General features: G+C 44.0%; 2 protein-coding genes, 1 long non-coding RNA gene and 1 other non-coding gene across 7 annotated transcripts; 3 read left to right on the plus strand and 1 right to left on the minus strand.

Moving 5' to 3' along the window:
• Positions 1-23665: 23665 nt before the first annotated feature.
• DGKG (diacylglycerol kinase gamma) lies at positions 23666-196421 on the plus strand. 3 transcript variants are annotated; one of them, XR_005530140.1, is made up of 26 exons: positions 23666-23732; positions 35924-36000; positions 43533-43695; positions 44274-44336; positions 53212-53382; positions 58344-58393; positions 62323-62397; positions 63076-63198; positions 67622-67739; positions 69296-69384; positions 72352-72468; positions 73440-73532; positions 75282-75341; positions 77972-78051; positions 79200-79274; positions 82098-82183; positions 86505-86594; positions 88827-88987; positions 98391-98455; positions 127579-127669; positions 147776-147953; positions 170377-170497; positions 173005-173065; positions 183287-184123; positions 195671-195806; positions 195909-196421. XR_005530140.1 is itself a non-coding variant. In XM_039241717.1 (24 exons), the coding sequence occupies exons 1-24, from the start codon at positions 23666-23668 to the stop codon at positions 183383-183385; spliced, it is 2373 nt and encodes a 790-aa protein (XP_039097648.1). In that variant the 3' UTR covers positions 183386-184444. The 3 variants fall into 3 exon arrangements, 1 of the variants encoding a protein (XP_039097648.1); XR_005530141.1 differs by lacking the exon at positions 72352-72468; XM_039241717.1 differs by lacking the exons at positions 195671-195806; positions 195909-196421 and having other exon boundaries at positions 183287-184444.
• On the minus strand, positions 137316-159245 carry LOC120238122. 2 transcript variants are annotated; one of them, XR_005530142.1, is made up of 7 exons: positions 159003-159245; positions 157130-157219; positions 152385-152441; positions 149280-149356; positions 147797-147864; positions 146249-146400; positions 137316-137517 (listed from the first exon to the last, which is right to left on the minus strand). It is a non-coding gene; the product is annotated as an uncharacterized LOC120238122 (long non-coding RNA). The 2 variants fall into 2 exon arrangements; XR_005530143.1 differs by lacking the exon at positions 147797-147864.
• A 22232-nt stretch (positions 196422-218653) lies between the features above and the next one.
• On the plus strand, positions 218654-279050 carry ETV5 (ETS variant transcription factor 5). Its single transcript, XM_039241722.1, has 13 exons — positions 218654-218782; positions 222096-222214; positions 222355-222442; positions 222582-222629; positions 222725-222775; positions 247404-247533; positions 248467-248754; positions 260756-261015; positions 263117-263176; positions 268531-268599; positions 268763-268932; positions 273286-273387; positions 278032-279050. Exons 2-13 carry the CDS (start codon positions 222170-222172, stop codon positions 278251-278253), a joined length of 1533 nt encoding a protein of 510 aa, XP_039097653.1. The 5' UTR covers positions 218654-218782; positions 222096-222169; the 3' UTR covers positions 278254-279050.
• LOC120238133 lies at positions 240840-240944 on the plus strand. The gene has a single exon (XR_005530146.1). It is a non-coding gene; the product is annotated as a U6 spliceosomal RNA (small nuclear RNA).
• Positions 279051-288358: the final 9308 nt, after the last annotated feature.

Here is a 288358-nt window from a genome sequence, read left to right on the forward strand (position 1 = left end):
ATTCAGTTTCTTCACTAGTTATGGGTCTGTTCAGATTTTCTATCTCTTCCCACTTGAATCTTGGTAATGTATGGATGTCTAGGAATTTGTCCATTTCTTCCAGGTTGTCCAGTTTGTTGGCATATAATTTTTCATAGCATTCTCTGATAATTGTATTTCTGAGGGATTGGTTGTGATAAGTCCATTTTTGTGATTTTTAAAAAAAATCTATTTGGGTCCTCTCTTCTTTTTGAGAAGTCTGGCTAGGGGTTCATCAATTTTGTTTTATTTTTTTCAAAAACCCACTCTTAGTTTCATTGATCTGTTCTACTGGTTTGGGTTTTTTTTTTTTTTTTTTAATTTTATGTTGTTTATTTTTGCTCTGATCTTTATTATTTCTCTTCTACTGGCCTTGGGATTTCTTTGCTGTTCTGTTTCTAATTCCTTTAGGTGTGCTATTAGATTTTGTATTTGGGATATTTCTTGTTTCTTGAAGTAGGTCTGGAATGCAAGATATTTTCCTCTTAGGACTGCCTTTGCTGCATCCCAAAGGGTTTGGACTGTCATGTTTTCATTTTCATTTTCTTCCACTTATTTATTAATTTCTTCTTTAATTTCCTAGTTGGCCCATTTATTCTTTAGCAGGATGTTCTTTAACCTCCATGCATTTGGAGACTTTCTAAACTTTTCTTGTGGTTGATTTCAAATTTCATAGAATTGTGATCTGAAAATATGCATGGTATGATCTCAACTCATTTATAATTTTTGAGGGCTGTTTTGTGACCCAGAATGTGATCTGTGTTGGAGAATGTGCCATGTTACTCGAGAAGAATGTATATTATGCTGCTTTTGGACGAAAAGTTCTGAATATATCTGTCAAATCCATCTGATCCAGTGTATCATTCAAGGTCATTGTTTCTTTATTGATTTACTGCCTAGATGATCTGTCCTTCGCTGTAAATGGAGTATCAAAGTCCCCTGCAATTACCATATTCTTATTAATAAGATTCCTTGCTTGTGATTAATTGATTTATACATTTAGGTTCTTTCATGTTGGGGACATAAACATTTATAATTGTTAACTCTTCTTGGTGGATAGGCCCCTTAATTATGATATAATGTCCTTCTTAATCTATTATAGTCTTTATTTTAAAATCTAGTTGTCTGATCTAAGTATGGCTACTCCAGCTTTCTTTTGACTTCCAGTAGCATGATAAATGGTTCTCCATCCCCTTGCTTTCAATCTAAAGTTGTCCCCAGGTCTAAAATGAGTCTCTTGTAGACAGCATAGATGGATCTTGTTTTTTAATCCTTTCTAGTACCCTATGTCTTTTGATTGGAACATTTGGTTCATTTGCATTCAGTGTTATTATTGAAAGATACAGACTTAGTGTCATTGTGTTATCTGTAGGTTTTATGCTTGTGGTGATGTCTCTGGTCCCTTGTAGTCTTTGCAGCATTCTACCTACAGAGTCCCCCTTAGAGTCTCTTGCATGGCTGGTTTAATGGTCATGAACTCCATCAGTTTTTTTTTTGTCTGGGAAAGGCTTTATCTCTCCTTCTATTCTGAAGGCCAGCCTTGCTGGATAAAGGATTCTTGGCTGCATATTTTTCCTGTTCAGCATATTGAAGATTTCCTGCCACTCCTTTCTGGCCTGCCAACTTTCAGTGGATAGGTCTGCTACTACCCTAATGTGTCTACCCTTGTAGATTAAGGCCTATTTATCCCTAGCTGCTTTCAAAATTCTCTCCTTGTCTTTGTATTTTGCAAGTTTCACTATGATATGCCATGGAGAAGACCTATTGTTTTTGAATCTGAAGGGAGTTCTCTGTGCCTCCTGGATTTGGATGTCTGCTTCCTTCCCCAGATTAGGGAATTTCTCAGCTATAATTTATTCAAAGAAACTTTCTGCCTCTTTCTCTCTCTCTCTTCTTCTAGAACTCCTATGAAACAGATATTATTACATTTCATTGAATCACTTAGTTCTCCAATTCTCCTCTTGTGGTCTAGTATTTTCTTATCTCTTTTTCTCAGATTTGTCATTTTCCATAACTTTATCTTCTACTTCACTTATTCTCCCCTCTGCTTCTTCAATCTTTGCAGTTACTGCATCTAGTTTATCTTGCATCTGATTTACAGCATTCTTGATTTGTTGTGACTATTTCTTAATTTCTTGATCTCTGCAGCAATAGATTCTCTGCCATCTTCTGTGCTTTTTTCAATCTCAGCTATTACTCTTATGACTATTATTCTAAATTCTTGATCAGGTATATTGTTTATCTATGTTTTGATCAATTCTCTAGCTGTCATTTCTTCCTGGAATTTCTTTTGAAGAGAGCTCTTACCTTTCTTCATTTTGGCTAGTTTTCTGTCCTTTCTGTGTTTTAATAGCATGTTATGTGTCCTGCACCTGTGAGCACTACTATATTAAAAAGGGGTCATACACTATCCAGGGCCTGGCCCTTCAGGAGGTGTTTTGAAGTGTGTTGTGTGCTCTTTGTTGTGACTCTGGTTGCTTTATCTCCCTACTTGTAGTGTGGTTTGGACCTTCCACCAGGTGTGCTTTGATTTGCTCACTGAAGTAACCCTGGAAAAAATTTTAAAAGGAGGGGTGGTGGAAGAAACCTTATCCCATACAAAGAGAGAAATGACAGAAGTGGGAAAAATGAAAAGAAGAAAAAAAATTGACCAGGCAGAGAATCAGAGAAACTATATGGCTTAATCTAGAGAGAGAGAGAGAGAGAGAGAGAGAGAGAAAGAGGAAAATAAAGAAGGAGATACAAAAAATGGCATAAAAAGAATAGATTAAAAATGTCTGCTTAAACAAACTAACAACTAGAATAGAGAAGGGAAGAAATAAGAGGAAGAAAAAATTATATGTGTGTGTGTGTGTGTGGGTGTGTGTATAAAAATTGCCCAAGAATCAAATCAGAAAATGCAAAACCACTGGACTGATACCTGATGATGCCTTGACCCAGTGGCTGCACTGGTCTGGAGGGAGAGCTCTCTGGTTCAGTCAATGTCAATTTCAGTCTGGTAGATCCACAGTTACCAGGCAGGAGGGGCGTGGTTTGGTATATGCAGGTCCTGCCTCCACTGTGGCCCCATGTCCTGTTCCCTGAAGCCCCACTTTGTTGGTGATGGGGAGAAAAATGGCAACATTTTCTCTCTTCCCCGGATCGGGTGTCCCATCCATTGCCTTCAGACCATCATTACAGTGGTGAGTGGGCATGAGTGGGCCAGTTTGTCCCAATCTGCAGTCTCCCGCATCTCCTAGGCGGTTGGCTGGGACTCAATCTTTGATATCTTAAAGGATCCCACTCTGTGTGCCCTGGTTCTGGGGTAGTGTCACTCCACCCAGCCACTGACAAAGTGCTTCTGGCTGGCAGGCACCTGCAGGGTCTTTTGACCTTGGAGCAGCTATATACCTTTTCCCCACAGAACTCAAGGGAGGAGACTGCTCTCTAACTGCGCCTCTGAGTTTGCTACTGAGCTCCCCCCCTCCCCAGGCACACAAACAGGGTGGCTGGCCCCAGTCCGGAGAAAGCTTTGTACACCTAGAATGAGGTAGAAATTGGTTCCTTGTCTGTTTTTTCCATTTTCTGGTCCATGGTTTTTCTCTTGCCCGAATATAATCCTACATTTCCATAGCTGCTCTTTCTCTTCCTTTGGTCTCTTCACAGAAGGAGTTCCCTCCCCTCTGTGCCTAAGCCACCCATTTTATCTCTCCCTGTTCACAATCACACACCTGGCCTGCCAGGTTGTCCCTGTGAACCCCTAGAGATGTTTCTGTCACTTTGTAGCCCGGATTCCTGGAATTCTAAGTCTTTTTGGCCTCAATATTGCTGTGTGTGAGGGAGGAGGGAGCTTTGGGTCCCCCTACTTCTTCACCGTGTTGACCTCCCCCCATACCAAGATTTTATGCCTTTTCTTTATTTCTAAATAGCCTTTTCAGATATGAACCCATGCGTTAGTCTTGAAGGTACTTTATTTATTTATTTATTTATTTATTTATTTATTTATTTAAGAATCATTCCTTTTTTTCTCTTGTGTAAATTTAGAGTTCTTGGCCTTTTTGTTTTTTTTTTACAACCAGGTTTTCCTTTGATAATCATGATGTCTGAGTTGAGAGTACTTCTTTCTCTCAAGATGTCTTTTATGCCTATTATACTTAGCAAGTTCGTTTCTGATTTGGTATTGAAACTTTGGGAGGAGGAAGGAGGTCAAAGGTAAATAATACCAATTATCAAGCCCATTGAATGTGGCAAGTGACATTTCTGTTGAAACTGTGAGGAAAATCTGTTGGTCAGAATGAGGTCCAAAAGACTTTATTCAGCTAAATTTCTTTACTCCATGTCAAAGGGAAATAAAAACACCAGTCCGATTCTCTACTTTTAGCCAAATGAGGCTTTCTGCAGACATTCAGCTAGTACAAGTTCCCTTTCTGTGCTCCAACTTCCCTTGTGCCAGAACAGTGGTGGCGAGGAATACACCCTTCATTTCCTTTTTGTGACCAAGTGGCCTATCAAAATCCTTACAATGATGTAACATATGTTCCTCACCCTTTTCTATTCAGTCATGAGATATTCTAGGTGCTCTGTCTTCTGAGACATGAATCCCCATTATAAACCACTTTTGGACCCAAAGTCATGTGGCCATGTACACATGTCAGTCCATAAATACAGGTTCTAGTATTCTTTGTAACCACCTGTGCTTGTGTTGTATATGTGTATTTGTCACTAAGCATCTCCCCTCTCCTGTTTGTCTTTGTTTTACCGGTAGTTCTACACTTTGGAAATATTCATGGTATTATTCCAGCTCTTTGATCCTCTTCCCTGTCAGCCTTCAGGTAGATAGATGCCCCTTGTGCTGAGGAGGTAGAAGCCTCTCGTTACTAGACAGGAATTCCCCCTTTCAGCATACGGTAAATCATGGCCCAGAAAGTGATAGCCAGTATTGACACTGTTTGCTTCCTTTTTGTCCCAGAATCTCAAGTGTTAGCAGAAAGAGTGGATGACATTACCATCTCTATTCCCGGGTTTTATTTTTATTTATTTATTTTTTAATGTTTTATTTATTTCTAGGAGAGAGAGAGACAGCGTGAGCAGGGGAGGGTCAGAGAGAGAGGGAGTCACAGACTGAAACAGGCTCCAGGCTCTGAGCTGGCAGTCAGCACAGAGCCCGACGCGGGGCTCGAACCCACGAACCGCGAGATCATGACCTAAGCGAAAGTCGGACGCTTAACCGACTAAGCCACCCAGGCACCCCTATTCCCAGGTTTTAACTGTTCTGCCTAAAACTAGTAGGAGATCAGGTCAGACTAGATGATAAAGGACCTTGAATACCTGGAAAAAGGAGTTGAACACAAACTGGTAGTCAGTAAGAGGCAAGTATTGGTTCCTGAGAAAGTAAATAATTGAAACTGGTGGGTTTTGTAAGGTAAAGTACTCATGCGCAGGGAGGGCTGAAATGGAGGGAGGCAATTATAAAGATTAGAGGTAGATGTTGGAGCCAATTAATGCAGAAATTGGGAGTCCCATCACCAGAAAGGAACAGAGCTGAGAAATAATATAAAACAATTGCTAAGTTGGTTTCTGATTTGGTATTGAAATTTGGGGAGGAGGACGGAGGTCAAAGGTCAATAATACCCATTATCGAGCCCACTGAATGTGGAGAATGACATTTCTATTGAAAAAAGTGAAGGAAATCTGTGTTATTTTATTTTGGAGGTGGAGATAGGAGGAAGATAAGTTTGAGAGTAGGTCTATTTATATATTTAAAAGTCACACCTAGGAAATGGTTGGGGGACTGAATAAATGCATGTGATTTCATCGGCAACAGGATGTCTTTCTGACCAAACTAAGCTCAGCATGTTATTTCACGTTCTGTTCAAAACAATGTCAATCAAATCAGAAGATTTTTTTCTTTCTTCTTCTTCTTTAGTGGGGGCTGATTTCTGTCGGGTATTTTTGTCTAGTTGAGTGATTCACCCAGGGAGGCCAGCCTCTCCAATTGGATGATGATTTATTAAATACATTCAGGCAAAGGACTAATTCTGTGCTCTCTTCAAACCCCCCAGAATCCTAATCCAGCTCATGTATCCAGCCACTCCTAATCACTGCAAGCAAAAGTTGCCACAAAATGCCCATGTCATAGTCTTCTGCTTTATTTACTAATTGCTTTTAGGGGTGAAGGTAAAATTTATAATGTTTCATCTTTTATTTTTTTTAAGTTGGTTTATTTGAGAGAGAGAGAGAGAGAGCACGCGAGCAAAAACACACAAGTGGGAGAGAGGCAGAGAGAGAGAGAGAATCCCATGCTAATACTAACTGCACTAGCTGTGCAGAACCTGATATGGGGCTCGAACTCACATACTGTGAGATCATGACCTGAGACGAAATCAAGAGTTAGACACTTAACCAACTGAGTCGCCCAGGTGCCCCATAATGTTTCATCTTTTAAAGCAGCTAGCCCTGAAAGCATCGTCTTTCCCTCCCATCCCTAAATTCATACCTTCTTTCATCTTAAACCCCTTCCTACATTATATGAGGGCACTCATTTAAGATATCAGAGAATGTTCACACAGTTGCCTGCATTTGATAAAAAAGGGAAGGCGGTTGGCATCCATTGAGCATTATGTGCCAGACACTGTGCTAAGGAAATCTGTATTCATGACGTCTAATCCTACTCTGTAAGGTGATACCACTATTTCCATTTTCCAGCTGGGAAAACTTGGGCTCTGGGAGGTTAATTAGGAGAAAATAATGTGCTCAAGACTACAAATCCAGGAAATGTCATGGGTGAGATATGGACTCAGGTTTGTTGGACTCCAGGGTGATAGTCTTTTCTGTTTTCTGACAGATTATATTTCCAGGTGTAGAATACTCTTGGCATGTTGTTTTCCTCATCAGAAACCAGTAATGTGAAGAAACGGGAGGAGAAGCCCTTTACAGTCCCCAGACCGTGCCCCTTGACATCGCACCCACTGCCAACCCATACACACACATGAATGAACAAGACTCATGAGTTTGGAAGATTTGGGGGAAATGAAATGGTACACTCCTAATTAGTTTGAACTAAAGAACCCATTAACTGTAATTTTTACTGAAATTGAAAATACAAGAAATAATCTTGTAGCATGAAGAAACTCTTAAATTAGACCTAGTTTAGGAGTTTTGACATTTTGCGGTGCCTGGGTGGCTCAGTTGGTTAAGCATCTGACTTTAGCTCAGGTCATGATCTTGCGGTTTGTGAATACGAGCCCTGTATCAGCAGTTCAGAGCCTGCTTTGGATCCTCTGTCCCCATCCCTCTCTGCCTCTCTCTCTCAAAAGTAAACAAACATTAAAAAAAAAGGAGTCTTGACATTTTGATTTCAGCCATTTCTAACCCCAATTTAAGCATGACAGGTGCGTTTGGTAAATGAGAGCCTTTTCCTCCATTCATTCTTAGCAGTCATCCACACGAGTATCATTGTGCAGTGAGCTCTTCTGTCTCTGAGCCCCACAGCCCTTAGCTCGCACAGCCTGGTAATTTAGCTTTTATGGCAGCTTTGTGGCACCCCCTTGGATGGTCAGTTTACTGAGGATTGAGATCATTCCTTCTTCATCTCTGAAGCCCCCACATCTCCTAGCAGAGTATTTTACATATACTAAGAGATGGGTGAATATACAAGTGTAATTGCCTTTTGAACATCATTATTTTAACCAAACCTAATAGGAAAGATAAGTAGAAGATAGAATAGGACTTCAAGTTGAAAAACAATCCACTGTGATGTATGGAATAACAGTTCTGGTGTAGGACAATTTTAGGGGTATTTAACTGAGGTATACATTTATGCATAGTTCACAAACACTCATACAATGCACATTGTCCATACTATAAGCCCACACACAATACACATCCATATGTAGTATGAATGGATACCTTTCAAGTACATCTACCTTCAAGTCAATGTTCTTCAATCTCTAACCAATGTAGGTAAACTTCGAGAAGATTGATTTGGGTCGTGCCAGAGAGAAGAGAAAGAAGCAGACCAAAATGGTGGGGAAAAGAGGAATCTCTTTTATATTTAAAAAATTACACAAATAATATATCCCCCTTTTTAAAAGAATTACAACATTACAGATACTGGAAAGTCAGTTTCTTATTTCTATATGTTACTTGCAGGTATAAATTATGATATTTTGTGTGCATCCTTTCATAAGTTTTTTTGAGGTTGCATACATATATTTGACCATTAAAAATGTTGCATATGGTTCTGAGGGTTTTTAAAAAAATTCTATTTACTTCTTTTGTGACTTCTAATAGTCACAATAACTATAAGGGAGATTCCATTATTCTCATTTTACACATGAGGACTCTAGGGCTCAGATGAAGATTAAAAAATTTTTCCAAGGTCACACACATAGAAAGTACCAGATGTAACTTGAACCTTCCTTTCTATGAATAAGATATTTTTCCATTTATTCAGGTTTTCCTTTATGTCCTTCAGTAAATTTTTATAGATTTTTTTCATAAAGGTCTTACACATTTCTTGTTAGACTCATTTCCAGAACATTCTACGTTTCATTAAAATTTTGAAAGAGATCTTTTTCTATTATGCTATATTCCCTAAATGCCTATTGCTGTGTAAAGAAAAACAATTCATTTTTTATTTTTTTATGTGTGGTTTTTTTTTTTTTTTTCCTGAGAGAGAGAGAGACAGTGTGAGCAGGGGAGGGTCAGAGAGAAAGAGAGACACAGAATCTGAAACAGGCTCCAGGCTCTGAGCTGGCTGTCAGCACAGAGCCTGACGCCGGGCTTGAACCCATGAACTGTGAGATCATGACCTGAGCTGAAGCCAGATGCTTAACCAACTGAGCCACCCAGGTGCCCCAGCAATTCATTTTTTAAATATTGACTTTATATACTATCACTTTGTTAAAATTCCTTAATAGTTTGTTTCATTCTCTTAGTTTTTATACTATCATATCATTTAAAAATTATGACAGTTTCATCTTTTCTATTCTAATATGTACACCTCTTCTTATTTAATTGCATTGCCTAGGACCTCTAGTAGTCTGTTGAATAGTAGACATCATAACATGCATCATTATCTTGTCCTTGATTTTAATGGCAGTGCTTCTAATACTTTGCCATTTAAGTATGAAGTTTGCTATGGGGTTTTGGTAGTAGCTATTGTGAAGTAAAGAATGTTCCATTTACCTTCTTGTGCATTTAGAGATGTGTTTGCTTTTCTTTCTTTCTTTCTTTCTTTCTTTCTTTCTTTCTTTCTTTCTTTCTTTCTTTCCTTCTTTCTTTCTTTCTTCCTTTCTTTCTTTCTTTCTTTCTTTCTTTTCTTTTCTTTTCTTTTCTTTTCTTTTCTTTTCTTTCTTTCTTAGAGGCAGGGGCAGAAGGAAGGGTTGACAGAGAGAGAGAGAGAGAGAGAGAGAGAGAGAGAGAGAGAGAATCTCAAGCAGGCTCCATGCCCAGCACAAAGTCAGACACAGGTCTTGGTCTCATGACCCTGAGATCATAACCTGAGCTGAAATTAAGAGTCAGACGCTTAACTGAATGAGCACCCCAGGTGCTTCCTGTGTGTGTGTGTGTGTGTGTGTGTGTGTGTGTGTGTGTGTGTTTGCTTTTCCATCATACTTGGGTATTGAATTTTATCAAAAAATTTTTCTGAATTTATTAAGATGTTCATATGAATTTCTCTTTCATTGTGTTAATATAATGAATTATATAGGTTTCATAATTTTGATCCATCTCCTTGCTTTCCTGAAATAAACTCTATATATTGTCCTTTTAATAGTATACCAAATTTGGGTGGTTTATGGTGGGAGTTGCTTTATTTAGTAATGAGGTTGGTCTATAATTTAGTTTTTATTTGTGCTCTCCTTATTCCATTTTTGTAACTGGGTTATACTGGCCTCATAAAATAAACTGTAACTTAACATCTGGAACAACTTATGTAAGAGAATTAATTATCTGTTCCTGGATGATTCTTAGAACTTGCCTGTAATATTGTCTAGACCAGGAGGGTGGGACAAGTAGACTTTTGAATATTGATTCAGTTTCATCTGTTATTGAACTAGTCAGGATTTTCTACTTCTTGAGTCACTTTTGATAATTTATGTTTTCTCAGAATTTTTTCATTTAGTTTTTCACATGTAATGCTATAAAGTTGCTATCTTATTTTTTCATAATTTAATAAAAGCTCTTTCATTTATAGTTATGCCCCCTTCTACAGTCATAATAGTGCCAGTTTTTCTCCTCCTCCTTCCTCCTCCTTAATCCTTCCCTTCCTCCTCCTCATCCTCTACCTCTCTACCTCTCTCTTTATCTCTCTCTCTCTCCCCCTAAAGAATTGTTTATTTTATTGTTTTTTAAAACAATAAAAGAGCTTTAAATATTTTTTAATGCTTATTTTATTTTTGAGAGAGACTGAGCATGAGCGGGGGAGGGGCAGAGAGAGAGGGAGACACAGAATCCAAAGTAGGTTCCAGGCTCTGAGCTGTCAGCACACGGGGGACTCGAACCCACAAACTGTGAGATCATGACCTGAGTTGAAGTCGGACACTGAATTGAGTTAGCCACCCAGGTGTCCCAAAAGAGTTCTTCATCATCTTTACAAACTGTCTGGTTGTCTTGTTTTGGGTACTAGCTCATTACTTTCAGCTGTTGTCTTTAGTACTTCCCTCCTCAGCTTTCTTTTCTTCCTTTTCTGGCTTCTTGGGTTGAGGTTCCGTTTACCTTTTTTCATCTTTCTTGTTTTCTAGGAAATTCATTTAAGGTCACAACATGTCCTTTAAGCATTGCTATTACCAAATGGCACATTTCCTAAATTGATGGTAATGCTTCTGTGTTTTCATTTTCTTTTTAAGCAAGAAGTTACTTAAGAATATGTGGGCTTTTCCCCCTTAATCTCCATATTGTTGCAGATCCGATTTCCTGGGGGACAGAGTCTGAGATGCAGCTTGCAGTGAAGGAAGGTTATTAGTTCCAAAGGGAATGCTCTTGGGATTATCACTTGAGGAGGGGAAGGGACAGAGCGGGATTTGGCAAAGGAAGAAATTGGACTGCGAAGGCCCTGCTTTGTTTTTTTGTTTTGGCTGAGAAGACTGGGCCTTTATACCCCTCCCCTTTGTATCATTCAGGAATTGGATGTGGGTTATCCAGGGAGGGGGCATGACCTCAGGCAAGGCAATTCTTTCCAGCTAAGGCTATTCCTAAAAACAGTTGGCAGCTAAGAGCTGTCTGCCAGCAGCACTCTCAGGCAGCTGGGGCAAGAAGTCCTTCTTCCAAAAGAAGATCTGGTTGGCAAAGTTCAGCACCTACTACAAATAGTTATAGTTTTAATAGTTTAACTGACTTTTGGCTGTTGATATCTAATCTGTATAAGACATTTCTCCCTGGAGTTTAAAAAAATTTTTTTACTGCATTTCAGTGACTTCAGAGTATTTAATTAGATGCATGTACCAAAATGTATTTAGCAGTCCCATACTGTGAGACATTTAAATTGTTTGGAATTTCTGTTATTATGAACAATTTGGCCACAAATAAAATTACAGGGAAATGTACATTTTGAGGCTATTGATACATAGTGCTATTTTGGCTAATTTGCTTCCATACCAGCACAGTTGGAGAGCTTCCATTTTCTTGCTTTCTCTCCAACAAGAGTATTACCTATTTTTTAATTGTTAACAGTTTGATACTGTGGCAGTAGTTTCTTACTATTGTGTCTATCCAATGAAGTATGATTTAAATCAATATAAAAACAAGTGACATCTCCCAACCTAAAATGATGGCAACCGATGCTATCATGGTGTCTAACATTTCTGGAAGGAAAATGGAGTTACTCTTGGAAAGAACCTTAAGTATTACCACTCCTGTGTGCAATGGCTAGATGAAGAACTTGAGATCTAGAGAGTAGAAGTCAGTTGACTAAAGTCACCTGGCTACTAAGTGTCAGAACCAGCATTCGACCCAAGGGCTCCAGGCCATACCGCTCCACCTTCTCTGATTTGCTTGGAAAACTAATGTGTCTTTCTTGCTAGCTTCCAAAACTCCATCAAACGCTGTGGTATTTCCAAAACTGGAATTCATGAGTCCCCTATGAAATGTTTTTGATTGTGTGCTTTATTCAAATGAGACTATTTATATTTTAAAATATATTTGTTATAGATATATTTGTATTTTCTTACACCAGGTACTGCTGTGTGATTTCAGTGCCCCTGTTATCTTGTGTCATGTGGCAAACTGGTGAAGAACAAACCCCAGCGTCACATTACCTGGATTTGAGTTCTATATCCATCAGTTAATAGCCACATGACCTAGAATGAGCTACATAAATCTCTGTGCTTCAGTTTCCTCATCTTTAAACTAGGCAAGATATTAGTATCTACCCCACAGGGTTGTTATGAATAGTCAACCAGATAATTCACATGAATTCATTGGGACAGTCTGGCATGTTGTACAGGTTAGCTATTATTATTGAGGTGTTTCTTAAACTGGGGCCTAGATACCCCTGTGATGAAGAGGGCCATGCAGGACATGTAGTTTGGAGTCAGAATGAGGTGTAAGCACCTCGGGTGCCGTTGTCCATGGTGCTTAATTATTATTGCATGATTACCCATATGTTTATTGTTATTCTATGAAGTTGGAGGGGGAAGAGGCACCTGACAGCTCAGAGCCTTTCTCTAACAAAATCCTGGACTCCTCAGATGAACCAGAAAATTGATCCTCAGGCAGTGTACAATCTAGAAATGGTGTTCATAATCTTCCTATGTTTGAAAACCAGAAGTATGTGCTTTGCATTCAGGTTGACTTGGGTTTGAATGATGGCTTAGCCGCCTGCAAGGAGTCTGAACCTAGGTATGGTGGCAATACTAATTCTTATTTTGAAAGATTATTTTGACAATTATGTTAATGTAGAACAGGCAGTAGATTCTCAATAAATAGTAGCTGTTGTTTAGCTGTTGTTTCTTGCTTCTTGGGGAGCAAGATGTGGGAGGAAAGAAACAGAAAGGAGAATTAGAGTATAGGAGGTAGAGGCTAATAGAAGAGGGAGGGGAGAATGAAATAGAGGATGCTCATGGGCCAGCTCACCACAAGTTCTTCCTGGTCTGCGGGACCCTTCCAAGCTAAATGTGGTTTCGCACACTGTTCCAAATGCTAATGTTGTCTCTTTGGTGTGGTTTTGTCCATGGTTATTGTTAACATACACACCAGCACAAGCACACAGCATGGCGTGTTTTTACAGGCTGTCTTTCTCTAGACCTGCCAAGCTGCATACTCATGCCTCATGGTGTCCCAACCCTGACAGCTCCATTTCTGACACAGGAATGAACTGCACCGTGAAATAGAGTTGTCATATTCTCTCCCTCTCAGGCTTTTCTGTTTGTTGGGTTTTGCCCTTCACTTTATGGTAGAAAACGCCTGTTATCTGTTCTGTACCCTCCTCCAGATGATACATTTGGCAAAAAATGTCACAGAAGGAATATGAAACATAGATCCAGATTGCAAAGAAGAGAAAATTCTGCAGGGAATATAAGTCATAACATGAGAATTTTAGTAACTAAGGCGGGATAACAGGCATCTGGCAATCATGGGGCTCTGGCTTCTCTATAGTGTTTTCCTGTCTCAGCAAAGTGGAACTGAGAAATCTGGAATCTGTCTGCTTTAGGGCCATCTTAAGGAGAAGGAACAGCTCCTGGTATTCCAAGCTTTTTCTCTTAGTCCTGTTCATTACGTTAAGGTAAAACAGTGGTTACAAAACACTGGCATGCATCGGAATCTCCAGGGACCTGTAAAACATAGATTACAGGGCCACCCGAAATTTCTGTAAGTCTGTGGTATGTGCCAAGAATTTTCTTTTCTTACATGATCCCAGCAATGCCAGTAACTGCTGGTGTGAGGACCATGCTTAAAGAACCACTGTTAGGAAATCTTACTTGCTATGACTCTCATAAACATTATACAAATAATTCTCATACCAACCCCTGTGAAACATGTGTTACTATTATTATTATTTTCTTTTTTAAATGTTTATTTTTGAGAGAGAGAGAGAAGCAGACTGTGAGTCGGGGAGGAGCAGAGAGAGAGGGAGACAAAATCAGGCTCTGAAGCAGGCTCCAGGCTCTAAGCTGTCAGCACAGAGCCCAATGCAGGGCTTGAACTCACAAGCCATGAAATCACGACCTGAGCCGAAGTTGGATACTTAACCGACTGAGCCACCCAGGCGCCACTATTATTTTTATTTAGAAATAAAGAACAACTTGTTTAATGTCACATAGTTGCAAGTGGTAGAGCCAAGATTTAAGTTCTGGTCTAATTTCAATGCCTGACTTCTGTTTGATGCTTTGGGAAGAAGGCCCCCTGACTCTGGATAGGAGTCATTTTCCTGAAGTAGTAATTTCCCCTCATGATCCTTTCCTTGCATCCCCCCAGCATCCCCCACATCCCTCAGCTCTGGAGCTACATCAGGTCTTGGCGTTGCAAGGCCATTTTGTTAGCATTTCCACTGTAGTGCCCCTAGCAGAAAGCCAAGACTACATTTTCCCATGTGGCGAGAACAGAGAGTGCAAGACCCAAGTGCAAGAGCAAGTTTTTTTAAAGTCTCATGTTTTACTTCAGGCTTCCTGCATATTTTACATTCTGTTCTATTCTGTGTTCGTGTTTAATATAATGTAGTTATTTTCTTCAAATACTGTTGGCTTCCCAGGAGCAGGACAAGGTTTTTCCTCTGGCTTCTGGTTTACCTTCCAATTTGAGGAGGGTTTAGGTCCTCCATAGTTGGCTTATTGATGGTATCAGCACCTAACACAGGGCCTGGCACTTATTCATGTTATTGTCCAATAATGAAAGGAAAGACCATGGGCTTTGGGACCAAACAGACTTGGGTACAAATAAGAGTTCTGGCACTTACTGATGGGTGAACTGGGGAGAATCACTCTGGGACTGTTTTTAGGGCTGTAAAATAAGCATAAAAAACCCCTCCCCCACGGGGTTTGGTGACTATTACAGATGAAGCATGCAAAGCACCAGATGTGTGGTAGTCTATAAATGGAGGTTGCTGCTATGGCTTGCTATTGGAATGAAATGTGGAACGAGTGGAAAATTACATGAACGAGTGTCCCCCATGCAAGCTGTGATGCCCCTGAGCTGTAAAGGCCTCCCAGCCTGACACTGCCTGCCTGTGCTAAAGGCAGCCCCCTTGAGTATCAGGTCTCAGCTTTTCGCGGGAGCCTGCACACTGCTCCTGGGTACCAGATCCCCACACCTGGGCAGGTTTGTTCAGCTTGAGATTTTCACACTGCCCCCAGAGCAGAGATTCTTAGGTTTACTCTGAGGGTGCAGATGAGATGCAAAGTCCTTAAATGCAAGTTCTCTCTAAATTGTTATAGGTAGCATGCAATCCCAAGACTTCTATTTTTATGTTTGTATAAGGAATGTACATTGGTGATTTATTAAATGAGTTATTAGTGATTACTCATATTTGCTATTCAGAAACTCAAATGAGCTCATTACTAAGTTCCCCAGGGAGCTCTAATTCAGTTATCTGTGGAGTCCGGCTGCTTCTAAATACTCAGCGACTACAGCCTCCTCACTCAGCTTGACGGTTAGAACCCTGTGACCTACGGGAAAGTCACACTGCTGTCCTGCAGTGTCATACTTGTGTTGAGTTGCTCGTGGTGTTCAGCTACTGCTATTCTTGCCTTTTAATTAGAAATTAGGGTACATTTAACTTCATCATTATCATATTAGCTTGTGGAGGATATTTGGTTAGCCTCACAGCATGTAGTGACATATACTTGCCTCAAAAATATTTTAGGCCTGTAATTTTCCAATTACTAGAGTTTAAGACATGAACAAGTTGCAGTTCAAGCATGAATCATACGCATTCTCTTGCTAAACAGGTACATAGGTACTCTGTGCCCAAAAGTGCTTCTGTAGTTGCTTGGTTATCTGTGACTGCATAGCTAAGTGCCCCCAAATCTAGTGGCTCAACAATAATTTTATTATTCTGAATAATTCTGTGCATCAGGAATTCAGACAGGGCTCAGCAGGGACAGCTTATCTCTGCTCCACGTTATGTCTACTAAGGCACTAAAATCCAAAACAGCTTCTTGTCTTCTGTGTCTGGCACCACAGCAAGGACAGCCTAAGTGACTGCATGCTGGCTGGAATGGCTTCAGTGGGATCGCACACCAGGGGCTTTGGTTTTTACCATCAGCTGGGTGGTTCACTTCTCCTCCAGGTAATGTGAAGCCTCCTGCTGTCCATGTGGTCCCCCTGTGCTCTCCAGCCGGGTGGCTGACTCCTGACATGGCAGTTCAGTGCTCCCAAGCACACAAAAGTGGAAGCTGCGAGGCCCTCTTCAGGCTTGGACCTGACTGTGGCATCGCGTCACTTCTACTGTATTCCTTCAGTTATAGCAAGTCATAGGCCCAGCCCAGACTCAAGGGGAAGGGACTAAAATGGGCATGGGTTTTAGAGGGATCTCCAATGTGATAAACTATACTGTGATAGTGATAATTCATTAATGAATTCAAACAACTTTAAAAACTCCTAACATGGGTGGCCCAGTCGGTTTAGCATCTGACTTCAGCTCAGGTCATGGTCTTGTGGTTTGTGAGTTCGAGCCCCACATTGGGCTCTGTGCTGACAGCTCAGAGCCTGAAGCCTGCTTGGGGTTCCATGTCTCCCTCTCTCTTTACCACTCCCCCACTCATGCTCTGTCTCTCTCAAAAATATAAATAAATTTATATATATTTTTCTCTCAAAAAAAATAAATAAAACATTAAGAAAAAAAAAACCCACCAAAACTCCTAACATACTGTCAGGCTAAGCTGAATAAAATGCCTATTGTAAATTTATAGATTATAGTTACAAGTTTACAGGTCATTATTTTAATATTAAAATGTCTGCATTATTTAATATTAAAATTAGAATTTTAATATTAAAGTTCTTTTCCCAGTGGGAATGCAAACAGGTATGGTAGGATCTTTTGCTCTCTGCAAATGGTCTCAGTCAAAAAAGGTTGAGAACACCTTTTCTACTGGTCAAGAAATGAGCTCCGAGAAATCTTATAGTAGCTAGAGCCACAAAGCTGGTGGTCAGGCAGTGTTTCTGCCCCAATGGAATTCAGAGTCTCACAGGGAAGGGTTGGCAAGCACACTGCAGTGTGACAAGTACCATAATGGAGAAAGCCCAAGGAGCTACTGAAGAACAGAGAAGACATGCCAAGCCCAGGCCAGGCAATTAAAGGGAGCTTCTTAGAGCAGGTGACACTAGAACTGAACTCCAAAGGCATCATAGGAGCCACAGAATTTAAGAAGGATCAGCAGGAGCACAAGCCCAGACATAGGACAGTTATCAAGATATGAATCGTCACAAGTCTGGGAAGAGAGAGGGCTTCTTCTCTTTCTAGCTTTTAGTCATGCTTCCCTTAGAAAAAAGTACACTCGTTATGGTTTTGTTATAAATCATCGGGTACATATAAATACGCTCCCCCAACCTGATGCCATAGTCATGAATTAATGTTTTTATGAGAGCAAGGAGGAGATGAAGAGGTGTTTGTTCTGGGTAATTGGCTCTGGCTGATTCATTCCGATGAATAGAGAGACCTGGGGTGCAAGTCAACACCCATTGAATATGCCGTCTTCCTTCTGACTTGTGATTTCCATGCTGACATCTGTACAGAACAAATAGAGTTTGATCCGGGATATGAAATTGCAGAGCTAGAAAATGTGTTATCCCCACCCCCTCATTTTGCAGGCAAGGTAACTGAGGCCTGGGGAGCTGAAGCAAGTGCTCAGAGTGGCATTGCTGGAGGGACATAAAGCACACTCTAATCCCATCCAAGCCCGACAATACCCAATCTGAGTGTTATTTAGAAAATCCTAGTACATTTTTTTTCTGTCAGGAAAGATATTCAAGGTGGTAATAAGAAGACTGTGCATACTGTAAAGAGCCTCTGAGAGGGGCGTGTTGAGTGGGCTGCTGAAAGGGAAATGCTGAGTGTTGTCAGTTGGAGCAAGCCTCATGTGAGGGAGCTGCCATCTCTGTCAAAGGCAGAAAACCAGAGGGGCCATTGTGTGGGAATGTGGTGGTCGGCAGTGATCAGCTGGAGAGTCAGGCTACGTTTCAGGTCCCTAACTTCTCCTGATGGAGATAAATGGTACAGCTTCTTCCACCATGAGGCCAAGCACTGAGCTACTGTGGAACAACAATGATAATGAGTATTTGCTGAATTATTGCAAAATACACCTCTTTGCCTTGTTCCTCCTCCTCAGCTCCTTCAGGAATCTTTTTCCACCCCCACCTACTGAGCTTGCTACCAGATGGCCCTATGGTTCCCTGTTTGTGTCCATACTACTACCCTTCCCATCCTGTGCATTTCTTGTCTGTTTGAGTGTCTGTCTGCTACACGGGACCGTCAGCCACCACAGTAGACAAGTTAGAGGACCTGTGTGTTCTAAGGGAACACAGTTGGAAGAACAGCTTAGTTTGCTCAAAGAGTTGGAAAAATCAATAGAAGAGAAGTAACCTTTTAATCTTAGAACCAGGTATGAGTAGTGGTTTGTTATGGGAAGGAAGGACTTATGGGCATTCCAGGTAGATTAAAGGTATGGTGGGTTTGTCAGTCCATTAACTAATGTTTATGAGATGCTGCCATGTGCCGGATACTTTCCTAGGTGCTAGGAGGACACAGGATGATTTCACTGGAAGGAACGTGGAGCATGTGAAGCAGGAGATAATTAGAGTGAAGGTGAAGAGGTGAGCTGTACCACATGTAAAGGATTTTCTGGAGCTGGCTGAAAAGCCTACCCAAAAGGGTCCAAGAGAAGCCACCAAAGATTTTCAGGCAAGTGAAGTGTTGAGATCAAATTTGGTTCTAAATGAGGAAAATCTCTATGACCAGATATGGAATGATTCATGGGATATATTGTTAAGTGGGGGAAAAACAAAAACCAATGTGCAAAAGACAATTGTTAATATGCTACCTTTTGTGTAATAAAGAAGGGGCAATAAAAATATCCACATATCTGCTCACTGGTGCAAAAATAAACAAGAAGGATGAATGAGAAACTATAAGGGGTGAGTGGGAATAAGATGGAAAGAAGAGGGATGAGTACAGTAAAAGAAATGGGGGAAGCAAGGCTTCTCTGAAGATACCTTTTATATAATTATGATTTGGAACCATATTAAAGAAAGAATCATTGCGAATGGAGGAAAAAACCCTGGGGTGAAATACAAACAGAAATGAATAGGAGTGTGTAAGAACTAATGTAAGGAACTTTTTAAAATAGCACTTTGAGGACGTGCTTTGTTGGCTGAAGACAAAAGAACTGTCAACAAATCTTGAATTCGGTTTTGTTTTTCACGGCATTGCAGCTAGCAATTCTGAAACTACTTTCTGTGTGTTTTTGGATTGAGCAAATAAATATATTGTAGATCAGGGAAACAAAGTTTGTTGGAAAAGGGAGCTTAAAAATACGGAATTAGAGGGAGTCTACAGTTGATACTGTAAACTTGGACTGTCATTGGAGGTCTGAGTATCAACATGGGGTTTTTAACATGGATGGATGAATGGATGGCCAGCCAGCCAGCCAGCCAGAGATGAGATATGTGTATATACCTGCATATATTTCTTGGCCCTGGCCCTGATAAAGCCTAGAAGCAAAGGCACCCCAGCAGCAATGAGCACACCTAGTGCCTGAAATTTGGCTGCAGATACCATTCTTCACTGAAAGGAATCTGTACTTTGGAGAAATGACTGATTTCAGGACAAGAACTCAGGAAGTACAGGGTGAGACTGAAACCTTTTGTAGTAACAAAATAAATACATGCTCAAAGAATGATGGGAATATACCTAAAGAACAGGGAATCAACTTGAATGAGCATCTACTGGCCAAATCTGGGGCAATTTGAATAAAAACAAATAAAGATAGTAATGGGCTATAACCCTCTGAATAAAATAAGAATCTATTAATATAAATATGTATTATATATAAATATAACATCTATTCCTATGTATTTATATAAATATTTACATATTTATATTATATATTTATATCATTTGTAATATAAATAAATATATATAAATAAACTGATATAAAGAAATAGAGAGAACTCTTCTTTATAGTCAAATCCAAACTAGTAAATATAGAAGGAATGATAGAATTAGAAGTTTTCTATCATAATAATAATTAGTCCAGGCAGAAATCATCAGTAGATGCTAAAACTAGTGAGTAAAAGTTTGAGGACTAATTACAAAATTACAACTTCGAGCAGGAGAAGATCAGAAGCCAAGTTCAGAAATCTATGGCACAACACAAAAACTTCCTACCCAACTACTGCCAGCTGACTGTTTAAATCATATTACTGTTGTATTTGCAACAGGATAATGATAACTATATATTGAGTGTCCACTGTGTGTTAGGCATTGTGATAGGTGAGGTTTTGGGATTTTCTATTTGTTTGGTTTTTGCATATATTAACTCACTTAGTCCTAATGCTAGCTCAGTGAGATTTTTTTTTTTTTAATTTTTTTTATTTATTTCTAGGAGAGAGAGAGAGACAGCATGAGCAGGGGAAGGTCAGAGAGAGAGGGAGACACAGACTCTGAAACAGGCTCCAGGCTCTGAGCTGGCAGTCAGCACAGAGCCCGAAGTGGGGCTCAAACCCACAAACCGCGAGATCATGACCTAAGCGAAAGTCGGACGCTCAACCGACTAAGCCACACAGGCGCCCCAGCTCAGTGAGATTTTTATTAGTACCCCCATTTTTGAGGTGAATGAACCAGGAGTCAAGAAACACAAAATTTGTCTAATGTCAAATAGCTAATAGGAGGCAGAGCAAGATTCAAAGCCCTGCCTTCTGACATGAAGTGCCATGGTGTTCTGTTGGGCAGAGTGTCTCTCAGTCCTCTTAGAGCTAACTCTGTGCTTCTGGAAGTGTGCAGAATGATACGGTCAGAGGGGCAGTCTTTTTTTTTTTTTTTTTTTAATGTTTTTATTCTGAGAGAGAGAGAGATCGACAGCGTGAGCAGGGGAGGGTCAGAGAGAGAGGGAGACACAGAATCTGAAACACGTTCCAGGCTCTGAGCTAGCTGTCAGCACAGAGCCCGACACGGGGCTCGAACCCACGAACTGTGAGATCATGACCTGGGCACCCCCAGAGAGGCGTTCTTAAAACAAAGGCCTTGGGAGTTCTTTCTTGTCCCATTTTTTTCCCCTTGAAAAATAGGGAAGGCAATGCTTAATTTACATTGTTGTTAGGAGGACTAAATCGGCAAATATATGTAAAACATACAGTGTAAAGTGTCCACTAAATGACAGCCACAGCAGTAGTAACACCAGTTGTAACATTGAATTCCCTGGTGTGATGGAAAACATTTCTAAAGGTCACCGCTCCATTTTGGACTGAATTGATAATCAGAGGGCAGATCATAAAAAGCTTTGTGTATCGTCAAAGGAATATTATGTTTTATTCTATAGGCAATAGAAAACCACTGAAGAATTTTATTACTGGGAAAGATGTGATCTGGGTGGCAATTCAAGAGCATACCAAAGGCAGGAGAGTAAAACCCAAAGCAGGGTGTCCATCGGGAGACTGTTGTTAGAGACTTGGTGAGAGTAGACAAGGGTCTGAGTTAATGAAGCTGGCCTGACAGAGGGGAGGGGACACACAATGGACAGTCACGCTTGAGTGCAGCGCCTGGGTTTGGCAGGAATGGATGGGAAAGAAGCTTAGGCTGAGCCTCAGGCTTCTGGCCGGTGTGCTGGCTCCTCTCAGGACATGACTGGAATGTAGAGGAAGGGCAGGCCGGGGGCATGGGAAGGTGCTGATTTGGGGTGGTTTGGGACACACGAGGGAGTCACAGTAGACAGTTGGATATTCAGATCTGGATTGAGGAGCGAGTGCAGGGTGAGAGCAGCATGCCTGTGGTCACTGAAGCCACGGCAGTGGGTTCCCTCACGGAAGAGGTACAGAACAAGGAGAGGGCTAAGGTTGGGACTTTGGAAATGACAGTGTTTAGCAATGGCGAGAGAAGTGGAAAGAGACTGAGGAGGAAGACTCAGAAAGATAAGATTGTTTCCAGGGGTCTGTTTCCTGCTACGGTAAAGGCTGCAAAAAGAAGCAGATGAAGCAAGGAAGGCCTGAAAAATGCCTGCTGTATTTAACAATTGTGTTACTAGGGACCCTAGCAAGAGCAGGTGCCAAGGAGCAGAATCCAGTTGGGCAGTGGATTAAGGAGAGAATTGGACGTTTTAAGGAGGGAAACTAGAACTTGGATGTTCTTGGGGATGCAGGCATCTCCCTTCCTTGCCATGAATACCCACCTGTTGGTGGAGAGCTTGACTAGTGGAAGGTCGTTCTAGAGCCAGAATCTCCTTTCAGCATCTTCCTGAGTTCCTGGCCAGCTCTCCAGGTCTATACCAACCAAGTCCATATACTTCTCCAGAGAGCTGCACAAACTCACCTCACTGGGTCGTCTCATCCAGAACCTCCCCTATCCCTCATATGCTCCAGGCTCCCAGATGTGCCTCAATGACCAACCCTTCACCATGGATCCAGTTTTATTAAAACTGAACTGCTTCTTTGGTGGCATCAGTCTGTATTTCTCCTCCTATTAGGTTGGTGGCTTTCTAACATTTTGTTAAACCTCAACCCAGAATAAGAAATACATTTTACATTCTGATCAATATACGCATATGTATAATGGAAATGAGATACTCCTATTTTCAACTCTATTTCTTGCCATTCCACTCTATCCTATTCTATTTTGTGTTTCTAAATGCTGGCCTTGGCCCACCACATTAATTTTACAACCCACTGAGCTGACTTAGTGGCTGCTGGTATGACTGCCAGAGCCACCGTGCTAGGAGGGGCTCAGAGGAAAAGATGCTAAGTGTCTGAATCCATCCCTTTTCCCTCCCTCAGGCTCCCCTGCACTGAGGCCAGCGGCAGGTCTTCCCTCTAATCGCTTGTGTATGGTTGTGAGAGGAAAGAAAACCACTTCAGTCACTAGGATGTTAACCAGCCATTGGGGTATTTGAATGTCCGCAGTAATGGTGGAGAGATCAGCTTACCTTTCAAATCATGACATATGTACTGTCCCTACTTGCTCATGAGGCATCCGACAGCCTGAGGTGTTTTCATGCCTTGAGGATGTCCTCAGGTGGGCCTACTACCGCCTCCCTTGGGAGACATTTAAAATTTCCTGAGTTGAGGAGTATGGCTACCTATTCAGACAGGCCACCCAACTAGAGTTGTGCTGGTCTGGTCTGTACACCCTCTTGAGACTTCCTGAGGAGACATCCACCACCACCATGGGAACCACTGCCTTCCGCAGGTCTTACCCCAGAGAACAGCTGGGGATTTCTTTTATAAGATAGGATGACTTACGTACTCACTCCCATTCACGATGTCTTTTCTACATCTGCCCAGGAGAAGCAAGGATTTCTGAATGCCTTGACTACGGATAGAAGCATGCTGTTGGAAGAGTAGCACAGGCCTTCTCTCATCTGCTCAAACGTGCCCACTACTGCCGTAGACACGTGGATCTTCTGTGTTTCCTGAAGAACCTGTCCACCGCGTACCTTCAGTGAGCCAGGCCCCGGGCTGGGCCTCAGCTTCACCTTGGTGAACAAAACTCCGTCCCTGGCCTCAAGCACTCATCCCCAGGTTAAAGATGAGTGAAGAACGGTGGGTCTCCCTTACTCCAGAAGAATTTGACCAGCTCCAGAAATACTCAGAATGTGAGTAAATGGATTGACCCACCTGGGGCAGGATTTCCTCTTGGGTTGGGGAGACCATTTCTGGAGAGCAGAGTGGAGTAATCAGTGCAAAGCCTCAGAGAATGAGGGTGGGCTGGACAGATTATATTTCCTTATAAACACAGAATCGGTGTCTTTAAACATAAAAACAATTATCTTTACACTCTATAAATGATACATGCTCACCAGAGAAATTTGGCATATACAGGGGAAAAAATAAAGAGTAGGTTAAAAAACACAACCAAACTCTATGAGCATTTTGGAACACTCCCCTCCTGTGCATATTACTTTACATGGTTGTAAAGTTCCTGAGTGTACAGTACCTTTTTTTTAGCCTGCATTTTCTGCCTAATATAATACTGTATTTTCTCAAGTGATTAAAACCTGTTTATAGTATAATTTTTGAAAGGCTGCAGGCTTTACGGTTACAGTGTTACTCAATCATTGGCTTTAATGTACTCTTGTGTTTGGACCCAAGGCTTTTTTTCAGTAAGATGAAGAATTCTCATGTGTGTCTCTTTCTTGACTTTGTTCTGAATCAGCCTTGCAACTGGGGTTCTAGAGGTTTCCCATTAGTTACACCCAGGAACGATTGCAATGCAGCAAGTTACAGTGATGGTGAGGCTCATACTCAGCAAGGTACAGTGGTGGTGAGGCTCATACTCATGCAAGGTACGGTGGTGATGAGGCTCATACTCACGCAAGGTATGGTGGCGGTGAGGCTCATACTCACATATGGGCTGTGCCCTCCAAAGGCCACTCCTAATCCTGACAGAACAGGCATTTGCTGAGGCTGGAGCACCAACTGACCACTGTGCTCTGTACACACATGGCCACTATGGTGATTATGCAGTGGCACCAGCTTCTTATGGAGCCCTTTGCTTTGCAGAACTCTCAGCTGCGCTCCCTGCCCTGCCCCTTTGTTCTAATCACCTCTCCCTTCACATTAATTAATTGTACTGGGTGCTTTTGTAAGTCACTAGGCCAATGGCAGGTTGGCCTGTCCCACAGAGCTTTCCCAGGTAGCCCTCGAACGCCCTTTTGGCAGCCTGCCCCCCCCTCACAGGGCAAGCAGCCCTTGCCCACAGCACTGGTCTGGGAGCCTAAGTGTGCCAGCTCTGGCTCTTGGTCTCTCTATTGTGACAGCCCTTAACCTCCAAAGCCTGTATGCTCTTCTGAAAAATGAGAGGGTTGGACTAGATGATCTCTCTCTGTTGTTCCTCTGAGGCCTGACACCCATGACTCTGTTCTCCATGGTCAACCGAGGCCCCATGGGACTGCTGGTCAGTCTCCCTCCTGACTCCCTGGAGTTCCTGGCCTCTTGTCTGACCTTGATGGATTTAGAGAAACTCCGTAATGTATTGACAAGGGGCCAGTCATCCCCTTCCAGAGTAAATTCCATTTAATTCAGCATGTTCTGTAGGTCAGCAAAGTATCAGCGCTGTCAGGGATGAAAAAGAAGCGTAAAGAAAAGGCTTGCTTTTGAGGAATCAGAATCTTGTTAGAGAATCAGAACTGTGCTCCTAACACAAACAGAGAGCAGGTTTAGGGCAGCAGGCACATACCTCTGCTGAAGAGCTGGCTGAACTGACTGTATAAATGAGAAGGGAATTTAAAGCTAGGGGAAACTGGTATGGGGGAGTGTATTAGTTTGCTAGGCTGCTGTGACAAAGCACCACAATCTGGGTGGCTTAGGATGACAGAACGTGTCTAATGGCTCCGGAGGCTACAAGTGCTATCCGCAGGGTTGATTCCTCCTGAGGGCTGTGAGGGAAGAATGTGTTCTAGGCTTCTTTCCTTGGCTTGCAGAAGGCTGTCTTCTCGCTGTTTCTCCATGATGTTCTCCCTGTGTATGTGTCTCCATATCCAAATTTCCCTTTTTTATGGGCACAGTCACCTTGGATTAGACCTGCCCCATTCCAGTATGACTTCATCTGAACATCTGTAATGACCCTATTTCCAAATAAGGTCACATTTTGAGCTGCTGGGGGTCAAGACTTCAACATGTGAATTTGCGGGGAGGGGATACAATTTAACTCACAACAGAGGATTTAGCTGGGTGGACTCTGTGGAGGATATAAGTTTTAAAATGTGAGTAGTAGATGGTGGGGGAGGGGGGGTGGAAACAAAGGAAATAGAGCGGGAGAGGCACAAAGAGAGAAGGTGTGTATGGGTGGTAAGGAGAACTTTTGGGCCACATGGAGAGAAGGAGAGGAGGGTGGGGAGGGGGCCATAGGAGGGATGGGGATAGCAGAGGGCCTTGGGTCAGAGTGTGGGTTTTGAACCAAGGTGGCAACATTTATAGCATGAATCTGGCGGCTATGTGAGGGGTGGCCTGAATATAGAATCTTCCAGATCAGGGAGGTAGAGGAGAGTCCTCTGGACGAAATCTCTTCTGAACTGAGGAGTGGGGCTAGGGTGGTGAATGTGACAATGAACAAACGCTGATCCGTAGAAAGCTGTGGTGGAAAGTATCACCAAAATTCACAGAATGGGAAGCTAGCCAAGATACCCCTGAAGACTGTGAATCTGTGGAAAATGCCAGCATTCGCATTCAAGGCTAGTGGGGACAGTTTGGGAGTGTGACTTGGGGATGGTGATGACACATCCACTTTTGCATTCGTACATGCCAGGCTGAACCAGCAGTGGGTGAGACACAATCCTGGCCCTCAAAAAGCTCCCAGGCTAGGAGGGAAAGACAGGTATGCCTGGAACAAGGATGTTCAGTATGGCAGGTGCTGGCTCAGTATGGGCACAGAGGAGGCCACTTAGCCTAGCCTGGTGGGAGGCTTCCTGATGCAGAAGGGAGGAGGGGAGAGCACTGCAGGCAGGGGAAGTGGCTTGGGAAGGCAGGGAGGAGGTAAAGTCATTGTGGGACCTTCAGGGAGCTGTGGGCAGGTTACATACTGGGAACCTAGAGCACACGGTGGTGTTTGTGGTGAGAGGGGATTTGAGACAAGAATTGAAAGGATAAGACCCCATTGTGGAGGGCACTGCTTTCCAAATACAGTGTCCTGTGGGCCTGGGAGGGGAGGTGGTGGGAAGCGAGTGGGAAGGAGGGCTGCGCGACAGCTCTGACTTGGAGTCATTGTGTGGAGGCAGCAAGGAAAGATCAGCAACGGGAGTGAAGGCACTTCAAAGAGCAAGCACATGAGGAGAGAGGTGAGAAGGTGGGAAACAGGGCCATGGGTCTGCCTGTAACCAGGGCTCGGAGGAGGGAAAGGAGTCAGAAGAAGACAGAAGAACTGGAAAGATGACCAGGGGAAAAGAGTAATTGGTGGAGGGAGCTGAGGGACAGAGGGGTCCACATGTGTCAGAGAAGTAGGGGAGGCAGGGGGTAAAAAGAAACCAGAGTGTTTAGTAGGAGGGGGTTCCTTGTGGTTTGGGTTCCCCCCTCCCCCCAACCATCGCTTTGTCCTTCTCTGACCCGTCCTCATTTGGTCTTGTGCCGGGACTGGACAAGGTGCTCGTGCACTGTTCTAACAGGAGAGGGGAAAAAGCCACAGTTCTTGGAAAATGATTAATCCTCAGAGGAAACCCTGAAAAAGGCACTTCTACCAATTTTAGATACATGCCGGTGTTCAGACAGATCACATCGCCATAGCAACTGCTCTTCTATAACTACATAAACAGGAGCTTTGCAGTAGTGGAATATCTGAAGTGCATAGCCTGAGAATTGAGAACTTTCCCCAGTAGGGTTACCAGGTAGGAGAGGCCAAGAATTTCAGGAGAAGAGGCTCTTGGTGTATTCTGTTTATATAACGTAAACCCTGTGCCATCTCTGGTGGCCTTCTTCTGGGGATGAAGCCAGGTTACAACTGCCCTTGGAGATGTACATATTTATTTTACGTGTACACAGGCACACACATACATAGTTGATATATATATGGTAAGATTAATGTGAGTCAATAGTGTAAAGTGCCTGTAAAAAAATAATAATGTGATGTTAAGGATATTTGTGTTGGAAAATAAAAACAAATATAAAAATGAAAAACAGAAGGATGAAATTTAAAGCTACCCATGATTCTGTCTCCCAGTGATAACCACCACTAGTGTGTGTGTGTGTGTGTGTGTGTGTGTGTGTGTGTGTGTGTGTAAAACAGACATGCTAGCCGATTTCATATGCTCTTCTCCTCACCCTAACAATTATCAATCCAATTCAGTTATCTACTGCTACATCAAAACAACTTCAAAATTTGGTGGGTCGAAGCAGCCATTTTGTTTTTGCCCATGATTCTGTGGCTCAGGAATCTGGGCAGGGCACAGCTGGGGTAGCTAGTCCCTGCTCCCTGATGTTTGGGGCTTCAAGGGGGATGCCTCACATGATCCAGCAGGGCTTATTCACTCCCATGCTGTTATCTCAGTGTTCCTCCATGGGATTTCTTTCTCCAAGTGCTTTGTCCTCTCCCAGGGCCTCGCCATGTGGCCTATCTTTCCAGCAGGCTGGCCTGGACTTCTTCCATGTGGCCCAGGACTCTGAGAGCATAAAAGTTGGTCTCCTTATGGGGCGCCTGGGTGGCTTAGTCGGTTAAGCGTTCGACTTTCGCTTAGGTCATGATCTCGCGGTTCGTGGGTACGAGCCCCGCGTCGGGCTCTGTGCTGACAGCCAGCTCGGAGCCTGGAGCCTGCTTCAGATTCTGTGTCTCCCTCTCTCTCTGACCCTCCCCTGCTCATGCTGTCTCTCTCTCTCTCTCTCTCTCTCCTAGAAATAAATAGAACATTAAAAATTTATTTAAAAAAAAAAGTTGGTTTCCTTAACACCTGGACTCCGAGGTCCTAGAACAGAACTATCTCCACATTCCATTGGTCAGAGCAGTCCCAGGCCTGGCCCAGACGCAATGGGACTGGGAATTGGACTGCACGCCTCATGGGAGAGTGGCTCCCACAGGAGCAGGGAGATCGTTAGACACTAGCTAGCACACAGTATGCCATGGGGTGTTCCTGTATTGTTCAGTACTTTCCAGAAACATGGTTTTCAGGGGTTGCAGAGATTTCTTTTGATACATTATTTTATTTAATCAAACCACTGATTGTGAATTTAGGATGTATTAATAGACTCATAGTTTCTAGTAAGGCAAACTGATATCCACATTCTATCCTACCCTGATCAGACCTCTTTGAGAGCTGAATTTAAGCCTGGGCACCACAGTTTACAATGGATACATGGATGAACCGGAACTTGTTTGAGAAGTGGAGCCATCATGGTGAGGGGCCTCCCAGCAGGGTTATGAAGAAATGCCTGAAGGTACTATGCCTATCTGCAGGAGAAGGGAAGAAATAAACAAAAAGTGCTATTGTGGGGAGGAGGTGTTGTGTTAGTTTTGAATGGTTTCCGAAGGTAGCCCTAGGACCAGTGGGAAGAAATGATCAAAGAAAGACTTAAAGCAAAGAATTTATTGATGTCTAATGGTCAAACCTGCCAAGATGAAATAGAATTGACTTAAAAGCAATTGGGTTGCCTTTCCCTGGATGTCCACTTGATTAAATGACCACCATTAGCCCTTCTAATACTTAGTTTCCATGTTGAAACAGTTTTCTTTTCAACCTCAGAGGGCATGAGCACGTGGGAGGCTTCCTACTGACAGTCCCCTAACAACTTCAAATAGAGATAATAAAGGGCTTGTTGTCCTTTTAATCCTGGTATTTGGGGAAAGGCAATTATTTTTCCATGATTTGTCAAGGACAGAAACTATCAGCTTTTTCAGAAAGGGGGAAAAAGGAAAAAAAATGAGACAGCATCCACTTTAACTTTTAATTCTTATAAGAATTAAAAGCATATAAGAAAACATACCAAACATTTTAGTCATCAGCCCATAGTTGCTAGATTTTGTAGACTTTTTATACCTGGGGGAAATTTTAAAATTTGACACACACACACATATATATATATGTATATGTCAAACTATAATAGAGTAAAATTTTACAGTACATTTAAAGGAAAAAAAGACATTTAAAGAGAATGAATCAGTAAATTGTGCTCTTCAGAAATACATTTTATTAGAATCAGATCAATTCAAAGTTTCTGACTTTAAGATGTAGGTAAATTATAGCTCAAAATTCAAACCTGTCAGTGTTAATATGGGAGTCAGAGAAAATGTTTAGGGCTGGTTTATAGAACAATGTAAGGCTCTAAGTAAGCTTCATTGACACCTTACTATTTATATGGGCTACAGAAGTGAGAGTTAATCAAATGTTCATGGAGTCCTGGGCCTATAGAGGGTCATGCCTCACTGCTTCCATCTTGAAAGGAAAACTATAGCTATTTCTCACCCACATCTCTTGCAGCATATCTGGCCTTCTTTTCATCATGATGACTGAAACTCTACCCACAAGCAGTCACAGAATTATGGATAGGGAGAGTCTAATGTGGAACAATGGTTCTCAGATTCGAATATGCACCTGAATCTCCTGGAGATCTTGTTGCAGTGCCAATTCTGACTCCGTAGGTCTACGATAGTTCAGACGTGCTGAGTTTCTGACAAGTTTCCAGGTGATGCTGATGCTGCAGGGACCATACTCTTAGTACCTTTAGTTGAGAAGGTACAGGTTGTCAGATCCATTTCTCCACCTTCATTTGGGCTATGACTGATGAGGCCAAATTACTTGGAGAAAAAGTGGGAAGTTTTGCTAGTGATATCAATTTTACTTATGCATCTGAGCCATACAACCCATTCAGATCACTTATGATGAGTCAGAAAATCTCAGTATCCTAAAGCTGGTTTTCTTATATCAGCCCAAATTCCCTCTGCTTCAATGTGAGGTTTTTTTCTCTTATTCTATACATAGCACTGTAGCAGAGCTGTCAGTCACTTCCACGGGTTCCCCTCAGTAGCTGGCTTGGTGGGCCTCAGGGGTCCTCAGCCTGGAAGATACTTGGGAGACTTTGAACTAGTCCAATGCTCTGCCCACACATACCCCCACCCCAGGATCCAGACATCAGTCGTGTTTAAAGTTCCCCCAGGCGATTCCACCATGCTGCCAAGGCTGACAACAATTGGTCTCGATTTTCTCAATATTCCCCTGGAAATATGGGGTGTATGGGACAAGCACAATAACCCTAATTCCCTTCCTAGTACCCCTTTGTTCCATAAATCTTTACTGAACATTGATTTTCTGCCAGGCAGTGGGCTCTATGCTGGGCAGAAACAGTGCACAGGAAAAGTGTAGCTGGGAGATTATGTCAGTGCTTAGGAAGCTGGGCTTCTTATGTATGCTTCTCACATTCTGCTTTGGGGTCTGATTCCTCTTGGCTGAAAAGGTGAGCCTTTTGATGCAGTTCTCCTGGATATGACATCTCTGTTCTGAAATCATCCTCTGTCTTTCCAGAACCCTTGGGAAACTCCACTCTTGCTTTTGTTCATCTCACTGTGTTCTCGACTCCTTAGAAAATGTATTCATACGTCCCTGCCTTCTCCAAAAGAAGGGAAATCTAGGGTTTTTTTTATCCCCCTTTTCATTTGCCAGCTTTCCCTTTTCCCTTCTCTGTGTCTTTCCTTCCCGGGGTTGACTCATGTTTGGTCTTCTGAATCTATGGAATATATTCCTCTGGGCTCGGCATTATGTTTTTGTCTATGTTGTGACAGGCAAGCCTGACTAGTCAACCACAAATATACAAGAATATTGCTTAAGGCCTGCTCATCAAAAGCGAGGTCCATGCACCTGCATAACTAGTGTCACCTAGGGTATTATTTGAAATGCATAATTTTGGGCCTGACTCAGACCTACTGTATCAGAATCTGCATTTAAAGCTGATCCCCAGGCAGTTCCGATGAATGTTCAGTTTGAGATGCTCTTAAGGAACATTGAGAATGGAAAGTTATTATGCACCTTAGAATTTCACTCTCATCTATGGGTTTTCGGATTCACAGTTGAAAATGTTGATTCATAGTTATCTCAAACTGTAATGGTCTGACTGGTTCTCAAATACTCAGTGTTCCTAAAGAGAGAGAGGGTCCATAAACTTTGGGTCTGGGTCAGGCAGCACAGCTGATGTTCTCCTGTAAACACTGAAGTTCCTAATTTGTCTGCTTATTCAGTTGGAGGGCATCCCTCTCCCACACAAATGTGGCAGTGAAGGTGCCTGTGAGTTGGGCCAAATTTTCTCCTTAAAAAGGCTTCAAATGTGCTCAAACACTAGGAACAAGTGTTTGGTTATCGTCCCAGAATTCCTGGCACATAAAGCATGAAGAGACAATTTTGGATTGAAACTTCTTAGGGTAGTTGTTACTACTAGCGACCTTGATCGCAGAAAAGAGCCTTCTTAACCCCTGATTTGGGGTAAAACATGATGATGATGGGTTAATATAAAATGTATCCCTAGCATGCCACGAAGCTGAAGAAGCTGACCTGTTGGGTAAAGTTCTTTAGTGTTGTCCACTTAAACAATGGAGAAGGTCTGCCAAGCATGGTGATTTCAGACTTAGCAGAGTTATAAACTTTTTTTTCCCTTTTGCAATAGTTATCCAATGAGTTTAGCTGCTTCTTAAGGTAATTGTCATTTCTAACAATAAAATTACATTAATGGAGCAAGTTCTTAACCTTAACTGTACATTTGAACCTGCAGGAAGCTTTAAAATATATTGATTCCTCAGTTTGCAAAGAATGCTGATTTAATTGGTCTGAGCTGAGGCCTGGGTTTCAATGTATATAGGGCTCCTCAGGTGATTCTCACATGTAGCCAGGTTTGCTGGGTGCTGTCATAGAGGGAGGAGGGCCTTATTTTCTGATTTACCAGTGTTCATGTAGCCAGTAAATCTAATAGATGAGTCACATTACCAGATATGCTAAAAATCAGAGTCACCCACTCACTAGCTGTGTGCCCTTGAAAGAGCCATTTAAATTTTTTAAGCCTCAGTTTTTTCTTGTCTAAAATAAGGACCATTACTATGTTAGAGGATAGTTGTGGAGATTTAAATAAAACACATAAGATGACTACAGCAGTGCCTAGCATGCAGTAAGCACTCAACAAAATAGGAGTTCTTGCAAAGAATTGTGGACATGGCCCTTTTATAGACACTTAGGAATAGAACTGGATCTCCTCTGAGTCAGGTGGTAGTGTTACCTACTGTACAGGCTTTGACAGGGAGCTTTTTCCTGAGGTTGTGCATTTGGACCCACAGATGGCACCTACACTAAGATCAAGGAAGGCTCTGAAGAGGTCCCTCATTGTTCTTAGCTGTCTTCAGACGAAACAGAATGGAGCAGTGGCCATTTAGTCCTCAGGCAAATAGAAACTCAGCCCAGAAACCCATGGAGAATAAGACTAATAAAATATCAAAGGACATCCCAGGAGAAAGTAATGGGTCTCAACTTTGAGAATTAGATTGTCTCCCTTTTTAAAAAAGGACAGGTGTTGACACTATGAGCTCATTAAAGCCAGTGAAAAAATTGAAGTAAATGTGTGGTGAATAACACCCCTCATGGAAATCTAGGAACCAGTAATCTCTTGGATTGTTGTTTTCTATTTAATTTTAGGCTATTGGTCAGAGATTTAAAAATAAATGCCTTCTCTATTTTTCTTTTTAAAACCTGTTTATTTGAATGTGAACAATATGATGGAAATACATGTATATATACATGTATGTGTGTGTATAGCACACATTTATACCATTCGTTTAAATATAAATCAGGATTTTGTAAATAGATCCATAGCACTTTAGAACCAAAGGACTTCTGCTAGGATGAACTGTGGAATCTCCAAAATGTGACAATAATAGCAAGAGTAGAAATTCAAGTGACATCATTCCCCTGGTTTTCAATCAAAATACTGGCTCTATACTACTCTTGCAGAAGCCACACCAAAGGTATCCATGCTTCCCAATTTGCACTTTTAAATGCAACCCAGATTTGGCCACTCTAGCTGACCTGAAAATCTCCCATTAAAACAGATTCTAAATTGTAGTCTTTTCTACATAATTGGGCTGCCCATAGGATGATTTGAATATAATTTATGTGTAATGTTAACTCAACTCTGGCTTAATTCTAAGCTCTCTTCCATTCTGTTGCCAGAGTGGCCTTTAGAAAACAAGAGACTTGGTTATGTCACTTCACTATTCAGAAAATCTTCAACAATTTCAAATCAATGTCCTTAGCTTGGCACTCAAAACTCCAACAAATCTTGCCCCAAATTACTCTCTGGTTCTGAGTTTTCCTACGTGTCTTGTGATACCCATCTCTGCATCTTTGTTCACCCTGTCCCTTCTTAAAATACCCTTTTCACTTCATGTCTGCCTTTCAATCTCACTCATTCTTTACACCACACCTCAAATGCTGCCTACTGTATGGGACATCCCTGGTCCCCACCCAAACTTGCTGTTACCCTAATTTTACTTCTTTCCTGCTCATTCTGCTTCTGGGCTTTGTGCTTCCTAGAGCTTCATATTATTGCTACAGCATTAATTACACTTTTCCTTTGTTAACAAGTGTTTGGAAAGTAATAGTAAATAGTGCTTAAGGGCCCGTAATATAGACTTTGAGCCAAACTAGACCTGAACTAAAACCCTCTTAGGCAAGTCACTTAATTTTTCTGAATTTCAGCTTCTTTATGTGTAAACTGAAGAAAATTTAACCAAATGTGCATGCATTGGCAGGGGAGAATATGAGAATGAGAATGTGCAGTAAAGGCTCCAATAAGAGGTAGCTATCATTACCACAATTATTCAGATCATCTTCCCAGCTAGTTCATCAGCAGTACCTTGCAACATCTCACCCTCCATAGCATTTTCTGAATTGAATGGAAGCAGCCCAAATTGATGACATCTGCTGCCTGGATCTCACTGAGCTATTAGTTTTTCAACATCTGTTTTGAATTTCAGGAAGAAATGTCCATTTTTAGGCAACATCAACATTTTCTTGTGGCATTTCAGTATTTCTTGGTCCTGAAATGATTATAACTTGTGCTTGATTGAATCCAAGTCAGCAGAGCCATGGAGAACAGCCCAGACCATGAGCATATCTACTTTATATAGGCCTATGAGAGTGTAGCCCTCTGCACAAAGAAACTGAACACCAAGGAACATTATGTCAGTTTTTAATGACATTGCCCTTTGCTCAGATGATCAAATTGTGGCAGTAATGGAGCTTGGGAAGCTCTTCACTATCCATAATACTGCAAGACAAGGAAAGCACAGAGACTGTAGTTTTCTCTGATGTTCTGAGTTTCTGGTAACTACAAAGGTTACACTCAGGATGTGTTTATAATGACAATTATTGACTATTTTTTCTAGACTATCTATTTCCTAATAAAACCCAAAAGAAGAAACAGCCAACATTTTCTCTGAGAGTTTCCAAATTATTTCCTATGGAAAGTAGAAATTTCTAAATCACCGTGCTTCATGAATCCCGAGTCTCTGTTTCAGCACCAAGGACAGAGCATCACTGGGCTTAATGCCCATTCATCCTCTTTAATCAAGAAAATTTTAAATGTTTTAAAATTTCTGCTCAGATTTTATGCAATAATCTAGTATATTGGTTTTCTGAACGTTAGTTACGTGTCAAACATTGTGTGATGTAGAAAGACTCACTAGCCAAGTACAGCTCTCAAGGTAGAACTGAGACAGGAGATGTGTTAAGAAAGGCAGGTTAATAAATATTAGAACAGTATATGACAAGTACTATTACAGAGTTATGTACAAGTCATGTGGGAGCCTGGAGAGGGAATAATCAACTTTAACTGATAAAAGAAGACTTTACAAAGGAGTTGACATTTAAGCTGGGTACCAAGAATTGAGTGAAGTTTACAGTATAGAGAAAAGACTCCAAGAATGAATGAGTAAATAATAGTGTATTCAGGGATTTCTGGAAATGTGGTTTTATGTATTTGAAAGTGGGATGAGTGGAAGGTAAAAGTAAGAGATAAAGAATAGGCTAAGGCAGGTCACCACATACTTGTATGCCAAGCTAAGGGAGTTAAGCTTTATCCTGGGAAAATTGAGAGTCACTGAAGTGTGTTGAACAAGAACATGATATGATCACATTTGTGTTTTAGAAAGATAGTTCATGCAGCAGGAGAGAGACTATACTGAAAAAAAGAAGAGGGCAGAAATGCAGATAAGGGTGACATTTTTCCATATAGTCTTGGGAATGAGGGATTGCTCCATCATAACCAAGGTTAGACAGAGAGAATTTACTTGGCCCAGATCCCAATATTTCATATGTGGATTATGTCTCTCCAGATTCTTCCAAGAAGATAAAGGATGTCTTGGCTGAGTTTAATGAGGGTGGGAGCCTCAAACAATATGATCCGCATGAGGTAAGAATGTTTGCATTTCAAGCTTTTAGCCCTAGTTTCCAACCCTTCTATAATTTGTTCCCCTCTTAGAAGTTTAGCTCATCTTGAAGGACTTGCTTATCAACATACTTTCTCCTAAATCTCAAGTGAGGTATTGGTGCTCCCTGGAATTATGTTTGCCAAGTTTAGTCACCATCTCACTGACCTAGAAGACTACCTTATACCTTCTTCTCTCTCTTCAAATCTTTCTGCCTTCCTGTCTTCATTCTCAGTTATCAACCATGCTTTCTACTTCACTGAAAAAATAGAAATAATCAGAAGAGATCTTCTATGAGATCCTCACCCACCTGTAACTAGGGATGTTTCTCCTGTTTTCTCCTGTAACTAGGGATGAACTCTCCATGTTCCTAGTTAAGTTCCACCCCTCTATGTATATACTCATTGCTTTCTCTGTTTGTGTATCTCCTTCACATTGGCTTTCCCCTATTTGTTGGGTTTTTCCCATCAACATAAAAACTGACTGTTATTTGTCCAATGTTAAAAATATTCTTCTGACTCCAGTTCTCTCTCCAGTTACCTCATTTCTTTCCTGTCCTTTATAGAAAACTGCTCAAAGATTTTTCTATAGTCACTTACTCCAATTTCTCTTCTTCCCACTTTTTGAAATCCCTTCAATCAGAGCATAACCCCCACTCCTCCACTAAAACCACTACTGAAGATAGTGAAGGATCTCCATGTGGCCAAAACTCAATAGTCATTTTATTCAACAGCATTAGACACAGTTGATCACATCCTCCTCCACTTTCTTCACTTGGATTTTAGGACACTACACTCTTTGTGGTTTTCCTTTTAACCCCTGGACTTAGCATTTCCACTTAACAATCAAAAGAGTATCTCAGACTAAAATGAGCTAAACTGAGCCTGTTGATATTCCCCTGTAAAGCCGATTTTTCCAACAATTTTCCCCATTTCAGTAAATAACCCCATTCTTCAAGCTCTTCAGTTTAAAACTATAGAGTCATCATTGACTTTTCCTCTCAATCCAACATCCAGTTCATCAGCAAACCCTAACTTAGGCCTTCAAAATATATCCAAAATCGAGTCACATCTCACCACTTACCTTTTGCCCAGATTATTATAACAGTCACCTAACTAGGCTCCCTGTTTCTGGTCTGGACCTTTAAAGTCTATTCTTTGCACACATCTTGAGCAGTCTGTTAAAACTTAAGTCAGATCATCTCACTGCTCTGACCCTCATGGTCCCCCCCCCCCCCCCCCCCCCCCCGCCTCGACTCAGAGTTAAAATCAAAGTCATTACCATCTAACCTTATCTCTTGCTACTCTCCTCATTCATTTACAGCCCACATTAGCCTCTTTGATGCTGTCAAATAAGCCAAGGTTGCTCTAACCTCAGTACCTTTGTGTTTGCCTTTTCCTTTTCCTGGAATGTTTCTCCCTCAGTATCCACAGGGTGAAAGGTGAAATAATATTTCACCTTTTGGAGCCTCAGTTTCCTTATCTCTGAACTGAAGATAACAACAACCAAAGACGTTGAAGTTTACAGATGAGTAGATTGAATGGGATACTTTTTGCAAAATGTCTAACACTTTATGGGACACTTAAAAAATGGTACCTACTATTATTTCCTTTCTGGTTCCTTTCCCCAGAATGTTTTAAACTCAACTTCCTTTTCCCTGTTCCTGGGTCCTTCTATGAGGGCTAATTGCTGAAAAATGACTGATGAACAGGAGAAACTTGAGATGATGCTGGTCACTTGTTTATTTGTATTGTCATCCTTTCAACAAATCTTGAGTCAGCCCCTTCTCTGCTGGACACTGGCAGTGAATCAACAAAGTACAAGTCCTCAAGGTACACCTGAGTGGGGGCTTTGGATAAAATGCTCCAATCATTAGGAGAATGAAGCAAGAGGAAGGTTGCCAGTACAGGACCCAGACTGAGAATGAACCCTTTCAAAGAACATTCCTGAGGAGAAGCCATGCAGAGAAGATGGCGGAGCCAGCAAAGAACTTCTTGCCCCTCCCACTACCCCATCCAAAACACCGGAACAAAGAAGGGTGGGGGATGCTAATGAGCCCGTCAGCCTTGAGGCTGAAGAGTGGGAGGGCAACAATGTGGTCAGGGCCACTGAGGGTGTGAAGGCCATGGGGAGCTTTCAGAAGAAGAGAGCAGCTTGGCTGTGAGGAGTCTGCTGCCACCCCCGCCTCCATCATGCTGGCCCCCACTTTTTGAATGCCTGGCACTGTGGTGTCCCAGGGAAGCTCTGCCGCTCTGATTTTATTCTCTCTCACAGTGCAGCTGGCTTCTAGTAGGTGTAATGTCCCGGCACGGGGTTGGGGAAACAAAAAGAATTTAATTTCTCTAGAGCTTGATGGCTTACTGCTGCTAAAATGTCTCAAGGAGGAATGAGTCAGTTGTGGGAAGGGGCAGATGGCTACAGAAGCAAGGCGAGGAATAAAAGCTTGCAGAGTGAGGGGCACCTGGCAGGCTCAGTTGGTTAAGCATCGGACTCTTGATTTCAGCTTGGGTCATGATCTCACAGTTTGTGGGATCGAGCCCCTTTGTCGGCTCAGAGGCTGCTTGGGATTCTCTCTCTCCCTCTTTCTCTGCCCCTCCCCTGCTCTCTCTCTCTCTCTCAAAATAAATAAACATTTTTTTTTAAAGTTTGCAGAGTGGAGCACTGCATCTGGCCATAACAACAATGCCCTTACCCATCAGCCCACCTGGCAGAAGACAGCCAGAAAGTGGACAAGAACACAGTGGAACAGAAGAGGGAAGGTGGCTTTGGTGGCCCTATGATCTTAGACTAAGAGATAAGTAAACATAAAGCCCAGCTCAGTCACTTGCTTTATGACTTTGAGCAAGTTATTTATGTTTTCAGAATCTTTTTCATCCACCAAATGGCAGTAATAGTCCCACCTCACACTGTTGTTGTAAGACTGAAGAACATGTACATAAACTGCCCAATGCACAGTAAGCTGTCCATATAGTTCCCTCCCTTCTTAACCTGTATAAGAATTAGCACTTTAAACAGATTGCAGAAACAGCCATTGTCCAGCTGTTTCCTATGTGGAAGTTGCAGTTTCTGGGGTAAAAAACAGGCCTGTGCCATGGCAGTGGCTAGCATGTTACTCCAGAGCTCAGAGAATTGCTAATATGCCTCATAGTATTTGTTTATCTGGTTTTGCCATAGTAAACTACTTTGTACCTATCACACATTCAGAGCAGCTACTCTGAGCCTGGCTTGTGCTTATAAAGAACTTACTCTGTCACAACCCAGATATAACTTGGAGAGTGGCACACAGTCACATTTCTTTGCCTACTGTACTTGAGGTTCCTGGAGAGAGTGGCAGGGAGCCATATGTTAACCCTGGGACCCAGAACAGATATGGTAAAGAGAGCACTAGACTAGGAGTCATAAGATTGGGCTTCTGGTTTTCCTCTGCTGCTAGGTGGCTGGGGCAAGTCACTGAACTTTCAGAGCATCAGTGACATGAGGAGATCTAGGCTATTCTGATATGAATGACCTTTGTTTCTGGGCTTATTCTGTGCCATCCTGTTGCTCAGAATATGGTCATGAATGGTTGGACATTGTTTTCTAAATTATCATAAGTTTGTCAGTTCTTTTCCTATGGCAGTCACCACTATTGATCCTCTATTGGAATTATTTTAATACCTGAGTCTCTTGAAGGTATAGACCCATGTGTATTTCTTAGATATGTCCCCTAAGGTGTTTCTTGTACCGAGGAGGCTCAGTACATATATACTGACTGAATCAAACCCACAATAATCGATGACAGCCAAGTGTGCCAGTGAAAAACCCAATATGCACTACAATACCTATCAGGAAACACTATTATAGGTGGTGTGGAAGATACTTAGATGAAATAAGATATTTCACTACCTTCCTAGAGCTCTAGATCTAATTGAGGAACTAAGAGTACATATGTCACAAACAACTATATATTAATAGAAAGCAGCAGATAGGAACTGAAGTGGAAAAGTGCATAAATTCAGGTACAGGAAATCTTACTAGGCTTCCCGAAAGAGGCCACATATGGATTGGACCTTAAAGGATAACTAGAATTTTAACAGGTAGAGAAGGAAGCAGTTTATGTGGTATGCATGGAGGCTTGATCAGGAAAGAACATGGAGATCAGCACGGATAGAATGTGGAGGTACACATAGGGAATTATAGGAGAACAGACCAGAATGATCTCAGTACTTGAAGTAGCTACAAATTTAGGTTGGAGTGGGATTATGGGAGGGTTATGAATCCCAGAGGACTCAAGGAGTACACAGGATGATCTATTGGAATGTGGGAACACTACAAATCAGACCTTCTATTTATATAAATTTTTATCGCATCTAACTTCTGTTTTCTAATTTATTCTCTTGTGTATATTTTATAATGTATTAGAGGAACACAATAGCACATGTATATAATTTATAAGTAAAGATAAATGGGAATGCATGCTTAAATGTTATAGAAGGGAACATGATTTTAAAACTGATCTCACCCCTCCTGTGGGCAATTAGAAGCCATGGAAAGTTTTAGAGCAGAGAAGCAATCTGATAAGAATTGTGCTTTAAGAAGATCAGTCTGGCAAGGATGGATGAGAAGAGATGACTGACAAATGGGGTAGAGGCAAGGAAGCCTTTGAGAAGTGCTATAGTGGACCAGGTAGGATGCAAGAAACAGAAGTCTAAAATGAGGAACATTGGGCCTTCAATGGCCTTCTGGTCAGGGTGGTAGCAGATGGACAGTGGACACACAGGAAAGACTGAATGTGACAGACATTACAAAAGAACAAGGAACAGAAGGAAGGGACAAGACCTAATCTCAGATGACTGGAGGTTCAAAGCTGAGCCTAGAATATTGGGAGAATAATGGTGTCATTGACATTAACAGAAACAGCAAGGATAGGAAGAGGAGCTAGTTCAGGGAGGAGGATAATAAAAGTTTAGAAATTGAGACCTTTTAGTTCATTTTCCCCAATTTGCCGTCAAAGAAACTGAGGTTCACAAGCAGAGGAAATGTGGTAGAGCTGAGACCAGTCATGGGGTCTCCTAAATCTCACACTGATCTTGTTTGATGATCTTTCAGCTTTGGTTTTTTAAGAGCATCATGTTAGGCTTTGTTTAGCTAAACTGTCTTTTCCAGACATAGTATAGTATAGTCTTTTTTCCAGAACTATTTTATGCTGATAGTTCTCCGTTTGATGCTAACCAAAAAAGATTAACAGGATACTTTGGAGCTCAAAACTACAGTTGACCCTTGAGTAACATGGGGGTTAGGGTCACTGACCCCCAGCACAGTTGAAAATCCATGTATAACTTTCGACTCCCCGAAAGCTTAACTGCAAATAGCCTCCTGTTGACTGGAAGCCCCACTTTTAACATAAACAGTAGATTAACACACATTTTCTATGTTATTTGTATTATATATACTGTACTGTATTCTACAATAAAGGAAACTAGAGAACACAGAAAGTCATTAAGGAAATCATAAGCAAGAGAAAAGACATTTATAGTATTGTTCTGTATTAATTGAAACAATTCTACATGTAAGTGGCCTTGCACAGTTCAAACCTGTGTTGTTCAAGGGTCAACTGGATGTTGTAAACAGTACTTGTCGATTAAAATCGTGTGACGGTAAAGACAGTGCAAAGAGACCCTTTTAAAATAAGGACAGTAACATCAGCAATTAGTCAAAGTAGAGAATGAAGAGAACCAAAATAGCACAACACCACAGAAAACAGAAGGTTTCAAGAAAAGAGGATGGAATGCTACAGAGAAGCCGAAGACAAGCAAGTCTGAAAAGAGACAACTGAACCTATGACCTTCAGGACAGTGGGCTCAGAGGTGATGGGCCAGAAGCCAGAGCACATGGGACTAAGGAGGTGACAAGGTTGGTGTGGTCTGGCTGGAGGATGCTGAAGGGGAAGGGAAGGACAGGCTAGAAACGCCAGTAACATTTCTTTGGAGCAGCGCCCTTGAACACGCTTGCAGGTAGAGAAACAGATGCTGGGAGATGCCTTCAGATGCAGAGAGGGTGGAATCAAGGGTCAGAGTGGGTGGGTTCCACTTGGAAAGTAGGAGGAAAGGATTATGCCATCAGAGACTGGTGAAAAAGAGGAAGATGTGTGAGGAAGAGACATTCTGAGGTGACGAGGCTGTGGAGATGGAGAAGGACAGAAAAAGTATCAAAGAGAGACACAGAGACTCAGGGGCAGAAAAGACAAGAGAGATAGAGACTGATTGGTGGTTGTCAGAAAAACGTGAGTCCACCATTTGGTTCGAGATCCCATAACCTCCTAAGAGTCTAAGTTATCCTCTCTGTTCAACCAAATCAGGCTTCCTCCACTCTGCAAAAGAGACGTATAGGACAACCCCACCTGGGGCAGGTAGAAAATGCTATGTGAGCACCCTGCCATTGGGACCAGGGCATCGCTTGTTTTTAGGGCCAAAACTTTGTATCCCAAAACTGATTGTAAAAATTCAAACTGGCTTGTGGTTCTGGAAAGGCTCCCAGATTTTCTAGAAGAGACAAGGGGTTAAATGCTATCAACATTTTGGAAGGAGAACAAAATAGGCTCCCAGAAAGGGATTTTATTCTCATGGCTGTTGTTATTTACAAAAGCCTGCACAGCACATCTTCGAGTAGAGCTTCCTCAGTGATTTCCAGGGCATCTGCCGATTCGATGAAGAATCTGATGCCATCAGAGCACGAGCCAGTGATGACTCACTGCAAACTGTCTTTGTTGAGTGTTTGCTGAGTACAGCAGCCCTTTCTGGCATGGCTGCTCCAAGCCTGGGACCATAAGCCAGGCAGTAGTGGGAGAGAGCTTCTAGTTTTTGGCACGTTTCTTGATTCTACCTTCTGTCCTTGGCTTTCTGCTCTTCTCCTAGTGCCTAAAACCTTCACAAGGACATGTTTAGAGAGCAGCTGAGCCAGACACATACCCTCTCCTGTTATCTTGAGGTTCCTCCAGTGAAGGTCAGTTATAAAAGTAATGAAGGATTGAGCCTGTCTTTTCCTATTTTCTGAGACCCAAATACTCAGGAATCCCATCCCTCATAACACAAGCAGAAATGGAGACACTGCAGAAGACCCATCTTTCTACCATGTTTTCAGCTACATCCTTCTTCATCTTAACTAGGATCCAGGGCACTGACCAAGTCCTGCTCATTAGAGAGCAGTCTGGTTGTGGGCAGAACCCTCCATGCCCAGTGCTTGCTGCCCATCACCCCCTTTCTAACTAGTTTTAGACACGCCTTGTTATAGAAGCCTCCTGTGAGTACCAACATGCAACCATCAGTGTTTTCTCTTTCTTGTAGCCAGTTGCCTGCTCCCCGTGCCTGTCATTCTCCGCCACCTCCTGGCCTTTTCATTCCAGCATTCACCCAACACCACACTTCTTTCTGCTCTGCTTTCATTTCTCTCACCTGCCAGCCCCCCAGTTTCTCTTCTCTCCTTTTTCTCTGTCCCTTTGCTTCTCGGCACTGACTTTTCCCTCTTTGTTCTTCCTCAGCCAATTAGCTATGATGTCTTCAAGCTGTTCATGAGGGCATACCTGGAGGTGGACCTTCCTCAGCCACTGAGCACGCACCTCTTCCTGGCCTTCAGCCAGAAGCCCAGACAGGAGACCCCTGACCACCCAACGGAGGGGGCCGGCAATGAGGCCAGTGGCCCAGGTACACAGACCAACATTCCCCAAGATGGAAGGGAGATGTTGCACCTGTAATGCGCTTGCCACAGCCCCAGGCGGCACTCTTGGGGGTCCCCTGTGCAGAGTAACTTCCTTACAGGGTGGAAATGAGAGCTAGGGGACCAGGACTCCTTTCCCCATAGGGAAACCATGTCTGATGGCTCTCAAAGGAATAAAGAGGAGCAGAATTCCTGCACCCAGGCTCAGAAGGAAGGTTGGGCAGGAGGGAAGAGGAGGCATAAAATAATATGTGGCAGGGGGTAGAGAGCCTTCTGCAAAGTCTGCGAGAAGCATTTAGATGGAACACATTCAGCTCAAGTACCCAGGCTGGAAGAGCCCAGGCGTGTCAGAGGCCAGAGGAAGGTAAGTTGTGGTCACTATTTTCTTGGAGTTTGGGCTATAATGAGGGAGACACAGTCAACCCCAGCCAATCACTATGAACCTAGCTGATACTCAGAGACACACAAGTCAAGTGATGCAGGCCCCGTGAGAAGGCTCCCTACCTGCCTCTCTAAGAAGCTGGAGAAAGTAAGCTGGTTCTTAAATCTTCTTTTTACTCCCCAGATGCCAACATACAGACTGTGGATAATGGTGCCAAAGCAGATGAGGCCTGTGCCCCTGATACAGGTAAGTCTCTCTAATATAAGATTTGCGGTGTTGAAGGGGAGTGGGGAATGCCTCATTCTTAGGAGGAGGGGGAAATCTAACGAGCAGTAAGTCTCCATGTCATTGTGTGTCCTTTGAGCAGATCTTTGGGGCCTCCACCACTCAAATGTGCTGGGATTCTGAGGCTTGATGGGGGTCCTTCCTTCACATGCCCTGAAACAGGGCAGCTCATTAGATATTTACTTCTGATGGGTCTTCCTGGCCAGAAATGGGAGCCTTCTCAGGAGAAAGGGTACAATGAGGGTGTGTGTGTGTGTGTGTGTGTGTGTGTGTGTGTGTGTGAGTGACAGAGAGGCAGAGCATATATATAAAGAGGTGGCTGTAGGGCTGAGGTACAGATGACTGTACCAGTGGATGGTGGAAGGTGGGTAAGAACGTGCCCAGAGGTACAAAACTGTATCAAGCTGTACTATAAGAAATGATAAAGAACATCTTTTTAGTAGAATTATTCCATATAGGAACCTGGGTTCACACATGAGAATGAAGAGCACTGAAACTGGTAACCACATGGGTAAATATAAAGAATATTTTTCTTACTAGTTAAATTTCCTTAAAAGATAATTCACTATTGAAGCAAAAACTAAAGTGACATTGTGTTGTGCAGTTTATAATTTAACTTCCAGAGAAAACAAACGTATGACCATAGCACAAAGACCTGGAGGGGAGAATTGGAGGTATTTGTGCGCACCGGTTTAAGTAAGTCAGAAGGAGGAACAAGGGGAAGCCGGCTAAAATTATTTTGATCTATTTCCCAGGGATGTGGTAGGATGAGAGAATTTCAAGCAGATATTAGATGTAGTTCTCATCTTTTTTCCAGTCATGGCAAAAAGGACAACTAGAAGGATTAAGAATTTTTCAGTGTGTAACCGAAGGACTGGTGAGATCAAAAATTTACTCTGGATGAAAAGCAGAACATGGGTTGGGAAAAGAGAGTTGCCGTTGGACCATAAGCTCAGCAAATTCCAGTCTTCTCCTAGAGCTTCACAAAGCCAGGATGACAAGCATCGGTGCCTTCCCGAGGCCTTCAGGGACAGCATCAGGGCAAGACTACCAAGTATGGCTCACCCACCCTCCCTTCCCAGCATCTCACCCAGCCACACTAGGTTCATGGCCCATTCCCAGCATCTCACCTAGCCACGCTAGGTTCATGGCCCCTAAGTAAAATGGATTTAAGTTAGAAATAAGTCTTAAATCTTATGTAGAATAGCAGGGGCATGGTATGATATAGATTATTCTCATGATAGGAAGAGAAGGGTGAAACTGAAAATCTTGGGATTCTAAACTCTGAGCAAGAAAAACAACCATGAAAAGCATTTGGACCCAAATCTTTACCCAGAGGCTTTCTTAGTCCAAGTATCTGAACTTCAAGACGAACCTGAGAGAAATTATACTTCATTTCCTGAGATTCCAAATTGTCAGGACAGGATTTGTTTTAGTGGCTGAGGTTTCTGAGGAACAAAGAAAGGACGTTTTAGAGCTACTGTCATTATATGATATTTGAGAAAAGGTGATGATAATGGAATTTAACTGGCTTATTTGACCACCACCGTGTTTATTTGCAACATTTGTATCATTCAGGGTCTGAGAGCAACTTCCAGAGATTTCCTCCTGGAGAAATGATTTATGATGTACCACTTTCCTTATTTATGGAGACTATCCTGTGGTCAAATAATAAGGGGTAATAATCTGACTACTGGCCCAGGGAGGTATATAGCATTTTTTTATCTTCTTTAGTGACTTGAGATTTAAAATAGAAAATCCGTTTCCTATGGGACTGCTTTCTGTGGATGTCTTAATTAGATGCCCCTGTTCACGAGAAACAGGAATGTAGGGACAGACAGATACCACAGAGAGAAGCTTCTGCCAGTAAGGAAGAGCCAAGTTCTGCTCTCACCTTAGATCAGGCCATCTGTTGAAAATCCCAGCCTTTTCCTTTTGCCGGAGCAGAAGCCAGAGGAAACTAAATTCTCATTTGATATGGCCTATTTAGGCCTATCAGAGCGATATCCAAGCTCGGATCTAGAACAACCCACTTTGAGTTATTCATTTCCAAAGCCAGGTGGATGAATGGTTGGGTCTGTAAACACAGCAGAGAGGGTCTTTTACTGAGTCCAGACATGGGCTCAGAGCCTTAAGCAAACTGTCATTGTCAGGATGTCAGCTGGGAAAGCCTAAATGCACCTTTCCATGAATGGCCAGAACTAAATGGGATCAACAGTGTGAACTTTAGTCTCCTGGTTTTTAGTTCCTCAGGCTCCTGAGATGTTTCAGCAACTTAGAATATTGGACTTCCAAGGAAAGTCCTTCGATTTTTTTTCTTAGTTTTTCCCAATTATAAAAGTAACACATTCACATTATAAAAAAAATTGAAGAGTACAAAAAACAGAAGGAAATAACAAAATCACCCATAATTTACCAGTGCAATTACACACAAGCATGCACACACTTGTATTTTTTTCTATAATTTTTTACAAAATTGGAATCAGACTATAGATAGATAGGCAGATAGATAGACATAGACATAGACATAGTTATAGATATACTTTTGGATCCAGCTTTGTTTTTCACTTACCATTATACTCACAAACTTTTTTTTTTATCATTCAAGACTTTTAGTATATACCAATTTTAATATAAGTCCCTCTTTCAACAGATGCAAATCTGAGGTTGGATGTGGGGAGTAAGCCCACTTGTGCAAGGTCACACACCATTAGCACAAACCCAGAGTGAGAAACCTAGCCCTCTGCCTCTACCTTGGTGTTCTTTCCACTATGCCCAACTGGAAGGCAAAAAGGAATACAGAGATTAAGAGAAAAGGTGGAACAAGTCAAGTCTGCCTAGGAACCTCAAGCAACAGGGATTATGACATGGCACCAAACAGAACCTATGTAATCTGGAAGGGTGTTAGTCTTTTACTACTGATGGTCCCTGAGGGATGTACTTAGATGGCTGTGGGCTAGGGCTATTTCATATAAGGCAGCTCGAGGAGGAAAAACATGAGTAGGATTATGTGCCCCTCAGTCATTTTGCTTCCCAGCATTTCCATGACTGGGAAGAACAGTACACTTCAGTGTAGACTAGAACAATGGTTCAACCAATCACAGTTCTGGCAACCCAAGGATCTTTGTAAAAGGCTGTAGTAATGTTTCAAAACAGCTTTGGTGAGGTATAATTGGCCTAAAATGAACTGCACATGTTTCAAGTGTATAATCAGTAAGCTTTTACATATGTATACACCTATAAAAGCAGTACCACATCAGTATAATGAAGATACTCATCATCCCCAAAAGTTCCCTTTCTCCCACCCTCCCTAGCCACCCACGCCTATATCCATACAATCACTGATATGCTTGCTGTCACTATAGATTAGACTGCATTTTCTATATTTTATATACGTAGAATCATACAGTATGTACACTTTCTGGTGTGGCTTCTTTCACTCAGCATAAAAACTTTAAAATGTATCCAGTTGTTGTGTGTATCAATAATTAACCTATTTTCAATGCTGATTAGTATTCTAGGAAATAGGTAGATATTCCACAATTTATTTATCCATTCACGTATTGTTGGATATTTGGGTTGATTCCGGTTTGAGGCTATTCCATATAAAATATGAATGTTCTTGTACAAATCTTTGTATGGACAGTTTTCATTCCTCTTAGGGAAAGATCTAGGAGTGGAATTTGAAGGATGTTCTCGTGATAATTTGACTTCTGCATTATGAATTGACTCTCTTTATTCCTAATACTCTTTGCTTTAAAATTTACTTTATTAGGTGGCTTAGTCGGTTGGGCGTCCGACTTTCGCCTAGGTCATGATCTCGCAGTTCGTGGGTTCGAGCCCTGCATCGGGCTCTGTGCTGACTGCCAGCTCAGAGCCTGGAGCCTGTTTCAGTCTGTGACTCCCTCTCTTCTGACCCTCTCCTGCTCATGCTGTCTCTCTCTCTCTCTCCTAGAAATAAATAAAACATTAAAAATAAAATAAAATAAAATTTACTTTATTATAATTTGTTATGCCATAATTAATGTAGCAACTCTAGTTGACTAGAGTTACAAGGATATTTTAATGTATTTGTGTCTTTATACTTAAAATTTTCTTAATGTTTATTAATTTTTGAGAGAGACAGAGAGTGAATGGGGGAGAGGCAGAGAGAGAGAGGGAGACAACAGAATCCAAAGCAGGCTCCAGGCTCTGAATTGTCAGCACAGTGCCTGACATTAGGCTTAGACTCACAAGCCATGAGATCATGACCTGAGCCAAAGTCGATGCTTTACCAGCTGAGCCACCCAGGTTCCCCTCTGTTTATATTTAAATTGACTTTTTTATTGGAAGCATGTAGTTGGATCTTGTTGTTGTTGTTTATCTAATCTGACAATCTCTGCCTTTTAGTTAGAGTTTTAGAATGTTTACACTTACTGTGATAATTAATATGGTTAGGTTTAAAGGTACCATCTTGCTATTTCTTTTCTTTCACATCTGTCCTTTCTTCCCCTTTTGTTCTTTTTCTGCCTTCTTTTAATTAATTGAATTATTTATGATTTCATTTTATCTCCTTTTTTATCTTATTAGCTATAATTTTGTTATATTATTTTAGTGACTGTTTTAACTATCACAGTCTACATTCAAGTAATATTATTCCACTTCACATACACTGTAAGAAATTAACTGCGATATAACTCCATTTCTTATCTAGACCTTTGTGCTATTATAGTCATACATTTTACTTCTACATATGTTAAATTAAAAACTACACAACATACTGTTATTATTTTTGTTTTAATAGTGAATTATCTTTTAAGGAGATTTAACTAATAAGAAACATATATTTTTTATATTTACCCATGTGGTTACCAGTTTCAGTGCATAAATCTAAATTTCCATATGGTATAATTCTACAAAAAAGATGTTCTTTACCGCTTCTTGTAGTGCAGCTCTATACAGTTTTGTACATATGAAAAAATCTTTATTTTGCCTTCTTTCTTCTAAAGATATTTCACTGACTAAAGAATTTTAGGCTGACAGATATTTTTTCCTTTAGTATTTTAAAGATGTAGTTCTACTGACTTTCTGCTCACTTTCTTTCCAATGAGAAAATTACTACCATGCTTATCTTTGTTTCTCTCTACATAAGGTGTCTTTTTTCCTCTGGCTTCCTTTATGATTTTTTTTTTTTTATCACTTATCTTAATCCATTTGATTATTAAGGTTTTGGTGTAGCTTTGGGGTTTTTTTTTTTTGTTGTTGTTGTTGTTTTTAAAGTAGGTTTTATGCTCACACAGAGCCCAACAAGGGGCTTGGACTCATGACCATGAGATCAAGACCTAAACTGAGATCAAGAGTTGGACATTTAGCCAACTGGGCCATCCAGGAGCCCAACCTTGATGTAGTTTTATTTTTATTTCTTGTGTTTGGGATTCATTGAAAATCTTGGATTTGAGGTTCTGTTGTTTTTATCAAGCACCAACAAATTTGGAAAAAATTCAGCCATTATTTCTTCAATTTTTTTCTACTTCTTTCTTTCCTCTTTAGGTATTTCAACTACATATTTATTTGACTACTTGAAGTTGTCCCACAGCCCACAGATATGATACTCTTTCTTTTTTTTTTAGTCTTTTTGAATAGTTTCTTTTGCTGTGCTTCAAACTGACTAATCTTTTCTTCTGCAATGTCTAATCCGCTGTAAATCCTATTCAGTGCATGTTTTCAATTCACACATCATATCTAGACACTTGATGTAGGCAGGCATTATTAAATATCTTTTATATCCCTACTTAAAATGTACTATGTTGGGGGCCTGGGTGACTCAGTCGGTTAAGTGTCCGACTTCGGCTCAGGTCATGATCTCATGGTTCGTGGGTTTGAGCCCCACGTCGGGTTCTGTGCTAACAGCTAGCTCAGAGCCTGTAGCCTGTTTCAAATTCTGTATCTTTCTCTCTGACCCTCCCTGCTTATGCTGTCTGTCTGTCTCTCTCAGAAATAAATAAAAGCATTAAAAAAAATTTTTTTTTAAATATACTATCTTTCCTCTAGCCTCTTGGACATGTGATTGTGATAATTATTTTAAAGCTTTTGTCTGTTATATCATCTGTGTCATTTCTCGGTTATTTCAGTTGTTTTTTCTCATTATTATTGTTTATATTTTCTTGCTTCTTTGCATACCTGTAAGTTTTTTATTAAATGCCAGCCATTGAAATTTTACATCATTGGGTATTGGATATTTTCATAGTCCTTTAAAAATTCTTGAGCTTTGTTTTGGGGCACAGTTACTTAGAAATAGTTTGACCTCAGGGCGCCTGGGTGGCTCAGTCAGTTAATCATCCGATTTTGGCTCAGGTCATGATCTCATGGTTTGTGGGTTCGAGCCCCACGTTGGGCTCTGTGCTCCCAGCTAGCTCAGAGCCTGGAACCTGTTTCAGATTCTGTGTCTCCCTTTCTCTCTGACTCTCCCCTGTTCATGCTGTCTCTCTCTCTCTCTGTCTCTCTCTCTCTCAGAAATAAATAAAACATAAAAAAAAAAATTTTTTTAATTAAAAAAGAAAAGAAATAGTTTGACTTTTTTGGGTCAAACTTTTAAAGGTTTGTTAGCCAGGACCAGAAAGGCATGTGCTAGTTTCATCCGACAATCAAAGCAAAACTCATCTGTGTACTCTACCCAATGATTCATGAGTTACAGCGGTTTTCTACCTTGGTTGGTGAGAATAGACACTATTCCTGGCTCTCTGTGCATCGCAGCGACTGTTCCCTCTAATACTGATTCACTCCCCAGCCTCTGGTATTCTCATACATCTGTACTAATTGTTATTCAGCTGAAAAATGGAACAGAACTCTCCACTGAATATTCACAGGAGACCCTTTGTAGATCTGTGGAGTTCTCTCTATGCAGCTTCCTCCTCTGTGAACTCTAGCCACCTTGGGCTCCCCAGGCTCCTGTGGGATCACCATTTGGCGCTACCACATTCAGTGTCCATTGTTTCATATCTTTTGTCTAGTATTTTATTTGTTTCAGTAGAAAGGTAAATCTGGTCTTGTTATCCCAATTTAGTCAGAATAGAAGTCATTATAATAGTGTTTTCATGAATGGATAATCTGAGGATGTAACAGTAACTTGAGGTATAATGGGCTCCCTGGTGCAAAGGATTTCTCACATTTGTCTTATATATTACTATGGTTTTTCATAACTTTTCCTCCAGTGCTGATTTTAATACTTGTGTTGCATATGTAATTTAATTGCAGTTTCCCCCATCTCACTATCCTTATTTTTATCTCATCCTAATGTATTTTTATCCTAACTTGCTCACCCCTGAGGCTTTCTGCTCCTATTTAACATATCTTCTTGCAGCCTCCTGAGGGTCTTGTCGAGTAGGAAATTATTCCCAAAGATCTGGTTTTCCGAGACTTCAGGATGGAGCTTCTTTTCCTTGTTTTACAGCTCTGTTTCATTGGCTCCATCTTGGTCTCTTCACAGGGCCCTTTGTGGCCAGCAGAGTGTGTCAGTGAGACTGGCCTCACTCCCTGTCCATCTGGATGGCATTTAACTCCCTTCTCAGACCCCGACCTAACCCCTAACCCCTGGGACGCTTTCATGCTGTGCAGCTCTACTGTTGGCCTTTGCTTGGCGCTTTGGTTTTCTGAATGAAAAGTGTACTGATAGCATTGCCTTTCAATCCTGGAAGCAGGTATTACTATCACGCTGTCTCTCCTTCTGTCTATACCTTCAGCACTCCATTACTTAGTGGTACAACACCTAAGTGGATTTTTCATTATTGGTCCTCCTTGTTCTTTTCCCTATGTTTTCTGTGGGTCGCACCCTCTTACCGGATATTAAGAGATCATTTCTGATGGGCATGAATCTAGGGAGGCTGGGGGAAGAGCGATATCCCTTAAAGTGCCTCAAGAAATATAATTCACACAGTAAAATATAACTGCCCAGTTTTCTCATTAGCAATAACCTCATATTTCTGAATTAAAAGACAAAGAAGAGAGACGATTTTCCAACCTGAAAGAAGGAAAACTCCAGAGGGAAAACTTACTCTATTCCTGTGGTATGATAAACCACTTTCTGCATTTTCTTAATCCAACTGATTAGGCTTGTAGCTAGTCAGAATTCTTCCCAGTGGCTGGAAATTTGTCTGTCGATTGTCGATCCCAGTTTTCACTTTTGAATATTCACCTTTTTCTTTATATTTAAATATATTTGAGAAGAAAAATTGTTAAAAGGTGTACTGGTAAATGACCAGTTGTCTGGATTTTGGAATCCCAGCCAGAATTAACTCTGCAAATTGAGTGTGTTCCCCCCAAATTAGTCTGAAGGACATTTACTTGTTGGCTATTGATATTACTAAAAATCACTGTCATCTTTTCTGAAAATTCACAGGGTATAGGTGAATTTCTTACAATGAGAGAGATTCTTTTTTTTTTTTTTAAATACTTTTATTAATTTCTAGGAGAGAGAGAGAGAGACAGCGTGAGCAGGGGAGGGTCAGAGAGAGAGGGAGTCACAGACTGAAACAGGCTCCAGGCTCTGAGCTGGCAGTCAGCACAGAGCCCGACGCGGGGCTCGAACCCACGAACCGCGAGATCATGACCTAAGCGAAAGTCGGATGCTTAACTGACTAAGCCACCCAGGCGCCCCTCAATGAGAGAGATTCTTAAAAGGGTCAGAACCGGGTCCATTCAGAGAGTATGAACGCTACAAACTGGATTTCTAGGGCCACTGATTTGATTATATTTAAATAACCAACACTTTCTCTACCAAGAAACTAATGGAGCAACAAAAGAAGCTTAATACTTACTAAACATTAAGTGCCCTTGGATGGTTTCCTTTTGCCTATCACAGAATCAAAAATCACCGAGAAGCAGGTGCCAGCGAAAGGTGAAGTGGCTGCACCCCCCCTGGGAAATCCTGTTGCTCCATCTCCAGGCTCAGAATCCCCCACAGTGTACCTGAAGGATGTCGTGTGTTACCTGTCCCTGCTGGAGACGGGGAGGCCTCAGGACAAGCTGGAATGTAAGTGTCCACCCTGTCAAGGGGCTTCAAGTTTTCCCTAGAGGAAGATCTAGTGCCTTGTCCTGCATTCTAAACATGTCGGAGCTTGATCTGGGATCCTGAGTGTTGGTGATGCCTGCTTGGGGAAGGTGGTTCTGTCCTGTCCCCAGCAGTGATCTGGACATTTCCCGGAACCCACGTTGGGACACAGTACCAGATGTATGGAGAGTGGGAAGTGCATCGGAGACCTTGGTATTGAGAACCAGGATTTGGAAAGGGGAGAGGTCTCTGCAAAGGGTCAAGCCTCCCGTTCTTGCTGGCAGAACTTCCTGAAAGCCTCCAACTGAGAGGCTGCCACCTTCTCTTACTTTTCAAGGGAGGATATTCAACATTTGTCTTCCTTTCCTATTTGGTGCCCAAACAACTCCTTAACTATGAGGAAATCTTTTTGTTTTTCCTTGAGAACTAATCCGCCTCCATCTCGTTAAAGCTTATTTTCATTTCTTCACCCACCCCTACCCCACATTTTTTGGCCTCTAGAGAAAAAGCGCTAGTTAGGTAAGGGAGTTGATCTTGGTTTCACAGTGCTCCTTAAAGTTGGTTTCAAGGAGAGAGTAATAGCTGGTGGCAGGAAGGAAAGCCCACAGCAGCTGAAACAGCCTGCAGGCTCTTAGTAAGACTCACTGCAGGGCGGGGCTCACTGGCCTCCATCCGCCTACAGGCAGACTTTTAAAAACAGGAGACATACGACCTTGTTAAAAAAGATATATTGTTTAGGCTCCTTTTGGGACCTTAGTAGACATTAAAGGGAAAAACATACACATCATAGCAGAAGTCAAAATTCTAGTTAATAATAAGACAAATCAACAAAACTTGAACATTAACAAGGAAGTATCTGGCAAAGGTTAACTCTCGCCCAAACCAAAGCGAAACAGTTCGCTGACCACCCATAGTTTTGAGATGTTAATAACTGCAAGTCTTCAGTGCAAATTTGGTGGCAAATATAGCAGATTTATGTTTCTTTTGACTAATATTTAAAGTGAAATGTCAAATTATTTCCAAGATTCAGCTGGATTTTTGAGTTTTAGGCATTATATTTGTCCATAATGACTAGAGAGGATGTAGAAGATGTTTTCATATTAGTGGCTCTCAGACTGAGCCTTGTAATGGCAATAAAAAGAAACTGCATTTTATTTTTTAATTTTAAAAATATATATATTAATTTTTGAGAGAGAGAGAGAGAATGAGAGAGAGAGAGAGAGAGAACACGCGCGCGCATGCGAGCATGAGCAGGGGAGGGGCAGAGAGAGAGGGAGACACAATTCGAAGCAGGCTCCAGGCTCTGACCTGTTAGCACAGAGCCCAGTGCAGGGCTGGAACTCCGGAACAGCAAGATCATGACATGCGCCGAAGTCAGACGCTTAACGGACTGAGGCACCCAAGTACCCCAAGAAACTGCATTTTAAAAAACTTTCTATTATAGAAAATTTCCAACATGGATAAAAGTATAAAGCACAATGAGCTTCCATGTACCCATCAGTCACCTTCAATAATTACTTACTTATAATAAATCATGTTTTATCTATTCGTCCCACACATTCCCTATGCCCCAGAACACGTCGATGCAAATTTCAGACATCATGTAACTTCACCTATAAATATTTCAGTATATATCTCAAAAATACAGCTTTTTCTTAAATATAACCCCAGCACCATCATCACATTGAAAGACAATGATTCTTTACTGTTGTCTGTTCAGAGAGAAAAGAGGCGGAGCTAGTATAAAAACAAAAGCACTTATTTAGGACCTCAGAATAGCAATTTGGGGAACACGGATTTGGGCACCAAGCCAAATAGTACCCCTCCCAGGGAACAGAAGTTGAGGGCTTTTAAAGACAAAAGGGAATGCTTGTATATATTGTTTACAGAGAATTTTGATTGGTGTTGATGGCAGAAAACTAATCTTGACCCAATATAATTGGTTACTAAGGCTGTCACTAAGTAAAGACCCTTAGCGTAGCAAGTTACAGATGCTAGAATTGAGTCCTTGGAATATTTGCAGTTTAGCCCAGTTCAGAGTTCAGGGCTCCACCCAGTGAGGATGTGCCTAAGGCCTATCTCCTTGATGACCTCCTGACCCCATTTTAAAACCCCTTGACAGAAGTCACTCAATTTCATTTCACCGTTTATATATCAAATACTGTCAGTGTTCACAGTTTCCCAATTATCTTATATAGTTTTAATTGTTTGAATTAAGATCCAGACTTGGTCCATACATTGCCATTGCTCATTGCTTCTTATGTTTCTTCTATTTTAATCTTCTGCATATTTTTTTTTTGTAATTTTTTGTTGCAGAAACTTGGTCATTTGGCTGGTTGAGATTTTAATCTTATTTGTTTTTTTCTTAATGAAACCAAATAAATTCAAATCTTCCCCTGACTTTAATGATTGAAAACAAGCTTTCCTTTTTAATAACCAAGCATGTATCTTTTTGGAAACTATAGCCTGAAATCCTACCTATCATCAATACATTAACAATTATAACTCGTTATTGAATACCATATATCTGCTAATCACTTTATATTTTAAAATTTTTTTCAATATTTATTTTTGAGAAACAGAGAGAGAAAAAGAAAGGGAGCATGAGCCGGAGAGGGTCAGAGAGGGAGACACAGAATCCAAAGAAGGCTCCAGGCTCTGAGCTGTTAGCACAGAGCCTGATGTGGGGCTCGAACCCACGAGTGGTGAGATCATGACCTGAGCCGAAGTCTGACGTTTAGCCAAGTGTGCCACCCAGGCACCCACCCCTCTGCTAACCACTGTAAATTTTTTTTGAATGTTTATTTAATTTTGAAGGGGGGGGAGAGGGAAGGAAGAAGAGAGAGGGGGAAGGGAAGGAGGGGCAGAGAGAGAAGGAGACACAGAATCAGAAGCAGGCTCCAAGCTGTCAGCACAGAGCCCGATGCGGGGATCGAACCCATAAACCACGAGATCATGACCTGGGCTAAAGTCTGACGCTTAACTGACTGGGCTACCCAGGCATCCCTCTGCTAATCACTCTAAATGTATTATCTCATTTTAACCTCATAATAACCCTAGAAGGTCAATGTGATTATTTTCATTTTACATGTCAGAAAGCACAGAAAATGTAAATGACTTGCCCAAGGCCATGCTGCTAAAAAGCTAAGTGCTTACACTTTATAGTTCTACTATCTGTGTCTAGTAGGACCAAGAGAACTCTGTGTTTAGAGTTGTCCAGGGCTAGGGTCTGGGAGCAACAGTCTGGGGAAGGTCTGTCCTTCCTTATGTCGTTCAGCCATCTGTTTGGCGAGTCAGCCTCATATGCTGAGTTTGTCTGACCAGGATGTTCTGAAGATTCATAGAGAATTGGAAGGCCATGATCCTACTTCTAAAGAATCCGTTCCCACCGGATCACACAACTAAAAAAAGACAAGGTGCAGGGATATCAAGACATATAAAAAGATGTGACAACACACAGGCAACTTAGCAGGAGTGTGGTGACCTTTGGGTACATGCTGAGTGGTCCAGAGTGGGGATGTGGGTGAAGGGGCAGTCGGGAGGCTCCACAGAAAGCAGACCTGATGAAGGGTTTCAAGAATTGGAGGAAAATGAACACATGCTCAGCTCTGCTCCCTACTCTGCTTACTTCTGAGATCATGGACAGGATCCTAGATGACCAAAATGCAGGCTCCCAGGTCTCAGAAATGGAAATTTTAGTCCTTTGCCCAAATTTCTCTCCCAGATCTTCCATATCCTGCATCACCTCCCTACAGCTAGAACATGATGGAGGATGTTTCTGAATAACATGTTGACGTTTTAGAAAAATAAATACAGTAGCTTCTGTAATGGTAATTCATGTAATAGTATTAATGAGAATTAAGTGAGTAGTAATGAGAAAGTGCATAGGACAGTACATCATCCTTATTAAATGTCATAATAAATGTTAATTAATGAAAGTAAAAGTAAATAATAGCTGTTGAGTGCTTTCTACATTCCAAGCACTGTGTGACTTAGGAATAGGGCACAGGAATAGAAGTCTGTATTATATAAGCTCAATTGTTCTAAAATCTTTTATGAGGTCAAAAACATTTAGATGTCATAATATCGATTTTTAAGAGTAATCATAGCTGGCCTGAAATCATGAGGCTAATGAAATGATCTTGAACTTCTCTGCTTGCTATGGGCATGTTAAGAGAACATGTCAATTAACCTTCTCTGGATATCTTTTTAAAGAGAACTAGGTTGTCAAAAATCTCCTAAAACCTTTCTAAGTATTGAAAAGGTCAGCAAAAATATTTACAATGTATGTAGTCTTACTTGGCATATTGCTTTCATGAACATTTTAAAGATATTAAGGTATTTACTGTTTTATACACATCGTGTGCACTTTATGTTTATATCTTATATAGAAAAACTAAAAATTGTTATGGAGAAAAAAAATTGGCCTATCATTTACATGTTAATCCTCATTAAAAAAAAAAAACAGTAGAAAGAAACTATTACAGTCTCCATCTTACAGATAAGAAACAAAGTTAAATGACTCGTTTGATGCCCGGGATGGTAGGGTAAGGCCAAGATGTGAGTCTGCCTAAGTCCACACCCTCTCTGTCCCAGTTACAATTCAGGTGCCTCTACTCACCATCAGCTGGGCATTTGCTTTGAGTCATGTTCCAGTGATGCCACGAGACATGCAGGCTCCACCAGGAACATGCCGTGACCTGGATCTCATCAGCCACAGAGTTATTGTTTAGACAGGTCCGGAAGCCACACGGCTTGGTTCTCCTCCCTCTTCCCACCCAGTGTGTAAGAAGTCAGACTGTGTGCCTGGGAGGGTGGGTGAGCTGGCTGCAATGGCCTTCGCCCCAGTGACAGGACTCATCTAAAGACCAGCAACGTCAAAGTCTCTGCTCGTGCCTGGTGCCCAGAGGACACCGCGAGCCTCACCTCTGTGTCTCTTGCAGTTATGTTTCGTCTCTATGATTCAGATGAGAACGGTCTCCTGGACCAGGCGGTAAGTTCTCTCTCTAAATGTCCTTCGTGAAACCAAGAAAACCTCAGGGAGAGGGAAGCAGGGTAGAGGAAGAGTCTAAAAACTTCCAGTTCCATCTTTATAGGAATAGTGATGTATCAATATGAGCTGCAGAAGTCATGGTAGAACTTCCCCCCCCGCCCCCCACACACACTACTACTTCCAATGGAGCCAGCCGAGGGAGGGGGGCAGTGCACTCCACATGGCCTTTTCATTTTGGAAGCCCAGGATCACAAAATCTCCAAATGGGGAGATGTTTTAGTATCTTATCTAGTTTAACTTCCTAGTGTTCCTCTCATACCTAGGGTACTAGCTCCGTGGATCTGGTTCCTCCTGCTCTGAGCAGATGGTCCCATCCCATGGCACCTGGGAAAGCCCGAGACCTGCCCCCACTCTCCCCTGGGAATAGGCAGGGATAGGACAGGATCATGGGTGAAAGGAGGGATCGAGAAGGAAGAAAGCAGGGAGGGAAGAAGGCAAAAAGAATCAGACAGGCCTCACGCTCATGGCCAGCGGTGTCAGAGATGGGACTCCTTAACAGAAAGCTGTGAGGGTGAAGGACATGGGCCTAAGTCAGACCAGTCCCACGGGGAAGGAAGGAAACAAGTCCATTAGACCAACTAAATCATCCTAACATCCTCTAAACCCCTCAATGCCTTTAGGACATTCCTACAGCCACATCGAAATGCTGTGGGTCGTGCCCTGCCGGGGAACAGCCAGAGAATCATAGACTCTCAAACATTGGATCGACACATGTTTATCGAGTGTCTGCCACATGTCAAGCACTACTCCGAGCACTGGGGGTACATCAGTGAGGCCAGTGGACAAAAATCATGCCCTCGTGAAACTTTCATTGTAGTGCAAGCACATGCACTACAAAGCATAGCAAGATACGTGTTAGAGAGAGGTGTGTGCTGGAAGAAAGGTGAAGGAGGGAAAGGAAGTGCTGGGGGCAGGGGTCTGCAGGTTTAGCTTGAGGAGCTAAGGAAGGTCTCCCTCAGGAGACATCTGTTCAGGGAGGTGAGGGAGTAAGCCATGGGGATAGCCAGACGAAGCACCTTACAGGCAGAAGGAACCTCAAGTGCAGGGGTCCTTGGGGAGGCTTGGAATGTGGGTGGATTAATGAGGAGGCCAGAGTGATGGAGCAACAGAGTGAGGAGGTCAAAGTGAGAAAGTAGTAGGAGATGAGGCCAGAGAAGTGATGACCAGGGGTGCTTGTGGGGAGAGCTCGTCAAACGTATCAAGCCATAGAGTTGATTGGGAAAGTTTGTCTTTTACTCTGGAGAAATGGAGACCCACTGGGGATTTTGAGCAGAGGGATGACATGACTTCAGTTTTACCAGATCACTCCAGCCGCTCCATTGAGACTAGATTGTCCGGACTCAAGCAGGGATATCAGGTAGGAGGCTATTGGAATAAACGAGACAGGGAATGATGGTGGCTTGCACCAGGGTAGAAGCGTTGCAGCTGGCAAGAAGTGGTTAAATTCCAGATCTATTTGGAAGGCAGAATAGGTAGATGGAAGTGAGTCCCAATAGAAATATCTGCTTCAGCTTCCCACAGCGGATCCTTGGCAGATGGATGCTCAGTGTGAAAGCTCGTTGGAATGGGGAGTTCACCTTCTCTTTGAGACAGCCATTGCACTGCTGGGGACACTGTTAGAGAGGGCTTCCTTTCTGCACAAAAGACACCTCTAGACTGCCAGAGAAATTTTCAGCACAAAACAGGATTCTTTTCTCCCCCTCCTCTTCCCCCAACCCAGCAGGGAGGTCAAAACACACCAGCCTTATGTGGCTTAGTCGGTTAAGTGTCCGACTTTCGCTTAGGTCATGATCTTGCGGTTCGTGAGTTCGAGCCCCGCGTCGGGCTCTGTGCTGACTGCCAGCTCAGAGCCTGGAGCCTGTTTCAGTCTGTGACTCCCTCTCTCTCTAACCCTCCCCTGCTCACACTGTCTCTCTCTCTCTCTCCTAGAAAAAAAACAAAAACAAAAAACACACCTGCCTTCAGCTCCTTCCCTACAACCCTCTGCTTACTTCTGCCCTGCGTAGCTGACCAGGACAGCTGACCAGTGAAATACCAGTTGTATACAATAGGCCTTTAAGTTTTTGAAGATACTGTCACATGTACCCAAAGATCTTCTTGAAGCTCAAATTCTGCAGTTTCTACACTGTTTCTCAGAAAGCAGGCTTAAATAACCACTCTGACCAACCTCTGGTTTGTCAGTGCCATTCTTTTTTTTTTTTTTTTAATGTTTATTTATCTTTGAAAGAGAGAGAGAGTGAGAGACAGAGCACAAGCAGGGGAGGGTAAAAGAAAAACAAAGAATCCAAAGCAGGCTCCAGGTTCTGAGCTGTTAGCACAGAGCCCAATGTGGGGCTCAAACTCGCAAAGTGCGAGATCATGACCTAAGCTGAAGCTGGATGCCCAACTGACTGAGCCACCCAGGCACCCCTGTCAGTGCCATTCTTAAATATAGCACAGAACTTAACCCACTCCTCCATGACTCTTGAAGTATTCACATGTGGCCTGACCATGGTAGACATCAGGGGAACAAGGTCCTCCTAAAATCTGCCTACTATGCTTCCTGAACATGCCCACCCATTCACACAGGCCAAGACTGAATCTAATTCTCCGTTCCTGAATCACATTGTTTTCATCAGTGTATCTTGGACCCAGCTAGATCCATAAGCTCTTTTTCATTGGAAATTCTGCTGAGCTCTGTCTTCACTGTTCTGCCCACTTCCTTATCCCAATCTACTGCCTCCTCTGTAGTTTTGCAATGGATTTTTAAAAGTTTAAATAAAATATAATTTTTAAAATCCCTGCTGAGTTTTAGCTGGCTTATTTTGATCCAGCATTCTACCTGGTGGAGGTAGCACTTTTTAAATAAAACTTCTAATGTTTATTTATTTTTGAGAGAGAAAGAGACAGAGTATGAGTGGGGGCAGAGAGAGGGGGAGACACAGAATCTGCAGCAGGCTCCAGGCGCTGAGCTGTCAGCACAAAGACTGATGTGGGGCTCAAACTCACAAACTGTGAGATCATGACCTGAACTGAAGTCAGACTCTTAGCCACCTGAACCACCCAGGCACCCCTAAAGGTAACATTTTTGAACTTTGCTTCAGTTCACCAATGTGTCTCTGAAGATCAGTCTTACTTTGAACATCTTCGATGGTGCCCAAGAGATGCACATACCTCCTCAGTCCAGCGTATTTCCATGCAACTCTTGGTGCACTGATTCATTAGCGTACAATTCTGTGAGGTTTTAAATAAAACCTGGTCTTGGTACTAAACAAAAGGCTCACTCACCAAGCAAATGTAGCCCTTACACATTTCTGATTCACAGAGCCCTGGGCTCAGGGCTGGACGTGATGCAAAGGAAACAGAGGAGATGCCCAAAGGAAGGTAAATCATAGTGCCTGAGCTAGAACCAACAAGGTGCCCTACATCCAACTGAAACTGATCCTTGAGGGGTATAGATGGATCTCAAGTTGTTAAAACTGTGGGAATGAGGAGGGATAAAAGAGAGAAGAGAGAACTGCCTTGGCTTGTAAGTATTTAGGGAGCTATAATCACAGAGAAGGGGAAAAGATGGGTAGCTTCTATGCTGGGTCAAAGTGCAGAGTTGGTAAAGAAGGTGAGTCCAGGAGGAGGTCAGTGTTCAGTGAGCTTTCTCCATACCTCTGGCTTATCCATGTTCTGTGCTTCTTGTGAGCATCTACTCTCTATACAGCTTTGTAGTCAAGGCAGAAATAAAGAACAGAAACAGATGGTGAGCTCCTTATGAAATGCCAGTAGGTTACACTGTTGCTTCTTATGCTCTGCCTTGCCCATCTTCCTACAGGGTTGGACTTTGAGTGTTGCTCTTGAAAACACAACTTTAGTGGTTCTCTCCTCTTGATGTTTTTCAGGAGATGGATCGTATTGTCAACCAGATGCTTCACATTGCCCAGTATCTGGAGTGGGATCCCACAGAGCTGAGGCCTGTGAGTTTCCAGAAGCAAGGGGTGATGTCCACGTGAACCTCCAAAATGAGAGCGGGGCTCAGGATGTGGATACAAATATTTACTGTGCATGCTGTCCCAGGCTTAGCTTCTTATAGGCGATTTCTCTAGGGTCCTATAACTTGACCTCCCACTTCTCTGATAGGAAAAATTAAAGACATAATTCAAATAATAATACCTAATAATTTGCCCTAACCTTTCCACCAGAGCTAAATTTTTATAACAGGAGTTCAAGGAATTTAGAGCTAGAAAGAATTTTAAAGATTTTCTCAGTCACTAGATAATATTAAAAATAATAATTACACTGGGGGTCTTCATGTGTCAGATATTAGATTAGACATTTGATATACATTCTCTTACCCTCACTACAGTGCTACAAACATAGCAGTGTTATTTTCATTTTATGGATGAGCAAAGCAAAACCCAGAGAGTAGGAATGGCTTGCCCAAGGCCACACAGTCAGGGCAGGGCAGGGCCAGGTGTGGAACCCTGGCCTCCTTACCCCCATTTGCTCCCTGACTGCTCTGCTAATTGTGAATTAGGGGGCAAAGGGGTAAAACACAAACCAGATAATGCAGAGCAAAAGAGAAAGAAGGAGACAGAGGGAGGCAGGGACGTGCGGGATGAAAGTGGACAATTGTTGCTCTCTGGGTTCTGCAGATACTGAAGGAGATGTTGCAAGGAATGGACTACGACGGGGACGGCTTTGTGTCTCTAGAGGAATGGGTCCATGGAGGGATGACCACCATCCCACTGCTTGTCCTGCTGGGCATGGATGACTCTGTAAGTCAGCAAGCCTGAGCTCAAAGAGCTCTTGCCTTTCAGAAGCATCAGGCTCCATGTGGAAGTTAACATCTCTATATGGTCTTGGTTTCAGCCCCAGACTTCCCAATGGACATACCAGATGCTTAAGGCCAGCCCAAAAGTCCTCTCTTTTTACTGATTAGTGCCTGGCATATAATTCATTCATTTGACAGAGGACATTTGCTAAATGATAACTAAATAAAGATACTGTTCTGAGCACTGGGAGGGAAGACAGATACAGTTTTCATCCACCAGAAGTTTATACTCAACCAGGACGGGGGAAAAATTCAAGGGAGAATTCCATCTTTTCCACAAATTAGGTTAAAACATGCTAAGAGAGTTGAGGAAGGAAGGAAGGGAAGGAAAAATACCAATCTGTTGGAAGGTGGGGGGCATTGTGATGGTATCTTATTCAACCATCAAAACAATCAGATAAGATAGATATTGTCCCCCAATTTATATAGATGGAAAACTGAGATTTGGGGCCTAAAGAGCAAGGGAGGAGCCATAATTTATTTGCACTTGACTCCAAAGATTCCACACTTTCTAAACCTCCCATGCTTAGAAGTGAGAAAGTGGGGAGAAGCCTTAGAGGTTGTTTGCCCTGGCCGGAAGTATGTGTGGGATTCTGGTGTCTCATCCTTGAGTGTAAAGATTAGGTAGAAAGACCTTAGAGGATGTTGGATCTGGTTCTCAAGGATGGATATGATTTTACTGATGGAAGATGATAGAAGAGAGAGTTTGCGGCCGGAGGAAAAGCTTGGTCAAAGACCTAAATGTCAGAAAGTTCAGAGTGTATTAGAGAAACGTCCCAGTTTGATCTGAGTAGGGGATACATGTAGAGGCTTCATGTGAAATCCATTGCAGTATATGCCTGCATCTGACCTAGTCTTCTTTTGCAAGGGAAATAACTTCCATACACAAGGTAGGAAGGATAAGAACCAGAACTACGCATCGTGACATTAAGCATTTACCAGGACCATTGCATCAGTTGTGGACAACACTTTGAGATTATTGAAATGTCTGAGAGAAGAATGGAAAGTTCATCTGAGTTGCCTGTAATGTCTCCATGTGACAGTTCTGCAATACAGGACTGCAGTTCAGGACCCAAGCCTCATTCCCAACACTCAAGAACAAAGAATCCTGCTGTCATCTGGCACGTCCAGGTCTTTTCAGGCCCTAACTAGATATCAAGGACCCGGGAGCTATACAACTGCCTTCTTATTCCTTAGGACCCAAAAAGTCCGTGCTGGAAAAGATCTTGGTGATCTGTGGCCTAGTCCTTCATTTTACAAACTGGGGGCCAGAGAGGTAAAGGGATTTTGCCAGGGACACACACTTGGTTAATACCAGAGGCTAACCTCCATATTTCGGAGGAGCATACCGCTCATTCAGTGACTCTTTACCAAGAACATTCCATGAGCAAGAACCCACATGAGCTAGGACATGAGGTGCTCAGATAAGGAAGACACGCTATCTGCTCTCAATACTTAAATCAAATTGGAAGTTCTGCTTGGGTGTTGTTCCAGCATACCTGTTTTTTTTTTGTTGTTGTTTGTTTGTTTGTTTTCTGAAACGTGGGAATGGAGATGAGACACTTTAATCACAAGGAAGCAATTTCTGTTTTCTATTCTGTCTTAGACTTGCTAAGTCCAGGGCGCCACACAACTCTTTGCATGGAGCCGCTGTCTTATGGCTGGAAGAGGGAGAGACAGACTATTTCTTCACCACTCCCTCCAGAGTCCCCCCCAAATGCCAAACCAGCCACATAGAAGGCCATAATTTACATCAATGAAGTGGCAGACAAAAGCAAATGTGAATATGGTTTCTCTGAATCAAAAGTTTCATGCATTTAATTCTAAATATGCACTAAATTGTAAGTTTTTACATCGAATACTCAGGGTTCTAAAGAAAGCACCCCTCAGCATCTTAATCACACTGCACCTTTGGCTCTTTCCAAGCTCACCTGCGGACAGTGAAAATCTCTGAATGGCACACATTCATATGAGAAAGAGTCTGCGTCCAGGGGAAGTTGCAATGACACTCTAGCACCTGATTCACAACGGGGAGGTGACTCCCACATCCTGCAGAAATGAAAGAGCCACATGATGGTGCTATAACCAAGCAGAAATGTTGCTTTATCCTTCCTCTGCGTGCTTTCGCTTCTAACCCTTTATCTGCGAAAATAGTATCTGAGAAAAGGAAAGTCAGCCGACTTAGTTAATGAAGGTATTTTCAGGTAAAGTGATGATCATTCAGACTCCAGGAAGATGCAGCTGGGTCTGCTGAAGAGTGCTGTAATCTCCCTTCTATCCAGGAAGGAAAACCCTGGATTGTAGACAGGCAGGGGAGAGGGATGAAAGGGCTCAGGCCAGCAAGAGCTGAATTATTATTAAATCAGTTCCTTGTTGTTTTATGGTCTTGGATTATTTATATAACTTCTCCAAGGCCCTCTTTCTTTGTTTCTGGTATAGGTATAAGTCTACCTCCTGACAGGTAAAAAGGCACTCCACTTATTTTGCATTCCTTGGTGTCTAACAGAGAGAGAAACTTAATAAGTTTTAGTTCACACTATGGTAAGTACTGGATTAGTAGCATTACTTATATTATAGTATTTAATTCTTAGAAAAATCCTCTGAATTAGATGTTTATCAAATGAATGGATGGATCACTCTTTTTATGAATCATTTAATCAATTAGTAAATCTGTTTACGAAAAGTGGAAATCATTAGATAAAAAGACTCTATAATTCTGTAAAACTCAGATCTTGAAAGAAGCAGGATTTTGAGGTGGTGAGACGAAAAATGCTTAGCCTTCCCCCAGGAGGAAACCAGCATTTGGAAAGGCAGATGGGCTTTTCTAGAGACCATAAGGAGCACCATCTGGGCCCAGGAATGGATCCGGCTGCTGTGACCAGCCCAAACCAGAGGTGCCCAGAAGCAGGAACCTGCTGTGAGTCTGGCACGCTGGACTCTATGTCCCTGACTGCCAGTCCTCCCCACCTTATTACGGTAGTTCTGACTGCCCTTAAGACCAGCCCAGGGGTATTAGTGTTTTCATGGAGCCCATGAGAAAAGTTCAGGGACAGCATGCATGGAGGCATATTCCTGAAGCCATAGCCTCCAGTGAGACTGTGCTCCCATAGCTAGAAGCTGGAAGATGTGGTGTCCCAGGGAGGCTGTGTAATTGTGTGAGGCTTGGCTTATCTAGTGGATAAGGATGAATTTGCCAATTCAGGAGGAAGTAGTTTAACCCTTTCTCTATCTCTGTCTCTTTACTATTTCATCTGTGTAGAGAAAGTTGAGAGAAGTATGTTGTTTTCACTAAGCTACTTTTGCTTGATTAGAAAACCAGTGCATGCTCACTGTAGAGAGTTTGGAAGATGCAGAAGAAAGGAGAAATTAGAGATAAAAATAAATCAGTGGTACTAACAGTAGCTAACCTCTGTTAATAGCTTGGTGACATTTCTTCCCATCAAAGATCTTATTGTATAAAACTGAGATTGTATTGTCAAATTTGCATTGTACTTTCTTCCCTTAGCATTGTGTCATGAGCACATTCCCATGCCATTACTCTTATTAGTATCTTTTTGATGGCTGATAAATGACATGGATGTACCACAACTAACCTTTGGATACTTTTGAGACCTTCAGAATATTTCCAAATTTTCATTATTTTAAAGATTTTTTTAATGCTTATTTATTTTGAGAGAGAGAATGGGAGTGGCAGAGAGAGGGGGAGAGAGAGAATCCCAAGCAGACTCCACATTGTCAGCACAGAGCCCAACATGAGCCCCAACCTCATGAACGGTGAGATCATGACATGAGTTGAAATTAAGAGTCAGGTGCTTAACTGACTGAGCTATGCAAGTGCCCCCAATTTTAAATAATGCTGGATTAAACATCTGGCAGAGCACAAAAATGTTCATCTGACTTTCAAAAATTACTACTTTAGGATGAAATCCAAGAAGGAGAATTTTTAAGTCAAAAGTTACAAACATTTAAAGGATGTTGATGGATGGATACATGGATGCATATGTAGAGAGAGATAGAAGATGGATTAAAAAGTCCGTTCTGACTTAACACTTCTGCTAGCCATGTAGGAGAGGTCTTATTTTATCCCTCATACATACACTCCTATTCAGACATTCCTAATTTGTAATATTTGCTAATTTTCAAAACAAAGACTTTGTTTTGATTTGTGCTTCTTTTGAAAAGAGCCCCTAAAACAGTTAAACAAGTGAATAGCTTGTGTCCCATATAGGAGAAGAGTCTTTTTAGAAAAAAGAGAAACCAAAAAAAAAAAAAAAAAAAAGAAAAAAGAGAAACCTACGCGAGCCGCTCCCTGGCTTCTGCTAGTGTGGGGCTGCCCGCTCTGCATCTCATTCCTCATGTCCCTGCAGGGCTCCAAGGGGGATGGGAGGCACGCCTGGACCATGAAACACTTCAAGAAACCCACCTACTGCAACTTCTGCCACATCATGCTGATGGGCGTTCGGAAGCAAGGCCTGTGCTGTGTTTGTGAGTCAGCTTCCTTCAAACCCCTTTCCCCAGGAAGTGTCTTGCTCTGCACATACTCAAGCCATTCCAGGGAGGGTCTAGGTGCTTCTGCTTCCTGGCTTGAGGGACCACCTATATTGTCCAACAGCAGGAAATCAAGCAAGAGCTCTGTGTCCTATTTCAGTTCTACCCAAGTCGAATGAACAAATATTGTCGTGTTAGTAGACTCCTGTCATGGGCCACTGAGCCCTAGAATAAATGATCAACGTTCACACAGAATTTCAAAACATCTCATAGTAATTTTAGTTGGGTTTTGCTAGTGAATGTTTATTTTGCTGAAGCCAGGGGTGGTCATTAATAAGCAATATAAAACGGGATTGTGTTAATGCATGGAACTTAAGAGTCTCCTTTTGTTTGTCTTTATAATCCATTTAGTAAAGTCAGACAGGAGAGGCAGAAAAAAACAAAGGTGAAAAAAGAGGGGAGGGGACTGGAAAGAAGAAGTGAGAAAGATGGAGGGGAAGGAGGAAAAGGGGTGATGTAAGAAGGAAGGGGGGACAGGGAGCAAGGGAGCAGGTGGAGAGGCAAAGAGGCTACAGTGGCTTTACAGGGGCCGGGGCCTGTGGCTGCAGAGTCCTGCCAGCCACCTTACCATACAGGCAGCACTCACTCCTCCTGGACCCACGAGAGTCTGGTGAGCTGTTGTTTGAGTGCCATTCAGGCCACCGAACTATTTCATCTAAGCATGCACACACGAGCTAGGCAGCAAGTGACCCAGCCACAGAAGTCGCCTTAGCAGAGCAGAGGCCTATGTCGACCAAGAGGCAGCATCAGTGGGCTAGTGAAGGCCACCAGGCTTTCCAGCTCTGACACTATCTTCTAGAAGAACCCCGTCTCATTCCTGGTGGGTTTGAGGCCTGTGGGCCTCTACTGTTGGCATAGGAGTAAAGAGTGGTAACAACCACAATAATAATGTGTGGAATAGCTATTCTGACCCAGACATCTAGTGCTTTACACACCTTATCTCATTTAATGCTGTAAAAGCCTTGCAAAGAGAAAGAGGCAGTTTTGTCCCCAAAACCCCGAGTTTCAGAGACATGAAGAAAGTTACCCAAGATTATGTGTGTGGTTACCAATGGCAGAGCCAGAGTTCAGGCCCAGGCTTGCTTAACTCCAAGTCTCCAAAGTCAGAACACCCCAGCCTTTCTCCTTCCTCTCCAGCACCCCCGACATACATGGCATTGGCATGCAGAGGAGGGGGACTCCTCACACTCTCCTTAGCGGAAAGGGCCTTTCTGGGAATGTCATCTTGCTGTGTTCACTCTCTGCAGTGGAAGCCAGCATGTTGGGGCACAGGGTACAGAAACCTGTCTGGGGGAGAACTGTGGACTCTCTTCTCAATAGGCAACTGGAGATAGTTCCAGATTTCCATTAGGAAGGCCAGTTCCATATGTTCCCTGCCTCTAACTGGCCACCGAGAGGGAGGCATGGGCCTGGGCTGAAGTGGAGGTGGGCAGATGGCTGGACCTCCCTAGGTGGCCATTCACAAGCACTTTCCTTTTTTTTTTTTTTTCCAGATTGTAAATATACTGTCCATGAACGCTGTGTATCCAAAAACATTCCTGGATGTGTCAAAACATACTCAAAAGCCAAAAGGGGTGGTGAGGTTAGTGATACCTATTGTTTTACTGCATGCTGCATCCTGGGCAACACGTCCATCATCACAGATTCCTGAGCAGGAAGCTTTATCAAGTCCCGTCTCTGCCTCAAGGACCACCCTTAAATCATCCCGTTCATCCATCAATCCATCAGCATCTCCATGGTGCCCACCATGTGCCACACACTGTACTAGGGGGTATACAGGTTACAAGAAGGTCCGCAGCCTGTTCCAGAACTATGGAGTATAGTGGGAGAGAGAGAGACATGTAAGCAAAGTACAAAGAAGTGAGAGGTATGATAATGGTAGGTCTATGTGGGATGCCCAATGGAGGCACCAGGGAGGAGGCCAGGGGAGTTTCAAGGAAGTGAATTTGAGTTGTGTCTTGAGCCCACATCAGGAGCACTTCACAAGGCATCAAGGAGGACAAGGCACCATAGGCAGAAGAATCTTCAAGTGCAAGGCATGGAGACATGGCATATTCTAGACCCTGTAGTCAGTTTGGTGTGCCTGGGACAGGGGATGCCTGTAGGGAGGTGATGGGAATAGGCTCTGAAAGAGCTAGGTCCAGCCTGGGAGTCAGAAAGGGGTCTCTTACACAGTGCAAGGGCCACTGAAGAGTTTAAGCACATGAAGAAATGATGGGGGTTGTGAATTCGGCTAACTGCTCTGACCATGGTGCAAGAGAGACATCAGAGGAGGGAAAACTGTTCAGGCAAGAGGCAGTGCCTCACTGAGGGCCTGACAGGGGCTGAGGGGCACTGTGCACTCGCTACCCTCAATACATTCGCAGTCACACCATGGTGGCCATGTCTCTACTGAGTATCCCCTGGTCATGCTGGTTACTGTGTATTTTGACTGTCTTCCTGGATAAGGTAGAGGAGATGAAGGGAGAGTTTGACCCATAATTTGGAGGTACAACCACCAGGACTTGGTGATGGGGATGTAGGGGATGAGAGCGAGAGGAAGAGATCAAGAGTGGCTTCCTGGTCTTGAACTTGGCCATTGGATGATGCCATTCAGAGTGTAAAGATACACTCTCCTTAATATTAGCAGGGGAAGGGCACTCTGAGTTCCCGCAGAGGGAAGGGACCATTGAACCTGAGTCAGGAGATGATTAGCAGCAGGGAGTGGCATCCAGCCCTCTGCAAAGAGACTCCTGAGAGAGAAGGGCACCTCCAGGACACACATGCATGCCCCATGAGACACTGCATGGTCTCTTGTCTACTCCATACACCATGCCCTTTTCATGTCCATACCTTTCACTGGGACACACTGTGTACCACCTGGGCTCGCACCCTAAGCCTAAGCTCTGGCCACTTGCCACATACGCAACAGAGAGAGGCCCCTGACGGGCCAGTAGGGCACATTCACAACCTCCTGAGTCCCCAGGGCAACCCAGGTTGCCATCTCTTCTGATCCCAGGAGAGGATGGAGAAGGCAGCATAGTGGTGGGACACAGCTGTAGACTTAGAGTCAGGAGACCTGGCCATGAGTCCTTATTGACCACTTAACAGCCTTGGAATCTAGGGCCAGTCCCTTAGCCCCTAAGAAGCTTCATATTTTTCTCTCCAAAATGGAGATCATAGGACTTTCAGAGCAAATCAACGTGACCAGATAGATGACAAATTGATTAGCAAACTGGGTTCTTTATACCTGCAGGTTTATTTTACACAGGCTGTAAAATAAACATGACACAGCTTCTAGAGCCACAGTTTTACCAACAGTGGAGGTAGTAACTTAATTGATAAATAATTTAAAACTTCTGTTTAGTACCAATACGGGTGGTATCATGCAGATACTCCATGTGTTTTTAATATTGTTGTTTGTAGTTGGCACTTCAGGCTGTGCCCTCACATTCCTCCTGAGTCCGCAGCCTCTTCATTCTGCTGTTTGGGGTGCCCTAGGGGACAGTTTTGAGAAGCTCTGTAGAAATCCTGGACAGAGATAACTGAGGGCGTTGGCTCCCAGAATCAGGTGTCATAGGTCACTCTGGCTCCACTCACATATACACACAAACACCTACTCTCCCCACCTGGTTCCCGCGTCCCTGTGTTGTTCTGGTGGCGTTTCCCGGTCAGTGTGCAGGTACAGCCAGCTATCCAGGAGACAGATGTTCAAGCCACGGGCTGCTGAACCACACTAATTTCTTTGGACTTTCTCTCTAACGTTCTTCTAGAGTGCTTCTCAACCTTAGCTGCACATTATTTATAATCGTTCAGGGTGCTTTAAAAGAAACTACTGATGAGTCCTGTCTCCAGAGACTCTGATTGATTTGATCTGGAGTGAGGGCAGGTTAGTAGGGCTTCTGGAAGCTCCCAGGTGGTTCTAATGAGCTGAGAGCCACTGGCCTATAGAGGACTGGAGGGGAAGGGAGTTTTATCCTTAAATGGACACCTCCAAAGGGCCAAAACTGTGCCAGAGAGGCTCTTCCAAGTGTGCTATCTTTTTAAATCCTTCTAGCAAACCTAGAGGTGGGGCTTATCACGCCAAATTCTACAGATGAGGGTCCTGAGACTCAGAGAGGTTCAGGAACTGGTCCAAGGTCACCTGGCTGCAAAGTGGAAGATCAGTGACTCCAACCAGTTTTGTCCGCAGCCCAAGCCTCTGCAGGCTTCCCTGCGTCACGTTGCCTTCCAGAAGAGGGCGCACACAAGCACCTCACTTCCGGGAGTTCTTCAAGACAGACAGAAGGGCTGCCAGACAAGATGCTGCTCAGCCCGGGCGAATGAGCTGTTCAAAGTGCGGGCCAAATGCGTTTTGTCTACTTTGATTAGGATGATGGTGGTTAGGCAGGAAGGGACCAAGTCCGTGCAGCGCGGCAGAGCAGCCCCATATCCACTAAGCGCATCCACTGAAGGGAAAGCAACCCCTCTGCCCCTCCCCCTCACTCCTCCCAGACCCTTCTCCGCAGGCTCCTGGCAGGGGGATGTGGCTCTGCAGCCTTCCCTGGTATCCTTCCCTTCCCTCCTGCAGGTGATGCAGCACGCGTGGGTGGAAGGGAACTCTTCTGTCAAGTGTGACCGGTGCCACAAAAGTATCAAGTGCTACCAGAGCGTCACCGCGCGGCACTGCGTGTGGTGCCGGATGACGGTGGGTTGGCGCGCAGGGTGGCCCTGTTTCTTTTCAGTGTGTTTTTGCTCAGGCCGTGGCCAGGGAGCGGTGGACGTGCCGCCGGAGAGCATGAGCAGACTAGGGAAGCAAGACTGGGGGGCCCAGAGCCCCGGTTCAGTGTTCTAAGAGTGCCTCCAGTGAATCACCAAGCTTCCCAGAGAGAGGCCAGCCCCAGAACCAGGGGAGCGAGAGCTGCTTAGGAAGAAGCAGGCAGCTGTGAGCAGCAAGCCAGGCCATTAACATGTTCTTCTGGGTGTCATCTGGGGCTGGGGGCACAGAGTAGGGGTGGAATTAGTCAGCAGAGCCCCTGCTCCTCAAGATGTCAGAGGAAGGCACACTCCTTACAGCGGCCTCACTGCCGGGACACGGTCCTGCATCTGCTTCTGCCAGTCACAATTATCTGCAAACTTCCGGACATGTGAAGTGGCCCAACCTGCCAGCCAAAGCAAAGCTTGTGCCATGTCTTGTCCCCTTGACCAGGTATCAGCCTCAAAAAGGATGTGCCTCCATCAGACCGCGGATCCATTAAAATACACAGGTTGAATCTTGAGTTTTACTTCCCGCCTCCTGCAAGTTTGTTCATTAAGATCTCCTGCCTTCCAGAGTCTCAGAGCCTAGGGAGCAAATACGCAAGGGGGGTTCTGAAATCCACACAGGGGTGCCCTGCTGAAAGGTCACAGGCCTGCCCATGACCATTTCACTTCAGCAGTCATGGACAGCACTTGGTCTTCTTTCTCTGCCTGTAGCCAGCTTGGCACCAATGGCCACACTACACACACACACACACACACACACACACACACCCCACAGAGCTATACTGCCAAAGCCGGCAGTGCATAAGGATGTGGGGGAGTATTACATAACTGCCTCCTCAGCAAACCTCTGAACCCTCACCCTTGATACTTCCTTGGTCACTTTCATTCACTCTCACCTTCATTGTCCTCCTCTAGTTTCACCGCAAATGTGAATTATCAACGTTGTGTGACGGTGGGGAACTGAGAGACCATATTTTGCTGCCCACTTCAATATGCCCTGTCACCCGGGTAAGTGTTGCTGCCCCGCCAGGTTTCTCTGGGCTCCACATTTCACTTGTAGGCAGAGTTCGGATGGGTCGCGTCCCTCCAAGGGCTTCCTCACACCTCCTAGGGTATGTGTTTTCGCTACAAGTTTGAAAGGTCAGTGCCACCCTCATCAGATTGTGAGAGAAAACTCCTTTGATGGGTTCCAAGCAACTGCTGGCCACCTAGATGCTCCAAAATTGCCCATCAAGGGAAGCACATGCATTCTAAGCACCTTGCCAGCAGAGAACACAGTTGCAGGAATTTCTGCCACCACCTACACATGGCTAGGCCTCCTGGCCACCCAGCCCCCCACCCCTGCCCATCCCTGTCAGCCTGTCTCTTATGTCTAAGCATGGAAATTCCTCTGCCTTGAGAATTCCTACTTGGGGGGCCCAACCCTGTTTGGAGAGGAAAGCAGGAGAATTCAAGTCCATTTATCTCCATCTGAACCTTTCTGCCTCTTGTGTTGAAGGCTCCTCTTTCCAAACCAAACACCAAACACCTTAACTGACCCCTTCTGTCTTCAAGAGTTGCTGAGTCTCAATGATCCCTCACATTTCATCCTTGACTTGACTAGCTACTCCTTTTTCATTAAAAGGCTGAAGGAAAAACATCACTTTGGAAAACCAGTTGGCAGCATCTACTAGGTTGGAAACACTCTGTGACCCAACACATCCTCCTATATATCTGCTGGAGAAATACATGCATTTAGGGGCACCTGGGTAGCTCAGTCGGTTAAGCGTCTGACTCTTGATTTTGGCCAGATCTCATGGTCAGGAGATCAAGCCCCTCATCGGGCTCGGTGCTGGTTGTGGGACCTGCCTAGGATTCTCTCTCTTCCTCTCCTGCCCCTCTTCCACTCAATTGTACCACTTGCTCAAAGAAAGGAAGAAAGGGAGGGAGGAAGAAGGAAGGAAGCTGAGCATTTATTCCACCAAAGATCTGCACAAGAATGTTCATATTGGTTTTGTTCATAACAGTCAATAACTAGAACCTAGCTAAATGCTGACAGAGGGGTTTGAGGCATATCAGTGCAAAGGAATACTGCATTGCAGCGAGAAAGAGGCTATGCTGAGCCACAAAAATGTGGATAATCTCAAAGATACAATGCTGAACAAAAGAAGCTAGACTCAAAAAGAGATACTCCCTAGGTTTTCATTTATGAAATTTAAAAGGCAGGAGTGATGCCTGAAGAGACAGTAGTTATAAGGGCATAGATGTATGCAGAAGTTCATCAAGACAGAGATTTAGATTTGAACATTTTACTATATTGTGCAAAATAAACCTCCATAAAATAAATACTAAGCATTGAAGAAAACAAACAAAACCGGACAAACAAAACTAAGAAAAGTGGCTTACTCAGTATCACATCAGTTAGATAGTGCTGAGCAGAGAAGCCAGATCTAAGACCTTCCTTCCCAGAGCTCAAGCTTCTAAATCAACAAAGTAAATTTCTGCCAATTTCAGCATTTCTTCTTCGTAGGTCTGTTCCAGTGTTTTGAAGTCAAAGTCAGAGCAAACGATGATAGAGGCCTGGGGAGTCTGAGAGAAACCCATAGAGAAGCATTTCTCTTTTTTTTTTAGATCCAAAGCACCATTTTGGAAAACTCTTCCCTACTCTATACTGGTTCTGTATTCTCTTTCTTTATATTAACTATTTTTTTCTCATGATCACTTTTAATATTTGCGTTTTTTTTCTTCAAAATATGTTTGTCTTTCCTCTCGTCACAGGACAGGCAAGGTGGGAAGTCTGATGGCAGCGTGTCAGCTAAGGGTGAACTTGTAACGCAGGTACTTCCACAAGCCTCAAGCCCATCTCTCATTCTGAGTTGGTCCACAGCTATTGGTGGGGGGGGGGGGGGGGAAAGGGGGACAGGATCTCAACATTTGCTTTCTCATCTGATGGATTACATCACACAGGAGGACACTTTATTTCTAGCTTCTGGAAATTATCTTTGACCACCACACCGTNCTCGTCACAGGACAGGCAAGGTGGGAAGTCTGATGATAGGCCTCTTTTTGTGGGCAGGTCATTAACGCAGGTACTTCCACAAGAATGATTCCCATCTCTCATTCTGAGTTGGTTTACAGCTATTGGTGGGGGGGGGGGGAGGGAAAGGGGGACAGGATCTCAACATTTGCTTTCTCATCTGATGGATTACATCACACAGGAGGACACTTTATTTCTAGCTTCTGGAAATTATCTTTGACCACCACACCGTTGGCAAGTGGTGAAAAGGGGACGCTGGTTGATCCCATTGCTGATAAAATAAATTGTATCACCCTTTTAGGAACAAGTTATATAAAACTTCAATATGCCCACCGAAATACTAACAACAGTGTGGACTAAAAAATATATAATGGGTTTTCCAAGACTGTCGAGCTGTCTCTAGAATGTGATCTGCCAAAACAAAGTTAAGATCCAGAAGTTCTTCTTTATACTTGAAAAGGGAGGGGCATAGCAATCCCTGCACTGCCCACCTCCCAGAGATGCTTTACGATTAAATGAGAACATGCAGATTCGTGTGTCTTGAAAATTAAAACATAAGCAATAATGATGGAGAAACCTTAATAATATGGAAGAGCTGTAGATGCTTAGAAAGGCAGATGGAGTACACGCACGCACACACACACACACACACACAATGCATGTAGACCAGTTGTTTACAGCTGGCATCTATCTCGTTATCCTGCATCTGCTTTGATTGGGAGTGCCCATGCTGTATGGGTTGTTAAGTATTTTGAATATCATCCCTGGAGGTAAAGAATTACTCCTCAGGCTCCAAGGTGCTTCTGGGTGTCACACAGTCGTCACCATGGGAAGATGATATGAATCTTAAAAACTCTAAAGAATGCTGCTGTCCATTTGAAACAACATGGTGCTGTGCTTGCTGAAATTTTAGCTTGAGATCTGGAAAAGTAGGCATCACACATTGAATACGGAATATAGCTATATCTTTGTACCAATCTGTCCTTCAGCTGAATCCACAAGTATTTATTAAGTGCTCATTCCCATATCTGGTGTCATGAGGAGCTTGGTTGGGAGGGTTATACACACACCTGCCCTGCTCCTGAGACATTCAAATCTAGTTGATATTTTGAGACATTTACCTAAGAAAACATAAAACAAAACCCATGTGAATGGGCAACAAAAGAAGCTCAGATGGTATTACATACTTCAAGTGCAATGATTTCAGTTGCAATGATTGAGGAAAGCTTTACATTGTAAGTAGCTCTTGAATTGGACTCCCAGAATGAAAAGTTCTCTTTAAAAAGGAAGTGGGCTCTTCGGGGCACCAAGGAGGAGAAGAAACCAGAGGGATCAGCCCCACAGGGTGGGAAGTCAGGAGACACACTTACTCGAGGGTAAGAGCCAGACTTGGATGGGATGCAGCTGAGAGCTGTAGCAGTTAGGGGGCAACAGTCGATTGGGGCTATGCTGAAATGTCTTGGATCCTGGGTTAGGAGATTTGAATTGCATCCTCTGGGCAACAAGGTGTCATTAAAAGTTTCTGAGCAACAGTGTCATGACTGATGTCCCAGGAAGAAACTGAGTACGGGACTTACCTGAGGTGGGAAAAGCCCAAGCTGGGTGGGTACCATGGCAGCTGCCAGAGATAAAGAGACATCCAGGGAAATAATTGGCAGGACAGGACCTTCCCTAGAAGACTAGATGAAGGATAATAGTACGTTTAAGAGAAACTGAGCCAGGAGAGAGGACCAGGTCTGTGGGGAAGGAAGACAGGTCGGGTTCGGGCTTATGAGTTTGCAGTGATTGAATGTGAGACATCTGGCTCAGGTACCCATTGGACAGTAGGAAATGTGGAACCAGGGCTCAAGAGCAAAACTGGGGCTGGAAAGGTGGATTTGGAAGGTGCTGGTGGAAGTGATGGTTAACTTCATGATTGTTATTTGATTGATGCATATGACCAGAGGACCATAACTTCTAAAATTATATTCCATTGTATCCCTCACAAAATATAATCTGGTGCTTATAAGAGCACCTGGCTGGCTCAGTCGGTGAAGTGTGGGACTCTTGATCTCAGGGTTGTGATTTCAAGCCCCACAGTAGGCATAGAGCCTACTTAAAAAAATAAATTAAAAAAAAAATATAATCTTGTGTTTATAGCCACAATACCATATCATCGTGCAGTTACAGTGCCATTGCCGCATCTCTGATCCTAGCCTCAAACTCTTGTCACCATTAACACTACTAAAGGCTACTGAAGCTGAAGACATTTAGCTGCTTAACCCCTCAGAAAACTCAGCCAGTGGACAAAGACGTACCTTCTAGCTACCTCTCTTCCATGCTGGAAGCGCGTCCCATCCACCTTTCCCGGAAGCCCTCTTAGCGTCAACTTTTGTCTCTTCCATCCTACTGGCTGAAAAAGAGCTAATTTCTTTTTCTTTTACCTTTTAAGTATAAGATCATCCCCACCCCGGGTACCCACCCCCTGCTGGTCTTGGTGAACCCCAAGAGTGGAGGGAGACAAGGAGAAAGGTATGTTCTCTTCTTTTTCAAAATGGAGCGGCTGAGGCAACCTCACTCAGGCTTTTTCTTCCCTCAACAGGGTGGACTGCAGAGACAGGCAGATCTGGGTTTCAGTCCCAGCCCTACTACTTACCACTTTATGACCTGGTTCAACTGACTGCTTAACATCCCCGTGCCTTGATTCCCTCCCCTATGAATGGAGATAATAATAATTTCTCCTGTCATAGCTGCATTGTGAGGATTAAAGTAGACATATGCTTAGCCTAGGGCCCATCACATGAGCCATTATCATGGCTCCCAGGGTCGGACCAAGTTCTGAGACGCCTGTTTCCTTCCCAGCCTCCCAGGTCCTTTCTTGATTTAAGAGGTGTGGCAGGACTCCTTTGATTGGGACCTCCTGGCCTGTCTATCTCCTGAGAAAGCAGGGCACTACCTCCTCAGTGAAGGAAATGCTCAGTCTCCTGGAAGCACTAAGGGAGTAAGAGGAGAGAAGGGAAAGGGGCGAAGGAGCTCTGCCTCCCTGTCCTGTTCAGCTCAGGGCGATGGACAGACAATGCAGTGACCTGGAATCTGGGTTTACAAAATAATAAATAGGGTTGAAGCAAGAACTGCAAGAACCCCTACCTAGTCCAAGGGACAAAGCACCTGCTGAACTGACCTGATTCGCTGGAGCTTCGACACCCAGCCTAGAGGTGGTCGCTGCCTCCGGCCCCTTCGCCTTTCCTTGCCCAGCCCCACCTCCTGCATTTCCTTCTGATCCCAGGATTTTGGGGGCTTTCCATAGAAGGTTCCTCGATATCTCTGTATAGTCCACAAAGAGCAGAATCACACTACCTAGAACATACAGAACATTTGGGAGAAGAATAAAGCTTTAAGAATAGAAGCTTTATTTTCAGCAAGAGGGGGATGGTCCTGGGTTGAGTGCTACAATCTTGGATGGTGGGGAGGCCTTGAGCCAGGGTGCAAGGGTGCGGATGATGCCAGCTGGACCTGGGGCTTCAGGGTCTGCATGGCCTGTGTGCAGTCTTCTCCCTTCTTGGGTTTCAGTGGACCCAGATTGCCACCATGAGTGGACCCCAGAGGTGTTTGCCCTACTGTGCCTTCTCACAATGACATTCTCCTTCTCTGTCTCTCTCTTTCTTTTTTTTCCCCCATAGAATTCTTCGGAAATTCCACTATCTGCTCAACCCCAAACAAGTTTTCAACCTGGACAATGGGGGGCCTACTCCAGGGTATGGAGAAATGATCCTTTTTATCTCTCCTCCTCCACCCTTCATTTCTGAAGAAGATACCTATCTTTGGTCACCCTTCATGTCTCTTTCATCTGTGGACTTATCCTTCCTGACATTTTACTCTTTTCATCTTCTTTTCCTCCCCTCTACTCTTATTTGCTCCTGGGGATACTCATCAACACCCCTTATGGCTAAGTCTGAGAAGTAGCCTCCTTTACCCCTCCCTGGAAAAAGTTGTTTCTGTAAAAGGGAAAAAGCACATACACCATTCATTTGATTGACAGGAAGAGCGGGCTGGTAAATTATATTAACTTATCTGCAAGGCTGTTTTTTATGTTAACTTATCTGCAAGGCTGTTTTAGCTGATGTCTTCATACTGAGTGGTCATCAGGGAGGGGAGAGAGTTTTCCTGTCACTGTCAGCAGCTCACAGATCCATACTGCTGACTCAGAGTTCTGCTGCGAGTTCTTTTGGGGAGCCCTTTAGGACCGGGGCAATTGGTTATTCAGTGAAGTCACTTTTTTTCCAGGATTATCCAGTTTAGAGGTTGTTAAGCTGCCCCTGGCCCTTCTCCCGCAATGTGCCCGTTGGCTGTTTCACTGCCCAGCGGAGCGGGAGAGTGGTCAGAGGCAGCAGAGTACAGCTCTGGTGGGAGGAGCTGGGCCCAGTGTCAGCACCGATGTGATGGCTGCGGTCCCTGGAATCTGAGGCCCCTCCGGCCTGGGGCTGGAAGGCACCCAGACTGGGCTTCTTACCAGACTCAGCTGGTGCGCTAGAGACATCTGCTGGCCAGCCCGAGCCTGTCTCCATGCCAGGTGCTCAGATCTGTACGCCAGGCTGGGCTTCCCAGAAGACAGCTGCTTTGCCCAGCCTCCATTTAACCTGCATTTCCACAGTTTCCACAAGACCCTCAGCAGGTGGGGGTGGGGAGGGGGCTGCAGGAAGGACTATAAAAAGGGACTGTGTCCCTGTCTTCAGTTGTTTGCCACAAAGCTATTATTTATATGGCTGTGATGGGGCAAGACCCAGTTAAAAGGGGGAAAGAAGCATGAATGCAAGTGCAGCACCTCTACCATGACCTACCTGCAAAACTAATTGCAATTCAGAGCCCATCTGTGCTGCTACGGGTGCCGTCATAGTCACCATGATGGCAGTTACTGACCTGTGACTGAATGGCAGCCTGCGAGCTCCTATACCAGCCCCCTCTCTTTTAGGGCATCATGATGCTTGAATGCAGTACTGGAGCTTCACCTCATCCATCCTAAATTGTTTTTGCCCCACATGACAAGCCTGGTGGCTACTCCCAGGGCTGCTGGGCCCTGAGTGTCTTTGCGGGGTCAGTCTGTCACCAGGCAGGCTGTCTAACTGAAAGGAGCCTCTGTTCAGAATTCACTTCCTAACAGAGAGCAGAGTTCTGGAAGAGATGGAGAGGGAGGAAGTATTGATTTGCCCACAGATGCATCAGCGACTCAGAAAGCCCCAGGGTCTTCTCCGACCGCCAGGCTGGGCAAAAGGAACCTCTAAGCTTCAGTTCCCGAGTCCCACCCCGGTGTGTTCACAGGTCACATTTATTCTAAAGCAAAAGTTTTGCGCCTTTTTGTGCCAGAAACCCATTTGGCAGTTTGATGAAGCCAATGGACCTCTTCTCAGAATACTTGCTAGTGCATAAAATGAAATATAGAGGAATACCAGGCAATCTCTAACGATACTGAAAAGACAGTCATCAAAATATAAAAACACAGACTTGTGATATGGGGATATATGTGATTTACTAACACATTTTTGGCAAGGTCCAGAGACAAGTCCAATAACTATTATTAAATAAAAGCTGTGATGTGCATAACTGGTAGTAGGAGGCCTGCCACAACTGTGATAAAACATTAAAATACCTGTGATTTTGACCTCTAACAAAGTCACAGGTAGTGTTAATACCTCTGTGATTTGTTGCCCACTTCCATAATTGAAGGAGAGGCTAAGTCTCAGAACTTAGGGAAGGTAAGAATTTAACACTTTCGCCTCCAAGTTCATGGCACTCTGGTTTCTATCTATAGACAACCCCCCCCCCCCCCCCCCCCCCCCCCCCCCCCCCGAGGTTTCTAGGCCCCAGGTGAGGAGCCCTGCTGCAGGGACTCCTGGGTGGCTCAGTCAGTTAGGCGTCCAACTTTGGCTCAGGTCAAGATCTCATGGTTTATGAGTTTGAGCCCCATATTGGGCTCTGCTGACAGCACAGGGCCCACTTTGGATCTTCTGTCTCCTTCTCTCTGCCCCTCCCTTGTGCTTTCTCTGTCTCTCTCTCTCGAGTAAATTAACATTAAAAAAAAAAAAACAGCCCTACTCTAAAAAGTGAAGGCCTCCGAGAGAAGCGGGTACTTGCTCCCCTCGGTTCTGGACCCTCAGGACACTGGGATGAGGATCCACTAGTTCACTGCATCTGACTTAGAGGACCGTTTGTGAGGCCAGAACATGCAGGAGAGCCAGAGAGGAGTCCACACGTTGGGGGTCAGCTGTATTGGTGCCCAAATAAGCAAACTATGGCCGCCTCTGCACAAATAGAGAATTTCTAGAAAACCATTTTCTGTTTGTGGTGAATGCTGAGTCACGTTGTCCTCATACAAGGATGGCTCCCCAGCGTTCTTCTCTATACTCAGTAGTACTGTTTCCTCTGTAAGTGCTGGTTTTAGAACACTAAGTGACCCTTTCAACCCCAAAAGGAATCAAGGCTATAACATACTCCCAGAGAATCGGAGAGACCCTGACTCAAGCAGTGTCAAAATGTCCGCCACAGCCTAGTAACTGAGACTGTTTTGGCCTTTTACTTCCCAGACTGAACTTTTTCCGTGATACTCCAGACTTCCGTGTTTTAGCCTGTGGCGGAGATGGGACCGTTGGCTGGATTCTGGATTGCATCGGTAAGAATGGGGCTGGGAGGGGCTCTCGAGTTTATTTAAAGTCAGAGGAAGGCAATAAACAGGAAAGAGAAATGGAGCCACATCTTATTCATCCTTGTTTCCACTCCTGGACCATTGCTTGACTACAGTGCTTGGCCATTGTATCTACCTTGGGTGGAAGAAAGAAATGGAAGGACAGGTACAGATGTAACTGTTTAGTTTCAGGCCTTGCCTCATAAACATGGCTGGGGTTTGGGCGGAGGTAGGACAGGCCAGATTGGGAAGCTCGTGGGGGAAGAGGGAGGGCGGGAATAGGTCTTCAGGCAGACCCAGGGTAGTGGATAAAGAATTAAGCATAAGTGAGTGGCCTGGGCTCACCTTGGACTGAGCACCTGGAACCTGAGTCCGGAAAGCATGTCTAGAATGCAGATCGGTACAAGCAAAGAAAAGTCATGCTGGGCTGTGTCCGATATGGTTAGATTAGAATGGCAGTGGGGAGAGCCCTGACTGGGAATCAGGAGGCCTGGGTTTCAGTCCAGCTCTGCCTGGATCGGTGGGCCCTTGGATGTCTCCTCCTCTGTAAATGCTGGGGGCTAACTTGTCTGTCATTCCTTCCACAAATACTGCCTGTGCACCTCCACGTACCATGCTCTGCTCCAGGCACTGGAGATGCAGCAGTGAACAAAGAGATGGAAACCCCACCCTTGCGGAGCTTCCTTTCTAGAGGGAGGAGACGGGCAATAAGCGAACAAACAAATAAACAAAAACAAGGAAAATATACAGCATGCAAAAAGTGATAAAAATACAGCAGGGAAGGGGCAAGGAGCTCAGCGAGGGGTAGGGTTGGGTCTACAATCTAAGACTGAGTGTTTCGGGAAGACGTCACACTGCAGATGACGTTTGCATGGAAACCTGGAGGAGAGGTGAACCATGCAGATACCTGAGGAAAGAGCAGTCCCTACAGGAGGAACAGCAAATACAAAGGCCCTGAGGTAGAAGCAAAGCCAGGCTGCTGAAGGCCGCAGGACCGCAGAGTGTGCTTGGCAGGGAGCAGGTGAGAGAAGAGTGGCAGAGGATGTAGCAGAGCGAACGCAGGGCCAGGTCACTAGGACATGTAGGGCAGTAAACAGAATATGGCTTTCATACCAGAAACGTCCCAAGATGCTGGGTGGTTTCGAGCAAAGGAAGGACACAACAGGTCCTGAGAAGAGGGTAGAAGCAGGGAGACCAGCCAGGAGGTACCTGCAGCAACCCGTGTGAGAGGTGACCAAGGCTTGGACAGCAGGAGACACACAGGAAGTGGTGAGGGGTAGTCGGCTTTCGGATGTCTTTTGAAGATGCGGTTCACAGGATGAGGGGAAGAGAGGAGTCGGGGATGGGCGTGGGCAGACCCTGACCGGGGCCGGGAAGGCTGTGCCTCCTGGGGTCGAAGCAGACCACCAGGAAGGGGTGGGACCACACCCGCACACCTGCCACCTTCTGCGCCCCGCGGGCGCTTGTTTCCATGGACACAAGCAGCCACCCACACTCTCCTGTCACCTCCGGCTCTGGCATTGTTTGTGGGAGCAGGGAGGCATCCTCTGGGAGCCGAGGAAGGAAAAGTTGATCAGCGGAGGGTGGATGGCCGCAATCCTGGGAGCCGCTCACGTGGTTCCGTCTCCGTCACAAGGGAGAACGTAGGCGTTGGTGATTTTACAAAGTTTGTCTGCGGAGAACACAGGGGAAAGGATATGCCCAAAACCGGAAGAAGAAAGGTCATGTAACAGGTTGGCAACATGAAGAGAAGTAACAGTGGTGGAAGAGATAACTGCATGATGCTTATTCATTCATTCATTCATTCATTCATTCATTCATTCAAGAATATTTAATTACTTATTTAGCGCCTTCTGCCACCCTATGTTGGTCCTCTCATTGATCTGTTCATACTCTACAACCAGAGTGGAAAGCCTGAATGTCAGTGGGTTCATGATGTGTGCAAAGCCTATCAGTGGCTTCCCATTATTGTTAGGATAAAGACAAAAACCTTTCAAATGATCCTTAAGGTCCTGGTGCTCTAGCAGCTGCCCGCCCTTCCAGCCTTACTTCCTATCTCCATTCCTCCCCCTCTGGACTCCAGCCACCCAGTCCCTCTCTTGGACCCTTGAATATACCAGTCTCCCTTCTACCACAGGGCCTTTGCACAAGTGGTTCCTCCTGTCTGGTATGCTTCCTGGCCATTCCTTGCTCAATGTCAACTTCAGATCTCAGCCAAAGTGTATCTTCCTCAGAGGACCCAGCCTCAGTCACCTTCTTATATGATCACACTTCTTCCCTTTCCAATAAGAATGTGAAACTATGCCTCTTATATGAATACCTCTTTAATATCTGTCTCTCCCTCTCAATCGTAAGCTCCGTGAGAGCCTGTGTCTTGGCACTTGGACCCACTATTAGAGCCATAGCACCTAACACAGCACCAGCACATAGTAGGCCTTCCGTAAATGTGTGCAGACATACTGTGGTAGATGAGAGGTAGATCCCCCAGGAAGGTTGCAGCGCACGATGAGTAGTCAGTTACAAAAGTCAATTGTAAGATCATCCCTAGCGCTGAAGAAACACTCTAGAGACGCACCTGACCCAGACAACGGTAAGCAAGGAGGGCCTCCCAGAAGCAGCGCCCAAGCAACAGAGAGCTTAAGGCTCTCTGGAAATACTTAAGACTTAAGGCTCTGGAAATACTTCAGCATGGTTGACATGTCAAGCAGGAGGCTAGAGCGAAAGGCAGGCCCTAGTGCCATGTTAGACGTGATGAGAGCAGCCGTGACAGAGGGAAAGCAGGGAGCAGGGAAGTGCACTGCTCGGGCTCCAGCTCAGGGAGAGCCTGCCTTGAAGGTGTGGAGAGCCCCTGGGGGCACTGAGGCTGGGAAGGCAGAGAGGAAGCAGTGGCTTTAAGACCAGGGGGAAGGAGTCACACAGGAGAACCCGGACGCCGCCATAGGAATAGCTAGAAGAGACTGTGGGGAGATGTGTTAAGGAAAGAGCACATGGAAACTGAGCAGGGTGAGGGGGGCGGGGAAACTTAGGATGACATCTGGGTTCCTAGCCTCAGCGCCATGAAGTTGTTTGACCTGTTGAGATGGGGACCACAGAAGGAGCAGACATAAGGAAACTAGGGCCTTCCAGGTGAAAGGCGCAGCCTGTACAAAGGCAGGGAGGCATAAATGCAGACCGTGTGTTCTGGGAAACATGACAAAATCCATCACCTTGCTCTGTCCCCCAGCTTACACCTCCTGGTGGTGATCTCCACTCCCATTCTGGTCTGAGCTCCGCCACTTCTGGCACAAGTCACACAGCCTGGGGACCTACGAACTCCCCTCTTGCTGGGGCAGCCCTAGCATTAGCCCAACTTGCTGATTCCTGCTTCGCCCCTCCCCAACCCTCATTCTTCAGTCAGCATGACCCCCATCCCCAGGCGCCAAAGCACGTTGCAGCTTATGTCAGTGGCGCCCTCTGGAGCCCAGGGGGTGCCCGTGCCTGCTCCAGCTTTCTCGGGGTGACCTACATGTTGCTGTAGGCCTGCAGCCAGACTGAACCACACACGTTCTGCTGTGTTTTCTCTAATGGTTCGTTCTGATGCTCCTTCACAACCAGCATGGGAGATCAGGCTAGGAGTTGTGTATTTGCAAGTCTGGGGTGGGGTGGGTGGAAGTGACAAACTGGTACCTGGGTGCCAAATGACACCTTGAGGTTTTGTTTGTCAAACACAATATTATTTTTAAACTTTGAACCTGAATGACTTTAGATGAGGCAGCTTCAGTTTTCCAGAATCCCCCACTATTCCCTGATTTCTCAGACTCACCTGTTCTACGAAACATGCACCTGTCTAGCCCTTGAAGCAAGGACAGGCATGGGCTTGTGATCACAGAGATCTGGATTCGGTCCTGTCTCTGGACTTACTTTCCCTCTCTGAACCTCAGCTTCTTCATCTATGAAGAGAATAATAATTCCTCGCAGACTTAGTCTGAGGGATAAATGGAGAAAGTATTAGTTATGATTACAGAACTGTTTTTGAGGTGTATGCTGTTACCCCAAAGGAGAGAATTTGGATGAAATGAGAATACGCAGGTGCAAGTTACAGGGAGACAGTCAGCTCATTGTGAAAGAATCCTTAGAAGTGGTTCACATGCTGCAGATGGAAGAACCAGCTTTGTGAGGTAGTGTGCTCTCCATCATGGGAGCTATTCAAGCAAAGAATGCTATGGAATCATCCCTGATCTTATGAAGCATAAGGTCAGGGATGATTAGATAACCCAAAGTTTCTGTAATCCAGCGGCATATGATTTCCTCTTCTCTGTGTGGGTTGCAGATAAGGCCAACTTTGCAAAGCACCCACCGGTAGCTGTCCTGCCTCTTGGAACAGGAAATGACCTGGCCCGCTGTCTCCGCTGGGGAGGAGGTGAGTGTGCATGCAGGTGGCACTGCCCTGGGGACAAGCACTACAACCTTCAGTGATGCTCTGCAGAGCTAGGCTCAACTAGCTCAACTCAGTTCTTTTAAGAATTACATTCCAGGGGCGCCTGGGTGGCTCAGTTTAACCTTAAGCGTCTGACTTCAGCTCAGGTCATGATCTCACGGTTCATGGGTTCGAGCCCCGTGTCGGGCTCTGTGCCGACAGCTCAGAGCCTGGAGCCTGCTTCAGATTCTGTGTCTCCCTCTCTCTCTGACCCTTCTTTGCTCACACTGTCTCTATCTTTCTTAAAAATCAATAAAACATTAAAAAAAAATTACATTCCACATGGCCATTCCCTTGCCTTCCGCATCCTGCTGAGATTTGTGCTTACGCCTCAGTATGTTTCTATCTCCCTGAAACTATTGGCAAAGAGCCCGCCTACCCGGCAGGACATAGTCAGCTTTAGGGTAGTCTTATCTATCTCCCCCACGGTACTCGCTTGAGTAGGGGCATGCTTAGGCGTTTTCTGAATAAAATTCCCTCCTCTCCAAATTATTGCTATTCTTCTGATTTAGGACTCAGAATACAAACTTAAAAGCTACATCACTGGCTACTAGGGGCATCCAGATCATGGTAGACCCCCACGTCCATTGTCCTTTTGAAATCCCGCTGTCGGGGACCTCAGAGTGGTGACCAGCTTACAGGGCAAGGGGCAGGAGCTACAGAGAACTCTGTAGATGGCAAGAGTGCCCATGGCACTGGGATTGCTCCAGAGGACAGAGGAGGCCAGGGCAGCACATGGAAGGGACAGAGCAGTCTGGCAGGCAGAACTGGGGTGGGGTTCCAGATGGCTGATCCGTTCAGAGAGGATTCAAGGCCAGGCCAGGCAGCGGTCAGTGTTCAAAGATAGGTATATGCCTGGTGGCAGTAGATGAAGCAGGAGCCGGCCCTAGGCTAGGGAAGAGCCCTCTGCTCCAGAGGAGGATGGAGAAGGTAGTCCCATGCTCCGGACATCTAGGCAGCATAGCTCAGCACAAATTTCATGCAGGGAGAAGTGCCCTGTGCCCCCAGAGAGCCTCAAGGCCCTCAGCTGCATGGTTGCTACCATTGCTAGCTTGTGAGGCATCCCTAGGAAGCCGACCAAACTAGCAATGTGAGAATACTCTTCAAGGTTGTCCTGAAGGTAAGCAGGAACGTGGGAGTGTAATCTGAAAGTGTAATCTGACTCTCCCACTAACCTCTGATGACTTATAATTCTCTTTCTATACCACTTTTCAATTGCGGCATAAAAATTATCGTAAATATAGAGACTTAAAACATCCATTTGTTAGCTCACTGTCGTGTTGGTCAGAAGGCCTGCGATAGCATGACTGGGTTCTTTGCTTGGGGCCTCACAGCCTGAAATGAGGGGGTTGGACAGGCTGTGCCCTTCTCTGGAGTTTCTGAACAGAGAGTTTGCTTCTAAGCTCATTCAGGTTGTTGGCAGAATTGAGTCTTTTGTGGTTGGAGGACTGAAGTCCCTACTTCCTTCCTGGTTGTTAGCTGGGCCCACGATCAAATCCTTGAGGCTTCCTTTTTCCTTGACAAATGAATCACTCCGTTTTCAAAGCCAGCAACAGAGAATCTCCCTCACCTAAAATCTCTCTCAAGCTTTGAATCTATTTCTTAAGGAGAAGCCCAGTCCTTTCTAAGGACTCAGCTGATTAGGTCAGGCCCACTCAGATAGTCTCCCTTGCTTAAAGTCAACTGTGCCATATAATATACCTAATTATGGAGTGACTATACTATCTTATTTATAAGTCCTGGGAGCCTTGCAGGGTATATACCCAAGGAGTGGGGTGGCCGGGGATAGTGGGGACCATCTTAGAACTCTGTCATACTGTCCATCTCTGACATGACAGTCCTGGAATGGACTCTTTCTTGTCCCATGTTCTCCCACCCAGCCAAATAATTCTCTAGGGTTTGTTTCAGCTACATAAGCCTACCCAGCTTTGGCCAGCTCCCACCCATACCCCAACCACTTTGGCTTCCAAATCTCCTAGTTTCTTTTAATGCCCTATTGTCCTATCCTTCTCCATGGCTCAGGGAACCTAAGTGTCTCTGGCCCCCAGACACACTCGGCGGTGGGGAAGGGGGTGGGAGGGGTCTCCTGATCACAGATGCCTACAGGGTTCTCTTCTCTGACACAGCAACTTAGCCTTTCTGCTCTGGGGACAAATGTCATGCCGTGCTCCACAGGTTATGAAGGGGGCAGCTTGACAAAAATCCTGAAGGACATCGAGCAGAGCCCCTTGGTGATGCTAGACCGCTGGCATCTGGAAGTCAGCCCCAGAGAAGAGGTGGAGAACGGGGACCAGGTCCCATACAACATCATGAACAACTATTTCTCCATTGGTGTGGTGAGTTGGTCAAGGATTGCCTTTCTGCATGGAGAAATGTCCCCACTCTTTACCTCTGCCAGCTGCCCCCAGTCTTGACTTGGGTCCAAGCATCCTTGCATCTGGCCTGGACAGGGACACCTTAAAGGTATCAAACTCTAGATTAGTGGAGAAAATTCTTTCCCCTATAATTGTTAACTAACACAAGACAATAAGAAGTTCTTTGAAAAACAAACTTACCCTTTGGATAATTTGAAACAGTTTAAAAAAAGCAACACCAGGAAATAACCAAGGGGCAAAATCAGGAGAAGACTCTCATGTGAGCTTCCAGAGTTGAGAATTCTGATCCTCCAACGAGGACCATGTGGGCCCAAGCTGGCGTGGCTGGCCTAGCTGTCAGAATTCCTTCTCTCCTGTTCTCTCGCCTCAGCTCAACTGCATTGCTACACTCCAGGTGCCCATGAGCCTCTGGGGGCGTCTCCTCCCAGCTGACCTCTCAGCTGAGCTCCATGCTCCTCCTTGGTGCTTCCACCGCCTTCTGCATTCACCCCATTAGTGCGATCTGTGCGTTAGATTGAAGGGATTAGTTTACTGTGCCCTGACACACACCCCCAGTACACACACACACACACCCCCAACACACAGATGCCCCCCAAAACACACCCCCAACACACACACCCAATGCACATACACACACACTGTCCTAACACACAATCCCAACACATACACACATACACAGCACCAACACACACACCTAACACACATTCCCAACACACGTATACCCAATATACCCCACTAACACACACACCCAAGACATACACCTAATACACTCCCAACACACATCCCCAACACACACACACACACACTCCCTAACACAAGACACACACGCAACACACATACACACACATAACACACATACATCCAAGACACACATGCAGCACATACCCCCAATACACATACACACACCCAACACACATACTACCAGCATACACCCTGATGTACTTACACCAAACACACTCCTCTAACACATATCCCCAAAACACACACACACACAACACATATATACCCAACATACACCCCTAACACACCCAACACACAGCCCTAACACACATCCCAACACACATACACCCAACACACCCCTCTAACACAACCCCCAACAACACACATACACAATATACATATGCCCAACACACACACGCATGTGCGCGCGCACACACACACCCACACACACACACACACCCCACAAGAACAGTGACACACTCCTCTTTCTTCCCCCAACCCCCAGCACATCTAGCACAGTTCATTTAATTTATTTTACCAAACTCAGCTTTTGGTCCAAAGAGGACTAGTGTGGACACTGTTTCCCAAACTATTGAGAATGGGATTGGGGAGAAAAGAGAACCATCTATTCCATAGACAGAGCTGGGGTTTCAGAGGGGGATGCAACAAAGATACTAGCACTTACTGAGCACGTATTATATGCTCTCCTCTATGCTAGATCTTAGGTATTGCAATCCTCTTCACAGTCTTACGGGTATTACTGTCCCCACAGTCCCCATTTTACAGATGGGGCCTCAGGACACTCAACTAGTGAGGGCTGGAAATTGACACAGGCACACTGTGCCTTACAGTCATTACTGTTACCCTGCCTTTGGAATTATACTGCCCACTTTCTTCCCCCCACCTTCAGTTACCTTTATTTCAGTCTATACAGTTTAAATCAGATCAGTTTTCATTTAAAAATATTCATGTTATAATACTCAGCATTAAAAATGATCATAATTTTTCTTTGTTTTTAATGTTTATTTTTTTCTTTCATAGTTTATTGTCAAGTTGGTTTCCATATAACACCCAGTGCTCATCCCAACAAGTGCCCTCCCCCATGCCCATCTCCCATTTTCCCCTCTTCCCCCTCCCATCAGCCCTCTGTTCTCAGTATTCAAGAGTCTCTCATGGTTTGCCTCCCTCCCTCTCCCCAACTATTTTTCCCCTTCTCCTCCTCCATGGTCCTCCGTTAAGTTCCTCCTAATCCACCTGTATGTGCAAACATATGGTATCTGTCCTTCTCTGCCTGACTTATTTTGCTCAGCATAACACCCTCTAGTTCCATCCATGTTGCCACACATGGCCAGATTTCATTATTTCTCATTGCCATGTAGTATTCCATTGTATAGATAAACCACATCTTCTTGATCCATTCGTCCGTTGATGGACACTTAGGCTCTTTCCATGATTTGGCTATTGTTGAGAGTGCTGCTATGAACATTGGGGTCCATGTGCCCCTATGCATCAGCACTCTTGTATCCCTTGGGTAACGTAGATTCCTAGCAGTGCTATTGCTGGGTCATAGGGGAGTTCTGTTGTTAATTTTTTGAGGAACCTCCACACTGTTTTCCAGAGGGGCTTCACCAGTTTACATTCCCACCAACAGTGTAGGAGGGTGCCCATTTCTCCACATCCTTGCCAGCATCTATAGTCTCCTGATCTGTTCATTTTAGCCACTCTGGCTGGTGTGAGGTGGTATCTCAGTGTGGTTTTGATTTGTATTTCCCTGATGAGGAGGGACGCTGAGCATTGTTTCATGTGTCTGTTGGCCATCTGGATGTCCTCTTTAGAGAAGTGTCTGTTCTTGTCTTCTGTCCATTTCTTCACTGGATTGTTTGTTTTTCGGGTGTGGAGTTTGGTGACTTCCTTATAGATTTTGGATACTAGCCCTTTATCTGATATGTCATTTGCAACTATCTTTTCCCATTCCGTTGGTTGCCTGTTAGTTTTATTGATTGTTTCCTTTGCCATGCAGAAGCTTTTTGTCTTGATGAGGTCCCAGTAGTTCAATTTTGCTCTTGATTCCCTTGAGTTTGGGGATGTGTCAAGTAAGAAATTGTTGCAGTTGAGGTCAAAGAGGTTGTTTCCTGCTTTCTTCTATAGGGTTTTGATGGTTTCCTGTCTCACGTTCAGGTCCTTTATCCATTTTTGAGTTTATTTTTGTGACATGTTGCTGTCCAGTTCTCCCAGCACCATCTATCTGTTAAAGAGGCTGTCTTTTTTCCATTGGATACTCTTTCCCGCTTTGTCAAAGATTAGTTGGCCATACGTTTGTGGGTCCAATTCTGAGTTCTCTATTCTATTCCATTGGTCTATGTGTCTTTTTTTGTGCCATACTGCCCACTTTCATATGCAAATGAGTCCCTCCAAACACACCATCTAGGCCCAGATTGTGTGATACCTGCATTGTCAACCATCCTCACCTGTTGCTCTTTTGAAACTATTGGTGGCTTTAAAAGAAAACGGAAATAGAAGGGGAAAATAATAGGTAGCTTGGGGGAAGAGCAGCTTTAAGGAAAGGACTTTGTTTTTTAATAAGAAGAGGAAGAGAGGAGCCACAGAAAAGGGAGAGCTGTTTTAAAATACGTTCTATTTACTGGATTTAAAATTTACCATATTTATAGGTATTTTTTTTATTCTTACAACTACATTGAAAGGGGAGTATTTTCTCCATTTTGTAGGTTTGGTTTCATTTTCTGACTCCTAAGCCAGCAGTTTTTCTGTTACTACCAACAGAAGACAGAGGAGGCATCGCTAGGCCCACAGCCAGGGTCTGAGAGGATGGATGATTGGACTGGCAGCATATTTAGGGGACTCTGTGCCCCCACCTGGTTTACCTCCCCAGTCCCCCTGCCTCAGGTGGAGGAGACACCTTTCCCTAGGCCTCTTCCAGATGCCTCCTCAGTGAGTAGGCAGACCCCTCGCTCTTTTTCTTGGCTCAAAGTCTCCTCTCCTTTTTGGGCCACCAGCTCAGGCACCACTTCCCCCAGTGGGAACACACAGCCTTCAGCTATTGCCCATGGGAGCTGCCTGACAGGTCTGGCATTCAGGAGGCTTCCGGAGCATGGGCTTCCCATCATTATGATTTCACAAACACTTGTGTCTTTTTCCTGTAGTGACTGGAGTATAGCTTGCTAACAGCTATTGAGTGCCTGCTGCAAGGCAGGCACAGTTCCCTGTTGGTAGGTATAGGCATTATCCTTCGGCACTTTGTAAGGAGGAACTGAAGCTTAGATCATCAATAAGGAGACGGGTCACAGCTGGTGAGTGATGGAGCTGGAACCACGAATGTTGAACACCAGAGCTTACTGAGCTGTGGACCATGAGCCATGGGGCCTCTGCACAACCCCGTCCATCTTCACAGCAGCATTGTGGGGGGAGTCTCGACATCTAACGCGTGAAGGCTCGCTAGGGCCCTTTGTCAGAAATGTAACTTCCAATCCCATGACAGATCCTAGTTTGTATTCTGATTTGGTTGGTTTGAACAAGGTCTTCGAGTTGGCATTTTTAACAGGCCACCGAGAGAATTATAATGTGGATGGTCCCAACAAAGTCTTCAGTGAGTGGAGATACCCCATCAGAACAGAGAAGAATCATCGAAGGATGTGGACCTACACAGGAGCAGAAAGTAGAACTGAACTAGATGAAGGGGGAAAATGATAGAAAGGAGGGAACCCAGCCTCTATAAGCAGCCAGACAAAAGGGAGAGCTGAGTACCAGGGCTGGGTGCCCAGTCTAGAAACTTCTAGATGCCAGCTTACAGCCATGGCTGCCTTCAGAGTCTTTAGCCCCACATCTTCTCTTTCTTAACACACTCAGCTCAGACTGCCAAAACATGATTCCTGATACCTTTCGGCCTGTCTCTACACAATGCCATATGCAAAAAAATTTCACTCACCCCATATTTCCTGACACACCAAAAAGGAATAAACGGCCTCACCTTAACCAGATAACCTAGGCCTAATCTCAAGAGCCATGATGATCATGGTTTTAATTCATTCTTACAAATAAGTAGGAAGGAAGGAAGTTGAGAGAAAGGAGGAAGGAAGAAGACAGCTCATTGTCCCCCAGGGAAATGCATAAAAACAGATTCTCCATCACACTTAGTGGTCAGGGTATTTATTTGCCTATGGCTGACTTATAATAATCCAATCCATTCAGCTTTCAAGTTATAAAGAACTTCACAGTATCTTTCTCATGATGTTTTTCATACACCTTTAGCTTGTGTGTATTTAACATTGTATTGCGAAGCAGTGAGGAACCAAGACTGTTTTTTATCTCCTTGGTGTACCCTTAGGCTTCTCTCAATAAAATGTTTGCTGGGTTTGTATGCTCGCTCTTTAAAAGTTGGAAAGGGAAATTCTTGAGAAAACAAGTAGCCAACACACAACCCTAACAGAATCTGGGGCTGACATTTGCAGAAGCTCTTCCTCCCTGTTTGACTTCCCAAACTTTGTAAGAGGAGAAGTAGGTATGTAAACCAACCCACAGTTTTACTTCCGTGTGATAATTAGAGTCAGACTCCTTTGGCAAAGAGAGTCTTGCAAAGTCTTTGCCTCTTTTGAAGGACCTGGAATATCTTAACTGATAACAGATGTCTTCTGCCTTGCATGTATAAAGGCAATGACAATAACCATTACTGTGGTGGCCCCAGGTGGTAAAGATTTTGCTCTGACACGTTCACCTGGTCCCCCTGGTGCCAAAAGAATCCATCCAATACATGGAGGGATAAACAGGACACACTCTCCTGGCCCATCTAGAGAGTGACTGTGACCTCCGTGTCACCACATTTCCATCACCTACGTATATACATGCCGGCCCCCTACCAGTGAAGAACTGAGATAGTTGGCCTTCTCCATCCCCCTAACTGATAACATCCATTGGCGGGCGATTTTAAACATAGTCATTCAGGCTGCTACTTCCTCTGGCTTCTCGGGCCTCCTTGTCCCCGCTCTTTATTTTTGGATTTGCAGAAGTGTCAGGATGGCCAGGTATCAGTGACAGGAAGTTTGGGACTCTGAAATAATTCCTGGGGTATGTGTAACTCCAAATGCCTCAAAGGCTCTGCTTTCACTGAGCCTTAACAGGAGGAGTGAACAGCTAATCCCTTGATTCAATGAAATCTATTTCTGATGCTAGGGGAACCCAGGGGCAAGGAGAGGCCACAGTCATCACACTACCCCACGCACCGTCTTCTACCTTACAGATTGTATTTATCAGGCTTCACCAGCTAAGTCTCCACCATGATGAGCCTCTTCCCCTTTTGGGAATTTACCAAAAAGTTATCATTTTCCCTGCAACTTTTTGGATTCCCTCAGTGTCATGTTCTTGTCTGTCACCTGTGAGAGCCATGCAGGTGCTAAGACCATGGGGCTCACTGAGAGATGTCTTGGACAAGGAAGGGGTCTTTACTATTTATCCTCCTCCAGTCTGCCATAAATTTTCAGAATAATCCAGATTCCAAATGATGTGTTTTATTGTCTCCTTTGTCTTTTTATCAGTGTAAGCTGCCAACGTGACTTAGACTTGCATTTGTCTGGTATGATAGCCATTAGCCATATGTGGCAATTGTGTACTTGAAATGGCCCTAGTCTAAATTGAGAGATGCTGAAAGTGTAAAGCATACACCAAAATTAAAAAATATTAGAAAATAATTTTAAATATCTCAGTTTTTAAAGGTCTTATTTATTTATTTTGTGAGACAGAGCACAGGCAGAGGAAGGGCAGAGAGAGAGGAAGAATCCCAAGCAGGATCCATGCTGTCTGCACAGAGCCTGATGTGTGGCTCAAACTCATGAACTGTGAGATTCTGATCTGAGCCGAAATCAAGAAGTCAGATACTTAACCGACTGAGCCACCCAGGTGTCCCAATGTCTCAAAAAATTTTATATTAACTACATGTTGTAGTGATAATACTTGTTAATGAAAATATATTATTAAACCTAATTTTACCTTTTTCTTTTCACTTTTTTAATGTGGCTACTGGGGAATTTTCTATTTATTTCTATTGGACAGTACTGGCCCAGATATCCAAGTATCTCACAGTCCAAATGACTGCTGCTTATATTTGGAAGGGGCACAAAAATCTTTTGGATTTTTAGTGTTAGCTCAGGAAAGAGCAGCCCATCTTCTCCTCTGTACCCTATACCTCATAGGAAGGAACCCAGAGAGTGTGGTCTTCAGAAATGCCATCATTACAATTCCGGTCTCCGTCCCCTTGTCCCTTCAGAACAGAGGTCTCATTTTGCTGTCATTACTACCAAGAAAGATTTGACTCATTGTAGCATTGGCTTCCAAAATTTAAAAGAAATCACAATTGAATATAAATACACCTAACTCAGTGCCGGACACAGAACTCAACAGAAGGCAAAGGTAAATCTCCAGGTAGAGAAACATGGTCAGAGTTAGAGTCTATCAGCATTGCCTTTTCAAGACTGAAAAGGAAAGGAACTGCTTAGCTCTCCCCTGCTACTTTTTGTATTTATCAAGAGATTAAATTGGAACCACATGCTTAACTAATAATATTGTAAAGGCTGGTCTCTGTGAAAAGAAGCTTTGCAAAACCTACATATATATATTATATATAATTATATCTATGTATATATATATAATCAGAACTGTGCAGAGATTGAGGAGCCTGTGCACAGATTCCAGAAAATAAGAAACCCAGGAGCCAGTCACAACACTCCTAGCTGGGGGCGGGGTGGAGGGGGGTGGTCGCAAAGTACGAATCATGCCAGGCAACATGTGATGGCTTTTTTCTTTCGTTTTCCTTCTTTCTTTTCTTTTTTCCTGACAGAAGAAAATTAGTGCTTCAAAGGAACACAAGTAGATGAAATGTTTTCTTGAATCCAAGAGAAGCACTTGACAGATGTCACATGAATCTTATTCAGGGTGTTCACTGAAACTTGCTCAGAGAGCAGGAGGGAGAAGGAAGGCCTGCTGCCTGGAGGAGGCTGTGGGGCCCCGGGGACAGAGGCCTTAAGGGCTTTGTGCATCTCCCACCTTATGTCCACAAGGGTGCCTAACCTTCAACCCTACATGGAACTTAAGGAAAAACGAACAATAACTAGAGCTTGAATGTTAAATTCCCAGAACATTATTTCAGCGGGAGCGTTTGCCAACCACAAACTAAGTCCGTATCCTCGACTTGCCTCTGTGGTGGGCTACTAGCTGGGTTGACTCCTCTGCTAAGTACCAGTCTTACAAAAACCCTTCTTTGCCCCCTAACTTCCTTCTGGACTTTCTGTCCCCATCATTAGCCTGTAGTTTACTCACTGCACACAGCACATGCTCCAAAAAACGTTCTTCACTGAACTCTACCTCCTGACGTGAAAAAATAATAATGACAACATTCAGAAATTATCTCCTGGGAGTCCGTATCAAGAAATGGAATTAATACGCATTCAGTGAAGTGGAATTTCAGTTCTGTTTTAGCCACACGGTCTGGTAGATGAGTTTCTGTAGCTTTTTTCCTGCACATGTCTGAGTCAGCTCCCTTGTTTCTGTGTCACTCCCCACCCTGGCCTGATTCTCCTGTTTATTTCTAAAGCCCACCACCCGCACTGAACATGCTCACATGAGGACTGCGTGGTGAAGGGGCAGAACACGTTCTCCTATGGGAAGATGAGATTGTTCGTGAAGGTGAAAGACCAAATGTGAGAAGGAAAGATGAGCTCGGTTTTAGGTCTGGAGCTCAGGGTTGGTTCTAGAGATCAGAGATGCTAGAAACAAGTGTGAGAACTTGAGATGGCCCATGACATGGAGTGTAGACTGCAGATGGGACTGAGGGCTGAGAAGTTCTGTTCAGGGGATGGAGAACCCAGAAGCATGGCATCATGGGAGCCTTTCTAACTGAGTTCTGAGGAGCAGGTGGCCAGTAGCACAGCAAAGGGGTATGCAAATAGGACAGCAAAGTGTCAATTTAGAATGTGGTCATGTGACTCTTCTTGACCTTGGGGAAAGTCCTTTCTGTGGAGATGAAGAAACAGAAGCCAGAAGTTTAAATATATTTTTATTATCTACTGAGCCTGTTATTCAATGCCACTAATTATCTCTACTGATATAGATGGTTAGAGTTAATATATAACAGCATCTACCAACGTCAGTTTTCTGGTTTTGACAATGTACTATAGTTACATAAGATGTTATTGGAAGCTGGGTGAAAGGGATACAGGAACTCTCTGTACTATTTTTGCAACCTCTTGTGAGTCTTAAAATATTCCAAAATAAAAAGTATTTTTTAAAAGAGTTAATATGGCAAGGCATTTCCAGAAATTCACACTCAGCTCCACGGATCGGGGGGCTTCTGCACTGTAACTGCCCCCACACCCAGACACCCTTCTCTCTCCTCAAAGGGCAGCGGCTTGTCCCCTTCATTCACCCTGAACTGTGGCAGAGAGGGACAGCTGCAAGGAGTCGACTGGCATAGGCTCTACAAGCATTGGTGGCCTTAGCCCCTAACCTTGAACCTGGTGTTCACCCTTTCCTGTTCTCTTCTCTGACATGGACTCTCGAGGTTTGGGGGATTTCAGTGAGAGCCTGTGTGCTCGGTCAGGACCACTAACCAGGTGTCTGCTTTCCTCTCTTTCCCTTTCAGGATGCTTCCATTGCACACAGATTCCACGTGATGAGAGAGAAGCACCCTGAAAAATTCAACAGCAGGTAAGATGCCATAAGGCTGCCGCCTGGCTGCTCGGCCGCTGGCCCCGCCCCCGCCCCCCCGCCCCCCCCCCCCCCCCCCCCCCCCCCCCCCCCCGCACTGCCGGCCAGACCGAGGCCTCCACCTGCTCTCACCCAAACGTTCTTGGCCCGACCGCCCAAAGACATGGCTTTCCTGCCACGTTGCCGGAAGCAGCGTTTCCATTTCCAAGCAGAAAACAGTGTCAAAAACCTGCCCTCCCCTCCCAGAGGATGCTGTGCAGAGGGAGGGCTTGCCGGGCTGGCAAGGAGGGCGTGGTGTGCCCGCCTTGAAGGGGTAGGGATCTGCTGTTTCCTAACTGGAACCCTCTTCAGGGGCTTGGCCGCTTTCTCTAGACGGAAAGCCCCTGCAGCCCCAGCACCCCGGAATTTCTCTGGGGAGGGGCAGGCAGAAAGGCGGGGGCCTCAGCTTCTCTCCGTCTCAAGGGGTGGGGGGAGGGGAGACCGCCGGAGGGCCGGGAGGGCGGTGCCTCCGCGTCCCCTGACAGCAGGGGGCAGCAGAGAGCGGCCCCTGCGGGCGCTGTGAGATCTGGAGCCCCTCCACATTCCAGCCTCAGCCTGCGCACCCTGTGTGTACCCTGGATGTTAGGTCCAAAAATACAAGGAGAGAGAGAAAACAGGATCTTTTGCAAACAAAACTAAGCCCTTCTTGCTAGCAGGAGGGAATTTGCAAGAAGTGAGTTTGACTGACATATAGCTACCCCTGGGATTGTTAAAATACCTTTCTCCATTCTTCCTCCTTTCTTTTTTTCTTCTCTTTGGTTGATTTCCATCCTTTTCCCTCTTTGTTGTACCATTTCAAGATGACCATTGGATCCCACCCCACCCTCAAGCAGGTGGGTAGGAAGAATGCAGACTGAGCCTGAAGGGAGTGACTGACTTAGTTAGCAGACAGGATCCTCTTCAGAGCAAAGGCCCAACCTTGTCTGAAGACATCTATTTAAAGCCTCACACCCCGGGAATACCGCCATCGTTTTTATCCCTACTCCTTTCCCCTGACCTCACTGCCTGAGACGTTAACTGGAAAAAAAAAAGTCTTTAACGTAACATACTTCAGCTTCAGGAAACGTGATCTGTGGGATCTGATAGCTGAACTCCTCTCCTTAGGGTGGGGGTTCTGTCCCAGGCATATTCCATCTGTCTGTCTCACACAGCTTGTATACACTCACGAATCGCTACTAACAGGTGATTGTTAAGAGTGGGTCCAGCCCTACTCTTACTGCAGCCGCAGACTCACAGATCAGCTGACTTCCCTCCTCCCCCCACCCTACACCTTCTGTGTCACTCTCACATCCACACTAAATCATTCCTTCTCTTCTGTCCACTGTAGACTTTTTGGGTCCTCTTTTCACAGGGGTCCCCTTATGCATAGTCATACACCTGTACGTGTTAAGATGTCATATGCTTATGAAATCCATAGGGGCTCTGTTCATTCATCCATCCAACACTAGCTTTTGAAAACATACTCTGTGCCAGGCACTGCTCTGTAGGTGTTTGGGATAGACATGTGCAGGAGCTGACCGTCCAGTGCTGCAGACATGCAGAACGACTTGGGTTAAGTGGTATGAATCGAGGTAACCTATGGGAACAAAAGCAAGGGCATGGAATTTGGTGTGGTGGGGCTTCCCAACCATACGGATGCCAAGACACGGAAAACAAGGATGTATTTGCCAGGTTGACAGAAAGAGAAGGGCTGCCCAGCCCGAAGGAACCAAATGTACAAGATAACAAGGAATGAGAGAAGGTAGGATGCTTGAGGTAGAGCAAGGGGTGCTGGTCTCTTGGCAGGGAAGAAGCAAAGTCCCTATAGTTTGTAGAAAGTGAGGAAGCGGAAGGAGGGGGAAATTTCTCCATATTACAGAAATCAATAGGTCAACATATGACATAAATAGAGTAATCATCAATTATCCACATGATTAAATACAATTAGGAAGATACCTCTATCAGGGGAAAAAAAAAAAAGAAAGAAGCTGTAATTGCACATTTCTTAGTGATCTGGTGACTGTTCTTCCTTCTCACTCCCCCAATTCCATTAATAAGACTAATCTCCAGTGAGGTACACACCCTTCCCCTGGTCAAGGTCAAGGTGGCCTGGTTGCCTGGGATGGCAGGCACACAGATTTGTGTGTAAATCTATGTGTCTGCAAGTAAGCAGAGACATAGGGGCACAGAGGTGGGCCCTGTGTCACAAGGTCCTAGGACTCTTCCCAGTAAGAACTTTGAGTCCATGCTGCTTCTCCCGTGCCTGCTTGCTCATGTTGAAAATACTCAGGAGTGCCCAGTTTGTCCACTGAGAGGCAGGCAAGCAGCCATTTTCCCCAGGCTTCCTTATTTAGCTTTGGAGATGGTTTTAAATAGGCAGGTGGTTGTTGCCATGGTTACCCCATTACACCAGCGGCTAAACTTAGGAAGGGCCACAAGGGATAGGAAGAAAGCTTGATACCCAGGATTTGGAAATGTAAACGATATTATCAAACAAGGCTTCATTTTACTCGGCTGAACTTAGGTTTTCCAGAGAGTTGTCAGTGCTTGGCTGGATGCCCTTACCGTTAAGGTGCAGGACTGGGCCCTCGGGGATAACCCTGAGGTTAAATCTAGGGTGCTGTACCTGTTTTGTTTTGAACTTGGCAGTGTGTTTTGAACAGGGCTAGAATTTATCGGGAAACTTGAATCTTTCACATTGCTCATTCAGTTTTCTGGGCTCTTCTCACAAAATTTTTTTACCTGAGGTACAGAGGCTGCAGGAGCTCTGAGAACACTTTGAAATTATATGTAAGACATTGAATATAATTTTCTGGAGACAAAGTCCATAACAATGAGAAGGCTTTCACAAGGACCTGTAGCCCTTATATGGTTAAAAAGTCACCATTCTGAGGCTTCTTTGAATCTTAAAAGGGGTATGAGGTTTGTTTGGTTGGGGTTTTAGGAAATTCTTCCTCCAGTGGCTTCTCTATACAGGTTGTTGCCAGAGAAGGTGGTTGGTTGTACAAAACTGAGTTATGTCCCTAGAGGAAATAGGAGTCAGAACCAGACCCAAGGATGCAGGAACGTAAGCTACGTGTGATGGGCAAGGATACAAAAGCCTTTAATGGCAGAGATGGGACTATGTTTGGTACGCTGTGCATCATAATCATTGACAGTCTAATAATTAATTGTTAATTTAGGAATGTTATGAAAATTATCCCCTTGTAGTTGGCATAAACAACAGAAGACAGATTTGATTTAACTTGAGGATTCTAACATGTGTTAGAAGGTGTTGTAAGCTACAAGGGTAAATAAGACCTGGTTCTTGCCTTCAGGGAATTCACAGTCTAGCAAAGAAGGAAGAATGATCTTCAAATATTTTTTACAAAGTGATTTTCACATACAAGGAGATCCCATTTTGTAGGTCATTGTATAAGACACTAATTAATGGTTGTATCCCTACATCACCTGTAAATGAGTTTAGAGTACAGAAATGGTGTTACAAGGGAACCGAACTAAGAACTGTTATTTTTTGAGTTCTTACCAGGTGCCAGGTGATAAACTAGGTTCTTTAAATATATTAGATTGGGGCGCCTGGGTGACTCAGTCAGTTAAGCATCCAACTTCGGCTCAGGTCATGATCTCACAGTTCGTGGATTCAAGCCCCACGTAGGGTTCTGTGCTAATAGCTAGCTCAGAGCCTGGAGCCTGTTTGAGATTCTGTGTCTTCCTCTCTCTCTGACCCTCCCCTGCTCACGCTGTCTTTCTCTCTCTCTCTCTCTCAGAAACAAATAAAACATAAATAAATAAATAAATAAATAAATACATTAGATTATTGAAATCCCATGATCACCCTACAAGATAAATATTAGAGAAAGACATTTTACAGATTAAGACACTGAGGCTGGGAGAAGCCAAGTCACCTACCTGAAGTCATGCATCTTTTCTTTTTTTAATAAATGCCTATTTATTCTTGAGAAGGGAAGGGGCAAAGAGAGAGGGAGACAGAGGATCCGAAGCAGGCTCTGCACTGACAGCAGAGAGCCCATTGTGGGGCTTGAACTCACAAACGATGAAATCATAACGTGAGCCAAAGTCAGATGCTTAACTGACTGAGCCATCCAGGCACCCCAAATCATGCATCTTTTTAAGCACCAGAGCTGATGCAATTCTAAGCTAGCTCTAGACTCCTCCAGAGTTCAAACTGTTTTCTGTACCTGGTATCTCCCGTGGATTTCACTGGTCAAATATCAAACACTCTGATGGGTACTATATGCATGATCCCACTCAACAGAATAACATACAAATTAACATGTTATCCCCATATTAAATACGAAAACATTAGGCTAAGGAGGGCAGAGCTTTTATCAACTCTATCCACCTGAGGATTACTTCTCATGGGAAAATGCCTGCTGAGTTCCAGAGGGGGATCACAGGTACACTATCCAGTTTTAACTCATATGGTCTGACTCTTCTCTCTATCTCAATGTCCACAGCACAGAGCGGGACCAATTATGTGATTTGTGTGGCCCAGTGCAATGTTAAATACAGGATCCCTTGTTCAAAATTATTAAGAATTCCAAGTCAGTGACAGCAGACCATTAATTAAACCAAGCACAGAGCCCTTCTAAGTGTGGGGCTCCTTGCAGCTATGCAGATTTCACTCCGATGAGCTGGCCCTGGCAAGAAGAGAGGAATTTATTTTCTCAGTAAACCTCACATTTGCCAGGGCTCACAGGAGTGGAAGGAAGTTTGCAATAAAGGTAAAAGAATGGAGGAAAGAGGGCTTCAACTAAGGAGGAGGGAAGGAATTATAAGTACCTCATCAGCATTAGCAGATGAGCTGATGACACCCCTAAAGTCTTCCAGATATCCAAGAACCAGTTCTCCACGAAGATGAAGTTTCTGGATTAACTCTCTGTGAAGCATTGTGTGTGTGTGTGCGTGTGAGAGATATACATGAAGACTACCAAATTGCAATGTCACTGTGGTTGAGTGTCCAGAAAGAGAAGTCTGACTGTGGAATTTTTTCATTGTTGGTCAGAAACTCAGAGCACTTGAGGAATGTGTTATTCCAAACCTGTTGAGTGCCATCCACTTGAATATGTCCCTCAGAAGTTTAGGCTGAAGCAAGGTATTTCCTGTTAGGCCCTTCAAAGGGACCGAAACAGTGCTTCATTCCTACCAAAAGCTGACCACCTTTCCCAAAAGCCCTTGGGTAATTAATAGATGCTAGAGTGTTAGCTTTCTTGGAACCAGGCCCATGGAGTAGTTGATGAGGGGTTCCCTCAGAAGCCCTAATGTAGCCTGAGACCTTAAGAGGTTGGAAATACATCTTGCAAATAACTAAGCACTTAACAGATATTTATAGAATGAGGCAGCAGGGTATAGTCTACGTTGGCATCAAAACTTGGCCCTGGCACTTACTAGCTGTGTGACCTTGGGCAAGTTACTTAATCTCTTTAATCCTTTGCTTCCTCCCCTGCAAATCTTGCAAGGTTGCTGTAAGCATAATGAGATCATGTGTAAGTTCAAGGCACACAGTAGGTAATCAATAAACATCTGTTGTTGAAAATTGTTGAATGACAAGCAGGAGGAAAGCATTGCCTTAAATTGCCAATAAAAGGCTTTTCTGATAGATTGGCTAGTGGGATTCGGTCATCATGTGGCCTTTGCTTTACTGGAATGGCCTTTGAACTGAAAAGTTGGAGGCCAACTAAAAGTTGGAAGAGACCCCATTTGTGATACACTGAATCTGTCCAAATCCCTCTCCTAGGGGATGGGAGGATGGCCTCAATTAGCCAGGATTGAGCTGAATTCTATAGGACTGGAGCTGTAGAGAAAATTCCCTTTATAGGCTCCATGAGTGTTCAAGAGGCAGAGGTGTGGGGTCTGAATACCAGAGATTGTAAGTCCAAATGCCAAGTTCAGGCTAGAGACAGGATCAAGATTGGGATCCCAGACCCCAGCTGACATGGTAGCAGGAGAAATGGGGTAGGAGTGAGTAAGGAGAAGTTGTGGGCAGGTGCCATGTGCTCCATGGATAGCTAAGGCTTCCCAGCATGGGGCCATGGAGTGCACCATCGGTGGGTAGGGGTAGGCCAAGGGCAGTCAGATCCTGGAGACGTGATGATCCTCCTTTCATGCTGACTCTTCCCTCACCCACTAAGCACCTCTTCTTCTACTTTGAATTTAACAGAGATATTCTGTGGGAGGTAAAATAGAAGCCAGGAAAGCTCAAATCATAGAATTCTGGAAATGAAAGGGCCTCCTCTCTTGAATACCTGTAGTATGCTCTTTAGTCACAAGCATAGACTGTATCACCATTTACATAAGATTTTCTTTTTTTATCTGAAAATGAAACCATTCTAAGTTATTCTTTCCAGGAGCCCTGTGAGGTAGCCCAGAGTTACAGCCCAGAGGTTTCACTTTTCCAAAGCATGAAGGCACAACAGCAGCAGACATAGCAGGGTTGAAATCCTCACCGTTGGAGGCTTCATTCTGTGCCCTGAATTGGGTTTTGCTCCTCCATGTCTGATATTTGGCACCCTGAGAGAGGGTGCCCTAGGGACCCAGAGGTCCAAACTGTCTGCACCTATTTCCCTCAATATATCAAACAATTTTTTCAAACATTTGGAATTCAGAAAAGCCCAAATGAAGTTGATTGTGGCGTTTCTATTTTTATTCTTACTCCCGTAGGTATTTATAAAGGAAATGCAAACCTTATGTCTTGCGTTCAAGTGCCTTTGACTCTTCAAGTCAGTTCTGACAGAGCAGCTGACTTAATTACTGGAATGTTTATATACTAGCCCACAAAAATGTTTTATTCCCCACCCTCCCCACACCCCTCTTTGGAAGAGATGCAGGGAGTGAAATGAATGAGTAAAATATGGGTTCATGTGTTTTCACCAAGCATTCATCATTATGCAATTGCATAAGCTCAGGGGGGGTTTTGGTTTGGTTTGGTTTAGTTTTTTTGTTTGGGTTTGGTTTGGGGGTTTTTGTTTTTGTTTTCTGGGGATTTTGGGGGGTTTGTTTTTGGTTTTTGTTGTTGCTGTTCTTGCTGTCTTATTTGTTTACAGTCAGCCCATGATTCTTTGCAGAAATGAGGGAATAGCAACATGGATCATTTAGAGGTGTGGATGGTCAAAGATTTTAGGAGGCTATTATGAATATTTGTGAGCAGGTCTCTCTGCCCTAAAAGATTCACAGTATTTTAAATAATCTGATGAAATCACATTTCCTTCATTTTCCTCCTGTCTCGTCTCTGCATTGGAACAGATAGCACAACTTCTCAGACTGGTACACAGGAGCAGCCTCTGATATCTCAAGGCTCCTTACAAAGTTGCTGGTTTGCCAGAACAGTTCCTTATTATAGCTTAACAGGCATTTTCTTCTAGCCCCTGCTAGGCTAAAACAAGAAAGGTATGATTCATGTCAACAAAGGGTAGAATCAGTTTGTGGTAATATCAAAAGGAACTTGAAAGCAAGCTATGTGTTCAAGTCTTTAGGCCAAATAATCCAGAAGTTATCAGTATTGGTTGATTGATTTTTAGAAATATTTCCATCAAAGAGCTCAAGATGTAATATATAATCAAGTTCAGAAGGGCTGAGGTCAGCGTGATAACCTCATAGAAGAAAATCAAAGTACATGAATTCAAAGTAAGGTAAGAATTGGCTGAGTCCTCAAATGGGTGTTGACAGTCTGGAGGCTTTCCAGAGAGAAAAGGTCAGGAAAGTGCTGGAATTTAATGTCTTTTTTTTTTTTTTAATATTTTTACTTATTTCTAGGAGAGAGAGAGAGACAGCGTGAGCAGGGGAGGGTCAGAGAAAGAGGGAGGCACAGACTCTGAAATAGGCTCCAGGCTCTGAGCTGGCAGCACAGAGCCCAACATGGGGCTCGAACCCACAAACCGCGAGATCATGACCTAAGCGAAAGTCGGACGCTTAACCGACTAAGCCACCCAGGCGCTCCTGGAATTTAATGTCTTATAAGGAAAGGCTGAATCTGGGATTGTTTCACCCAAAGAAGAGAAGACTTGGGGAGAAGTGATTATTGACCACAAACATTTAAAAAATATTTCTCATGAAGGAGAAATTAGGTTATTTTGCAAGAAAAATCAATGGGGAAAATAACTAGAAAGACCACTTTAAGCACCAAATATAGGACATCAGTTCTACCAGTTAAATCCATCCTCAAGTGAAAGGAACTACCAGGAAATGCATTTTCAAGTATTAAATGTCCAGACAGGTACTAGACAAACATCTGGGGCTCCAGTGTGGCCAACTGCCAAAGGGTGTAGGTGCTGTCGTCAACAACCTGGATATAAATGCTGGGATTACATGTGACCTTAATCAAGTTGCTCTTCTAAGCCTCAGTCTGCTCACCTGTAAAATTGGAATATAATAGCGTATTTGTTACCTGTGGATGCTGTGGCAAATTACCACAAATTTAGTGATTGTGATAGTGCTGTAAAACAACACTGTTATAGTTCTGGAGGTCAGAAATCTGAACTAGGTCTCACTGGGCTAAACTCAAGGCATTATCAGGGCTACATTCCTTCCTGGAGGCTATAAGGGAGAATCCGTTTCCTTACCTTTTCTTGTATCTAGAAGTTGCCTTCATTCCTTGGCTACAGCCCCCTTCCATCTTTTTTTTTTTTTTTAACGTTTATTCATTTTTGAGAGACAGAGAGAGACAGAGCATGAGTGGGGGAGGGGCAGAGAGAGAGGGAGACACAGAATCTGAAGAAGGCTCCAGGCTCTGAGCTGTCAGCACAGAGCCCCACGTGGGGCTACACCTCATAAACCGTGAGATCAAGACCTGAGCCGAAGGTGGACACTTAACCAATTGAGCCACTCAGGCACTGCCCCCCCACCCCCCACTGCTTCCATCTTTAAAGCCAGCAATGGCCAGTCAAATTTTTCTCGATGTGGCATCCTTCTGATAGTCTCCTTCTGCCTCCCTCTTCCACTTAAAAGGATCCTTGTGATGATACTGAACCTACTCAGTATTGCCTTATAAACTAATATATTCATATCCACAGCTTCTAGGCATTAGAACATGGACATTTGCAGGACATTATTCAGCCTACTACAAGTACTTTACCTAAGTAACATAGCATTATTTTGAAGTTCCTATGAAGCAATTCATTTAAAGTGGTTATTACAGAGGCTTGGCACATTGATGCTAGATTATTATTAATATTCTCATTATTACAAAGACAGAGCTTACCTCAAATAATAGTCATTTTAAATGACTCAGAAACCCTTAAAATTCTGAGATTTGATAATTCTCTGAGAGGGACAGATAAATATCTGTTGGTAATAGGATATGAGTCACCAATGGAGCAATATATGACATACTTTTTTCTCTTCATTTATCTTGATAAATTTTTGAATGCATTTAGCATTATGGAGTTTAATACTATATCATAAAGTATGATTACATAATACATTGAAATATTGTTATAAATAATTTGTAAAATTTTGAGAAGTTAAAGAAAAAACAATCACTCATAACACCATCACTGAGAAACAACATTACCATTTTGGTGCATTTCAGCAGTTTACTTGATGAACATATTTTTACATATTTGTGATAACATATTTTTAAAAAGTTATATATATCATTTCTTAAACAATTTTTCTGTATACAAGTAATTAAGGCTTAGTGTGGAAAAACAAATAATATTGTCCCCCAGGAAATAAACACTGTTAGCATTATAACATATTTCTTTCTGCTTTCACTGCACAGTTTTATTTACTTGAGAACACACTGCATACATTGGTTGAAAACGCTGTTAATACAGTAGCATTTATAGGTTATGGAGGGATTAGAGTTAGTTTATCTGCAGGGGGAGTCTTCTGCAATTAAAAAAAAATCCCAATGATTTTGTTCAATCAGTATGAGAGTTTTAAAGATATCACTACTCAAGTCCCTTTGCAAATGAAGGAACTATCTGATCTGTTCTACAGCTCTACTTTTGTGGAAGGGAAATTGGAAAATGATTCCCTTAGCACAGTTCCTCGCCCTGTGCTCCATTTTGCAGTATTAGAATAAGACCAGTTTGTGTTTCCTGTGACCGTCGGAGATAGCAAGCATGGCCATCTGAACCATGTAGTGGTGGAGTTGTTTAAGCACACATACTTTCAGGGTGTTGATTAAAGGCCTTAAAAGGTGGTTTTCTCAAGGTAATCAGCATTGCCCCAGCCCACACCGACAATTGGGAGCCATCATTTATTGAATACTTTCAAGAATTTCATGTGCTTTAATTTTAACTGGCACAACTCTCCAAATATAAGGTAAATATAATGGATGCATTTTACAGATGAGAAAATGGAGGCCCAGGGAGGTTACACAGCTTGCTCAAGAACATACAACCAGGTGACAGGTGAGCTACTATCAACACCTACATCTGTCTGACTCTGCAGCTGCCATTTATTCTGCTGCCCTTCCCTGCATCTCTGGATGCCCAGTTTGGTGCCTGTGACCAAGGAAACATCCAAAAAAGAGACTAGAGAAGAGCCACAGAGACAATGAACGGCCCCATGAGAAAACCTTAAATAAGCCAAAGTATATTTTGTTTTGTTTTGTTTTGTTTTTTGGAGAGGAGGAGCAGAGAATGTGTTGGTACTTGGCCTCAAGTGTGCGAAGGACTCACAACAGGAAATAGTGACCACACCTTCTTACTCTTCATCTAGGCTCAGAAAAGAAGGAGGGAGGGAGGCGAGGGGGAGGGCGGAATGTGCTTCTAAAGTGAAGAATTGCTGTTTTGGATGAGAGGAAGAGTCTCCAGGCCTGGAGACCCATTAAAGGCTAAAATGAGTTATTGAGAGAAGTTATGGAATATTTTGCAAAAGATTTATAAAAATAGAAGCCAGGCTCATTCATCTGGGATGACAAACACACCATCTTCTCTGAGCCCCCAGGGGTGAGCGTCTTGTACCCACCAAACGAGAGAGAGCCCTCTGCCAGCAAACCACTGGGGTGTCCCCTAGGGGACCTTTGCCACCTTTTGCTCCTGAGCTCCCAGCTAGTCCCCACGATGTCCCCTCCTAAGGATTGCCGCCGCAGCCCCCTGACCATCTCAATGCTCTTTCTTCTCAGGCCCCCAGTTTGGTAGCTGCCCATGTTTCTATCCTGTTTCTGTACACAGGCACGTGCTGTCACCATCCTTGCCCCGTTTTATAGAATTTAAACTCGCCTGCCTTGCCTCCGGGACCCTTTGTAAACATCTCCCAAATACCAGTCCAGCCTTACCGTTTGCTTGCTCCACTGCTCTCTGCTAGCCCACTCTGCCCTTAACTCCTCAGTCTAGTACCACATCTCCTCCTGGGGCCTGATCATCATCTATTGCTTGTTTCCAAATACAGTGCAAAATATTCGGAACACTCTCTCCCTGACCAACCCCAGCCCTGGCCTCCACTTTCTTACAATCTACCTACAAGGTTTTTGACACATTTTTTTCCCACTTTTATTTCTTTTTTTCTTTGTCTTCTATAAGTCACTGTTCTGGGGCTAAACTGTTATTTCTCCACTTCATTCCTAAGCTTGCTCACTCAGAGAATGAACCCCTTTTGGAATCCACTGACCTAAAAAGCAGAAGAATGGTGTTGAGCATGTTCCCTCATTTGGTCCAAATGTGTTGACTATCTGTCTGGTGTTAGTATTGTGCTGGGGCTGAGGAGATATGGATTACCACAGCCCCTATTTTCAGGAGCCCATGGGTCTAGTTGGGAAGATGAGCTGGTACAGAAGCTATCACCAACTATATTCGTTTCCTAAGGCTGCCATGACATATGACCATAAACTGGGTGGCTTCCAACAACAGAAATTGATTCTTCCACAATTCTGGAGGCTGAAAGTCTGAAATCAAGGTGTCAGCAGGATTGGTTCCTTCCCAGGCTCTGAAGGAGAATCTGTTCCATACCTCTCTTCTTGCTTCTGGTGGTTGCCAGGAATTCTTGGCATTCCTTGGCTTGTAGCTGCAAAACTCCAATCTCTGCTTTCGTCTTCACATGCATCCTCCTTCTGTGTCTATGTGTCTCTGTCAGATTCCTCTCTTCTTATAAGGATACCAGTCATTGGACTTGGCCCACCCTAATCCAGTATGACATCATCTTAACTTGATTACATCTGCAAAGACCCTATTTTCAAATACAGTCACATTCGAAAGTGCCAGGGTTAGGACTTCAACAAAGCTTCTTGGAGAAGACAACTTAACCCACCATACTAATCCTCCCTCAAGCTCTCACAAAAGAAGGAAATCTAATATGGTGGGCTTTGTTTTAACATGGAGACAAGAATAATGAGCGTGTTATGGAAGCACCTAACTGAGAAAGTGGGATTAGACTTCAGAAGGAAGGTTATATTTGAGTGTGAGATTGAGAGAGAAATGGGAATGCCCTGAGTAAAGAAGGAGCTGCGTGTATACTAGGAGGAGAGAGGCAGGCTGGGCAAAGCGCAGACGTGTGAGAGGGCCCTGGGTGTGAAGAGAGGGGCTAGCGGTTCTGAGCTGAGGTGGAAAGGCAGGTGGGAGGCAGTTGTGGCACGATCTCAACACTTGTGCACAAGAGTTTGCACTTTATCCTACAGGTGAGTGAGCAGATGGGAAGGTAGTCGGTCAGCAATTACTTTTTGAATAGGTCAGTGAGGGAATGAATTATCTTTCAAAGTATTTCCAGAACCAAAATTTCAGGGCTCCTAGAAACAGGGACCTTTATACTGAAATGTATGGGTGTACAGGCTATTAAGTCAGAGAGAGACCCAGAGACAGAGGAGGTAACCCTCAGGGAGACAGAAGGAGGGGGGCTGTCAGGAGAGAGGCGACAAGAACCAGCTCTGCTCACCTGAGGGAGTTCATTCGTAAAAGGGCAGGAAAAACTGTGGAAACCAACCACAGGGCTTTGTGTCACAAGCCCTGAATGGTGAAGCATGCTGTTTGGTTGTGGAAGTAGAAATCCATATTGAAAAAAGTTCAACATGTCATTCTCTGTTCCTCAGATTCTCTCATGCAGACGTTGACTTAGGCTGCTTTTAAACTTAGCATAGGTGGCTCAGTCCATTAAGTGTCAGACGTTGGCTCAGGTCACGTTCTCATGGTTCATGAGTTCGAGTCCTAAGTTGGGCTCTGTGCTGACAGCTTGGAGCCTGCAGCCTGTTTCAGAATCTGTGTCTCCCTCTCTCTCTCTCTCTCTCTGCCCGCCCTTCCTGCTCACACTCTGTCTCTCTCTCAAAAATAAATAAACATTAAAAATATTTTTAATTTAGTCTAGAATGGTTTTTGTTTTTATCTCCAAAGAAAAGAATGTCAGAGTTTATTATCCCTCTGTTATACTTGACTAATTAGAACTTTGGAGAATTATCGTCCTTTTGCATTAGGGGCGTTTCTGTGGTACACCAGCAACCAGCTGTATATGTAGAGCTGACATGATTAGCATATTCAGTCTGATATATTTTTCTTAAACTTTTCATATTTGCACCTGTTTTATTAAAAAGCCATTGAAAAACAATAGGTATTCTCAAGAAAGATTCAAGTGATTAACTTTAATCCTTCATTTAAATCAACATTTACTAAAGACAATTCTAATGCATTTGTTATTTGGCCAAAGGAAATTGTGAAAGCGGCCTTTTGCTGTACTCATCAGGAAGCTCAGTAACTCTCTGGTGAAATAAGTATATTATCTCTCCAGAAACCCTGGGCAAATGGCTCTACAACTCCATATGTTAGGCTGTGTTCCCCTTCCACGAAATGTAGATACTAATCCCTGGGTTTCTTTCACTGCATCCAAAATCAGAAGAACTGAGTTTTTAGCTCCCACTCTTTTTCTTACTTACTCTCTGTCCTTGGGAAGGTTACTCACTTCTCTGATTCCTTAACTTTCCGGTGTGTCACGTGGAAATCACAACTATCTCCTATGATGCTTTTGAGAATTAGAGTAGATAAATGAATGGATTTGAAATCTTTCAGGTGTAGACTCTCTCACTGAAATGTATAGTGTTGTGACTCTTATCTGTAATACTAACTTACGGACTCCAAGCTTTGGACAGGACTTTAGGTTTCACCCTCTTCCCAGCATAAGCATCCTTCTGTAAACACCTTTTTGAGAGGGATCATCACATCTCTACTTTGAAGATTATAGATCTCTACTTTGAAGATTGTATGAGTGTTTAATTTCCTATTTCTTTTTGCTTTACCACTTCACCTTTTACTAAGAAAGTTTTCCCTAGCTTCTAATGCTCTTCAATGAAAGAGAGGCTCTCCTCATTCCAAGAATGTACTCATACCCTCAGATTGCTAAAGCATCAGGGACTTAAATAATTGCTAAATAGTCATGTTTATTGAACCTACACTTAGATTGAAATTCCTCACTGTCTAGTAACAAGATGTCTTCTGTTGAATGAAGAGTCCCTTTCGTCTTGAAAGTGGACCTTTTTGGAGAGCATTCCAAAGTGCCAATCAAGCCAAGTGCCTTACCTTACCTTTGAACTCAGTGGGCTGGAAGTGTGTCCGTAATCTCTAGTTTGGGATTACCACAGGGCAAGAGGTGGTAAGAACATTGTGGGTGAATTAAAATCCCAAACTGTTAGTCTTAGTGAAACCTTTATTGGAGCTATTAATACATTCCTATTAATTAGCATTCTAAGTAATCGAGTTTTCCCTTTCCTCTTCTGTATCACCTTGTCCCTGGACTTGAACAGGGAGGGGAATAGAGGTTGCTCATAATCAGAGTTTCTGCAGACATGTGCAGGGTTGAGGTGAATACAGTACAACAGGATGCCCTCTGATTTGAGCTAATGGCTTGGTTCATGATTTGTACTTAGAATCTTGCTCTCCACCAAACTAGCAATAACTACACTAAAGAAGAATGAAACAGTCAACGATAAGCCAATGAGTTAGAAAAGAAGAGATCTGAGGACTGGGTAATTTGTCCCTTAATAATCAAGACTTGATAGTACATTAGCATTCATAATAACCATCATTTGTGCAAAGTGGAAAATTAAGGGGAAAGGTAAACATAAGCTTGAGCTACTTCTTCAGTAGTTAAAGGACAAGTTCATTACCTGGTGTTCTGTGATTTTCAAATAGTTGATAAACCTACCATGTGTGCCTGACCTATACGCACAGAGCAACTGAAAATATTTTTTCCCCAGAAGAGGTGGACTTGGGATGATATTCTACTTCTGTGTACGTAATCAGTGCAAATACCAAGCCTCAGTCCTTGACATTAGATACATACTAGGACTCATAACCAAAGGCACGAGCAGCTCAGATGTGAAGAATCAGGTGGAGAAGGAAGTGGGGAAGACAGTTTTGAGGCAGCTCCTAGGAAAATGTCCAGGAGGAGACTGCAAAGGTCTCTGAGGGGTCACAAATCCAAATGGCAGCAGAGGCCAAGCAGTTAATGTAAGTGAGGGAATTGAGAGAGTGTGAGGCCGTCAGGAGTGGTGGGGACTCTAGGAAACTGGAGAGTATGTGCCCTGTATAATGGAAGCAGCCAGCACTCAGCTCCAGCCAATTGCTGCCAGTTGGAAAGCTACCCAAGTATTAATAAATCTGATTTCTCAAGAGAAGCTAGGCTCCAGGTGTGTATATAATCCTCAAATCTTCCAATTTTAAAAATCACAGTGCAAGACAAATGAACATATTTCCTGGCCTCATAAGATCTGTGGGCCTCCAAGTTGTCACACTGATGCTCAAGAAATATAACCTAGGGATGTGATGGAAGACAATTATTAGTTCTTTTTCTTGCTTAACCTTGGTCACAGATTTTTGGTGCTGCACATGAAAATTGGTCTCCTACCAAAGGAGCAAATGAATGGGCTTCAGGAAGCTTAAGAGGTCAGTGTCTTTGCATTGATCAAGGGTTTCTAGATGCCCTAAAATAAATGATCCGGAAAGAAAAGGGACTCAGAAGGTCAAAGAACATAAAGCAAAGTCAGAGTCTGACCAATAGATAGATATGACATGGAAATAAAGAGGAAATGCTCTCATCTCAGTTTGGGAAAAAAAGTTAAAGTGTAAGACTGTACCCTAGGAGAAGAGACTTGGACCTTCCAGAGAAGGGAAAGCAGGACAGCCAGCAGACTCATCATGAGGTTTCATGAGAGCCAATGAAGTAGCTTCTCAGGTTGTTGCCTTCAAGCATGTATCAAAGTAGCATTGGTTAAAGTGCATTCCATGGGATGTGAAAAGGAAACTCACAGGAGGACAATCATCAAATATACCTGGGAAATTCCAAGTTTAGTATATTTCTTTTCTGCATGAAATTATACAGCCTTTAATATAGAGTCTAATCTATTGAGACTATGCAAAAACACGATATTTAGTTTCCCAAATTTACTTGACCATAGAACTCCCCTACCCCAGAGCATCTAATGAAACCAGTATTTTTGCTGATTTCACTTTGGTAAAGTCTCTGCACTAGAGACCAAAAGGGGTGTGCATACTCATATAACCCATAGACTATTTCTCCCTCTTGCCTGTGGGTGTGGGGGCAAATAACAGATCCAGAAGAATCCCGGTCAGTATCACTAGTGACTCTGGTATCTTGAGTAGGAAACTAAGGGATGTGGGGCAGAGGCAATGCTTAAGTCTCTTCCTCAGCCATGAGTCATAATTTTAGAAGAAACAGGCATGTATGGGGAACACAGAGCTTCTCTGTAGCCGATCTGAGAATGACTGTTCACCTGGACCATGGATCTCGATGCTGGAATGACAGGCCCCTGGCCAGGAATCAGGAGCTTGTCACATAAACCAAGAGGAATATTTTTGGCCAGAGACTTGAGGACCAAACAGGAGAGCTTTCAAATGAGATTTAAGGGGATAAAGTAGAACGTTCAAATGAAACTCTAAAATCACAGCCCACGGAGGGGCAGCAGGTGTGAGCTAGAAATAAGAAGCCTGGCAGAGGAGATGCCAAGCAATTCTCCTGAGGAACTGGCAGGGAGGAACAGTGGGGTCACATCCACAGTGGGGACACGTTTGCCAACTGCACGGTGAGGGGGCAGAGCAAGCAGGTTGGGTTTCTCAGGGGAGTGAGCATGACCTCTGAGACCACAGACAGTCATTAGGATCAAACATACCAGAATGCTATGCTTGTGAGGGTGACAGGTTCACATGATCGCAGTCACTGCAGTGGGTGTTAGGAGTGCATACACAAGTATCAGAAGTCACAAACATCAGAGTGGAAGCAAAGCCGAGAGCATATGGATGAGCTTTTCTAAAGGGCAAAATAGAAAGGATTTTGCTGGCAGTGTATACTACAGTCTTCTCAGGCAGAGTGAGGCTCTGGCTGATACTTTCCTAGTTAAGATTTTGAAAACTGGCACAGGAAGAAGATGAAATAGGGATGGGAAGGGGGTATTTATCCAGGCATCTGCCCCATCTAATGAATCGTTGGCTTGCCTTGCTAACAATTTCATGACTTAAAAGGCAAAGGACGCAAGAAGGGAACTAGTTAGTCTGTATTTAATCTGACCAGGAGGTGTCCAGCTGGTTGGTGGAATGGAAGGCACAGGAAACTCAGGAAGAAGTAACCAGATTGTTATGTAGTTTTATAACAGAAGGAAGAAATATGGTGCATGCTTATGCTGTGCCCCGACTCACCTCCCTACCTCGGCTACTTCCCACTTCCCTTTGGCACATCCAGCCCCATTCTGATGAAAACTCTAGCCCAGACTTCAAGGGTGCCCACCAGGGATTTGAGGGCACAAGAGTCACCATGTTCCTTTCCCAGGAAATTTGACAAGAAAGGTGCATCACTTATATTTCAAGATGGAACTCAGAATCCACGAGGCCACAAAGCCAGTTTTAGATGTGGCAATGGAGTTCTCTTGTGCCATTATCCAAGGGTCTGTCATACGATCCACTCAGTCAATATTCCCAACAGCCCTGCAAGGTAAATAATATCATCCCAATGCAAGATGAAGCAACTAAGGCACAGAGACTAAATAACTTGCCCCAGACTACATGGAAGTAAGTGACTGACCTTCATCAGTTCCACCAAGCTATCTCCCAAAACTAGACACATAATGGGTTAATTGGCTCTTGTAGTTTAGCCTGGGAACCCAATCTCAACATAACATTGTTTCTATGGGGAAATGTGCTCAGAGTGACAAACAACTGGCTTAACTAAGGAACTTTTGTAACCCGACCTATCAGAAATCTGGCACAGCCTCATGTTCAGAAAGACTGGTTGTGGGAGAGAGAGAGAGAGGAGAGCAGGCTCATTCATCAACTCAGATACTAGGATCCCATTCCAGTGTGGCTTTGCATTTTCAAGAACTACAGTCTCAAATGCATCTACAGAGTAATCACCAGTGCACCTACCACACAGGGTAGATGTGAGGACCACATGAGGGACCATTTGGTTTGTAAAACAGCTAGTGCGGTCCCAGCACACAATAAACATTGGGTAAGTGGAGACAGAGATGATTCTCAACAGACAGAGATGACTCTCAAGGCAAAGTTCTGCTGTCTGTCTAGGGACCTACCTGGCAATCATAGTAGGGTGCGGGTGTGGACCTGTTTCTGGGGCCTTCCTCTGCTTACCCGGATGGTTTTGAGTTTCTAGCCTTGGTTGGTCAGGACCCAGGAAGTGGCCTTCCTCAGCACAAGCTCAAAGGCAGAGTGGCCTGCCTCTTCTAGGTGTCGGGGGCTTATGTTCTAACCAGCCATCCTCGGCTACCTGGGCTTTAATTGTCCTCACCCGCCTTCAAAGACCAGCTCCCGGGGCTGATGGGTGTGTGAACGCTAGTAAAGCATAGTTCAGAGTCAAAAAGGCACACAACAGCTATGTCATCATTACAGAACCTTAGAGACACACATCCGCCCTGCCTTTGCCCCTTTTCCTCTGGGTGCACGATTTCTTTTTGTCCAGGTATTTGACTTTGCTTTCTGAGAGGGCAAGCTTATTCAGAGCCCTCTAGCATCAGCCAAATTGGCCTGAGGGGGATTTTCATTCCACAAATAAATCTTCAAAGGAAGAAAAGATTGTTAAAAGCAGCCAAACTCTGTGAGATTTTTAATATTTTATTTTATTTTAATTTTTTGGATGGGGGAAGGGAGCAATGTTCTCTTGGCAAGGACAAATACTGACTGGAAAAACACTCCAGAGACTCAGGCCCTCAGGAGAGGAAAACCCTAGCTGCCTCGCCAGCTGTCGCTCCTGAGGGTCACCCCCAAAGTGGCAGGACCACATGGTGGCATTCACATCACTGTGGCAGATCTCAAGCAAGGCTCTGGGGCTTCTAGAGACCCCGTTGCCTCGGAGAGGCCATGCCTGTGAGCGTGCTCAGTAACAGTATCAGAGAAGCCACCTGGTTTTGGCCTGCATGTATGTCTGCACACACACACGTGTGTCCTCGGGTGCTGCACTGGGGGAGGAGCAGGTTTCAGACTTGCTGGAGGCCTGCCCTGAGGCAGAGACTTTGTCAGGTGCCAGACAGAAATGGGGAGAGCTCACCAAGGGAAAATATGTCCATAGTCCATGGAAATACACTGTCTTGGGTAGAAGAAAAGGGTCACTGTTCAGAGCAGGTAGATGCTCTGGACCCCAGACTCCATCAAAATGGTGGAGAGGCTGCCCAGTGGGTTTGGCCCTTTGTTACACTGGGACAAGAGTAGAGACCAGAGGCCAAGAAGGAGGCCCAGACCATAGGCTCTGTGAAGAAGAGGGCTACGGGGCTCTTGAGTACTAGAGCCAGCCAACCTGGAGCTGCAGTCTCCTGGCTGTGCCTGTGGCTGGGTAGATGTGAGCAAAGCCAGCCCACAAGCACAGCTAAGAACGGCCAACAGCTCTGCAGTTGCGAGCTGGTGTGGCTCTGGCTGACTTTTCCACTTCTCTCAGATGTATCCGGGGCACAGCAACAGAAGCCAGGGAAGGTGGAAAGGTAAGGGACAAACAAGGACTCGAAGTTGGGAACTGGGCCTTGGATTCCAGCCAGTGGATCACCAAGGCCTGGTCTCAGCTTCCTAATCTGTACCATGAGAAGGCTGCTCTGGCTTGGAAGAGAACCAACATCCAGAGCTGGTATGGACTAGCGGTTCTGCATGTACCCTTTTACCATCAAACAGTGCACTGTTCTTATTCATTCCTCATCACTCACCACCATGGGTGCCATATTGAATAAGATTTCTGTCAGCCATAAAGCTGTTCCAAGTAACAATTTGTTTTCCCATTTTTATTATCCGACGACATTCATTTACTATTCAGTCAATGCCTCTGGTTACCAAGAGGTGGCCAATGCAATTGGTTTAATTCCATTCCATGGCAAAAAAATTTAACCCACTGGTGAGCCTATGCAGTCTTTATTACGAGTAAATGCCCAAATACTATTTCACATTCAGAAATGTTGACAGCAACTCATGGAAGTTTGAGTTGGAAGATTCCTTTGATTCTTTGGAAGATTCCTTGGAACCTGTGATCTTCTGGCTGGGAATCCCCAGACACCCAAAGGCCCCTTAAGAGCAAACAATCTGTCATCTGTGATTTTGCAGGTAATTTTTTACACAAAAAATGAGTAAAGAAGTGTCTTCAGAAGTTATTAAGCGGATTCCATATTTGTATTATAAAATACATTTTAGGCAAGTTCTTCCTCCTTTGTTGGCCTTTGTTTTCTTTAGTTTCTTTCTTGAGCTATTCCCTCTTTTTTGGTCCCCACATTTCTGCCCACCCCCTCCTGGTCTCTAGTCACCAGTGCTCCAATCTGCTCACCACCCTAGATTTTTCTGAGTTCCATGAACACCATTCTGTCCCCAGTGTGGAAAACAGCCAGCAAATACCTTGCCCCTTGAAGCTGAAATACACTGAGCCAAGACAAATCTGTTGGCAGGAACATTGGGCACAAGAGTCACACTCAGAGAACAAAAACAGCTATTTATAAAGCCTCCTTCCTGATTGCTGGGGGCTCACTTTCCCTTGTACCAGAGGGGCCACTGCCCCCTCTTGGAAAAGATTCTTCTATCTACAGCTCCATGCCTGAGGGTCATGGAGTGCCCATTCCAGTGAGCAGTGAGAACAGGGGACAGCATGCAGGCTGGATTAGATGTGGTGACAAGCTTTCTGATGGGCCAGGGCAGCTGGGTGTACGGGTGACACAGATGGCCTCTGCAGCACCTGTGAGGTAATGGTCACAGGCCCCTTACAGGACTTAGTATACTGGCCTTAGGACCAAGCCCACCTGCCTCGGCTCTTTTTTTTTTTTTTTTTTTTTAAACCTTTGATCTAAACTTTAGTTAACACAATTACTAAACTTCCGAAGGCACTTGGGATTCAAATAGTGTAAAATGTTAACAGATAAAGTATTCTCACTATTATTACTAAGTATTCTCACTATTATTACTAACCTTCATCATTCAATTATAATTCAACTAAAATTGCATTTGCCCTTTCTGTGTTGCTATCACATCTGTTTGATTTTGCTAGATTATCATTTACCTTAGTAACCTGACACTAGGCTACTATCTTCAGTGGTGGTAGCAAAGCACCACCAATAAGTCAACAAACCCATAAGAGTATTAACTGAAATTATTTGCTTTGTTTTTTAATTGTGCTGAACCTTATGAAAATTTATAATTATGTACTGAAGTAGCTGTTGACAAGGCATAGTTTTCCCCAGATGTGTAGTTTTTGGCCTTTTAAAAAATTTAGTTTGTTGCCAACTCTAATAATCAGATTTTACATAAAACACATATTTCTGGCTTCTCTTTAAAAGATGGCAGTTCTGGCAATACTTGGGTCCACACCCCCTGCATGGCAACAATATGGAGTACTTGGGCTCTCTCACCATCTCCTGTATTAGGGTACAGGATACACCTTGTATTGTTCAGGGAGCTTGGAGAAACCCTAGAAAGCAGCCATTCCAGGCCCTTTATTATGATGAGGAAACTGAGGCCAGGACATCCTGAGTAAGCCATGGTGTCACATGCCAGTGTGTATGAGAACTGGGGCTACAAAGCCGATCTCTGGCCTACTGGCCCAGCATGCCCTCCACCCCATCTGTCCGCCCCCTCCACACAACACAGAACACCATCTTATGGGTAGCATCTGTTTCACAAGACTGACAAAGAAGGCCGGACTGACTGAGTCATGACCCACTCAGGGAACCTGATTATCAAAGTCCAAACCACAAAGAGGAATACCATCACTTCAAGGGCTCCTATTTCTAGAAATAGCTGTAGTGTCCTCTTTGTAGCCTTCTAAGCCCAAAGAAATGTTTTCATGTTTTCACGACTTCAAAAGTCTATTGCCCTTAAAACTTCCATTATCAGAAAAGGGCCATCAGAAGCTCGTTGCCTTTGCTGGTAAAAATGCCCAGCAGCTAGCTTGGTTTTCCTTGTGGATATCCTTGAAAACAGGCTATTCATAGACTGTCAGGATGATGACTGAATCCAGCCCTAAATTGCTGACAAATACAAAAGAACATTTCTTAATTAGTCTCATTTTGCCCTTATCTGCCCAATGTAGAGATTCAGCTTACCAGTGTGCAATCGATGATATGTTCTTCTTAAGGGGGAAGGGCTTAAAAAAAACCTAGAAATAGAATCAGCCCACAGTGTCACTGCTGCTGTTTGCCTCTCCTCTGTGTGACTGAGAGTCCCCTGGATAAGGGTCTTCTGCCTCAAGGATGGGCTCACCTGGGTAGGTTAGAGCCTGACAGTGAACCTAGGAGTTTCCTGGACATGGAAACCAGCCTCAGAATAACTGGTTAGGGATTAGTCATCTCCAGCTAAAAGGTGATTATGAGAAGGAAAGACATGATGAGCCAAAAAAAACTCAGGAAGAGAGATGCATAAAAAAACATTCCAGAAGTCATTAAAAACATGGTTAGCTTTATTTTCTTCAAATATATTGGCTGCCTGGGGTAGACCCCCACCCCCACCCTACGCCTGCCCCTACCCTTACAGCGGTAGGGGAATGAGTCTCCCAGTGATTGCATCTCCTAGCAACAAGAAAGAACAGTTAGTGAGTACTTACCATGCATTAAACACTGCTCGGTGCTCTATATTTGCCACATGAGCTTCACAACTTTGTTGGGTAGAAAACAGTATTCCCATTTTGTACAAGAAATGAGGCTTCAAAGAACTTAAGTCACTCACCTAGCCAGTAAGTGGCGGAACACCAAATGCCATGTTCTTGTACAAGTGAAGGCAAAACAGACAGAAATCAGTGTCATGTGCAGTAGCAGTAACCATCCAGCAAGAGCTGACAGTCAAGTGTCTGGGGAGACATCTTCAAAAGAGAAGGCAGCACACTGGCATTCAGGCTCTGGTTGACAAGGTGGGGTAGGGGCTGTATCTCCCACTGCAAAGTGTAGAGTATCACATGCCTACAGGCTTTTACCAAAGGCTGGCAATGGTCAAGGAAAAGGAGAAAAAGACGAGACAAAGGAGAATGCATACATCAATCTGTGAAATTTTTATTGGTAGCAACAGTACCTATTCATAGAGTTCTCCTCAGACCGAAAAGAGATAATATATGTGAAATGCTTAGCAGAGTACAAAATCAAAAGGCCAAAGCCTGGTTCCAGGTCAACAAGAAGCCAGTCAGCCCGCCATGCTGCATAGATCTGCTCTGACAGTATAGACAGAACCTAAGAATCCAGGTTATTGCTCACCTGGTGTCTTGGTACGTAATGATCGTAGGCTGGGAGTTTGGTTTCCTTCCTGACCTTATAAAGGCAGAGAAAGGGGGCAACCAGTAACCTGCAGAGAACCCTGCCTCAGATAAGCCTAACAGTGAAATCCTTGACAACACATCAACCTATATGAAAAAAAGTTCTGTCTTACATCCCCTGGCTTGAAGCCATCCTCCACCTCAGAGCCCACCATTAATGGTTGACCTCAATCAGTCAGGGTTCTGGGAGCCATCTTTACCTTTGTCCCAGTAGCAGGCTCTTCCTTTCTCTATCTCTACCCCCACAGCCCCTGCCTTTGTACTTTGAACCATTTTGGTGGCTAGGATTGAAACAACCAGAATAATTTCCCTTTAGATGATCTCAAATAAAGGCTAATAGCTATTTTTCTGATTAACCAGATAAGGGACCTTCATTGTGAAGAGAGTGCTTTGACTACTGATAGGGCATCGGCAACATTCAGTCAACAAACTTAATGTGTTTAGGGGATGAGGGCCCTCCATAGACCAAAATATCATAGGTGATGTTGTATGTCTCCCAAACTGGTTTGCCTTCCAGCATTCCCTGTTCTACTCTGCTGGCGATGATTCAAGGACAGTGCTCCTGCCCCATTTCTGGGTGAGCTGAGAGAAGGAAAGGTACATGGTGTCTGAGGAGCGTATGGCTTTATTAGGGTCAGTTCTGGTCTCCCTGACTCTGAGACTGTGTCGATCCAAAACCAGGGGGTTCCGATGACAGATTCAATTCAAACTCCTCTCAAACTCCCCCGGCCACTGGGAGTTAGGAGGGCCTGACGCTCTGCATCAGGCAGTATCTCCTAGGGTATAATGTAACCACTAACACACCAGGTCCCCAAGGGCATCCATTTAATAAGCTGGTGAAGGAGAACCATGTAGTAAGGGCAACAGGAACACACACCACTGCACCACAGAGTGTGCAAAAACATACTGCGACACGGTGGCAGGGTAGGGGAGCACAGGCAGTGTTGGGTGCCACTCTGCACTAACTTACTTCGCAACCTTAGACAAGTTACCTATCCTCCCCGGATCTTAGTTTGCTTATGTGTTGCAGTGGTATCTACCCCATAGGGTAGCATATGTAGAGACTTGAAAGAGGTAGCACACGTAAAATGTTTAGCAGCCATGGATATAAGCCATGGGAATGGAATGTATTCACTTCTAACTAAACCGTGCCTGTGTTAAAAAAAGAAGTAAAAGCTCTTAAATTTTGGACACACAGTCTTCCGTGGGTCAAAGTTCAAATGCTGGTGTCTCGGTGAAGCTATTAAAAGAGCATAAGCTCTGTGAGGCCAGAGATCCTTACTCATCACTTTCCTCCAAAGTTTACATGGTGCCTCACCCATAGTATGGCTCAACAGATGTTCTGTGGATGGATGCATGGATAGATAGGCCAAAACATAGAAGTGCTGTCCTTCAGTTACAAAGAGGGCTGCCGCTGGAGAATGGATTTCCTCTGTCCCTCTCTCAGTGAATAGCACCTGACATCCCTCATGCTAAGATAAAAATTTGGGTGTCACTGTGACCATTCTTTCTCATTCACTCCTCACAAGCAATCAGCTCTGTCGGTTCTACCTCTTAAATTTTAGCTTGCAAATGCATTCTCTTTGCCATAACTCCACTGTCACTGCCTTTGTTCAGGGCCTTCCCAGTTCCATTCTGGGTTTCTACACCACCTGCAAACTACTTTCTAGGCCTCCAGTCTGTACCCAGCCCTTCCAAGCCACGCTCCACACTTGGGACAGAGTGATTTTTAAAAAGCACAGATTTGATCAAGACATTACTGCCACCCCACACTCCCAAACCCTTGCCAGCAGCCTCATTAAGGATGTTCCATGACACACTATAGACTTAAAGATAAAGCCTGAACACCTAAGCATGGCATCCTCAGCCTTCACAAATGTGCCCCTATCTGCCTCTCTGGTCTTACCCAGCCAGTCACCAACCCACCCACCTTGGGCTCCAGGACATCTGTAGCAAGTTTATGCTCTCTCTTGCCCTGTGCCATTGCCTGGGCTTCTTCCTCTGCCCGGAATACTTTTCCTCCACCTTCCCTGTTCCCTTCCACATTCTTTGGAACTCAGCCTCACCATCACGCTCCTGGGTTGCTTTCTCTAATTGGCCCTGGCCCAAGAATTGGATATCTTTCCTCCTAGGTACTCCCAGGGCTTCGGGCTTAGCCCACAACTCTGTGATCTTTTTCCCTGCCTGTCCTTCCCGGGTGCCTGGCTCACACAGTGCAGTGTTTTATCTTCAGTGTACCTAGTACACCCCCATCTAGTTCTGGCACAATGAGTTTCTTTTTTTTTTTTTAATCCCTGCTTTTATGAAGCTTATATTCTCTCGCTCTTTCTTTTAATGTTTATCTATTTTGAGAGAGAGTGAGAGCCAGTGGGGGAGGGGAAGAGAGGGAGGGAGACAGAGACTCCCAAGCAGGCTACACACCATCAGCACACAGAGCCTGATGCAGGGCTCAAACTCACGAACCATGAGATCATGACCTGAAACGAAATCAAGAGTCAGATGCTTAACTGACTGAGCCACCCAGGTGCCCTGGCACCGTGAGTTTCTTGAATTGATAAATGTGTTGTGTCACACCCAACATTCACTTTCTCAGAAGCATATTCATAATCAACATCACGTCTTTGGATGCTGTGTGACCAGGCAAGATAATTAGCCAAGGATTAGAGTATGGTATATAACTCTAGAAAAATCTATTAGAATAAACATGTGGAGAACATATGTTTCTAACCAAACATCAAGACATGATCTGACAAATATGATCACATGTTTTTCTGTCCTAGAAACATTTGCACATATGATATCTATAGCCACCCAATCTGATCTGTCATTTTTGCCCTACTATGTTATCCAAACATGCCAACTCAAGACATTGAATTAATAGCCAACATGTAAGTGACTAATGTTCTTGGTGAGCTTGCTGTGCAGTAAGCATTATGTGAAGTGCTCTGCAATCACTTACAAAGTGATTTAATCTTCTCACTTACCCTCTGAAGCAGATCTTTTTATTATCGCCATCTTACAGATGAGGAAACGAAGGCGTAACACTTGCCAAGGATTACACAGGCAGCAATGAACATCTTACCAGCAGTAGATGAGTGGTCTGTTTGATCCTCTCAGTCATTCTGCTACACTGACCTAGCCATGACCTCTTAACCTTATTAGATTATCAGAAGAGCCACTGCTGGGCAAAAATAGCTGGTAGCTTCCGGAAATTTTTATTAAAACTCTAAATCTCCTGGCAATAACTTTCAAAAGTCATGATTCAGACCAGAAGTGATATTTGAAAATGGAATCACAATGCAGGTCTCTTGTCTACAGAGATGCTTTCACTGCCAGAGAGGAATGCTCAACCTTGACATTTATGACAATCTGTGTTTTTCCTGTCATGGGGCTTTCACCATCATTGTCCATTGAAAGGCACTGGCCCTCATTGTATCCTCCCTGAGGAATCCTGTCAGGTTTAATCAGTCTGTCCTGTTCCTTGATTGCCATTTCATTGGGATCTAGAGGAATGTTTCTTAAAGTTCTGACAGCTGACCACCAACATAATGATCCTCCCGGGCACTTATAAAAATGAATATTCCTGGGCCCCATACCTATCGCATAGAATCTCTACAGATTGAAGCTCCAGGAAGCAGCATTTTAATCGCATTCTCCAGGCAAGTCTTACGAATACCAATGTTTCAGAACCACAGATGTGGTCTCCACATCCTCACAGCTCTAAGTGTGCTCCCTGGACCAGCACCAGCAGCTTGCTAGAAAACACGAAGTTCTTAGTAAGAACCCCAGTCCTGAAACAGCTGAATCAGAACTTGCATTTTAAAGAAGGTGATTTGTATTCACATTACTGTGCATAGAGAGAACCAGTGATCTAGAACAGGGTTTCCCAATGTTTTTCACTTCATGGCATGAGTGGAAAACAAAAGCACTTGTTTAGCATACAGATGAGAATGCCCACTGCGACAAAAGGGGCTCAGCGTCAACTTGGCCACCCCGAAGACTGAGGGGATCGATATTCCGGGTGTGCCTGATCACAACACACTAGCTGAGTAGCACTGGTCTACTTAGAAGAGTACCCAATTCTGCTAACTTTCTTCATTAGGCATAACTCCCTAAATCTTGACTGTTCTTATTTCCCTCATTATTTATCATTTCTTTCCAAGCATACATAGAGTCAGAAAGGCTACATCAATAAGGCCTTAGAAATCGTCATGCAATGGAAGAACACAGTCACATCTTCACATTCCAGGTGGACTCTTTGAGAAACGCAGAGATAAAAAGTTGTCTGTTATTCTGAAAAGTCATCTGCTATGCACCAAGGAATACGAGGAAGAAATAAGAGCCTTCTGCCTCCCAAAGAATGCTCTTTCCTCTTAGTCCACAAATCTGAGGATGGAGGATCACCAGCACACAAGGTGGCTTCCTATCTCCTGAAGAATGTGCCAAGAAAAATGTGATTTTGTTTAATCCTTCCCTAGCCAAATCTGCCAGCTTATAAACTGGACAGGTGTCCCTTCTCTTAGCCAGCCCCTGATAATGGGACGACAGTTGGGATGGAGGGAATGGAAATAGAATACCTTCAGACACACTACTTGGTGAGATGATCTGATCAACATGACCAAGTGTCCAGACACACCATCTGACTTTGCAAAGCCCCCAACTACATGGGAATCCCTTTCCTTCCCCCACTAAAGAAGATGTTGAAAAAATTTAAAGCTCTAAATGATGAGCTCTTACTCTGAAACGAATGACAAGATCTATCCCTAAATGAAATATTGTAGTAAACTAAGCAAATATAATTGCGGAAGAGGTGGTGGGAGAGAACTCTTGCTCCCAAACAACTCACTTTTTTTCTTCTCTTTTCACTTTATCTGCAAATATGGTCTAATTCTCTCCATTCTGCTTCCCTCGGAGGGAAGACAAAGTAGTCCATGGTTTGGTTGGGTGAGTGTGGGACTCTCTCTTCTCTGTGCCAAGACTGAATATACCTCAAGTCTCAAAAGTGGGTCTGATCTTCCCTTCCTACCCCAGCAATACCCAAGAGAGGGCTCTACCTGAAGTCCCTCTGCATTAGTAGTAGAGAGGACCATGATCAGAGCATGGTGTCCCTTGCCACCTCTGATTGATTTTCATAGAACCCTTCCCTTGATCCAGATCCAGAGGCAAACACACCTTTCTCCTGCCCTTGACCAGGAAGTTCAGAGCAGTTGGCGGTTCAGCCGAGTAGCCATGATGCCTATGAAATATGTGGGTTTTTCTGTAAGTTCTTTGCAGGAACAGTGGGTGAAAAATCTCTACCCCTGATCATCTAATCAACAAGTGCTGAAAACACAGGAGTGGGGAAAGCTGAGGGCTTGGGCCTCTCAGCCTCAACAGCATGGCTATGTTACGTGACCTCTTCAAGGCAGGATACTGAGCCAGCTCTCTGCTTCATGGCGCAGGATGAAGAACAAGCTGTGGTACTTTGAATTTGGCACCTCAGAGACCTTTGCGGCCACGTGCAAGAAGCTGCATGACCACATAGAGTTGGAGGTGAGTCCTCAGATGGGAGTAAGGCTTCCCTGGACCTCAGTTCTGCTCCTGGACTGTCACACACACACCCTCAGGACATATCCCCTGGGTCCTGAAGAGGTGACCCAGAATGGAGTCCGTTTGTCATATCTCCATTCTGTTCCCAAACACGTCTGCAGCCTCACGCGGACGGGGCTCATCACTGGACCTGCCTTTTTGGGCCTGTCCAGAGAGTCCTTGCAGCTCTGGTGCCTAGAGGTCCATTCCTTTCCTCAGCTCCATCCCCACTGTGGCCTTGCAATTGCCCCTTTGCAGAGAGGTGAACACTCAGTGGTCGCCGGCACAGGAAGACAAACTGCTGGTGGGGAGAGGCAATGTCCCAAGGCTGGTAAAAGCCTGGGAGCTGACAGCACAGGGCAGACACCCCCCAGCTCACTCCACCCCCGCTGTCACAGCTGCTTCAAAGAGCCGACTCAGAGGTACCCCAGGTCAGCTTCGTGGGCGTGCAACCTGTGCAGCTGCTCAGAAGGGCCCTCAGGTCAATCAATGCTCTTCTGTCACCATCTTGAAATTCTTGAAGACTTTTTAACAAAGAGCCCTGCCTTTTCATGTTGACCTGGGCCCCTCAAATTACGCGGCTGATCCTGTCGCTAACTCTTGCAGCACTTTTAGCAGCCTGCCTCAGTTTGCCTGAGGCTTCTCTACCAAGGTTCCTAAGCTGCCTGCCTCCCACCCGCTCTCTCTACTCCTGCTGGGCTCCCCTCAGAAGTCTCTTCACCACTCTGCGAGGGCTTCCCCGGTCTCCGGCCACCTGAAAGCCCAAATGTCTGCACACCAGCTTGCCTCAGCTCTGTGGCTCCTCAGGCCAGTGGTTCCCTTGCCCATGGTTCTCAGCTACCACACTACCTTCCCGTGGGATTCAGGCCTGTCGCCCTGTTCCTACTTGAGAAAAGCAAGTGAAAGAGGCAGCCAAAGAGTTCAGCCAGGGTGGGCCTCCCCTGGCCCACCAGCTTTGTCTCTAGGCCTGAATTAGCAGTCAAGTTGGGCCCGGGCACCCCTTTGAGGAGGAGCATTTGGCCTAAAGCAGTGTGGGAAAGCCCCACTGTTCCCTATGGAAGGCAGCCTGTGCGCACAGGGAGTTTTCACAAACAAAACACAAAGCCAGAGATCCTGTGCTTCTCTTTGACTCATCTGCCTGCCTCTCCCCTCCGGTTGCTGGGTTACCAATCCCAGGGTGGGAGGAGCTGGTCAGGGCTAATCCCTAGAATTTTTGGCCAGCTCAGGGCTCTGTCGGAGAGCAGAAAGGCCCAGGAGCCAGGGCTTTGTGTCCCAGGTGGGACCAGCTGCCCCTGGGAGAGGCTGAGGAGCTAGCCCACCTCTCTGAATCCACTGCCTGGGAGGGAGTTCCAGAGAAGCAGGATGGGGCTGGGTTTGGAGCCTGAGCCCGGCCAACAGAAATGTGTGTGCATTTCTCCCATTGGCATGATCGCCTGGTGGGGTCTCTTTAAATATACCCCAAGTGAGGGACAGCCCCGGCCTAACCACTGCCAGCTGCAGGCACACAGCAACTGCTTGTTCTCCCTGCAGCTGGCCTTGAAACTGTGCCCAGAATAGAGCAGCTCTGCTCCCCTGTCTCTGCAGCTCGCCCTCCTGGCTGCTGGCTCCCTCTGGGGCCAAGACACAACAAGGGCTCCTCCTCAACCACACAAGGGGCTAGTGGCCTCCCTGCAAAAGATGCCAGTGACCTCTGGACGGGGTGGGATTGTTCACGCTGTGGGCTCTTGGGGACTTTGGGGAGCATTTCCTGTTTTCCTTATCTACCCATAATGAGTCTTTTTAGCATTTATTCATGGGGGGGGGTCATGTGACAGGCAGCTTCTAACACCCACAGGACTGGGGCCGGCACCATTTTTCCATCCAGAGAGCAGTGGGTGGACGGTCCTGTGTCTTGTGATCCAGAGGGGGGACAGAGAGACAGAAGAGGGCATGGCATGTGAGGGATGGGGTTGTCCTGATGTGAGAGCATCAGGGGCCTTGGGGAGAGCAGCGAGAGAGGCTGGCTAAGTGACCTGCTAAATGTGGCCGCTACACACAACAGCCCACGCCCATGAGGGCTAGCACACTCATCAGTTCAAGGTCAGTGACCCCAAGAATAACTGCATACAGGTGTTTATACTACCCATCACCACTCTCAAAGCCCTAGCTCAGCTTTTATTGCATCGTCACACAGCAACCCTATGTGCTGCGTAGGTCAGGTGTTATTATTCCCATTTCATGGAAAAGCAAGCTGAGACACAGAACGTTAGGAGGGTAAACGGAAAAGCATAAAGGGAAGAGGAAAAAGTCACATGCTTCAGCTGCCTACCATAATGTGTCCTCATTTGACACAATAACCCAGTGAGGCAAATATCATCACTTTTTTAAAACAGTGTTTGTTTATTTTTGAGAGAGCACAAGCAAGGAAGGGAGAGGGAGACACAGAATCCGAAGCAGGCTCCAGGCTCTGAGCTGTCAGCAGGGAGCCCAACGCGGGGCTGGAAACTCAACGAACCATGAGATCATGACCTGAGCCAAAGTTGAACGCTTAACCAATTGAGCTAGGCAGGTGCCCCTCATCACATGTTTCTAAGTAGAGAAACTGAAGCTCAGATACATCAAGTAACTTGACTAAGATTCTGTTGCTGGAAACTGGTAAGAGAAAACATTTGAGGGCTCCTGGAATGAGTTTAGTTTGAACCCAGTAGAGATTTACCTTAACAGTGCCAGAAACTCAGTGAATTCTTCAGCATAGATACAGCTTTTTCCTCCTTTGCTGAATGTGGGCCCATTTGGTCCCATCTCTGCTGAGGCAGCCAGGTGGGTCTGCTGAGAAATGCTTTAAAACAACAGGAGACACAGTCCTAACCTGCTCGTTTGGGGAAAGGAGTCCGTTCCCGCTGGACCACAGGAGAGTCAGGGCTCTGCCTTAAAGTTTACAGAACGCTTTCCCATGCTGCATCTCATTTTATTTTGATCCATCAAATGCTGAGGGCAAATATTCACATCTTTATGCGTCAGGAAGCTGAGGCAACTTGAGAAACAGCATACACTGCTAGGGGTTGAGGGGAACAGATAGTAAAGTCTATGTAGTTGCTGTGTGTGTGTGTGTGTGTGTGTGAGAGAGAGAGAGAGAGAGAGAGAGAGAGAGAGAGACACGCTGGTAAAAATCGGGGTGGTAAGACTTTAAAACTAACCTGAGATTACGCAGGGAAGGTCTCCATTAAAAGCCTCTCACAGGCAATACCACCTGCTTCTCTGAGGCTAGTGGCTTGTTGAGAAGGACTAAGAGGCTTCGTTGCTTCTCTGGAAGCTTACAGCCCAGTTGACAGCTGGTTAATATAGTATACTCACTTAACTAGTGCTAAGGAAATTAGATCCAGGAGTCCTGGGGAACCACGCGAGCCAGATCACTCTAGATGCTGTTTTGAGCTGCTCAAAGACTCGGGCCGGGGAGAAGGTAATGCTAGATCTCCCGCTTATCTGTGGACACTCAGCCAGGGCAGGCGCAGTGAAAGGCACCTGGCCCGGACACGTAAGACCAGGAAGTTAGCCCAGCTCTGTAATTAGGTCAAGAATTTGTTGAACAGTGTGTCTGGGCCTCAGTATTCTTATCTATAAAATGGGGAGAAGGGGTTAGGCTATTTCTCAAAGCTATTATCCAGATTAAAATTTTCATGTTTGTTTTTTTTAAAAACTAGCAACAGAGCCAAGTGCCTCCCAGAATCTGCAAAGCAGCCCTGAGTGGCAGGTGTCGTCACCTTTCCAGAGTAGGGGATAAAAGCTGAGAGAAGGCAAGGGGCTCCCTTGAGGTCTACAGCCTCTGGATGGTCAGGTCAGGTTTCCAAATCCAGATTTGCCCAAAACCCAGGACTTTCAAGGCAGTACTTGTACTTCGAGTTTATAACCCAGATTCTCAGCTAGGTGTGGGGCATGTGTGATCTCCTTTTATTCACACGCTTTTATTTATTTTAACATTTCAGATAGCATTAAAAGTAGGCATGAGATTGTTTACCTTTATCAAAAAGAGAACATATCAAATATTGCAAATGCTCGCTCTAAATGCTTCCTTTCCGGCAACTATGAACACTAGTGTTCTTCCTGGAAAATAGGTGCTCTGTAAATTGTGGCTGACACTAATTAGGAAGCCAGCATGTCACCCACATGACTGTCATCATCCCTGGTCTCAGACTGCTCTGACTTCTCTTCCCTCCCAAAATGCCATGAAGGTTCATTTTAATCTGATTTCACCTGAATAAACAGATAGGGGCTGGGGTGAGGGAGGGACACAGTGAGTCACCTCCCCCACCCCAGGCCCAGAATAGCTTTGGAAAGGTTTTTAGACGTGATCATAGCTAGGTGGAGCCAACCAGGCAGGCTTCAACTCGAGCACTTATTTTACATGCTGTGGAAATTTTTCATTTTACTGGCTAAAAATAAGAACTTCCAAAATTCCTTGATATTTTATCTACTTTAAAACAATGTTCACAAGGGAAGGCTAGCTGGCTCCACTAATATGAATTTCTGCATGGGGAAAAGTGAATCCAAATTTGGAAGCTGCTCAAAAAAAATGTTATCCAGTATATTTTGGGAATCGGCACATCAATTCCCCCCCACACCCCACAACGTTTAATTGAGGATTTTTAAAAATGCAACAAAGTCTTGGGAACAATATATCAAATACTCCCATTTCCTCCCTTCACTTAGAAATATTTGTCAATATTTTGTTTTATTCCCCTTAAGTACGTTTTAATCAAAGGAATAAACTATTACAGATAGACGGGGCACCTGGGTGGCTCAGTTGGTTGGGCGTCCGACTTTGGCTCAGGTCATGATCTTGTAGTTCATGAATTCGAGCCCCTCATTGGGCTCTATGCTGACAGCTCAGAGCCTGGAGCCTGCTTTGGATTCTGTGTCTCCTTCTCTCTCTGCCCCTCCCCTGCTCATGCTCTGTCTCTCTCTCTCTCAGAAATAAACATTAAACAAATTTAAAATAAAATATTACAGATAGAATTGAGTTCCCCCACAATCCCTTTGTGCCCTGCAACTTGCCTTTTTCACTCACCACGATGTTCCTGAGATCTCCCTATGCTGATGCTGATAGAGCCAGTTGGCTACTTTTAACATCTCTGTGGTCTCTGCACCCCGTCCCACCCCACCCCCTCATCGCCCCCACCCCCAGAGATGGGGAGGAAGAGCAGAAGTGGGAACCTTAGCTGCTGCCATTGAAATGCAGGTGGTGACCATTTGCCCAAGGGGTTTAGCCATATACACTGCACTGAAAACATACTTGTAGACCATAGGACCCAGCAACCCAGACCTAGAGAATTTCCCACACGTGCTAAGCAAGCACAGAGGCACAGTGCAGCATTTCGTTATTAGAACAAAATGGAACCCACCCAAATGACTGTGTTCTTCTAACACGTTGAAAAGACAGTGTGAGTGGAAATACTAAATGCCACTGAATTATACACTTGCAAATGGTTAATTCTGTCTTTTGTGAATTTCATCTCAATTTTTTAAACATTTAATTTTACAAAAGGGAGCATGCTGGGCACTGTGGTACGGATAGCTGATCCTCCCCATGGTATGGGCCTTGTCTGTGAGAGTCCTGAATTCGAAAACTGACATCTAGGACAGCCATGTACATGCAAAGGAGCTAATAAACAGTGCATCAGGTTATTTTAAAACTGGGCAGATACCTGTAGCTACTCCAGTCCAATCAGGTGCCATTAGTTTTCAAAAGAGAGAAATCAAGGACTTTATAGGTTAAGTAGCTTGGTCAAGCTCACCCGGGGCCAGTTAGGTGGCACAAGTCTGACTGGGGGCATCCTTACTCTGCCTCAGTTCCACTTACAATGTAACACACTCTTCAATGAGAGGGGAAGAAATCTACAAGCACTGTGGCCTCTTCTGGCATTCAAACCTTCTCAGTGTGGGCATAGAGAGCTCTTCAGAGCTTGGAGTAATGAAGGTAGGAACTGGCCAAACGCTCAGCCCATCAGCCCAGCTACAAATCCAAGGGAGATGAAATGAAAACATGCTCCCAGGGAAAGGAGAGGTGAGAAGAGCATTCAAAAGGGATTTTAAATTCCTGGAAAATGAAAAAGTGGCAGTCTGATTACACATTAAGCCTTAGAGTCAAAGGAAGGCTGCAGTGGGCCTTAGCGAGACATCCTCCTTCTGGTCTGCTCCCTTCCTTGGTCAAGGCCAGTGTGGCTCCATCACTCCAGCACCATCCTCACGGTAAGACCATCCAAGGCAGCTCTGGCCGCCTCACATTCCTTCCTGACCATTGCCCTGTCCTCACCACTGTTGGTGTCCCTACCTCAGTTCCTTCCTGCTAGGAGGGCAGTTCTTCTCCTGACTGTAAAAGTAACCCAAATTCACGGTTGCCCTTGAAACTACAGAGGGACAGAAGAGAAAAGCAGCCCACAATCTCAGCAGTCAGCTCAGCACTGTTATAATGCAGGCCTTGTTTTAACCCTGTAAGAATACAGCTTTTGTTTCTTTAAAATCAGGATTCTAGGGGCACCTGAGTGGCTCAGTGAGTTGTGTCTGACTTCCGCTCAAGCCATGATCTCACAGTTCGTGGGTTCAAGCCCCGTGTCAGGCTCTGTGCTGACAGTTCAGAGCCTGGAGCCTGCTTTGAATTCTTTGTCTCCCTCTCTTTCTGCCCTTTCACCCTCCCTCTCAAAAATAAGTAAACATTTTAAAGAAATGTTCTTTTATCAAGATTCTAGAGGGACCTCTATGACTCTTTGATTTCTTACGTCTTTACCCACTTTTCAACACGGCTCCATCCTCCCTCTCTGCCTCTTTCAGCCATGTACTGGCTACAGGTTTCCTTCACTGACCCTTAAAATCTTTCAGCCGAATAAGAAGAAATGATTTCTGTCAGTTTTCTCATACAGCATCCTACTGTTTGCTTGCAGTTTCAGCCACGTAACTTTTTCCCTCTCTTAAACATCCCCATCCATTTTTCATCTCCCACAAATGTGTACCCTATATTTCACTTTAAGCCTCCATTCATCCATATGCTTTTATTTTCTTGTTCTTTTCCACTTCCTTTGTTCTTTTTGAATTGCTTTGATTTTCTTTGTCTGCAGACTCCTGGCTATACATATTTTGTGTCTTCCAAGGACCTTGGAATAACTTTTAAGGATGCATTCTCAGTGCGTACTTTTACACAGCGGTGGGAGACACAAAGCACAGTGGCTAGATTAGGCCCTCCGTGGTCTCAGATGACCCGGGTTGGGGTTGTGTGGCAGTGTGTCCGGTTAGGAGGCACCCCCACGAAGGATTGGGCTGGGCTAACCTCTGCCCTAGGGAGCTTAATTTTTCTACCACCAGGGCCCTTAGTGAAAGAGTAACTTCCCTAAGCCAGGTCTACAAGCAAATGCATCTTCTAAGTGATGATCAACTGTGAGCTTCTATCAGTGGGAAATGTATCACTTCTCTTAGACCTTTTAGAATATTGAGAAGAATTCACCATCTTCGTCTCCACACTTGGGAGATTCAAGAACCTCAGGGAACAGAAGTATTCCAGTCTTTTCCTGCTTCTACCACTGGTTTATGTAACAGACAGGGAATATTACAGAGAATATCACAACAGACAGAATATACAGATGTGACCTATTGGCCCTTAGCTGTCTTAGGGAGGTCATAAACTTGCTGATCCTTGTCCGCTACAGAAGAGGAATTAAGAAGGTAGAAGAACTGACTCTTTCTGGAAGGGTATATACTCTAACGAAGGATCAGATAAATACCCTGTGCACGCATTCATGTTATATCTCAACTGTGTGAAGCAAGGACTCTGTCTTACCGATTCTGTATCCCCAGGCCTAGCCCAGTGCCTGAAATGCTCTATAGTCATTGCTCTATAGCTATTACTTATAAAATTGAACCAAAGTGTGAAAAAAAATCCCATAATTAGCATAAACACTATTAGAAATGACCACTTGACCAGCCTCAAGTGATACCTTCTTGTTGGAAGCCACCAGAATAAAAGGGACCCACCTTGCTACATCTGAAACACAAAGGGGGAGGTGGCTGAGCTTGCCGCCTGGCACTTGGGCCTTCTAACTGCCTTGAGTGGGACGTCCTCCCACACCCATCCCTGAGCTGTTGCTGGGACCTCTGAAAGTAGCAGAGGGTCTGAGACAACTGTCAACCCAGGGCAGGAAATGCCAGAGTTCTCCCACTTCTTTCCCACCGAAGAGAGTTAAGACAGTGAGTGGGCAGAGCCCCTGTAGCAGTCAGGGTGCCGGGCAGCCGTGGCATCAGAGGAAGTGTCTCTGAAAGGCAGCGGAAGGGTCTCCATTCGGAGCCCTCTCTTCTGGCCCAGAAACCTACCTGCCCCTGGGCCCTGCCTGTCTCCACGACAGTTGGCCCTGCTCTGTCCGCCAGAAAGCCGGGCCCTTCAGAAAGCCCTATTCACCCCAAGTTGGCCTGAGCAACACAGACGGCGAAACCTGTTCATCTGTATTCAGAGCAAGAGCGCCTCAATACACCAGTTTTGGGTTGTTTTGTTTTGTTTTGTTTTGTTTTGTTTTGTTTTTTAACTCGGGGAGGGTGGAGTAGTGTATAAGAAATGGCTTTGCCTTCTGTCCGACTCTGAGGCAACCCACCACCATGAGCTCTGAGAAACAGCAGTTTTGTTTTGGAAACTGGCACCCAGCGCAGGCTCGCTCCTGGAAATGAATTTGGTACCCCCCCCCCCCCAGCTGCAATGTTCTACTTCCATCCTCCGTGCCAACACCCCCTTCCAGCTGCCCCTCTCAAAGGCACCATTGTGCCCGCCTGGCACAGCAACAGAGGAGGGCTGAAGAGGAAGAAAACATTTTCTGCCCATGGGATGTTCTTAAGCAGGTTGTGTGTACACGGCTTCAGTGCTGCATTCCTTGAGCCCACACAAACCCGCCAAAACCCCATCATGCCTGTCACAGCTGGCAGCCAGTTTCCAGTCTATCTGGCCCACCACAGCTCACTGTCAGAGAACACAGAGCACGCAGCTGGGTGGGTGAAGCCGGTGGGAGGGGGGTCATGAAGACACGGCCTGCCAAAGCCAGGCTGAACGGAGACTCTGAACTGGAAAGGGATTTAGTCCTATTTACAGTGCAACAAAAAGATTCATTCTGGCATATTCTGATACGTGCACATCCAGCCTCTTCCTGGGTACTCCAAGGATGGGAAGCTCATTACTTTTCCTGAAACCCTGTTCCACTGCTGGACAGCTCGGAGTTTCAGAAAGTTCTTCCCAGTGTGGAACAAGGACGTGTGTCCTTTTCATCGCCATATCCTCCACCGTCAGCGCTTAGCACGATGCTTGGAACAAAACAGGTGCACAATAAGTGTTTTTGGGATGCATGACTGAGTTCTCCATCCATCCATTGGGCCTATTTCTGGCCTCTGGTGGCACATTAGAACATTCCTTCTTGTTCCTCCATGTGCCTGCCCTTCATACGGCCGAAGATCTATCTTCCACATCATCTCTTATCTCCACTGAGCTAAACATCACCCTCTCCTCATGTGACTCAGCACAGACCCATGACTATCCTGACCACTCTTCCTTTGATAGACTCCACTTTTTCCAGTGTCCCCCTTAAAATGAAGGCTTCAATCCCACATATCTAGAATACTCAAGAAGTGGTCTTATAGGTATCAAAGCACAAGGTTAACAGCATCAGGTAGATGCTGTCTAAGTTGGACTGTCTCTTAAGCTGATTGCATTTCATGCAGGAAATCTTCAGGCCTGTGAAGCCTACCACGAACCTGGATAAATTCAGAAAAGAAGGACCTTCCTTAGTTTCACTGAGTCCATGTTTCCTCATCTGTAAAAATGAGGAGACAAATACCATCAATGCAGGGTTGCAAGGATTAGACATAAGATATATGAAGTGCTTGGCTCATAACAGTTACTCAGTAACTGTTATATACCTGAATATTACCATAACACTGAATGCAGGGAAAGCCATGTCCTGTAAGATTTACCCACATGCAAGGCTTTTTTTTTTTTTTTTTAATGTAGATAGTACTAGACTATCTTTCCAATAATGTTCTCACCCCTCATTCACATCACTCAATTTATCACCTTTTCTTCCCTTGGGATACATATCAGCTTATTGACGCTAAAAATACTCTCTTTAGAGCTTTTCTGGGGAAAACAGGGATCCTTGTTTGCCCTGGCTGCTTTTCTTTCACTCCCAATAAATGTCTCTGTTCTGGCCATAGGCCCCGGAGATATGCAGATAACTCCTTCCTTCTCAGTGATGTGCTCAGCTTGCTTGCTGGCACATCGGTTCCAACCCCACTTTCAGTGACGTCACGTTGGTAGCTTAAAATTGGCCGTAGTGGGAGTATTTATACCATGCAACACCACAATCAGAGCGGCTGCTGCTTTTTTTTTTTTTTTCCTTTTTTCTTTTCTGGAGATCCTGCTGTTAAGCATTCAGCAGCACACCACTGCCTCTAGCATTGACCTGCTGTGAGCACCTTGAAGACAAGGACTGTGTCCCATATCTGCTCCATCCCCCAGGGTCTAGCACAGAGTAAGTGGGTTTTCATCATTCTTGATAGATGAGTAAATGCTTTTGTCTTCTGTCTCTTAATGTCTCTCTCATGTAAATCATGCCCCATGTGCCCTATTCTTGTTACAAGCTGTTCAGCTATGGATTTCCCTCAGCTGTGATCAGAGGACTACCTCTTTCGGACTTGGATTAACATTCCTTATCTCTCCCTCACCTGGACATTCAAATGTCCACTTTATTCGCTCAATACATTCATCCTTGGAAGTTGTGGAAATTCGTCCAGAAGGAAAGAAACCTTGTCAGGTTTCTTTAAAGAACACGTTGCTTTCCATTTCGGGATTTCTCCACACATTCTTTCTTTCAATTAACAAATAGTTCTACTGGACATCTAATGTGGGGAAGGCATGCCAGGTACTGTGGAAAACATAGAGCTGTGCAGCATATGGCCCCTATCCTCTGGGAGCAGGGACGGGTGAATAATACATAGCAGAATATATATTCCACATTTGAGAGAAAAACAAAGCAATGAAAATTCAGAGAAGGAAAAGATCAGTTTCTACCTAGAACATTGGGAAAACCTTACAGAAGAGATAGGTTTTGAGCTGGAAAGGTAGGGTTTTAATGGGCTTAAAAGAGGTAACTGGCAGTTTGGGGAATGAGTACAGAAATAAAAGCAGGTAGGCCCAACTCTGTGGCCTATGTGCAGACCAGTTTCGGCTACCACAACTGGCCTTGGCTAGGGTCCAGCTCACCCTCTTCCTCAGCAACTTTCTTATTTTCAAACCAAAGGACACTTTGGATAAGTGCCTAGCCTTCCCCATAGTTTAACTTACATTCCAACCTGCCAAGCCAATTCACAGAACACCCTCCCCACCTACCAGCACAGAAATGTTCTTACCATAAATGACCACACCCTTATTCTTACCTGGGCCCTACAGGACAATGGAACTATACAGGGTGGTATGGATGCTTTCTTTTTGCCTAATGCCTGTCAGCATCCCGTTCACTCAAGAAAGGGGGTGGAAGATCTCAGTCAGGTCTTTATGTCAGCCAACCGTCTGCCCTTGAGTGTATATCTGAGGCTCCAATGTAGAGCCTCAGCATCAAGTGAGGCCACCATCTCCTCCAGCCCATTCCCCTCTCAGGCTTCAGAACCTATTCAAGTGTGTCTGGATATCGCCCACCTCTTCCTCAGCCCTCTTTCTTCCTCCCCACTATAACTGAAATATTGTTTTCCCTAGACATTGCCCAGTACTTCCCTACTTCACCTTTCAAAAGACCCCCCCACCCCCATTTCTCACTCAGTAGGGTAGGAAAGCACTCTAGTATCATCCCCAAACCAATGTTCCACACCTCTCTTCCACTCCATCTACTTCCACCCTACTTCCACTCCCAACATCTTCCTCCCTGTGTGCATTTATCCAACATGTATTCACTATCTTCTCTACCTCAAACATCCATGGAAACCCTTCTCCTCAGTCATATTACTCTTTAGATCCCATCTTCTGTCTCCAGCCTCATTTGCCCCCAAACCACATGGCTGTTCTGACTCTGTTCCCTCTACCCCTACCCACCCTACAGTCCCTAGTTAAGCCCTAGCTCTTACAGGAGTTGGCTGTGTAATCTAGAAAGGTCACTTACCAACTCTATACCTCATTGTTCTCATTTTGTAATTAGAGATTACCAAATCTGATATTCCATCTAGCTTTACCATTCTAGGATTCTGTGCTTAGGCCCTCACCCAGCTGCCAAAATCCCTCTTTACAAAATCCCTCACGACCTCTCGGTTGCTAATCCAGATGACCAAAAGTCTAATGTCAGATCTGCTGATTTCTGATCAGCCATGTGACATTGGGCCATTCCAATTTAACTTCTGTTTTTCTCATCTATGAAATGAAGTGACTGGACTGAATGACCCTTTAAAACTCTGATTCCGTGAGAACACAGACTCAGAGTAGAGAGAGAGAGAGATGTCCTTTTTGGAGAGTGGACAGGGAAGAATTCATGGAGAAAATGACATTTGTAGAAATTCCATAGAAGAGCACAGAAGGGGTACTAGGGTGTCCTCAAGGGTATCCTTTCACTAAGGGACTATAATAATGGGTCTAGACAAGGCATCATGCACTAATTAAAAGCTCTGTAACGGAAGATTCAGGTTGACCACACTGCAACCCAGTAACCAAGCTGAACATCACACACGCAAAAAAAAAAAAAAAAAAAAGAGAGAGACAAGCAAAACTATAACCTCCTAATGAGATGCACTAGGAAATACCCCCACTGATAGAGTAGTCTTGCCAAAAAGTGAACTCAAGATCAAATGTACTCAAATTTTCAACTTTTAATTAATTACTTCGCTCCGATTTAAAATGTCAACTTTGAATCTGATCAAGCCTCTATACCTGTAAGTACCAGTATAATGGACATACAGGAGATAAACTGGGAATATGCTTAAAAGACATCTCAGATATGCAATCAGCAAAATCCAGAATCTGGGAAATGTTATAGCCTTACTTCTCCAAGTGTGGTCCCTCACACCAGCATCAGGATGGGGGGTGGGGGGAAGGGGCACATGGAGATGCAGCCTCAGGCCCCACCTCAGATCTCCTGAGTCATAATCTGCATTTCAATAATCCTAAAGTGATTTGTATGCACAATTGGCCCCTTTCCTTCTATAAATATTAAAATATAAGGAAAAAGGGACAGGGGATTTATAGATCAAAAGATCCCTAAGAGACATAATAAAACAAATCTGTAGACTTTTTAGACAAGCCAGTTATTTTTAACAATGAGATTATCAAGGAAAATTGAACTACTGGATATATATTGGCATTAAAGAATTGTTACTTTTTAAGATAATAATATTGGGGTACTTTTTTTTAAGACTCGTCATTTAAGATAATATAGACGTATTTATAGAGGAAATGATAGACTATCAAGAGTTTCCTATAAAAGAATTCAGTATGGTGATGGGGAAATGAACTGGGGCAGGGTTAAATCAAGATTTAACTGTGAGTTGCTAATTGCTGAGGTGAGATTTGGGGTACATGGGATTTCTTATTCTCTCTACTTTCCTATGTACTTAAAAAAACCCACAGTAAGATTTAAAAAGAAAGACTAAGAAAGAGTCCTCAAAGATGGGAGGGACAAATCAAGATAAGGCCATGGCAGGGAACAAGAAAGAATTTCAAGCCTAATGGGGACATCCGCCCAGAGTCACCGAGGCCTGGGTTACATCTCGGATCTGGCCTGGGAGGGGTCATTCCAAAGAGCAGACAGACATAGCCCAACCAACCGCAAGAGGATGAAACAAAACAATCTGCGTTCTAAAGCAGAAAAATTCGACGTAATCCCTGGCACCGTGAATCGAGGTTAGAAGAAGGGAGAATTTCCTAGCTGCTAAAAACTGAAACAGGTCATCAAGTAAATTATGGGATCTCCTTCTCTGAGGACCTTCAGAAATAGGATCGACAGGGCTGAAATGGAGGCGGCCTCGCTCATTGGGGAGGAGGTTCAGATCCGCCGCCTTTTTCAGGTCAACGAGGCCGGCAGGCACTGGGGCGCGGAAAAGCCCTCAGCCGGGGCAGGGATGTATCAATGGCTCCCTCGTCTCCTCGGTTCTCGGCCCCTGTGGGGGCGCATGGAGATTTTGGCGGGTGCTAGTTCTGCCCAGAATGATGGGGATTTTAGGGATCCAAGAGATCAAGGCCGGGGGGTGGGGGGAGGGGGGCATAAGGCGGTTGGGAGGGACAGATGAAAACGTATTCGCAGTGCTTTGCATTTGCACGGAAGCGCGCGCCCCTGCTTCCTAACCCAGCCTTCTGGTGACTTACGCACTAGCCCTCCGCCAAACCGACCAAGCCCGGCTCACAATGAAACCAGAACTGCGGGTATAGTCTTCGCAAGGGAGGCAACGTTAAACGTGGCCGACAGCTGCTGGCCGGCGCAGTCCGGCCTGGGAGGAGGCAGGCGCGGACTGCTCCGGGCCGGGATTCCGGCAGATTCCTGAACCGCTTCCAAAGGCGCAGGAGCCGAGCTGGCCTCGAAGCTCCCCGCCCCACCCCGTGCCTGCAGCGCCGCCGCCGCGGACCCAGGCAGCCCGCCGTCCCAGTGTGACTGTGAGCACGACTTCGGGCGTGTGCGCGCTCGCCGCCGGGGACAAGAGCTCTCTGTTTCGGCCCCAGAGCAGGCTATAAATATCTGGGTTCAGCGCAGCCTCGGCTTGGGGGGCAGCCTGGTAGCCCAGTCCTAGGTTAGGGAAGGCTAAAGTGTGCGCAGGGACCGCCGCCCTCCTTGCGCTCTCGCCTGAAACCCCTGGGCAGAAGCATGGGGGAGGGGGCCCGATGACGTCATGGAACTGGCGGAGGATTTAGCTCAGGAACCCTCCCGGGAGCAGCCCGGGGCCGGGCCGATGTTCTATTTAAGCCGACAGTGTACCACCCTCAGCTCCACTTTCCCAAATCCGACACCACCGTAGCTTTCCACTTTTCCCAAGACCTCCGTGGGTTTGGGGTTCTGGAAGAAATCAGTGTGATGTCTAGGCCAAGAACCCCAGGGAATGGATTTGCAGGTATGGGCTGGCAAGGCCCTCCCAAGCTTGGGTTGGCCCAAGAGGCCATTAAAATTCTTCTAGCAAGGTCTCAGGTAGGAAGACAATGATTTCAGGCTGAAATATGCCTCGTGGCACAGGTAATAGTATTAACTGTAATAATAACGTAGACAGTTGTGGAATGCTACTGCCTTCCAGAGACCAACCAAACCCTTAAAGTAGAAGTTATTCCACCACCACAACCCCATTTTACAGACGGCAGACTAAAGCTCCAAGAAGTTAAGGAACCATCGCAGGATCACACAGCCGCCAACATCAGATCCAAGATTTAAATCCATATCTCTTTGTCTTCAAGCCTAGGTGAGCTCATACCAAGACCCTGCATTGCTTCTCAGTTTTCAAATAGGTGCATTCCAAAGGTGGGGGCAGCAACAGCCTCTTCCTCCCCCCCCCCCCCAGCTCCTCCCATTTCTTCTCTTTGTCCCAGTCTGCCTATGACCCAAGACATAATGGGGGAAGGAGACAATCTATCAGAAAGCAGAGGGAGGACTCTTTGCTCTTCTGGAGAGAGGTTAACAACTTACCAAGTTAATAGCTAACCTTTCTAGCTGGTTATGACTGGAGATAGAGGGGACAGGGTACACTTAAAACTTTAGTAGGGAAAAAAGATGACTTTGTGGAATATGATGTGCCAAGGGCTGTGCTGTTCTAGTGGTATACTTTTTTTTTTTTTTTTTTTAACAAAGCTGGCGCAGAGGCAAGATCTAATACTGATATCCAACATCGATGTGCCGGGCACTGCTCTAAGTACTCCGCAAGACTTAGTGGTGGGAAGATTTCAATTATTCAGACAACAGCTGGAGTTTAATTTTGCTATAAGTCTAGCATCAGCAAAAGTCCTGATTTGCCTCATTGACTCTTTCGTCTCCAGAGTGGGATCTAGCCTCTGACTGCCTGGGTTTGCATCGTAGCTCTGCCAGCTTAGAGAGGGGGCAAGTTTGTGTAGACTTGAGCACGCTCCTTAACCCCTGTAAGGCCCCGTCATTTGGGGGTAGTGGTGCCATGAGGATCCCAAGAGACTGCAGGGAAAGGACCAGACACTGTCCAAGGAAGCTCTTGCCAAACATGAGCTGCTAATACTATTATTATCACCCCTGGAAGGGAAGGGGCATTTTAACCAACAATAAGTACATCGAGATGATGTGAAAGTAACTACAACCAAGAAGGAAAGTGACCATTTTGTCTCAGAGGTGTTATGGACACAGGAAGACAGTGTTGCACCACAGCATTGAAGCCGTGCTTCATAGAATTTGGGGAAAAATCTGACCCAGTGGGATTTTAGCCTAAATCCTTAAATAAGAATGTATATATAATGGATGGAAAGATAGAAGAGATTCCAAAATAAATTTTGAACAAATCATTAATTCTATTGGGAAGAAAAAGGATGAGTTTTAAAAATAACCATGACAGTAACAGAGAGCTCTGGGCTGAGCCGATGCTTTCAGGGGACTGCACACATACGTGCAAAAGCAGAGTGTGGGCATGCAACCAGGTGTGAATGCACAAAAGCAACTCAACTTGAAGTTGAAGGCCAAGCAGAATGTTAGACAATGTTTGAAACACAAAAGAACATGGAAAGGATGGCTCATTAGGACTTTGCCTACAAAAGAGTTTTTATCTTTTTCAAGAGAGAGTAGCCCTGACAAAAATTGGAAGACCGGGTGGTAAAGGTAGCAGAGCCTGAGGTAGAGCAATAGAGAACTAAGTAGCCTTGGAAAACACACACTCTAGAATCCAAGTTGCTGGACAAACCTACATACATGTCTTTCAGGGGTCACTTTGACAAATCTACAAAACAGAGTGGGATTGATCCAATGAGAGGCAAATGGACAAATGTCCCAGTTTTTTAAAAAAAGTAGAAAAGGAGACATCCCAGTCCCTGGCAAGTTTCTAGAATAAATTATTTTTTTTTTCCTTTTTATTTTATTTTATTTTTTTTTTGTTTTGTTTTTTTTCTAGAATAAATTATTAACCAACAATTTGCCCTTTGCACACAGATATTAGTGATTTAATATGAGTCCTCTTATTCCTTTTCTGGTAGAAGTTGCAGGGTGGTCATTTAGGAAATGCCATTGGATCTCAGCACAGTCTTGATGCTTTAGTGGAGAAAACATAGGGTTGAGGTCTGGAAACCTGGATACTAAATTGGCTCCCTGATTAGTAAGCTGAGTGACCACCTACAGGTTCCTAAACCTCTCTGACCCTCATTTATGAAAGATAGGACATGTTCTTTTAAGGAACTCTCATTTTTAATATCTGTGATTCTACATTGTAATGAAAAGTAGACTGACAGTCCAGTCCAGAGGATGTAGTCCCAGTCGGGCAGCCACACCTCAAGGGCTGTTTAATGCAGTGTCAGCTGTCTTAAATGACCAAGAAGAGGGCTTGGTCCCTGTTTTTACCCTTTATAGATATGTTTTAACAACTTAATCCCCCAAGTGATAGGAAGGCTATGGGGTCATAGAATGAGGATTTAAAATAAACTAGATGGACAGAGAGGTCTTAGGCTAAGTACCAGATGAAATTGATTGACATAAATGTAAAGCCCTATGTCTAAGTTACTTCCGAAATACCTATCTGAGGTGCCTGAGTGGCTCAGTTAGTTAAGCATCTAATTCTTGATTTCAGCTCAGGTCGTGATCTCATGGTTTGTGAGATTGAGCCCTGCATTGGACTCTGCGGTGATGGCATGGATCCTGCTTGGATTCATTATCTCTCTCTTCTCTCTCTCTTTCTCCCTTCCTCCCTCCTTCCCTCCCTCCCTCCCAAAAATAAATAAACTTACCAAAAAAAAAAAAAATACACAAGTTCACAATAGGGAAGAGCTGGCTGAGAAGTAGATAATGGGAGGAGGGTCTGGGTGTCTGAGACGACCACCATTCAAGCTGAAGTGAGTCAGCTGTCATCTAGCTGCTAACAACGGTCATATTTGACAATAAGAATAATGCTAAAGGGGGACTGGGCTTCCCACATTATGTCTTTTCTGGGGAATGAGAGTGTGGGAGGAACCCAGCCCCAGGAAGTGCTCCTGCCATGGCCACCAGTGTGATCAGATCCTGTGATGGGTGTTATTTTTCAGTGCTAGAAGCCATACAGAACAGGAGAGTAACAAATAGTAGTCCACACAGAACGGGGCAACCAGAATGGGGAGAGCCTGAAAACCAGGTCCCACAGAAGGGGCTGAGAGAGTTAACAGTGTTCAACCCAGAGGATGCACAACTAAATGGTGGCGTGAGGGAGGGGCAATAAAGGAGCCCTTAGGACTTGGCCTCTGCCTGCCTGCCATCCAATCTATGTGCTTGCATTTGTACGTTGTGTGACTTTGGGCAAGTTACTTAACCTCTTGTTTGTCTTGTTTCTGCACATATATAGAAAGAGGGGATAGCCAAGTTTATTAAGGGAATACATGAGATGTATACAGAAGCTTACCTGGCAAATGGCAGTGCTTACTATATATGAACAGTGATGATGATGATTGTATCTTGTATCTGGTGGTCTGTCCCCATGGAGGAGGATGGAGGGTCAATCTGTCTGGCTTCAGCAGAGGGAATAGGAGCAGTAGGTAGAAGCAGGAAGAGAATCTGGTTCAACGTAAAGAGACCACCTTTCAAGTAATCAGAACATCCCAGTGAAGAAGTGAGTTTCTGATTACTAGAGAAGCTCACTGCATTCCATTTTGTAGTTGAGGGACTCCTTATCCATGGAGATGATAAGGTGCCATAAATTAAGAGCTTTGAAGAAATCAGGAGGTGAGCAAATATGAATGGCAACAAGCCCAACCTTCCTAGTCCTCCTCTGTTGAGAAATCTCTGGAAGTTTGGATTTGTAGGTAACCGCAAAGACCGTGGATTTTTATTGCATGCTTTTCGTTTTTCCTGCCTCACAATAATAAGATAAAGACCTTGGGCTCTACAGTCAAATTCCCTAACTTTGAATCCTTGATATTTTTATATAATCAGCCATACAACCTTGAATAACTTAGCTCACCTCTCTGGGTCCAGTTTTTTTCCTTCTGTAAATGTAGTAAGCTACCTACCATCCTGAGGAACAAAGATCAGAACTAATATATTTCTTGCTGCATTGGTAAACAGTATGCCAAAAGTAGACCGATTATAGGTATGTGAGACAGGCAGATTCAAGCCTTCTGGCCTTTTGTACCTGGTGGGGGATGTGGGTGGTTGAGACTGGATAAAGAAATTCTGCTACATCAGCAAGCACATACGCCAAAACTGCACTTAAAATGCAGATGTGGGAGACAGGCAAATTCTGAAAGCCTTCCAAATCCTTTTTTCTTCATTATTGTAGTATGGTTGACACACAATGTTACATTCGTTCCAGGTGTACAACATAGTGATTCAACAACCCTATACCTTACGCTGTGTTCGCCACAAACATAGCTACCATCTGTCACCGTACAATGCTATTACAATACCATTGACTGTATTCCCTATGCTGTATCTGAAAGCCTTCCAAGTCTTAAAGTCTTGTGCTTATCACAGGAGGGATAAAATAAGAGGGGGTGAAGTGAACGTCTCTGTCCTTTGTTGAAAATCTATGTGTTAGGTTCTGGGCTCAGTGTCCCAACATATCTTCAAAATGGTTAGGCAGGGACAGAATTGATGATAATGGGGTTGGACTGAAGAACAGATTTGTAGTTGTCTTGTGAATCATCCCTGAAGGCCTCCTAGATCTATAGAGGACCTCTGGGCCCTTCTAGTCCCCAGAGCCAACCAGGATTGCATCTCCCCCAGTCCACTACAGTGGCCAAACCGTTAGACCTTAGCAACTTTGCCCAAGATTCAGCATCTGAGAGAGGCATGCTAGTGGCTGAGGGCCTGTCATGCCCTTCATGAGAGCCCCTACCACACACACACACACACACACACACACACGCACAGCCTTGGTTTGGGATACACTAAGAACACTAACAAATGCCCTTTTCTCCCTCCCCTTCAGTGTGACGGGGTTGGGGTAGACCTGAGCAGCATCTTCCTTGAAGGCATTGCCATTCTCAACATTCCCAGCATGTATGGAGGCACCAATCTCTGGGGAGAAACCAAGAAGAACCGGGCTGTGATACGGGAAAGCAGGAAAGTCATCACTGACCCCAAGGAACTGAAATTCTGCGTCCAAGGTAAGCAAGCAGTGTCCAAGGACATTGCTCTAGGTCAGTGTCCCACTGAGAGGAGTATTCAGGTGAGCCTGTTAGCAAACTGTTTCAGGGCCTACAGCAGGCTCTAGAAGGTCCTACAGCCCAATAAGGACCCATTTGGGACTTTGCTGACTCATCATCCCTGTTGTTGTAAAATCTACCACCTGATTGAGAAGAGAAAATAACAATAAGGGAGCCCTAAATGACAGTCAGTAATCAAACTGGGACTCCGTGAGGTCAGGAGTCAAATACCACTCTCTAGGTTACCCGTGTCCTCCCATAACCAAATCCAATGGTTTTCTCAAACTTGATCTTACTTCACTCACCAGCGGCATTTGACCCAATCTCTCCTTGTTCCTGAAAATACTGTTTACTTGGCTTCTAAGATTCCACACATTCCTGTTTTCCAGATACCTCACTGGTTACCCCTTTTCAGTCTCTTTCACTGACTCCCCATCTCTCTAACCTCTTGGTGCTGGCGGACCACAAGCAAGGGACTCAACCCTCTTTTCTGTCTGTACTCAGTCTCTTGATGACCTCATCGAGGCATGAGACTTTATTTAAATACCACGTGAGCGTCAGTGACTCAGCATATCCAAAACTGAACTCCTGATGTCCCTCCCACAAACCTTCTCCACCCAGAGCCTTCTCCATTTCTATTGATGTTAACTCCATCCTGCCCATTGCTTGAGAGAAAACACTAGACACCATCCTTGACCCCTTTTATTTATCTCACGTCTCATAGCCAACCTATCAGAAAACCTGTTAGCTCTACTTTTAAAAAACAACCAGGGTCTTATCACTTCTCACCACTGCATTTCTGCCACCCTGATCTGAGCTGCCATTCTCTGTCCCCTGGATTACTACAAATCCTCCTAACTGGATTCCTTGCTTCTTCCTCGGCCCTGTAGAGTCTGTTCTCACTATTACATCAGAGCACCCCTGGGAAAATATATCAGATTATGCCACTCTCTGGCTCAAAATCCTGCAGTGGCTCAGAGCAAAAGCCAAAGATCTATATGTGGCCTAAAGGGCCCTAAATGGTCTGGCCTCATGTTACCTCAGCGATTTCATCTGCTACTACTCTCCCCCTCAGCCCTCTGCTTCTGCCACCCTGGCTCCTCTGACACAGCAGGTTGCTTCTATGGACTGACTGTTCTTTTTGACCAGAGAAACTGGATAGTATGCCTTAGAAGCCATCAACTGGACCTTCCCCTATTAAACCACCAGGATACAGAACACACTTTCATCCCTACCCCTTACCAGCCATTTCTACCAATGAACCAAGTGGGAACTCAATCAGAGTACCTGGATAGCTCTGAATCCTCTGTGGATTGGATGAATGGGTACCACCGATCCTCAGGGGTTTTCAATGGACTAGTAAGCTGAGGGAAGAAAGCCATGTGTGAAAGTGTTGACAGAGAGCTATCACATCAAGAGGCAGGAGACTGGGTTCAAGTCCAAGTACTGGCACTATCATATTTTTGGCATCTCAGTTCTCTTTGCTGTAAAACCAGCATCTCATGTAAAATTTTGATAGCTGAATGAGTGGGGTTGAACCAGATCATTGGTTCTTATACCAGGCCTGCTTGTTGAAAATGAAGACTCCTAGGCCCTACTCCAGATCTACCTAATAATCTCTGGGTTGGTTCCTGGGAATCTAAAATTGTAACGAGCACCCCAGATAACTCTGATGGGCTGCCAGGTTTGAGAACCACTAACATAGACAAAGTACCCGTGGATTTGGGTCTGTGTCCTTTGATGTCCCAGGCTGACAAATGCTAAGACTGGATGTGATCCTACCATAGGAGACAAAACTTGGCTGACCATCAAAGGGAGGAGTTACTTGCTTATTTCGGACCCATCTGTTATACAATCAGATTGTTATATTCCAGGTCAAGGTCATCAAGAGGTATCATCTCCACACCTCCACCCTTTGAGAGAGGGCTCAGGAATTTTAATTTCTCTGTTGCCCTCCTAAGTCCCCTTTACTTTACACAGTAAACTTTTCAATTTGTGTAAATTATTAAACTGAATAATGTGTTCCTCCTTCCTCCCTTGGCAGGGGAAGTTGTGGGAGCTGGCAGAGGGTGGGGGAAGCACTGGAGGTTATAGAAGGTTTGTGCAGACTTTCCCACCCTGATGCTCTTACCCTAACTCTCACCCTGACCCCCAGTCCCATCAGAACAGAACCGTGGGAGAATCCTCCCCTCACCCCCATCCAGGGCATGGGGAAGCTCTTGCTGAGGACGTGTTCTGGTTAGGATTCGAAGATAAAACCTTTATCATCTCTTTACATATCTGACCATGTGTCTTCCCCTTCAAGCAAGAGTAATGTGTCTGCTGATTGCTCTTGACCATCATCTACAGGAACTCTCTTCCCCAAATCCCCTTTTCCCACCCCCCAGAATGTGCTATCAGAGCTAAAACCAAAGCTACTTCCTGTTCTTTAGATGAGGATGTGAGCTGAGGAGAGCAGAGTCCAAACAGGGGCCTGGCTTCTGGGCTTTACAGAGACGGCAGCATTGAGCTTTCTTTTGAAAGGGCCATTATCTCATTTAAGTTGAGATGTTAATGGGGGGGGGGGAGGGAGAAAGCTAAAGAGACAACCTATTTTAGTAGAAGCATTGGCCTGAGAGTTGAGAGACCTGGGTTCCAGTCCATACTCTGCCTCTCACTAGTGTGCGGTGTTGGGCTAGTCTTTCACCCTCTTGGATTTTAGTTTTTGGTTATCTGTAAAATAGGCAAATGTGATAAGCACATACACTCCTACAGATCATAGGTTATTCACAGCTTCGCAAAATTAAGGAATGGACAGGTTGCAGTCTAGGTGAGCTCCTTGAGCAAAATTGTATGGCAGCCTCCTTTTCTCTTTCAGTGTGTTTTGTTTCACAGTTTGTAGGCCAGCCACTGAGAAGGCAAGAACCTCTTTCTATAGGCTCTTCATTTCTTTACTCTTTGACAATTTCATTGGGATTGGAGGTGAGGAAGAAATCAGGAAAGTGCAGTCGGAGGGAAGCAATTTATCTTAGGGCGTGTAAGAGGAAAGGACAGTAGAAGAAGTTATAGTCAAATCTCTCTTATCACAGATCAGTCTTTCTCTTTAGAAAAGTAATCCAAGAAATAAGGTCATTCAAGATGAGCATGGGATGAGTTCTATATAAACATTGCATAGTTTAGAACATAGTGAGTCCTGGGAAAATCACCAAGCTTGCAACTGAATGACTTGGGTTTACATTTAGGCTTTACACTTTCTAGTTTCATAAACCCAACTGCCTTGAGTCTCAGCTTCCTCATCTGTAAAATGGGCCTAATAATACCTAACTTGTTATGAAGATAATTGACGTGAAAGTGCCTGGAACATAGTATAAGCTCAACCTGTTTAAAAAGAATTCCCCTCACCCTTAATTCTAGTTTATTCTGGAGCATACCAGTTGGATTTCTGATTTTGAAGTTCTTATCTTTAGCATTGCCATCTACCTGTACTATCACTAAAAAGGAGCAGAGCTCCTGCCAAAGTACAGCCCAGCCTTTGTCCTAGCACATTAAACTTATACCATCAATCGTACTGACACCTCCTAGACCTTTCATGTTCCAAGCATGGAGGCTGGCTGTTATTTCCTCTTTGTATCCCCACTGCCTGACCCAGTGTAGTTAGTCAAAAAAAAAAAAAAAAAAAAAAAGGTTATTGGACAATAAGCAGTACATGGGAATTGGTTCTTTTTAGTTTTTATAACACCAATAAGAATAGTGACAGGGAGTCTCTTACATTTGTCAAACCTTTCATTTTCGCTTGCAAACAGTTTTGCATATATTAGCTTATTGTGATCCTAACCAGAACCCATGAGTAAGGTTATACCCACTCCCTTCCACATACCTATTTCATAGTTGGGGAGATACAGAGACCCAGAGATGGGATAGGACTTATACAATGTATGTCCAATGGTAGCATCAGAACCAAGACCATAATTCCTAGCTAGCCCCAAGTGGCTAGTGTCCAACCAGAAAATTTATTTGAAGTCCCACTATGTGTATTGTACAAGCCAGGCACTCAGAAAACAGGAAATGTTTATATGCCAGTCCAAGGAAAAGCTTCACATATACTTGTGGAAATTCTTCTCCTTCCTTACGGCCTATGTCAAAGGCTGCCTCTTTTCTGCTGGCACCTCTGGAAGTGAATCCATCCTCTGTATTCCCAGAGCACTTAATTTTGCTGCCTTGACAGTACACTGATTCTGGGTTGCCTTGTCATTTCTTTCACTTCCCTGTACCTGGAAAATGGTGAACAGGTGGTCTTCATCATCTTTATGTTCCCTTCAAAGCCTAACGTCCTACCTACCTAGCTCACATTGATCTGCAGAAGTATTTTTTGGAGGAAGGGAGAAGGGGAAGGAATCTTGGTTTTGGGCTTACCAGCACAGTGGGCAGTAGATTCTGGAGCTGGACAGGAAGAGGCACTTAGTAGAAAATCTTGGAGGGAAAAAAAAGAATGTATTTTACAGAGTTATATGTGAGTATTTGTGAAGCTGAGAATTTCATTTCATGATACCATTAGAAACTCAATTGATAAGATGTGCAAGCAATCTGCAAGTAAGTAATTCAGACATATCTTGAGGACTTGGAGTTAGTGTAGGTAGGATCAGAGACTAAACATTGAACTAGAAGTTGAAAGACCCAGGCCTTCCCACCATCAGCCATGTGACATTGGTTATGTCACTTAACCTCTCCAAGCCTCTGTTTCAATCCATACAAAATGGAAACAATTACAGTCTCTCGCCCTTAGCATTGTTTTGAGGGTTAAATGAGATCATCCAGGTAGAGCATTTAACAGAGTGCCTGGAACATGGTGAGCATTTGATCAATAGTAATGAGAATTATTGTTAAGTGATACATGGAAGGTGATAAATATTTAGTGTGTGACAAGAAAGGGGCCAGATTTAGAGTTTCGCTCTATTAACCTCTGCTTCAGAAATGTGGTCTAGATTATCTTTCAATTACCTGTGGCTCTGACAACCATAACCCTAGGGTTCTTTGTTGGCACTTTACTGGAGTTTGTATGGCTATTACTTCCAGTGTGGGAGTCACCCCTGGGTTGGTTCTCCAGTGAATCAAGATAAAGGTAAGGGTGCCAAGTCTTGAATCCAAGTGAAGCACCAAGGACATGGCACAAAGCTGGATCAGTCCCTGCAAAGTTGAGGAGCGAAGCCCTGGGGAGCTCCACCATTGTTTCCCTCTAGCCCCACCGTGTATGTGAATGAGGGAACTTCCTGCACATTTTCTCAAATCCTTCACTTAGCTTCATGTCGGCCCCAATCGAGCCTTTAGCCTTAAACCAGCAATAGCCTTGAGGCTATGTCACCCACACCTAAGTTCCTCTGTCTGTCTGGTATTAAAGCAACATTTTTCTCAGTGATTTCTTAGTCCATCCCATTTGAGCTGCAAACAGGGTATCCTAGACAGGGTTCCAAACAGAGAGGGCAAAATCTCCCCATTCATTGGGAATAGCTCTTCAATACCTGGTAAATGAAGACAGGCAGACAGACAACCATCGGTAGAGTGTACACTTCACGTCAGTTCTCTAGCAGTGCAGACAGGCTTTCTGTCATTGATTCAGCACACACTTATGAAGCACCTATCAAGTGCCTGGCACCACGGAACAATGATGAACAAAAACAGACATAGTTCCTATAGCCGTTAGGAAGTATGAGAGTCAGGCCTCGAAAAAATAATCCAACAGGCACACAATTAGGATCTGTGATAAGTGCCAAGAAGGAGAGTTACATGTCTACCAAGAACCCCAGCCAGTGTAGCTCACAGATAGGCATCACACAGGCATCCTCCTGGCAAACGCATAATCATAAATTTGCCGAGGCAGAGATCTTGCCTGGGAAGGGTCACTTCGGTTGACCCTACTACTTCACAGGCACACATCATTCTGTCTGCCTCCACACTGTGCCCATGTGGATTTTCACTGATTGTATGGACCATCCCCTAAATCTCAAAGCAATGGAATGGGCTACCATCCAGCCATCTCAGACTCACATTCCCAGGTGAGGAGCCAGAGCTCAAATGAGCCAACAAAATAATCGTGGGCTTGAGAGTTCTTTGTTTCTCAGCACTTCCTTTTCACTTGTATGAAACCATAACAGAAAGGGGCCTGTTGGGTTCAGGAGCTGTCCAGAGTTGTAGGTTCCCACTTTTCCAATTTGGTGGACCTCTGACCAGAAAGACAGTCATAATGAGCAATAGTCAGCCACTTACTGCTCACTGGGTTTAAGAGAAAATAGAAATGTTTCCAACAAGTGTGAATTTCACAGAGGTCTTTCTAGCCAAGGTTTCTCCTGAGGGCTGAGGTAGAGCAAGGCAAGTTAACCCTAAAGAGCTGAGGGTACTTGGATGTGCAGTGGGACTCCCCTTGATGCTAGAAAGTAACCATGGCAACATACATGTCACTCCTCTTAACCCATTGCAGGCCTACAAAGAAACTCTGTTTTGCCTTTCACAGGAAATCACAGCATTGCCATTCAGTCCTTCAGGCACCCACATTGAAATCAACATGCCCCAAACGAGGCATTATCTTCTCCCTCTTTATATACCCTTCCATCTCCCTGAACACCCACTGCACCCTGCCCGTGTTCCTTGCCTTGTAATTAGCATCACCTGTGGCCCAAGCTAGAGACCCAGAGTCATGCATTTCTCTTCATAGCTGGCTGTGGAACTGTCCTCCAGTTCTTCCCTTACATGGTGTTTCCCACCCGACCATGAGCTCTTCAGCTCCAGATGTCATAGTTCCTTCCACCTTCCTTTGCCTGGCACAGTCTCTGAGACCTCGAAATGTCTTATTAATATTAGTTGACCAAAAGCATCCACGGTCAGGAGCACCTGGAGTGGTGAGTTAGTGTTGGAGTTGATCTGTCACCAAAGTGGAATGTGTGTGTGTGTGTGGTGCTGACGCACAATGTTCCTGGGCCCCTGGCCAGAATCAGCCTTTACCAGAGGCCAGGGGTCTACCTCCCAATCCTCACTCTTTTCTTCTCCAAGCCCCTGTCTGTTCCTAGGTGACCAGACATCAGGTGTGCCTCTCAAGGCACTTATCAGGGCTTCCTGGGGGATCTGCGGGGTGGACCAGGTATGCTTTTTTTTACAGCTTCCAAAGGAAGGCTACACAACCAACTTCTCAGAAGTCCGTTTCTATAGAAACTAGAATGTTTTCTATGTAGCCTTGAAATCCCAGAATTCCGGGTCTCTTAGAAATTTAGAGATCACTGTGTCCTCTAGATAAGGAAAGTGAGAACCAGCAAGGTCAAGTGGCTTGCCCTTGGCCAAACCCAGATTGAAGTGCAGGTCTTTTAGCTCACACAGGCCAGTTCCTGGTACACTAGAGCAGGGATTAGCAAACTTTTCCTGTAAAGGGTCACATAGTAACTATTAAAAGAGTTAGGCTTTGTGGGCCATAAGGTCTCTGATGGAACTGTCTAACTCTGTCCACTTAGTGTGAAAGCAGCCATGGACGATACACAAATGAATGGATATGGCCGTGTTGCAATGCAACTTTGCTTACCCAAAGAAGCAGCAGGCTGAATTTGCCTATTTCTGCACTAGAACCTCATGTGCTAGTGGTGGTCCACAACCAGCAGCAAGGGCATCACCTGACAGTGTCAGAAATGTAGACTCTCAGGTCCTAGCCTAGACCTGCTGCAGCCAAATCTGTGTTTCCACAAGAACCCCTGGTGATCATATGTGTATTGAAGTTTGAAGAGCACTGCCCTGGTGAGCCTGGCGGCTCTTCCTACAAATATCAAGAAGAAACCTTATGGATTAGGAAAATGAGACCCAGGGAGATTAATGGACCTGCCCAATGGGTCAAAAAATTGGTGGATCTGGGACTAGAGTCCAATTCCTAGTCTTTCAAGATAGAATTATTTCTGCACACACCAGAGCACCCGCCCCAGCCTCCTTGTTTCTGACTGTCCCTGACCCAGCTAAATTCACCAGAAATTCAAGAAAAGCAGCCCTTTATTCTTTTTCATCTGACTTCTGAATCAAGAGGGCTCTGACTCCAGCTGTGTCTCCTCCTCTTTCCCACCCCAACCCCAACCAAGACCTGGGAGGGGATGGCAAGGTAGAATGTGCCTCTGGAGACTGCCTCATCATCTCTAGGATGGGGGGAAACTTGCTCGCACAGAGTCAAGCTGCAGTTAAACTTCAACTTAATTCTTGCCTTAGTAGGTATGCTGCTCAAAACAGAACCACAGAGCCAATGAACCTTTCATTTTTCACATGCAGAAGAAACTTCTAGACTAGAAGGCCTAGACCACTTTAGACTTTTCCCTTTTCTGTTTGCCCCATCTTGGCCCACACACCAGTCCCTGTTTCTCTGTAGCAGTTTTTTAACCGTCTAATAACAGGTGTCTCCCAAGACCCAGCCTACAGCAGAACTCCATGCTGGCCGCATGCTCCACACAGCATGCACATTGGTGCCCTTGATCCGTTCCTAATTTGGGTAAGAAGTGTTTCACGTTCTTAATTAATCAATGAATATGCGCTGGGCTGTTATTTACTGAACACTTATGGGCCAAGCTTGTTGCATATTTAACTACAGATCTCCCTTGACTTAACAACAGGTTTATATCCTAGCAATCCCATTGTAAGTTGAAAATACATTTACTACACCTAACCTAACCTAAGCTACATCGTAGCTTAGCCTAGCCTACCTTAAACATGCTTAGAACACTTACTTACCCTATAGTTGGGCAAAACCATCTAACACAAAGCCTATTTTATAATAAAGTGTTAAATATCCCATGTAATGTAATGAATCCTGTACTGATACTGAAAACCAGAATGGCTCTTTGGGTACAGAAGAGTTGCCGTGCATCGGTTGTTTACCCTGTGATTGCGTGGCTGGCTGAGAGCTGGGGTTTGCTGCCCTTGCCCAGCGTCATGAGACAGTACAGTACTATGTATCACTGGCCCGGGAAAAGATCAAAATTTGTAAGTTGAGGTATGGTTTCTACTGAATGTATCGCTTCTGCATCACTGTAAAGTCAAAAAATTGTAAGTCAGAAGCCATCTGTATTTAATCCGCTTTACGGCCGAGGGGTTAATGGGGATAAGTGGCCCAAGGACAGGGTACATGGTAGAGCCTAGATTCAAACCTGTCTTCAAGTCCTTTTAGTGCTCCGGGTGCTATGGAAGATGCAAGCAAGAGGGTGATGTGTCCAGACCCCTGATAGCTCACAGTTTACCTACAGGAAATATATGAGAACAATCCTGTTAACACTGGTGTGATAGGCAAGCACCATGGAGTGGCAGAAACAGTACCATGAGTGTGGAAGGCAAGAAAACGAGGGCTTTCCTTAGCAACTTGATCCCCAGGAGGTGATCGGGAAATATTTGGTGTAAGAATGAATGGATGAATGAATGAATGAGCAAGATGGAATGTGTGTGTGCCGAGACTTGAAGCTGGCAAGGATTTGAAAAGACAGTGAGTGAGAGGAGGGGAACATGGGCTGGAGCATTAACATGCAGAGGTAGCACAAGGGAAGGCTGGAAAGATAGAGACCCTGAAGTAATGTGCCACGGAATTGGTTCATGATCCTCAAATAATAGGCAGAGAGGAAGAGGTGAAGGTGTGTAAGCCCAGAGCAATAGGATGGGAGAGTAGTAAGCAGGCTGGTTAGGGGACAGGAAAGGAGATTGACGGCAGGAGACCTGTTCATAGGCTAATAATGCATGAAGCAGGCCTACAGCTCTCAGGCCCAGAATGGAGAGGCTGTGGCCCAAAGGAAGAATGAACAAAAGCCAACAGGAGTAGGGGTCAGACAGAGGGGGCGCTGCCACATGGGTGGTTCCTCCCTCCCCACAAACCACCCAACAGGACCCCAGCTTCTGTCACACACCCCGCCCTCTCCTGTCTGCCTCCACACCAGACCACGCCCCACAGTCACAGAATGGACGCCTTATGCCAGAACCTGTGTCTTTTCCACCTCGGGCACACTGCCAGCCCACTGGGAACCGTTTTCAAGCCAATTCACTCCATACTTGTTAAGCATCTATTTGAATTTAACACCAGATGCGAGAAATACTTTATACCCTCATCTCATCTTAATCCCCTACAACACCCTTGAGAAACACTTTATAATTAGAAAAACGAGGCCCAGGGAGGTCAATTGACCGGTCCGAGGCCACACTAATTGATGGATCTGGGACTGGAGCCAAGTCCTAGTATTCCAAACATGGCATTCTCTCCATATACACCACAACACCCTTCCCCACCTCCCCCTTTCTGGCCAATCCTGACCCAACAACCAGAAAAAGTCTCTTCTGATCACAACTCTCTGCTTTTGCCTTTCTGGGGCAGGTGGGTGGTGTGCGCATCTCTCTGAGCTGTGATTAGCCTGGTGGGTGTAGATGTCGGCAATGTACCTTCTATGTGTCATGCCTGAGAATCAGGTTTGAGTTGAACTGGAAAATCTCACCACTAATTAATTGATTTTATTACATCCACTGTACCTGGAACTGAAGCTTCTCAAGCTCAATGAGCAAAGTAAAGCCAGATAATATACCAACAATTACCAACAATATACCAACAATAGCATTTGACATTCAAGCTGAGAAAGTCATCATTCCATTTAATAAGGTTGTGCCGCCAAGAAATCTTCCCTGAGAAGAGCCAAGAAGAGGCTCACCTCCTCCATGCTCACTTCCCTGCCCTTGACACCCTATCACTCCAAGGTATTTTGTCTCTGCCTTGAGTTCTTTATTCAGAGCTTATTTTTGGAGTCAGACAATCCTTGGTTTGAGTTCCAGCTGTACCACACACCAGCTTTGTGACATTCAGCAAGCTTCTCAACCCCACTGAGCCTCAGGAGTTTTTTATCTTGAGATAATAGTTTCTATCTAACGGAGTTGCCGTGAGGGTTAAAAGCAGTAGCCTTTGTAAAGCTCTAAGCCTGGCCTAGAGTCTGTGCTCATAACGGTCATTCTCTTCCTGTCTTCATTGGGACCTCCAGGTCAAGGTTCCCTTACCTCCACTGCCTCCCGGGCCTTAAAAGACCTTCTCACTCTTGGTTTTTCTTAGAGGCATGATGATGTCAGAGGCTCACTTCAGAGCCATTTCTAGATCATTTCTTCCTGAGGAATTCTCTAGCACACCGCCCCTCCCCTTTTGAAGAGACTGACCGTTACGCGTAGAGAGGATTAGAAGCCCCCATTCCACAAAATACAGAGCTTTCTTCAGAGCCCTGCCAGGAAGAGAAAGCCACACAGAATGGAGGCCCCCCTCTCCCCTCCCCACCCCACCACACAGCAGGCTTTCAGGAATCAACAACAATGGCCATTGTGAGCCCACACTTGCTCTTTCTCTCGCCTCAGTGTAGGGTTGCACAGAATGTTCTGTCTTCTGCCCAGTGTAAAGAATGGCAAGGATTGCTGCCAATCTGTTCTTGACCCAGACAGTCAGGAAATCCAGCCTCCACTTTTGTTGGAAGAGCTCCAACAGACTTTAAGGGTGGAATGCCCCTAAGGCAACTCAGGGAAGATAGAGGCCCTGAGGAGGAAAGTGACGTGCCCAGGGTCACACAACTAGACAGCCAGAGCAGAGACAGAAAGCCCAGCACCTGCCTGTTAGATCAATACATTGCCTGTCCCTGTGACCCTATAGCCTCTCCTCTTTAGAAAGCAGAGACTCTGGGCTGCTTCTCCTTCCTACCTGTTTCCATCTGGATTCTCCAGAGGCAAAGACCACTTGATACCTTCTGGACACCTTTATGGGGCTTTAAACAAATCCCTGGGAGTAGAAGAAACCTGCAAGCCAGTATGACAACAGCAGGACACAAAGGACACTCCCGTCAAAGGAGGTGCTTAGGTAGACCAGGGGTGTCAACACTATGGCTGAAGTACCTCCAGCTCCTACCCTGCACTCCTTGTTCATCCCAGGAACAAGGGATCTCTCTCTCTCTCTGTGTCTCTGTCTCTGTCTCTCCCCCCCCCATACACAGACACGCGCGTGCTCGCGCGCGCGCGCACACACACACACACACACACACACACAAATGCAGGCAAAGGAAAGGAACTAAAGGGACTCATTTCCAAATAAAATGCTGAATCTCCTCCCTGCTTTAGAGTCAAAGAGTGGTAATAGAGATGCTTCATTTGCCAGGAGGGACAGTCATCCTAAAAGTTCAAGGTCACAGTACCTCTGGCCTTCATGGTATGTCTGCTTTTCTCCTCTTCAGCACTTCATTCTTCCCCTACCTTCTCCTCCCCTACCCACCTCTTCCCACCTTCCATTTCCTCCTCTCCCTTTCTTTTGCTTCTTGCACTACCTTCTCTGGGTCACGTCACTCACCATGTAGTGAAGACAGGATATTCTGAGGGCGCCCATTTCTAAGGAAACATAAAATACCCGTAACAGCCACTGTTTCTTTTTTTTTTTTTTAATTTTTTAAATGTTTTATTTATTTTTGAGAGAGAGAGACAGCATGAGCAGGGGAGGGTCAGAGAGAGAGGGGACACGGAATCTGAAACAGGCTCCAGGCTCTGAGCTAGCTGTCAGCACAGAGCCCGACACGGGGCTCGAACCCACAAACCGTGAGATCATGACCTGAGCTGAAGTCGGATGCTTAACCGACTGAGCCACCCAGGCGTCCCACACAGCCACTGTTCTTAATGGCTTTCTGTGTGCTCTCTGTGCAGGGCCCTCAATTGCATCACTTCTAAACCTGACCACAACCCTGCCAGTGGGTTATTTTATCTATGCTTTCCAGATAAAAGACAGACTCAGAGAAGCTAAGTGACTTCTCCTGAGGTAATAACACTTGTGGGTGCCCAGCAGTAGTGTTAGATGTAGGTCTCTGCCCCACAGCTTGTCTCAGGGGCACATTCTACATGTTGGGTTCACAGAATGCCAGGGAATGAGCCCTCCTGCCTGCTTGGTTTGCTGGCAAAGGTCCCTCTCTCTCCACCCCATGTCCGAGCTAGGATCACTAGGAAAAGCATGGTCCTAGAATATTCTTTAGGTCAGGTATGGTTGGGAGACCTGAGGGTAGTCCCACCCGGTGGGAATCTGCCGGGGTGAAGGTCCTACTATAGCCTCCTTCCTTACCCAGCCTTTGGTGCCCAAGGAAACCCCAGAGCCCCTCCCTTCCTGAAAATCAAGAAGCAGTCTTGTGGGGTTCTCCACCTCCCCACCCTGGGCTATTTTCAGGCTGCCAGGCTTCTAAGGTGGCTTTGAAGCTCTTTAGCCAAGAGCAGTCTTTCATCTGCACAGACCAGACCCAGTGGGAAGCTGAGGCGATCTGCTCAGTGCTTAGCTTTGTGAGGCTCTGGGTACCTGAACCACCAAGGGCACGTGGCCCATCTCCATGGAAATTTGGAGGCAGGAGAGGTGCCCAGGCTGACACCTGCCATGCCTTGGCAGGCCGGGTCTGAAAGGCCTGCCAGCTACCACTCACCTGTCTAGACTGTGGGGACTGAACCTGGCCCCACCGCAAGGCAGAGTCCCACTTTCGTCCTCTCCTTCTGAAGAGAGTAAGGAAGTCCCACACCACCACCCCAACCCTTCTCCACTGCATGTCAACTTCTCCCTAACAAAGTGAGAAGGGACATTTCTAACTGCTGTTTGCATAGTTCTTTCACATTCTGTAACTCTTTTGTCCGCAAAACAACTCATGAAGTAGCTTTTATTATTGTGTCTGTTATGGGCGGGGACCAGGGGGAGAATTTTTGCCACCTCCCCAGATTCCTGTGTTGAAGCCCTAATTCTCTACCTCAGAATGTGACTGCATTCAGAGACAGGACCTTTATTTTTTTTTTTTTTACAAATAGTTTATTGTCAAATTAGTTTCTACATAACACTCAGTGCTCATCCCCAAAGTGCCCTCCTTCATGCCCATCCCCTCCTCCCCCCCACATCCATCAGTCCTCAGTTTTTGTCAGCATTCAAGAGTCTCTCATGGTTTGCCTCTCTCCCTTTCCCCCACCATTTCCGCCCTTCTTCTCCCCCTTGTTCCTCCGTCAAGTTCCTCCTAATCCTCCTATACGTGCACACATATGGTATTTGTCCTTCTCTGCCTGACTTATTTCGCTCAGCATAACACCCTCAAGGTCCATCCATGTTGCTACACATGGCCAGATGTCATTGTTTCTCATTGCCATGTAGTATTCCATGGTATAGATAAACCACATCTTCTTGATCCATTCATCTGTTGATGGACACTTAGGCTCTTTCCATGTTTTAGCTATTGTGGAGAGTGCTGCTATGAACATTGGGGTACATGTGCTCCTATGCCTCAGCATTTCTGTATCCCTTGGGTAAATTCCTAGCAGTGCTATTGCTGGGTCATAAGGGAGTTCTATTGTTAGTTTCCTGAGGAACCTCCACACTGTTTTCCAGAGGGGCTGTACCAGTTTACATTCCCACCAACAGTGCAAGAGGGTGCCCGTTTTTCCACATCCTCGCCAGCATCTAGATTTCTCTGATTTGCTCATTTTAGCCACTCTGACTGGCATGAGGTGGTATCTCGGTGTGGTTTTGATTTGTATTTCCCTGATGAGGAGGGACGCTGAGCATCGTTTCATGTGTCTGTTGGCCATCTGGACGTCCTCTTTGGAGAAGTGTCTGTTCATGTCTTCTGCCCATTTCTTCACTGGGTTGTTTGTTTTTCGGGCGTGGAGTTTGGTGAGTTCCTTATAGATTCTGGATATTAACCCTTTATCTGATATGTCATTTGCAACTATCTTTTCCCATTCCGTTGGTTGCCTATTAATTTTCTGGGTTGTTTCCTTGGCTGTGCAGAAGCTTTTAATCTTGATGAGGTCCCAACAGTTTATTTTTGCTCTCGATTCCCTTGCTTTTGGGGATGGAGACAGGACCTTTAAAGAGGTGACTAAGATGGAATGAGGCAGTTACGGCAGCCCTGACCTAATCTGACTGGTGTCCTTGGAAGAAGAGGAGATCTGGGTGCACAGAGAGACATACAAGCAATGCACATGCTCAGGAGAGAGGCCCCAGGGGAATCCACCCTGCCAGCACCTTGATTGTAGCTGTCCAGCCAGCACAACTGTGAGAAAATAAATTTGTGTGGTTTTAAGCCACCCAGCGTAATGAGATTTTGTTATGGTGGGCTTAGCAAACAGACTCAGAAAAGACAAATAACCTGCCCTGTGTGGACACAGAGATTAAGACAAAGCTGTTAGTCCCAAATGCAAGACCCTGTGCAGTTTCTCAGCATTTTCCTTGAACCCTGCAACTCCTCAGTGGTCTCTCAGAAGCCATTTATTAAGTTGTGACACACTTCTTTTTGTAATTCTAGTTAGTCAGACACATAGCCCTGCCAGGAAGAGCTTCAGATGGACACTAGCTAACTAGTGGTACCCCAGCAAGCAGATCGGAGCCCAGCCCAAAGTAATGACGCCTAACAGCTCAGTTCACCTGTGCTGCTATAACCCAGATAAAGGGTCAGCGCCCACAGGCTTTATTAGATTACACAGGCACCCTAGGATAGGGGGCAGTCTTCCTTGCCCATATGGCAGGATGGCTCGGAAACTCTCTGCGTGCCATCGTGTAAAATTTCAGCACGTCCATAGGGGGTTGCTTGGCTCCCTGGGCTGGCACATTGCAGCTCTCAGACCCGAACCCTGGAGTACTGACCAAAGGGGAAACGAGGTAGGAGTGAGGGGTTGAGGGTAGCAAGGTATCCCGTTAGGCTGAAGGTCTTCCATGCTTCCCTAGGACACAGCAAGCCAGAAGCCTGAATCATGCCACACATATATCCTGAGCTTGCCTTGCATTTTAAACCACTGAATTTTCATTAATGTGAACCAGCAGCCAAAATGAGAATGATCATAAAAATGATGCATCAAGAGAGAGAAGGGAGAAGCGCTTGGCTGGCTCAGTCAATTAAGCGTCCTATTCTTGATTTCAGCTCAGGTCATGATCTCACAGTCAGATTGAGCCCTGAGTCAGGCTCTGCACCAAGCATGCATGGCGCCTACTTGGGATTCTCTCTCTCCGTCAGTCCTTCCCCAATTCATTCTCTCTCTCTCTCTCTCTCAAAACAAATAAGCATTTAAAAGAGAGAGAGAAAGAAAGAGAGGGGCAAAAACCAGACTGTGTCAGCATTACCTGTTATATGCAGATAAAATAAATTAATTCATGGAAAGCCTATTACCCAGTTCAATCGAGGCAGGTAGTTATTATTATTAATCACTGTCTTTTTCCTCTTTCAGGTCAAACTGTCAAGGTCTTTGGCACTAAAGCATGTATCTTATTCAGTCTATTCAAACCTTCTATATATGCCAGGGGCTGGGCCAGTTGCTAGGGTTACAAAGATCAACAAAACAGGAAAACATCCTGGCTTTCAACTCTCAGTGGAGTTGGGAGAGTGATATGTTCAGAAACAGTTGTCGTTGTGTGAGATCCACTGTCTGAGCACAGGAGAAGGAAGAAGCATGGTGCCTGGGGTATCCCCGGAGGGTAAACAAGAGTTCTCCAGGCAAAGAGAGACACCTGTGCAGGGAACAGGGCCAAACTAACAAATGGCCTTGCACACCAGACTAAGGAGCCAAGATGCTGTCTCTTGGGCTTCCAGAGCCACTGAAGGGTCTGAAGAAGGGAGTGGACAGATTAAATATGCCCCTTAACTATGAATGCTCTCCTGGCTTTACCCGCCAATATTGAGCTCCAACCTCTCCTCCCAACAGTGGGCAGGAGCACGGAAAGAAAAGCAAAATGGGGCCGTTGAGATCAAAGAAGTAGGAAAAGGAGCAGAGTGAGGGAAGACATTGGCGGGAAGAATGGACCGAGCGGGTCACCCGCTTAATCTAAAGTTTGCCTGGATTTGCGGTCTCTGTGTGAGGTGTGAAACTCGGAGGACCATTGAAGATTTTTTAAATGTTTTAGCCTGAATGTTAGGGTTTGGAGACACTTATACACAGCTCTAAGAGGGTAGATAAACAGAGGATTGGGAGCTGTCAGGCTGAATCTGGCAAAAAGGGAAAGTGAAACTAATAGATTTTAGTGCCCACTCTAAAGTGCCAAGCACTTTAACATTCAACTCTGCCATTTAATCTCATAACCACACTTGAGGTCAGTATTATTATTCCTAACTCTTAATTTTCAAGTGAAAAAAGCTCTAGATCAAAGTAGTCAGGAAGTAACATGTTTATATTCTTTTTCACTCTAATTCCTGCATATATTTCGGGCAGTTTTATTGCCTGAGGCTCAGGTTCTCAATCTTGAGCATGCCTCAGAATCTTCCAGAGGGCTTGTTAGAACACAGACCCACTGGGCCTAATCCCCAGAGTTTCTGATTCAGTAGGTCTGGGGTGGAGCCTGAGGATTCACATCTCTAACAAGTTCCTGGGTGACACCGATGCTTCTGCTGCTACAAGACCACACTTTGAGAACCACCCAACAACCTAGCCCAGCGATTCCCAAACTGTGTTGCCTTTTGGAATCACCTGGGAATCTTTAAAAACAAACACTGATGCCTGCCTCCCAGGCCCACACATTCTGATTTAATTGCCATAGATGCAATCAGGTCGTCATTATTTGTAAAAACTTGCCAGGTAATGTTAACACACAGCAAAGTATGGGAACCATTGACCTCGCCTCCCTTCGTCTTGATACTAATGCCCGTCTTCTTCAGCTCCCAGCACTGGGGCCACAGGAGGGACTATCATCTACTAGCAGCACAGCTCAGAGCACCTCTTTCCAACCCTCCTTCTTCTTCTGTCTCTAGAATTCCTCATACCTCTCACCCCCTTTCTCCCTTTTCTTCTAGCCCTTCGTCTCTTTCCCTGTTCAAACTAGATCCTGTGCTACAGTGAGTATTACAACCATCTCTTACCCACTGCCAATACATTAACCCCCTTGTTCTTTCTTTGACCACATCTACCTGGGAAAATTTGAAGAGAAGGATCTAAACCAAACTTCAGGCACGGGAGGGGAGGGAGGCTTCTTGAAGTTGATGACACTTGAGCTGAGTTTTGATGAACGAGTGAAAGTGGAAGAGGGCATTTCAGGCAGGGGTACAGCATGCATAGGGGCACAAAGGAGGGAAACAGGAGGGCTTACCTGGAGAACTACATGTTGATGTTGTATGTCTGGAGCACGTACTAGCCCACGGCGTCAGGAAATAAAACTGTAGGCGCAACCTCTTGCCAGATGGGGATAGGCCTGGGGCATCAAGCCTGGGACTTTACATCACAGTTACAAGTATGAAGAGCAGTCAGTTGATATGTTTTTTTAAATGAGTTTTGAATTATAACATTAATACATCCTTAGAGAAAATATGAAAAATGTAGAAAAGCAGCATGTAGAAAATAACAATGACCTTTAATCTAATTATTCATAACTCACCACTGTTAAGATTTTAGGGGAATTTGTCCTTTTCTCCTATGCACATTCTTATATAACTGAAAGCAGCCTGTGCATAAATACGTTTGTCACCTTTACATTTAACATTATATGCATAGATAATGTTTTTGGGATTTTGTAAATATCTTAATGGAGGCATAAGTCTATCATCATGGATACCATATACTTTAACTATTCTCATAGAGATGGAAATGGTGATGGGTGAGGTTTCACTATTATAAATGATGCCACAGTGTTCATATTTGTATGAGCTTAGATTCTGTCAGTGATTTCTTGTGATCAATACCAAAAAAGAATGTAATGAATCAACAGTATGAAAATTATAGACTCTTATTGTCAAATTTCTTTCTGAAAAGTTTTTTCCAATTTACACTTTCATCATAGGTGTGAAAGAATGCACATTTCATCTTCTCTTGCCAGCACTTGGTGTTATGATTGGTGCCACTGAAGGATTTTTGGTATGGGGATGACATGAGCAGATTTGCATTTATAAAATCACAAACTGGAGGCTGAGTCAAGTGGGCCAGATTGGAACTGCTATTGTTGTCCTTGCCATTCTTCCTTTGCTTCCACATTCTCCTTTTTCCATTTTCCCATTCTCCATCTTTTTTTTCCTTCTCAGAGAGTGTAAATTAAGTGTTCCCTGCATCCAAGCACAAGGCTTGGTTATGAAGAGCGGAGCTGAAAGGCCTCGCTCTGTGGTTACAACAAACTTGTGCTCAGTCCAGTGATCCTCTTCTTACAGTTTTGTCAATATCTATAGATAGATGATAGATAGATAGATGATAGATAGATAGATAGATAGATAGATAGATAGATAGATAGATAATAGACATAGGCATAGGCATAGGCATAGGCATAGGCATAGATATAGATATCTATCTGGGCAGTAGTTCTCTTTAGGTAGAAATATATATTTTATATTTTTCAATGAAATTGCCGAATGGATTTATTACTAAATTAATTTCTTTCTGCATTCTGTGACCGTCCAACCCTACATATGATCATCTCTGTCCCTGGACTATCTTTGCTTCTTCTCCTTCTCAACCCAGCAAATTGCCTGGCATTCATCCTTCAAGACATGCCTTAAATATCTGTGACACCTTCCTCCCCCACTTAGCCCAGGCAGAATAGGTTACTCGGGCCTCCCTCTCCCTGTAGTTCAATTCCAACATTTTCTACACCTAACACATTTTCTCCCTCTTAGCCAAGAGTCCTTTAAGAGTAGAACATTTTGTATTCCTGGTTTTTGTCTGGCACTTAAGCTGCTACTCAGTAGCTTATGAGTGAGTGAATGAATGAATGAATGAATGAATGAATTCCTGTTTTACTAAGGTGCATGGACTTTTCATCTTAAATACTAATGAGTTAAAAGCGTAAGGACAACATGGAGATGATGTGAATTGCCAAAACCACACTCTGAATCATGGGTATCAGGTAAAACAGACACCTGGTATACCAGATGTCCTGATCCTGGATTCTAAGTTCTGAACATTAATTGTTCTATGTGCTTGGATGTTGACTTACACTCTATTCTGTTTCATTTTAACTCCAGATTTAATTTGTGCATAAGCATCTCTGTGCTAAAGGAAGTAAAGGGAATTAAGCGATGCCAAAATATCCCAAAATGTGTTCCAAAGAAAACTACCAGGGACTGTTTATAGATATCACACAAAAGAAGAGCCTCATGGTCCCATAAGTTTGGGAAACAACGTTAAATAGATTTCTTTATCTCAGAACTTCCTAGTAGGCATTGTAGGAAGTTGAAAGAAAGATCAGCCAGGCAATGGTGGAGAAATAGAAGAGCAATCAAGTCTTCCTTCAGTAGTAGACAGGAGTCATCCTAGCCTCTTTATGCCAGGGAAGATTCAGAGTACAAATTCAAAATCAGAATGGCAAAGGGTATACCAAGATCCTAGCCCCTTACCCTGCATTTATCTCCTCCGTCTCACATGTGTGTAAGCCTCTGCCCCCCACCCACCCACCATGTGGATGAGATCAGCCTTCATTACTTCTCTTCTAGAGCCAGGAAGCAAGGTAATGTGTGGGAAGTGATAGCTGCAAGGTAATGTGTGGGAAGTGATAACAACTTAAAGCCATTCAACAGGAAAATTTGTTAAAAGACCAAGACATTGTAAAAGCTGAAACACTTGAGTCTATTAAGTCCCCTGCTTCTTAGAACATTTTGTTACCAGGGAATGTTTCAAGGAGGGAAAACATTGAACTATAACAGCACTGTCAGATACCGAAGCCTGGTACAAAGAGCAACATTTTACAAGACATCTGTCTTTCTGCCACTAGAGAAACCTCTGAAAAGTTTTCCTTCTTTTTTCTCTTACCCCAGTATAACTCCCCCACCCTCCTCACCCCTAGACACACTCCTCTGTTTCTCTCTTTCCTCCTGCTCCTCCTCCCTCTCCCCTCTCCCCTCTCAAATTCACAACCCATGCTGATTTTGCAGACACTGTGTTGAAATGACACAGTAAGCTATAAGACTATCCACTAGTTATTTAATACCCTTTGGTAAAGAGGGAACTAATTACATGGCTAGAGGTTTAGATACTTGGTGTTTATTGGATCCAAACTCCTTAAGAGAGCCTGCAGCGATCTCCTAAACAAACACTGCCCTTTCATGGCTTCTTGTCCCAAGCCCACATGAGATGGAGAGTTTAAGGAGATAGTATCTCTTCACAGATATGAAAAAAGGAATAGCAGAGAATGGGAGTGTGGATTGAAGCAGAGGGGAAAGCTTATGTGCCTGTAATAGAAAGATGAACACCGTTTGTGTATCTGTTGGCAGCTAATGTCCATCAATGATAATCAGGACGTTAGACTGTAGCAATGTTGACACATTTGTGGTCAGCTCAGTGGTTTGCTTAACTGTCTTCATTAGAAAACGTCCATCAAGGGAATGTTTTTAAACAATACCTTCTAAACAAAAAAGTATAGACAAACCCAAAATGTCCTTGGCAATCTTAGCAAACACTATTACCAGTACCAGGAGGGACCTTAGACAAAAGCCATCTATTAAATAAATAAACGTGTTGACTTTCTAGTTTGTGGATATTAGTAGGATATTGGTAATTAGCTACAATCTATAAGAAAAGTTCCTTTGCCCTGGTAGGGAAAAGAATGGAAGCTTTTAAACAATCTGCCTTTTTATTTTGCTTCTGTTTTAAATACCTAAAAGTTGTGTTGTAAAAGTGAGCCTTGTTCACAATGTCAGACCTTGATCCTGCTATTGCTTTTACAAGAAATTGGGTGGGCACTGCCCAAGCCTCAGGAACCCTGAATAAAGGACCTCTTCCAGGTGCTGGATGAGGAGGAACTGCCGCTGTGGAAGGCCACCAGTCCTATGTGACTCTGAGCCTGAGACACATACTTACTGTCCTGCTTTTTCTACTGTGGACTCAGAATAATTTGGGTTAGGTGAAATATTCTTTTCCTTGGCTTAGCTTTGGCACCTGGTGTCCTGAAGGAGGTCACTGATTTCCCCAAGGATGTCCAAGAAGGTTGGCTCACCACTGGCTTACCACAGGCCAGATTTGAGGTTAATTAATCATCAGTCATGATGTTATTTAGACATTCAGAGAAAAGAAACTTGAACCAGTTATGGACAAGGACTTTCATCAACATTCCTTCCTATCCTCATCCCAAACCAGTGTGTCTTTAGCTGCAATGAGGGGTTGAAAATCATTTCGGCAATCGCTGTTTCATCATTTATATTACTCTCCATTTGAAGAGGCTTCCTGAAATGCCAGCCTATTCCTTGGATGCATATTAATATTCTGAATCAAAACCTTTTTTCACTAGAACTGGGTTTCTGTTCATGAAAAGGTGCATTTATTGACCTTTGGGGAAATTCCCTATTTGGAATGACTATGAAAACGCTGTCTAGTGGGAGAGGAAGGGGTATTGACAGATGTGGGTTGGTCATCTAGGGAGCAGACATTCTGACCAAAGCCATCCTGAGGAACAGAGAGATATGTATGCCCTGCTTCTGCTTCTCTCACTCTGCAGACCTCAGTGACCAGCTCCTCGAAGTGGTGGGGCTGGAGGGAGCCATGGAGATGGGGCAGATCTACACTGGTCTGAAGAGTGCAGGCAGGAGGCTGGCCCAGTGCTCCTCTGTCACCATCAGGTATGCTCCCTCATTCCCCAGCAGCCTCCACGTCTTCCCACCACCCTCAGTATTCCTACAACGACTAGGAAGCCAACTTTGGATTTCAATGCAGGGAGAGTGAGGTACAGAAGCTTGATAACATTTATAAAAATGTCTGTAAAGACCATTTCCCAAACTAGGTACAATGCAACCATCCAACTAAAAGGTCCACCATGACCAGTTGGCCATTCTCTTATAACGAATTGATGAAATTCTCTCAACAGTAATGGAAGCTTATGAGACCCAGAGAATCCGAGGTCCAACTCCTTGCCTTTCTTACCTTTACAAATTAAGATGCGAGATACATCTACAGAGGGCACACTGTGACAAAAACCAGGTTCTCTGCCTGTTCTTTCTTGGATAGTGATCTTAGAAATACTATTTCCTGGGGCGCCCGGGTGGCGTAGTTGGTTAAGCATCCGACTTTCACTCGGGTCATGATCTCGCGGTTCGTGGGTTCGAGCCCCGCGTCGGGCTCTGTGCTGACTGCCAGCTCAGAGCCTGGAGCCTGTTTCAGTCTGTGACTCCCTCTCTCTCTGACCCTCCCCTGCTCACGCTGTCTCTCTCTCTCTCTCCTAGAAATAAATAAAACATTTAAAAAAAAAAAAAAAAGAAATACTATTTCCTATATGCCTTTGTAGAGCCAAACCATCCACATCAGCAAATCTATCCTAATTGCCTAAGAGGGCTATGCTTCTGCAGGGTATGGGACCCACAGGTCAGTCACTGCAGGCTCCCGGAAAAAATGGAGTCTAAGAGAGGGGATCCTCTGGTTTCAGCTACTTCTGTTTAATCAGTAAAACTCATCAGATTCTTCTCCACCTGATTATTTCAGAAGTCTTCATTCCCTTCTTTTTCCCCACCCAGTTTCTACAGTTCAAATCTTTTACTGGCCCTTAGGGATCTCCTGGAGAGGATACGGTATGCAGGTTTCCCAAAGTTAGTGGACCACAGACCCCTTTTCTCCCAAAACCTCTTGGGCTAGTGTCCTGAACATACTTTTAGGGAAATGCTGCTCTCTGCATCCCTCAGAAAGACCCCCAGAGCTGGCTCCCTGACACCCCTAAGCTCTAAACTCTTTTCTTTAGTCCCTCCCTGCATCTCTTATGTCTTTTCTATTACTCTCCAAAGCTTTGTTTTATCTCTGAGCTTTTGCTGTGCTGGGGGCCTGTTTTCCACATTAATCCCCATACTTCCTTCCCTGTCCACCCTCCATGACCCCAGCACTGAGTAGGTCCAGTCTGTTTGCACATCTAAGCCATAACTGACATAGGCCACAACAAATGTAACATCTTAGTTCCAGAGGAATCAAAAAAGCCATGTATAAGAGGAAGACCTTTTCTTCATATTCAGTAGACCTATTTCTAGATGGAGTGGAGGGCGTGAGCCAGGATCTCCAACCTCCTGGGCATTTCCCAGACATCCTCCTCAGCCCCAAGAACCAAAATGCCACTCACTCCTCTCATGGCTTGTTGTATTATTAGGTTTATTATTTCTTTTATTAAGTATTCTCAGGATTAGTGAGAGAATCGTCTGTATCAAAACATAGCCCGTGTCCCTCATTTTGTAATTTCAAAAACAGAGCAGATGCCAAACCCAAGTGAGAGCTTCCTGGCTAGTGGGTAGCAACTGCTGCATGCTCGTCCAGACCAGAGGCTTCTGAAAGGACTTGCCTTTCCTCCTCAAGGTGAGGTAGTACAAATCAATAACTCCTCTACAGAAGGAAGTCAAAAGACCCCATCTCCTTCCTTCTAAGAATCCATATGCCAGAGAAGCCTTGCCCCAAGCAAGAAAGCAGCACTGTCTTCTCTTCTCTTCTCCTATCCATGGGGACAGTATTCCTGATGACCCCATTTCCCAGCTAAGCCAGGTTCCTAGTCCATGCAAGCACAGAGCGTGCTGCCGTTCAAGACATATGAGAGAGGATAGTTAGGAGCAGGGGCAAAGCAAGACACACTCAGACCTGAGCTGTACCTTGTATAGGTTGGAGACGTTACCTCATTGTTGTGATGCAACTTCTCACTCAACATAGAAACCAGGCCCTTTCCCATTTCATAACCTTTCCCATTTTGCTGTGGAGTTTCTGGCACAGTCTGCAGGCCCTCCGGCTGGTTGTTGACTGAGGGTCTGCTCAGCAGTGGTGCCGCCATACTTGTTGGCCACTGTTTCCCAGACTCCTGTGGACGTCACTACTCACCCACGACAGTGTTTCTCAAACTAGGATCTGAGCACCAAAGCAACAGAATCGCCCACGATGCTTATTAAAATGCAGGCCCCTGAGCATGACCCCAGACATGCCTAGTCGGAATTCCTGAAGTGGACCCAGAAATCTGTTTTTAACCAGCCCTCCAGCAGAGTCTTAGAGAACCACTCCTAGGTGGGCAGATAAGGTCTTCCCACATCTGTTTCCCTTGTGGGGACCACCGTAATTCTTCACCTCCGGAAGAGTCAAACTCACTGTGTTCTCTCAATTCTCGGTTTTCCAGGACAAACAAGCTGCTGCCAATGCAAGTGGATGGAGAGCCCTGGATGCAGCCACCTTGCATAGTGAGTTCTGCCAATCTTTAGACTAAGGGTGAGAAGTCTTATCTTGGGCCCCTTTGGGGCACTGACAGTATGAAATCACTCACTCTTCAGAGTTGCAGGGGCTTTGAGAGATCACTTGGTAGAGCCTGTCTTCTCCTTTATTCATCTATCCATTCATGTACCTGCTAAGCCTTTATTGAACATCCAAAACAGTTACTAAACAATGAGACAAAGGCCTTTCTCCAAAGAGCTCACGCTTATAGCTGGTGAATTCTAAGACTTCACCTACTGTATCCTTAAGTGTCTCCTCCTGTGTCACTGCAATGACAGAGAACTTGCCTTGCCACCCCAAAAGGAGACCTGCTTTGCTGATGAACGAGTATAACTGTTACAAAGGGTTTCTTGTGTAGAAGCCAAATCTGCACCCTTGCCCTGGAACTTCCGCCCAGCCACTGTGACCACTGGAGGCCCTGGAGAAGATTCCCGCAGTGTACACACTGAGCTACCGGTGCATCTGCCCGAAAACCCCACTCAAGCAGAGACAGCGGGTTCTCACTCAGCACCTAGCACTGCACCTGGTTCGTAACAGCCACACGATAATATTCATTGAACAGTGAGTAAAGGGCTGAACAAATGAGCAAATAAAATAAAAGGACCATCCTCATTCCCTGACTTACCATACCTCCATTAGCCCTCCGTTCATGTAGCACCACCACAGGGTCCACGCATCCTTCCTTCTTAGCTAAAAACCCAGCTATAAACTCCATGGTAAAGGGAAAGCACTGTCCTAGTGTTCAGGGCCAGGGCGTTTACTGGGATATGACATTAATATCACCTTCAATACTACTGTGAATGAGCCAACCTCAAGAGACAAAAGCAGTATTTCTAAGCTCCCTCACTTGTGGAATATTCAGACATCTCAAAAACCTGCTATTCTGAGCCCTCAAAACATCTAGTTTTCTTCTACTAGAGAAAGGGTTTGCATGAGATTTATACCAGGCCTGAATTGTAGATGTGTTTCCATCACTCTGTCTTCCATGTGACTTCTACAGATTATAAAACTAGCCCCTGGAGACAGACTCTAGAGATGGCAACTTCTATAAAAGGGTATCAAAAGGAGAAATCTTTCTGCAAAACCTTACCTCAGTCTTCTGGCTTCTATGAAGACTAAGAAAAAGATGAAAACACACTACAGCAAAAACTAATAATAGCTTGCCACTTTGTTAGAATTAGAAAGGATGGAGGAAATTTCTACTACTTATAATTTTGATGGAGCTAAATTGAGAAAAATCTATCCAAACTCCTCTTGTCTTCTAAAAAAAGGCTGGAAGAAATCAAACCCCCTCCCACCTCACTCAGCAATATCTGAAAACTGGACAGCCATTTCTCTCACTGCAAGGACTTGTTTTTGAAATAGCCAAATGCTTCCCTTGTCCCAGCCCCCACCCTCTCCATGCCACGCTTCAGACATTTCAACTCACTGTGAAAAACATTGTTGCCCAATGGTCTTAAGGTATACAGACCCATGGACATGCACGTGTAAAAATGTATCCATCTGCTCAGGCTGCCGTCACAAAATACCACAGACTGGCAGCTTCAGTGACAGACATGTATTGTCTCAGGGTTCTGGAGCTGGAAGTCTAAGGCCTGGGTCCTGGCCGGGTTGCTTTCTGGTGTGGCTTTCCTTCCTTACTTGCAGACAGCCGCCATCTCACTGTGTCCTCACATGGCTGTTTCTCTGTGTCTGCACACTACTGGGGTCCCTTTTTTGTATTATAAGGATTCCAGGGGCACCTGGGTGCTCAATCAGTTGAGCATTCAACTCCTGATTTCTGCTCAGGTCAAGATCCCTAGGTCATGGGATCAAGCCCCACATTGGACTCCACACTGAGCATGGAGCCAGCTTAAGATTCTCTATCTTCCTCTCCTTCTCCATCTGCGCTTCTCACCCACTCACACTCTCTTTCTCAAAATAAAATAAGATAAAATAAAATAAAATAAAAAGGACATATATATTTTCTGACTTTATCCTTTATCAAGCATAGAGAAAATATAAGTAAGAAATGATATTATTAATTACAGTAAAACCTAAGATTGTTATTAACTTGCTCTGTGAATATTCTGCAAGATGAGCCAACATTTCTAATAAAAATTAACTTGATAGGGGCGCCTGGGTGGCTCAGTCGGTTAGGCGTCATGATAACATGGTTCGTGGGTTCTTGGGCTCTGTGCTGACAGCTCAGAACCTGGAGCCTGTTTCAGATTCTGTGTCTCCCTCTCTCTGACCCTCCCCTGTTCACGCTGTCTCTCTCTCTCTCTCAGAAATAAATAAAACATTTTAAAAAAATTTTTTAATAAAAAAAAATTAACTTGATAAACAAGCGATGTCTTGCAATAGAAGTGGTACAAGACACTGAATATCACACAATCACAACTGAGCCACTTTGATATACGAGTGTTTTGGATTATAAGCATGTTTCCAGAACAGATTATGCTCGCAAACCAAGGTTTTACTTGTATATTAATTTTAGGCAAACTAACCTTCCAACATGCCAAAAGCATGAATGGAATAAAGAAGTCACGTTTTATTTGATAAGAGGTAACACTCATTTCTGAGATGTAATAGTCATAAGATTTTAGGGTATATAGAAACAGAATCAAAATATATACTGTGAAAAACAGAAAAAAAAATACATACTGAGAAAAATAGATAAATAAGAAGTTGACAGAGAGACAACTATTGAGTCTTTAAAATATTTGTTTCTGCTTGACCTTCGAGGTCAAGAAGCAAAAATAAACAAATGTCACAACTTTTGGATGAAATATAAACAAAGTAAATATCTCATTCCCCTCCCCATAGGATCCAGAGAATATTTACTAAAATAGATCATAAACTAGTTCACAAAGAAAAATATCTGTAAAATCCAGAAGGAAAAATCATAAAACTTATTTTATTTGACCACAAGGCAACAAAACCAGAAATTAGTAATAGAAGCAAACTAATTATTAATAAGCAAGCAAAATCAAGTCACTTTTTTTAATTCTCCTAAAGAATAATGGATTCAAAAGGAAACAAAAACCACCATTATAGTCTGTTTCAAAAATAATAAAAATCAGAAGATTCTATCCAAAAGTTATAGAATGTAGCCTGAACTATATTTAGAAGTAAATTCGAAGTGTCATAGACTTCAATCATTTAAAAAGGAAAGACATGTAATGAATAATTACAATATTAGAAGAACAAGAGTAAAACAAAGTGAGGAGAAGCAGAAGGAAGAAAATAATAAAGACAAAAGTAGAAATTACATATTTAAAAAGCAGGAAAATTGAGAACTAGTTTATTTAAACATATCAAATATTTGAAAACCTGATTTTAAAAAAGAAAGAGATCAGAGATATTAAAATATAAAAGTATATAAAATATAAATAGAGATGTGATGGTTTCTTTTAATTATAAGACATAATATAACATATTTAATAGATAATCATCTTTTTTCTCATAACCATGAACATCTCATGAAAACTCTAGGTAACCACTAATGAAAGAGAAAGTGTCTTTGAAGAATCACATCCAAAATGACCTTAAAACAGGGGCGCCTGAGTGGCTTAGTCGGTTAAGCGTCCGACTTTCGCTTAGGTCATGATCTCGCGGTTCGTGGGTTCAAGGCTCGCGTCGGGCTCTGTGCTGACTGCCAGCTCAGAGCCTGGAGCCTGTTTCAGAGTCTGTGACTCCCCTCTCTCTCTGAACCTCCCCTGCTCATGCTGTCTCTCTCTCTCTCTCTCTCTCTCTCTTAGAAATAAATAAAACATTTTTTAAAAAATGACCTTAAAACATTAAGAGTAAAACTCTTACTAGTGAGTTCTTCCATACTATTAGGAAATAAATATTCGTATAAACTGTTCCGTAGTATAAACAAGATAGAAAGTCACCTAGTCCATTTTAGGAAATTAGGACAGATACAAAAACTGAACAAAAGTTTTGACTTTTATTTATTTTTTTAGTTTTTTTTAAATGTTTATTTATTTTTGAGAGAGAGAAGGACAGAGCACAAGCATGGGAGGGGCAGAGAGAGAGGGAGACACAGAATCTGAAGCAGGCTCCAGGCTCTGAGCTGTCAGCACAGCTGACATGGTGCTCAAACTCACAGGGGCTCAAACTCACTGACTGCGAGTTTGTGACCTTAGCTAAAGTTGGACGCCCAACTGACTGAGCCACCCAGGTGCCCCAAAATTTTGATTTTTAAAGAAAACCATTAGGAGACTAAAACCAGAAAAATAATCCCTCAAAGTAATAAGAAATATTTATCTTAAACCAATAATGAACATTTTACTTAATAGCAAGACACTAGAGAATTCTCATTAAAATCCTGGACAAGACATGTGTGCTAATATTGTTTGGAAGTATTTGTCAACACAATATAAATGACACAGAAAAGAAATGTATCTATTCAGAAAAGAGTCAAAACTGTCATTATTTGCAGATAATATGATTATTCATATGATAATATGAACATGATAACATGCAGATAACATAGAAAGGTAATAGAATCAACAGAGAACCCCAAAGATTAAATTATTTCAATGAAGCTATAAGGAAAGATAGACAAAAAGTTAATAACTTTTATATATTCCAGCAATAACTAATCACAAGAATAGGATAGAAAAAATTAAAATATCATAATAGCAACAACCAAAAACAAAATATTAAATTGTGAAAAAGAGATGAATACTACTAAAACTTAATTAATATAAAAAATATATACCTGAATTTAAAAGCATCCCATGTTTCTCAACAGGGATCCCAAACAAGATCCTAGTGCAATTATTTTTTTAACTTGACCAAACAATGCAATTGCTAAGGTGTTTTATGAAAGAGCTATAAGGAAGGACTTCTCACAAGGTATTAAAATAGTTACAGAGCCACAATAATTGGCATGGTATTAGATAGATAATCAGTAGTGCCAAAGAGCCCTAAGAAACCCCAGTACACATAAAATCTATTAAAAAAAGAAGAAAGGAAGATCATTAATTAATTGGAAAGGAATGGACTGTGTAACATAATGGTATCCAAGAAATTGCTTGTTTGGGAAAATGTCATTGTATACTGAAACCTCTCACCTCAAACTATACTCCAAAAACAAAAACAGAAAAACTCCAATTAAAAACTATGACTACCTATGGGGGACACAGATGACTTTAATCACATTGTGAGCATAGATTTTCTAAGGCAAAAGTGACACATTTGACTATTAACAAATTTAAAATTCTATAAGTCAAGAATCAATGTAGAAATTTTATTAATTTTTATTTTAGAGAGAGAGAGAGCATGCAGTGAGGGAGAGGGACAAAGAGAGAGAGAATCTCAAGGAGGTTCCATACTCGGTGCAGAGCCCCACACAGGGCTCGATCCCATGACCCTGGGATCGTGACCTGAGCTGAAATCAAGAGTCGAACGCTCAACCAACTAAGCTACCCAGGCACCCCTTCATGTAGAAATGTTAAAGGCTAAGGATAAGGATAAGGATAAGATCTTTCTTAAAAGGCTATCTCAGAGAGCAGGTGAATTTCCATACTGTCTAAAGAGCTCTTAGAAACCAGGAGAAAATGCTAACAATGCAATAGTGAACAGACAGCTCACAGACATAATCCCATGGGCTAACAAAGCCATGAAATAATATTTAGTATCACAAATTAAGAAAAAAAGAGGAAAGAATTTCACCTTGAAATAGAAACCCATGCAATGTTTCACTTGTCAAAGGAGCACAATTTGTTTTTCTTTTTAAGATAATATTCATTGCTGTAGAGATGTGGTGTGACCAGCACGCTCAAGGAGCAAGATAAGAGTATAAACCTCAAAGCATTCTGGAAAGCATTTGGTCCAGTTCATTTCCTTTGACCCTTTTTTTTTTTTCCCAATTATTCTTTTAGTAATTTGTTTTGAGTAAAATATAGGTTATCAGTAAAAAAAAAAAAAAAGAAAGAAAAAAAGAAGAATTGGGGGAGAAGCCCAACACTTAAGGATAGCATTAAATAAAACTGAGATTCATCTAATAGAATTATTTTCAGCCACTGAAAACCATATTTAATGAATATTTAATGACATCAGAAATGCTTGTAAAATAATGATAAATGAAAACAGATTAAGAAACTGATTTCAATTTGTTAAAAACATAAAAGCATACAAACAAACTGAAAAAAATACACCAAAAAATTAACAGCAATGTCTTCTACGTGATTTTTAAATTTTCCATATTTCCTGAATTCTCCAAAATGAACATGTTTGTTTATACATATAATTTTTTTAAATGTTTTTATTTATTTCTGAGAGAGAGAGAGGCAGCGTGAGCAGGGGAGGGTCAGAGAGAGAGGGAGGCACAGAATCAGAAGCAGGCTCCAGGCTCTGGGCTAGCTGTCAGCACAGAGCCCAACGTGGGTCTCAAACCCACGAACCATGAGATCATGACCTGAGCCGAAGTCGGCCGCTTAACCGACTGAGCCACCCAGGCACCCCTGTTTATACATATAAATGTGTGAAATCTGTATATAAAATATGTATTATTAAGAAAACTTGCCTTATGCTTGCAGTGCTGTAAGACGACCTCTCATTCTTTACCGTCACAGTTAGACAGCATAATTTGAGCCTTTAAGTTAAGAATATTCCCCCACGGGTTGGATCTCAAAGTGGGAAGGGATTCTAGTTATCTAGTCCAGTGATTCCCAAACTTGAATGTGCAACCAAATAACCTAGAAGGCATTTAAAATACAGATGGCTGGGTTTCTGATACAGTAAGTCTGGATACCTGAGAATTCGCATTTCTGGCAAGTTCCTAGGAGATGCTGATGCTGCTGGTGTAGGGACCCCACTTGGAGAACCAATAATCTAGTCAAATTTCCTGACTTATTAATAAATCTCAGATTTTCCTCCACCACTAGCAAAACCTAGTTTTATCCAGCTATATCTGGAAGCCTCTGATGGCAGGAAACATTCTAGTGAAGCTGGGCATCCTAAGAACTTAGAGAACCATTAACAGCTAAGACCTGAAAGATTGTGCAAGCCCCCCCGCCATCTCTCCTAGGCTCCCTTTAGGCAGGAGTGTTTCCCAAATGATTTGGGATGAGTCCATACTTAACAGTTAATGGCCATTTTGTGGGACATCATCTGAACCATCTGCCCTGAGGGGCAACCTTCAGGAAGGATTCCCTCAGTTTATTGCTTCTCTTAAAGTAATAAAAATGTGTTGGTTTGTGGGAAATGGCCCCCAGAACAAAGTCAATACCTGGCACTAGTAAAATTTTAGATTTACTCCCTTTTAAAGGGGAAATTACAAACTACAGTGGTTTTGTGAACTTTGAGCTATCACAAGTGCCTACTGTATCAGTTTTCTCCCTAATAGAGCAGAGAACTAAGAAAATAGGGTTGCTGTTCTTAGTGCTTGTCAGATGTTGTAAATCTCATGAAAGGTCTTTAAGAAAATCATGAAGACTTAAGTTAATTGCCTGACCAGCCCAATTAGCAGAGAAAATTGGGTTCTAACTACAGCGATATGGGATGCCGTCTTTCTATCATGGGTTGAAAAGGCAAGCTTTGCCACATCCAACTACCTACAATGAGCTTTGAACAAGTGAACTCACTAGCTTCTCCTAAATGGGGGAAAAGGGGATAAAAGACTGACATCTCTTTGACTCAAAATGAGAATATGTTCTCCTACTTCTTGCCTTCGATGCGTACATACAGTGAATTCTCAGTTACTTATGGCACTAGACTCCACAAACCACATCAAAATCCCATGTTACCCAGGATATCCATGTTGATGATCTACCCCATCGAGACCTTTGTCAAAACTGCTGAAAAACCAGATGGGAGGGATCTGAGTTTCACTTCCTCCTCTTCGCCCTGGAGGTGCTAACCAGCAAATAAATTGCTCAGCTAGAGAAAGAAAAAGGAGAAGTAAGGGTCTTCCATTATCTAAAAAAAATATAGGCTCTATCAGCAGGAAATGTAGGCAGCGCATCAGCTGTCACTGTCTGCCCCAAACATAGCCGTCTCCACTGCCAGGACATTCTCTCCTGGTGCTCATCCATCACTACTTCCATGGCATGTGCTGTGCTTCCCAGGGCAGTGCCCTGGTCCAAGGAGTACCACGGTGATAGAGTTCTTCCCCACAGGGGGCTCCGGGGTTCAGGAATGAGAAGAGGCTTCCCGCAACACAAGGGAATGCGCCCACAAGTCACCATGATCCACTGGTGCTAAATTACATGCCACAGACAAGTTCTGTGAGAGCCCCTCATCTGTGCCTCACTTCCATGAATTCTGAGATAAACGTAATACCCATAACAAAGTCCATAGCACAAAATGGTACTTGATGTATTCTTGGTCTGCTCCTCTGGGAACTGCCACAAAACACAAAGGTACCCTCCTGTTCCGGAGCTTCTGGGTGGTGAAGACCAGGGTTGTTTTTCAGCTTCTGTCACCCAGGTTATGCTAATTATCCACATTGTCTTTTGGTTTCAGCCTTGTCTTTCCATATCCTGGGGACTTATAAATTTAAACCTGGCTTGCAGTAGTACCTTTTAGCCAGAGTCTCCCCCTCTCTAACTTGCCCTGACGACAGCTGTGGAATACTTTCCCTGAAACTCTTTTCTTCCTCACGTTATTCTCCAGCTTAAAAGTTATCATGGTTCCCCGTTACCTCACATTACACCCGGCCTCTGCCCCCTCCCCTTTAAAGCCCTAGACTAACTGCCCCGCCTGTGTTGCTGACCTCCTTTCTCATCCTTTGCCCTCACTCAACCAGATCATGCATTCATCCAGTATCTTCCCTTTCTCTTTGCACCGATCCATTTTCCTTCTCTTCCTTTCAAATCTTAAAATTCCTCCTCAGTTGCTCCCTTCAGACTCTTCTCATTCCTTACCTAACTTCCTTTTGACACCACTTGGTCTGTCCTACATTAATTTAAACTTGTTGATGGGTCTCTCTCTGCAAGAATTCTTCTGTGGTTCTCTGTGGTCATACTGTCAGTTCCAATAATGTAGAAGCCACGAGAATGAGCTCCTAGATTGCTTCTCTTGACATACCGCTTTCTCCTTCACCTCCAGTGCAAGATAACAATTACTTAAGCATTACATCCGTTTGACAGCTTACAGTGGGATTTTGTTGACAGTCCCCCGTTTGATCTTCACAGCAACTTTGCGAGGAAAATAGGACAAATGTTATTACCCTCATAGCTTTGAAGCATAGCTTTGAAGGTTAAATGATTTGTCCAGAATCTCACAGCAAAGAAAGAAGCAGGAGATCTGGGACCCAAACCCAGATCTTTAAATCCTAAGTGCCTCTTGCTCCCACATCGTCTTCCTACCCTGGACATGTGTCACACTTGATAAATTCTGATGGACTGATAATGCCGATTAGTAATGTGCAGTGTCATCAGGCCACATTCAAATAGGGGTTTAACGTTCTGAAGCCATGCCCTGAGGATAAGGTTGGGAAGAAAGGCAAAAATGAGAATTCACCAGTGTCTGTCTTTCACTTCCCACTAACTTAAAGTTTGCAGGAGGGGAAAAAAAAAAAAAAGAAACCTAAAATTTTAAAAAGGAAACAAAAAAAGCTTTTAAAATGAAAGTTGGTTTTTTTCCTGGAAAGCTAAGAAAAGAGGAAACACCTAAGAGATTCACTTGAAACTTTCCACATGATGTTGGTTGGGTCAGATGTCAGAATGAAGCCTCTAGGCTGACTATGAGTTACTGGTTCACATCTCTGCAGTGCCTGGACCGGAATGGACAGGAGCAGAGGAAGCTAGGAATCCGAAGAACTGGGCTCTTCGTTGTTCTGCCCTCTCTGTGTGACCTCAGGCTAATCCAAGGCTCAGCGGAGCCTCAGGCCTCCATTCCTTTGTCTCTCCTGCAGCGGGGTTGAATGAGATGGTCCATGAGGTCTACTCCGGCTGTGACATTTTGAGAGTCTATGAATAGCAAGGACACAAGACAGGTGCGAGCTGATCACCACGTGGGAAGCTCACACCTGTCTCTCCCCAGTGTTTCCGCCCCTCACTTCCAGCAGTGCCAAACTCCAGGCCCAGTGAGGGTCCAGTTGCCAATTTTGAAGCCGTTCAAGGACAATCGTCCTTTTGCATGGAGATCCTTCCAACCCGAAGCTGGCCTCCCTTCCTCCCTCTGCGACTCACTCTCTCATAGGCTACTGGGATTCGCATGCCACTAATTCATTTATGCCTCTTTGCTTTTAGATTAAAATTACTCACAAGAATCAAGCGCCTATGATGATGGGGCCTCCCCAGAAGAGCAGCTTCTTTTCACTGAGGAGGAAGAGCCGTTCAAAAGACTAAACAACGTGCCAAATGCCAGTTAAACCAAGAGAGAAAATAAGAAACTGTAACACACACACACACACACACACACACATGAACACACACACGCACACACATGCACACTCAACTCTAACCAGTGGAAGCAAAGCCACCTTCATGAAGAAATCTTCATCTTTCCATATACTCTCTCTACTTCAACAATGGACACACCCCAGCAGAGCCAGTAACCCCAGAAAATTTTGAATGGACCCAGGGCCCACCAGGGTGTAGTTGGCTTTTGCAGCAAACGCCACATTCCCAGAAGGCCTGAGTGGGACTTTCTGACACTGAAGGAGAAATCCCCCTTTCTTCTCACCGGTCCTGCAAGGTCCCTCATGGACACTCCCAAGAAGCAGGCTGCAGGTTTCCTGCCTATGGTGAGATCGGATGTGGCCAAGGGAAAGAGCTCCCATTCCAGAGAACTTACACAAAGGTCCCTCTGTACAGAGACAAACAGCCTCCAACTCTCAGAGCATAACCCTTGGCAGGGCTCAGCAAGTGCACGTTGGTTTCTTAGTTGTCCTTCAAGCAGCAACTTCTGCCTGAACTTGCTGAGGAGGCAGAAAGCCTGTGGAAAGCTGTGTTTCCATTCTTGGTTCTCCATGCTGTCAGTGGGCACTTGTTATTTTCCCAGAGCCTTCTCCTGGTGGCTGCGTGTTTGTTTGGAGACGGCTCCAAGAGCCCCCAGAGCTGCCTGCACAGCACACCTTAGATGTGGTATTTATTTTCCTAGTTCTGTGAACACCTGGGAGGGAAAGCAGAGAAACTGGGATTTATTTTTCAAATTGGTGTCATAATATTGTGTAAAAAGGGAAGAAAAAAACCACCCCCAGCTTCTTTCTTTTTCAAGCCAAAGCGTGTTTCCTGTTTGAGTTCCAAGCCCTGGTGGCAGACTATTCCTGAAGGCAGAGAAGATGAGAAGGAAGGGCCCTTTGCTGAGAAGACAGGAGATACACCGTCAGGTGGCTCCCATCTGCCTCTTTGCACCTACCAATCCCAGAGTGTGACCTGAAGGCCCTTCTGGTGGTCTAATGTGTGTGTACATATATGTAGCATATATATTTATATATATAAATATTTATTTACTGATGGACTTCTCCTGATTGAAAAAAAATATGTAGAATAGAAACAGAAAAGTGGGAAGGAAAAAGAAAGTTTTCACTCCCCCATTCCTCCATTTCATGGTCAAGACACATTTCTCCATGGTGATCATGAGATTTAAGGGAAGTGAAAGTAGCTTCTTATCATAAAGAGACTGAGAATTCCTATTCTGGATTCTCAAAACAACCATGAAAGATATGCTGGGCAGAATTTACTCTCCCATTTGTCAGATAAAGACACCGAGTCTCCGAAAAGTTAAGAGACTTGTCCATGGTATCTTAGCTAATGTGGTTTGAGAATAAGTGCCACTAATAGGATATTTATTAGAGAAAAGAACCCACATGTCTTAGAATAGGGTCATTTCTGGTCACTGAGATATGATGGTCCGTTCGAATCCAGGTTGCCAAGGAAGAATGAATGTGTAGCCCATGTGTGGACAGGACAGGCCCACACAAGAAAATGGGGGCCCCGTGATGCTTCCCAGAGATCTCTCTGGCCTGAACTGGTAAGAAGTTGGTCTGGGTTGAAGGCACTAGACAGATCATCAAATTAAACCCTCCTCATGTCAACTCATCACAGTCATCATGGCCTCTTAATCTGGAAACACCTCTGGCTGCAGAGATGACCTCAGTGGAGACTCACAAGTTGGACTGAGGCGCCTTCTGCAGGGTGCTCCCAGCCGGTACCCAGAGGGGTCTTGGTAGAGCCCAGTGGGCTTCCTGCAGCTGGTGCCAGCATCACCTTCCTTTCCTGAGGGCAAGTCTGTGTAGAGCTTCATTCTAGACAGAAACATTTGCCTTGACGCCTTCACTCCACTGGACCTCCATCCCCCCTGGGATTTCTTAAGAGGAAACATGGGCATTGCTCCACTGAGCTCTCTCTAATCTTGCACTGGGTCAGGAGCTTTGCACAAGGAAGGGAAATTAAGATTGTGTGTACACACTGACCCTAACTGTGAAGGAAGCAGTCATCTAGGACCGTCCTGCTGGACCTCACAGTGCAAAGCAGTGGGTGAGGGGAAAAGCAGGCCGTCTGAAGAATGTCTTGAATGATGGGATCCTTGGTGATGGGATGGACTAACAAGCTCCGGAATAACAACAGGTACTATCTTGGAAGCTACTTGATTTTGAAACAAAGGCAGGTTTTAGGGTCACTAATTCTGAGACATTTTATGGACATTTTTGCATGTGTTTCATCCCTGATCCCCCAAGATTGAGGCTGTTGACACATGGCACTATCAACAGGTGAAACTGTGTCTCAGTGATTCACAAGTCAGAGTGGCCCTGGCCTGCTCTAGCCTAGTGCATAAGACTTGCAGTGTTGCTTGAGAGACATGTCCCAAGGCCTCCTTAGAACCACAGAGTATAATACATCAGTGGAATTGCACTTCCTATTTGGTAAGTCTAGTATTGTTGTCTAATGTGCTGTTGCAACTCATTCCTTAACTACTGTGACCATGCTTTTTTCCTGTGGAGTACCTCATCTTAGTGGCCCTCCCAGCAACCTCAAAGGCTGACAAAGAAGGTATTGCCATCCCAATCTTAGTAATGAGGAAAATGAAGCTTAACGATGGTTCAGTGACTTCTCAAAATCACAGTTAGGCAATCAGGGCAAAATCCAGTCCCTTAGTCTTCATCTTATTCTGAATGTGACCATGCCACAGACATGTTCTCACCTGCCCCCACAGTTCTACCCCACCAGCAATAAAAATAATGAAAGAGAAAATCTTCAATACATTGTATCGTCCCTGGACTGTTGAGCCAAGAGTTGCATCTCATTATGGTTTGGTCTTTGTGGATTTCCTCCAGTGAGTTGAGAATGGAGATAGACTTAGTAGAATGATTATATTTCAGGTCAGAGACCAGCTCCTCTCAAGATAGTTCTTTCCACAGATGGAAAAGATATGTTAAAATTGCCAAATAAATTAGGAAATACTTGGCAGAATCTGGAAGAGCCTCCAGACTGGCGTTACATAACATGCATATACATTATACATATGCACATTATATAAGGTGACATAGTACTTAATGTGCTGTATATATTATGCAAATTACATATTTGTGAGTAATCATGATAAATATAGAGACCCACTAATCACTTTTTTACACATACTCAGTGACAGATTAGGAAGTTACTTTGCCAGAGAGTCTTAAAACTTACTCTCTCCTGCTGCTTTGGTTCCAATTTCTGACAAAAATAATTGCATCAACTTTTCCCATCTCTAGCCCCCTCTCCTCTTGGCCAAAACCCTCAGTTACCTCCTGTCCCAGCTAGGCTGTACCTTCCGTGGAACACACCACAATTGGATCCATAAAAATAGAATCATGGGGATGGGAAGGATCTAGACTTCCAGATTCCCTATGTCCCAGGCCTACATCTCAACACTCCCAGGCAAGTGGATGCCCAATGCTAATATCAAAAGGAGAGAGGAAGAAGGAAGGGAGGAAGAGTCTATCAACCCTCCAAGGAAGGAAACTTCATAGTGTTCCCTGGCCACCAGTTCCAGGACCTAACAATAATCAGGAAGTCATTTCAAATGTCTAAGTCCCCACATCATATCTGAGACCATAATTTCCTAAGATGTGTTTCACAAAATGCTAGTGGTCATAAAATGCTCCTTGAAAACAGAGTTCTGTGATCAAGTACTACCTCCCTTTCTAGGAGAGATAGAAAGAGGCCCAACTCTAAGAACTCTCCATGAAGAACCATAGAGTCCTTTATTTGTCTGTCAACATCAGTAGATTAGAAACACTGCCTTATGCCCACCATTTCTTTTTTCTGTCCTCAGTGGAGATAGGAACATGCAAGTAACCATCCTCAGCAATAATATTCTAAAAAGTACTTCTCTAGGAGAAGGAGTCTCCATTCTTAAGACAGTCTTTAGTCTCTGCTGGGTGATTGTTCCCCTCTACATGTCTTCAAGCAAGAATCAAGGATCTGGACTCTGTCCCATGGGTGGGGAAGGGATTGGGAGAATCATGATAGCTTCTAGGGATCAGATTTCATTTGTGTAGTTCCAGAGAACAGAATCAGGTCTAAACAATCCACTTATAGAGAGGTTGATTTTTATTCAATTGAATGACTGCTCTTGGAACTGGCCTAATATGTAAAGGGCTTTTTTTCTGGGGACATGAACAGGTACCTGCTCTTATGGGATGGGGAACTAGCAGTGATTGATCTACCTTGTCCAAAAAACTAGTGGAACTGTTTTTGTAAGCATCAATGTTAAATCAATATCTATTACTTCCTTTTCAACAGCATATCTCAGTGTCCCTTGTTTTCTAAAAGAATTAAAATGACTCTTCAGGAGATTTCAGTTAGACCACACTTAATGCATGGCAAAATTGACCAGAATCATTGACATCCTTGAGGATAGCTGGTGGTGGTTATCTCTTCTCAGGAGGTTGGAGTGTTAAAGGAATGGGGTTCAGTGTTCAGATCAAAAGAGATTGTGCTTTTCTGTTGGGGTCCATATTAGCAGTATGGAACTCTTCTAGTCACAAATTTCAGACCTGCATCTGACTTGCAATAACAAGGAAAACAAAAACTATCCCACATCTCAAATAGCAATCAAGTTTTGGATAAACAACAGAGCATAATTGTATAGAATTTAACATGGAGCCATTGTTTGTAGTTCACCTTGATGTCCCATCATGCTGCAGTATATCTTTCAACTTTCTACTATAGAGAGAAAACAGGAAATGGAAACAGGAAAGGGAATTCCCATTTATTACTTACTGGATACGAAGCATCATGTCAAGACCTCCATGTGCTGTCCCATCTAATCTTCAGAACAGCCTATAATATGGGCATTGTACTTACTTCACAGAGGAATTAGTGCATAGAAAGGTAAACCACCTTGTCCAAGGTCAAACAGATAGTAAGTGGTAACAGCTTAAGACTTGACATGGATCTGTCTCACCAAAATGCATGCTTTTTCTACTATACTGTAGTGCTTTTACCATTCTTATCTGTTTCCCATCCTACTATCATTCTGGGTGAGATTACATAGCACTGGCAAATTGATCTATCAGGTCCACCTCTGTATAGCATCTAATCATGTTCCTACTGAAGAACTCTCAGTGCTTGTTCACATTCAAGCTCAACAGCCTCTGTGGACGGCTGGAACCCCAAACCTCAACTTTGCAATCAAATTGACAGCCAAAACTTAATCTTCAGTGTTTCAGATTCTAGGTGAATGGGACTCATTTCCCAGGGATACTTAATAGATTTTCTACCCAACACTGTGAGTGGGGCAGCAGCAAGCTGCCTTCTCAGACATAAATGCCATGGTCAATGGTGACTGGCCTACATGGGGAAGAAGGGCTAGGGTTGTTGAAGGGAGCCTCCAGCAAGAAGGCTCTGCATGTGATCCTCATTAATGATAGGCGTGGGCTGGGCCATCTGTATTCCACAGGAGAACAGAATGGCAAGCTGCCTTTCAGATGCCAAGAGAAGCTATCTAATGGGAAGATCCAGAGAGCTCAAAAAGCAGACAGGCGTCTTTCCCCAAGGAGATCTCTGTAGGAAACCAGGGATACGGAAAACCAAGGGTTTTTGGAAATTAGCTGCTTAACTTGCTGGGTACCTACCCTGGATATCACTTTATTCTTCATGTCCATGGTGTAGAATGGCAAGCCGAGCCCTGTAGCCTCATCTGCTAGCGAAGCTGCCTTCGATGGAGCTCATGATAAACCTACGTTATCCTGAAATCTGTGGATACAATGGCAGGTGCATTATAGCAAGGCCGCAGAGTTTGCAGTTAAGCCTTCAAGTCTCCCAAGGGTCAGGAAACCTGTAGCTAGGAGAGACCATGCTATTGCATGATGTTTAATGCAGATTCTAGAAATAATCAAAAAACATGAAGACAACTGTAAATTGGTCAAATTAGGAAAATGCAGTTTGGAAGCAAAGAAGGGAACATATAACCTGGTATCAAGCATGTAATAGGTAATGAATAAATATTTGTTAAATGAATGAATAGCTAAAGTGGGTATCTGTCCCTGTATCCTGGAATGGGTAGGGGAAGGGGGAGGGCGGTAGAGGCGATGAAAGCTTTTTAACTAACAACTCAGGAACTTGAAACCACAGGATGTAGAGGGAGCTCATGGGGGCCTCTAACTACCCAGACATCTGTTGAATGATGGACACAGCTAAATATGGATCATCAAAGGGCTTTCTAGGTCACATGGAGGGCAGTTTCATGATTCAGAAAATATAAAATTCAACTTGGACAGAAAGACAGAGATATTTGCAATCTACTTCTTAGCCATCAGGTCAGAATGGACAAAGAATAAAAAGGCAGCACAGAAGTGGAGTTACAACACAGTAAGAGATCAGCATAATAAGGTACAGATTCAGGAGATGAAAAGATATAGAGAACTGGATTTTTTAGCAGATATTCGGGCAAGGAAGCTGAGCACTATAGTTCAAAAATGAGAGAAAGGACTGACAAATCCTTTAAAAAAAAAAAAAAGCTTAAAGTTGAGTTAATGGTAATATGTGGGACATGTCCAGGCATTAATGAAACTGTTATTAAATAAGTATCATTTATTGTGTAGTCCAAAGCCTATTACTTTTATGACCACTGTTAAACTTCACAGGAACTCTAATGAAGTGGGTGGTATACAGTTCTCTGCTTGACAAACAAGGAAACAGAGCAGATCTCATAGCAGCAGATCCAGGATTCAGATCTGTCACTATCTGCCTTCAAAGCCATGTTTGTGCCTCAGTGCCATTGCTGATTCCTCTGAGCTTCAAGCGTAGTGGCAGGGATTTACTACCCCAAACTGATCCCTTGTGCACAACTCAATGGACTTCCTTCTCAAACTGGAAATCTGAGTCCACAAAGCTGGAGTGGGAAACAGCACTCGCTTGGCCGGCCATAGAGGCCCATTGAGAAAGAGCAGACCTAGGCTGCAGAAGGTGCATGCACACCTCACCCTCCCTTCTTCTTAGGTCCTAGCTCCAACGTGCCAGCTGGGCCGTGTCCTAGGACTTTACTCAGACAGCAGACAGCCAACAATGAACAGCTGGTAAAGAACTCACCAGATCAGGGTGTTCACATAATATGAAAGATCATCTTAAAAGATACACAGAGACCATATTAAAGATCAGGAGCAAGTGAAATGAGGTCAGGTAGTCAAACATCAGAATTTAGCAACCAATACCTAAAGGTGGAACAGAGATCCAAAATGTCCTTTTAAAAATCTGTTGGATGAATCATATTTTGGAGTAAAAAGACTGCTTCTAGAATGATGCAAAAACAAATGTTGAACTTTTTCCTTTCCAAAAAAATTGTTTTTAAAAATGGAACATTAGCAAGAACTACGAGGTGAGGGATAATAAAATGGTCATTTCTTTTTACCTTAGACGAGACAAAAAATGGAAGTGCATTTCTAAACCTCACAATATAAATGGCAATCCAGAAAAAGTTTCCAGAAAGAGTGCATTTTCTGCTGAGGGATTAAACATCAGTACTTTCAAAGTAATTAATGAAGTGACTTTTTGTCTTTTTAATTTTATTTTTTTAAAGAAAACTGGTACCAATTGTTTACCAGAAAATAGCATGATCTTTAAGAAAAGTTTTCCTGATGAATATTTTCGTCTCTTCCCAACATCTTTGATGTAAAAGGATTGAGAACTAACTAGATCTTTTAACTCAGAGCAACATACGTCATGGAAGGTGTTAAGAACAGAGGATGTCATTAAATTGCTGTTTGGGGTTTGCTATCGTCACTCTCTGCTACCACCAGGCATTAAGGTGATGATAATAAACCTAAGAAGAGTAAGTAATCCCCACCTCCCACCTTCTCCCTGTCAGCCTCCTAAAGCTTCCCACCACCTGGCCAGGTTAAATACACTTCCTTGAATTAGAGTATCTGGGAGTAATTTTTCTTTATTATGGACATTTTCAAACACATAGAAAAATAGAGTCATGAATATAATGAGAACACATATACTTGCCACTTAAGATTCAACAGTTCTTACCATTTTGCCATATTTGTTTCACTTTTTTTTTTTTTACAGAAGTATTTTAAAGTAAATTACAGATGTCATGATATCTCACACCAAAATACTTACACATATATCATTATCAGGGATCCTTCCTTATGTGTGAAAGGCTGTGTGTATCAAACACTCTGCTGTCAGAAGATGTCAGGGTGCTCTGGTAAGCTCGGTTGTTCCTCAACTATCTGAATCCTGTTGTCACACATAGAAGTTAACCAGGACAGGGGTGCCTGGGTGGCTCAATTGGTTAAGCGTCCGATTCTTGGTTTTGGCTCAGGTCACAATCTCATGGTTTGTGAGTTCTAGCCCCATGTTGGGGGCTCGCAGCCAGCTTGGAATTCTCTGTCTTCCTCTCTCTCCGCCCCTCTCTCATTCATGGTTTCTCTCTCTCTCTCTCTCAAATAAATAAATAAATATTTTAAAAAAGAAGTTAATCAGAACATTGCTCTCATACTCACAAAGAGAAAGTTTTGGGTGGAACCCAAGGAAGGTCTTAGGTGTATTCAAATCATTCCTGATTGATCTGGAAAGAGGAAACAACACCTTAACTAAATCCTCAAAAGACACGAAGTGGGGAAGTGTTATAAACACTAATGATGCCAGAGAGAAAACACAAAGCACTTGGGGGAGGTAGAAATTTACCTGAACAATGTATGTTCTTAACGTTTGAAATCAAAATTGTTTAAAGCATTACTAGTTACAGAAAGACTAGGCACAGTATTACCTGGGACAGGTAAAACACTGTATCTGCATATTCATTTAATTGTATAAAAAATCGCTGTAGTTATTGCCCCCACGCTGTGAGAAACATGGCGCTAGACTGGGTACAGGGTGGGGGTGGGGTAAGCTGCTGAGATGTACAGACAGGTCCTCCCCCTCCACTGGGGCATAACTGAACTGGAAGTATGTCAACTCCCGAGAGAACGTCTGGGAGCCTTGGTTGAGAAGCGTTGGCTCACTTACGCAGAGTAAGATAGCATTTTCAATAGGCAAAGAGTAAAAGAAGCAGATCTCATTCCGTTTGCTCTGTGCCGGGGTCAGGGCAGGCTAACTGCAGATGTTCTGCGCAAGATGGTGGGCAAAGTGGTTGGGTAGTTTGCTTGCAAAAGTCTGCCAGTTCAGTGATTTTGTCAAACAAACGGGAAACAGGCAAAATGAGTGACAGTAGGTTCCAGAATGTTCAGCCTGCCTCAGTAAGTGAAATATGTTTCTGATTCAAAACAGCCTAGATGGTGGCTGGAAACCAAGGCCTGATACCCCGTCTGTGGCTGGTAGACCTAACTGAGCACCCACCTGGCTTTCCAGACATCAGGAGGAAAAGGTTCCTTATCCATAACCCCAGTGACATCTACGTTTTTTTGACTTAGGAAACACACCACCGCACCACCCCTTCCCCCACACCATGGGGTTCACAAGACAAGCACCGCCTTCTTCTTTCCTGACACTGCCGCCATAAGGAACGCAAGGCTACGTTGACTGAGTCGGCAGTGAAAATTGTTTTCATCCTCCTGAGAGGAGGAACATGTTTTCTTCCCAGAGCGCCCCCTCTTTGGAAGAACACAGTCTCCTGAACTCCCTCCTCCAGCCTAACCCCTGGCCCTGAAGCCCAGGATCCGCTGATGGGCGAGAAAACACATGAGCTCACTGGAGCTTATATAAAAGCTCCTGGCAGGCCTTCCCAGGAGCATGCTCGCATTTGCCTTGTCTAGGCAATGTGATTTTTCTTTTCTCTGTCTCCCCAGAACAGAGAGGGCTATTTGTACTACTGTTCATTAGTCGTTTGGTAGCATGGAGGAGGAAACACAGTGTTCCCTCCTATAGTCCAGTGATTCAAATTGGCACAGTTTTCCTGAGGGGGAGAAATAGTATCTAAAAGACAGAACTCACCTGCATGTGTTGAGCCCCTCGGCTTAGTCCTTTTCCATGAGGAGGCCGTACGGCCTCTGTCACTGCAGAGGAGCCGTGAGAGCAATAAGGGCCGAAGCCTCCTCCGCATCTCCAAGGACTACAGCTCAGGTGTCCCTTCTGAGATGTTTGTGAGCAAGGTCTAGAGCAGAGAGAGACGGAATGGATGGAAACTCCCGTCTTCCCCCAAAGGTAAAAATAAAACGTTTATGCAGATCTCTCAGGTGTTCTCATTGGCAGGAAATTGATCCTGCCTCCGGAGGACTTGGTGAAAACTCCCATCCTCCCTCTGACTCCATTTTCTTGAGGGAGGAAAGAAACTTGGGGGAAACTTGGGTACTGCATTCTGGAAACTCAAAGAGAAGGGAGGAGAGAGAGAAAGGAAAGGAAATCCATGAGCCTCACCTCGAAATTCACTGGGTGTTTTACAAGGCTCCCAAGAAGAGAAGGGATTTGGTTCTTTTGCCGCTGAGGGAAGAAGAGGAGAGGCAGGAACTGGGGAGCCTTGGCCATGATGGGCTCCACTGTGCCACCCCCGTCGCTCCAGCCCTGGACAGCTCAGGGCAGAGCCAGACAAAACGGGGAGCTCAGCCTGTGCCTTCTCATTCTCCTTCCTGAGCTTCACAGGCCGTGACCAATCCCAGGACGCCTCCTGCCCCCACGCAGGTGGGGGAATGCGCTCTGCTCTCTCTGCTCAGCCTTATCCTGCGCCTCTCCTGGGCCAGCACTGCTTCCTACCTGACACCAAGGAGCAGGAGGGACTTGATCGAGGGTCACATTATGTCTCCGTTTTCCCACCTGTGGGATGGGGCCAGAGAGGGTGGTTCATATATTTATTAATTTATTCGTCAATAAATACTGTATTATTAACCAATATCGATTTGCCAGGCACTGTACCCTAACTTCTTACTGTGTTTCAGTGCGGCTCTCTTGCTTTTTCTCAACCATTTCCCAGCACATTCTGCTTTTCCCAACCTGCACCACCTCCAGTGCCCACTTCTTCCACATTTTCTTCTTTCTTTTATTCTCATGATGTTTCTCTTCCCTTTTCTCCCATGATTCTATTTTTAGAGCTTTCATACATAAAATCAGAGGATCCTAAGGATCTTAAGGGGACATTTACCCACTTTGTTATCTCCAGGCAAGTCTGTGCTGAAAAGGCCCAGGAAAGATCAGAGAACATCATCCCGAGCCCAGTTTTAGGATATATTCAAGTGTCTTGCAGCTTCTTCACATCAAGAAATTATCTCCAATGCCTAACTGAAACCCCTGTGTTCCATACTACCCTCCTTTTTCTCTTTTCCTTTTGGGTCACATCTCAGGCCTTTGTGGGTATAGAACCACTGAGAAGGAGGGGTGCCTGGGTGGCTCAGTCGGTTAAGCATCCGACTTCAGCTCAGGTCATGATCTCACGGCTCATGGGTTCGAGCCCCGTGTTGAGCTTTATGCTGACAGCTAGCTCAGAGCCTGGAGCCTGCTTCGGATTCTTTGTCTCCCTCTCTCTCTGATCCTACCCTGCTCACGCTGCCTCTCTCTCTCTTTCTCTCTCTCTCTTTCTCTCTCTCTCTCTCTCAGAAATAAATAAAACATTAAAAAAATAATAAAAAAAGAACCACTGAGAAGTTTAATGCAAAACAGCATAGCCAAACATCCCACAGCAGAGGATATGAGCTTCAATATGAAAACAATAGAACCAGGAACAAAAAAGGGACCAGAGACCATGGCAGTTAAGTAGGTTCAGCTTCTGTGAAATCAACAAGAAGAGAATAAGCAAAAACCCACAAGCATAACCCTACTGGAGTCACGACTTCTGATCGACTACCTCAATTAACACAAAAAGTCCATTGAGCAGGAAGTTCTGGAGTCAGCCCTTATTGTTGGAAAGGCTCTTCCTTCGATGTCGTCAAGTTCAGCCTTGCACATAGAGTTGGTAGCCAGCATTGGTAGCACAATGTCAATGCTCTGTCGATTGTAGTTGAATAACAAATAGTGGCCATTCAGCTCTGGCTCCAGTGCCACCATGTGCAGAATTCCTTCCAGAGCCATTTTCCCAGGCCTCTGGGTAGGAGGCAAGCCAGATCTACACTTGGACAGGGCCTGATGCTCCAAATGTTGCCCTTTTTGATCTGAGTAAACCTGCCAAGATTGCTCACAGCTGATAGAGGCAGTGTGCCTAGTGGGTTGGTCGCCTGATGAGGAGGCGGATTTCAAAACCTGCACCATTTTCTTCCTTCCTTTCTTCTCCAGATGGCAGGAGATCTGACTAAAGAGAAGAAGGTCCTACAGCAAGTTGCTGACCCAGCTTATAGCACAGCTGCCCTCTTCCATAGAATGGGAAGAAACGACCTTTTGTGCCTCTGTGTACCGTCGTCCTCAACGCTCGGTAGATACCTCAGAGAAAGTGATGCTGTTAGCAAGTAATCATGATCCCAAAGAAGCCACTGCTAAGGCAGGGGCTCTGATGGATGCTTTTCTTTCTCCACAGAAAACAGGACCCTCCTATCTTGGAAAAGTCTGACAACTGTTCCATAGAGGCTGCTGTGCTTCGAAGGGAGCCATTCCATGTGCCAGGATGGTATGAGGGGTGAAACCCTGCCTGGGAAACAAGAGCAACATGGGGAGTAGGCTACAGTCCTGTCTCAGCCACATGGCCTTGGACATGTCCTTCAGCCTCCTGGGGCCTCTCTTTCTTTGTCTACCAAACAAAGGGGCTCTAAAGACTTTCCCTCTTCAATGATCTTGCCTTTACCTGGGGTAAATGCTGCAGCCAAAGGAGAGGGAGCAGGCCCCTTGTTCTTCTGGGTCTCCCACCAAGACTTCCCCCAGCCCTGCTACCCTGAAGGGCTACTCCTGGCCCCTTAAAGAATCTTCCCTTCCCTCTTAAGAATTGATCATGCCCAGAAAACAGCAGATTTGGGGGACCAACATGAAAAAAACCCTACGAGAAAACTCTGATAAGTCCTCCACCTTTACACACACACACACACACACACACACACACACACACACACACACACACATACAAACACTCATACTCAATCCCTGAAGTATAAACATCTTCCCTTCTGTGTATCAAACCTATCTTCCCCTCTCTCATCGCCACTATGTTAGGAGAGAAATCATTCCCACCAGTGGAAAAGCACCACTTCCTCTTAGAGAACTTAGCTAAGCCTCAGTGTGTGGGGGTGGCCCTGGGCATAGGTTACAGTGGAAGGTCCTAATGCACATCAGCCGCGGCCCATAAATGCAGACTCCACCAGCCGAGACTGAGGCAGTAACTAGGTCACACAGTGCCGGGTCCAGATCCTTCGCTCCTTGCTCGGCCACCTCCACAGCCTCCTCCACCCATAGATATGCTGTTCGTAGTGGTGGCTGCCTGCTCGAGCCTGCCTGTCTGCCTGCATTGAGTGCCGTACAATGTTCTGTAATGTACCGTGTGTATGTATGTCCTGACTCTGTGGTTTACTACAAATAAAAGTGACAGCGGGTAGCTGACCTCTGACCTCCGGGTGGTTTCTTTTCAAGCCACTGCTTGAGAAATATGGGCTGTCTCAGCAGCCACAGAGCACTGGAGACAAGCATGCTCTTCTAGACTATTCGGTTGCCTTTTCACAGGTGCACACTGCCAGGACTAGGAAGAATGGGAACTCTGTTGACACTCTCTTGATGTTGGAGGAGGGGGAGACAAAGCCAAAAATCCTATTAATAATCAGCCTTTACTAAACATTTCATATACATCGTTTCACTGATATCTGAAAACTGCCCTCTGAAGTGATCAGCATTTTTAGATGAGGAAACAAAGGCTCAGAAGTGGTAATTAACTTGCTCAACAGGTAACACAATTAACCCAGTTCTGTTCTCATATCCCGATATATTCTTGCTCTTTCCTTTAAACTAGTATTTCTCCAAGGAGGGGGCGGGGCATGGACTGCTGACATCAAAAACACCTGAGGTCCTGATTCCTGGGCCCCTATCAGACCTTCTAAATCACAGTCTGAGAGTAGGACCCTCAAATCTGATCTTTTATCAGCTGGGCTGGTACATACATCCTTGTGCCCACCGCATTGCACCCTGCTGGGAGAACAGGACCAGTCTGGGAAGACAGACACCAGCCAGGGCTTTAGAACAACCCAGAAACTGGAGGCTGTGGAAGAGCGCCGTTAGATAGAAGAGATCTGGAAAGGAAACATGTCTGGGATGAAGTGAGGCCATGGGCTTCACGTCAGAGGTGGCTGGCCTCTTGCCCCAGAACACAGACCCCAAGAAAAGTCCATCAGCTAGTCCCCGGGCTGAGCTGTCCCACGCCAAGGGTTCAAACTCACACCTGGGCGGGGCTAGGCAAAGAAGTGTGGGCTCAACACCGCAGCCTCCCAGAAAGGACTGCAACGGACCAGCAGCCTCCAGAGGAGGCACGTGGATGCATAGCCACTGCCTGCCGGCCGCTGCTACCTTATCTGCCCCCACTGCCCTGCCCAGCCCGGCCTGCTCGGCCAGTCCCAGGATCTGAAGAGCCATTGTCTCGCCTCTCCAGGTTCTTCCTGCCACAATTTACCAACAGTGTTCCGAAAGACCCAGAACTTCTGCCCTGAAGTCTGTCTTCTCCAAGTCTCTACTGTCACCCTCAGGGCTGGGCGAGGACTCTGGCCTCAGGGAGCCTAACCAAAATGTTACTCACTCCTACCCAACCCGTCCTGTCTCCACCTGGATCTGCCGAGTTCTATTTTGTGCCTTAGAGTCTCTGTGGAGGTTTCTGAAATGACAGTCGAGATGTTTGAGGTGGGGCGCTGTGAGCCAGAAGCGGGACTGCTACTGGGGGCAGGACGAAATACTGCAAACAGCCCCACAGCCACTCAGCTGGGCACATTCGGCTATGTTCTCACCGTCCCCACTGCAACACTAACTATGCGTGAAAAATATTTTCTCCAGAAGGATGGCTTTTCTGGAATCAAGAAATCAAGGAAACCCCTCCTGTACAGAATTTGAGATGACCAAATCAGCCCAACGTTTAAGTTATGAATCCAGAAAGTGGTTTATGATATACAAGTCTTATAGTGAGAATTCTCTCCACTCTGTAGCTGGGGAAAGAATTGTGTAAACAAGGAAAATGCTGGTCCATTCAAGAACAAAGGCCCCTTAGCATTTGTGTTTGCATTTTAAACAATAGCGAAGAATAAGCCATTTGCTGTAGCATTTACAAGATTTTCTAACACAGGAGACTATTTCCGCTCCTTCCCCCCACTTCACAGGTTACAGTGTGCCTTTAAAAGTAACAAAACTGCCTTTGTCTTTAAATGCTCTTTCCTCCTACCTTCCATTAAACCAGCCTATCAATTATTACAGAAATATTTCTGAATCTAAAACCCTAAAGGCATTCACAGAGGGAGCAGAAAGTCAAAGACAGCCAAAGTGGATGGAAGATCAGAAACATCAGAGAGATTAGAAGGAAGTGATGGTCTGGGAATTGGAGGGTTTGCAGAGAGGCCCCCGTGTGACCTCCCAGCCAGAGCCAGACCCGCAGCACAGCACTGTCCTGCACACAGCCACCTCTGCCTGAAGACTTCTGTTGAAGGGCAGCCCACCACCTTCCCAGGGAGCCCCGTTCAGGAGCAGTTCTCTGAGCCTTAGATAGGCTCCTATTGGACCGGAGCCTGCCTCCCAGGGACTCCCATCCATTGAGCCCTGGCTTGGCCACTAGCTACCCAAAATATGTGTCACTCTTCTGTGGGACGGCATGCAGATATCTGAGAACAGTGACCTAGCCCTCTTTGTTTTCCCCTCTCCAGACTAAACATCCTCTAAATCCTTAAATCATCCCTTATATGTCATGACTGCCAGACCCTAAGCTATTCTTACAACTTTCTCTAGAGCAACAACAGTTTGCCAAAGATCCCTCTTAAAATGCGATTCCCCCAGCTGAACCCAGCACGGCGCCCCAGAAAAGGGCAGACAAGTGCAGAGCCACATCCCTCGCTCTGGACTCTCCATTCGCTTTCTTTGGCAGCTGAATGGCTCTGCTAATTCATTCTGCTCTCGCAGCTGCCATCTCTCACTCCCAGCGAATGCTAGTGACTACCACTGGGGTGGTGCTTCACGGATCACCAAGTCTTTTCAGAAACGTGGTCTCATGGACTCCTCACAACAGCCCAGGAGGGTGATTGGAGATGAGGAAGCTAAGGTTCTTCCAAGGCCGCATGGCCAGGCCTCAAGCCCGGAGTCTGTGGTTCCAAATCCTTGCTCCTCCACACACACCCATGTTGTCTTTTCACTTGAACTCCTGTTAAGGCCAAGAAAGTCTCCCTGGCTTCATTTGCTAGTGCCTATTCAAAATCTTTTTCTCTTTTCTGTTCCATTTTGTCTTGTCAATGTATGCCCATCCTTGAGCCCTGTCCAAGTCTTTTTGACTCCTATTTCTGCCACCCCCTGTATTAAAGGGGAGACATTGGGTCGGAGAGAGAAGGGAGCAGAAGAAGATGAAGTACCGAACAAGGGGATTCTCTGGGAGGAAGGAGCTGGAAAAGGAGCATCTCAGAGAAGAATGGGCAGCATGTATGTTGGGGGGGAGGGGGGGAAACTGGGTTCCAGACCCCTACCCACTTTGGCTGGCTCTGCTGCACTAGGCAAACTGCTTAGTCTCTCATAGCCCCACTTTCCAAGGAGGAAGCATCTGAGTGAGACTAGTCCATTCTCAAGACTTTTCCAAGTTTCATGAATCTAAGGTAAGAAAAGACCTTACTGTTAATTCAGTGGGTCATCTTCTCTCTTAATCCAGTGACTATATCGAACATCAGATTTCACTCCATATATTTCACATGGCTTTCTTTTGATATAAGAAAGAAAAGCAAAGATGGCTAGGGGCCATGGTGTTAGGCAACATGTATTTCAGTTGATTGCCAGCCAGGGTTTGGCGGGGGGGGGGGGGGGGGGGGGGGGGGGGGGGGGGGGGGGAAGGATTACAACAATGACTTCTCAAGATTCTGGNCAGGGGAGCGGAGGGAAGGATTACAACAATGACTTCTCAAGATTCTGGACCCGAAGACTAAGAAAACCTCAAGGAGGCTGAGCCAAAAGCTCTACAACTGTCACCAGACACCCTCTCCATATTATTAGAGGACCAAGGGTCCCACAATGAACAGTGGCCATTGGAATGACATGAGAAGGGAGAGACCGTGGTATGCATCTCTTGTGCACCCTCCTGGGGAGGTCACATGACAGATGTTCTTGGATCGTTGTGCTAAGATAGGAAATCTCTTCCCATGTTTTTATTCTTCTGGAGCAAAGCTGTTCAATAGAAATATAACGTGTAATAAGGTAAGTTTAAATTTTCTAGCAAGCACATAAAAAGAATAAAAGGGAATAGGTGAAATTAGCTTTAATCATTTATTTTATTTAGCTCAGAATTTCCCAGATATCATTTTAACGTGTAATGGATATAAAGGTATTAATGGCTTAAAACTCAATTACCTACATACTTGAAATAATTTCAAATAACTTGAATAATTTAAAGACTTGCAAATAGTTAATTAAATGCTTAACATCATTTTTTGTACCAAGTCTTCAAAACCCAGTATTTATTTTACATGACAGCATGAGCCTGGGGTGAGTGGCCACCATAGAAGCTCTCGGTGTCCTGAATCGGGCGCCTCCCCCATCACAGCCCTCCCCAGACTCCATTGTGATTGTTTCATGGTCTGCATTACCCATCAGACTGGAGGTCTAGGAGGGCTGGGACTGTGGAGTTAACTAACATGTTCCCAGCTCCCAGCTCCGTGTTTGACAGTGGATATCATAGGTCCTTGATGAACATTTGACAAGGAAGGAAGGGATGCAAGTTCACATATGCAAGCAGTAAAGGGAAGACATTGGGTTTGAACCTGTGTATCTGACAATAAAACACATCATCATTTCACTGTATCTTGCTTCCTCCTAAACTTCCAGAAGCATATGCAAAGAGCACAGTGTTAGTGCCAAACAGACTGGGATTCAAATTTCAGCTAGGTGACCAGTTATGGGGAGCTCACAGAGGTTTCGGAGTGATTTTGTGCTAGTTACCTTACCTCTCAGCCCCGATTTCCTCATCTATAAAATGGGGAGGATAATATTTACCTCAAAGGTAACTATGAAGATGACACGTATCTTGCAAACATTAGATCTTCTGTAAATGTTGGTTTGCTTTCCTGGTCTAATAAAATGGAAATAAATCATTCTTATCTGGCCAAGTTTTAATCATGCAGCAGCTTTGTCCCTATCGAGAGAGGGAAAAGTAATGAAAAGCAAACCAAAATTTGAGAAAAGGAGCCAGCTCCTACCATCTGCCTCCTTGTTTGTTCTTTAAAAAGCTCCACAAAATGCAGATCTAGCCAGGGTAGCCCGTGAATTAGGAGGAAGCTAGCAATCCCCCCCTCACCACCCCCCCCCCCCCCCCCCCCACACCCCCCGCTTTTCCAGCCGGTGGATGCACTCTGCACCTTCTTCTGACCTTTGCCTCAGGGATTCCAGTCTTTACACCTCCTCAGTCCCAACCAAGCCCACTAGAATCTGCTTTTGCTCTTCTGAGAGCTCGGGAGGCTGGAAGAGCTTTGAACCATGCCTAGTGCAGCTGCCCAGGTAGAGAAGGGGCCCAGTCGTTGCTCAGAGATTCAGTCCTGAGGACTGTCTTAGCTGAGGTTGATCTTCAGGGAAAGAAATGGCTCCTGTAACCAAGATCCTCCCGTGAGCTCAGGAAGAGGGGCAGCTGGGGAAGGCAAAGTGCCATTGTCTGGATCAAAAAGCAGTTATTAAAACTACTCCCTTCTAGCTTTCTTCTACCGTTCATCCTCCCCTCACATCCCTTCTAGAGTCTTCTCATCCCCAGGCCTTTTCCGGCACAGCTCCTTTGCCTGCTGGGCCCTCCTTTCCTGCCACCACCACCCAGCTCCTTCATTTAACAATAGGCCTTCCTGCTCTCAGTCATACCACCGCCATAATCAACAAGTACACCACGTGTGCACGAGCGTGTACACACGCACGCGCGTGCGCACACACACACACACTCTGTACACATATACTCCAAAAATCTACCTTTGACTAAAAGTCATCCCTGCCTCATTTCTACCCCTACCATGATAATACACACCACACACGCACACATGCACACACAACATACACATACATACACAGCATCATCACACACACATACTTATTACTACCGCTACCATACACTCACCCCCATATTCACCACCATCACTTAATACACACATATACACTTACTCCCTTACACATGTACACAGCACCCCCCACACCACAAACACATGCACATACACATACCCCCCACACCCCACCAACTGTGTCACACACCTTCCACTGGTCACCCCACCCTTATGCACCCCCAACACACAAACAGAATAAGTATCTACCTCAGAACATGGGCTCTCCTGTGTTCTGAAGACATAACTCTTTCCCCTTGATTAGAGACACACATATACAAACACATCTCCCCTGCTTGACTGTGAGACCCTTGAAGACAGAGTCTGTTTCTCTTTTTATTTCTGCAAACTTCATGGTCCTTGGTTCATGGTTGGGGTTTAATCATTATTTCTGAATGAATAAATGACTCAATTAGTCACTCACTATGGGTCTATAGGGCCTCAGTGAGGTGAGAGGGAGAACCATTGCTGTAGGCCCTGAGTCGGCCGGCACTGGAGGTTGGGGGTGCTGTCTTTTGTGGTTAGTCCTGCCTGATCCTGCTTCACTGCCTCGGTTTCATTCCAAGGGAAATATTTGTTCTGTGAGCAAATAAAATGTGAATATGGTCTAATCTGTTGCAAAGATACACAGAGCTGCCTTCAGCCTGATGCTTAGCTCTCTGAGGGCACTTCAAAGAACTGCAAAAATAAAATGTCCATGGTGGGGGCAAGAGGCTTAACTCTTTCCTTCCCAGAGAGAAGGGCAACTGAAGACTAGATATTAAGACTCCCCTTGAACATTTCTAAATAAAACCTCCTCCTCTGGGGGCACCTGGCTGTCTCTATCGGTAGAGCTTGTGAATCTTGATCTTGGGGTTTTGAGTTCAAGCCCCATGTTGGGTGTAGAGATTACTTAAAAATAAAATCTTAAGAAAAAATAAACCCTCCCATCAGCCTCTTCCCCATCGTTCCACGGATTAGGAAAAGCCAAACTTGTGAAAACACATCGATGCACACTCACACCAGAAAACTTTGCCTGATTTCCATGGTTAATTAATGGAGAGTATATCTCCCAGAAACATGTGGGCATTAAGCCAGACTTCTCCATATCCCTGGCTTGCTGAAAGAGGGCAGAAGGCCACCCAATCATTATACACACCATGGATCTGTGTGCCTACATTTTAACAAACATGCAAAATGATTGAAGAAGTCAGGAAGAAAAACAATTCGTAGTGGCAGAAAATTAGGAAGAGATCTTTGTATTTTGTTTGTTTCCTACTAAGGAATTCTTAGAAGTTCAGAACCTTCCATAATAAGCTGTCATTGGATACAGTGGTTTCCGAATATGGCCTCAGGTTTGATTGCAGGGTTTTTAAGCATCTGACCCAGGAATGCAATGTTTCAGTGTTCCCTTAGCCCAGCCCTGTCCCTACTTACAGGCTGGGACGACCAAAAAAAAAAAAAAAAACCCCAAAAAAACACAGCGTTGAACTATCAGTTATGGAAACGCAGGGTGCAGGAGTGAAACCATTTATTAAATGCCTGAAGAGAGATGGCTTAAGTCTCTGCAGCAGATTCTGAAAATATAACCCAGGACTGCCACTACATCTCCATGTTGTGTAAGCATGAGTCTTCCAGGTTGAGCTGCCCTGAGGTCAGGCACACCTTTCTACAATTCCAGTTAAAGAACAAGCCTCAGCCACTTCTTAGGGCACAGTCTTAGCTGCCATTTATAGATCCTTACTTGGTGTTTGAAGCTTCTCAACAAACTGCAGGTGAAAAATATTAGTGTCATCATTAGCTTCACTTCGTAAGTGGAGAACGTAAGGCTCAGCCAAGCACCTTGCCCAAGGTAGCCAAGCTAGAGTCAGAATTCTGATTTGCTGACCCCAAAGCTGCTTCCCAGGGTACTGCTTCACCAAGCAAGCCAGCCTGCACAGAACTTCAGGAAACCAATGTCTGCTTATTCTTACTAGTTTGTTATTCAAAGCAACTGCTATTCTCTACCTCATTAGATCCTCTATTTTTTAACACATGTAATTTTAAAAATTTAGCACATGTAAAAGCAACACAATACTAACCCAATCAATTCAAAAGACTTTTTGAAAGCCTCTATGTTTCCTTTGAAAAGGAATTATCTTTTAGATTCCCCCATTACAGAGTGGAATCACAAGACCTCTCTGATGTGTTTACAACAGTCCAGTGCTCTGGGTATTCTTGCCTGGGGCGGGGGGTGCTTCTGATGCCCCCTTCCTTCAGCTAACAGCTATCATTCCCAGTGAGAAGTGGACCTGGACCCCCAGGCAACTAGGTCTGGCTGGCTCTCCAACAGTCATACCTATACTAAAACACACACACACACACACACACACACACGCACACGGATTGTCACGGTAGTATTGTTTTTAACCTCAAAAAGTTGGAAACAGCCTAATATCCAACTGGAGGGGAAACAAGTGGATGATGCTATAGCCATAAAAAGGCATACAAGGCAAACCTTAAAAATGGAGTTTATGACGAGTGTTTAATGCCCTGGGGACATGCCTGTGCTATAATGTTAGGCAAAATGCAAAGTTATATATTAAAAAATATATCTCCATTATGTAAAACAGTGAAGAAAAAAGCCAGAGAAGAAATATGTTTAAATGTTAACAGTATTCATTTCTAAAATTATGGGTGCCTGTTAATTTTTAATCGTTTTTGTATTTTCCTAATCGTACACAATGAGTATATAATGATTTTATAATTCGAAATGTTTTTAAAACTTTTCAAAGACCAAATCCCCAAGCTGGTGAATTAAGAAGATTGATTTAAAAATTAACAGAAACAATTTAGGGGAAAACTGTAAAAAAAGTGGGACTATTAAATATCTGATTGGAATTAGGCCATAAATTTAAATTGTTTTCAAAGCATCATGATAGAAATGCACGCCTGCCAGCTGAAAGAACAATTTCTACTTCTGATCCTACTCCCTTACAAGTAATAACGTACCAAATCTTTTAAAATAACAAATGTAACAGCCTTCAGAATTCTGTTACTTGTCAACCCTGGACTTGAGCTCAAAATGGCTTGAATTGACCTCTACCGTTCATGGTCAGGTTTGATGAAGGGCTCTTGGATGAAATCGCTGGTGTGTGGGGGTGAAGGGAGTCAGGGGGTAAGCAAATGTGAACCTCCTCCCCAGCCTGGTGTGAGCTTAGTCACTTACTGGAAGAATTTAGAACCCTGTCTCCCTCCACTGTGCAAGCTAGCAGAGGCAGAAAGCAGCAGCAGAAGGCCGTGCTGGGTTAATTCCAAACATTCTGAGGCACTCAGAGTGCCAGAAGCCCTAGTCAGTCTTCCCCACTCTTCTTGTAGACCTAGTCCTGTTCATTTGTACTTGGGAGGGTTCCGGGCCAGGACAAGGAGGCATCTAGAAGGAATGCTTTTTTTGATCCTCACTGCTCCCTGTCTCTTCAGCAGGCATCTGAGCTTGCTTTCTCTCTCCTCTCTGCTCTGATGTACTACAAGCCACCCTTCACACCCATTCGATGTATCTTTTCCAAGTTTCTCCTTTCCACTTGTCACTCTCCACTCAAGGACTTACCTTAGCTCCCTGTTGCTCAAGGAATCAGACCCACACTCCTCAGCTGTCCACTACACAGTCTCTACCCAACTCCCCCCAAACTTGCCCTCCTCTGCCCTACACCCCCTCCACACTACCCCCCCAACACCATTCTCCCTGCCCCCACCCCAGCATCCATCAGAGCCTTCCTTCCTGCAGGCTACCCTTCAGGGGAGACTCAGAAGTCCCATCACTTGGAAAGAAATGTTCCTTCACTGAAACAGAGTAATGGAGTCTTGTCCAAATTATGCTCAAAGAAACAATTTTCTCAATGCTAAGTTTTTTTCCCATCAACTTTTGTTGAACCTTTGGCACCAGCAGCTCTGCCTATCTCTAGTGAGAGTCCACAGATAGGAAAACAAAAAAACAAGTCCTTGGTGAAAAATTGTGGAAAAGCCTCAGGAACAGCCTATCACACATCTTCAATAACTTGTTTATTTCACAGGTGCGTGCTCATGTTATGGTTTTATATGTACACAAAAAAATAAATTCCCATTTTCTACTAATAAAATTCTTTGGGTTCATGTGATAGAATTATATACCACATGGTTTTGTGATTGCCTTTTTAGAAAAAATCATGGTGTTCTTTGTATGAGAAAATTATGATTGCTGTGAGCCAGGGCACCTGGGTAACTCTGCAAACCACTGCATCAGACACATCACACCCCTTTTGCCCTAACCTCTCACACGTATTTGTGCCTTTATCATTCTGTTCTGCCTGCGGTCTCACACACCTCCTTTTCTGCCAAGGAATACTTCAGCATTTTTCAAGGTCCCATTCAAAGAACACATCCTCCACGAAGGCATTCTGCCCTGTCTTAAGATCCAGCACATCTCCTTTAGTTCCTTCAGAAATGGATAAAGAGAGAAACACTAGACATCAGAGAAAAGTAGTTAGAAGGAAAACACTAGTGAAATCTACAAGAAAGGGATACATTAACATTGAGAAGCGAGATGTTAGAAACCGTGTCGTTCCTCCCAGGAAATACTGCAAAGGTCAGTAGTGGTCATGAAAGGTTCACTTAGTGCCTGAATTTATACAAAGAGAAGAGGGAGGTAATGTATTGAATCTATCCCACTCCGCTAGATGCTTTTCAAAGATTCTAGGTACTCCTTCCTAGTGTCCCTAGCTTACGATGATAAAACTGAGGCTCAGAGAGACTAAATTTGCTAAAATTCACCCACTCAGCAAGTGGTTGTTTCACTGCCTACTAGGCACTGGGCATCTTCATTATCAATCTCACTGAATAGTCAAACAACTCTGTGCAGCAAGAGTTATTATTCCCATTTTTCAGATAGGAAACTAATGTGCAGAGAAGTGAAGTGGCCTCCACCAACAGTCACATAGTCAATAATGATGGAGCTGAGGTATGAAATAGTGCTTTGGCTCTGTATTCACTCTCTATTACTACACAAAGGAGTACAAGTGTCATTTCGTAACTGCAAGAGAAGGCAGTGAATTTGGGATACAGGGAGCAGCAGTCTAACCCATTGAAGATTTTTTAATAAGCAAAGAGCTTCTTTCAGACATGAGTCTATAGAGCTATTGCCATATTACCATATGGATTACCTTGCTACCATTTACATTTGCAAGGTGTACACATAGTTGTAAATGAATGCTACCGGCAATCTTTGAGGAATGTGTGGGTTGGAAAGGGTAAAATGTGGATCCTGTAATGAAAAATTACATCTCATCATGGAAGGCAGCGTAACACATAGGGAGGAAGAGGAAGACCATATTTAGCATTTATATTCTACTGTGGTTGAGACAACCCTGTCAGAACTGGCCCTGAGGTCAGTTTCCAGGTTCAAAATGAACATTCCTAAGTGGGAAGGTCCAGATGAAACCCAGATAACGATACAAAGCAATTGGTATGCAGCAGAAAAGAGCAACAGGAGTGAGGAAAGATTTCAAAGGCAGTGCAACTCAGAGGGCATGTCAAATTCTCCCAACTAGGATGCTATCTGGTGGTAAAAAAAAAAAAAAAAAAAAATCCTTGAAGGTCAGGCAGAAATGTTGCTCTTTCTGGGCTGTCTAAAGGGGGCCCTACAGGGGCGCCTGGGTGGCTCAGTTGGTTAAGCGTCCGACTTTGGCTCAGGTCATGATCTCACAGTTTGTCGGTTCGAGCCCCGCGTCAGGCTCTGTGCTGACAGCTGACAGCTGACAGCAGGCTGGAGCCTGCTTTGGATTCTGTGTCTCCGTCTTTCTTTGGCCCTCCCCTGCTCACGCTCTCTCTCTCTCTCTCTCTCTCTCTCTCTCAGAAATAAATAAAAAACATTTAAAAAGGGGGGAGCCTCCAGGTGCAGGGTGGGGGTCTCTTCCAGGGAACTGGCCACATTTAGGAAGGCCAGGCAGACTAAGGAGAAAGGGAAAGTGGTTTTTCAGACCTGTTTAATGTTGCCAGCCCAGTGGATAAGGGGCTGCCTGCAGGCGAGGATGCAGGCTGAATGAGTCAATGAGGAAGCTGATCCCCTTTTTCTGAACAAGGCCTGGATTTCCAACATGGAAATGGAAGACGTGGACATTTTAGCGCACTGTGAATTCCCCTGGGTCACCGAGGGCTGAAATGAGGCTGTAAGGTTTCACCAAGCTCCATGCCATCCCCGATCTGGCTGAAATGAAGCTCTGGGCAGGGCACAGGTAACATTGCTAAGGAAATGAAGCACTTCCCTCAGCACACGCGGTGAGCGGGTGCAGAAGCCAGGTTACCAGCTCATTCCTCTCCCACTGTGTGGGCAAACAGGGGCTGGGGCATATGCCTGAAAACAAATCCACAAAGAGACGCTGGCCCAGCATTTTGCCGTGCAGTCAAAATCACTTGCTGTTCATTCACGTATTCGTTCGTCCTGTGGTGACCGCTTGCTAAGTACAGGTGCTGTGTTTGGGGCTGGGTAATTCAGACAAGCATACAAGAAGTTCTCCTATTAGAGGAGCTTGTCCCGTGGACAATATAGACACAGGAACAACGTGATATATACTTCAATTGAGAGCGTCACAAGGCATATGATCTGGAAGCAATCCTCGTGTGTCTCTTGGCGGATTGGTCTTAGGCACCGAAGAGATGTATCCCATGATTCCAAAATGTGAACGATCATCTATGTAATGGGGGTATAAGATCCCTGACATCCTGTCCCCAAAATACCTATTTTACCTGGTCTCAGTCACGTGTCCTGGCCCTAACATCCTGCAGGCTAGCCACGCATGAGCAATGGCCAGTCCCTAATCATGCCAGTTACTGCCCAGCCTCCCTATGTTTGGGAGAGTTGTTCCTTTTGCCTGGAAGGCCTTTCCTACCTTGCACTGCCCAACAAAGTTCTAGTAATTAGGCATTCCAGCGCTGGTCCAGATGTCAGCTCTCTCCAGTGCCTTCCTTGACCCTAACAGGAAGTACACACTGCTCCTACATTTGTACTCCCAGAACCCATTTACAGGTCTCTGTTATGACACCTGTAAACATCATATGATAGCTATTTGTTCCTGTGCCTTGCACGCACTTCCCACCAGACTGGGAGCTCTTCTCAGACAAGCCTCACACTGACGATCTCAGCCACTCAACAAATGTTTATGGAAGTACAGATTAAAGTTGCTGCTGCATAAACTCCTGTGTGTCTTACCTTAATAAAAGCGCATTAAAAGTGATAGCCCAGCTTCATCTGACAGGAGAGATAGGCCATTCACCTTCAATGGTCAGGCACTCATCCACTTATTGCTGGGACACTACAGTGCTGAGTGGGGGAAGGGTAGAGGGACAGAAACGTAGTGCAGTAAAATCCAATGTATGGGGCTTTGAAGGCTATAATGCATATACTGTACTTAGATATGATGTCTAAGCAATAGAGCATATCTAGAATAATACACAATAAACTGTTAACAGTACATGATTCTGCATAATGGGTACAGGCTGGGAGGTAATGTAGATGCTTCTGTTTTCCATTCTACACCTTTCTGTGATGTGTAGATCTTTGTCATGAGTCTGTTACTTCTCAAAGAAATAAGACACTAAAATGAATCTTATGACTACATTTTAAATGAACCAATTCAAATTAGGTCAATGTTACCCAAAAACACACTCTAGAGTCTTACTAGAATGTTCATAGCAGTGTCACTAGTGAGAGCAGAAGCTAGAAACTGCCCAAAAGACCATTAACAGTAAAATGGATGAGTTGGTTTTAATATATTCATACAATGGGATACTACACGGCAGAGAATGAATGACACACAATTACACACTACAGCATGGATGTCTCTGCCAAACATAATGTTGAAGAAAAGAAGCCAGACATGGAAGAGTATGTACTATAGGATTCCATCTGTATAAAGTACAAAAACAGGCAAGATTGATCTATGATAGTAGAAGCCAGAACAGTGGCTACCTTTGTGGGGCGAGGGGAGAGGGAGTTGGTGAGGAGAGTGGGGCATGAAGGTTTTTTAGGGAACAGGGAGCTTGATAATGTTCTATCTTATAATCTGGGTCTGGATGCACAGAGATGCTTGCTTTGTAAAAATATGATTGTGTACTTGCCTGTCTAGATATTATACTTCACTAAAAAATAAACAAACACACAAAATAGGTCACAATTGAGATGTCTGAGTGCTCCCTTACCCCAAGCTGACAATCTCTCTTAAGAGGCAGAGGCCGACCTTCCAGCCTCCTAGATATTCAGCGATGGGACAGAGGAGACAGAGCCAAGCTGGGCTCCCTACAGCGCCTGCGTCCTGCCCCGAGGCAGAGCCCAAGTGCAAGGAGGAATAGACAGAGGACCAGGGCACCTCCTCGGGACAGAGAAGTCAGAGCTTTCCTGGGATGGGATTCTGTTCTCATACTTTGCATTTATAGTTATGCAGTTTGGCTCTTTAATGGGGGAGGAACAGGATGAGGAGAGGTTTATAGGAGGGCGGGCTCTGGTTTAAACAGAGGCTGCGTTATGTCCCAGAGGCAAAGGGCAGGTGAGAGACGACCAGCAAGAATCACGGAGGAGGACAGACAGAAGAGGACGTTACTTGTTTTTTTTAATATTTTATTTGTTTTTGAGAGAGAGAGAGAGAGAGACAGAGACAGCATGAGCAGGGGAGGGTCAGAGAGAGAGAGAGGGAGACACAGTATCCGAAGCAGGCTCCAGGCTCTGAGCTAGCTGTCAGCACAGAGCCTGATGTGGGGCTCGAACCCACGAACCATGAGATCATGACCTGAGCTGAAGTTGGACGCTCAACCGACTGAGCCACCCAGGTGCCCCAGGACGTTACTTGTTTTTAAACACTCTGATCATTTGGCTTCATGCGGCAATCAGGGGGAAGGCTGCTCCAGGTCGAAAGGGCAGACTGAGAGGCACCTGGGTGGCTCAGTCGGTTAAGCGTCCGACTTCGGCTCAGGGCATGATCTCATGGTTCATGAGTTCAAGCCCCACATCGGGCTCTGTGCTAACAGCTCAGAGCCTGGAGCCTGCTTTAGATTCTGTGTCTCCCTCTCTCTGCCCCTCCCCTGCTCATGCTCTGTCTCTCAAAAATAAATAAATGTTAAAAACTAAAAAAAAAAGAAAGGGCAGGCTGCTACCTAGTTGAGGCCAGATGACCAAATCTACTGAGGAGGCGTCTCACCTGGGGGCTCTCTTACCAGCTGGCCACACTTGATCTTTCCTTTGGCCCAACTCAAAATAAATACAGCCCCCTCCGCAAGCCTGACAGAGCTGCAGCAGAGGTGGGCGCGTAACAAACCCAGCCAAGAGCTGAAAGAGCCGCCCTCCTTCCCACCCGCTCTCCAGCTGCCGCGGGAAGCAGGCCCACGATGGAGTCCGCGTCCTGGCCCGGCCAGCCTGCTCTTCCCGCGGGCAATGTCAAAGCCAGGCTTCGCAGAGCTCCAGGCGGGCGTGTTCTGAGCGAGCCTGCTACTCACACTCACTGGGGGGGGCGGGGTGCTACACTGAGAACGTCACAGTCACAGTGCTAACCCCTGGCCAGACGAAATTCTCCTCTAACAGCATTAAAGGAAGCAGGAAGAGCCCTCTGAGTGGTCAAAATAGATTTTGCCAAGTCTACACATTCAAGTGCATCCACTTCCTCATTGCAGGCGCCCTTCAGCTCTCACTCAGAACTCATGGACTCTCTCTGCCCAATTCGAACCCACATGGTTTGCTGCTTTCCGAGCCCTTGGAGGAGCAGAAGCAGAAAATGAGCAGAAGGGTGTTCTTAATGGATTGAGAAGTTCTGATTGACAACCCAGCGTGGAAAAGGAGCAAGGTAACTTCAAAGACAAGACACAGGATTCCCCTCAAGTTGTAGCAGCCTGAGTCTCCTTCACGTGAGGACACGCAGTCCTTCTTGGGCCTCAGAGAAGTTGGATGCCGGCATGTGACTGGTTCCACGAACAGACATCTCTGTCCTGCATGGTCACACCGAAGGGCCCAGGAGGCTGGAGTGCACCATGGAGATACCGCTGCAGGGCTCTGTTCCTTTCTGAAGGCTGCCAGAAGCCATAGGAAGTTTCCAAAGATTTCTACCCTTCGATTTTTTTTTTTTTTTTAAAGTTTTGGGCTTAAGGAAGAAACCCCTCAGCCACCAGGAATCAAAATATGATGTGTGCTGGGTACCTGGGTGGCTCCATCAGTTAAGCATCTGACTCTTGTTTTTGGCTCAGGTCATGATCTCATGGTTCATGAGTTGGAGCCCTGAGACAGACTCAGTGCTGACAGTGCAGAGCCTGATTGGGGCTCGCTCTCGTTCTCTCTCTCTCTCTCTCTCTCTCCCCCCCTCCCCCCTCCTGCTGTCGCTCGCGCGCGCTCTCTCTCTCAAAATAAATAAAACTTTTAAAAAATTGTTAAACGTGATGTGTGCCCCTTGAGGGTAGATGCTGTATAAAACCTAATAACTGAAAGTTCGGAAAAGGAAGCAGGAGAGAGGATGTTCTCAAGCTTAGGAAATGAGCCAGGAGAAGAATAAGGTTCCATGAGGCCAGTTGGTCAGAGGCCTGACTGGCTCCTTCATAAGTGTGAAAGCTCAGATATATTTTTTAATCTCTCACTTTGACCCTCAGTTTTCACAGCTGCAAACTGGGTTTTGGTACTGCCTCCGAGGAGGACCGGGAATATTAAAAAAGACAATGTCTGTGAAGCATCTAGCACAGAGCCTGGCATCCAGGGGATGCTCAGTGAATGTAATTTCCATTCTCTTTCTACAGTGGCCTTAATGGAGACCAAATCTTGCTGGCCCAGGATAATAATTCCCAAGGCAGGCGGAAGTTACTGGAGCAAGTTCCCAAAGAAACACAGGGACTTTCTTGGCAGCGGCGAGTGAGCAGCCAGAGGCCCAAAGGCAAGATGAAGGAAATCAGCAGAGGGAGATTGCAGGAACATGGACCTTGTATTACAAGTGTCGGAGCGAGGACTCCGTGTGAGATCTGCATTCGGCTCCTGACTCCAATTCCTACTCTTACATCTTAGGCAAATTACCTAACCTCTCCGTGCCTCAGTTTCCTCATCTGTAAAATAGGATAATAATGGTGTCTACCTCACAGGGTTGTTAGGAGAACCGAGTGGGTCACTATAAGCAAATCCCCTAATGGGCCTGGCACAGTGAAGTGCTCCTTCAGTGCTCGCCGTGGTCATTCACCTTCCTTTCCTGGGGCAGAGGCAGCCCAGCAGCATGGGGGATAGGGGGCTTCGGAGGGGTCCCCTTAGGTATGCTCGCCCTCTCACTGCGTGCTGGCTCTGTGACCTGGAGTGATTTATGTAACCTTCCTGTACCGAAAATTCCTCATCTGTGAAAAGTGGAGGTGATAATAATAGCACCTCCCTCAGAGGACTGTTGTTGGGACTAAATGTGCTAACACATGTGAAGGGTTTGGAAAGTGTCTGGCTCATATTAAGCACTCAGTAAATGTCAGCTGTTATTATTCCCTGGCTATAAGGAGCCCTGTATGCAATACGGCCCCTGTTTGCTTAAAGAGACATTGAATCTAAAACAGTTTCTTTTCTCTCCTCCATTTTTAGGGTATTTATTTCTGAATTCTAGAAAGGAAGATGTGCTGGCCAAAGGGAATTCTTTGTCTCGCCCTTGAAGACAAAACAAACAAACAAACAAACAAACAAACATTTCCTTACCTTTTTGACATTGTCCTCAAGTCCCTTCCTCCCACTAATACCAGAGTGGAAAAGGCCCCCAGGGACCATGTAGGGCCTCCACATGTGGCCACACTCATCACAATAGTTGTAACAGAGGAAGACAAGCAGTTTCTCAACGTGAGGGACAAAGGGCCGGCCACAGACACAATTGCCACTGCCGTTTTGGTGATCAGCTGGAGGCAGGGTTGCCTGCCTTAAACCTTAACTTGCTTTTGGGATTGTAGGAAGAACTTTGAAAGCTGTTCTCTGGGGCGCCTGGGTGGCTTAGTTGGTTGAGCGTCCAACTTTCGCTTAGGTCATGATCTCGCGGTTCGTGGGTTCGAGCCCCGCGTCGGGCTCTGTGCTGACTGCCAGCTCAGAGCCTGGAGCCTATTTCAGAGTCTGTATCTCCCTCTCTCTCTGACCCCCCTGCTCACCCTCTCTCTCTCTCTTCTAGAAATAAATAAAAATATCAAAAAAAAAAAAAAAAAAGCTGCTCCCTAAGGGAAACCAACATTTTCAGGCTTGGGGCAAGGGACTTCTTTTTCCATCCTTCCATGCTGTTTCCCTGAAGACACACTGAGAATCAAGGAACAAGGTGCAAGTTATCCTACTGCAATTAAGTGAGTTTTGCTACCACTGGAAGACAAAAGCTATGTTGACCCTGGATGAGCATTGGTCCCTCTTTTTGTTATGTTTTCCAGTCCCATTACTCTCCTGGAGCCGACGGATGGTACATTAGAACACATGCTGAACAAAACCTTCAATAAATAATGTTCTGAGGAGGAAAGACTCAATGTACTAGACCAAGAACTTCTAAATACTGACCTTTAATTCTTTTAAAGCGAAGGTAACCAGAGAAGATGGAGAGTGTGATGGGGATGGGAGCAGAGGATGTAAGTCACCAAGAAGAAGCAGAAGAAAAGAAGGAAGAGGCATGGAGAAAAGGCATCAGAAACACCAAACAAAATGGAATGAACTCTGAGCCCAGGACTCAGCCTGATAAGGTAGGTCATCATGAGCTACAACCTCATGGCTCACACCACAGCCACAGTGCCCGAGCCCAAGGGCCTCCCTGCCCAACACAAGCTCCAAATTTCAGAATCACAGACTCTTAGAACTAGAACAGTACTCACCCTTAGGATGGTGGTTTCTCTGCACTACCCCTAAATCTTCCCGTGTAAGTTTGTCCTGTGGCAGGACACTCATTACCGGTGGGAGTGTTCCTTCACTGGGCCACTAAATGTCCCCAAATCCTTCCGAATGCTATATTAAACCAAAATCTGCTTCCCTGTGATATCAACCAATTCTGTCCTCCACCATTTGGAGTTCAAATGTATTTCCTGGTGGTTTGCTGAGGCACATGCTATTTCTCCCACATATAGGCTCTGGGGCCTGTCTGCCTTAGTTCTTTATCCAGGTTCAGCATCCTACAAGCTCTGTGACCACTGGCGAATGACTTAATCTCTCTGTGCCTCAGCTTCTCATCACAAAATGCAGATAACTTAGTAGCAGTGACCACTCCATTATTATTATTATGAGCATTAAGGGAGATAATCTGTGGAGAATTGTATATGGCATGAACAGGTGATATATTAAGTGCTCACTAAACTCCAGCTGCTGAATTGTGCAATAGATTGGAGGCTCCTCTAAGACAAAGACTAGATTTTATCCATCTCTTTAACCTTTTTTTTGCCTAGTGCAGGGTCTGGCTGAGTATTTGGCACAAAATCAATGTTTACTGAATAACCAAATATTTAATCGACAGTAGCTCTATTCTGGTGTAAATCCCTATACGTGATCTCGTGTCTGTGACAACCTTCTTATAAAAACCCATCCCCCAGCTTCTCTGCTGCCCCCATTTAGCCACTCTTTATTACTACTTAATCCCAAAATACCAACTTCTCTTCCCAAGGTGTGATAGAGAGCTTTGCCTTGAGGCAAAGGTCACGAGTCATTCTCCAGGCACCAAGTCTACCCTGTGGAGGAAGTTGCTGGGAAGTATCCTTCACTCTTTCCTGTAACTAGAGTCACACTGTGATTGAGGTACTAAGGCTTATATGGTAAGGACCTGTGGACAAGCGGGCTACAGGCCTTCTGGAAGGCTGGGGCCTGAGAGACAGACTCAAGCGAAGAGGAATAAGAAAGTTCTTCTGGAGAAACTAGATCAGAAAGCAGAAGATGGGGTGGGATGGAGTGGGGTGGGGGCGGGGGAGGGGCGGTGCAGCCGAGGCTGGGCGGGAAGAGGCTGGGCAGCTAACCTGGGCTGGGAGTCTAGCTGTAGAGAAAAAACCCTCAGGGCTGGTAGCAACCAGTTGGAAACACAGCAGAACTAGGGTAAAATCTCCAGCCACCAAACAGAAATAACACTACCTGGGGAATGAAGAGAGGCACTAAGGGAAAAACTGTACTAGAGCTGGAATCAGAAGTAAAATGCTCACTAGGAAATTAAGTATCATGGAACTACATGCTAAAAGTTCAGAGCACGTTCCCACCCATCAGCTCAGGCCCACTCCAGTCTTTCTCGAAGCCAATAGCGCACACCTGGCCCGTGCTGGGCCCGGGACTTCATCAGGGTGCTCCAGGTCCCTTTGCTGAACCCCAACATTTCTGGGGCTATAAATGAGAAACCAAGCGGCTTCTCTCTTTCAGATACACAAATGGAAGCAGAAAAGAAGGTCGGCAAATTTTATTTTATTAATTAATTTATTTATTTTGGTTGGGGGACGCCTGGGTGGCTCAGTCAGTTAAGCATCTGCTCTTGATTTCGACTCAGGTCATGATCTCATGATTCCTGAGATGAAGCCCGGGCATTGGTCTCTGTGCTGACAGTGCTGGAAGCCTGCTTGGGATTCTCTCTCTGCCTCTTCCCTGAGGGCGCATGCTCTCTCTCTCTCAAAATAAATAAAAGTGAAAATTAAAAAATTTTTTTTCTAAAAATCTACACTGCATTCCTTATGAATGTTGGAAGGGGGCGGAAGCCCTACAGTCGGCTACCCTGGGACCCCCTTCACTAGGAGCTGTCTTCTAACACTTGGTGTCTTTCCTCTCTCTTCACTAGGTGAATGGTGGCAGGGCATCCCAGCATGGGGGGGGGGGGCGGGGAGCAGAGCAACCCTGGCCTTCACAGAAGCGGGTAGCAAGGGCAGAAAGGGGAGAGGATTGCTTATTTGTTTCCTGGAACACCCTGTTAAGAATCTCAGCAATTGCAGTTAGTGCCCGATCGTTTGGCAAGCGGAGTAGCTTCTCGTCCGTCGTTCCCAGCTGCACGGGATCTAATTCGCAAATGCACCATCTTGCATTCAACACTTAAATGGAAAACAAGCAGCCCCGGAAGGGAGGCAGGCGGTCTAACTCCGCATGCCCGTTTCGGAGGGATTTACGTTTCTAGGTCGGTTGCTGCCGTCCTCGGAGAGGATTTCTTTGAACGGCGACCCTCTCTCTCTCATCTCGTCTGGGCTCCAGAACCCACTTTGGCAGAGGTTGTAAACTGCAATTAAACATGAGGAGAAAACGGAATTTAGTTGGGCCTTAGGCCTTGTCAGTATAAAATAGTAACTAAAATCTGTTTGCGAGCTCAGATTTTAAAGGGAGATACTGCTTATTCTTCCCCAATGGAAACCTGGTTAAAGGAAATTAAGGCCTCTCTTAAAGGTAACTAAGATTAGAGGGTTCGGTTTCCGTTTTCTGTGTTTCTGTGGGCCGAACGCCCAGGTCGGTCAGCGAGTTTCTCTCTGGGTGGAATGACGAATTCCTCTCGCCTGAATTCTAAAATGATAACTTTGCTTGGTGCTGCAGCTGCGAACGTCTGGCGCCCAGCAGCCCATCCTAGCGGTGGCGTTGCGGGAGGGGTGGGGGGGGCGGGGGAGGTGGAGAAGTAGGGGTGAATGCGGACGACGGAAGAGCCATCCCTCCGCGAAAAGTTGGGAGAGCTGCTAGGAGGAAAGTAAACGCGTCTCTTATTGGCTTCGGCCCCTTTAAGTGCTTCACTGACTCAGCTAAGCTTCCCCCTCAGGTCGCGTTTTTTATGAATGAAAAACGTCCTTACATTCATTATATAAACAAGCCTGTGCTGATTGGCCAATGGCCCCCGGTGCATAAATTATGTAAAACAGACCCCTGAGGGGGTGGGAAGGGACGCGATATTGACCAATGGCGACTGGAGTTGATGGGGCGGCTTGGCTGGATTTGCCCGCAGACAGGGTAAACAAGACGTGATGGACAGGCGCAGGAGCGGCCTCGGACCAATGAGAACCAGACTGAGCTAGGACTGCGGGCCAATGGTGGCGGGCGGAGCAGCAGGCCCCAGGGGGCCGGGCCAGCGCTCCAGCCTGGTTGGCAGCTGCGGCGCAGAGTCCAGCCGCTGGTGCGCGGAGCGGTTCAGCGTCCCCGGAGCGGTTCAGCCCAGCCATTCGCCCAGGAGCCCAGGCCCGGTGCGCGCGTGCGTGAGCGCGCCTGCGCCCCGGGGCCGTTGCAACGGGAGGAAAGCGGTTGCCTCAGGTGAGGGGGCGTCGAGGAGGAAGGGGGGTATTGGGTGTCCTGGAACGGGTCCGAAGGGCCCAGCCGGGGAGAGTTCACTGGCTGATTCAGAATCCTCAAAGTCGGGGTGCACTTTCTATCTGAACTGAGCCCCCCCCCCCACCGAGCCGGGCGCCCCCTCCTCTCGTGGCCCGGTCCGGTTCGGTTCCTGGGAGGAGGGTGGGGGTGGCTAACGGTTCCGGAGCGCGCAGAGAGCGGGTTTCCGCACATCGCGGGAAGGCGCGTCTGGGTGCGAGGTGCGGGGGCTCCCGGGTGGGGATGGGGGGGCGCAGAGTTGCGAGGCTTTACAATCTCTGGAGGTCTGAGAACCCGGGGGAGACTTGGAGGCTCGCGAGAAGAGACGCCTGGCGGAGCTTTGCAGTGGAGAGGAGGGGGCGGGAAGCAGCTTGAAGGGGAATATTTGAGAGGTGATGTCCCCCCAAAGCACCGGGAGGGGTTAAGTGACACAGGCATGTGCAGCCTGAGGGGTTGGGGGTTGGCCAGGAACTTATGCAGGCCTTGCAAGTTTCAGATTGTGGAAAGTGGACACTCAGTCCCCCAGCTCCCACCCCCAGCAGCTTGAGGGCATCAGGCTGCACCGCGGTTCTCGAGAAATCGGGGAGCAGCGGCCTGGGAATAGTGGGGGGAAACGGGTACGGAGGGGGGATGGAGAGATGCTGGAGCCTCGCACTGGATTAGGGATCTGTCCGCATTTTCAGAGGAGAGGAGACCGCTGGGGGGACCTGAACTCCTGTTGAGGAGGAGTGCCAAGGAGAGATGTTTGGAGGTTTGGAGGGCGGGGGGGCATTGGAGGAGGTTGGTAGCGCCGGGTGCCGCAGCTCGGTTTTATGAATGTGGATGACTTTATGAATGAAGCGGGTTTCTTTCGTTGGCTCGCTTCTCCCTGCGGCTTTTTTTTTTCTTTCCCTTTTTGTGAATGAAGCATTGAGCTTTCTTCCCAAATCGCTGGGGTGAGGGGCCTGCGTTGGAGGCTGGGCGTGCGTTGGGAGTGGGGGCGGGGGCGAATCTGAAGGAGTTTCCATGAATGGGGAAGGCTGGGAATTGGGTGGAAGTGTGTCTTGTTTTGTGAATGGGGCCCAGCGCGAGGGATCCAGTTACAGCCTTTACCTGATGTGGCGGCCGCGGCTCGCTCTCCCATTCATAAAACCAGGCCCGCTGAGCGCCGCGGGGGAGGGGCCTCGATCGCGCCGCTGCGCCGCGTTAAAGTTTTCCTGGGGGCACCGGGAAGGGGGGACCACAAAGGAAGTGGTTTAAACTCCCTTAAGGCTTAAAAAAAAAAATTATACTTTGAACACGATTTTCCAAGCCCTTGAACTCTGAGAGCTGCTTTAAAGATCTTCGATGCCTCTCTTGGGTTCGCTTACAGTAGCTTCTCTCTTTTATTTAATTTTTGAAAAGGTATTTTTGCTCTTCGTGGTGAAGTATTTTGCATTGTGTTTCATCGTGAGACTCTGAAATATGTCCCCCTTCCGATCTTTTCCCCGTTGTCCCTTTTCCCCATAGACATTTACAGAATTTCTAAGGTCACGAATTAATCTGACAGATTTTGAAAGGTACAGAGGACTCCTTTTCATGGCCCTCCACTCACCCGCCCATGTTTCTCAGATTTTCTGTATGGCTTGGTGACATTTGAGAAAGAGGCTTTATTCTGAACGTTTAGCGCTGTTTGGAAGGCACGCAGGCAGGCAACCGGGAGTGTTTTTCTAGGAAATTATGGACTGGGTGCACTTTTGCTCCTCTCCTTCTTTCTCTTTGACTTTGAAAATACCTGATTACTTGGGCCAAAGTGCTGAGAGGAGGCTGGCCATGAAGGGTTTTCTTGTATCCTGCTCACTGAAAAAAAAAAATTGATATTGTCCACAAAGCAAAAAAAACAGTGGATGGACTTGCTCACGGAGAGAAAGTTCCCTATTTAAAATTTGTATACAAGGTAAACAAAAGAATTATGCTTAAGCACTTTGCATTGTTTAGAGCTGGGGTAAATGAAATTCTTGTTTTCTCCATTTTGTTGATTTAACTGCATCTCTATTTGGAGAATGAAACAAAGTGTTTGGGAAGATGGTACCTTCTTAAAATTGTTAGTTGATTCCTCCCAAATTAGAAAATAGTTCCCTCCTGGGGCGCCCGGGTGGCGTAGTTGGTTAAGCATCCGACTTTCGCTCGGGTCATGATCTCGCGGTTCGTGGGTTCGAGCCCCGCGTCGGGCTCTGTGCTGACTGCCAGCTCAGAGCCTGGAGCCTGTTTCAGTCTGTGACTCCCTCTCTCTCTGACCCTCCCCTGCTCACGCTGTCTCTCTCTCTCTCCTAGAAATAAAATAAAACATTTAAAAAAAAAAAAAAAAGAAAATAGTTCCCTCCTTTCCATTTTGACCTTCAACCTGTTTTCCCAGCTGCAAGACTGGACAGTGCTAAAACAAGTTTAATTTTTTGTGTGTGTGGCAAGTTTGAGAATCACACTATAAGAATCACACTAAATTTTCTTTACATGGATCTTTTGCTTTTAATGCTCTTTTAAAAAGATCTGTAGTAAAGATGCATTTAAAATATGTGTGGTGGAATTTAGTTTCCTTTATCCATTAGTTTTCATAGCTATTTTATTTATTTTAGAAATTGGTGATATCACAGATATTTCTGTAAGTTGCCGTAGAAGTATTTGTGACATTACAGACACTATATCTGTTTGGACAGAAGACTTAGGTTTTAAAAGAGTGTTGTGTGAAGATGAAGTATACTTCTGATCGATATATCCCTTGAACTATATGTGGTGTTTTACCACTGACCTACAAACTACTTTTAGAAACACTATGTATGTCAGATTCTTAATTGCCAATAATTTGGAATGCTTAAATCCATTTTCTCTGCTTCCTGTCCCTGTACTGTCAAAAATTAAATTATCTCAAAAAAAAGACCTAACATAACTAATGCCCAGGAGAATCTTCTATTGGAGTGAATCTTGAAATCACCCTTTTTAATGAAAATAAGGCATTTTGGTATTTGTTTATATAGGGAGCAGATAGTAGCAGGTAACTTATGATGTTAATGATAAGAGAGAGAGAGAACAATAGGTAAATGGATGTAACATCAAGTACGCAAAGAACTTTTGATGCCCTTAATCAAGTGCACCTTTAGTCTGTAAAGCTCACACCTTGAACGGGCTTTAAGTACGTCAGAGGAAGGTAGCAATTTTGCACAGGCCCTAAAGAAAGCAGTAGAAATTACTTCATTTCTCTTTCCATCCCCCCTCTCAGTTAAAATCTCCCAAATTCATATTGCAGGAGGACCCCTTTCCTCCCAGAAATTACTCAATGCTGAAACCTTTCAAAGTGATATTAGAGGCATTGGAAGCACCATGGATGGGTTTTATGATCAGCAAGTCCCTTTTCTGGTCCCAGGGGTAAGTTTATGTGGCTTTGGTTTGTTTTGTTCTCCCTCTTCGAATATGAATCTTCTCCTTATTGGTTTAGTGGCACAACCAACCCCCTTTTTGACCCCTTTATTACCCTTGAGCCTTCACTGTCTTTTGGCCTCTTTCAGAAATCACGGTCCGAGGAATGTAGAGGGCGGCCTGTGATTGACAGAAAGAGGAAGTTTTTGGACACAGATCTGGCCCATGATTCTGAAGGTAGTGAAGCTTTCCCTTGGGGCTGTGGCTTCCTTCACCAGCCCTCTGTGAACAACCCTCTGTGAACAGAGCGTAGACTCGCCCTCAGTCTTCCGCCCCCAGGAGTTCTCATGCTGGTGTCTTCTGTTTTCAATTCCAGAGTTGTTTCAAGATCTCAGTCAACTTCAAGAGGCTTGGTTAGCTGAAGGCAAGTTTCTTGGCTGCCTGAGTTTCCATAGAAAACATTTTACTGTGCTTTTTAATAAAACGTAAAAGGTCTAAAATAAGATATCTCTTTTCCAGCACAAGTTCCTGATGATGAACAGTTTGTCCCAGATTTCCAGTCTGATAACTGTAAGTACCTTTCTGGTGGCGGCACATTTGTTCTGAAAATATTTGGTCTTGGAACACCCATGCGTAGAAGACTCTTTTCGGCCGTCGCCAGCATATTCAGACAGTGGAATGCATTTAGCTTCTTTAATAATTCAAAGTTAACCCCCAAAACTTGTGTTTCATTCCTTGTTGGAGTTATTTCTAAACTGCTTTTATTCTATTGCAGGTGAGATTTACTGAACACAGTTTCATCCTAAATTTCTTTTTGCCTAAGAATATTGCAAAGGCTTCAAGCTCGAAATTATAAATCAATTGACATTCTATATAGAAGATGGTCTTAGCATCCATTAACCAGACTTTATTGTACGGTGTTTTTTGTTTGTTTTATAAATTAGGTCCTTTATGCGGGTCATGAATCTGACCTTTTTTTTTTTTTTCCTTTTAAAAGGTGCAGAAAATAGGTAATGGAAGATTCCAGTTAATTGTGATTTCACCCAACATGTTGTCAATTTTGTTTCTACTTGTAAGTTGACACAGGGTGATTGCAGTATGACCTGATTTACTCTTATTTTTCACTCAGTTGTCAGGACTTTATCTCTCAAGAGGAGTAAAAACTTTTTCTTCAAACGGTCATTAAGTGCTTCTGTCATTGACATAACAAATGTAGTGGGAAGCTGAGGAGATGCCTCTGGGCATTGGCAAGGACATGGTTAGCTTTGCACTGATCTTTCAGGGCTGTCCTCAACAAGTTTGGGAGCTTTTATGGTCTAGGCAGAGCTATCAAGGACAAAGCAGGCTGATGAAATGTGAGCAGCACAGGGCAGCTCTAGAGAGCATTAGTCACTGGCCAGTGAGCAGGTTTAAGAGCGGCCTGGAGAAAATGCTGCCTCTCTTGAGAGTTGCATCATAGAGAAATTCATGTCTCTTAGTCATAGTTTATAATAGCAAGCACCTGAGCCAGGCAAGGATTCAATTTCTCATTTTGCACCAGCAAATTTCTTGCCAGCTTTGTTTTATCGTGTGTGTGTGTGTGTGTGTGTGTGTGTGTGTGTGTGTAAATGCCACTGGAGAGAGAGGGTATCTTTGTGTTGAAGTAAAAGCTGGGTGTTTTAAGTCATTAGATGAAAGACCAGATGTACCATCTAAACATTCTTTAATGATAGACCTCCCATTCAAGGCACAATGCCATGAAACTTTAAAAGGGAATAAACTGTAACCCACAGATGCATAGTTACCTTAGCCTTGTCACAGCTTGCTATGGTTATTTTCTATAGGAAAGTAAGTGCAGGTTAATTATTGCCCTTTGAGTGCTTTCAAGTGATTGGGAAGCTTGCCACTAAAAGACTAAATAAAGATAACCCAGGTGTGTGTGTGTGTGTGTGTGTGTGTGTGTCTGTGTGTGTGTGTGTGTGTGTGTGTGTGTGTTGTAAGATAAAGACAGGATTTATAATCCCACTTTGTTCTGTGTTGACAATTTGGCCCAGCCTTTCTAGTTCCTGCTCAGAGCAGCAGAAAGTGCAGTCTGGGAGCTTTCTTGGCAGAAGTTCTTTGAAATGCTTTTATGACACTTCTGTTTGTTTCTCTGTAACCCAAAGAGTTAAAAGGGAGATGAGGTGACTACATTCAAATTTATTTCATGTACTGAAGCAAAGGTACGCTCTTTAGAGAAAGATGTCCGTAAACAAGATTTATATTTGGAGAGATGTTAGGCTAAATGGAAGGAATCAATAAATGTGTTTTGGCTCCTTAGAAATAATTCCTGCTCAACGAATAGAATGTGCTAAACTCTAATTAGATTGCCATATCTACCTAAAATGGAGATGCTTTGGGAGATATTTCTGCTTACCAAGTGTGATGTGTTTTTTACATTGTTTGCATTTTGCTTTAACTTCTTAAGGTTGAGCTTTTCTGTCCTTTAAGGATAAAACAGATGGTTGAGGAGCCTCAAAAAGTCCGTTAATAATTCTTTCCCCCTCTCTGACTCCTATTTGGGAAGATGGAGCTTTAAGAAGGGTATCTTCAAATCGACTTGCCTTAGAGGTTAGGTAAGCGTACAAGTGCGGGGTGGTATGTTTTTGAGCTGTTCATCCTTACCGTTAAGTGTGACTGGCTTAACTGCAGTGGTGGATGGCCAGCGTCAATGCATGGGAGCTGGCAGAGCCCAGGGCTGGGCACCCTCCCGGTGGCACATCTCACAACCTTGCATTGTGGATCAGCTTTCACTGCAGTCACCTTCTGGAAGAGCCCATGACTATTCCAGGGCACGGGGGAGAAACTCATTCAAATTTAATAAAACCTTATGAGTTGGTTTGAATCAGCCAATCAATGAACTGTAAACACAACTTGCACTTGCCCAGTAAAACAAACCTTTCCCCTATAGTTGCAAAAGCATTTGTAATACATAACTTTTTTGCGGCCTGCCACTGATTATACTCTACCTTTCCTTTTAATGATGATTTGATTACTGTGTATGCGTGTGTGTATGTATATGTGTATGTATGTATGAGAGAAAAAGATTCTTTTTTTATCTTTATATTTATTTTTTATTTTTATTTTTATTTTTTTACAAATAGTTTATTGCCCATTTGGTTTCCATATAACACCCAGTGCTCATCCCCAGAAGTGCCCTCCTCCATGCCCATCTCCCCCCTCCCCCCCACATCCATCAGTCCTCCGTTTGTTTCTCAGTATTCAGGAGCCTCTCATGGTTTGCCTCTCTCCCTTTCCCCCACCATTTCCCCCCTTCTCCCCCATAGTCCTCAGTTAAGTTCCTCCTAATCCTCCTATACGCGCAAACATATGATATTTGTCCTTCTCTGCCTGACTTATTTCGCTCAGCATAACACCCTCAAGGTCCATCCATGTTGCTACACATGGCCAGATTTCATTATTTCTCATTGCCATGTAGTATTCCATGGTATAGATAAACCACATCTTCTTGATCCATTCGTCCGTTGATGGGGAAAAGAAATTCTAAGTAATGTGGGTAATTGTTTTTATTTCAGAATGTCAGTTTTGAAGATTATGTCTTAATTTTTTCAGTAAGTGCTATGAGCTCCGCTTCTAAAGAGATATTTTGTAAGTTTTCCAGATTTGGGTTCCTACCCATAGGCATCCATCTATTAGTGTGATTCGAATAAATGAAACCATTGTTGTCTTCTAGAAATGCTTAGCTTGCTTCTAACTATATGGATTTCACCTTACCTCGCAAATACAGACATTAGTAAAGTATCCCCCATCTGGAAACTCTTAAAGGTCAAATTCAAGGGAACAGAAAGTACAACCTGTAGCCCATAGGAGTTCTGCTAATGTCCCCCATTGTGCCTTGGTCCTTAGCAGTAACCCTGAAGATTCTGGGTTGTTTGAGCTGCAAGTCCCTTGTAGAGATAGCCTTGCCCAACCCCTTCATTTTAGAGGGGATAATATAAGGTCCAGATAACTGGAGAGACTGGTGGTTTGGGGCAAATGGAGAGGTTAGGTGAAATGAGGGGGGGAAATTATAAGATCCTCAAAGAAGCTGTCACAAAGCTGCAGACACAGGGGGTACTGGTGTGTACAGGTATGTCCTAGGCTCTCCCTCATTATTTCAAAGACCTAGAGCCAGCCAGCCCTCAGGAAAGACTTAGGGAGATGGTCGGCTACCTAGTCTGACACCTCCAATTTCTTCATTCCATGGTGGTGAGAAATGGATTAAATATCTTGGTGCTTTGAGCATTTCTGTCTAGTATTCAAAAGAAAGAGAGAGACCTATAAAATGGAAAAATTATAAAACTGACATCTTTCCTACAAGACATATAAGATACATAGACAGTTTTGCCTATATGTAATATAAAAAGTGTGTGTGCATGTGTATCTATATAAATGTGTGTGTAGCTAAATATGTGTGTTAACACACAGAGTTACAAACCAGGAAATCTGGGTCTACATTTTTACTACATACTTTCATAGAATTAACTATAAATCAAAACCATGGATAAGATTGGAACTCCCAAGAGCTTAGGTTTGTGGGGGGCTTACATTAATTTTTCTGGACTGACTGTGTGGGCACTTAAGGATATTACTAGATTTTAGCATATATTCATAGTAATATTTTTAAATGCAGATTTCAGTTCTAATTTTATTTTTAATCTCACACATTTGTTTCAATTGTGATATTGTGAATATTTACCTGTCAGCATCTTGAATAACAAAAATATTTTACACTGGGGAAAAAGCATGATAAAAATCTTATTTTAAAACCATGGCCTCCCTAGCAAATATATGTTAGAGAATTGTTGGAAAATCCAAATGACCTTATTTTCCCCTTGCAGTGTTCTTTTTTAGATCTGTGTTTCAAAAAGAATGGACCGACTGGAGGAAGTACTAGTAATTTCCTAAGGACTGGCTAATTAACTGATAAAATCGACTTTTCATAAATACATTGCAATAGGTGGCTGGGGAAGTAGAATGAACTCTTAAGGCAGCCCTTGAGCCTAAAACACATTGATCTTAATCTTGTTTCAATATGACAACTGGACTTTTTTTTTTTTTTAATTTTTTAACTACATGTGAAGTTGACATAGTAGAAGTAGTGCTTTCCTTTGGGAAGGGCCACATCGTTTTGGACCCAGTTAGCAGCAAAACTCTAGGTTTACTAGCTTTGTGGTCTTGGGCCATTATTATTTGAAAAGATTGTCCTAAAGTTTTTTTTGTTATGGAAGGTAACAGTAGGCACCTTGAAAAGAGGAGATTTGAAGGAGTCAAGGCTATCAGTTTGTCTTTTTCAAGAGCTCTGAAGAGTTCTGAAGGTAGAGGACAGAAGAGAGCTATATCCGGGGAAGCCAGAGGGAAATGTGGATGGGAGAGGTTATTTGACTCCAGGCTACAGTGTAACTTTCAAAGTCTTTGTTAGCTAGCCCACTACCTTACAACTGAGAGGGTGCTAAGTGACTTGAAATCCTTCCTGTTTTGATAGCCTCTAAGATCCTTAGACCAGGACTCTTAAGGATCCAAGACCTAGAGTTCCCGGTTATTTAAGAGAGCCATATGTTCACACAGAATCCATTTTATCTAATTTTAATTCAGTCAGGCGTATTAAAACCAATGAATCTTTCTCTTCCTCTTCGATGTCTTACTGCTCTTAGCCCTCTAATAAGACCCAGTAACCTTTCTGGTCCTTTGTGCTTGGCAAGAAGACTTGGGATGGGCAATTATATGTGTCTGCCTCAGGCAGAATCTACACTTATGTAGATTCCAGATGTAACAAGACCCTGGTATCCATCAAGAAATTACCATCTATCCCCGGTTTTCAGCATTCTTTACTTTCATAAGATTAAGACACGGATAGCATAATAAAGCTGAGACTATGTATTATCCGCCATTTCTACCATCTCAGAGTATCATTGTTTTAATTTCAGTCCCAGAAAAAAATGTTAGTGGTGGTGGGGTTGGGTGGAGCGTGTGATTCTCTACTGAGAGACTGTACCCTCCACATGTTTCTCGAGTTTTAATGGTGGTAAAGTAGCTCCAGGCTCAGAGGCTGACAGCCCCCTCTCAGGCGCATGGCTGCCCTTGAGGCAGCTTGAGCCCCATCTGTGCCCTGGCACACAGTGCCACTTGGAATCCAAGGAGCTCAGAGTCTTGTCATGTTGCAGCTCCCAGCTCTTGGACAAGTGCCAGGCATGCTGATGCCAGTACCGGATTAGGTTGCTTTTTTAAAAATTCATTTTGTGAACTCATCAAGCTCATTTAACAGAGGCTTTGGTTGTTGGTTTCTGTCATCCCAGCCTTCTGAGAGGCTCAGCTTAAAGGAGGGGCCGTAGGGTAGATGCAGGCCCCCAGTGTAGATGCTGGTGGGCGCGCGCGTGTGTGTGTGTAGCCACGATGTAAGGACACCTATAGGCTTAGCAGGTAGATGACAGTGGAGTAGCAGCTCCTCTTAAGGAGAAGAGCCCCTACATAGCAAATAAAGGGGGCTCCCCTGCCCAGGAGGAGGAAGCATCTGGGGGAAAGCCTCAGCACAGGGTGCAAAGCCTTCCCGGAGCAGGATAAGATCTAGCTATCAAGAAGCCAGGAGTTTGCCACTGGTCTGCAGAGCAGCCAAGGCATTGAATGGGGATTCTGTGGTCAGAAAGACTAGAGAGAAATGCTTCCCACGTCCCCATCTGGGTCCACCAGTGTTGGTGATGGAGGCACGCAATGAGAAGAGGTACACAGAAGATATTTGAAAATAGCTAAATATGTTATGGAAAAAAGGAAACAACCCATAAGCTAATTTATCTCCTGGATATGATTTTCATAAAGTAGTATGCTTTTCTTGCAATAAACTCTGGCTGTCAAACTGGTTTTATCAGATCTCCTTCAGGGCAGTTTTTGAAAAGTTGAAAAAAAAGTCTCTAAGAAACCTAACCAGTTTTTAGCCTTGTACTTTGTGTTGTCCTTGGAGTAGTTTTCACCCACCAACCCCAGATGCTCATCTCTACCCTTTCGATGTCTCATGGGCATGGTGTGTGTGTGTGTGTGTGTGTGTGTGTGAGAGAGAGAGACAGAGAGTGTGTGTGTGCAGGCACGTGAGTGTGTGCGCGCACGGATTATAAACCTTCCAAGCCGGATGTGAAACCGGTAAAGGAGCTGTGAAGCTGTTTGTAATAGGTAGCTCGCACCCTCCCCCCTCTGCAGCCAGAGACTCTAGTAGTGTCTCCAGAGACCCTCTCCCTTGGGGGGAGTATGCCAGGTGGCTCCCGATGTAGCTATTGGCAGTGCATGGAAAAAGCAAGGAGTCTGGAAAGGCTGACTTCCATAGAGAGCTGTCCTCTAACACAAACCAGCTTGCCCCTGGGGGCAGAAGAAATACCTGTGAAGTCTGTTTCTCTCAGCTGGTAGCTATAGTCAGATTCTGAACAGGGCAGCACCAGATAGTTTTCTTTTGCCAGAGGGCACTTGCTGACTGTACAGCTGACTTGCACATCCTTGCAGATTTCAGCCAGGGTCTTGGCCATCTGAATCTTAGGGAGGGTGCAGAGCAAGCAGGCGCCTGCAGTGTCTGAATTTCTTACATAAACACAGCGCACTGGGCGAGCAAGCGTCCCTGTGGCGACAGCTGGGCTCTGTTCCGTCTGCCCCAGCGAGCTGAGCTGCTGAGTCCCCCTCTTGCCTGAATGGAGCATTCCAAATTGGTTGTGAATGGAGGGCGGGGCTCCCTTGCAGACTTTTTCAATGAATAACCAGACCCTATTGTGCAGCCTGTGGAAAAACAACCAACTCAAACAACACTGGGACTGTTAGAAATATGCTTGTGATTGGCAGCTTGGAAAACCTCCAAAATTAGTTTCCTTTGGCTTCCCTGCTGCTCCCTGTTCTCCTAGCCTGGGCTTAATGAGCCTGGGCTTAATGGGGTTCCAGTTTTCTTTTAAGTGCTGGCTTTAACCCTGCCACTGCCAGACTGCTGGCCTGGGCTTCTGGAGTAGGGCTGCTGCTGCCCGATGAGGCCGCCCGTCTCTCTTTGTCTCCGTTTTACACCGTAGCTGTCTAACGGGGGTGCTCGCTTCCCTGGAGAGAGAGGTGTTGAGACTTCATCTGAGGATATTACCCTTTTATCTCCTGCTTGCCGTGGGGCTGTGGCTTTAGCTCTTAGGGAAGATTCCTGCCTGCTCTTCCCCTCCAAGCTCCAGCCTTGACTCCAGGCCCCAAGCTGGGATGTTTTTGCCTGCCACAGCGCCGAGGTCTCTTGCTCAGGCTTACGTTTTGACTTTGGGAATGACAAAGCTGTAATTTCCCCACTCCTTGGCCTTCTCTGTCCTGTTTCATTTCCCACTGTGGTCAGATCCATGTCATTTTAAAATGATACTTCCCAGACTGTTACTCAGCTATGGGGGAGCTTCGCTCTGGCTGTGACCCTTCCGCTGGGCACAGAGGAACATCCCAGAAGTACCAGAGAGAACCCAGCCTCTGCGCGCAGCCACTTCAGAACCCGAGGGGCCTCCTCCCCCCAGGCGAGGCCAGGTCCTAGGGGGCGTGCTTGCCTCAGCTGCACCCACCCGAAACATCCTCCACCATCTTGGCCAACCACTCACAGACACACCATCTTGGCCAACCACTCACAGACACACTCGGACAAGGGCCGTGAGGCTAAACCGGGGCCACAGGAAAGCATGAAAAGAACAATGCATTAAAAAGTAGCCCAGGGGCGCCTGGGTGGCTTAGTCGGTTAAGCGTCCGACTTTCGCTTAGGTCATGATCTCACGGATCGTGGGTTCGAGCCCCGCATCGGGCTCTGTGCTGACTGCCAGTTCAGAGCCTGGAGCCTGTTTCAGTCTGTGACTCCCTCTCTCTCTGACCCTCCCCTGCTCACGCTGTCTCTCTTTCTCTCTCCTAAAAATAAATAAAACATTAAAAAAAAAAAAAAAGTAGCCCAAAACTTAGTAGTAATGATTCAGTGCGGCTGCCTCAGGGTTTTAAAGAGCTCTTCTGAGTTCCTGCCCCTCGTCCTCCCAGCTGAGGTGAGGCTGTTGTGTTTGTGTTTTGCTATAAGGTGGGTTTTTTTTTTTTTTTCTGAAATATTTCCCTTGCTATAAATTGGGCCTGCAAGAATGTCTTCCTTTCCCCATTAAAAAAAGAACAGGCCTGGGCAGATTGTTCTTTTGTGAGAGAGTTTGAAACCTCTCAGGAGGTAACCCTAGATATGAGCTGTGTAAGAGGATGCTGATATCTGTGCTTCTCTGGAGGGGCTCAGGAGGACTTGAGCTTACATAAACACTTTTCAGCTGAGTGCCTGGAAATGCTTTGTGACTGCCTGAAAGGGCACTTAATGAGGGTCCTTTATGCTTTTCCCTTAGAAAGGGTAGAATAGAAGAAGGGGCTGTTGTCTCCTATGTGGCTGCAGGCTCACAGTAAAGACCAGATCCTGGGACGCCCACCCCAAGTGTCCTAATCTGAATCTTCATAGAGAATAATTTAGTGGTGGTGACATCACAGTGTTGAGGACTACCTCAAATCAGAAGGTTTCTACCCCTCAGTTCTTGTCTCGTTCCTTTCCCTCTCCGAGGAATCTTTCTTGAGGAATAAGGAAGAAGCAGCATAGGGTTTTAATGTCTTCTGTATTTTGATGAATATTAAACTTAGTCCCTGCTTCCCAATTTACATTCTTGTTGAAACAGGAAACAATTTCTCTTAGGCTCTAAGTTTAGTCTCCAAAGGCGAGAACCCCTGTGTTACGTTTCTTTATATCTGCTACTGCCAGAGCACTGAGCACTGCACACAGTCACTACTTGGCGGATGCGTTTTGCACACCACCCTGCTCTCTGTTATGAACCCATCCCCCCCCATCTTTCAACAGCCTCCAACACCAGCCTCTTAACAGCTTAGAGAAGTAGAGGATCTCAACACCCGAGTTCTGAGAGTCCTTGGGATGACCTTAGAGATAAAGAGGAAAAAAACTAGTTGGGACTAAGTCTCATTTTCTGATTCCTTCTTTAAACACATCCTCAAGCCAGGTCTTCCCAGGCTGCATTTAGACTTGCAGCTAATGGTATGTTTCCCAGTAAAACTGCATGTGCTAGAGAACAAGTCAGTGTAGGCACCCTTGACACACTTGCCGAGTTTCTGCTTTTAGGAGGAGGGCAGTAGATACAAGAACAGTTCTCACAGAAACTGATTTCCCTCATTTCTCTAGAGTTGGGATTTTCCCCTGTCAGGTTGTAAGTTTGAAGTCAAAGACGAAATTGTCCACAGTGCCTAAGTCCCATTTAAAGGACTTTTTAAGAATAATAAAAGTATTATTAACACTTTTCTTTAATGCTGGCTTAAATGAGAATCACATGAATTGGGAATAAATTAGAAGAAGGACGTTAAAGAGGGTTTGTTTAGTTTTGCATTTTTCACCATTCAGGAAAAATGCCGTTTCCCCTTTTCTTGTTTGTGTGTTACCCTGTGAGCAGCTCCCTCTGGTAAAATCTGCTGTGGTTGATGTAAAGCCCACAGTAGAGGAAGCCATCCTGTCACCTCTACTGCAAAGGCTCTCAGTATTTATTTATTTAAAAATTTTTTTTAATATTTTCCTTATTATTTTAAGCAGGCTCCACACTGGGTGTGGAGCCCAATACAGGGCTTGAACTCACAACCTGGAGATCAAGATCTGACCTGAGATCAAGAGTAGAATGCTTACTGAGCCACCCCGGTGCCCCACAAAGGCTCTCTTTAGACCTGTTTCTCACAAAAGAAAATTAAATAGTTGTCTATCATATTTATTGGTAAAAGTTGAATATTAAAATTCTCTGAACAGCTGCCCCAGGAAAGGAATTCGTATGAACAATGTTCAAATGTTCCTTTTGCAGTAAGGAGGCCAGTCGGTCACCTTTTTATCCTACTAGTCTCTCTCTCTCTCTCTCTTTTAATTTTAGAAAGAGAAAGCTTGAGTGGGGGAGAGGGGCAGAGGGAGGGAGAAAGAGAATGTTAAGTAGGCTCCATGCTCGGCATGTAGCCCAATGTACGGATCAGTCCCACGACCCTGGGATCATGACCGGAGCTGAAATCGAGTCAGATGCTTGGTTGAGCCACCAAGGTGTCCCTGCCTTCTGGTCTCTTAAGCTTGAAAGTAACCAAATAAATGCCCCAGGTGGAAGCTAGCTCTCTAGGCTGTGGGTCTAAAAAGCCCCACCCCGTGGTAGTTGTAATGGGGCATTTCATTTAAAGCCAGAAGAACCGCTTATTTTTATCCTGACTCTCTGAGTCAGCTCTGTACACTCACACAAGCCTTTTACTTGACTGTCAAATACTTTGGTTTCTCCACGGCCCACAAATTTGGGGATGTGACACATTTATGCAATTAGATACATTCGTTCTGTTGAAGAGCCTAATACCTGTTAACATACAAGACCTCCTTCAAAGTTGGGCCAGTTCTTTTCGAGTCTCCTTGTCCTCCCTTTAATTTCTAATTCTTACTTTCAAGGTCTCTGGGTTTCCATTTTCAAATTCTAAAGTAACAGTCCTAAATTGTTGGGATAAATGGGTCCTTTGAAGGAAAGGAACTACAGAGATCCAAGCTGTTACAAAAATAATACTGAAGTATGGAGAATGTGACCTTGAAGTAAATCTGAAACTAGTTCATCTGTGTCAAAACAACAACAAGTCTTTGCTACCATTGGCATTAGATTATCTTCCTTCTTTGATAGCAGGTTTTCTCTTTGGAAATGACTATTTGGAAGATTTGCGATTTTGTGCTGTTCTGTGATAGACGCTTGTTTCCCATCTGTGAGTCAGGACGTTCCTCATTCAGTTCCTACCTCCAAAGTGGGCTCCTCCTCCTAACAGGACCACTTCTTTTAAGGAGGATTTATAAAAAGAATCGCTTTCCTTCTATTTTAGCCAGATTTAGAATAGAAACCATAAAAAATCACCTATGTCATATGGTTATACTGATAGAGGTAAAGAAAGGACAAGATCAGTATCCCAGATTCCATTTAGTGATTGGTCCTCCTAGATGACCATAGAAAGACATCACCAGCCAACTTTTTACCCTTCGGTTTCTCCTCAGGACCATAGGTCAGCCATGAGGACTCTTGCTCCTAAGGCCTATAATGGGCTATTATTAACCGGAGCTCTTCCCAGGGCCCACTCAGCCTTTTACAGCAGGGAGAAGCTTCCAGCCCCTTGCAAGAGAAGACGCAAATAGCTTTGAGGATCACTTTTGCTCTTCCGAGCCAAAGCTGTCCCCCTCGCTGTCTCTCCTATGGAACCAGGATGTCATCCTTGACTTGGATCACATTTTCTCCTCTCTAGAGGATGAGTAAAGAGGCAGGGGAAGCCTTGAACACCCCCTGGAGGCTAGGGTGCCTCCCACCCCACGTTCCGAGTGGTCGACCTGCATGGTACTACAGTTGTACATTACACAGTGACCTCCCAAACTGACTTTCATGGGCGAAATTTAGTGTTGCATCTCTGACCAGTAGTATTTCGGCTGGTGATTTGATTCTGAGATACCATGTGCGAGTTCTGCCGGCCAGCTGCTGCCATCGCTGGAAGAGACTGGGGAAGAGGGGGAAGGGGAGGGAGGACATTTTTTGTGGGATGTTGTAATCATTGGGCTGAGCCTAGCAGAGGCAAACCTCCAAACCACCCCCTTCCCCTCCCTGTTATATGAAGTCACTAGATGATATAAACATTACAGTTCAGATAATATGATCCCAACAGTAGAAAAACACCCCCAATAAAGCCCTTTCCTGTGAAGCATTACCCTTGTCAAGTCAATCCCCCTTTCCTACAGAGAAACTTAAAATCTTTTATAAGTGTAAAACCACCATGTTTTTCTTTTCTTTTTTTTTTTTTTGGAAGGAGGGGTTCTTTTTCTGCTGTTAGCCTAGCCAGAAGGGCTTTGGGTGAGCGTCTAACAGAAGCTACAGCCTGGGGGCCCATTGAGCTGGGACTACAGATGTGCTTTAACATCTTTGGAACTAGATTTCTCTGTAGGTGACTCTATCTTGCATCATATTTTCCACATTCCAGGGAGCAGTAAGGGCATAAAATGCCACAGCACTGGCCCTATACAAAACAAAATTTAGAAACCCTTCACTTTCCGGAGCCACTGTGAGCACTACAGCATCCTGTCTCCGATCCGATGCTGATCCCATGTACAGCTAGCATTTCCCCAGAGAAAGCAATGTTCTGCAAGCTGTATGCATATCCATGGCATGACCTAGACCCATGTGGCTGTCAGCTCCAGTCCACAGCAGAGATTTAGGTATATCCAAGGTAAACAGAAAATGGAAGAGAGGCTTACAGAGCCTGGCTTCGTGGTTTTAACTGCTACAGGGTATCAATTTGGTTGTCTGATGTAAAACCCAGGTGGAAGAAGTTCTATCAATAACTCTAATTCCTGTATCCTGGGAGGAATTCTACTGCCTTTGCAGGTGGCCACTTAGAGATATTTCAGATACCACTCTCTACTAAAGCTATTTATACATTTTCAAAGTTGGGCCAGTTCTTTTCTAAGCTCCTTTTCCTCCCTTTAATTTCTAACTCTTGTATGCAAGGCCTCTGGGTTTCCATTTTCAGAATTCTGAAGTAATCTTCTGATGTCCCCGCTAACCCTGTTTCTCTGCCACCCCATTTGTGAATTGAGAGTGAGTTCTCTGGAGTCCCAATCTCCACACTGTCTTTCAAGCAAATACCTATCACCTTTAATAAGAGCTCACCAGTGGGATTCCTGGGCATGCCTCCCCAACAACTTTCCGGCTCTTGCTTGAATTTCCAAATACTTGGTATAACCTCATCTACTCTTATGGGCAAAAAAGGGTGTCTTCTTCCCTCACCTCTTCTCCTTGAGCAAGAAAGACCTGGCTCTGGGTTTTTTTGTTTGTGTGTGTGTGTGTGTGTGTGTGTGTGTGTTGTTGTTGTTGTTATTTCACTCCGGTATTCCCCAGCCACGTTCATGCAGGGTCATAAGACTTGAACCTCACTCTTGGGTTAGCCCTTTCCCAATACCAGTGTAACCCTCACCTTGTTTTTTGGACCTGTCTTTTCCCATCGTCCATGCCATGAAGGTAAAGTCAGAGTCTTTTTTGGTCTTCAGCTTATTGTGTTACCCCAAGTTTCCAGCTCTAAATAATGAACAACAGAGTGGGGTATTGTTTGTTTATTGTCCACACACCCAATTCCTGAAGCCGCTCTTTTGCTGACTGCAGGTTTTCCCCACTGCATAGAAGAAATCTGATTCCTGAAGCCAGATGTTCCGGGAACTTGCTTTATCAGTTCCTAAATTGGCTCTTGTGTTATTTATTGTTCTGAAGATAATATTGGCCATATAGAAAGGGCTTCTATAATTGCTAATTGATGAATTCTCTACCTCATGGTTGATGAGGTCCCGGAAATAGGCCACCAGGGTGATTATACTCAGTCCTTTGGCCCCCAACAAGTAACATGACAAGTAAGAAAAAAATAACCTGGGGTAATCAACACAGTAACCACCACCATGATTAATCACCAGTCTAAAATCCTGAATACTGCCACTGTGCTAATCCTGAAGAGAACTTTCCCTCTACCTACTGATACCAAATTCAGTCCCAGAGAGGAAGCCTTAATTTCTTCATGGAGGATTTTGCCCAGGACAGATGCAGCCCTTCTTACAGTTTGAGATTGCAGAAGTCTGTCCTGAAATCTTAGCCCTTGTATGTGTGTGCTGACCTGGGTGTCGGCTGCACCAGATGTTTGTCATGTTTCTCATGAGTTGTGTAGAGAGCCTTGATTCCACAGCAGAGTCCTACTGCCATCCTTGATTCCCAAAACATAAATGCGCAGGGGATTCTCCAAGCCTACATACTTTTAAAACACAACTTAGGTTTTTAGTCCACATTCCTTTCTGATTTAGCCTAGGAGGCTAGGTTGGACGAGTTGGAGCCTTCTGAAACTTGTCCCTTTTCCCCCTAAGGCTCAGAGCACCAAAGGCCAAGGCCGCCCATTTCAAGCTTCTGCTCCTGGCCCTGCCCACCCTTTATGGACAGAAGGAGCCAAATTAGCTGCTTAGAAGGGAAGAGAATGAAGGAGAACCTCAAAGAAGAGAGCTATAATTCTCCCAACCATCACAGATTGCTGATGACTACATTGTGTCTTCTTGAGGCCTCTGGGGATAAAATCTAAGAAATTGTCCACGTGTTCTGGTAGTGTTCTAAACCTGTTGTCCATATGTATATTTACAGGGAGTAGACATTCTCCATTTTTTTCCCCAAGAATGTTTTGTGGTCTTGAGTTGGGCATATGCTTTAGTTCCTGTTATGTATGTATTAATATGTATTTATTAATATGTATGTGGAATTGCTGATAGATTTTAACTTTTGTTAATATTTGGTACTTGTGTGATTATTGTCTTTTTACTCAGGCAATGGTAGAGGTGGCCATGGGCCATAGTCATGATGATAGCAATGGCACTTTTCATTTTGCCTTCTCTTGGATGTTCCCTTCTCCTAAGTGGACCAGGGCCAAAAAAAAAAAGTATTTGAGAACTACTGGCTTAGATGTTAGAGTGTGACCAACATTTGTCTTTGTGTAATTTTAGATTCCTGGGGCTATATCACCCAAACCTGGTAAAGGATAAACAGGATAATATCCTTCCAATTTGGTAATGGGCCCGGGATAACTTTCTTCATGTGTGAATGCATGGTTTGAAGTTCTTAGCATATCTACTTCTGACCTGTTAGTCAACCATAAGGTGAAGACACTTTTTTCCTCTGATATCTCAGGGGAGATGGGACAGATATCTGTCTTACTGATTTTTAAAACATTCCTATATTTGCTTCATTTCTCTGTGTATAGATATCTTTTTTCTTTCTGAACCATTCAAAAGCAAGTTGTAGACATGATATTTCACCCCCAGATACTTCAGTGTGCATCTCCAAAGATTAAGGATATTCTACATAGCCTAAGAAAATTAACTTTTATGCAGTAATATTCAGAATTCCCCAGCTGTTCCCTAAATGCCTTTTATAGCTGTTATTATCCTTGGTTTTGATATAGGATTCAATTAAGAATTAAATATTGTATTTATTTTTTTATAATTATTTTTAACGTTTTGTTTATTTCTGAGAGAGAGAGAGAGACAGGGAGATACAGATTCTGAAACAGTCTCCAGGCTCTGAGCTAGCTGTCAGCACAGAGCCCGACACGGGGCTTGAACCCACAAACTATGAGATCACGACCTGAGCTGAAGTTGGATGCTTAACCAACTGAGCCACTCAGACACCCATATTGTATTTATTTTTATATCTTTTTTATCTTCTTTACAAAAATTTATCCCTTTTTTTTTTCCATAATATTGACTTTTTTTGAAGGGTCCTAGACAGTTGGTTTATAGCTGTTGACTTTTGGGGGGTATGTTTTTAAAGGACATATAGAAATGCAAACATGCAGAAATGCTGGCCTTAGGCACAGAAATGCCCTGTATGGTGCTGATTCTCTCACTCTTCTATCCATGTTACTGTGTTGACCTTAAAATACTAGTGAAAAGAACGGAGCAAGATAGAGACATTTGGGTCAGAGATAGATTGTGCACACGTGTTTGAGGAGAGGGCTTTTGAGGAAACCATTGAAATTTTTTGGCACAGCTTCCTAAATAGTTGATTTTACTATTTATGGATGAATTTTCTCTATATTCAGTTTTTAAATTTATGCTTATCAAGGTTAGCTGTGTCAAATATCAAAGAAAATAGCACAGTCTCCCATATCTCCTCTAATTCTGCTCTTAGATCTTGTGCCCCCTAACTGCATTTGATAACATTTCGAATTTTTATTTTTGGAAACTGTTGCCAGGCAAAATTCGTGTTAACTATTCCAATGGGTTTGAACATGTTTCTTATTTGGTTTGGAAATCCAAAAGGCATCTCCTTTTCCAGATGCTCTTTTGAAGTGCCAGAACCTATCCACTTACTTTATCTCCCTTAAACCTTCTTGGTTCCCAGAACAGGGTATTATCTCCTGTCCTTGTCATTCACTAGGACTTCAATAGCAATTACAAAGAATATTGAGACATTAGGAATATATTTTATGCTTGAAATGAATTTTTAATCTACTCAGCCCTAAAATAAAGACCTATTTCTGACCTCTTCTGGTAATGTAGTAGAATTTAAAAAATAAGCCTAATTTTATTGAATCTTCTTCTTACTAGCTAGCTATTTGCATCATGTCTCCAAATTTGTCCAGAAAAGGCCAGAGCTAAGGAAGGCAGCAGTATATTGGAAAGCAGGCCTATTGGCTTTGTTGTGCTGTTCAAATCACAGGTCCCAAGGGACACTACATCTGGTGACTTAGCCTTCTGGTCTCTGCCACTGGGGCACTCTGACGAGTAAGGGTAAATGAGAAGAGAAGAGATCACACTTGCTCTTTCTGGGTGGCTTCTTTGGTTCTGTTTTACCATTGTCCTTTTCATATCCATATGTCCTTCTGCTTGATGGTCTTTCCCTCTGCCTTCTTTCCTCATGCCCCACTCACTGACATAACCAAAGAACAGTATAGGCAGATGTCTTGGGCTCTCTCCATACCCCATTCTTGAAGTAAATAGTACTAATTTCCTTTCTGTGGAGGGAAATAAAGTGGGATGGTAGTGGTTTAAGTGATGAACAGTGACCTAAAGACAGTGGCAAAGAGAGCAGTAAGCTTAAGAATAAACCTTCGCTTTAGGATTATGACCCTAGAATCTCGAAAGCCTCTGACCACGGCTATATTCCACATCATGTTTGTTCAAAAGTGCTCTGAGGCTCAAGAGACCTAGCCTGGCCACCTCAGACTTAGCCTCATGGACATGCCGTTTGGCAGCAGGTGTTGGTATTCTGGTCAACTTCCGTCATGAGACACAACTTTCCATGTAAAGTAAGAAGATCATGACTGTCAAGTGTGACCAAATAAGGTCCTCCCCGGGGGGCAGGCCTGCACAGCTGATTTGGGAAAGATTAGTCTGTCCCAGATGAAGGTATTGAAACTGAAGAAGGGAGAAAGAAACCCCCAAAACAAAACCTGAATGACAACTAGCAGGGGAAGGTAGGCAAAGCCTGTGTGTGAAGTGGGCTTCATCTTTCCCCGACCTCAGACTGCAGTGTAACTGATCGGCAGTTTCTTTAACACTCAGTAACTACCTAAATGTTATATGTATTCACAACAAAGTTAGTGGCAAATTGAAACTTTGATGATGATGAAGCACTAAAGGAAAGGCTTATTAGACAAGGTGGATTTTGTCTTTCTTAAAAAAATAAATTCATTTCGAGTCAAACTGTCGTTCATCAGAGCATTCACCAAAAGTGTTTTCCTTTGTTTTGATCATATGTGCTGTAATAGTGAAGTTCACTGCCAGCACTGGCATGGGGTAGCTCCCTTGGACAGAGTCCACAAGCCTGTACTTGTGGGCAGGAAACAGATTTTGTCAGCAGAGGGAATTATTATTTCTCTTGAATGGGCCAGTTTGTCTATTTTTTTCTGTTTTAAAACAATTGGGTTAGTTCTTTGGAAGACTGCTTCTCTACTCTCACAGAAGAAAGGTTTTTGTTTTTTTTTTAATTTGAGAAATCTTCATAAGAATTAGCTCAATGATGCTATTGAACAGGGCTGCCCTCTGTAAAAGTGAGAAATTTGGGCGCACTTCAGCAACACACATACTGAACTTGGAACGACACAGAGAAGATCAGCACAGCCCCTGTGCAAGGATGACACACAAACTCATGAAGCATTCCATATTTTTCCTAAAATAACACTGTATATGAGCAATCCTGGAATTAAAATTAAAATGCTTAATTAAAAAAGAGAAACTTACTTGAAATAACAGAGCAATTGTTAAGACTACAGTTTGACAAACTGTACAAGCATTTAGATCAAGACCCAGAAAGCTTCTCAGAATACAAGAAGACCTCTTGTGGCCCCTGAACAGGCACTATCCTCAGAGTAACCTTGATCCTGGCCTTAAACACCATATATTAGTTCCATCTCCTTTCTAATGGTACCTAAATCTTTTGTGTCTGGCTCTCACTCAACATATATTTGAGATTCCATGTTGTTCAGTGTAATTGTAATTTCTTTATTCTCATTTCTGTGTAGTGCTGACATTTAGTTAGGGGTTACATTGAGCCTATAGATACATTTGGGAAGAATTGATATCTCTATAATATTAAGCTTTCCAACCCATGAACATGATATAGTCCTCTATTGAGAATTTTGCAATTTTCTTGGGTTTTGTAGTTTTCAGCGGAGGCATCCTACATGTCTTTTATTAGATGTGTTCCCAGGTATCTAATGTCACTTGTTGCGATTATAAATTTAGTTTTTAGACTTTAAAAGTCTACAGAAATAGTTCCTTTTCATATTAGCCTTGTTGCCAATCATCTTCATAAATTAGCTTATTGATTCTTTATTTTGTGGATACTTTTATATTTCCTGCATACCCAATTAGGCCATCTGTGAATAATGACAGTTTTATTTCTTTCTTTCTAATCCTTTTGCCTTTTATTTATTTTTCTTGACTTATTGCATTGGCTAGGATCAGTCCTAATTTTTAAAAAAAATTTTAATGTTTATTTATTTTTGAAAGAGAGACAGAGACAGAACATGAATGGGGGAGGGAAAGAGAGAGAGGGAGACACAGAATCCAAAGCAGGCTCCAGGCTCTGAGCTGTCAGCCCAGAGCCCGACGTGGGACTGGAACTCATGAACTACAAAATCATGACCTGAGCTGAAGTCAGATGCTTCACCGACTGAGCCACTCAGGCGCCCAGGATCAGGCCTGTTTTTTGATCACTGGGTCAGATAGAAAAATCTCCCAAGGAGTTCCCTACTAAGTTGATTTATCTGTGAACCATAATATCTAAATTTAAAATGGTATTATGCTGGTCTACAATGCAATACATTATATTTTATGGGGCATATCCACAGATGTGGGCTTAAGTCAAATCAGATAGCCATCCTTGTCTTTCATACCTCTGACAAGTCCCATATTTATATGTGATATATAAATATCCCATAGATATTTGTGCATGGATCCTTAACAAGAGTTCTTGTATTCTAGTAGGAGTACAGAAAGTTCAAGGTGTTCTTGCCTCACAGGTGGCATTGAGAGAGCTTTGTCAGGAAGAAGTTTCAGGAGGGACAGGACTTTGGGGAGAGAGATGGTATCCATGGTAGCCATGTGGTATCTGGCCAGTCAGTGACTGACTGGAAGATAGCAGGTCTCCAAAATTCTTGCAGTTGTCTAAATAAGCAGAAGATATTGGCCAACTGGAATATAGAAGGGAGAGCGATCTTTTAAGTAGAATGGGAGGCAAGGACTGATAATAAGTAAAGGCTACTGGAGTCAAGAAATGTTCATTGCCATGAGGAGTGAGGGAGGGATTCTGGGCATTTTAGTGGCTAGGGATAGGGAAGGTGTGAGTTGAGTGGATGCAGGTGTATCAGGTATGCCTCTAGCTGAAGAATTCAGAGTAAACATGAGGATGCAGACCCTGAGAGTTGGCAGAAAGTATTCTTCCACTCTCTTCTCTGGTGTTGTCTTTCTTCATCCCTTTCCCTAATTCTTTTAATTCCTTTTTGATTTAGTCTTTTTCTCTCAGATTCCCTCTAGGAGGCAATATGATAGAACACTAAGCAGTATTTAGGTGGGAATCCTGACCACATAGAGCTATGAGACTCTGACAGATTACTTACCTTTTTGAGTCTGGGTTTTCTTATGTGTAAAGAGGGGACACTGAAAGTAGCTTTCCCATTGGGTTGAGAAGATTGAAGAAAACAACGTACATAGGAGCAGTTTGGTGCAAAGTTAATGCTAAGGGATCTATCTGGCAGCCCTGTCTTGTGATCTGTCTACGTTGTTCCTTTCCAGAGGTTCTAACTCATTTTCTTCTTTGTTCTAGAATACTTTCTCTGAACCAGGTGTAATGTGATATTTTTGTTTTTGTTGAAAAAAGGTTTATGTACTCTATTTTTAATGTACAAAGTGGGGAAGTGAAATGCCTCCCATTTCTGTCAGTGCAGTAGATTACTGAAATGACAGAGGCTCCTGCTTTCTCCCTTCTCTAATAGCAGTAGCTCCAAGACCTTGAGCAATTACTATCATTCTTTTGGGCCTCAGTGTCCTTAGAAATGTAGGGTCCTGAATGAAGTGAACTGTGAGGCCCTGTGAGGTCTAACTATAAGTGCATCTATGAGATGATGCTAAAAGTCAGATTCCTCACTAAATTGTACATGCCATGAAGAAAGGGCCATGTCTGTCGCACATACCATCCTGTCCTTAGCATCTCCAGGATGCTTGGCCCATAGAATATGCTCAGTGAATGGATGAATGGAGAATGAATGAATGAGTGAATAATAAAATATTCACAACAGCAAAGGTGTTCCATATTCACCAGGAATTGTTGTCAGGGCACCCTTGGCTTGATGGGCCCATCTTCTAGAACTCTGAGCTTATAACTCAGAATTTCTAATTGTAGAAAATGTTTGTCAACTTACATACTCAACTTTGTTGGCATTGTTTTCCGACTTCCTTGGGAGTTCATGATCTTTTTAAATTCCAATTCGTTGCCATGCTTTGTAGTCCTGGGTCTCTGTCATCGTTTAGTAAGTTGCCTGTGCGAAATTAAATACTCTATTTTTGAAAGCACAGTGTATTATTACACAACATCATAGCACCATCTGCAAGGTGCTGTGCCATTTTCTTTATTTCTCAAGGCAGCATCACATACCTCATTTTACAAAGGAGGGAACAGACTGAAAGCAAGGAGCATTCCTTGGGCTTCTAAGTGCCTGCTTTAAATACACCACTATCTCTGACTAATGCATGCCATAATTAGGTTCCTTCACACATCCCCTGGCCCAGCAGTCCCTTTAGAGAGCTGAGCCTTCTTCCTTACCACTCCAACAGCCCCTAATGATTTTCTCGTCAGGGATCTGTGAAACTTTCAATTCTCACTCTGGCCGTGTTCCACTTTCTTTTCTCTTTCGAATGGTTCATTCCTGGGGAAAAAATATTTATGACTAACACTGCCTTGCCTTGTAGGGGGAGATGGAGTCCCAGCCTTCAAGGTTAAGAATTAATTGGAAACATAATCTATTCACTCACTCATTGTCTTAGTCCATTCAGGCCGCTGTAACGAAACCCCACGGACAGGGTAACATAAACAACAGAAATTTATTTCTCAAGTTCTGGAGGCTGGAAGTTTGAGATCAGGGTGCTGGCTTGGTGGGGTGAAGGCTCTCTTCTTGTTGTGTCCTCACATGGCTCTGTCCTCATGACCTAATCACTTCCCCAAAGGCCTCCTCCAGATGCCACCACACTGTAGATTAGGATTTCAACATATGAACTTCGGGGGAACACAAACATTAAGGCTAGATCATTCATCAGATATTTCCTGAACTCCTCCTTTGAGTAGAGAACATAAGATTTCAGGTAGAAGACCGTTTGGGGGTAATTCATCAGATATTTCCTGAACTCCTCCTTTGAGTAGAGAACATAAGATTTCAGGTAGAAGACCGTTTGGGGGTAGTAAAAAGTACAAAAACTTTACAGGCCAAATGATATGATACACACTGAGTACTACATGGATTAGAAGAAAGCAAGACTTTAGACTTAGCTGGCAGTTTAGATTCTCTTTCAAAACGGGTATATACGGTTCCTGAAGCCATTATAAAATTTTTCTTCCTGGACAATTCTGGTTTATCCTCTGGTATTAGTCTTGTCAGCAGTACTGGTCACTTATTAAATAACATTGTGAAAATGTCAAGACACTTCTAAAAGCTGAAATAGGAAAATTGAGTGATACCATAATTGCTTACTTTGTAAACTTAGGTAAAATAGTGATGACAAATGATTTTCTTTAGATGAATAAAAGAAGATTTTTCAAGGACATGTAACTTTTCTTTACACTGGGGCATCATCACCTTTCCTTATTTTTTCAAAACTTTTATGGCATAAAGCTAATGAGAGGAAAGGCGATGAATGACAAATGGACAGTGCTGAGAACCAACAATATTCACTGCGTTGGAGAAGTGCTTTGCTTTTTTGTTTTTGTTTTTGTTTTTTTTTAACATAGTCTTTTCTCTTTTTTTAATATTTATTTTGAGAGGGAGAGAGTGTGCATGTGGGAGGGCCAGTGAGAGAGAGAGAGAGAGAGAGAGAATCCCAAGTGGACAGCACAGAGCCTGATGCAGGGTTGGAACCTGGGAACCAGAAGATCATGACCTGAGCTGAAATCAAGAATCAGAAGCTTAACCGACTGAGCCACCCAGGCGCCCTGAAGAAGTGCTTTCTATGCCAAGTTGTCTGACTCTCCCTTTTCATTTACTGACACATTCTAACAGCAATAAGCTTAGCCACTTTCTGTGTCTAATGTCCAAAAACATTTGATAACAATGGAGGGTTGGATGCCATGAGGTTACTATCAAAAAATCACGAGACTCCAATGACTTCTAAATACAGTCTTACAGTTCTGAGCTTATTTCACGTATTTAGGAAAAGCAGTTGGCACTATGTAGGAAAGGAAAGATAAAAACCTATCCTTTCCAGTCAGTCATTGGCAGGACTTTGCTTTATAAATTTATCATCTGTGATAGTCATCTGTCTCATTTGATCACTTCTGAGACCCTAATTTGGGGTTGGAGAAGGCACCTGAGAAATCATTTGGCCAGAAAATTGTTCAGTCTTAGCAGAAGAAAACAGATGATCATTAACCGAATTCTGCCTAATATAATCACGAAGAATTAACCGAATACCTGAAAGTATATTAGGAGTAAGCATTGAGTCATACAGAAATTTAAGTGGGTCACGAGGGCACTGATTGTGGTTAGCTATCTAATGAGACCTTTGATACACTGGAGAGTAGCTGGCACAGAACTTAACTCCTCCCCCACCCTTCAAGCTACCCTTCAAGATAGCTGGACAGAGAGCAGCAATTCTAACTCCTCGGTGGAAGACGGCCCACATGGTATAGCATCCTTTAGAGTTTGTCCTTCTACTTTGGGTAAAACACCCTCTCTAAAATGACTTAGCTCCTAGATAAGACAGAAAACGTAAACCTGGTTTTATTTTGTTTCATTTTGCTACCATGTGAGTCACCTTGATTTGAAAAACTTGGCCCTCACGGAATCACATATAGAATATGCACTTGACTTCCAAACATTATGCAAGAGTTCTATGTATTATTTCATTAGTTTTGGGAAAGTAATGGGCTCCTATCTGAAAGGACTGGTTATGAAAACTGGCCCTTTCCGGTTGGTCGGTAGGAAAGGCACAGAGCAGACATGAGCATGAAGCACAAAGGCTTCCAGGACTCATCCTTATGCAGTTAGCCTTTCCTAGATCGTGATTTGGCCCATTGGTGTCTTCCTTTGCTTTTAAGTTTTTTGAAATGCCCTTAAAGTTAAGTATTTCTTACTCAGAGTTGATATTTAAAGCTGTTTGAGGAAAGACTTTTAAAAAGTCATATATTTAATTTATATGCCTCTGAGTAAGAAATGTGTTTGCCAGGACAGTCTCGAGCCTTCGATAAGCTAATGTGGAATGTCCACCGATGTATTTTTGGATCTTCTCTCCTTTTTGGAAACAAAATTCTTCCTGTCTGCAACCCATGGTATTCTATCATGCCTGAGTTGTTCTTGACAAACCATCCACCTGCAGCAATTTTTAAGGATTTCAAAGCCTCTGGGAAGCAGCCCCAACACCAAAGAATTTGGGGGAAAACACATGGCTATTCAAAAGTGTCAGATGCTGATTTCTGACTTTAAAGAACTTTCTGTTGGGGGCGCCTGGGTGGCTCAGTCTACCGGTAAAGTGTCTGACTTGGGCTCAGGTCACGATCTCACGGTTCATGGGTTTGAGCCCCCCGTCGGGCTCTGTGCTGACAGCTCAGAGCCTGGAGCCTGTCTTCAGATTCTGTACCTCCCTCTCTCTCTGACCCTCCCCTGCTCACGCTGTCTCTCTCTCTCTCTCCTCTTTCAGAAATAAATTAAAAACATTAAAAATTAAAAAAAAAAAAAAAAACTTTTTGTTAGTTTTAGATGGAAGGCTCTGTGTTTAAGTGTTTGGCTTTCTCTGGCATGTGACTTGACCTGACTCCTAAGAACAATCAGCTAGTTACAGGGTTTGCAGAAGGAAGCATTGTGCTCCCTGTTAATCGGCTGTCCTCTCTCTGCTCCCCCCTCATCCCTCTTCTGATTGCAGTGGTGCTTCATGCCCCACCTCCAACCAAGATCAAACGGGAGCTGCACAGCCCCTCCTGTGAGCTGTCGTCCTGTAGCCATGAGCAGGCTCTCGGTGCTAACTATGGAGAAAAGTGCCTCTACAGCTATTGGTAAGTGGAGCCAGAGCAAGCCTGGCCAGAAAGGAGCCATCGGGCCGACTGTTTCAAGTACTATTCAGCAGACACTCAGCGTAGCGTTCCCGGTCTTTCATGGCAACATAATTCCCTAGGTGTAGGCCAGTCCAAATGGGGCCTTTGTGCCGCACATAAAAAGCGAAACTATTAAAGTGGCTCCATGGGGGAACTGAGTTCATGGGGTACTGAGCCCTCCTAAGGGAAAGAACCTTGAATACTGGGATATTTGATCTGTGGCTTCTAGGGAGGGACTATATATACTTCTTCATGTCTGTCATATGTTAATGTGAACTTTAAGCACCAAAGAAGTAATCTTCAAATCAGAATATATGAAAAAGTCCCAAGGCTTGTGCCCTTTACTTAGGAATATCCAGGCCCCAGGAATGAAGCTTTAATTTTAAATCATCCTTTGCTCTAGAAGATAAACATAGATCTGCCTGAAAGGGGGAGAAGAGTCGTTAATTCAAGTGATGTTACAGCAGAAATTTATCTGCAACAGAGATTCTGACTGCTTCCTGTGAGTCCTGGAATACTTAGGAGAGTGGGCCAGAAACCTCCCAGAGCATAAAGTCTCCCCCCACCCAGCCATCCCTACACACGCATACATGGAGAATTCTTTTAGAAGGGGGAAAAAGGAAACCGGAAACAGAGGCTAAAATTATCTTTGAGAAGAATCACTAGAAGTGTTAAACAAGTCCCTGTGACGCAGTGTGTTTGTCACTTTTCAGAGGTACAAATATTCCCTCGGGGCTGCCAGCAATTTAACTATGTTAATGCTGTCATTTCCTGGCAACATGGACCGCAACCTAGCCTGGCTGTTCAACCTAGCCTGGCTGTTCGGCTGGACCTGGTGACCCTGCTAATGGCTTCACTGCAGCTTAACTGTTCCTTCTCTTTTTCTGTTTACAGTGCCTATGATAGGAAGCCTCCCTCTGGGTTCAAGCCATTAACCCCTCCCACCACCCCCCTGTCACCCACCCATCAGAATCCCCTGTTTCCCCTACCTCAGGCAACTCTGCCCACCTCTGCACATGCCCCTGGGGCAGGCCCGGTGCAAGGTGTGGGCCCCGCCCCCGCCCCTCATTCGCTTCCTGAACCTGGACCACAGCAGCAAACCTTTGCGGTCCCCCGGCCACCACATCAGCCCCTGCAGATGCCAAAGATGATGCCTGAAAACCAGTATCCGTCGGAACAGAGGTGTGTACTGATCTGGGCCTCCTTCACTGCCTCCATCCCTTCTACTTTATCCTGTGTGGAGAGAGGAGGCAGGCAGTCATATTTACCAGGTCCCTATAAAGATCTCATTGCATTGAAGCACCTTGTGAGGTAAGATGAGTAATAATGTGAATATGACCTGTTCTTGAGGCACTCCGAATGGTTTATGAAGTAGATAAGGGGGAGATCATTAGTGCTATGCCCCCATTTTGGAGGTAGAGGAAGAGTGGTTTGACCAGCATACATAATCTGCTGACACTCCCTGAGGACAGGTTTCCTGGCTCCTCACTAGATCCCGCCTGCTAGAATTGAGCCTTGCCTTATGCTACCCATAAATACTTTATTAACATTTTACTTGCATGTTATGGAAGGTTGCTGAATTACAAAAGGTATTATTACTCATCTGATTTTAACACATTTTAACAGGGAATTAGCTAAAGACCTTATTTGTAATTACCTCCTTTTGAGATAGGAATCTCCTGGTTTCATTCTAGGTAGGTAGTTCTACATTCCTAATAAGAATATTGAGTCATCAGAAGTAACTTGCCCAGAGTCATTCATTTGTCAAACAAACTCCAGTCGGAAGGTAACCTACAAACATCAAACTTAATGTTTCAGGTCCCTGCCTTGTAGGTCCGTTATCGGGGTATTCTAGAATTTTGTGGATGCTTGTGGCCTTCCTTCATAGAGGGTGTTCTGGGGACCTGTCTTTTTCTTTCAGTGTCTCTGGGATGTATATAGGTGAGGAGTCTTTGGTGAGGGTGTTACCAAGGGTTGCAAGATGGTGACCATTGCATCTCCTTTCTGTCTTTTCTTGTTCTGTATCGTATGGATGTGGAAGTGAGGGGCAGGAGAGGGAGGAGGGAAGAGTATACCTTCCCCAGTCCTGGTCCAATCCAAATGCCTCCCAATATTTGCTCCAGGGTCACTTTATTTCTAGATGAAATATAGAAAAAAAGGCAAGCATTCTTTTCCGGGTTCTGATCCCCTTTCCCTCCCCTCCCCCCCCCACTGCCTGCTATGAAAGTCAACCCAAAGAACTACATAATTTGGCTGGTTAGTCTTTATTCCCCTTGTGAGGCCAAGATCTGTGAATGCCAATGATACATAGGGCCCCAGGGGGCAAGTGCTGACTTGGGGGCCTGGCACAGCACTGGGCCCTGGTTTCAGTAGAGAGCCCACCTGAAGGAGACGGCCATCACGAAGCTTTGCCAGTTTATTACCTTGTTAACAGCCTTGCACTTCTTCAGGAGAATTTAGAAATGTGGATTTTTATGTAAAAATCCCAGGTTGTGTGGTTTTTCTTTTCAAGTTGGCAACAAACTCAAATGAAAAACAACAGCAGCTCTTCGCAGACTAAACCAAACCTCTCTGGGCAGAATCACTGTGCAGGACTGCCAGTCTGTGAACTCAGGCCTGGACACCATTTTTATTTCAATAGTTTTTTTTTTGGTTTTGTGTTTTTAAACAGTATCTTCCTGATTTTTCTGCAGGGGTTATTCAGTAAGGAGAAGGGATGAGGTGGAGCATAGATTTGGTATTTGAAATACTTAAGCAAATGTTGTTCTACTGTCTGTAAAGGAAAATTAACTCATGTTAAATCTAATTCATAGTTCCTCCTTAATCACCATTTCTTAGCCAGGGGGCTTGTGTAAAGAGAATGTTTGTCCCCTGTTTGTCCCCCGGCAGCCCTGGCAGACAGGAAGCCCTAGTCTCAGTGGTGAAGTAGGTGTGTCACCAGACTACCCGGCCCCTCCCAGAAGGGGGAGGTTTGATCCCCAAGATGTATGAGTGTCTGCCCTCAGGTGTCCAGAGAGAGAGAGGCAGGGACCGGAAACCAGGTGTTTCTTTTAGGGGGGATTCCTCCCTGAAATCTGCCTGTTTACCTCTCCTACCCTCTGCCACTGGGAATATGGGTCTAGAATAAAAACACCTTGCACACCCTGAGCTAGTACAGAGATCCCTGAGAGAACTGGGGTGAAGGGCAAAGTCCGAAATCGGTAAAGTAAAAGCAACACTGAGCCATGAGCCGTCTACCCCAGGGCACTGTAGCTGCAAAGCTGCGAGGGTATAGGAGTTCCCACGGGCTTATTCAAGATGCAGATTCCTTACTCTCCACCCTCGATTTTGAGTTTGGTGTGTCTGGGGCATGGCCTGGATACTTCACTGTCACACTTTGAGAAATTGCCCGTGTGGTATTTGCGTGAGGCAAAATATATCAAAAACGTGGCAAATGATTTTGCTTGTATATACTGGAGAGCACACAGAAAATGAAGCAAACCAAAATCTCTGGTCTGATTTTGTGAAAGTAATAGTAATTGCATGTTTGTGAGACAGAAGCTTAATAATCCCACCTCTAATAATTGTTATGCCTGCCTGAAATGGGGTGAGTATGTCTTTTGTAGTTTGTTCTTTGCTAACTTTTTATTTAAGCAAAATCTAAGAATATTACTTCAAAACTAACCCCCCTCACAAAAATAAATGGTATTTTGCAGGATAGAAGGAACTACAGTCTCAATTGAGCTTTTTATTAACAATCCTGTAACCAAAGCATAGTAAAATACACTATTTCATAGATAAGAATATTAGGCCTCTGAGCAGCTAAGGGGCTTCCTAATGGTCACATAGCCAAATACAGGGGCCTACATTTAGAAACCAAAACATTAATTCATAACTGCACCATTTGTTTCGGTTATGGTGGGGCAGGGAGGGGGGCATTGCTAGCATTTGCTTAAGGTACCAGAACTTTATGCATGTCTTAAATTACAAAATCCTACTAAATTCCTACGTCACTTATCTAAACTCCTGTTGTGACAGGTATCTTTTTTGTTTTGCTCACAGTACGCCTTATCTCTGCAGTTGAATAAACTTTTTGAGGTTTAAGAACCATGATTTATTCCCTTCTTGGCCTGGTATCTCACTTGTCCTCAGTATATGTTTACTGATAGTGATCGCGGTTTGCTAGGAATATACTTTAAACAATATAATCTTGGCAAAAGTATATTCTTAATGTTCTAAATAATCTTAGTATATAATTCTTCACAACTCATAAGTTATTTTTAGAAGATAAATACTGTATTTGGAAGCCATGATTTATATTCGTGATTTCCTCCCCCACAAGGAGGGGGAAAAAAACATGTAATTTGGCATGTTGAGATATGTTCCATTTATCCGTAAAGACTAGCCGCTCCTTAAAGAGTGGGTGTGTTTTTCGTTCAGTCATCCTGATCTCAAAAGTTTTTTCATCATGCTGTTCACAATGTTTACATGGGCTGGGTGGAAGAATTTAGAAAATGATCCTACCTTATACCCCTTGCACTGCTCAGGTATGATTTTGTCCTTCGTGATACCATTTTTCATTACATCTCAAGTTCAAGGAGCCCCCACAATTCCACTCAAGGGGCTCCACTAGGAAATTTGTCACCAAAGAATTTTGGAATACACTTCTCTCTCACTCAGCATCAAGAAGCAAATCTCAAGAAAAGACAATATTTGGGGCACCTGGGTGGCTCAGTCAGTTAAGCGTCTGACTTTGGCTCAAGTCATGATCTCATGGCCTGTGGGGTCGGGCCCCACGTCAGGCTCTGTGCTGACAGCTCAGAGCCTGGAGCCTGCTTCAGATTCTGTGTCTGCCTCTCTCTCTATGCCTCCCCTGCTCACACTCTGTCTCTCTCAAAAATAAATAAACATCAAAGATTTTGGAAAAAAAAAAAAAGATAACATTTTAAAAAGTACTGCTGGTGGAAGAATCCTCTACTTCTTGATGTTCTCCAAGGGCATCAATATTGTAATAGGCTATCCTGCTGAAATTGATAGGAGAGAATGCTCTTGAGTCCTCAAGAAGGGTCAGTTATGCATAGCATCTTCTAAAAGAGCAAATCGCCGGGCGCCTGGGTGGCTTAGTAGGTTAAGCGACCGACTTTTGCTTAGGTCATGATCTCGCGGTTCGTGGGTTCGAGCCCCGCGTCAGGCTCTGTGCTGACTGCCAGCTCAGAGCCTGGAGCCTGTTTCAGAGTCTGTGACTCCCTCTCTCTCTGACCCTCCCCTGCTCATGCTGTCTCTCTCTCTCTCCTAGAAATAAATAAAAATACAAAAAATAAAAAAAAATAGCAAATCGCCTAACCTGTTTCAGAAAGTTCTCTCCCTCAGTGATTCTGATCAAGGTTTCAAAGCTTAAAGGGATGGAATGGTGATTTGATAGATAACTACTCATTCCCTAAGGATGCTATATAGATGAAGAGATTTGATATACGTAAGTCTTTGTTGTTTGTACTTCCTCTCTTAAAGTCCATCCCCAACAAATTGCCATTCATTTTTGTCCTTTAGATTTTGTAGTTTTCAGAGAGGGAGGAACTTGACTGTGAGTCATGTTTGTAGCCTGGCCTGGAATGAAGTGAATGTGTCTGACGCATCTCCTCTCCACACACTGCTGTTAATAGCATGTTATGTATGGCAGCACACATTCACTTTGGGATCTGAAACGGAGTCTTGGAGATGCTTAATGGAACCTTCTATGACAGGCTGAAAAATGTGTTTCTGATGGTTACAGTGTGGGGTGTTTATAGTTCTGAGTCTTAAGAGGGCTTGTTTTTAGCATTTCAACATGTTTACTATAGTATTTTTTTTGTTACCTTTTGTCAAGCTAAAGGAAACTTCTAGATTACTCAGTTTTTAATATAAATGGGTATTGAAATTGATCAGACATTGTTTTCTGCTTCTATTGACATGACCAAATGAATTTTCTCCTTCCTTTTCTTAACATGGTGAGATACATTGGTTTATATGCAGCCAGCATTGTATTTGTATGATAAACCCAACTTACTGGTTATGTGTTACCTTTTTTACATTGCTGGACTTTGTATTCCAAGATGTATTTAGGACTTCTTAAATTTTTTTAATGTTTTATTTATTTTTGAGAGAGAAAGAATACAGGTAGGGGAAGGGCAGAGAGAGAGGGAGACACAGAATCCAAAACAGGTTCCAGGCTCTTAGCTGTCAGCACAGAGCCCAACACGGGGCTTGAACTCGTGCACTATGAGATCATGACCTCAGCTGAGGTCGGAAGCTCAACCTACTGAGCCACCCAGGTGCCTCTGTATTTAGCACTTCTGCATCGCTATCTATGATTGAGGATAATGTATAATTTTCCTTTCTTGTATTATCCTTGCTGGGTTTTAGCATTAAAGTAATTCTCATCAGATGAGTAGAGGGTGTCCTCCTTTTTATGTATACTAGAATATCGCGTGTGAAATTGAAATTCTTTATTCCTTGAATTTTTGAAAGAATTTATCAGTAAACCATTTGGGCCTTGTATTTTCTTTGTGGGAAGGTTTTTTTTTTTTTTTTTTAATATTTTTTATTTATTTCTAGGAGAAAGAGAGAGAGAGAGAGACAGCGTGAGCAGGGGAGGGTCAGAGAGAGAGGGAGTCACAGACTGAAACAGGCTCCAGGCTCTGAGCTGGCAGTCAGCACAGAGCCCGATGCGGGGNAGACTGAAACAGGCTCCAGGCTCTGAGCTGGCAGTCAGCACAGAGCCCGATGCGGGGCTCGAACCCACGAACCGCGAGATCATGACCTAAGCGAAAGTCGGACGCTTAACCGACTAAGCCACCCAGGCGCCCCATCTTTGTGGGAAGGTTTTTAATTACTGGTTAAACATCTTCACTTTTCTAGTCCTGCTCTGAATTTCTATTTAGTTGAGTGAATTTAATAAATTACTTTTCCTGGGAAATTTTCCATTTGGTGTGAGTTTTAAAATTAATTGCCGTAAAATCTCTAGTTAGTCCTTGGCAGACAATATCATTTGTCTTTTCAACAAATCAACTTCAGTTTTGCTCATCCTATTAGATGTTTTCTATTTCATTGATGTCTCTTTGCTCTTATTAAAATAATTTTATTATTTCTACTTTCTTTCAGTTTGTTGTTTTTCTTTATCTAACTGCTTTGGTTGGATGATTCACTCATTAATGTTTTAACTTTTTCTCCTTATAATATAAACACGTAACCAAATAAAGCTTCTTCTAAGGCTGGAGTGACCATATATTCAGTTTTTCCCAGGTCACTTACAGTTTATGCCTTATCTGGAAGTCACTGCTCATACCTTTCCTTTTTACTCCCCCAAAATGTCCTGATTTGAATAACTAATTATTTGATTTCCCTACCCAAGTCCTGCTTGAGCTGCATCCCACAAGTTCTGATTTAAATTAATTCTGATTTAATTTAAAAGCTCAGTTCTAAGTGTTTTCTATTTTTTCTCTCTCAATCCTGTAGTTCTTTAAAAATATATTTCTTAATTTCCAAACATATGGGAGTTTCCTAGCTGTCTGGACTCTGATTTTTATTTAAATACCATCGAGAGAGTATTTAAAAGCAGTGATGGAACAGTATAGGCTCTGGAGTTAGGTCTGGGATTGAATCCCAGGAGCTCTGCTGCTTTGTATCCCTATGACCTCAGGCAGGCCCTTAAATTGTGTAAGCCTGGGTTTCTTCATGTGAAAATGGAAGAACAGGAGATACTTCCCACATAGAAACATTGGGTAGATTAAATGAAATCATACTGGCACAGAGAAGGCACTCGGTAAATGCTAGCTTCTATGACACTTTCACTTTTTAAAAATTGCTTCTATATTCCATAAAGAAGGCTATTAAAGGAATCTTCCTAAAATGATACACATACCATAGCTGAGGAACTTCTGTTGCTACATCAGTTGATGTTAGGTTTTTAAGGTGTAAAACTGCCTTTATCTCTAATCTTTTCACCATCAGACTTATTAGTATTGTACATATAAAACTAATACTTTCAGCAGCTGATACTCTGGGGACATCTTGTATTTCCATCACCTTCTTTCTTGGATGTTTGATGTTGGGAACACAGACAAACATCCAGGCCTTTAAAGGACATATTTTGTTCCTCATCTATCAGTGTTTTATAACAGTTTAGATGGACCAGTTTGCATGCACGCAGTGCTGACAGACCTCACAGAGCCCTGAGAGCTTTTGCAGAGTTCTGTGCTGTGCTTTTAGGGAATGTTTGAGATTTGTTTTGCAACAGTGCCTGGCTCTTGGTTTATGGCAGGAAATAAACATTAGTGTGAAATAAATGTGAATGAAAATCAGCACTTTCATTCTGAGAAGGAGAATGGATATTGGGTAGGTAACTAGTAGACTCTGATATGTGTGTGTGTGACAGTTTTCTCCCAATTCCTTCAGATCTCCCCCTCACATTTGTACAGCTTCTGAATTTAGCTTATTGGGTGGTGGGGAAGGAGATGGGGCAGTTGATGGTGGTGTTTGAAGGTAGTGTATATTGAGAACTTACAGTGTGCCAGGGGCTGTTTCATGCTTTGGCGTATATAATCTTCACAGCAGACCTTTGGAGAGGTATCCTGGTCTTCCTTACTTTATTGACAAGGAAAATGAGGCTCAGGGCGGTTACATAACTCACCCAAGGTCACACAGCCAATAAGTGGTAAAGATTGAATTTCAGCCCAGGATCTTCTGCCTTCACAGCCACAGCCTCTTCCCCAGCTATGCTGTTTTCCTGTTGCATCTTCTCTTAGCCCAAAGGGAAATGTTAAGTACGTGGTGTCGGTCTGTTGGCGATTTTACATATCCTCTCCCAGCTGGCCCCTGAATCCAGTGGCACCCATAGCCACTGTGTAGCCTTCATCAAATCCACGCTCTCCTCCTTTCTTCCTCTAAGCATTGTGTTTACTCAGTGTGTTGGCAGCAGAAACCGAAAAGGAAATGCAGAAAAAGCATCTAACGGTTTTCATAACGTAAACCAAATGTTGGTAGCGTGGGTGAGCTCTTGGGAGGAAAGGCGCTATATAAATCTGACAAATAAATAAATAACTGGTTCTTTAAATAAACTGGCACTGAAAAAGCCTTAATCCGTAACCTATTGAATTTAAGCTCACTCGATAGTCCGAAATCTCCTTTTGCTCACCAACTGTGAGTTCTCCACGGCCTGAGGAGTTCTCTTGGGATGATGGGTTGGGGAGGAAGGGGAGAGGGGGGCGAGCAGGAGAAGAGGTTTGTTAAGAACCAAGCTGCCTCTCCATTGAAAATGATTGCCTGCCTCAGTAAACAAGAGGCATCTGTCATAGCTGTATTATATATACAACACATTCTTAGATACTTCAAAAGGATTGCGGAAAGGGGTAGGGGTTCAAATGAAGGTCAGTGAGTAAAGTTCACAGAATGTATTTTAAGGACAAGAACGGAATTACTTTACTAATTTCTGCAAATAAAAGCCATCATCAACAGCAAGCTCTGAGAGAATCTTTCTCCAAATACGTTAGTTCCATGACCTACCCTTAAGGTCCCCTTTGGCACTGCCACTCCCTCAAGACAAACCCGGGCTGCATCATCCCAATTATAGACTGTTCTGCAGCTCGCAGGCCCTTAAGCACCATGCACCATTAAAATGCGGCCTGGGGGGGGGGACGGGCTACTGGCTGGTACCCATGTGGAAGTACCTTTTCCTGAAGGGACCACACCAGGCCGACTCTAGAGTTTCATTCTGGAAGGTGAGAAGATAGGCACCAACAGGAAGGGAAGGGCTTGTTGGGCCAGCTGCAGAGGCTCTGGTTACAGAACTGAGCAGTTCTGTGCCCTCCCGGCGCCATCAGAGGAAATGATTTGTGGAGGTCACCTTTGAAGGTGCGAAGATGGTGGCAGAGAGGAGAGAATGTGCAAGATGGGGGTCCCTGTTACTATTCCTTCCTGCTAGTATTACGTTTGGTACTTCATAAAAATAAGGCCCTGAGAATATCTTCATCTTTCTTTTGTGCCCACTTCTTCAGAATTTGCTTCAAAAATTTCAGGTTTGCAGTGTGCTGCTGATGCCTGTGTTCTAAATGTCAAGCCTAAACCCGGGTTTCAAATTTACACTTCTTCAAAGACCATGGAAGGGTTTCCTTAAATAACAGCAACCTTGAAAATCCACATTCCTGATGAAGTTGCACTGTAATGCAGTTAGCACCACGCCAAACCTTATGTAGTTTGTAAAACTTGTTTCATATACTGGCCAGACAGAGCCTGCTGCCTTTGATGTCTGGGATGAAAGGATAAGTATATGTAAAATTGTTTGGTGGTCTTCATGTTGTGAGATGTTCTTATGATGCTGCTTTTGGTAAGGTAGTAAAGACTCACACAGAGTGAGTGTCATGCTAAGCCCTGATCTAAACAGTGTTTTATCTGCATCCTCATCTCTTCAGCTGAGGATTTCAAATCTTGATGTTCTAGAAATCTGTTAGCCACCTGTTGCCACAGATTGATTCAAATCAAATTTAAATGATTTTACAGAAACTATTAATAAGATTCAAGCTAAATTTAGAGGAAGATCTTAACATTACAGGATTCTAGTGTCGATTTTTAAAAACACCAGTGAAATTAGTTCTCAGTGTTTTATTTTTCCCTGAATCTCAGCTCCTGCTTTCTACCTGAGGGCATATATTCACAAATTATTTTCCTTATGCACATGGATGAGTGCCTTATACATATTTCATGGACTGACACCTCGCCTCGAGGGTTACCATCTCTGACTTCTACACCGGCCCTCCTGAAGTCTATGCGAGTGTGTCAATGCATATGGCTGTGGCAGAAGACAGGCTCTGTGGACATGATTTTTTTTTTCATCATTGCAGTAGCATTTTGGTGGATAATACACCCCCTTGTTACAGAGGAGGAAACTGAAGCCAGGAAAATTTGTCCTCTATCACTTTCCCTTTTACTGCACTGACTTTCCAACAGAGAAAGACCAGTTGGCACACTTTCAGATTTTTCTGACAGCTACAGGATATTTTTTAAATAATTTTATGATTTTTAAAAATATTTATTTATTTTTGAGAGCGAGACAGAGCACAGGTGGGGCAGAGAGAGAGGGAGACACAGAATCCAAAGTGGGCTCTGCACTGTAAGCACAGAGCCTGACACAGAGCTTGAACCCACAAACCATGAGATCATGACCTCAGCTGAAGTCGGACACTTAACCTATGAGCCACCAAGGCATCCCTCTGACAGCTAAGGGATATTAATGATACCCAATTAATAACAAAAGAGTTTTATTGGTCTGTCTTGTTATAAAATAATAATGCATATTTATAAAACTGTAGATGAGCAAAAAAAAAAAATCACCTGAAATCATAATCAACCAAAGATAAGCAGTATTCACATTTAGGTACAGATCTTTCCAGGATTTTATATCACACCATACTTTTTATCTTTGTATAAATTTGATGTTCTTTGTACTTTTTCACAATATATCATAAATACCTTTCCAGATTCTTACATGTTTACATATTACGTCATATTTGGTGCTTTCAACTAAGTAATCATATCACAATGTACTGAGTCCGTTCCCTTGTTAGATGCTTGCATTGGTGCCCATCCTTGTAACTATATCTCATTGTATCTTTGACTTCAGTGCTTTTTTGTGCCAGGCACAGATTTATTAACTGCCTGTTCATCCTCCAAGTGACCAGAGCAAACCTGTTCTTCCTTAGTACTTTTTCAATTACTAATGAACTTGAACTTTTTGCTTGTTTATGATCATTAGTATTTCTTTCATAGTGATTTTCTTATTTATATTCTTAACCCATTTTTCTGTACCAGGAGATTCATTCTTTACTGATTTTTAAAGGCTGCTTCTGTCAACAAAATTAACAGCACTGTGTCCATTAGAGATTTTTCCCCAGCTTGTTTTCTTTTTGGTTTTGTTTCTGTTGTTTTCTGACAGTTAACAGATGTTTTCTTTGGTTTTCTTTTGATTTTGCTTCTGCTGTTTTTCGAACTGTAGAAATTTATACACTGAGGAATATCCATATTTATCTTGATGATTTCTGCTGTTGCTGTGATGTGTAGAAAGGTTTTCCCTCATTCCAAGATATATGTTTTCATATATATTTACTCCATCATTAAGGTTTCACATTGAAATCTTGAATCCATATGAAATTGATTTTGACATATGGTATAAAACAGGGATCTAACTTTTCCACCATTAATTTGAAATGCTAAAACTTTAGCAAGTAGTAAATTTTAGAATACACTTGACATTTTATGACTTCGCATTCAATTCCTTTGATATGCCTATCTTTCATTCCTTGTATTACTGTCTCAATTATTGCGATGTTACAAAATTTGTGAATGTCTAATAGATCATTATTTCTTTTCAACAATTTAACTTTTTAAATAAAGTTTAGAATCATTTTGTCAAGTTGATTTTGGGAAGGCGTTGCTTTTACACAATAATTTTCAACGAACCAGTAGCTTCAAAATCCTAAATATTTTCTCTTTAATTAAATTTTCTTTCTCTTCCTCCAAAAATAGCTTTAAGGGTTTTTTTATTTTAAAGGTTTTTATTATTTATTTCTGAGAGAGAGAGAGCACATGCAGGGGAGGGGCAGAAAATCTGAAGCAGGGCTCAAACTCACAAACTATGAGATCATGACCTGAGCCAAAGTTGGATGCTTAACAGACTGAACCACCCAGGTGCCCTCGGTTTTAAGGTTTTTATTCTTATATGGCTTATACATTTCCTGATTATTCCTGAGATTTTATGTTTTTGACTGCTATTATGGCTGGGATTTTTAAATTACGTTTTCTAAGGGTGAATTTGCTTTGGTCTTTAAAATTGAATTCTATCTACAGGTGAAAGAATGAATGAACTAGTAAACATATTATATGTTAATACTATTTGCAAATAAGTGGTCTGATATAGTTAGGTACATAACCTGATATAGTTAGGTACATAACCTGGCCCAACTGTACAGATAGACTATGCATGAAATAAACATGCATGGGAGTTGAGAGGCTACCATGTCATTGCTTTGATTCTTTTTTGCCACTCCCTTACTCAAGAGGTCTGAAGTATGCCATATAATTTTGGGAAGAGGGTATCTGAACTTCTAATTCCCAATGCTAAATCATGTAGGTATTTATCATGTTCTTAGTTAAAACTATAACTACTTTCTTCTTACAGATTTCAGAGACAACTGTCTGAACCTTGCCACCCCTTCCCTCCTCAGTCAGGAGTTCCTGGAGATAATCGCCCTAATTACCACCGGCAAATGTCCGAACCTATTGTCCCTGCAGCTCCCCCGCCCCCTCAGGGATTCAAACAAGAATACCACGATCCACTCTATGAACATGGGGTCCCAGGCATGCCAGGTCCCCCAGCACATGGGTTCCAGTCACCAATGGGCATCAAGCAGGAGCCCCGGGATTACTGCGTTGATTCAGGTTAGCATAAAATCATGCCACTCCTTTCTTCATTCTCTCATTTACCTGTCTGGTCGGTATTGCCTTCTGTATGCAGGGCTTTATGGCATAGTTTTATAAAAATGACCCTCCAAGAACTTAGGATCTAGTGAAGCAGACTTGTTGATACATAACCAAATACAAAACAAAACAGAAAAGCCATCGAATGGTAGGAGGTTCAGGAGATATTGAAAAGTGGTGGGGAGCACACCTCCGAGTCCAAGCCTGAAGCTCCAGTCTTTGCAATTCCCTCTTTAAGACCTATTATCTCATGGAGGAGGACACTTGTGGGGATGAGCACTGAGTGTTATGTGGAAACTAATTTGACAATAAACTATTTGTAAAAAAAAAAAAAAAAAAGACCTATTATCTTAGGCTCACTGGACAGAGGAAATACCATTTCTGCATTTTAGTCCTGCCCCTAGCTTCCTGGCTTTCTTTTTGAATACAGTAGGCTCATAAACCCCCAGTGTGAGCATAAGGAAGAGGGTCCACACATAGGATGGGATTCTTTGTGTTCTTGGAATGAATGGTACTCTGAGAACACACCTGGGATCTCATAGCTGTACGGAGTGCTGGACGCACCATGGAAAGGCCATCTTGTTGATTGCTTCATGGGATTCACTGCCCTGTTGCAATGCTTTCATCTGGGAAAGTTCCTGGTGGCTTTCAGAGGCTGCTGGTATACATGGGGAGAGGTAACATGTTAGGGCACTTAGGGCACCTATTGTCTGGTTATGAGACCTCTTGTCTAGAAATGGAAGCATATCACAAAGTTGAAGCTGTACTGGGGGCTTTCCCCCTGCCACCCCACACATTTTCACTAACTACATACTTTGTAGGCCAGGCACATTTAATGAGATCATTAGGGGAAAGGAGGGTTGGGATTATACAGTCCACACATTTAGAAACTGTTTCCTCCTCTTCAGAAGTTACTTAAATTTTTTCACTCTTGCAGTTGGTGCTGAGGGAATTTGAGGGTGGTGAGTGGGTTTTCAGCCTTTTCCATGGGTGTTTTTCTTGAAGACTCCTGGGAAGGGAGTGGCAGTATGTATTTGAATGGCTTTTGCAAATGGAATAGGATATAGAATTTGCTCTTGGCCTTCTGGGAGATAATATGTAGATTGCTTAATCCAGGCAGAAATGGGTTATGGGAAAGCTTGGGGAGGTAGACAGAAGGCAGACATCTGTTGCTTTATGATAAAAAAAAAAATTACCAAGTGTATAGGTATTGATAGCTTATGAAATTCCTACTGGCTTTCCTTCTGAAGGCTTTGATGTATTTTTCTCAGGAGCAAGGATGACCAGCAACATTTTTCCTTTGGGATTGACATTTTAATCTGTACTGATGAGTTTTTTACCCCAGACCACTCCCTGAATGCAAGACATTTAGCAGATGTCACCATATCTGTAATTTGTGTGTCCCAACTGGGCACATCTCAACTCACCAGCTTTCCCCTTCGTAGACACTTTGAGAATGTGATGCTTGAAGAAGAGTTGAGCATGGGTTTCATTCTACCAGTTCCCACATGGGGAAATGTACTTGCAAACAGCAATCTCCTCCCTCCTGCCATCTCTTGTCCTTGCTGCCTAACCTTAAATCCCCTCATCTCTTTGGCCTAAAAAGCAGCCTCACCCATTAGAGTAGAATTGGTTGTGACCATCAGCTGTAACGGGGAGCAAATTGGGAAAGATCTAAAGCACCCCTCCTCCCTCTCCAAACCCCAAAGCTCCTGAGTCAGTAGAAACAAAAGGCCAAGCTTGGCCTTTTGAAAACGAGTTTCTTTCTCTACCATTAACTCCATCACCAGATTTGGTGTTAGCGAATTTCTAAAATGTTATGAGAGCAAAGCATCATTTTTTCCCTCCTTGTTCCCTTGATTGGGAGTCAAGAGTCCTTCTTTCAAAGGGTGGGTGGTAGTGTTCCCCATGTTGCTTACCTCCTTCCTCAGACAGGACCAGAAAGACATGACCTTGGGGTAGGGGAAGCTTTAGGGGGCTTTACTGGCGAGCTGCAGTTCAAACCATATGCTAATTCATCTGCAGAAACTATTGACAAAGTATATGTTTGTTTCTCTTCCAGAAGTGCCTAACTGCCAGTCGTCCTATATCAGAGGGGGTTATTTCTCCAGCAACCATGAAGGCAAGTAATGGTTTTTAAAATAATATTCAAGGAAGCTTAACATGCTCAGTTTCTAGGCTAAGATTTGAGATCAGAGGTTAAGCCTTTCTTAAGTCTTGAAAATGAGAGCTAATTGATGGTAATCTTTATTTTGAGGCACACTCCTGAACACAGTGAGTGCTACCATCAGCTTCAGTAGGGATGACTTTAACTTTTAAGAGTTGATGGAATAACATGAAGGAAAAGTAAACCAATCCGGTTTCCACATTTCCGTTCAAGGTTTTATATGGCTGTATACAGTGTTATTGGCCTAAATTGGAACTGGGGAACTATGTCACAACTTGAGATGATGGTAGGTTTAGGACTTCTCTGGACAGTTAAATAGGGAAGGGGGTTTTTTCTTAGAATATTTTCCCCAGAATTTTGTCTTGGTTTTTTTTTCATATATCTCTCTCTTTAAGTATGTAGAGCAGTGTGATTCCCCACACCCATGGCATGAGCTTCACCTGGGATTTGTTAGAAATGTGGATTCTCAGGACCCACCCCACACTACAGAATCAGAGGCTTCAGGGCTGGGGACCAGGACTTTGTGTTGTGACAGGCCCTCCAGGTGGTCCTGATGAGCGCTCAAGTTTGAGGACTAGTATAGTGTCATGAGTTGCAGCTTTGGCTGCATGTTAAAGTCAGCTAGGGAGCTTTAAAACATTTTTTTTAATGTTTGTTTATTTTTGAGAAAGAGATACAGAGTGCGAGTGGGGGAGGGGCAGAGAGCAAGGGAGACACAGAATCCAAAATAAGCTCCAGGCTCTGCGCTGTCAGCACAGAGCCCAATGTGCTCAGCACAGAGCCCAAACTCACGAGCTACAGGATCGTGACCTGAGCCAAAGTTGAACGCTTAACTGACTAAGCCACCCAGATGCCCCTCAGCTAGGGACCTTTTAAAACTTTTGGTGTCCAGCATCCAGATGGCCAACAGACACGTGAAACGATGCTCAGCATCCCTCCTCATCAGGGAAATACAAATCAAAACCACACTGAGATACCACCTCACACCAGTCAGAGTGGCTAAAATGAGCAAATCAGAGAACTCTAGATGCTGGCGAGGATGTGGAGAAACGGGCACCCTCCTACACTGTTGGTGGGAATGTAAACTGGTACAGCCCCTCTGGAAAACAGTGTGGAGGTTCCTCAGGAAACTAACAATAGAACTCCCCTATGACCCAGCAATAGCACTGCTAGGAATTTACCCAAGGGATACAGAAATGCTGAGGCATAGGAGCACATGTACCCCAATGTTCATAGCAGCACTCTCCACAATAGCTAAGACATGGAAAGAGCCTAAGTGTCCATCAACAGATGAATGGATCAAGAAGATGTGGTTTATCTATACCATGGAATACTACATGGCAATGAGAAACAATGAAATCTGGCCATGTGTAGCAACATGGATGGACCTTGAGGGTGTTATGCTGAGCGAAATAAGTCAGGCAGAGAAGGACAAATATATGTTTGCACGTATAGGAGGATTAGGAGGAACTTGACGGAGGAACAAGGGGGAGAAGAAGGGGGGAAATGGTGGGGGAAAGGGAGAGAGGCAAACCATGAGAGACTGTTGAATGCTGACAAAAACTGAGGACTGATGGATGTGGGGGGGAGGGGGGGATGGGCATAGAGGAGGACACTTATGGGGATGAGCACTGAGTGTTATGTGGAAACTAATTTGACAATAAACTATTTGTAAAAAATAAATAAATAAAAAATTAAAAAAAAAAAAAGCTGAAAATAAATCTCCTAGATTTACTCCAGTTGGGCAACCTCATAAATACTATTTAATTACAAAAAAAAAAAAAAAAAAAACTTTTGGTGTCCAGGCTTCACCCAGAACAAGGAACTCAGAACTTCCCGGGGGGTGGGGAGGGCTTAGTAGTTTTTAACGTTCCCCAGGTGATTCCAATGTGTATCCAAGGTTGACAACCACTGTTCTCTAGAGGTTTTGAGGCAACTTGAAGAGCCAGTAAGACAGCACTAGGAAGCATCTGCTCATATTTGTACGCTGCTTCCCAGTGGCCTAGTGAGAGAGGAGACCCAGTGGTTGCCCTGGGTGCCCAAGAATATTCTGATAGCGTGTCCAGCCCTGGGAAGGATGGGCTGTCTACTGGACCTCTGACTGCGACCGGCACAGCTGTGCGGGGCTCTCTTCCAGGTTCCCAAATGTTTCTGCGGCAGCAATTGATGTCTGCAGCAGGCAAACTGGGAGGGAGTGGGGGAAGAGAGGGAGGAAAACATTTTGCATAATTACAACATTTAGGAAGGAGCATGCTCTTAAAGGAAATATTTTTAGTAAAGCTTTGGGCTGCTTACTACACACAGAATATCTGGCGAGTTTGTGTGTTTCCTCCTCCTCTTTCCCATTCCTTACCCTGACCCCACACACACAGGGGAAGCTACTTGCAAAAAGACCTGCATTCTTCATAGCTCTAAATTACCATGACATGGGTTTTTTTTCTCCTTCTTATTTATATAGATTTGACCACAGGTGCCAGTTAGTGAAACAAGTGTTTCTGATTGGCATCTGTGATTACTAAGATAGCCGCCCCGCCTTAGCGTTCACCTAGAATCTCTGCAGAGTGCGTGAATCTTTCATTTCCACTGGGCCCTTCACACAGGTCTTTCCTTCCTGCCACCTTCAGGGGAGTGGTTGGGTGGTTGTGGCCACAACTGATGTAACTGCTGGTGCAAATTTAACTGACTTAAATTTCACTTAAACCAAGAGCATCTTGCAGATGTTTTAGAGAACCTCATGTGGCAGGGACTAGTGACCACAGAGATACCAAAACGACAGTCACCGGCAGGCCTTCATCTGATTTGTTTGAAAGCCAAACCTAGGATTTCATCTAGATGTACTTTTTTCCCCCCCTGTTTGCTGTGAATGTATTATCCTTACCTAGAAGGAGAACAGCACCAAAAATAATATGGCAAGTTTGACAGATGTGTAAATGTTGAAGGAGTTTATTCATAATGACAATAAAGGCCATTAGAACATCACTGGAGTGTTAAAATCCATGTAGAAAGTCAGGAAGTGTATAGCTTCCTGGCAGCCAAGGCCATAGAAAGAAAAAGATAAAAGAAACATGAAGGGTTATGTGATTCTTGTTGATAATATAAAGTATAACAGTTTGTTATAAAGTGAGTTTCCTTATACCAGATTGGAAAATAAATATAACATAGGAGTCACTGAATCCCTGACTTAAAAGTTAACATTGTAGGGGCGCCTGGGTGGCTCCGTTGGTTGAATGTCCGACTCTTGATTTTGGTTCAGGTCATGATCCCAGGTCCGTGGGATCGAGCCCTGCATGGAGGGCTGAGTATCAAGCGTGCTTAATATGCTCCCCTCTCCCTCTGCCCCTTTCCCAGTCTCACAAGCATGTGTGCGCTCTTTCTCACTCTCAAAAAAGTTAGAATTGTGTTTTTAAATCTTTTTTAATGGGTTTTTCATACTTATTCAAATTTGTTGAGCACTTATGTATGAGATGACATGAGGGTACTAAGATATTCAAGACATGGTCCTTGTCCTCAAGGAATTCGGAATCCACGACAGAGAATATAAAAGAAAGCTCTCACGTTATCCAATTAATTTCTTAATAGTACTTATCACAATGTACAATTACTACCTTAATTTTTTTAAGCTATCATTTATGGTACATTTATGTGTCAGGAGCTGCTCTTGGCATCCTGGTATGAAGATAAAACAGATCAGTGTAACAGAATATATATTAACTCATTGTATTCTCACACAGCACTATAGGAGCTACTGTCTTCCCCTGTCTGCAGATAAGGAAACTGGAGCCCAGAGAGGTCATGCAGCTAACCCAGGTCCATCAGTCTGGCTCCAGGGCCCACATTCCTTAATGCTCCACACTACCCCAGGTCTCACTTTTTCTCCACCAGTCGGGATACAAACTCCATGTCTTCTTCTCGTTCTCTGTCCCCTTCTAACACAGTGCCTGCCATAAATATTTATTGGATTAAATAATAAATAAATGCCAATAAAACATGCCTCCTTTGATGTTGTTAAACAAACGGAAGTAGTGCTTGGGGCTGAGAATAATAACGAACCTCAAAATAATCTCAGTTTCCTCCGCGCTGGGCAGTGCTTTCCCGTCCCAGGCCTCTTAAAAATGGTGCTGGCCCTGCCAAGAACTTGATCTTGGCTGATTGTGAAGAGAGAACAGCAGATTATTTCGTGACGTCCTTACCCATGGGGTTTTCAAGTTCTAGCAGATCCCTCTCAGCATCTAATGCTGGTTCTTCACCGCAGAGCAGCTCCGCTGGCCTCTCCCCACAGCATACCCGACACACACCCTGTACCGCGCAGCCAGATGGATAGAACAGGGCACGTGGTTTAGCACACAGGAGCTGCTGGGGCTCTCTCCCGAGGAGTGTGCTGGTACAGAACAGTGGGCTGGCTACTCACACGTTGGACACAGGCTAGGCCACAGGGAGGGATGTGATCCCCATCAAGCCTGTCTATCAACTGGCTTTGAGTTGAACACTGATCTTCTTAGGGCACCTGGTGACATGACATGGTGGTCGGCACTGAGTGCATATAAAGGGTTTCTGAACGGAGAATGCTGGCCATCCTTCCTTCTCCTTGACCCCTTTCGGTTTTTGCCCTACCTTCCTTTCATTTCCATTTACGTTTGTTCAACCCATCAGTTCCCCTTTTTTGACCTCTGTTTTGTTGTCTATACAACCAACAAGTTTTATTGCTAGAAAGTCCCTTCAGATTTCTTCCATTATGTCAGGTGATCATACCTCCAACTTGCTTTTAAACTTACTGCTGGTCACAGACCTCCCCAGGCCATGTCTTTACTCATTTTGGCAACGTTGTCTACCCTCCAAGCTCCTTTATAATTGAATGAGGTACAGTGACAGCCTAGACGATTCATAAGAAAGGTTGAAATTAATATTTGCTAGAAGGAAAATGGCAAGACTACGTACAGATCAACCAGATCCTCCCAGCTAGGCCAGTTGAAATAGATGAGATGTCTTTTCAGATATAAAAGCTTAGCCACAGCAACAATGACCCACACAGACCTCATAATAAGATGTGAAGGAACTTACTGGTGACTCAGCGCTTCTCTGCAGTCTTAGCTCGAATAGCAGGAATCGATGCCTCTCTGACTAAGGCATCAGAACACAAACATAAGTCCTTTTGAAGCCCCCCAAATTCAGAGTGGCATACATATGGCAATTAATAGGGCTTCAGACCTGAAATAGTAGGATCCCATTTTAGTCCTTAAATCTAGAGTTTTAGTAGAATACAGATGGAATTTGTTAAGCAACATGGTTTTTCTTTTTAAATTTTCCTCCAGGTTTTTCATATGAAAAAGATCCCCGGTTGTACTTTGATGACACTTGCGTGGTTCCTGAGAGACTGGAAGGTAAGCAGCCTCCCCAGTTTGTCACTAAGCCAGCGTATTGGAGATGTCAGAGTGCTTCGGTCAGTGTTGTTAACACCAAGCTGGCATTAACAATTCCTTCATGCCTAAGAAACCTGAGAAACTTAAGACTAAAGTATTGCGTGTGTATCCTTGTCCCAAATAGGCAAAGTCAAACAAGAGCCCACCATGTATCGGGAGGGGCCCCCTTACCAGAGGCGAGGTTCCCTTCAGCTCTGGCAGTTCCTGGTTACCCTGCTTGATGACCCAGCCAATGCCCACTTCATTGCCTGGACGGGCCGTGGCATGGAGTTCAAGCTGATTGAACCTGAGGAGGTAAGCAGCGGTCTTGGACTTGGATGATATTTGATCGACTGATGATGATGGTGATGGTGATGATGTGTGTTCTTGTTTAGTTCTCCATTGAGGCTTTTCACTGTGAAATATGCTCTTCCTTCTCATTCACATTCTGACCTGGCCAGTGGGCTTGGTGGTTCTCTTCCTGTCGATAGGACAATTTACAATTTGGGGACAGGCAGCATTCTCCACTGTAGAAAACACAAAAAGTATTAGTTAAGTGTCTGCATAATCTGGAGAGTGAGGCCACCAAGACTTGCATTCAGATAGCGTCTGTTTTCCATCTTGGAGAGTCTTTCTCAAGTGTCGTTTCTGTGATACCAGCTTGTTTTGGTGTCGGTCCTCTTCTGGCGCAGGCTATATTTGAGGCTACACGAACATATTGTATGACATTTTGGTAACATAAGATGCAACTGCCCCACTGCATATTTCAGATAGCTCTGACCTAGAGAAATAAAGTGATCAGAAATGGGTTGATCTTAGGAGCTTAGTTTTTTTTTTTTAAGTGTATCACATGGCATCGCAATAGTTGAGAGGTGACCCCAAAACTTCATTACTTTAATAGAAAAGGAAACATTATTACTGTCCTCTGCCCAGAACTACTGACTGATAGGCCTACAGACAGCCCCAGTACCATTTCTTCGATGGAGAAAATACACAGCGTCCCTTTCCTGAATATCACATAACAAAGTGAATTAAATCATGGTTTCAGTTTGGCATATTCCAAAACCTTGATTTTAAATTTCTGTTTGATTTAAAATCTAAAGAGATCATAAATGGGGTAGGGGGGAGACCCTGCCCTGGAGATCTTAACATAGGCTTCTTTTGATAGCATATACCTATGCATTATATACTAAACCAGTGGAGCAAAAGGTATCTTTGGGTTGGATTTGATTGAAATGGGGAACAGTCCTCTGGGAAGGCATTTGAGCAAGAACTACAGTTTTAGATGTTGTTCTGATTAGCTCCAAGGCTCACCTCACCACACCAGGGGGATAAGTTGGTCTGGGGGTTAACAGCAGGAAGCAACCACTTGGCACTTGGTTTAGAGGAAGAGAATGATCTGAAAGTTAAGATGAGAAAAGGGATGTGGATTGGAAATTTATAAAGAATCCTGACTGATGGGAGGGTAAGGAAGGCTTCATTAAAGGCAGTTCTAAAAGAAGCTGTACGGTGTTCCCTGTCTTGTATCATTGGTGAAAACGGAAACGTGTCAACATCTATCATAAACAGTTTCTGTTAAGACTCAGCCTCCCTTCAAAGCCAGAGTTTGGTACGACTGGGTTTTTCCAAGGTTTCTTCTGGGCTGTCATGTAGAAATGGAGTCCGACCGGCGAGCCCCCCACTCCACATTCTTTTTGCTGAGAACACGGCCTGGTTTATATGACGCTTGAGGAAAGCATGTTGCCTAGACCCACTGAGGCTTTTTGAAAGCAAATCTGTCATGTGGGCAGCCCTTATTGATTTATCTCATTTCACAAACAGGAGCTTTTATTACTTTATTGCCACTGCCTCAGGCCTCAGCACAGGCTGTGCAACTGCAGGTAAACCTGGTTACGACCCTTTGTAAAGCTGTTATTGAATCTTCTGCTCTCCTACCCGTGGTAAAGACAGTGATGAACAGATGGTAAGGGGCCGCTGCTTTTATACTTAATAGAGAAAGTAATATTAATCCCAAATGCTCATAAATGCCAAGTAGCCAAGTCACACCAGAGGCCTGCGGTGGCCTTGAGCCTCCCTCTGCTGACCAGACAACTTTGTTTCTTCAGGAAGTACTTCCTTCCACCCCACCCTGAAATCCCCCAGCATTCCCTGAACTCTGAATGTTCCATTCTCTGATGTTCTAGGACCAATTCTGTTCCGCGTATGCACTTTGGTCTCAGGACATGCAGCCTGCAGTGTCGGTTGAGTTAACCTACTGGTTGTATAACTTTGCTGTCCCTACTCTTTGTTAAAGTCAGGAAGATACCAACTCCTCGAAAAAGCTGTAAGACGTTGTCATGGGGGGAGCTTGAAGGGTGAAGCGGAGGAGGAAGCTGTTTGGGACGTAATTGTAGGCAGCTGTGTGGCTGAGTAGTGCACTCTGGGTAATTATCCATAATATCCATTACACTGTGCATGGAAATTGTGGTTTTAGAACTGCGTTTTGGCAGGCCCCCTAATCAAATGTCTTTTGATAGTCATCCAGCTTAGCACCCTCTCAATTATGACTGACTCGGCTTTAATCTGGAGCCATTTTAACTGTGAATCTGCATTAATGAATATTTTGGGGGGTAGGGTTGTTTGTTGAACATGTGGCAGATAACTGATGCCATGGGGAGGTTTAAAAGGATGGGCTGCTAGAAAGAATTGCTCCCTGTGCTGTGGCTTGCTCTCTCTTGAAAAGGGAGGAAAAGAAATGTGAGTTTTTTTAACTCTTTCAGCCTCCATCCTCAAGAGGCATGTTATCAAAGTAATGAATGGAAAAATGAAAGAAAGAGCTGCTGACAAGCTATTGCCTGTTCCCCTCCACCCCCAGAATGGGGCAGCCCTCATTTCTAGCAGCTTGCAGTTGTGCCGCATCATGCCTTCCTGTGGAAGGAGTAGCCCTGGGGAGGGCTGTTGAATCACAGGGCCCTGGCCCCAGAGGATGAGTCAGTAACTATGGCTACCAGAGCTGCTTCAAAGTCAGTGCATATGCACAGCCTCTCTCCAGTAAGCTATCGCGTATACAAGTAACAGCAAGGAGAGATCGAGGCTGAAGTTGGAGAATATTCAAGAATTGGTTTCCACCACTGACTATAGTTAAGACATTGAGGCTGGGCTTCTTTAAGGCCCCCTGCATCACTGGAGGGCTCACAGTACTTCAAGGACCGCTTTATGCTGTCATTGCTTTTGAACAGGTATTAATTTAGCAGGTTTCCCTTTTACCACTATTTCTGCTGGTTTAAAATGTTTATCTTCTCTAACCAAGGGGTGAATTTTTGGTTAACTGTGCCTTTTTCGTTATCTCAAAGATGGAGTTGAATGGGTGCAGTGTGGAGGAAGGAGAGCCAGGGACATCATGTGTGCCATGGGGGTGCAAGGCAAATGAATGGAAAGTTAACTTTTACACGGTCTGTTGCAAGGCAGAGAGGAATCATGGCTATTGAATTATTCTAATGTAATTAGGACAGATGCATTCTTCCTTGCTTATCAGATCATTTCTGGTATTTTTTAAAGGTCAGTTTAGAATCCTGATTTCAGAAGATGTTGCTTTCATTCTGCCCAAATACTTTAAGGAAATGCTTTAAGTGAAGTGCTTTTTTTATGATCCACTTACCCGTTTGCAGTCTTTGTACTTCCCATTCCGTGTGTAACATCTGGTTTTTTAAACATCAAAGGAATACAGTTATTTTGTCGTTGTGTTGTTGTTGTTTTAAGTTTCCAAAAGCGACCTCAAATTTTCAAAACATGAATCCCTGGTTTACATACACTTAAAGACCTCTGAGGAGACTCACATTTCTAGAGTTATTCTTCTCCTACTTGGACAGTCAGCCTTACAAGTGGGATTTGGGTGTAGAGATACTTGAGAACAGAAGTTGCTTGGCTGTCCTGACGATTGGGAAACTCTACTAGGAAGTTTTCTTGCTATAAGGCTTCTTCACCCAAAGCTCCTGTTACATCTCCCCATCACTGCACCTCAGGTGGCCTGGGTAGGGTATAATGCACTTCAGAACTGTTTGGGAAGCCCTGTTAATTTTTCATTAAGTGGATAATGGCACTGCATGTCTTAATGTCCATTCTGTAAGTCTGCTGGGAGCAGAGGATTGGATGGCAGTGGGCTGGAATGATCCGGTTCCCCCTTACTCCATGAGCTGCAGTAAGTAAACAGCTCCCAGCCCCTCGCCAATCTTATTAGAATTGAACTTTTGCTCTGCTGGCCCATTAGCAACTCACTAGTGTGTTTCTAATGTTTCAAGAATGACCACTGTAATTATTCCTTATTGACTGCTACAGAAACCATAGCACTTAATGGCAGCATGTTAATGGTCTATGGGTATTGGTCAATAATTCATATGTGGAGAAACAGTAGAGAGTCTGCTTCCTCTGGGACATTAGCCAAGCCCTCTGCAATCTTAAAGTGCTAGGATTCTTCCACCTCTAGATCTCACCTCTTAGCGGTTGTGACTGAATCATCACCTTTGTTGAATGTCTGGTCCTGATGGAATTAAGTGATTTTGCTTCCAGGTCAGGGAAATGGATCATTGACCATAGCAGTCAGATTATAGAACTGGCTCTCCTGGGATTGGGAGAAAACCACCAGGCCCAGGGAATGAGTTTCCATTGCTCTCTGTTTTCCTATCTCTTAAGGTTGCTCGGCGTTGGGGCATCCAGAAGAACCGGCCAGCCATGAACTATGACAAGCTCAGCCGTTCTCTACGCTATTACTATGAAAAGGGCATCATGCAGAAGGTGAGCAATGATGAGAGGCACCTAGACCACTCTGACCACTTTCAAAGAAGATGTCAAGGGCTTCCGTAATAAGACTGTTTATAATGGCTGGGAGAAATGTTAGCCTTGTAAGTGATTCTGTGGTAGGAAAAACTCTTGGAAAAACAAACTTAAGATAAGAGTCAAATGAGATAAAAAGAGCACTATTAATGCTCTTGGGTACACAGAAACCAGAGGTTATATGTGGAACACACTATAGGAAAATTAGCCTCCTCTGCTTTATTTAAACTGCCTCTGATTACCAAAATGTCCAGAAACTTAGGCCAAGTGTTACATCCATAATACATGAGGGGATCAACTTGAAGATCTCAACTCCCATAAGAGCTGAGTTGAAGCCTTCAATTGTCAAAACACCTAGATCTCGAACTATCTTGGTTTAATATTCTTTTTTAATATAAGTTATTGTCAAATTGGCTTACACACAACACTCAGTGCTCATCCCAACAAGTGCCCTCCTCAATGCCCATCACCCATTTTCCCCTCTCCCCCATCCAACCTCAGTTTGTTTTCTATATTTAAGAGTCTCTTGTGGTTTGCCTCCCTCCCTCTCTGTTTGTAACTATTTTTCCCCTTCCCCTTCCCCTTCCCCACAGTCTTCTGTTAAATTTTTCCAGATCCACATGTAAGTGAAAACATATATTTGTCTTTTTCTGACTGACTTATTTCACTCAGCATAACACCCTCTAGTTCCATCCACGTTGCTACAAATGGCATGATTTCATTCTTTCTTATTGCCAAGTAGTATTCCATTGGATATGTAAACCACATCTTTATCCATTCACCAGTTGATGGATAAAGGCTCTTTCCATAATTTGGCTATTGTTGAAAGCACTGCTATGAACATTGGGGTCCATGTGCCCCTATGCATCAGCACTCCTGTATCCCTTGGGTAAATTCCTAGCAGTGCTATTGCTGGGTCATAGGGGAGTTCTATTGTTAATTTTTTGAGGAACCTCCACATTGTTTTCCAGAGCGGCTCAGGTTTAATATTCTCAATAGTGCTAGAGGAGTAAGGAAATCCTATTTCTCTTTCTGAACCTGTAGAAACTGGAACTCAAGTTAAAAACCCAAGGTTTATAAAGTGGCAGCAGAATCATCTGGTAGCAGGTTGTTTGCAGAATAAAGCATGAAGTGTGTTTTGAGGAAGCCAGTACAAAGTCCTTATTGGGGTGGGTGGTGAGAGGACCACAGTCTGAAAATCCTGTGCGTAGGCAGAAGATGGCAATGGCAAATCATTGGTTCATCTTTCTTAGCCACCATATTTTATGCTGTGCTGTTACCCAGACTCTAACATTTACACATTGCGGTAGTCTGGCGGTAGCTGGTAAGATGCACTTGGCAGAAGCATTTGGCTGTTGTTGTTGAGAACCTGTCTGTGTTGAAGCCAGGTTTATCTTTCTCATGGGCAGGTGGTAATGCGACCCCATATTCCTCTCACCACCTTAACAAATACTAAACAGCTTTTCATGGTTTTCTGGATAAAGAAGTAAGGTAAAGATAAAAGTAAAGTTTTATGGCCCTTTTAATAACTTCATACAGACAATAAGGCTATTCCCAGTCTGGGCACCATCACCTAATATCTGTTTCCTCACCTGCACTTGACCTCTGTCACTTGCACAGCCATCTTCTTCTAGTTAATGTTGTGTTTGTTTACCAAAGAATATACATCACATGCATGTAAGTCATCAAGCATATTTAAAAAATGAAGGAAAAAAAACCCACATTCAACTATCATTCTGTTTAAGAATTAGAACATTCCTAGTCCGTTCATTACCTGGCCAGCCAGTGATTCTTATCACTCCAAGAATCTGAAGTCCTTGGGTTGAGTCCCCTTTGCTGCTTCCAGTAGTACCAGTGATACTAACACGTATCTCTATCATAGTCCTTCTCTCTTTATTGTAAATTACTCATTACTTGTCAATATCTGCCACAGGAGTGCTCCCTTGGGGCAGGGTGGAGGGTTTCACTTCAGTGCTTGGTACAGAGTTGATGAATACTCTAGAATGGGCAATCACTTTATTCTACTTCCCCTTTTTGTAAAGTGTGCAATTCAGTGGTTTTTAATATATTCACAGTTGTGCAACCATCACCACAATCAATTTTAGAACATTTTATCACCCCATAAAGAAGCCCTAAACGCATTAGCAATCACTTTCCATTTTCCCCCAAACTTTACACACACATACTTCCCCCCGACCCCTGCCCCAGCTTTAATGTTAATACTATTAGGTGGAATCCTAAATTCAGGAAGAAGAGCTATTGTTCCTTTGCTGCTCCCAACTCCAGATTCAGTCTGGAACTTGAACTAGTTGTCTCTATGACTAGGTCTTTGTTTTTTAAGGAAGTAGAAGAGAACTTCATATCTTAGAATAAAGCAGACAAAGAGTAAAGGAAGGCACAGGAATGAACTTGGATGTGTTCAGACCCTAACACTCCCATTTATTAGTTGTATGCTTTGTATTAACCTCCCAAAGCCTCTATTCCCAATAAAAATGGAGATAAAAAAAACGCTGCAGCAGTTTCACAGGGTAATTTATGGGAAAATGTTCCAGAGATAATAATGCGCTATCCAGTCAGTGTTAGGGATTTTTGTTATTGATCACATGACCCATGAATAAATGAGAACTAATTAAAGATGAACGATAGCATGCCCATGTGGGGAGAAAATTTTTAAAAGCTGTAGTCCCATACCCTCAATTTTTGAAAGGGAAAATTGAGGTTCACAGAGGTTAAGACTCATTAGTCACTGAACCAGGATGGGAAGCCATCAACTCCTGGGCCCTGATCTCATGTTGTTTCCACTATGCCCTCCTGCCTCACCCTTCTACATACATGTACTGGCTTTCGAGGGAAGGAATCCAAGATTTAGTGTAAATGTGTGGCTTAAAAAATCTAAATACGGATGATTAATTGGGTACGTCTGCCACCCTTAAGTCTGGCTTTGGTGAAGATGCTAACTGTCCAGTTTCATGCATAGCCCCTAATTCCTGGTGTTTTAAGTTCCAAAGAACATTGGTGCATACAGCCATGTTCTGATGATTAGAAGTATCACCATAACATAAGCTTTCAGGCCTTATTAGGATAATTCTGTTTTTTAATTTCACTTATTTTAGTGAGAAAGAGAGACAATGTGACTGGGGTAGGGGCAGAAAGGGAAAGAGAATCTTAGACAAGTTCCATGCTCAGCATTGAGTGCAATGTGTGGCTCAACACAGGACCCAGTCTCACAACCATGAGATCATCACCTGAGCCAAAATCAAGAGTCAGATGCTTAAATAAATAAACATTTTTTTTAAAAAATTTTAAAGGAGTTTACAATCACAACAGAATGACTGAAGGGCAGAGTTAAACTTAATCTTTCGAATTGTTAAGCCTAAAATGTTTATTTTATCAGTAATTTTAGCTGCCTTCCCTTGCCCCTTTGCATTGCCCAAGAAGCGCATTATCAGGTTTGATTTTGAGTGTTATGTGTCTTCTTGTACTGATGCTAAACAATCAGCAGAGAACAGGTGATCCCATTGACCTAAATGGCTCATCAAACTACATCATGAGGCCTTTGAATCAAGGCCTTTTGGTTCAAATAATATTATCATACATAAAATTTATTAAAAGGTAGTTAACAGTTCTTCAATGTAGCACAACCATGGAATGCATAATTTAAAACCACAGGTAAGCTAAAAAGTAATTCTATTTGGCTTTAGAACAAATTTAAATTCCCACATAAGCTCTCTGATCAAATTCCTAGCCCTTCACAATAACCAAGTTGTACTGTGAAGACTGTGAACCTTGGAAGTAACTGAAAACCTGGTCTGACTTAATGCATTTCACTTTTAATCTCCCTTGTAACACTAAGCACCAGCCTCAGCATAACTTTCTTCCTAGGTAATGATCATAACACAGTGAGAATTTCCCTCTAAAAGAGCCTATCTAGGGGAGCGTGGGTGGCTCAGTCATTTAAGCATCCAACTCTTAGTCTTGGCTCATGTCTTGATCTATGGTTCCTGATTTAGAGCCCCATGGTGGGCCCTGCACTGACAGTTTGAAGCCTGCTTGGGATTCTCTCTCTGTCCCTCCCCAGCTCACACATTTTCACTCTCCCTCTCTCTCAAAATAAATAAACTTTAAAAACTTAGAAAGAGAAAAGCCTTGGGGTGCCTGGGTAGCTCAGTCAGATAAGCGTCTAACTCTGGATTTTGGCTCAGGTCATGATCTCACAGGTTCCGTGGAATCCAGCCCCACACCAGGCTCTGCACTGGGATTCTCTCTCTCTCTCTAAAAAGTAAATTGAAAAACATTTTAAAATTTAAAATAAAAGAGCCTACCAAATAAGTAAAACAAAATAACCAATAAGCATTTAAAATTCAGATATCTTCTTTTTCAACTGCCGAGCTGCTTTTGTGTCAACAAAACGCTTGGCAGCTAACAGGTCCCCAAGATTGATCAGAGTAAATCTGAGTGATTTGAACAATCAGCTACTAAGAGCCTCCTTTGGTTCCTGGCTCTTTAAGAACTCGATGACATTCAAATATCTCACTATCCTACCCTTGGTTTCCCTCCAAAGCCCTGTTCTGGCTGGGCCTTCATAAGGTGTGTTTTCTCTCTCAGGTCGCTGGGGAGCGATACGTCTATAAATTTGTCTGTGACCCGGATGCCCTTTTCTCCATGGCCTTCCCTGACAACCAGCGTCCGTTCCTGAAAGCAGAGTCCGAGTGTCACCTCAACGAGGAGGATACCCTGCCACTGACCCACTTTGAAGACAACCCGGCTTACCTCCTGGACATGGATCGCTGCAGCAGCCTCCCCTATGCCGAAGGCTTTGCTTACTAAGTTTCCGAGTGGCTAAGCGGCCAAACCCTAGAGCTAGCAGTTCCCATTCAGGCAAACGAGGGCAGTGGTTTTGTTTGTGTTTTTGGCTGTTCCTAAAGCTTGCCCTTTGAGTATTATCTGGAGAACCCAAGCTGTCTCTGGAGTGGCGCCCTTGAAGACAGATACCTTGGCTGGGGAGTGGGGACAGGGAGGGGCAGAAAACCACCAAAAGACTGGTGCCTCACCTCTGACCCTGACAAGGTTTCTGGGAAGAGATTGAAATGGAGCCTCCTTCCCATGGACAATATATGCAAAGCAATACCTTGTTCAGGTTAGTGCCCACAAACCAGGACGGAGTGTGTGACAATCTGCATCGATCATGGACTACTAATTGCCTTTACATAGAAGGGCTCTGATTTGCACACTTTATTGAACCAGAGATGACAAACCCGTAGAATAGTAGGTAGGCTATAAAGTTGGGGAGGCTCAAACCGTGAAGGGTTAAAAACAGATCTTACAATTTGGAGAGCTCTTCTAGCTCAATCTGAAATGTTTCCCCCTTGGTCTAGAAAGAAGGCGGGGGGGAAAGTGAGAACAGCTGTTGCCCACTCCATGGTTCTCAAATAATAAGTCATTGCTACTCTTGGGAACCTTCTAGCCATGTGGTCACCAAGTAGAACAAGCCCCCTTTCTCTTCCCAGTCACACGGCCGTGTGTGGATGGCTTTAATTTCAGAAGGGTGATTTACACTTTTGACAGTATTTTGTTTTGCTTTGATTCGGGGGGATTGTTTTGTTTTGGTGGTTGTTTTGGAAAAACAGTTTATAAACTGATTTTTGTAGTTTTGGTATTTAAAGCAAAAAAAAAAACAAACCTTTTGGTAACTGCGCACTGCGTCCTTCAGCAGGGCGGTGCCGACTGATGAAGACGCTGCAGCTTGAAAGGGGCTTTGCTGGGGGCTTGCCCTTAGCAGTGTCCAAGCCCACTTTACTGCCTGCTTTGTGCTCTCTGCACCAGACAGCCTGATAGAACATTTGCACCTGAGTTGTACATTTTTGAGGTGTGCAGGGCAGCCTGGACACACCGCCGAGATTCTATGTGTATAGTTCCCCGCGTTCTCTAACATGCCCTCTCTGGAAAACGTATGTACATAATGCATATCATGCCCATTTGAAACCTGGCCACCTGGTGGGAACCCTGGCGATTTCTCCCTGGGTGTGACTGATGACAGTTTCCATTTCATCAGTTTGTTTGGTTTTCTTTTTTTTCTTTTTTTTCTTTCATCTTGGACTTTAAACCCTGCATACGATTCAAAAGGGTTTGAGATGTACGTGTGACCCTGACCGGTAAAACAGTGCTAGCATTTTAGTTTCTCGCCACCTGATTGCTGTATTATATTGGAAAAGTTTTAAACAAGCCAGCTAAAGTGATGTGAAAGTTGGCCTCAAAGTAGAGCAAGAGTTCTTAGCAAGTGGTGGTACCTTGCTGCCTGCCCTACTGGTAGGATTCTGTGCGGGCATGTCAGGAATGACTGCTGGTCTTCGTATGTGAAAGGCGGTGCTGACTCGGTGAGCGGAAGAGACAGGCTTTGATTTGCTTGCCTATGAGTGGGGTGCGCTACCGTCTCAAAGAGTCCCCCTTAAGACCAGCGGCATATCTGCAAAGAGGTTCATAGGGATAAGGGGGTGCGTTTTATACCTATGAAAACATGACGTTTTCCTCTATTGGAAGCTAATTAGCCCGCAAAGGTACTGAACCTCTAGCTTGGGCCTTAATTAGCATTGTACTCTAATCAAAGGACTCTTTCCAAACCATATTTATAGCTCTCTAACCCCCACATAGTCTATATATAGATGCATATTTTACCCCCAGCTGGCTAGAGATTTATTTGTTGTAAATGCTGTATAGGATTTGTTTTTTCTTTCTTTACTTATCCTGGTTTGGGTTTTCTTTCTTTTTGATGAATTTATGCTGTCTTAGCAAGTATGAAAATAATCCTCTGTAGCCCGAGCTCCCCCTCCCCAGCTGTAACTACGTGGCCTGTGCTGTTACGGGACCTAGGATGGCGGCATCACTGTTGCATTCCCATCGGACTCATGCACCTCCCGGATGGTTTTGGGTTTTTTTTTTTTTTTTATTTGTTTTGTTGTTTTGTTTTTGCTTCTTTTCCAGAGTGTGGAAAGTCTACAGTGCAGAAAGGCTTTAACCTGCCAGTTGATTTGAAATACTTTCCCCTGCGCAGGGCCGTATGCATCCTGCCAAGCTGCGTTATATTCTGTACTGTGTACAATAAAGAAGTTTGCTTTCAGTTTACCAAGTGCCTGAAGCCTGCCTCTTTCTTGCCCTCGATGGTCTAAATTTTTTAAGCTTATTTATTTATTTTGAGGGAGCAGGGAAGGGGTAGAGAGAGGAAGAGAGAGAATCCCAAGCAGGCTCCGTACCAGCAGCACTGAGCCCGACACAGGGCTCACACACGAGAACCGTGAGATCATGATCTGAGCCAAAACCAAGAGTCGGATGCTAAACCGACTGAGCCTCCCAGGTGCCCCTCCGTGGTCTAACTTTAAAGCAAACAGAAGCCACCTGGCTTCCTCTGTCTCTCTCCCTCCCACTCATTCCCCCTCCCTATCTCTCAGATATTTAGCCATACCAGTGGACCGGAGTTGAGAGGAATTAAAGGAACTATCGCCTGGAAATAAAGTGCACGGTGCTTCTTGGCCTCACCCCACCTCACCTCTTAAACTCTGGCTAAAAATTTGAGCCAAAGGAGTAGGACACAGAGGACCTTCCCAGCCAATGGTGAGTGGAGACCACCCCAACCCCTTGAGCCTACCTACCTGCCAACTGTTAGTAACAATTTTTTTAATGTTTATTTACTTTTGAGAGAGAGAGAGAGTGACCGGGAGAGGGGGAGACAGAATCTGAAGCAGGCTCCGGGTTCTGAGCTGTCAGCACAGAGCCTGCATGGGACTCAAACCCACAAGCTGTGAGATTAAGACCTGAGCCAAAGTCAGATGCTTAACCAACTGAGCCACCCAGGTGCCCCTCTTAGGAACAATTTTTTAAAGCATAGGTCATGTTTGGATCCTGGGTTGTGTGAAAGATTACTAACTCGGCTAGGACTAGGAGTCCACAGTGATTCTAGCTCAGCCCCTTGGGTACATACTTGAAAAAGCAGTAAGAACCTAAGACATTCTTATGTACTAATTTCCCCCAACAAGCTTTGATCTTAAGTAAATTTTTTCCTAAGTTTAGGAATCAAGCTGTTCCCCTTGAAAATGAGAACAAAAACATAGGAAGTTTTTTCTAGCCTGTTGTTGTTGTTGTTTGTTTTCTAGTTGTGCAGCAGTAGAATTTTTGCTTCCAAGTTTGTCTCCTCATGGGCATATATCGCTTGGGGAACGTGTGGAAGGAAATACATCTGCAGGCTGTGTGCAGTGCTAGGCCTTGAGTGTTCTTGTTTCACTCTCTTTTCTGTACCTCTATTCGGGCTCTTCAAGACTCCTGTTACAGTACAGAAATAAGTAGAGCCTTTTTTCAGGCCTATAACAGAAGGCTTTATGTCAGTTTATCTACTATCTTTCTTTCACTGTTTTACAAGCCCTTAAGTGTAGAAACATCTGAGACTGAATCGGTGCACAGCCGCTTGAATCGGAGCTTGGAAGGAATGAATGCCTGCCACATAAACCCATTAGCTTCGACAGATTAAGAAAAGATGCTTGGGGAGAAGGCAGGGGAGCCCAGGACAAAGCGAGCTCTGCCTCTCGGCTTCACCGAGATAAGGCTCTGACAATCAGCTCCCCATTATTCACGGGCTCATTATCCAGCCCGGGCCCAGACCCAGATCGTTAACCTAATGCGGGAGGTCACCAAACACTGGGTCGCCCTTCCAGTGTGGGGCGTGAGGATAAGGAAGCCCAGAAAATGTGAAGTTTACTCTTCATCGAGGTCCCCTTTCGTGAGCCAAGCCAGGCAAACAATGCTCACTCAGTTGTTAGATGACAAAGAGGTAGTGTGAGGGCAAAAGAATGTGGTTATGGGAGCCAGAGTATGTGCAGAATCTAAATTCTAATGCAGCTGGGACAAATGTAAACTAATGTGGAAGAAAAACACTCATGTACCCAGATGGTTGGAAACCTTAGACAATCCGTTGCCCAGTGGTGCAGGTGGCCGGAGTTCAGTGTGTGGCCTCTGAAACATAGGCAAAAGGAGACAAGGCCAGAAAAATCATCAGTTTTAATACATATATATGGAAGCATTGGTTTTATTTAGCATAAGTGCACTGTACTTAAAATAGGCAGTGGGGGTGAGCGTGGCATACAGACTAGCCACTGTGTCCGTCCCAGCAAATACACTCCTGTCCCATACACTGGTCAATGAACGACCAGCCTTTCTTTAGCTCCTCCAGTTTAAGACCTGGCTCTATACCCAGGCCTTGGTTTGTTGACCTTGGCAGTGAACCTCAGATAGCTAACCTTTGAATGGCACTTTACAGAGCACTCTTTCATCCCCATTATCTTTTTGGCAGGCTTTCTTAAATGGTAACACTTTGTTGAAATTGAATCTGAAAACACGGCTGTTAGCCTCCCAAAGTACTTTCTTGGATTGTCCACAGTGGCTCCTGGGGGAAGAGGGCTAGACACATGGGTTCTAGCCCCAGCTCTGGGACTGACTGGATTAACTAGATGATCTCAGGGCCAGCCTGGCCTAACCTCCCAGGTCAGGGAGGGCACTGAGGAGCTGCCTTTTAGATCTCTTAGGAGATATGGGAGAAGGGAGTTCCTTTGGGGATTCAAGGTCATGTGTGTGCACACGCACACACACAAACACACATGCACAGGTTTAACAGTTAAGGACATTCTCAAGTCATTACCTTTAAGGATGCTCTGACAACTGCTGAATCCCACCGTTAAAGGTATATGTTTGATCATTTCCCAGGCATCCACTGAACACCTACTAGATGCCAGACACTGGTGGATACTGAAAATAAATGACTTAAGATGGCATTTCATATAAAGCCCTCTTCTTTTTTTAAATATAGTTTATTGTCAAGTTGGTTTCCATATAACACCCAGTACTCATCCCAACAAGTACCCTCCTCCATGTCCATTACCCCACTTCCCTCTCCCCCACCCCCATCAGCCCTCAGTTTATTCTCCGTATTCAAGAGTCTCTCATGGTTTGCTTCCCTCCCTCTCCTCAACTATTTTCCCCCTTCCCTTTCCCCTCCCCCATGGTCTTCTGTTAAGTTTCTCCTGTTCCACCACATATGACGAAAACATAGGATATCTGTTTTTCTCTGCCTGACTTATTTCACTTAGCATCATACCCTCCAGTTCCATCCATGTTGCTACACGTGGCCAGATGTCATTCTTTCTCATTGCCATGTAGTATTCCATTGTATAGATAAACCACATCTTCTTGTTCCATTCGTCCATTGATGGACACTTAGGCTCTTTCCATGATTTGGCTATTGTTGAAAGTGCTGCTTTGAACATTGGGGTACATGTGCTCCTATGCATCAGCATTTCTGTATCCCTTGGGTAAATTCTAGCAGTGCTATTGCTGGGTCATAGGGGAGTGCTATTGTTAATGTTTTAAGGAACCTCCACAGTTTTCCAGAGGAGCTTCACCAGCTTGCATTCCCACCAACAGTGTAGGAGGGTGCCCGTTTCTCCACATCCTCGCCAGCATCTATAGTCTCCTGATTTGTTCATTTTAGCACTCTGACCACTGAGGTGGTATCTCAGTGTGGTTTTGATTTGTATTTCCCTGATGATGAGGGACGCTGAGCATCGTTTCATGTGTCTGTTGGCCATCTGGATGTCCTCTTTGGAGAAGTGTCTGTTCATGTCTTGTGCCCATTTCTTCATTGGATTATTTGTTTTTCGGGTGTGGAGTTTGGTGAGTTCATTATAGATTTTGGATACTAGCCCTTTATCCGATATGTCATTTGCCACTATCTTTTCCCATTCCATCCGTTGCCTATAAGTTTTGTTGGTTATTTCCTTTGCAGTGCAGAAGCATTTTATCTTGATGAGGTTCCAGTAGTTCATTTTTGTAAAGCCCTGTTCTTGACACAGTAATACATGCAATGATTCCTTAAATGCCCTATTTACTAGCTCACAGCCACTCATACTTAAACATCACTGGCACCATCTTATTTTGACCACATTGACCAGAGGCTGAGGAGGTTGGGCATTTATCTACCTCCTGCCATGGTGGAGGGTAGTTCCCAGGGATGTTAACCGCTTGGTGTACTTCCTACCAGGAAGAGAAGAGGGTAGACCCAGATGTCAATGTACTGGGGGCTGTATGCAGATGCAGTAATGCAGGTGGGCTGAGGGGACCTGGAGTAGGTATTCTGGTGGTTGTTATACCTACCTTCCACATTAGCAGGGCTCTCCTGGATGACCTTGTTTCTTTGGCTCCCTGCTTAAGGTGGGTGATTCTGGCTGTCCATTATTCCATTAACAAACATATAGCAAGCATCTCTTTTGTATAAGACGCAGTAATAGACACTTTGAGGCAGGGGTGGTGGTCACACAGTGAAACCCACCATCTCCTTAAACAGCTCACAGGCAAGTGGGTAAAACATTTTTCTACAGGAAACTAGAATACAAGTTATAACTTACTATTACTCATCCAGTAAATATGCCTATTCTATGCCAGGCACCACTCTAGGATTAGTGGAAGGAAAGAAATGGGAACAAGTCTCTACTCTCAGGGATCTTACATGTGAGGAAGAGGGTAAAAGCAAATGAAACAAATAAGTGATAACATTCATTAGATGGTGGTAAGTAATATGGAGAAAAATAAAGCGTGGAAGGGAAATAGTGAATGGTGAAGTGCATGGGTTGCAATTATAGAGATATCAGGGAAGACCTCACGGTTGAGCAAAGACTTGAAAAAAATAAAGTAGCCAGATGGATCTCTGAAGCAAAAGCACGTAGACACAGTGAAGAGCAAGTGCAAGGGCCTGAAACTTGAATATACGTGGGGTATGGATGGAACAGCAAGGGCTATGACTCCAGATCAGAGGGATTGAGATGGGGTGCATAGTAAGAGACAAAGCCAGAAAGGACAAATTGTGGTTGTATTATCAAGGGTCATGTAGGCTTTTTAGGGACTCTGACATTTGCTCTGTTTGTGCTTAGCTGTTAGAGGTTTTGAGCAGCGCAGTGACATAATCCGACTTCTATTTTAAAGGCTCGCTCTGGCTGCTGAGTTGAAAACAGATGGTAGGGGAACAGGGAAGGGAGAACAACAAGGTGGTAGGCTAGACAGTAATCCAGGTGAGGTGACCTGTGATTTGGTCCAGGGCACAAAGAGGCCATAGTCTAGATATATTTTTCAGGTAGAGTCAATAGGTTTTAGATACATAGTGTAGGAGAAAAAGAGGAGTCGGTTATGGCTCCAAGGTTTCTTGGTCTGAGCACAAGGAAGTGTGTAGTTGCCAATTACAGCTATTTGTTCAGAGAGAGGAGGAGAAATTGGAGATGGGAGTGGGGGAAGAACAGGTATTCTGTTTTGAACACGTTAACTTTGAGGTGGCTATTAGAAATTCAAATGGAAGCATTGGTTTGGATATACAAGTCTACATTTCAGGAGAGAGATCCAGACTAGAGAAAGAAAGAAGTCATCAGTGTGTAAGAGAGTCTATAAAGCTGAAGCTGGATGAGATCACTAAGGGAATACGTCTCGATAGAAAAAAGAAAAATTCACAAGAAAAGTTCAGGAAGAAAAGGTTGAGGTGATGAAGAAGAACCATCAGAGGAGAAGGGGGAAAAGTTACTGGTCAAATAGGGATGATCAGAGCGTTATTTCTAGGAGGAAAGAAAAAGCAATATGGCTGAGGCTTCTGATGCATCAGTAGGGTGAGGACTGGGACGGAATTAGTGACCTGGAGGTCATAGATTACTTGTGGATTTCTGCAGAGTGAAAGACACAGGACTGAATAATACAAGGGTGGCTGAGTTTACTTTAGTGGGAGTCAGAGATTCAGAAAAGGCTCCATGGATTCACAATCCTGGACTTGAGTTCAGCTCAGCCTCTTTCTCTAGCCTTTCCGTTCCCTGACTCTCAAAGTCTGAAAGAGCCCTGGGCATCCCTGTCAGGTGTCCTGACCAGAAGGTGCTAGGTGAGCCATTCAAGAATAAAGGAGGAGAGATTACTATGCTGTTACCACCATTTTGCCATCCCTATGGGACTTTATTCTTGTTTTGTGCTCTTAAATTTCTTTTTTTGAAATGTTAACTGTTTTTAAATAACCTTTTTTCATATTACACAATTAACATATGTTCTTTGTAGAAAAACAGAAAAAAGAAGCCTTAGCCCAAATTTAAAACTCTTCTAAAAACTCTACCTAGAAATCACAGTTAACACTTTATTGTGTATCTTTCCACATGGCTTTTCTCTGTACTGTTATTTAATTATAAAAGTAAGGACATGTTATACAGTGAACACAGTTTTGTTACTTATTTTTCAACACTATATTTTGAACATTTTTCCAAATCTGAAAGGTGTTTTTTTTTTATCATTTTTAATGCCTGCATGGTATTCCATAGTACATAGGAACTATAACATTTTTGAGCAGTCTCCTTTTCCTGGGGATTAAAGTACCAAAAATATATATCCAAAACCAACCCAAGTATTCTCCATCCTCCAAAATCAAACAAACAAACAAAATAAGAATTGGGGCTTTTTCTTATGTTCCCAATTAACACCCAAGTCCTAATTTTACCTCGTAGATATCTCTCAAATCCAGCTCCACCATCATCTGCCATAACTCATCCACAATCACCTCTCACTGGACTATTACCATCACCAGCTAATACATCTTGCCACATCCACCCTTAACTCCTCCAACCCCTTCTCCCTATTCTAGTCAGAGCAACGATTTTTAAGCCCAAGCTATTCCTTCACCTAGAACTTTTCTATTACACCCACTGAAACACCTGAAACTTAAAAAGACTACCACTACCAAATATTGGCAAGAATACACTGCTGAGGGCATGTAAAATGGTATTTAGAAAACTGGTGGTTTCTTATAAAGGCAAACATACATCCACTTTATGATCTAGCAATTTTAGTCTTAAGTGTTTACCCAAGAGAGATATAGACACATGTTCATAAAAAGCCCTCTGCAAGAACATTTAGAGAAGCTTTATTTGCAATAGCCACCAAAAGCAACACAAATGTCCATCAAGAGAAGATGGGAAAAATGGAAAAGTTGTGGACTTTTCCAAAGAAGACATCCAAATGGCTGACACATGAAGAGACGCTCACCATCACTCATCATCAGTGAAATGCAAATCAAAACCACAATGAGATACCACCTCACACTGATCAGAATGGCTAAAATTAACAACTCACTTAATACTTTGTTATGTTATGAAAAGTTGAAAAGAATATAATCTCTAATGTATTGTAAATTCTTATATTTAAAAATATAATTATTCCAATTTAACAATGGATTCTATATATGCTACCAGTTTAATTACCACCATCACTAAATTTTCATCATTCATTATCACCAAATCACATAATCTCTTCTTTCACAGACTTTTATGTCACTCTTTTATTTATTTATATAGGTTTTTAAATGTTATTTTTGAGAGAGAGAGTTCCAGTGGGAGGGGGGGTTGGCGCAGAGAGAGAGGGAGATACAGAATCTAAAGCAGGCTCCAGGCTCTGAGTTCTCAGCATAGAGCCCTACGTGGGGCTCAAACTCACGAACCGCAAGATCATGATCTGAGCTAAAGTTGGAGGCTTAACCAACTGAGCCACCCAGGCACTCCATGTCATTGCTTTTTATCCTTGAATCCATATTTCCATGTACACCCCACAAAAGAATTTTATCCTGATACAATATATATTTTTGCGTGGAAGTCTTTATCTCGCCTTTTAATCTTACTCTATCATACCTGTGTGCAACAAATTGTCTTAAATAATTTCCTTTGGCAATAAGGCTTTACATGTTAAAAATTACTCTGTATTTAGTGATACTAAATTAATAGTTCACAATTGATCAAAACTACATAAATATATGGCCAAATCTGACAAGTAGATTTGAACTTGGTTCAATCAAAGTTTGTTCTTTATTTTTTTAGATTTTATTTATTTA

Source organism: Hyaena hyaena, unplaced genomic scaffold (assembly GCF_003009895.1).
Source record: "Hyaena hyaena isolate Hyena2069 unplaced genomic scaffold, ASM300989v1 scaffold_199, whole genome shotgun sequence".
Classification (NCBI taxonomy): Eukaryota; Metazoa; Chordata; class Mammalia; order Carnivora; family Hyaenidae; genus Hyaena; species Hyaena hyaena.

Excerpts from the sequence above, each read along its gene's own strand:
- DGKG (XM_039241717.1), top strand. The coding sequence starts at position 23,666 with ATGAGTGAAGAACGGTGGGTCTCCCTTACTCCAGAAGAATTTGACCAG. Across the intron at positions 72,469-73,439 it reads GCGTGTGGTGCCGGATGACG|TTTCACCGCAAATGTGAATT; the intron begins GTGGGTTGGCGC and ends GTCCTCCTCTAG. Across the intron at positions 147,954-170,376 it reads ACTGAAATTCTGCGTCCAAG|ACCTCAGTGACCAGCTCCTC; the intron begins GTAAGCAAGCAG and ends CTCACTCTGCAG.
- ETV5 (XM_039241722.1), top strand. The coding sequence starts at position 222,170 with ATGGATGGGTTTTATGATCAGCAAGTCCCTTTTCTGGTCCCAGGG. Across the intron at positions 261,016-263,116 it reads GGATTACTGCGTTGATTCAG|AAGTGCCTAACTGCCAGTCG; the intron begins GTTAGCATAAAA and ends TTTCTCTTCCAG. Across the intron at positions 263,177-268,530 it reads TTTCTCCAGCAACCATGAAG|GTTTTTCATATGAAAAAGAT; the intron begins GCAAGTAATGGT and ends ATTTTCCTCCAG.